The 288,358-nt window shown below is 40.2% G+C and overlaps 1 protein-coding gene across 1 annotated transcript; it reads left to right on the top strand.

The window, feature by feature from the left end:
• Nucleotides 1–59,425: 59,425 nt before the first annotated feature.
• LOC129707562 (docking protein 5-like) lies at nt 59,426–241,658 on the top strand. Its single transcript, XM_055652710.1, is given in 10 exon segments — nt 59,426–59,465; nt 60,422–60,522; nt 115,934–116,041; nt 138,617–138,731; nt 140,464–140,583; nt 144,047–144,072; nt 144,075–144,238; nt 177,801–177,936; nt 220,861–220,981; nt 236,824–241,658. Coding segments are annotated over 10 exon segments (996 nt in total). The 3' UTR covers nt 236,889–241,658.
• Nucleotides 241,659–288,358: the final 46,700 nt, after the last annotated feature.

The raw sequence follows: 288,358 nt of genomic DNA, 5'->3' as shown, positions 1-288,358 counted from the left end.
AACTCAAAGGCTAAACTGAAAAGCTTAAAATTAATTAAAGGTCTAAAGTGGTTGAAGTACATAACAAGTTAAATGGGAGTTATCCTTTTACAAACAAAATATCATTTTGGCAATTACTGATTTCCTGACAAGGAATTATACGGAATCATTTGCCTTAATCAATGCTACAATATACAGTTTTTGCTACGATTTATATGCTTGTGTAGGATATATTTAAAAAAAAAAATATATATATATATATATATATTATGCATATATAATTAGCACATGTGCTAAGGACTTTGTAAAGAACATAGGGTTATTTTACTGTATAATGTATGAAAGTGGGAGAGTTAGTTGATAGGAGGTACATAAGGAAGAAGTGTACAAAAGAATGTGAAATGGGTAAATACTAGAGGTAGGATACTAGAAAGAGGGGTGCGTATTGTACACAGGTAGCATTACATTTGTCCTTGAGATTGTGATAAATAAAACAAAAGAAATACGCAAACCCAGACTGTCCCATGGGTTTTGTGTGATGTGATGCTTATCTGGTTACCACCATGCGCTATTAAGTTAGATTTACATCCTTATGACTATAAAGTGTGGTGAGAGCACAGACTTGTGGTCAGGAATTAACATCATATATAGATCATTCTGGATTTTAGCTCCCTATGTTATTTTGCATTTTTGAACATAAACTGAACTCGTATATCACATAACTGAAGCATTATCAGTCTTGATGGCATCAATAAATCTACATTTATTTAAAAGTAAAATGATTGCAATCTAATCGTTGAAGCTTTGTCATTTTCTTGGAATTTCTTATTAAACTTCACCTGAATTAAAAGTTCAAATATGACCATTGTCTGTGACAAATTACATATTTTTATGCTTTTCTCTATCTGTTTAATAATTAAAAACTGCATGACAGGTGTCAGTAATTTGCACACGTGATGCTATTTTTGAATTTTCTCAAAAGTTTACATTTACTTTCCCTGGCTGGTGGGAAAACACAACACTGCCTAACAGGGGCGGCACAGTGGCACAGCAGTAGATTTGCTGCCTTACAGTGTCAGAGACCCAGGTTCGATCCTGACTACAGGTACTGTCTGTACGGAGTTTGTACTTTCTCCCTGTGACCGTGTGGGTTTTTTCCTGGTGCTCTGGCTTCCTCCCACACTATAAAGATGCAGGCTTGTAGGTTAATTGGCTTCAGTAAAATTGTAAATTGTCCCTAGTGTGTAGGATAGTGCTAGTGTACAGGGTGATCACTGGTCAGTGCGGACTCAGTAGACCGTAGGGCCAGTTTCCATGCTGTGTTTCTAAAGTATAAAGTGTTAAGCCTCTGCCTTACTGTTAGCAAATGGGTGTACTTGACATTTGACAAAGGAGAGTCATTCTTTCTACTATCATAGATGAAGTGTGCATTTAAATTACTGGGGATGAATATGAGGGACCCAACATTGTGGGTCAGTGATAATGATTCTTTCAAAATCCCAAGCAATTATGTAAAGATTGTGCTTTTTGTTATTCAGCAAGCATTTGTTGTTAAGTTGATTTCCTCGTCGATAAATGAGCATGTTTTTGTTATTCCTTTCTTGGGATCTGAGTGTTGCTGGCATGGCTACCGTTTATTGCTCATCCTTAAATTTTGCAGGTATTAGTGGCCTTCATTTAGTTTTCATTCAGAGATACAGCATGAAAACAGACCCTTTGTCCCACTGAGTCCACACTGACTATAGATTATCCGTTCATACCAGTTCAACGTTATCCCATTCCCTACAAGCTAGGGGACAATTTACAGTAGCCAATTGACCTATAAACCCACACATCTTTCTGATGTGGGGGGAGACTGGAGCACCCGGAGGAAACCTATGTAATCACACAGGGAGGACATGCCAACTCCCCACAGACAGAACACATACAGAGCAAATAATAATAATAATAATACATTTTATTTATGGGCGCCTTTCAAGAATCTCAAGGACAACTTACAAACATTTAGCAGGTAGAGGAAAAACATGTAAGCGGAATGAAATAAATAGTAGAGACATGACTAGTACACAAATTAAAGACAGAATTCAATTCAAAACACAATATGAGGCAATTCAAGCACAGATGAAAAGGGAGGGGGACGTGGGGCTAAGGATAGGCAGAGGTGAAGAGATGGGTCTTGAGGCGGGACTGGAAGATGGTGAGGGACACGGAATTGCGGATCAGTTGGGGGAGGGAGTTCCAGAGCCTGGGAGCTGCCCTGGAGAAGGATCTGTCCCCAAAACTGCGGAGGTTGGATTTGTGGATGGAGAGGAGACCGGCTGATGTGGATCTGAGGGACCGTGAGGGTTGGTAGGGGGAGAGGAGGTCAGTGAGATATGGGGGGGCCAGATGGTGGAGGGCTTTGTAGGTGAGGACCAGGATTTTGTAGGTGATCTGGTGGGAGATGGGAAGCCAGTGAAGTTGTTTGAGGACTGGAGTGATGTGATGCCAGGATTTGGTGTGGAACCAAACTTGTGTGCAGCGTTGCAGATGGAAGTTGATGCTGACGTAAGGTGGTGTATTTTGGGAAGTTAGATAAGGTAGGACATATGCAGTAAATGGTAAGGAACTAGGCTGCCAATGAACAGAGGAACAGGTACATGGATATGAAAGGTTTAGGGGGATATGGGCCAAACATCGGCAGCAGGGACGTGTAGATGGGTCAGCATGGGCAAGTTGGTCCGAAAAGCCTGTTTTCATGCTCTATGACTATGGGTTTGGGGTTCAAGTTATTAGTTCCTTTAAAAATGGCAATAGAAGTTGATGGGTGGTGAAGAAGGTAAATGCGCTTGACTTCATTGGTCAGGATTACAATGTAAAGTTGGAAAGTTATGTTGCACCTTTCCAAAACATTGATTAGAATGCAGTTCTAGTGAGGATGTGATTGCAGTGGAGAGAGTGCAGAGGAGATTCATCACTTGGTTGCCAGCACTGGTGGACGTTTGTTATGGGAAGAGGTTGGATAGGCTGAGCTTGTTTTCTCTGGAACCACAGAGACTGAGGGGTGACCTGATGGAGATACATAGAATTCTAAGAACATTGATAATGTATATAGTTACATTATTTCCCCCCCCCCCCCCCCCCCCCCCCCATATAGTGTTATTAAGAACAAGAAGACATTGGTTTAAGGCAAGAGGAAGGAGTTAAAGAGGATTTCAGGGAGTTTTTTGCAGTGGTTTATAACTGGAAACTGCTGCCAGCGGAGTTGGTGGAATCAGATAAAATCACTACATTTAAAAGACATTGAGACACATGGATCTAGGTGAGGATTGATGGAACCAAACCTAATGCATGCAAATGGGATTAGTGGGGTAATCCAGGCCTTTAGGTCACTAGTGCAATAAATTTGAAGTGTGCTATCACTGTTTTTATTCATAATTCAAAATTCTCTGCTAACGTTGATCTGAATCTTACGACAATCAACGAGGAATAGGTTTTATGTCAAGCTTTCTGGGTGGGCCAAACGCAGGGAGGTGAGACTAGTGTAGATGGGACATACTGTTCTGTGTGGGCGTGTTGGGCCGAAGGGCCTGTTTCCGCACTGTATGATTCAATGACTCCATGACTCTATGGCTTCTTAAAGAATTGGGATTCATGGTGATTCTTCCTAATGCCTCAATGACGAATATCTTTGAGCCCTTACGAATCTGACAGTGTCAGATAGGAACTTTTTGAAAATGTTTCATCGGCTATTAATCCTATGCAGCAAAATTAGTAGCATGTACAATGACTGTTTCCCATGGTCACCAAAAATGCTGAAATTGCTTAAAATGCAGGTTATGCATTCTATCTGGCTGCGGCTTCTGATTAATATCTAACTTACACATCTCTAGGGATACCCTATTGGTTCACAATCAATTATGCAATATATGCAAGTATTACAACCAATATATTGGTGTTTATCAGAAAACATACATTTGCACAAGGTTAGGAAAAAATCTTAATGCCTTGCTCCCCAAAACTGTTGAGGTGCATTAAATTTGCAAGTTTCAAAAAACTGGGACATAGATTTTAATTTGGCTAAGTTTTATTTTGAGTTACAACCCCAATGTATGTGGATGGAATTGATGGGAGAGCCAGGAGCTGTCCTCGTGTTAAAAGGGGAACTGTATAACCTATTGGTGTTGATAATGGTTTATTATTGTCACGTATCGAGAAACAGAAAAAAGTTAGTTTTGCAAGTTATCTTGGCAAACCATACCATACATGAGTAAAATAGATAGTGCAGAAGAAAAAAATAAACAAAGGGCAGTATATATGCGGAATAAAAGAAATGCAATGGCCACAACAAATTAGATTGGAAAGTCATAGATTCATCCTTGACACATGAAAGGTCGGTTGAAGAGCTTAATAACAGCAGCAAATAAGCTGTTCCTCAATCTGATGGTATGTGTTTTAAAGGTTATATATCTTCCGAGGTAGGGTAAAGATATAATGACCAGGGTGTAAGTCATTATGTTGTCTACTGTCCCAAGAAAACATGAAGGAGTAGATGGAGTCTATGAGGGTAGGATGGTTTACATGATGGGCTGGGCTGCATTCACAACTCTCTGCAATTTCCAAGTGTGTTGGGCAGAGCATATGCTATACCAAGCTGTGATGCATCCAGAAATATGCATCTGTAAAAACTGGTAAGTCTTTGGGGACTGGATGAACCTCCTCAGTCTTCTGAAGAAATAGACATTGGATTGCTTTCTTGGCTGTAATGTCAATGAGGACAAATTGTTGGTGATGTTTATACCTAGAAACTTGAAGCTCTCAGCAATTTCCACTGAAGCACCATTGACACAATCTGGAGCATGTACTCCACCCCCCTTCCTGAAATCGATGGCAAGTTCCTTTGTTTTGCTGACCTTGAGGGAGATGTTGTTATTTTTAAATCATGCCATTAAGCTCTCTATCTCCTTCTTGTTGTCATTTGGAATCCAGCCCACTACAGCGGTACCATCTGCAAACTTGGAGTTGGAGCAGAATTTGGCCACACACAGTTGTGAATATAATGGGAGCGTAGTAAGCAGCTGTCAATGCAACTTTGCGGGCTATTGATGATAAGAATTATTGTGCAAAATGTTTTGTTGCCTATCCTCACTAATTGCGGTCCATGGGTTAGCAAGTCAAGGATTCAGTTCCAACGATGTTCTGTACTGGAGTCTTATACTTCAGTTTCTGCTTGTAAGCAAGGAGTAGGAGCATATCCTGATGATCATATTTTCTAATATGCAGACAGAGAATGGAGTTTTTGATGATTGTGGAGCAATGCTCAGGGGTGTTGGGGCTTCTACTGGGTTAGGAGGCATATTGATACATTTTGGTAGCCTTAAGTTTGGCTTGATTGAATTCTCTGGCTATGATCCACAAGTCCTTGGAGTACATCATTTCAAGGTACATCATTTCAATGTCAAGGAGTGCTTAGCTTTAAAGTGATTAGGACAACATTTGAAGGAGTATTTTTTTAACACTGACAGTGGATCACGTGCAAGCAGAGAAGATAAGCTTGACTTGGCATCATATTCGGAGTGAAAATTGTGGACCAATGGGCCTGTTCCCATACGCTACTGTTCTATGTTCCATGTTCAAGTCTCAGAAGAAATTTCAACACAGAAACTGTTGACTCTGAGATAACAGTGCCAGCACTTGAGGCAAATTAGAAAGCACAATGATGTAACTGGAAGCAACAAGATACACAGTGACACAGTCAGATTTAATTAAATAGTCAAAGCAAAAGTAAATGGAGTTTAATGCAAGAAATATTGGGATTTGCAGAGAATTTAGTTATTTTCTAGTGTTTCAGGACATTAGCGTCTGCCACATATCAATGAGACCCGGTGATTCAGTCATATAGGACACTAAATGATAATTTGTAAGTGGAGAAAGTAACCAAAAAGACTGCTGTATTTTCTTTTAACACAAGGATTTTGATTTACAAAGGAAAATAAGTTGTGCTGTAGTTAGGCAATTTCGTAATTTAGAACCAATAGCCATGTTATGTTTTTGGTGCAGCACCCAAGGAAAACGATACTTGACTTAAAGCTTGCACAAAATTCACATGTTGATAGGTTACCAAGGCTTAGAGCCATACTGTCAGATCTGGCCTGCTCAAGGGTGAATTGTGGATGCATTCATTTACACTGAAATGCCTGGAGCACTCTCCTCTAAAAGGCTGTGGCTTCTGAATCAATGGATATCTTAAATACTTGCATTGATAGATTTTTGTATGGTTAAGCATCAAGGGACTTGGTTCAATGCAGGGTAAATGGAAGTAAGGTACAGATCAGCGTGATCTAATTGAATGTCAAAATAAGCTTTTTGTGTTAAATGGACCTACTTACTCCAGCTCCTGTGCTCAAACCTAAAACCCATTTTTGAACAGTAAAATGAAACAAGGGGTCAAGCCATCAGAAGTTCTAACAAACTATATCTTGTCAGTTTATGTTGTATAAAAACAGAAGTAAAATTATTTTGACTATTTTGAATTAGTGATTTGTATTTGGCTTTTCGGAAGTTCTCTGTGGTAATATATAGATAAGTAACCCACATCTCCATAACAGGTGCAAAATAAAACTTTTTTCCTTAGGTTGCTCCTTCAAATACTGACAAACTGTGATAACAAAAAACCCATCAGTCTCCAGAGAATGTAGTGCGCTCCAGAAAACTGCATAGTTGTAAGTGTTTATAAGTTTGTGTCAATCAAGTTATGCATATCTCTGTGTTTTTGTGAAAAGAACTTTGAGTTGCATTCAATTGTATGAAAAGTGCTCTACAAATAGTTATTATTATTTTTAATAAAAGTAATCAAGGAAAACAAAGCAACCTTTCGCAACATGCAAAGGACGTTCGATATGAAGGAAGCTATTCACAATTAAATTAGCATTAAAAAAAAATTAATCCATTTTAATGAGCCAAATAAAGCAGACACCTTAAAACACCATTTACTGGACATTGTGACTTCCCCCACAGTGGATGATTTTTTTGTGTGTAAGTTAATATGTTAGTCTGTGTCCAAGATGGCTGTCGGAAGGGAGAGTGGACGCTGGCGCGCTTTAGCTGCTGCTGCTCTCTCTTCACATTGTGTTTTTTGATTTTTTTGTCTTTGGAGCGATTTCTGTCTTTAATTTGTGTATTGGTGATGTCCTTAATATTTATTTTATTCCGACTATATGTTTTTTCTCTTCTGTTAATTTCTGTAAGGTGTCCTTGAGACTTTGAAAGGCGCCCGAAAATATATATTTTTATTATTATTAACAAATGTGAGTCCCAGCAATGTGGAACTCTCATAAAAGACCACAATATTTTATGAGCTGATTCTTTAAGCATCCATCACCTGGTGCAGGAAAGTTATATTTCACTTTGTTGCCTCCTTGCATCTCTCCCGCAAGTCCGATGAGTCGGCCCTTGCAAAAACGTGACTGCTGGGCACTGAGGATACCCACTGCTGGTCAACTGCTGCACCATCTTATGATGCCCAAGGGCACAGGCACGAGAGGTGCCAGGCTAAAGGCTCAATTCTAACAGAGCAAACACAAGGACTGTTTAAGAAGGGGGCAGTTGGTTTGGAATGGAAGTTACACAAAAATGCTGGAGAAACTCAGCGGGTACAGCAGCATCTATGGAGCGAAGGAAATAGGCAACGTTTCGGGCTGAAAGCCTTCTTCAGATTGATGGGGGGGTGGGAGGCGGGGAGAAGAAAGGAAAAAGGATGAGGAGGAGCCCGAGGGCTGAGGGAGAGATAGGAAGGGGAGGAAACAGCAAGGGCTAACAAAATTGGGAGAATTCAATGTTCATGCCACCAGGATGCAGACTCCCCAAGCAGAATATTGGAATGGAAGTTGTTCTAGGGAAGATGTAATGTCATTGGCAGCTATCCGAAAGTGGTGACTCGGGTAGATAGGATGGTAAATAAGACGTTTGGCACGCTTGCCTTGATGGGTCAGGATACTGAGTACAGAAATTGTGATGTCATGTTACAGCCATATAAGACATTGTTTAGGCCATGTTTAGAGTACCGTGTACATTTCTGGGCGCCTTGCTCTCGGAAGTGTGATAACGCCCACACGCTTGGATGCCACTCTGATCCCTATCTCTAGCAGACAGGCTGAGAGAGGTTTATCCTCAGCAGCTGACATCAGATTGACCGACCTGAAACTCGTCAGCCCATTCCTTGTAAAACCCAGGCATTGTTGCCAGAGGGAAGAAAGGAGAGAAGAAGCACGAGAAGACGAGGAAGGAAGGGAAGCAGAAGGAAGAAGAAGGAAGTAAGAGGAAGAGAAAAGAAGGGAGAGATAGTGGGATGCCCCCTTGCTGGCCGTGTTCCCCTGTTGCAGCTGTGAGGAAGAATGAGCCACTGCGATAAACCCTAGAACACCAGGGGCACCTTGAGGTAAAGACTGAGCTGCTGGGAAGAAGCCCTGTGCAGGCAGCACCCCTACAGAAACTAAGACTGAGTGGCCTGGACCAGCTGCCTGTTCCTCTTCCTGGTTATAGACAATGAGAGACTATGCCTGCACACAGAGGCAAAACCTAAGCCACCACGATAAGCCTGAGACCAACAGTGCCTCCTTTCGAGGCAAGGGTGAACTGCAGGGAGAAGCCTGAGATCGCCATGCCTCCCTCCTTGGTGACCAGGACTGAGCTGCTGGGACAAGCCCAAGATCACCAGCACCACCTCCCATTTCTACAGCAACACCACATACCAATGTAGAACGTGATACAGATTACTAATTAAAGGTATCAAAAAATTAATGCCGTATTTATTTCACTCTAGTGTGATCAATTTGCTCAAGCACAATGTCAGGTGTTCCATTCCTTCCAAGTATCAGCTCAAGCTTTGGAAGGCCTATGGGTTGGACAATGATCTAGACATGTCTGGGTTTAATGAAATAATCCACAACACAGGGCAGAAAGAAGTGAGGTAGCACAGTGAAGGGCAAGGCTCTGCCCAAGCTCTGTAGATGACAGTAGACATCAATAGTTTCCAGGACTCGGACTGGACATTTTGGAAGTTTTGGTTAGTTGTTCCTAGTGTGTAGGACGGAACCAATGTACAGGTGGTCATTGGTTGGCGCGGACTCTGTGGGTCAAAAGGGCCATTTTCGCTGCTGTTCTATCTCTAAACTAAACTAAAACTATATCTACATGCATATCTAAGACCTTCTATTGCTCCACACCATTTAATTTCCTTGTGATGTTGCATATTTCCAAATGCATTACTTCAAATTTCTCTGGATTAAATTCTATTTGTAAATTTCATTCTAAATGCCTGTAAGGCAGCGACTACCGCTGTGCCACACATCTAACCTTCAAAGGTTGCGTGACTGTTCAATAAACTACAAAATGTGTAAGGTGTAAAAATGGGACAAAGGGGATGGAGATCAAGGAAAATTGTATACAACACTTTGAATACCATGCAAAGTTCTGTTCAGGAAAGATATATATTAGAAATGGGGCAGAGATTGTCAATGATAGCCGGACTGGACCACTGTTCATGAGAAAATGTAAGGTTAGCGTTGTTTAATATGAAATCCAAAAGGCTGAGGGAAGAGTAATTGAGGTACATAAAATTCTGGAAGTCCTGGCCTTGATGAAATAAATATTAAGGGCTATTTTCCCTCAGCTGAGGGTTCAAAATCCAGGGGCATAGATTGAATTGTCTAAGGATCAGGGGAGAAATTAAAGAAGATATTTCATATAGGGATTGGCAGAGGTCAGGAAATCTTTGCTTAAAAGATTGGTCGACACATAATCTCTCTCCATCTTTAAAAAAAAAAAAATATTCCTGGCTGTGTAATTAGAGTTGTGACCTGCAGGGCACTAGACTAGTGCCAATAAGTGGGATTTTACAGGTTACGTTTGTTTTAACTGGAAAAAACATGATGGGCGAAATGGCCTTTGCCAATGTGTAAATCTTCTATGATTCTGTTAATATTCATAAGGCATAAGGTCCTTCAGATAACTATCAAGAGTCAAGGATCAAGAGTGTTTGTCATATGTACTGACAATAGAACAATGGCATTCTTACTTGCAGCAGCATAACAGATCTGTGTGTTTATAGAACGGTTATACTGCTGCAGATAAGAATACTGTGTCATCTGGGACGAGGTCGGGCTTGGGAGTGACTACAAATCAATAAATTAGTAACCACAATACTAGTGCAATAACCTGTAAACCTTAGTGTAACCAAATGGAAATTCATTGTTGAAGATGGTGTTGCATAGTGTTCAAGAGTATTGGTGAGCCTGATGGTGTTGGGAGGAAGCAATTCTTCTGGTCACGGTTTTATAACTCCTATAACTTCTTTCAGATGGTGGGAGTGACATGATCCTGTGGCCAGGGTCTTTACTAATCATAATGGCTGCCATTTGAGGCAAAGCTTTCAATAGATCCCTTTAATCATATCACCTATGATGCACCGGACAGTGTCTACCACTTTCTGTATTCTCCTTCGTTCCTGGACATCTGAGTTACTGAACCAGTCTACTGTAAATGTGTAGTGGCTCAAGAGAGTATTCATCAAGATACTGCATCTCCTCAATCTTCTAAGGACGTGGAGGTGTTTGCGGGCTTTCTTCATGATTGTATCAATGTGCTGAAGCCAGGATCGATCATCAGAGACGTGCACACCCAGATACTTGAAGTTGCTGATGCTCTCCAATACCAACCCATTGATGAAGACGTCTGCATATCCTCTGCTTTACCTTTCTAAAGTCATAAATCAGCTATTTGGTCTTGCTGACGTTGAGAGGACGATTGATCTTCTGACACCATTCAATCGGATATTCAATTTCCTTCCTAAACTCTGACAACCATTAGTCGCCCAACAATGGTAGTTTGGCGTGTTGGAACTGTGTCTGGCTATTCATGGGCATCGAGAGAGTAGAACAGAGAACTCAGCACACAGCCATGAGGTACTCCTGTGATGATGGTTATATAAGAGGAAGTGTTTCCAAGTCATACTGATTCTGGTCTGCCAAAGAGGAAGTCAAGGATTCACTTGCAGAGAAATGTGCAGAGACCCAGTTCCCTGAGCTTGATAACAATTATAGAAGGGTCGATGTTGTTGATCACCAAGCTGTAGTTGATGAACAACAGCCTGACAAACATGTTCGTATTGTCCAGTTCAAAGTTTGAGAGCCAGCCTGGGTTAATGGCCTGGTGTTCCATGTCTGGTTGTAACTTAATGTTGTTCTCCACAGGGCACAGTCCTCCAGCACTGCAAGACTCCACGTTGAAGCACTGCTGCTAATTTATACCTACTTCTGTCAAACCTGCCTCAATAGACAATAGACAGTAGGTGCAGGAGTAGGCCATTTGGCCCTTCGAGCCAGCACCGCCATTCAATGTGATCATGGCTGATCATCCCAAATCAGTACCCCGTTCCTGCCTTCTCCCCATATCCCCTCACTCCACTATTTTTTAGAGCCCTATCTAGCTCTCTCTTGAAAGCATCCAGAGAACCCGCCTCCACCACCCTCTGAGACAGAGAATTCCACAGACTCACAACTCTCTGTGAGAAACAGTGTTTCCTCGTCTCCGTTCTAAATGGCTTACTCCTTATTCTTAAACTGTGGCCTCTGGTTCTGGACTCCCCCAACATCGGGAACATGTTTCCTGCCTCTAGTGTGTCCAAGCCCTTAACAATCTTATATGTTTCAATGAGATCCCCTCTCATCTTTCTAAATTCCAGGTTGTACAAGCCCAGCTGCTCCATTCTTTCAGCATATTACAGTCCCGCCATCCCGGTAATGAACCTTGTCAACCTACGCTGTACTCCCTCAATAGCAAGAATGTGCTTCCTCAAATTAGGGAACCAAAATTGCACACATTACTCCAGGTGTGGTCTCACTAGGACTCTGTACAACTGCAGAAGGACCTCTTTGCTCCTATATTCGGTTCCTCTTGTTATAAAGGCCAACATGCCATTCGCTTTCTTCACTGCCCGCTGTACCTGCATGCTTACTTTCATAGACTGATGAACAAGGACTCCCAGATCACATTGTACTTCCCTTTTTCCCAACTCCCAATGCCTCCTTGGTAATCTTCCTGAGAAGGCATCATTTTGCCTCTGATATGAGATGCTTTTCTCTGCTCTAATTTCATACAACCCGTATGGATATGGTGTGTGTCCATTCACTGTTGCTTTCTCTGATATCAAGTGTCAGTCTGACCTCGTCACCATTTCTCCAGCTCTCTTTGGTGGCAAATCTTCAACATAGAAGTCAGACCTGCCCCCGGAACATATTTACCAGAAAAGAAACTAACATTAAAATAGTTAAGCAGCTTTACTTTAAAGGAAGGTTTGTGACCTTTTACACTTAAAGGTCGAATAAACTTCATATCCTAGCACGCCAGAATGATTTAAGGAGCTACTAAATAAACTATTAAAATGACCCATCTGAAAGAAATGTGGGAGAAATTATTCATGCAGAAACACGAACACGATGGACTTTACACTAACTCAGGGAAATAGATGTTAGACCACACAATGATGTGTGTTCATTTATGTGCCACTTTTTGGCTTCTTCTCTGAACTCTGCAGCAAGGCTGTCTACAACAGTTACAAATCCACAGAAATGTAGACATTATGGTTCTACCCATTGATGCTGCCAGACCTGCTGCGTTTTGTGTCTATCTTCAGTTCTACCCAAATCTGGATTTATCCCCAAAAGGCCTTTGGAAATGTTAATTCATAAATGATTCTTGGAGAGCAAAACTAATCACCAGCTTCTCAAAATGCTGATAAATCCATAACTTTACCTGACAAAACACCTTTGTGTTACAAAGGTTAAAGCATCAAACAGGATGAAATTCCTTTAAGATGACAACAGGTTAATTCACTGACACGGAAGTGACAAGGGACCATTTCATATATTAATATCAAATGGGTGCATCCACAATTGCTAGAGATGTGGGTCGTATCTTTCAAAGTAATACTGTGTGATTTTATTACTGCAAAACAGGGGTGTTCAGAATGAACTTCAGCAACATGCAAGAGCAATGAGAGACAGCACTGATCACCAGTATTCTTGAGAATAAATGATCATTGGTCACGTTCAAAATAATTTAGCTTTATGGAAAACACTACATGTGAATACTATTTAAAGTCAAATGTGAACCACGTATTAAAGACCAAACAAGTTAATGTTTGTATACTAATTGTAAATACAATGAACTATTAACAGAGTTGATTTGTGCTGCTTTGGAAGGTTTGTAATGACAATTCCATGTTGGTTTACATGTAGCTTTGTTTAATTTAGGGATACCAAATGCCCATGAAAACAGGTCCTTCAACCCACTGAGTCCACTCTGACCAATGACCTTTACACTAACGCTATCCTGCACACTAGGGACAATTTATAGAAGCCAATTAATCTTTAAACTTGCACGTCTTTGGAAAGTTGGGAAGAAACCAGATCACCCAGAAGAAACCCATGGAAGAAAATACAAAATCTGTATAGACAGCACCAATAGTCAGGATTAAACCGGGGTCTCTGGCTCTGTGAGACAGCAACTCTACTGCTGTGGCATAGTGTCGAATGATGGTACTGACACATCTGAGTCCAAGTTTGTCTGTCGATTTCTGGACGCATCATGCTTTCTTCCTACATGCTTTTGCACTGCAGATTCTAGCAGTCTTTCAATATTTGAGACAGTTCCATTTTTGCCTACATATGCGACTGCGGAGAATTGATGGAGAAAAAATTCAGTCATCAGATACACTTTTACCAACAAGATGAAATCGATCTGAGTGATTATCAGGGGCTTGATGGAAATGAAGTGATTTCTCTGTTTCATTATTTCCAGATATCAATGGATCTCTCATTTCTGTACATGGTTCGTCAACTCCCCATACATCCTTGGCTGTTAGATGTTAGAATGAACTGAATTATACCGCATGCATGTTGGGAACATCTATTCTCATGCCTGAATGCATTTCTATGAAGTTAACTTGGTCTCACATCATAGATATTTCATCAACTTGGACTCAGTGATTTCCTAAATAATCCATTCTCTGGTGAGTGAGTCCTTCAATTCTGCACAGCTGCAATTATCTGCTACTTTCTTAACAGAGGCTGCAAAAATTATCAAAGGATTCTGTCTGCTCTTTGTGTCTTGTGAGGCAGTAACAATCAACTGTACCATTTCTAGACCATTTGCCATGTGCATGTACCACATCTAATGCATTCTTCAGAGTCTCATTTGAGGGTTTTATGGCATGGAACAATTTTCTCCTTTTGTGTCTAATGTAACAATAGGATCTTTACATTCATCAGGACTGTTTTATTTGCTGTATGCAGTTCAATGCACAGTATAAAGTTATTCTCTCCTTTGTATCCAATTGTTTTAAACAAGTTACTTGCCTCAAAAAATCCAGCAACTTGACAATCTTTATTTACACCATGGCCTAGTCCTGATGTGTAGCAGAGTTCACTGTCTCTCTTGAGATATATAGAGTTGGATATTGCTCTTAGGGCTAGGTGCTGGCTCAAAGGGCTGAATGGCCTACTCCTGCACCTATTTTCTATGTTTCTATGTTTACATGTCCTCGTGTAACCCCATTTGGGAGAAGTTCCACACAGCATACATTGCTCTAATTCCAGTACAACATCCATAATGTTATAACTGTGTCAAACAATAATTCTGATACTATATCTCAGTTCTCTCTCTCTGTCTCTGTCTCGCAGTCTCTGTTTCAGTCTTTGTCTGTCTCTTTCCCTCTCTTTTGTGTGTGCGTGAGCGTGTCTGTGTGTCTATCTAATTTGCGGAAGAATTCCTTAATTTAAACTAAAATTTAGCTTAATTTAAGTTAAATTAACTAAAAGGCACTTTAAAAAATATCTTACGTTTGCAAAGCACCATTTTTCAGTGATTTTCTCTGCAGATATGGAGAATTAGAAGATGCTATAGTGGCAAATGGCAAATAGATTCTCTGGATGCCTCTGTACTGAAGCAACATACCAACAACATATGGAGGGTAGACAAAATTGCTGGAGAAACTCAGCGGGTGAGGCAGCATCTATGGAGCGAAGGAAATAGGTGATGTTTCGGGTCGAGACCCTTCTTCAGACACCATATAGAGTGGCTATTCTGAGTGATACCTGGCCACATTGTCTATCATCGCTACAGTGTTATTGTCAGTGGTGTAATAACTAAGATCCATGATTTTAAAAAAAGTACAATATGCGTCCAGCATATGTGCTTATATTTGGCCTTGTATAGTAGATAACAAGCATGATAAATGCCCCACTGCTAATGGATTGTGATATTTTCTTGAAGACGATACGACTCAAACGTCTGATGAAGAATTGTATTTTTTCCTGATTTCATTTGAATTAGGCAAGTCAATGGTTTACAGATAATGAGGGCACAAAACTTTGGTTCACGTATCAAAGTTACAAACTATAAATTAATAACTCCGTTTCTCAATTATTTAAAGAGAGACTAATGAAAAGGGAAGCGGGCCTGTGTAAGATGGAACTGCAGATGCCGGTTTAAAATGAAGATAGACACAAAAAGCTGGAGTAACTCAGGCAGCATCTCTGGAGAGAAGGAATGGATGACGTTTTGGGTCAAGACCCCTAAAAACATCTGGCCATAGATTATTCTATGACAGACTAGAGGGGTGTGAAGTGGCATATTCCTTCAGTTTGTTTCACAGTGCCTCTCATTACCCCCAAGCAAATCCAAAGTTACAAATTATTTTTGAAGTGTAGTCATTATTGCAGAGTAGGAAACTAGACAGTCAATTTGTGCACAGAAATATCTTGTGTGCGGCATTCTGTTGAGTAGGTATTGGGTGTTAAAGGATAAACATTGGTTGAGACACTGATGGGCCTGTACCACTTAGGCGACATATTTAGGCGAGTGCAGGAGACTCTGCGCACGCCACATGGTCGCCACGTGTTCGCTGGTGATCTCTGGTGAGTCTCCTTCATGGTTGCGAGGAGTTCCCGCATTCTGGGAACTAGTCGCGGCCTCTGTATGGTCGCTGCAAATTATTCAACGTGTTGAAAAATTTTCTGCGACCAAACATTGGTCACCATGGAGATAATGGATAATCCTGTTGTCGTAGGTGTAGTTGTAGTGGAGTAGCCATGTAGTTGTAGTGGAGTAGCCATGTAGTTGTAGTGGAGTAGCCATGTAGTTGTAGTGGAGTAGCCATGTAGTTGTAGGTAGTGGAGGCAATCATAGGTAGTTTTATTTGCCTTTGCAGACCGGTCATTTTCATTGGCTCATTGGGGGGAAAAAACGTAAGCAGGAGTTTTCAGAACCAAGGATATCCGACCGGTAATGTTAAATGCCCGCTGAACTTCACAGTTGTGTATCTCTGACTTATTAAAGTTGTCTGGCTTGTTAAAAGTTTTCTCCACTCCTTCTCCCCCCTGCCCACCCCCCCCCCCCCCCCCCCCCCCCCCCCCCCCCCCCCCCCCTGCCTATTTACCGTACACTGTGCTAGTCATCTTAATCACAGTGCCAACCTTCCTGTTCATTGTGGTGTGTGTCTGTATCACCTTGGCTTTGCACTGTCGCTTGTGGCCCCCACCTTCAGACAGTGCTCCCCCCCGTGTGTGCCCTGGCCCCCTGGCCCCCACCTTTGCTGTGTGTGTGTGTGTGTGTGTGTGTGTGTGTGTGTGTGTGTGTGTGTGTGTGTGTGCTCCACTATGACAGTCACCGTTCCAGTTCCCGGTTTTTTCAGGCGAATGCTGGCAACTTGACAGTCGCCAGCATTCCGCTGAAAAATCACCTAAGTTGGACAGGCCCATGAGAGTAACTCAACTGCTCTTCCAATTTTATGTATCAGAATCCTTCCTGTTGTGTCTGTTCAGTGAACTGTGGACTGTATGAGAAGACCATGCATTTCCACAGGTATATATTGTCATCCCATCATGTTTCGTCTTTAAAGAACGACTATTTGCAATTAAATTTGTAATAAGAGTCCTGCCAGTCCATTCTGGTGACTAATTATTCTGGTAAAGAACAGAATGACATCACATCCACAATTTTTCTCATGTCTCTGACTCAAAAAGAGTTTAATAGTGGCCCACAATATCTCAATATGTCCAAAAAACACCATGAAAGCCATTGCATTATTTTGGAAGTGCAATCTTTGTTGCAGTATAGGAAACTGGGTAATTTGTGCGTAGCAAGTTCCACAAGCAGTATTTGATTCCATCCTTGTAAATAGCATTTTGGTCATTGTGAGGGTTGGTGCAAATAAAAATGAAAAGTATTTTTCAGTAATCTTAGTAGTTAAATATTTGGTTTATCGCTAAAACACATGTTTTCCTATTGAAAAGGGTGATATATCAATTTTAATTCAGTTGATGATATTTTAGTGTGATTTAAATGCAGGGCTGTTAGATAATTGCCCTGTGAGGCTGATTAATTTATTACAATTTTTTATCACAATTATCTTCCATTGGAGAGATTGTTAAGGACAGAACTATTTCATGTTTAAAAAAAAAATCCCAAAGCTATTTTAATGCTTAATACTCATTAGAAGTTAACTTGTTGAACAAAATCCATCAGCTGCCGGTGATAAAGTTCACTTCTTTCACCAGATTATTCATGCTGCAGAGCAGATTTAGATACAAAATGCAGGAGTAACTCCGGAGGTCAGGCAGCATCTCTGGACAAAAGGAATAGGTGGCTGAAGAAACAGAGTCTGAAGAAGGGTCAGGCTGAAGAAAGGACTAGACCCGAAACCACCTATTCCTTTTCACCAGAGATGCTGCCTGACCAGCTGAGGTAATCCAACATTTTGTGTCTATGGTCAGTTTATACCAGCATCTGTAGTTCCTTTCTACACTGTTTGGCAGAATTGTTAGATGAGCAAGGAGATGCAGTACTTTGTGGTGGTAAATATTGGATTTAGTTTAGCTGGACTTTCAGAAATTTCATTTGGAATGACAGAGCAAGACAAGTTTAACACTGAAGATAAATATCTATAAGAAAGTAGGTAATATGAAAATAAATTGTAAAGCCCTTTATCAGTAGATAAAAATGTAAAATAATTGTTAAGTGAAGCTGAACTATTTGTGGTGAGAGGAAGGAGATATTATGGGGAATAAAGATATGATGGGGATTACAAATATTTTAAATTGGTATTTATGCTTTCGGTAACAGCAAAACTCTATATGTATTTTCAAGAGGATAGATATGATTGTTGAAACTTCCTGTAAAATGTAATTGAGTGTGAAAATATGATCAGATCTTGAAGTGGATCAGTTACTGAGCCTTAGGCTGCTGAAAGAACTCTACAGAGATTTCTGGTGTCAAATTTTCAATCTAGCATTTCCAATTTAAAAATCACATCCATATAAAAAGAGAGGAAAATTATAAGGTGGGGCATCAAAGTGAAATATTGGCAAAATACTACATTTTAGAAATCATGTTGTATAAGCTTAGCCGTCATTAAGAAGTCATGTCAGTAAATGGCAGCAAGCAGCCATTGGTTAAAAATAAATGCAATATTGTTTTTGAAAAAGCAGTCTGTTCTATGAGTAAAAAGTATGTGATTCACCGCAGCTGTTTAATAATGTGTCCTGCAAGGTAATTCTTGGAAGACTAATGTATATGGCAAAGACATGCAGTGCCTGGATAGGAAGTTGTCAGGAAAGTTGAAAGGAGGTTAATTAGCCTGGTGAAATTAGAATGGTAAAATATCTGAATAATGCATCCTAGGGATTACTGCTGGCACAAATAAAGTGGAACAAACACAGTTGCAAAATGTTAATCAAGTATAAATTGTTTAGGGATTGATTAAGAGAATCATAAAATAATTCCACAAATCTTAGGCTGTATAAATAGAGGTGCAGTATAATATTAAGTTGGGGGGGAAAACTTTAAATGGGAGTTAGACACAATGCCGGAGTAATTCAGCGGGACAGGCAGTATCACTGGAGAGAATGAATGGGTGACGTTTCAGGTCGAGACCCTTCTTCAGACTTCAGTCTCGAGCCAAAACGATACCCAGTCCTTCGCTCCAGAGATGCTGCCCGTCCCGCTGAGTTACTCCAGCACTTTGTGTCTACCTTCAATTTAAACCAGCAGCTGCAGTCCTTTCCTATACTAAATGGGAGTTTCTATTCAATGATAAACAATCATTATGGATGTCTCAGTATGGATTTCAGGAGAGGGCTGCAATTGAACAAATGATATTTTGGCATTCTATGCAATGGTTTCCACTACATTGAAAACAATTACAGTGTGCGTGGCAGTACTGTTGCTCAAATTATCTGCATGGATGCCCATGTTTGTCCTCCAAGATGAAATATGTGGTACACTTTAGATTCTTCCAACCCCAAATCTGAGGTTCAAGTGCAACAGGAGACAAGTTCCTACATTCAATATGCTTACAGCCAATGGATATCTAATTCCCCCAACACATTGAGCCTTGATTACCTTGTTAATTGATTACACTTCAATCAGCATTTGCTGTACTGATTGTATCATCTTTTCACGGAATGCCCTGTACAATCTGGGTTCCTATTCTCGCCTTGTTTCCTTCCTTATTCTCAGGTTAAGGTATCTAATTATAAAATCATTATCTTCATTTGGAAATCTTTCCTTTGAATGAAAAATTAATAACTAACCTGACATCAGAAATTGTAATTTGTAAACAAAAGTTCAATACTAAACTTTTGCCATTCTTGGAAGGTATCATTCTTAGAAATGTTTAATTTCACTCTGAAAAGCTTAGTCCTATTTTTTCTTCTGTCTGGATCCTAGTTCTAAACTTCCTAGATGATGTGAATATTTTCACTATCTTAAAAGCTTGAAGACTTCCGTGAAATCCCTTCTAAATTCCAGAGTATGATCCCACATTGTAATTTATTCTTGAGTTCATCAGTGCATTCTAGTAAAAGAATGTTGCAAACCTCCAAGGCTATTACATCCTTCCTGAATTGTGGTGCCTTGAGCTGTTCTTATTACCCCAGGTAGACGATCACTGTAGTTGTTAAACTTGCCCTCTCAGTCTAGAGTCGAACAACTGCCATGCCTGTAAACTAGTCCTCTGAATAAAAGCCAACACCCCAAGTTCAAGTTCAAGTTCAAGTGAGTTTATTGTCATGTGTCCCTGTATTGGACAATGAAATTCTTGCTTTGCTTAAGCAACACAGAAAATAGTAGGCATTTACTACAAAACAGATAAATATGTCCATATACCATGATATAAATATATACACACATGAATAAATAAACTGATAAAGTGCAAATAGCAGAAAGTGGTTATTAATAATCAGAGGTTTGTCCGAGCCAGGTTTAATAGCCTGATGGCTGTGGGGAAGTAGCTATTCCTGAACCTGGTTGTTGCAGTCTTCAGGCTGAAGGTAGCAGGGAGATGAGTGTGTGGCCAGGATGGTGTGGGTCTTTGATGATACTGCCAGCCTTTTTGAGGCAGCGACTGCGATAAATCCCCTCGATGGAAGGAGATGTTGATAATTTCCTCTAATTTTCAATAATATTTAAGAAATTACATGCCTAGTTTAAATCACTAGGACATCCAAGATTCAGAAAATATTCTGTTTTTCATAACTCAACATAGATAGCTCAATGGGGGGGCACAATAACGCAGTGCTAATGTTCTGGTTTACAACACCAGAGACACAGGCTTGATCCTGACTAAGGGTGGGTGGTGTCTGTATGTTCTCCTTTTGACCGTGTGGGTTTTCTCCAGGTGCTCCACTTTCCTCCCATATTCCAAAGACATGCAGGTTTGCAGGTTAATTGGCTTCTGTAAATCGTCCCTAGTGACTCAATGGATCGAAGGACCTGTTTCCCCGCTGTATCGCTAAAACTAAAACTTAATCTTAGGTACACAAAAATGCTGGAGAAACTCAGCGGGTGCAGCAGCATCTATGGAGCGAAGGAAATAGGCGACGTTTCGGGCCGAAACCCTTCTTCAGATCTGATCTTCAGATCTTCGGTCTGAAGAAGAGTTTCGGCCCGAAACGTCGCCTATTTCCTTCGCTCCATAGATGCTGCTGCACCCGCTGAGTTTCTCCAGCATTTTTGTGTACCTTCGATCTTCCAGCATCTGCAGTTCCTGCTTTAAAACTTAATCTTACCTGGATTGAAATCTAGTTGCCATGGTCCAGTCCAGCTCATTCATCTATTAATACTCTTCTGTAATTAGATGCTTCAATCCATTCTGATTACACTGCCACCTAGTTTTGTGTCATCACAAACCTTGATATGCAGCTTTCCACCCACATATTGTGAAATGTGTGATTAAAAACAGCTTGTATTTGCAGTTTTAACACTTAATCCTTGCTAAATTGAATATCTGTTTGTTATCTCAACTTTTCTCCTGCCATTCAGACAGTCGCGTAACTAGACCAATTGCGTTTGAATTCATGAATTTTACCATTAGCTGACATTCATGATTGAGAATCTTTAATAAATGCTTCCTGAAGGTCTATGTAAATAATATTCACAGACTTTCTCTGACTAATAATTCTAGTCAACTCTTCATAAAAAAAAATGCAACGATTTGTCAAGCAAACCATTTACAAACTGTTCGCTGTCCTGGATAACTGCACACTTCTAAGGTGTTCAGTATCCTATTCATAATTATAGGTTAACTAATGTAATAAATTCATGATTTTCCTCTGTAACCATTCTTAAGAAAAGGAAAGATGTGCATTTTTCTAATATAAAGGAACGGTTCCTGAAATGCAACGTGTGCAAGATGATAGCTGGGTATCTGTCTCTGCTGTAATTTTGGCTATAAATAGATTTTCTCATTTGCCAGACGTTTGTGGTTACAAGCCCCAATGCAGAGCATCAGTACATAACCTAAATTGGCAGTGAGGGGAATGTGCTGAGTTGTTAGTTGTGGTTTGTCTTGGATGAGACATTAAAACAATTAATTGAAGAGCTGTTCAGCTGGATATGGTAATCCTGTGGTATATTTTGAAGGAAAAGTGTTTTCAGTTTGAACACGCTGGCATTTCTTCCCAGGTCACCAATAAAATTGATCACACCACCAAGTGTCATCACCGGAACTTCTTGAGTCAGCGGATGGTTAATCTGTGGAACGCATTGGCACAGAGGGCTGTGGATGCCAGGTCAATGGATATTTTTTAAGGCAGAGATAGACAAATTCTTGATTAGAACGGGTGTCAAGGGTTATGGGGAGAACGTAGGAAAATGGGATTAGTAGGCAGCGATCAGTCATGATTGAAAGGTGGAATAGAATCGATGGGCCGAATGGCCTGATTCTACTCCTATAACGTGTGAACCACCATTTTGCTGCATAACAACTGTAACTGTACTGCAGATGAAATAGATATTCTCCTCCCACCCTCACTCTCCTTTGTTTTTGATGATCAGCGTGGGTGGACAAAAATAGGATAGAATACCCCTGGTCATCACTTTCCACACCACCAGCATCCATATTCAATAGGTTATCCTTTTGCAATTTTCATCATCTTAAATGAGATTCTATCATCAGGCACATCTTCCCCACCAGTTCGCTTTCAAAAATTTCGAACAGGCCATTCTCTTCATGACTCCACCATCTCCTCTTGCACCTCAAGCAACCACTCCATTTCCATGGCACAACTGCAGGCGATGCAACAATCTTCTCTCCCCAACATTCAGAGACCCAAACGTTCCTTCCAATGACGTAGTGATTCACTGGCACTTCTTCCATTCTAGCGAACAGGATTTAGTAATCACAATTTGATCACCTCTGCAATGGAGAAGCCAAATGTACATTAGGTGAGGGCTTTGCAGAGCATTTGCATTCAGCTCATGGGGACAATCCTGAAGTTCGTGTTGCCGGCCATTTTAATTCACCATTCTATTCCATATCTTTCATTAATTTGTTCTATTCATCTATATCTCTCATTTCCCATTCATAAGGTCATAAGGACATAAGATCATAAGGAATAGGAGTAGAATTAGGCCATTTGGCCCATCAAGTCTCTCCGCCATTCATCATGGCTGATCTATCTTTCCCTCCTGACCCCATTCTCCTGCCTTCTTCCCATAATTTCTGACACTAATACTAATCCTGAATCTATCTATCTCTGCATTAAAAATATCCATTGACTTGGCCTCTTCAGCCTTCTGTGGCAAAGAATTCCACAGATTCACCACCGTCCGACTAAATAAATTTCTCCTAATCTCCTTCCTAAAAGAACGTCTTTTAATTCTGAGGCTATGACTAGTTCTAGACTCTCCCTCTATTGGAAACATCCTCTCCACATCCACTCTATCCAAGCCTCTGACTCCCAGTCTGAAGAAGGGTCTCAACCCGAAATGACACCTATTCCTTTTCTCCGGAGATGCTGCCTGACCCGCTGAGTTACTTCAGCTTTTGGCACCCACTCTGTCATATTTGTCTGTGGCCTCCTGCACGGTTATAAACGGCTCAGCATGTTGCACTGTTTAACCACATACCCTGAAAACATGAATAAATTAAACATGCAAGTAACTGAATAATCAATGTAAAGTCCTTTTCTCATGCCCGGATGTCTGAATGTCGACTCAAATGGTCTGTTTGCTTGCAACCACTAGCATTGGAAAACGAAACCCAGAGATATTTCTGAAATCAGGAAACGTGACTGCATTAATGAAATTAATTTTTCGTATTACTTCAAAAATAAGACCTGAATTTATTCCAAAAGGTCATGATTATTATTATTTTTTAAATGTTGACTTCATGAACACAATCCCTTCTCATGCTCCTGAAATAGTCCAGGAGAGTTACATTATTTGAAGGTTATTTTGCAAAGTGATACCGTTTACACGTGACCTTTAATATTCCCATATGATTTGTCCTCTTGCTTCTGAATAAAGATTTTAAATTGTCTGTTCATGTCAATTACTATAATAACAAATTCAGATCAGTGAGCAGTGTGGATTAATGATATGGGATGATTTCATTTGAAACTCTGAGACCATCACAGGACTCTCATTTACTTGTCCTGGATGGCTTTAGCCTGAGATATTGGAGGTGAAAGAACAGTACTGTAATCTCATCTGTCACAAATCACCTTGTATTGCCTCTCCAGATCCATCATTCCCATCATCCCACACTGATCTTATGTATTCATGTCATAAGGGATAGGATAAAATTTGGCCATTCAGCCCGTCAAGTCTGCTCCGCCATTCAATCATGGGTGATCTATGTCTCCCTCCTAACCACATTCTCCTGCCTTCTCCCCGTAACCTTTGACATCCATCCTAATCAAGAATCTATCTATCTAGGCTTTAAAAATATCCATTGACTACCTCCACAGCCTTCTGTGGCAAAGAATTCCACAGATTCACCATCCTCTGACAAAAAATATTTCTCCTCATCTCATTCCAAAAAGCACGTCCTTTAATTCTGAGGTTACGACCTCTAGTCCTAGACTCTCCCACTCGTGGAAACATCCTCTCCACATCCAAGCCTATCTTTATTCTGATGATTTGGACCACATCCTTTGTTATATTGTGAATGCATGAGATGTAATTCTGTGACATTATGTCAATTACATTCAAATCTATTAAAAACTCTTTTCAGATCATAGCGCAATAAGCAAGGCTTAAATCAATGTGGTAATTACTGTGGTGTGTGATAGATGGAACTGACAGAATTGGGGCTTCTCATGGTCCCATGAGAGAAAACTATGTTCGCCATTCAAATTATTGAATCTTTAAAATATCACCCTGGATTTTAATTGACAGCTATTCTATTTCATGTCCTTTGCAATTAATTCTAATAGACTCTTTATGGATTTTGAAACAGATTTATCTTCATATGCTCTATTTGATCAAGGTTATGTCATGTTGTTTAACAGCTGCAGTTATTGTGGAGCCGATCCAAGGATCTGGCAATACAGTTTGAAGGCAACAAATTGTGTGTGGGTGTTTGTCCTGTCATCACTCCAATGCATATGTCGTGATTCTGCTGGCGATATTACTGCTGTAACTGTATATTGACCAATATTCATTCTTTTATATCAAATGGGCGGATTGGCAATCTATTGCACATGGTTTACTTCTCTGACTCTGGCTGGCGAGTCACAATATTGTGAGGAATCAGGGAGTCATCTTAGTCTCGATTAGTTTAGAGATACAGCATGGAAAGAGGTCCTTCAGCCTACCAAGTGGCTGAAGGACCTCTTACACGCACACACACACACACACACACACACACACACACACACACACACACACACACACACACACACACACACACACACACACACACACACACACACACACACACACACACACACACACACACACACACACACACACACACACACACACACACACACACACACACACACACACTATTACCAAAGTCAACTAACTTACAAACCTGTACGTCGTTGGAGTGTGTGAGGAAACCGGAGCACCCGGGGAAAACTCAAACAGGTCACAGGGAGAACATACATATAGTTTCTGTTGATCATCAAAAAAAGCAAATGCATGATACTTTTGATAAATTGGCCTAAGTTTTGCAGTCAGTTCGGAGAGTGTCAGCATTGCCTGCTAATACAGAATCAGAGAGTCATGCAACACGGAAACGGGTTCTTTGGCCCACCAAGGTGGCAGAGGGACACAGCCGGTAGATTTGCTGCCTCACAACACCAGAGACCCAGGTTTGATCTTGACCTCAGGTGCTGTTTGTGTGGTGTTTGCACATTCTCCCTATGACCATGTGGGTTTCCTCCAGGGGCTCCGGGTTCCTCCCACAGCCTATCGATGTGTGATTTTGTAGGTCAATTGGCTTTTGTAAATTGTCCCTGGTGTGTAGGAAGTGGATGCAAAGGTGGAATAACATAGAACTATTTTAAATGGATGTTCGATGGTCTGCATGGACTCAATGGGCTGTAGGGACTGTTTCCAGGTAGTATCTTTCAATCACTCAATGTGCCCATCAACTACATATCTTTATTTTTAACCAGAATCTGCAGTTCCTTCGTACTCATATTTATTAATTCTGTTTACCAGCATTTTGGTCCACAGTCTATTATGCCTTTATTGTGGATTTATATCAAAGTCTGTCAGATATTAGTTTTGTCCAGCAACAGCCATCGTTAAAAAAAGCTGAGTAGAAAATCACATTGAATATGATAACAAATAACTCAGATAACAAACTGGGAAGTAAACGTTGCAATCTTTAATGTTAAGTATTTCTACACAATACCGAAAAATACATTAACATGAGTGATAGAATTTGGAATATTGAAAATGATCTAAGAATTTATATAGCATTCAATGTGGCCAAACAGCTCTTCGGAGTGAGTTGCTGGGAGCAATGGAACAATGAGCCAAACTCACTTTAGATTAGAATGGGATCCAAATCAATAAATCTAACTAGTTAAATGATAATATGGCAAGAATAAGTACTAATGGCCACAATTCTAGTCCATTGATAAATATTTGATCGAGAGAAAGTGTGTCAAAAGAGAGGCAGATTAAATAAACCCTAAATTATGTGCTTGCCCCTCCCTCATTTAAATTGTATTCAAAGCTCTTCAAATTCATTAGCCTTTGAAGTGGCTTGGATTGTCCTTCCCACTTTGCTATCCAGATGGCCAAACTTGAGAGAAGTTTCTGAGAGGCCACAGCATCAGCAACTCCCATCAGCAAGTTAGAGCAGTGGTAACTCAGTCGTAGCATTCAGCAGTGAAGAACCTTGACCATAGCTGGTGAAGCCAACAACAACCATGGAAAGTGAAGGACTATGTTGAGGGTTCCCCCCAAGGAGTTACAATGGCACTGACAGAACCCGAGGCAGGAGACCAAACTTTGGATTCTGAAAGTCCATTGAAAACTCCTGTAACCTACACCTAGCATAATGGATAATGTTTGGGATGTTGACAGAGAGTTAGAAGCTAGATGTTGCGTGATTAGTCTTGTGCATGTGGGTGTGTGCAGAGCAAATCATACAAGATCCAATTTGAGTCTTTTTGTTTGCCTTTGAAGTGTAAAACACCTGGGTAGAACAAACTTAAAGGGACATTGATCGAAGTGCCCAGAAAATATAGGAGCAACATTAACAAAAAAATGGAATTATCAGAGGCCATTTCAATCTACATGTACATAAAGTTAGTTATTTAGTGTCGATGAGATTGTTAAATCAGTGGTTTGGAATTCAATGAAACATTCAGATACCTCATTAAAAGAACAGTTCCAGGACTTCTGTTTTGCGTTGAGAATAGTTCATAAATAAAAATTCCCATTTTCTCACTGATTTTGAAGATTGGAAAAGCCAGATGACACATGTCCTTTCGAAGAATGACTACACAATCTGATCAATAAGTCACAAATACATCTGTTGGTTGTATGAATGAATGCATATTAATATTTTTGCAATATTACCGTGCTCAGAATTAACCAAAACAAATACTTCCACTTCTCAATAATCAACAATAATTTTACATGTAAGTATGACCTGTTACAGCACCAGTTAGGATTCAAATAGAAATTTTTGTGTGAATGTAACACTTGATTTCCTGTCACTTCAATTCATGTTTTCCACACATAAATAATTCACGCTCCTTTTTATATTACAAAAAAAATAATTTTCCTCTAATGGAAACTTAGATTTAATTTATAAATATTTGAAACATTAAAGTAAAAAGATCATCAATTTTTTTTTTTCTTCTGTCCTTCTTTGTCTTCGTGAAAATCAAGTCAATGATGTTTCTTTGTCATACATCCCAAAACAGAACATTTACTGGAAGGCTTTAGTTCACATAAAAAAATTAAATTATTTTGACAATATAACAATTAACTGAGTTCTCTGCCTTGTCCATGTGCTTTGAATATATACAGATTGTTGACCTCACCCCGATACCAATTGGCATTAAGGAAAACCATTCTTTTTTATTCTGGATTTTAATTCATGTATTGTGTTTTTTTGTTAATATATAATTTATGATGCGTTTATGTGATATACTAAGATTTTATATGGACTTTATGAATTTTTTTAATATGCAATGCATTTTTGTGTAATGTTGTCCCTTGTCTGGACCTTGAGCAAGATTATCTTTGCTGATCTTGAGCACAGGAAACAAATGGTATTTTTCAGTTCATTTATTGAATGGATGCCTCTCTGACAAGGCCAACATTTATCGCCCATCCTTAGGTGGAAAGCTGTCTTTATGAACTACGGAGGACTATGTATTGAGGATAATCCATCATTGACATCAGTTTGTAAAATGGAGTAATTAAATTCGACAACTATAAAGAAAGAAGCAATTTATTTTTGAATTTGAGACTTGGAGGAGAATGTGGTTTTCCAAAACACTGTATTGGATTTGCCTTTCCAAATGGAAGGGATATTAGGGATTTTTTAGTGGTTAATTGCTGCAATGCTTTTTCATGAGGCACACCACAGCCATGGAATGAAATGGAATAAGTATTTAGCATGATGACTGATGTGCTCTGGATTTTGTTAGACTCTGACGTGCTCTCATTCAGGCAGTGTGGAAATCACTCCATCACTCCGACAGGCCACACAGTAGGTCTAACAGCGTTAGCGAATCAGAAAGTGAGTAGTACTGTAAAGCCGCCATTTTGACCTGCCATTGTAGTTGTAGTATTTATGTTGCTATTGCAGTTACATTTCTGCTGCCACTTCCAGGAAAATATATCAATGGTGAGAAACTTGTCAATGGTAATGCTTTTAAATATCACAGGTAGATGGTCAGACTGCCTGGTTGGACGTGATCTCTTCCTGACACAAAATTACATGATCTCTTTCGGCCTTTATCTGAATGTTGTCCTGATCTTGTGGCATGCAAGTGTGAACCTTTACATTATTTGCTGAGGTTGTTGAAGATGATTGTGCTCTGATGATCTTGTACTCTATTGTCTTGGATTCGAGTTGATTTACAGCCCCAGTTCCCAATATGAGGTATGATTCTTACATGAGGATTTTATTTTCCTATTGTCCATTATGTTTAATTACATTAGGATCCCTTGACGTTACATTTTGTCAATGTTTCCTATGACAGGCAGTTACTCTCACCTTACCTCACCTCAGGAAGTTTTCTAAGGCTTTAATGTTTGAACCAAGAGTTCCATCAAATGTGGATGAAAGTGGCTCAAATTAAATCTAAATTGCAAATGAGGCTATTATTTGTCAGGAAGTGCAATTATTTGTGCCATTTCCTTGTCACTGTCAGCCATGTCTTCCATCACCCTGTTGATGACTCACTGTTAATTAGCTAGTTTGCATGTGGCTGCTCAATGTACATTGGTTATTCATGGGCAGCTTTCCAAATTGTCGGGGTGGCTACATATGTTTTAACTGTATTACAACAGCTTGGCTGGAGCCATTGCTAATTCTGATGCCCAAATCTGCAGCGTTACAGCTGGATATTGTTGGGTCCCAGAGGTATTGCCATATCCAATGCTGTCAGCCATTTCTTGATATAATGTGGCACAAATTAAATTGGCTGAAAACAGACGTTTGAGATGGTGGGCCTCTCTGGATTGGTTCTTTCTATGACAGCAATATTTTTGAGAATTTGTAATGTTGAAGAAGAACTCATAGCACTTCATAGATGCTACAGAAAATAAATGACGAGCAAACAAAAGTGACAAATTAAAGGGTGACTAAAATCGAGATGAAAATAACTTTTTTCACACAGAGAGTGGTGAGTCTCTGGAACTCTCTGCCGCAGAGGGTAGCCGAGGCCAGTTCATTGGCTATATTTAAGAGGGAGTTAGATGTAGCCCTTGTGGCTAAGGGGATCAGAGGGTATGGAGAGAAGGCAGGTACGGGATACTGAGTTGGATGATCAGCCATGATTATATTGAATGGCGGTGCAGGCTCGAAGGGCCAAATGGCCTACTCCTGCACCTAATTTCTATGTTTCTATGCTTCTATGTTTCTAAAAGCTCTGTCAACGTGTTGAGTTTTAAACAGGGGGAGTTAGGTGGATAGGTTTAGGAAGTCAATTTATTGCAAAGGCTGGATGCAATGCTACCGATGATTTGGGGGAAAAGGAGGCATAACTTCTTGAAACACTAGCATTGGAGAATGTTTTCTCCAATACTTCAGCTGCGATCTAAGTGTAAGCAGTGCACATGAATCTCTGTGATGTTATTTATCTATGGATGCATCCAAGGTATCCCTGTTGGAGGTATTTGAAATGCCTCCAAAATCCATAGAAATTATTCCATGAAAAATAAATTCTGTCAAGAGTGCGACAATAATTAAGTTGTCATCATTCTTGCAATGATCAGAAAGAATATTTCATCTTTTCCATTGATATGTGTTGATGTTTGACTTTAGCGTTATGAATTATAAATCTTCTCTTTCTGCCAGTAATGGACAAAACTTTGGTCCTGGTATTGAAGTATTCAGCACAGTGAAAAGATTCCTTTTGTTCACAGGTTCCTTTGTGAACTCATTGAATGTTTCTTTAAGAATGAAGTAAATAGAGCAATATTTCTTTTGAGTATAATGTTCGAACGCATGTTTTCTAACATAATTTCTGATGCTATTTTAAATTTGTTCAATCTAGTTGGAAAATGGTGGCATCAATCAGTCCACTGTAAGGTGAGAGGGGAAATATTTAATAGGAACCTGAGGATCAACATTTTTACACAAAGGCTGGTTGGAATATGGAACAAGCTGCTAGTGGAGATAATTAAGGCAGGTAATATAACTACATTTAAAAGACATTTGCACCAGATTGAACGCAGCAACAGGTTCCACTAAAGGTTAAGACCTACAATGCATTAGTTAAAGGCCATCGTTACAAACATTTTTGTAGGAACTTCAGCCTCAGACCATTCTAGAAACAAAGAACTGCAGATGCTGGTTAACACACACAAGGACACAAAGGGTCTCGATCCCAAATGTCATCTAACTATGTAGGAAGGAACTGCAGATGCAGGTTTAAACTGAATATAGACACAGAAAGCTGGGGAAATTCAATGGGACAGGCAGCATCTCTGGAAGGAAAGAATGGGTGATGTTTGGGGTCAAGACCCTTCTTCAGACAAGTTAGGGATAAGTGAAACAAGAGATATAGACAATGATATAGCGAGATAAAGAACAATGAATGAAAGATATGCAAAAATGGAATGATGATAAAGGAACAGGCCATTGTTAGCTGTTTGTTCGGACTAGGTGTGACTAGAGTGGGGGAGGGATAGAGAGCGACAGAATGCCGAGGTTACTTGAAGTTAGACAAATTAATATTCATACCTAACAATGTTCTCCAGAGATGCTGCCTGACCTGCTAGGTTACTTCAGTACTTTATGCCCTTTCAAATTTGGTTCAATGTTCTTTCCTACTGTTTCTTCACACTCATCCTACACTCCCACCAGTTCAGTTTCACATACACCTCTGCTCTACCAATCTCCACTCCTTAACAACATATTCCTTCTGATCTGTCACCATTGGTCTTCTCCTCCTATATTTCTCTTAATTTCTGCTACACTTTTCACAATCTCCTTGTCCTTGATGCCTCAATAGGATAGGGATGGTTAGAAGGTTGGATGGACAGATGGAGCATCTCCGTCGGTGAGCGCGTTGGATGAAAGGGCCATGCTTTATGACTGACATAATTTCCATTGATTTTGCAATAAACGGTGATTTTGTTTAACTAAAAATCAAAATATGGCAATAAAAGAGACATTGAGAAATGACCTGGGACACCTTCATTAAGTGTATATATTTATTAAATGTCTCCATGTGGTGGACCTGCGCCAATTTGGTGTGAAACTATAAGGATCTGATATTCTACAATACATAATGCAGTGGGAATTGCCTTTGACATTACAAACACATTTACACTCAGCTGCCAAAGGAGGTTGTTGCTGCCAGAGGAGGTAGTTGAAGCGGCCAGTGGAGGTAGTTGAGGCAGAGACTATCTTAACATTTGGGAAACAGTTAGACATGTATATGGATAGGGCAGGTTTGGAAGGATATGGGCCAAATACAGGCAGTGGTACTAGTGTAGCTGGGACATGTTGAGATGTAGCTGTGGACAGGTTGGGATGAAGGGACTGTTTCCATGGTGTATGACTCTATGACTCTATAACTCTTTTATACTAGGCCTTGGCTCCATGAGTTTCCATAATAGTCGAGGTGAAGACCTGGGAAAAGAGCAATAGGAAGAAAATTATGGGGCGGGATGAATGGACAGTTTAATTGGAAACTGGATCGGTGGTGATGTGGGGTGGATTTAAGAAACAGTAGGAAAGATGATTGAATCAACTTTGAAGAGACTTGAAAGATCACAAAGTGCTGGAGTAACTAAGCAGGTCTTATTGTTTCAACCTCATGGTTTCACACCAAATTGACAGATACATTAATAGGTTAGGTTTAGCGGCATATGGGTTAAGCACAGGTAAATGGGAATAGTTTAGATGGAGCATCTCCGTCAACATGAATGAGTTGGGCCAAATGGACAGTTTCTGTGCTGTATGACTATAACTCTCTATGGCTATGGTGCATGGAATGATGACAATGTAGCCAGCCGACTTTAGTCTTCTGAGATTAGCAATGCCCTCCGTACAGGACACATTAATCTTGGAGAGAACATTGATATATTGATTTTCATGTTTTTCCAATGATTTTGAAATATTTTGTGAAGAGAGTGGAGGTGCTTTACGTTTCAGTGCATGATGATGCTTGCTGTAGTTAGGCCAAGTCACAGTTACACATACCAGGGAAGGTGTTTTCTGGTGCCATGCAAACCATGAATTCAATGATTCAATGATATGTTATTGTCACACATACCTAGTTACATTGAAATTCTTTGTTTTTGCGTGCAATACACAAAATACGCAAAGAGTCGCCACGTATCTGGCGCCGACAAAGTTGCACTCATTCGGGTCCCAATGTTCCCTCTTTGTGCTCAGCGATCCTCCTCCCTCCCACTGGGTCCCTCCTTATTCTCGGCGCCCCCCCCCCTGCCGGGTCCTTCTTTGTTCTCTTCCTTCTTATCCCCCACCTCCTGCTGGATCGCTCTTTATTCTCAGTATCCCGGCCACCTTTCTGCAGCCCATCCTCAGCCTGCTGTTTCACTGCTGCTCCTCCCTGGCCCTACCACCTCTCCCCCTCATTCAGTTAGCTAGTGAGCCATCCCTCTCCTCCCTGGTTCTCCAGCATTCGTGCCCTGGGGAGTGTCTCCTGCAGCCGACCTTGAAGGTGCGGGAGGTTAGACTGCCCAGTCCTCCTCCTACCGTCCATTTGTCCAGTGTCCGCCAGTTCTTTTGCTCCATGTCCTGAGCCAGTTATATTCAGCGGCCCCTTTCCTTCACTCAACCGTATGTTATACCCAATTGCACTTAAATCTCTTCTCTATGAGATATTCTCATCTGATTACGGTCTACGTTGCAAATATATTTTAGCAAAAACGCTACCCTATATCGCTATGATTTTTTCCGCCATCTTACTCACCGTTCTCCTCCGCTCCAAGTGCCCCAAGGTGAAATAATAGAAAAATTATGAAGGTTTAAAAAATCATGAGATCAGCAGATTGGTCTTCTCGCCTGTCAGTCACCATGAAGGTAACGCTCCTTCCAGGGGCCAGGAGAATAAAGTCCCAGAGGACATGAGTTAGTCAGCCCGGAAGACTGTGAGTGAGAGTTGAGTCCAGAACTGCAAGTCTACGCCATCCATGCTGACTGAACTGTGAGCCTACGCTGACCGTGCTGACTGAACTGTGAGTCTACACTGTCCGTGCTGAATGAACTGTGAGTCTACGCAGTGGCTGAGTCCAGAGATCGTGCTCAGTCCAGAGGTCGTGCTCATTCCGGAAGTCCCACTCACTCCAGATGTCCCGCTCAGTCCAGAGGCCGAAATCAGCCCGTAAGCAGATTCAAGAGTTTAGCTGTCATATATATGTCCTGTGTGTGTGTGTGTGAGTGATGGAGGGTGTGAGTGATGGAGAGTGTGAGTGATGGAGAGTGTGAGTGATGGAGAGTGTGAGTGATGGAGTGTGTGTGTGTGTGTGTGTGTGTGTGTGTGTGTGTGTGTGTGTGTGTGTGTGTGTGTGTGTGTGTGTGTGTGTGTGTGTGTGTGTGTGTGTGTGTGTGTGTGTGTGTGTGTGTGTGTGTGTGTGTGTGTGTGTGTGTGTGTGTGTGTGTGTGTGTGTGTGTGTGTGTGTGTGTTCTCCACTCTGACAGTCACCGTTCCAGTTCCCGGTTTTTCAGGCGAATGCTGGCAACTTGACAGTCGCCGGCATTCTGCTGAAAAATCACCTAAGTTGGACAGGCCCATGAGAGTAACTCAACTGCTCTTCCAATTTTATGTATCAGAATCCTTCCTGTTGTGTCTGTTCAGTGATGTATCAGAATCCTTCCTGTTGTGTCCTTGTACCAAACTTGCATGAATAGTGAAAAACCTGGATAGAGTGAATATGGAGAGGATGTTTCCACTAGCGGCAAAGATCTTATAGCGGAGCAAGATAGGCTACTCCTGTTAAATGCAATGGGCTGACGTGTAATACGCTATGGAGGGGATCTTGGGCATTTTTCCCCGCCCATTTTAGTAACCTGAGCCTACCTGATCCGACCCGACTCGCAGTGTCCCGACCGCCTCTGTGACTAATACTCAGCTCAACCACCTCTCCCCATCATACGGTTCATCAGCGAGCCATCCCTCTCCTCTTTCCAACAAACTTTCTAACTGAGTTATTTTGACATTATTATTTTATTCATTCTAAATACATCCTGGAGGCGTATCTCCCACAGTTCAAATAAGCGTCTAGTGAGAATACTAATGTACACACCATTTAGGGGTAACAGCTCAATCCAGCACACAATAGCACTCAGAACAATACCGTTTACCTAAGTATATTGTGCTTTTCCTGTTGTACAGCTTAACTGTTTTTATTTTGTTTTGCTTGCGGGTTACATTAACGTGAACTTGTTCAATCACAAGTGGACTGCAAGGTCCTCATTAATCACTGTCACTACCTCTATTCTAGATATGCCGACAGACGTGGCTGCCAGTTTTACTAAGAACAAGATTTTAATTTCCTTGAATTCATAACAATGTTTGCAATTTCTCTTGGACAGTATAAAGCTTCCTTTCCACATTTCCCAGAAATGTAAACATAGTTATTATTAGTTGATTTTATGTCAACTGTTATTTTATTATTCTTAGATATTTAAAAGAAAAACATTCATTGAGTTTAAAAAGAAGCTAATAGGAGCCTCTGTCTACATAAGGTGAATACTGAACAAATGCAGACCTTAACCTATAATGAATGATGATCTTGTTTACAAAATACATCTTCTCCTTTCCAAATGAATTTATTTCACAAAAATAGTAGCTAAAAAGAAATGTTGTAGGAAGGAACTGTAGATGCTGGTTTACACCGATGATGGACACAAAATGCTGGAGTAAATCACTGGGACAGGCAGCATCTTTGGAGAGAAGGCATGTGTGACGTTTTGGGTTTATACCCTTCTTGAGAAAAATAAATTGTTCAGGACCGCACAAGGCTACAAAACATCTTGATAGCAAGTATTTTATTGGCGTAACAGGAGGCAAAGTAGTTCCAGTAGGAAATCAGATATTGGCGTATTGATGAGAAGGCTAATTATGGCTAATGTCAACCACCAATATTCGGTGCAGTCTGTTTGTGATTTAATGTGCTGTGCAATGCTAATTTGAAGCCATATCATCTATTGCTCAATCACTGTTCACTCTTAGCATGGCCAAACACATGATCAGAGCAAGAATTATTCCATAGTCAGTATTTTATTAAAATGTTTATCTTGCAGAGCAATTGGTTAATAATTTTTGCTGGTGGTTACTGATATTCCACAAGAGTTTTGTGCTCTCTAAGTCTTATTTTAAGTTGCTAAACCCCATGGGGAATGACATGCTGAAGGATAGAGACACAAGAGGCAGTAGATGCAGGAATCTGGAGCAAAAAGCAAACTGCTGAAGGAACTCAGTATGTCGGGCAGCATGTTTACAGGGTTGGGTTTCAGGCTGAACCCCGATAACAGGAGAGAACATAGGGAGGGGATAGGTAGCATACAGGGGGAAGGAGAGAGGCTGGGTTTGAAAGATGTTCTTATTTCCATCTATTTCTTATTCCTCTTGAACTAAATAACTTGGGAGAATGAGTAAAAGCAGAACATGATAATGTTAGAAGAGAAAGAATGATGAAGGCTCAAAGCAGGCTTTGGGGAACTATCCTTCCACTTGAATCTGAACAAGGAACAGTGGACGATATACCTGTGCTTTGGTAAGGACATCTTTGCTGAAACCCATCAGTGCTCCCACATGGCTGCAACTACAGAACATGTCAAGCACCTGATTGCCAGTGACAGCCAAGCCAGACTCCATCTGCTAGACCAGAGCTGTAGATTTTATGCACAGCTTATTGTCACCATTGAAAATGTGTGTCAGCTGCAATTGAATGGAAGAAAAGAGAAAATGTGGGAGGAGGTGGGAAGCTGTGTCAAGGGGAAAGGCAAGAGGGTGAGAATTGTTGGAGGTTACATAAATTTGGAAGGAGCAACTGGTTGGCCGTATATTTAAAATAGGAAAGAAGGTAAGGGTGTGGTGTGAAACACAATGAGATTTGGATAAGTTAGTTAAGTAGCTCTTTCAAAGCTCCCATTCAATTAAAATAGTATGCTTCTATAATATCTGATATTACAACATTGGCCTTATAATGAGAAGCATTGTTTTTCTTGATCGGTGAGATAACGCATGTGAAAATATTGTGAAACTGCTTCTGAAAACAACTCGAGTCTTACCCTCAGTCTCCATTTGTTATATATAGCAATCATCTCCCACATACTGTGTAGGAAGCCAAAGGTTAACTGATGTGTTATAAATTACTTTGGACTAAATTCTTAGAACAATGTCTCACTTCCATCTGTTTAAAATGTATGATTATATTGGCTGCTCCAAGCAGGTTCCATCCAGCAGGGATTGTAAACTGCTTGATAAATTGATCAATAAAACAAAATCAAAAAACAATTTCAATTTATTAAGTCATGGAAGGAAATAGATGTTGGGCTGTCCAAATGCATTAGTAAATACTATCTGTGTGTGCTGTTTGAGCACTTGCAAACAGACAAATCAATTGGATGCACTCCACGTATACTCCTCATGGGTGGCACAGTGGATGCGTTCCTGCCTTACAGTGCCAGAGACCTGGGTTTGATCTTCACCACAGGTGTTTATCTGTACGGAATTTGTACGTTGTCCCCATGACCTACATGGGATTTCTCTGGGATCTCCGGTTTCCTCCCACACTCGAAAGACTTAAAGGTTTATAGATAAATTGGCCTGGTATCATTGTAAATTGTCCCTAGTGTGTAGGATAGTGTTAGTGTGCAGGGATCACTGGTTGGCACGGACTCAGTAGAACGAAGAGCCCGTTTCCGCGCTGTATCTCTAAACTACATTTACAAGTAATGGTATTTGGTATTCTTGTGTTCAATGTTAATCGAAAAAGAAAATACAGGAATATTTCATTTTATTCAGATCCTGGAAGTCCCTATTTAGTTAATGGTCTAGATTTAGATATACGGATGAAGAGAATTTATTTTATTTATGTCCTGCCTCTGAAGGGACTTCTGGTGCATGGGTAACCCAAAGTTCCAAGAAGCTCAGATTGCAGCTAAATTAAGCATCACTTCCAACCTCTTAGTGGGGCAGGAGGATTGGTGTTCATGCTGTGCACTAGCCAATGTCATCTGAATTTTTAGTCGGTAGTTGCATGTGTAATACATTGAATATTATATTTGGAAAAATCTGGTTGATTTGCAAAATGCATCAAATAATGAATATCTTGATGAGATAATTACAACGAATTGCATAAAATGACATAGAAATGTAAGATTAACAGCAAATTGGCTCAACCTGTCCATTCTAGTGTTTACCCTCTTCTTAAACTTCCTCGTGCCCTTCCTTGCCCAGAATCACCCCCATTTCCTTCCTCTCTTATCTATCTTCTTGACTGTATTTCTACTCTAAACTATGAGCTTGCTTGTGGCAGACTTCTACATTTTTACGATTGTGTATTGAAGTCTTCTCACTTAGGACAGTGCAGGAATAACAATGTCATGCTAAACATGATGCCAATTTAAACTAATCTCCTCTGTCTGCATGTGATCCCTAACCCACCATTCTAAAAATCTCTTGAATGTCAATATCATGTCTGCCCACACCACCACCCCTGGCAGTGTGTTACAGGAATCCAAACTCTCACTCGTAAAAGCAAATTACCACACCCATCCCCTTTAAACATTGCCCCTCTGACCTTAATGCTTCAGTCTCCAGTCTTTGGCATTTTACCCTGGGACAAGATTCTGACTGTTTACCCTGTTTATGCCTCTCATGATTTTACATATTTCTATCAGGTTTCCCATCAGCCTCCAAAACACCTGTTCTTTCCTGATTTATAAGGTTACTAGACTAAGTGGGACCCGTTGGTTCCCAGCATCACATGGGAGGGCTGGTCCCCTTACGCAATATTCCACCTCTCCACCAATTCCAATATTGGTGGCCAGTGGGGGGGGAGGGGGGGCTTTCTGGAAAGCTAGTATGGATGTTGTGGGCTGAAGGGACTGGTTTCCAGAGGACTAGTATGGACATTCTGGGCCACATGGATTCTTGGGCTCGCGGCTCAGTCACTCAAGCCTGTTGTGCTGGCAGCTTACTCATTCACGGCTGGTGGGCTGGCAGTTGACTCACGGCTTTTCCTTGAAATTCCATTTCAAGCAGGGTGCAAGGCCACCAAATTCAAGTGCAGTTTCATACCATTTCAAACAGGGTGGAAGGCCACAAAAGACAGCGAGTTGTGACCTCTCCCTCTTCCATCTTGCAGAGACTGAGCCAAGCTCACACTTCTCGGTTTATAGTTCCTCCCCCTCACACCAGAAGGGGCGTGGCCTTCATGGCCTGATTGACAGGAGAGAGAATCTCAACATTTTTTAAACACTAATAACTCTTTTATTTTTCATCGATGGGAAAAATCCTTGGCACCTGATGAGCGGAGGGGGACTCTGAGTAAGATGGCCAAAATTCACAGCTGTACTTGGTAGTGTTTTTTTCTAAAATCAATATAAACGCAAACAGAAAGTGGTGAAGATTAGACTTTTAATTATATAGAAGGGAAGGCAACTTTACTGAGGCAAGGCAACTTTAATTAGGCAAGCCAAATTTAATTAGGCAAGCCAACTTTAATTAGGCAAGGCAACTTTAATTAGGCAAGGCAACTTTAATTAGGCAAAGCAACTTTAATTAGGCAACACAGCTTTAGCATTTCCAAACCAAAGGCAACACAGCTTTAGCATTTCCAAACCGAAAACAACACACCTTTAGCATTTCCAAACCAAAGGCAACACAGCGTTAGCATTTCCAAACCAAAGGCAACACAGCTTTAGCATTTTTAAACCAAAGACAACACAGCTTTAGCATTTCCAAACTATATTTTCAAACCACATTAAGGGCACTGACATGTCAGTAAAACTAATCACAGTTTAGTAGACATGTGTTCAGTGTTATTCACACCTCATACTGAGAGATGTGACCCTCTTGCTCCCCCAACTTGCAGAGACTGACTGAGGCACTTAACACTTCTGGGTTTTATAGTCCCTCCAGAAGGGGCATGGCCTTCATGAGAGAGAATCTCAACATTTTTTAAACACTAATAACTCTTTTTTGTTTTTCATCGATGGGAAAAATCCTCTTGTCCTGCGTAGCGGAACGGGACTTTGAGTAAGATGGCCAAAAATCACAGCCATAAGTGGCAGCGTTTATTATAAAATCGATATACAGAACAACAGGAAGTGGTCAAGATCAGACTTACTAATGTAGATAAGGAATAGGAGTAGAATTAGGTCATTTGTCCCATCGTCTACTCCGCCATTCAATCGTGGCTGATCAATCTCTCCCTCCTAACTGCATTTTCATGCCTTCTCCCTATAACCTCTGGCACCTGTACTAAGCAAGAATCTATCTATATATGCCTTGAAAATATTCACTGACGTGACCTCCACAGCCTTCTTTGGCAAAGAATTCCACAGATTCACATGTCACAGGATCTTCAGCAGAGAAGACATGTGCAAGAGCCTATAAACTGATATATATAATAATAATAATAATAACTTTATTTGTTAAGCACCTTAAAAACAACCAAAGCTGACCAAAGTGCTGTACAGAAAAAAGAAAACAAGCAAGACATCATAAAACAGGCAGAACAACAGAACATACAACTAACACGAGGCGCATAAATTACATACAAAAATCCAAACAATAAATTAAAAAAACATAAAACACGAGTACGAACAACGCAGCAAAACCAAGCAAATAAAGTTAATAAACAATTCAACACCTCACTGGTCTACAAAGGCCATGGAGAATAGATATGTCTTCAGGAGTGACTTAAAAACAGCTAGAGAAGGGGCCTGTTTAACGTGCAGAGGCAATTCATTCCACAATCTCGGAGCCGACACAGCAAAGGCACGGTCCCCTCTGAGCTTCCGCTTAGTCTTTGGCTCAATCAGGAGCAGCTGATCATCTGACCTGAAAGAGCGGGAGGGCGAATAAGGGTGAAGAAGCTCAGATAGGTAGGACGGGGCAAGACCACTTAGGGATTTAAAAGTAAATAAAAGAATTTTAAAACAAATCCTATACTGAATAGGCAGCCAGTGGAGAGAGGCCAAAAGGTGAGAAACATGATCATGCTTTCGTGTGCCAGTCAAGAGACGAACAGCTGCATTCTGTACCATCTGGAGACGGGCGATGGAGGACCGACTAACCCCCAGATACAGTGCATTGCAGTAATCCAGCCGGGTGGTAACAAAGGCGTGGATTACCATCTCAAAGTGCTGCCTTGACAAAATCGGCTTTATTTTTGCCAGCTGCCTCAGATGGAAAAAACCAGATTTAACAACATATATATATATATACTGAGCAGTTACACCAATTTATAATCATTGCAGATTAGCGGGGGCAATGGAATGTTCAAATTAATCCCAGCAACGATGACGATTATTACATTGAATTTGTGATCCTCTCACACCATTATCAATGTTGCAGCTATGGCTAATCTCCGTCACTGAACTTTGTCATCAATTTTATTTATTAATTTGTTGGATTCTGGATGTTGCTGCTGACAAGTCTAGCATTTATTGTCCATCCCTAATCAACATTTTCCTTCCACCTTGGATGGTTTAGATCAAGGAAAATAATGCCTCCCGATTGAAACTGGGTGCTCCTTTTGGATATAATTGGTTTTGACTTTGGTTTAATATCATCACATGTATCATCACATGTCAGTGAAAATAATTGTTTTAAATAACCAAGCTAATCATGCCATTCATGAGTGTAATTAAACCATACACAAGTGCAACAGGTCACATAGATAAAGAAAGGAAACAGAGTTTAGAACATAGCGTTACTGCTACAGAGAGCGTGCAGATGAAAAAGTACAAAGGTCACAATGAGTTAGGTTGGAATATCTGGACTACATCATTAGCTCATTGAATCTCTGTTCAATAATCTGATAACAGTGGGGAAGAATTTGTTTCTGAATCTGATGGAATGTGCTTTCAAGAGTTTATATATTTTGCCTGTCAGGAGAGGGGGTGAAGAAGGAATGACTGAGGTGTAAGTGATCCTTGATTATGTTGGCTGCTTTGCTGAGGCAGATGGAGCCAATGAAGGTGAGGCTACTTTTGTGTGATGGACTGTGCTGGGTTCACTATTCTCTGCAATATCTTGTGGTTTGTAATACATCTTTATAATATGTTTTCTATGATGCATCTGTAGAAATTCCAATCCATTCAGTATCATTTTACCCGGTCAGAATTTTAGTTTTCCAGAAGGTCACCCCATTTTCTTGAAATAGAACACACTTGAATTGGGCTATCAAGCAATGGTATTCTCTATGAGCATACAGTATGTCTTGTCATTGAAGTGCTGAAAATGATATTATTTGTGGAATATTTTCTTACAAACGGCAGAATTGTCAACATTACAGGAATAACATTACAAAATCAGTGTGTGTGTTTAGCACATCATGAATTTAAATTTATATTTAAACATCGTAAATGATTTTAAATGATCATAAATTACCAGAATAAATTAAGGTTTTTGTATAGAGTTGCAGATTTGCATTGTTTCTCTACTGGAGACATTATATGGGTGGCACAGTGGCACAGCTGTCGAGTTGCTGCCTTACAGCGCCAGAGACCCGGGTTCGATCCTGACTACTGGCACTCTGGACAGAGTTTTACGTTCTCACCGTGACCGCTTGAATTTTCTCAGGGTACTCCGGTTTCCTTCCACACTCTAAAGACATGCAGGTTTGTAGGCTAATTGGCTTGGTGTCATTTTAAATGGTCCAAGTGTAGGATAGCGTTTGTGTACGGGGATTGCTGGTTGTCGCAGACTCTGTGGGCCGAACGGCTTGCTTCCACATTGTATCTCTAAACTAAACTCACTGCTAATAAAATCCTACCTTACGTCCTTTAGATAGGTTAAGAGTAAATAAGACTGCAGCATAATTGTATTTATATGATTCATTGCAACTTGGAAATTCTTAATGCAATCAAATGCAACTGATGTTTACCTTTATTAAGTCGGTGCGCTGACCTCATCCAGAAATTAAGACAGGTGCGACATAGCACTGTTGTAATTTTAACACCAATTTATGACTGAGTCTAGCATTTCACATTGGCTGTGGCATTTAGTTAATGGGATGCAATTAAAGAGCAATTACTCCTGTTATTTTTTTTATGCCTGCACAATTGTCAAAGGTAAACAGCTACATCTAGTGTAAACCAATTAATTGTTGGCTTTATATTACAAGTAAAATATCTTAAAATAAAATGCATACAACAAATGATAAGAAACAAAGTTAGTAACTGGAGGAAGTAGATATCGAGGAACAAGTTATCCATAGATCCGTACTTCCCCATCCTCTCGGGTTAAAAAGGAAGATTATGCTGGTTAAATCTCGGTTCAGTTTCATTTTCAGTTTGGTTTATTGTCACTTGTACCGAGGTACAGTGAAAAGCTTTTGTTGCGTGTTCACCCCTCAGTGGAAATACATGATTACAATCAAGCCATTTACAATGTATAGATACATAAGCGAATAACGTTCAGTGCAAGGTAAAGCCAATAAAGTCCGATCAAAGATAGTCCGAGGGTCATCAATTAGGTAGATAGTTCAGGACTGCTCTCTAGTTGTGGTAGGATGATTCAGCTGCCTGATAACAGCTGGAAAGAAACCATCTCTGAATCTGGAGGTTTGTGTTTTCACACTTTTTTCTGATGGGAGAGGGGAGAAGAGGGTGTGGCCAGGGTGCAACATCCTTTATTATGCTGCTGGCCTTGCTGAGGCAGCATGAGGTATAAATAGAGTCCATAGAAGGGATGAGTTGGTTTGTGTAATGGTCTGGACTGCGTCTACAATTTGCTACAATTATTGCAGTCTAGGATGGAGCTGTTTCCAGACCAAGCTGTGGTGCATCCCAATAAAATCCTTGGTACATGTGGAAATAATAAACAAAACAAAACCAAATCAACCCAAAGTATTTCACCACACATGCGTATAGCTAGGTTTTTATTTCTGTACAACAAACTCCCCATGCATTACTGCTGTGACACATCTTTGCTGCTGTGGAATAATTGATATGCCATTGAATTTTTGGTACATCTTAGCAATTATGCTGTCCATTTTCCCCCTTGCCTTATGTTCGTGTGCCATCATCTATCAAAGTCCATCAAATATGATGTTTACAAAGTCCTTTTAAGTAATTTGACCTGTTTGAAGTTTGAAGTTTTCTAGTAAGTGCTGAGCATTATGTTGCTAACAAAACAAAAATTAATTCTAAGAATAGATAATTACTTATTTAAAACTATTTATTCATGCAAATTTTAATCGAGATAGAATTTAGTTCTAGTAGTAGAAGCTTTGGTTTATTTTTTGCAGTTTTAGTCATTTGGGGACTGAGACTGATAAATAACCAAGAGTTAGACTTTAAAATTAGAGCCAACATTTTAATTTTTGATGTAGGGAATAAGCCTGTACTGGCATTGGAGGAGCTTGAGGAAGAAATTTGGGGAAAATAAAACATTTTACTAAGACAACCAAGGGTTGAGTAAAAGTGATTAATGTTTAGCTTACTTCCTGGAGCATTTCAAGAGTCAAGAGTGTTTAATTATCATAAGCACTAGCAAAGGAACAATGAAATTCTTACTTGCAGCAATCTATCAAGCTCATTAAAAGAACAAAACACAGGTGAATATATAATAAACAATAATACATAAAATTAATAACATAAATACATAAAATTAATTGATATACGGTGAGCATAACAGTGCAAAACCAAAGTCTGCAGGGTGATCAAGACATTGTCCATAGAGATCATTGTTGCTGAAGTTGTTCTCCCAGTGTTTTCTTCAAAACTACACTACCCAGCCTGATGGTTGCTGGGAAGAAGCTGTTCCCAATGGTGACAATATATAGAATATTAAATGAAGAAGCCTAATAAATGTTAATGCAAAATACATTAAATCGCGGTTGATATGGGAATAATGTAAATAATAAGATCCGCGCTCACATCAATACAACATAAATCATCAATGCTGTGGTATATTTGTAAATTGATTCTCCAGTACACGATATAAATAATTTCCAAACTTATTAACATAATTCAGTGTATTTTCCTGCCAATGGAAGCAGCACTTCTAAATATTATTTGGAGTCCACGTTGAAGTCAATTAATAATCAAAGATCAGACCTTAGCATTGATTGACCATTGTCTAAGTATGCCAATTGTTCTTCAAATGGAGTTTGATCGTTGACAACAAAGATGTTCAAGGTCAGAGTCAAGAGTGATTTATTGTCATGTGTCCCAGCTAGAACAATGAGATTCTTACTTGCAGCAACACAACAGAATATTGAAACATAGTACACTGAAAACAATATAATAAACGAGAAAAAAAAGTTTAGTGTGTGTATATATACACATACACACATATACATACAGACATGCATACACACACACACACACACACACATGCGCGCTCATAAAAAACAAACAATAATAGTGCAAAAAGACAAAACCAATGCCCCCAAGTTTATGTAGTTCATAGCTTATTGAACATTGCTGTGTTTAATAGCTTGATGGTTGTAGGGAAGAAACTGTTCCTGAACCTGGATGTTTATAGCCTTCCTAGAGTCCATTTCCTTGCAGCTTCTATTGGAAGTTACTCAGACATATTAATACCCATACCCGATCCGATCATAAAAGTAGGCAAGTTGCACCTGATGTAACTCATCAGGAATGTTGCCAACTTGAGGCATTTTCTCCAGCAATGTGACCATGTAGGGGATGTGTTTTCTGTTTTGTATTTCGTTTCTCCTTGGCTGGCACAGATCTCTGGATATACGGTAGTGTTATTCTAGCGATAATGTGCAAGCAGTTTATACTTGTTGGCTCAGGGCACACTGAACTGTTCTGTATTTATGCTTACCATATTCTGTTGTGCTGCAGCAAGCAAGAATTTAATTGTCCTATCTGGGACACATGACAATGAACTCTCTTGACTTGACTTGACTCTTTCATTACTCCAGGATATTTTGGTGAATTGACGTTGTGATTTTATAAAAATAGGATGTAAATGGAATGAATCAACTGATTACTTACGCTAAGTGAAGCATTTAATACGCACAGTGACAAATCCATAGTTTAAAAATAACAATTAGAGTTGGTGTGGGGGCTTATTGATTCTGGGACAATCGAAAAACTTGATGGGGATAGATTTTGACAAGGAACCTTGACTTAATAGATGGATTTATTTAATGGCAAATTGTATCACATATTGTGACCTTCTGTTTGCAAAAATAAGAATTTGAAATTGAAATTTGATTACTAAACATAGTAAACACTGCCTTGTGCAATGGGAAGTTTTGTTATAGTCTTCAGGTCAGATGTTACAGGGACTACTGGCTGTATGGAAATGAAACCAATTAACAAGGTGCATTTGATGCCAATGCTGAAAGATTTAAGTCCATTTTCTTTGCTGAAGAAACTGCTTAGCCCTCGTGCAAGATCAGGCAACAATAGAAGGAAGAATGTCGATACAAGTCCATCTTTATCTGATCAATTCATTTCAATCATAGAACATAGAAAAGCACAAGATACCAGGCCTTTTAGCCCACAATGTCTGTATTGAACATGATGCCATGAGAAACTAATGTCATCTCTAATGCAATTTCCGTTCAATCCAAGCTGTTTGAATGACAATAAAAGGCATTCTATTCTATTCATTCTAATCTATTCATTTGCCTGTGGTAGGCCCCTTCAGAGTGTTGAACAGGGGCCGAGGAGTACAAGCACATGGTTCGCTGAAAGTGGCGTCACATGTAAACGGGGGGGGAGGGGTGAAGAGGTTTTTTGGCATGCAACCTTCATCAGTGAGTTAATTTTAATTTTAGGAGTTGCGATGATAGTGAGGCCGCACTTGGACTATTGTCTTCAATTTTGATCACTTTGAAGTAGGAAAAACTACCATTAAGATGGAAAGAGCGCAATAGAGATATACAAGGATGTTACTAGGACAGCGTTATAATGAGAGATTAGGCAGGCTAGAAGTTCATTCTTTGGTGTGTGGGAGACTAAGTGGTGATACTCCAGAGATGTATGAAATCATGAAGGGTATAGATAGATTGTGCAGGCAGTCTTTTTTCAGGGATCTCTGGAGATAATAGATAGGTAATGTTTTGGGTAACGACCCTTCTTCAGACTTTTTCCAGGGTTGGGAATCAAGAAAAAGGGGGCACAGATGTAAGGTAAGAAGGAAAAGATTTAGCAGGAACCTGAGGGGCAACTTGTTCATACTGAGGGTGGTACATGTATGGAACAAGCTGCCAGAGGAAGTAGTTGAGGCAGCTACATTAACAACATTTAAAATACATTTGGGCAAGTACGTGGGTAGGGATGGTTTAGAGGAATTTTGGTTAAATGAAGGTATATCAACCTAACTTAGATGGGCATCTTAGATGGCATGAATGACTTCAGCCAAAGAGTCTGTTCCCCATGATGTGGTTGCACGAGGAAGGAAAACAAAATCATTTTTTAAAATGCGTTAAAATACCCATTAAATAAACTGTTGCTTAATTATTGCAACAAATTTGTACTTTAACAAGATTGATCTACAGGTGCAGATATGGCTGACAAAATATAATCTTGAGAGTGCTGAAGTAACTCAATGGGTCAGGCAGCATCCTGAAGAACATCGACAGATGACCTTTTAGGTTGGACTGAAGAAGGTCCCGACCAGAAACATCACGTATCCATGTTCTCCAGGGATGCTGCCTGATTCGCTGTCACTGCAGCATTTTGTGTCTTTTTTGTAAACAAGCATCTGCAGTTCCTTATTTCTAAATAAATGCTGGAAGTTAAACCAATTATGTTTACGTGAGAATTTTAAGTAATTTCCTTGATCTAGGATAATACTACCATGTTATGGGAGTTCCTGGGACACAACATAGAAAAACTAATTGCTCAGAAAAATACCAGGAAAATAATTCTGATCCCGTCAACAAATTAAATGGATTGATTTTGAAGGTAGAGCAAAGCCAAAGATAAGATGGTTTAGTATAAAGAAGGAAATGTTATACTTACGTGCAATATTAAAGGATTAGTGAGAATATTAAAGAGATAAAGCTTTTAAGAAGGAACTGCAGATGCTGGAAAATCGAAAGTCTGAAGAAGGGTTTCGGCCCGAAACATTGCCTATTTCCTTCGCTCCATAGATGCTGCTGCACCCGCTGAGTTTCTCCAGCACTTTTGTCAACCAAAGAGTTAAAGCTATTGGGCTGTTAGTAGATTAGAGAAACGTATAGGAAAGAGTCAAAATTAAAAAAATAATAATAATAAGTCAAGTGGAGCAAATCCCAGAAAAGCAAAAACAAAGTAAATTAAATTTCAAAAAAGGCAATGATTATTTAATGATTTGGATATTGAGATAGAATTTTCATTTGTAGGGCACATATAGCAAAAGATTCCTAATCTACAAATAGTAATATGTAAAGAACATGCATACTTTTATACATGAAAATATTCATTAACTATTTTGATGAACAAACACACGCACAGGCGTCTTCGTTCTGTGAGTAGAGAAACAACGGAACGTAGACCATCACCTTAATCTCGAGGGATAGCCACGACGACGACAATGAAGATCCAGTGGATTAATTCTGGAGGTCATGGCTTTGGGTTAGGACAATGCAGTCATCTCATTGAAATAGTTGGGATTTGCAGAGGGCTTGAAAATATACTACAGAAATATTTTGTCCCGCGAAAGAAGTCAATAGTTTCAGGCACAGTTTCAGGATTTCATTCCTCTATTCTTTAAGTTCCATTTCTGGAGTCTATTTCATTGTTTCAATGAAAATCTGGCGGGACAGGCAGCATCTCTGGATAGAAAGAGTGGGTGAAGTTTCGTGTCAAGACCCTTGATTATGTTGGTTTTTCACCCAAAGCAGCATGAAGTGTTGATGGAGTTGACAATGGGGAGTCAGGTCTATGTGACAAAGCAATTGCTTTATGTTGTTCCCCCACAAAATGCGCTGTTCACTAATCTTAGTGTAGCAATGCAGAGGAAAGTTTCGGAAACAACCACTGTTTAGTTTAGTTTTGTTTAGAGATACAGCGCGGAAACAGGCCTGCATACTTTAACTACCCTACAAAAAGCTAGGGACGATTTACAATTATATCAAAGCCAATTAATCTACAAACCTGTATGTTTGGAGTGTGGGAGAAAACTGGAGCACCCGCAGAACACCCATGCGTTCACAGCGAGTACTTACAAACACCATACTGACAGCACCTGTAGTCAGGGTCAAACACGGGTCTCAAGTGTTGTAAGGCAGTAGTTCTACCGCTACAGTATTGTGATGCCCTATTTCACCTTAATTGATTGCTGTTTCCTGCAACCCACTTTAATTCTTCTTTAAGCTATCAGCAATTATATTTAATCTTTTGTATTGAAATGGCGACATACGTGGTTAGCAATTAAATTTTCCCCTTATTTGGTGTGCCAAATGGATGCAGGGAGTGTTGCTAATGCCAAGTCAAGAGCTCTACAAAACATTGCAAAATGGTAAAAATTCAATTTATACATCGAGGATGTCCTTCTCTTCTGATGAAACAAAATCATTATCACTGCTGACACCAGCTGCCTGCAAAGATTTTACAGTTGTGGTGAGGATACCTAGGAAATGGCAGGTTTAAAGTAGCAATCTTCACAGTGTGTGAGTGTCGGTTTGGGGAATGTGTCAATGAGCAATATGAGACCAGCTAATTATTTCTTGCATTTAATATTCAGTCAGGCACTTGAAGACAACAAAACATCCATGCCCCAATTGGATACTTCAGTACATTCTCCGAACTAACATTAATTTGTTTTGCTTGGTTTACAGTATGTATAAAACATGAAGGTTGTAGAATGCAACATTTTAGTAGAATATTCGTCACTGAGATAGATAACATTATGCGTGATGATGATATCAAAATGTGCATGAAATATTCCAGAGAAATTAAATCTGTACTACCCTCAATTGCACCGGAAAATACCCTTAATTTCATAAAGGGCCAGATTTCAACATGTCTTTTGCTCTCAATTTCTTCCCTGTTCTAACATTTACATGATCCAACATTGACTCTTGGTTTCTATCTCTGATATCCATGACAGGTGATTAGTAAGCAACCAACATGCATTATAAGTCCACAGACACTATTGTGACTATTCTACTTTGCAACATCTGAAAGGAAATGTTATGCCTAATTTGAACATGCATGTTTTTCTAATATCTGGACCACTTAGTTACACAATAGATTAATAATATTGAGTGGGTTTTCGGGTCAACCCCTAGGTTAAGCTCAGTCTGGTAAATGGATACACGGCAGTAAAATTAAGCATAGAGACAGTAAAGTGTAAACACTGGCAATGGAGTGAAAAGTTTGATGAAATATTGGGTGGTAAATAGAGCTATGAGTGAAGGATATGTTGAGTAGTATTCCAGGTATTATCTTGGATGGTACACTAGATTCGTGGGGTGGTACACTGTGTTAATCATTGGTACATTGGTTAAAATAATAGGCTATATACTGAGTGAAATATTGATAATATGGCGCTCTAAGTAAAACACTAATGCATTTGACGATGTGCTAATTGAAATGGTCATACATTGGTTGGAGCATTGGTTGTAACATTGGTACATTGAATGAAATATTGGGGCTTATTAGGTTAAATTTAGTATCGTACAATATGTAAATCACAGGGTGAAATAGTGGGCTAGGTATTGACTTTTTAGTTGAATTTAAATTTACACCAAACCAATTAAAAGTCTTCAGGCTGTAAGTGCTATTTATGTAATTTTGGTTTAGAGAAACAGCACGGAAACAGATCCATCGCTCCACAGAACCCGCGCCTACCAGCGATCCACATGCACCAGCACTATCCTACACACTAGGGACAATTTACAGTTTTTACCAAAGCCAATTAACCTTCAAACTTGTGCATCTTTGGCATGTGGAAGGAAACCCATACAGTCACGGGGAGAAGGTACAAACTCCGCACAGTGTTTGAATTCGGATCTCTGAAACTGTAAGGCAGCAACTCTACTGCTGTGCCACCGCCCCGCCTGTAAACTTAAACTTAATGAACTTAAGCAACATTGTTTCAATACTTCTTAGCCCCCTCGTCCCTCAGTATCTCTCTTAGCACAGTGAAGAAGGTTCCAAGGATCTTAATTGTCCTTTCAAGTCGACTGTTTTTCCTGAGGACATTAAAAAAGACTGGTCTGCCCCAACAGCTGCTGACAACCTTCTACCGCTGCACCACAGCCAGCATATTAACGTATGGCATCTCTGTGTGGTATCTCAGCTACACGGAGGCGGAGAGGAGAGCTCTTCAGCGCGTCGTCCACAGAACGCAGAGAATTATTGGGACACAGCTACCAGCCTTGGAGGGCATCTACCACACACGGTGCCTCAGGAAGGCCATCAGCATCCATAAAGACTCCTCACACCCTTGTAATGGACTGTTCGAACTACTTCCCTCCGGCAGACGTTACAAGGCTTTCTACGCCCGAACCTCCAGACTCAGGTACAGCTTCATTCCCAGAGCTATAGCGGCTCTGAACCGGCCCTGCTGAGTGCCACCCAGTCTGTTCGAATTGGCAGAAATATTCCTTCCTCATTAACAATCAGTACGGGAGCACCTCAAGGCTGCTTGCTCAGTCACCTGCTCTATACTCATGACTGTGTTGCCGGACAAAGTGCGAACTCCATCTTCAAATTCACTGACGACACCACCGTTGTTGGATGAATTACCGAGATCAACTGATTGACCAAATGGTGCCAGCACAACAACCTAGCTGTCAATATCAGGAAAACTGATTGTGGACTTTGGAAGAGGAAGAATGAGGACACACAATCCTGTTTATATCAATGGAGGAGAGGGCTAAAAACTTCAAATTCCTGGGCGTGCATATTTCCAAAGATCTTTCCTGGACCCAGCACATTGATGCAATTATAAATAAAGCACATCAATGCCTCTACTTCCTGAGAAGATTAAGGAGATTTGGTATGTCAAAGAGGATTCTCTTGAACTTCTACAGGTGTACAGTAGAGAGCATATTGGCTGGTTGCATCATGGCCTGGTTCAGCAAATTGAACGTCCAAGAGCGGAAAAGACTGCAAAATGTTGTGAACACTACCCAGTCCATCACTGGCTCTGACCTCCCCACCATCGAAGAGATTCCTCGGAGTCGCTGCCTCAAATGGTAGCCAACATCATCAGAGACCCACACCATCCTGGCCACACACTCATTTCACCACTGCCATCGGGAAGAAGGTACAAGAGCCTGAAAACTGTAACATCCAGGTTCAGGGACAGCTTCTTCCCTACAGCCATCAGCCTATTAAACACTGTAACCTTAAAGAAGCTCTGAACATCAATAGACTACTATTATTATTATTATTATTATTATTATTATTATTATTATTATACTAATATTGCTTGTTTTTTGAGTACGTGTGTGTATTTATATACATATATACTGTATTTATACATATATGTACTTGTGTGTACTTGTATGTGTATATATACACACTGAACTTTTTTTTCTCTCGTTTATCATATTCACTTCAACCTGGACTTCCACTGTTACGCCGATGACACCCAGATCTACCTCGGCACCAAATCCCCCCCCCCTCCCATATCAACTCCTGTTTGTCAGCTATAAAAACCTGGATGCAACTTAACTTCCTCAAACTCAACAGCGATAAAACATAATTCCTCCTCATAGGCTCCAAAGCCACACTCAGCAAAATCAATAACCCCACTCTCACCATCAACGACACCACTGTCTCCCCATCTCCCCAGGCCCGCAACCGTGGCGTGATCTTTGATTCCACCCTCTCCCTTGAGCCTCACATCCGCCATGTCATTAAAACCTCCTTCTTTCACCTCCGCAACATCGCCAAAATCAGACCCTCTCTCACACCTCCCGCTGCTGAAAGACTCATCCATGCCTTCATCTCCTCCCGCCTGGACTACTGCAACTCACTTCTCCTTGGCATCAGCTCCACCTACATCAACCGACTCCAACTGGTCCAGAACGCAGCCACCCGACTCATCACCCACACCAAATCCTGGCATCACATCACTCCAGTCCTCAAACAACTTCACTGGCTTCCCATCTCCCACCGGATCACCTACAAAATCCTGATCCTCACCTACAAAGCCCTCCACCATCTGGCCCCCCCATATCTCACTGACCTCCTCTCCCCCTACCAACACTCACGGTCCCTCAGATCCACTTCAGCCGGTCTCCTCTCCTTCCACAAATCCAACCTCCGCAGTTTTGGGGACAGAGCCTTCTCCAGGGCAGCTCCCAGGCTCTGGAACTCCCTCTCCCAACTGATCCGCAATTCCGTGTCCCTCACCATCTTCCAGTCCCGCCTCAAGATCCATCTCTTCACCTCTGCCTATCCTTAGCCCCACGTCCCCCTCCCTTTTCATCTGTGCTTGAATTGCCTCATATTGTGTTTTGAATTGAATTCTGTCTTTAATTTGTGTACTAGTCATGTCTCTACTATTTATTTCATTCCGCTTACATGTTTTTCTACTTGCTAAATTTTTGTAAGGTGGCCTTGAGACTCTTGAAAGGCGCCCATAAATAAAATGTACAGGGTACAATGTTTACATATTCTGTTGTGCTGCAGCAAGCAATAATGTCATTGTTCTATCTGGGACATATGACAATAAAACTCTATTGCCCCTTGACTTTTTATTATACACAGATGCTGCCATTGACTGTTCCATCATTTCTTGCTTTTATTCGAGTCTCAGTGCAGTGTGTCGTGGACATGAATTAACACCATAAAATTGTTTAATTTCTGTGGTGGTTATCAATCTCTGCCAAGATAGGCAAGACAATAGTTGATGCTTTCCTGAAGCTGTGATGACACTGTATTGTTGGTGCAGAGCACACTGTACTGTTCAACTTAACGTGTGCTGCATAATTTAAGAAGACTATGTTTATGTAGAGACAAAGAACTGCAGATGCTGGTTTATACCAAAGATAGAAAAGTGCTGGAGTATCTCAGTGGATCAGGCAGCATCTCTGAAGAAAAAGAATAGGTGACATTTTGGGTCGGTCCCAGGATCTGAAGAAGGAACCCAACCCAAAACTTCACCCATCATTTTTCTCCAGAGATGCTGCCTGACCCGCTGAGTTATTCCCGCACTTTGTGTCCATCTTAGGTTTATGTTGGTTGCTTGAGAGTTCTATTCCCATGCAGAAATCCTTCACATTGAGGAGTAATATTTATTTTTGTTGATGTCATACTTTCCTTATTTTTCCCCCAATTCCCGTTCCCTAATAACAAAATATGTCTTGTTCATCGTTGCTTTCCTGCACTTCCTCTCACTGATGACCAGTGAGTAATGGTGAGGTGGTTGGCTTGCTAGCAGTACCTAACATCTCCCAAGAGGTGAGCTCTTGAATAACCCAGCAATCTTCCTGTTCTGATTAAAATCCAATTTATGCAAATTGCTCACTTCATTAGTGTTGGTACATTAGGTGATAAGTGGAACTCTGAGGTGAAGTAGAGATTTCCTAATTAATCCATTTCCAGTAATGTCATTTGCAGTTGCAAACAGGGTGGCTGTTTGGTGTGTTTATTGCAGCTCGTTTCCTCAGAAACAAAGTACTGGATAAGTTCAAGCTGTTCCCACTGCACGTCTACTTCTTGAATCCAAACCCCCGCTAATCTAATAACTGAAAATATTGAATTTAGAAAGGTTTCTTTGACAGAAATTTATATTATTATATTCCTAATTGTATTTCTAGTAGTTCCCAGCTTGTATTATTTTTAGCATCTACGGTATGTACAATAAATTAAATAAACATGCACGGCCTTTGAAGCGTATTTAAGGTGTGAATACAATAGGCATGTTAATTTATTGTTCTGCTGAGACTCTGCAAAGAGCAGCACAGGTTTCTCAGCAAGTTGGTCTTGAAGTGTGTTTGTATAATTGGCCTTTAGCCAATGGTGCCATTTGAAAATGTATCGCAGTAACGCACAGAGGCCTCTGAGTGTGAATCCATCAAAAATAATTTATAATACCAGTCGCAAATAGATAATTTGCTTATTATCTCATTGATTTATATGACTTTGCTGTGTGGAAATCGCTTGTCACCTTTACTGCATTGCAGTAACAACTGCATTTTATAAGTATGTTTCTGGTGGTAAAATATTTTATCTGTGCTGTGAAAGATGCCAAATAGATGCACGACCAGTCTTAATTTCACCAATCAATGTAAATAATATATTAATAGTCTTTAAATTAATTTACGCAATACAAATTAGTCTTCATGAAGGGAAACAAAAGCTGATCGCGCTGGCAATAAGTTTGTTATGGGTATCACAACTACTTTCCAGTTCTTCACACACTTTCTTTAAAATTAACAATGGCTCACCTATTCCCCATTGTTCCAGGCTGGACTCTCACATTCCAAATATAATCCATTCTCTGATGAGTGAATCTTTGAAATCTGCAAACCTGCAATTATTTACTAAACCTTTAATTTTGTTAATATGGTATTAAAAATTCTCCCAGCTCCTAGTTACAACTAAAGAAGCAGTAATGGCCAAGTATTGTATGCCTATTATGATTGTGCTGTGTTGGAAATGTACCATATGCTTTACCTAGGACCAAAATTAAGAACTTTAAAGAATTGGTATAACATTCTCAATTTTTGTCCAATTCAATAATGTTACCATTTTATGTTTTACTTTATTTTAAGAATGAAGTATAATAATAATAATAATAATTTCTGTGTAATTTCACCAGGCATGTTCATTGTGAGTTATGCTCTCATTCCTGATCCTATATTCCCATCTGCATTGTGGGGGATGGTGTAACAACACCAAGAGGTATGGAGACATAAGTGCAGCAAAGACACAGGAGCTAGTTAAACGCAAATATCTTGGTAAATAATAGTACAAGGCTCACCATGAGAAAATCCAAGACTGAGCCAAGACTGAGATAAATATCAGCCATTAAATAGGGAATTCAACAGGTAACACAAATGATAATGACACACAGGTGAAAATACTTATGTATAATAGATCAAAAAATAACCCAGTCTATGCCATCCTTGGTTTTCAGCAGAGGTGTTAGGCACTGTGACTGATGGTGCCTCTTCCATATGCTCCATTCTTTCATCTCACCCTGTATCACCCTTCCCACCCTAAAGCAACACTCCCTACAAATCTGCACCAAAGCCGGAGAGAGGTAGAACACCTGGTTAACTGGTGCTGCAATAATAACCACTCACTTGTACGCTAATTCATCACCATTGGTGATTTGGGCAAGCACAGTGCTGACATCAGCAACTTTATAGATGGCATTGGAGCTGTGCTTATGGGTGTAAAAGGAGTAGGGAGGGAGCTAACCATTCAGCCTTGGTGCATGTGCATTGATGGACAATGAGGAAGAGATTCTAATCGTAAATATCACCCAGGTATAAATGTCAATTGAATATTTACAGTATGTGCCAGTGTTTAGGGTACAATTATGATAATGTTTCACCATTAATTCACTTTAGTTTAGAGATACAGCATGGAGACAGACCCTTCAAACCATCGAGTCTGCTCCAACCAACGATCACCCCATACACTAGCACTATTCTACACATTAGGAAAAATTTTACAATTACCAAATTACCGACGCCAATCAACCTTCAAACCTGTATGTCTTTGCAGTGTGGGAGGAAACCGGAACAATCAGGGCAAACCCATGCAGGTTTCAGGGAGAATGTACAAACTCCGTACCGAACAGCACTCGTAGTCAGGATCAAACCCAGGTCTCTGGTGATGTAAGGCAGCATTTCTACCGCTGCGCCACCAAGCCGCACTTCAACTGAAAGTTATATTGTAGAGTGCTATACTTATCCCTACAACAATAAAATGGCTCAAATAGAATGTAACTGTATCTGTTAAATCATGGAACATTATTGCTAGCTGTGACACTCTTGGCTTAATTGTAACTACAATGCATTACCATCATTCAGCCCACAGTTAGATGGTGAAGCCAATGTGACTATTGCAATATTATTGTAATCAGCTTGTTCTCAGCAATGCATGAATGCTATAACTAAAATGTGTCGGTCAAAACAGATTTATTCCATGATTTGTACATGCTGACAACCTGAAAAGAGATTTGCACACATATCTGGAACAGATATCAGACAAAGGGCAATGTTATTGATGAGTGATGCTTCTCGTATTGCTTGGTATTTTGCAATTCAAGCATATAATCTTTTATTTAAACTTTAATCTTTCGTCTTCAGTTTAATTCATTCCAGCTGTCAAATTACTCTATCGACATCTTGCTTCCGACAAACTGTTCCCCGACTAAGTTTGTCGATCAGAAGTCTACGCAAAAACTTCTGCAATGCTAAATCTTTCGATTGTTGAGCAGTTATCTTGATGATCCATGAGAAGGAATGGAGTTATGTGAATCCCCAGCCATGTTACTGCTCTGACAAAGCACAACAGCTTTCTCCTCTGAAGCTGAGTTTAGGTTTATGTATAAACTTCAGTAATAACTTCAACATTTCTTATAAACGCAGTCGTAAAATTTGTTCAACTGCAGAAGCAAGTCCATTGCAGTTGCAAATTTCATTCACTCCCCAGCCATCAATTGAGGATATACTTTGTTCTTCTCTTTCATTCAGCTAATTACATTACCCAACCAGAAATCTTCAACAGTGAATTCTTTAATTGGAAGCAGTAGGAAACTGCAGATGCTGGTTTACCAAGGAAAGACACAAAATGCTGGTAACTCAGTGGGTCAGGCAGCACATCTAGAAAATGTGGATTGGTGATATATTGGGTCGGGGCAATTCTTCAGATTGATTGTGTGGAGAGGAGGGGGTTATCATAGGTGAATACAGGAGAGGAGGGTGTGTTTGCATTGGAAATTCTTGGTTATGTTAGTGTAGTTGTTATGGTACTGCAGTATCATCCAAGCAACTGTGATTATATATTCCATTGGGGCAATGAAGAGATTTGATAGTGTATGGACTATGGACTGACAACAATAAAGGGCGGCATGGTGGAGCAGCGGTTGAGTTGGTGCCTTACAGCACGAGAGACCCGGGTTCGATCCTGACTATGGGTGCTGTCTGAATGAAGTTTATAGGTTCTCCCCATAACCTCGCTGGTCGGCATGGACTTGGTGGGCCAAAGGACTTGTTTCTATTGGGTCAGGCAGCATCTCCGGAGAGAAAGAATGGGTGACATTTTGGGTCGAGACCCTTCTTCAGACTTCAGTCTGAACTTGTCCAAAGAATAGTTTTCCACTAGAAATGGAATTGTGCATTGGAAATTATGTGAACTGATTAGTGTGCGGTGATCTAGAAATGTTTTGTTGAGGGCCTGCTATTACAAGGGTCTGCAGTGTCTGATATTTGAGGCTCCAGAAAGTCTCTTATTCCCAATGGCTTTTTTTTTTTAGCCCATTTGTTCAATGTGTTTTCAGGTTAAGTGAAGTTATGAATGTGGGGGTGAAGTCACAGAATATAATGGTGGTGTGTGCAGCATCATGACCTTTTGGGGAAAGAGCCAGGCTGTGATTTGCTCTCATTGATTGGTAGGTGATTTGGGGCAGAAGTTTGTTCATTGAGGGATTGAAGATGGGGGTGGGTGGGGATGGGGAAATTAATGAAAAACTAAAGAAGGATGGGTATAGTCACAATAGAGTGTAATGGGTAATGGGAATTTACCTCTTTAATAATCCTCATAACAATATAATACATACTTTTAATGTAAAAAGTACTGGAGTAACTCAATGGGTCAGGAAGCATCAGAACTGATTCTGGCTACAGAGTCATTGCCACAGAATGAACAGAAGGGACTGAGGTGCTCCTGATGGTTATTGCCAATTCATACCAGTTCTCTAATGATGATGTTGAATGCTGAACTATGGTAGATGAACAACTGCATGATTCTATATGTCCAAGTAATCTAGTGCAATGTGAAGAGCAATGTGAAGAGCACATCCCAAGATAGACACAAAAAGCTGGAGTAACTCAGCGGGACTGGCAGCATCTCTGGAGAGAAGGAATGGATGACGTTTCGGGTCGAGACCCTTCTTTAGACGTCTCCCATTACTTCTCTCCAGAGATGCTGCCTGTCCTGCTGAGTTGCTCCAGCTTTTTGTGTCTATCTTTGGTTTAAACTGCAGTTCCTTCCTCCATAGTTCACATTCCACATTTAAACTTCAAAGGGTCCAGGTCCTTACCAAGGCTGGGGTTGTTATGCAGCGTAGATAACCTCTCAAAGCACCATTACCAGAGACTAACGCTCAATAGTTAATAAGGTGTGTTACCTTGCTCTTCCTTGACACTGGCAGTATTGATGTATTTTCAGAGCAAGTGGAAACCTTGGACCTTAGTAATGAAAAGTTGAAGATGTTCACGAAAACAGCCAGTTGACCAGAGCTGTTTTTAAGAATGAATCCAAGTTCTCCATTGTGGATGGATGCTTTCCAAGGGTTCAACCTCATGAAGGATCTTCTGTCATCAGTGCCAGTGACTGAGGAGTACAGTTATTAGTTTAGTTTAGATCAGTTTTGAGATACAGAGTGGAAATAGACCCTTTGGCCTACTGTCCACACAAACCAGTGATCCCTGCACATTAACACTATCTTACACACACTAGGGACAATTTACACTTATACAATGCCAATTAACCTACAAACCTGTACATTTCTGTGGGAGGAAACCAAAGATCCCATATAAACCCCACGTGGTCAAGGGGTGAACATACAAACTCTGTACAGACAGCACCCAAAGTCGGGATTGAACCTGGGTCTCTGGCGCTGTAAGGCAGCAACTCTATCGCTGCGCCACCATGCCGGCCTCATTGCTGGGGGTAATGGGGGCCCGTGAAGGTAATTCAATGTTGACCATTTGAAAGCAAGCCTACATAGTATTGAAGGTAGACAAAAATGCTGGAGAAACTCAGCGGGTGAGGCAGCATCTATGTAGCGAAGGAATTGGTGGCTTTTCAGGTCGAGACCCTTCTTCAGACTTGAGTATTGAGCTTGTTTGAGAGTGGTGCCTTGTTGTTGCATAAACCACTATTTGGTTTTGTCTTGTAGGAAGTGGTGGTATGCAAGCAATGCTACAACTGCCAAATGTCCATCTTATCCTCCAGTTTAGACTGATTGTCTCTTCGCTTTTTTAATTTGATCCTGTATCACCAGACATGAATGCCCGAGATCTGATCCTCAATAGTTTGCGGACCTCATGGTTCACTCTTGGTTAGGTGACAACCAAATGGTCTTCGTCGAAACACACCCCTCCTCACATTTCCTTATGTAGTCGGTAACAACAATGGCGTATTTGTTCTCATCCTCTGTTGAGTCCTTAAATTCCTAGTCCTAGTCTATCAACGCCCAGCATCATGAAGTTCTTCCCCCATTGACCAGGCCTGTTTATTCCTCACCACTGGAGCTGCGGTCTTCAGTCACTGTCTATGCGCAGGAAAAAGGGGCACAGCTAGGTGGTCTGATTTACCCAAGTGTGGGTGAGGGATGGAGTGACAGATATCTTTGATGGTGGAATAGCAATGGTCGCGACTATTTGATCCTTTTGATTTATCCCTTCATCCCCTTCAATTATGTCCATTTGAAGTTTTGTGACATTAATGATTTAAATGCAGGTTGTTCATAAAAATTTGTTAACTTGCCAAGTTAGATTGTTTTATCCAAGCTGGTTTCCAATGTTACTTACTCCCTGCTGAAGTAATGACTGGCAAGGCTGTTGATTTGCTTTTGAAATTACACAGAAAATATAGCTAAAAGGCGTTAACACTTTTGAACTAGATTTTGTTTTTATTCCACAGATATGCTACTCACTAATGTCTTTGAAAAAGGGAGTGGAATTTCAATGAGGCTTCTGTCTGTTCAAACTCCTACAATGGGCCCAATAACTGACCAGCTAGCTGTAGATTATGCTTAATATTTAAATCATTTTAGCTCTGAAAGAATTCTAAAGCACTAACCTACATGAAAAGATTTCTCAAAATGACCATTGTATAACATCTTGTGCTTTTTATTAACATATCAAGGAATATGAGGATTGGGTTTGGGGTGGTGAAGAGAAGTGGATTAGACATTAGAGGGAAGGCATAGAGATTGTAGGGGACTTCTTCAGAGGGTATCATTGGGATTGGAGCGGGATGGAGGAGAGAAACCAGATCAACTGACAAAGAGCTTGAGTTAAGAATGATACCAGGACAAGGGTTGAGAAAATGCTTTTAGCTCAATAAAAGAACATGGTTTTCTGTACTTTCAGAGAAGAGATTCTTAATGGGGGTCATTATGAAATATGTTTGAATCCTGGTCTACATCAGACAAAATCAACAGGACTCAATTTATACTCAATTCCTTAATGTAATTGGTGTAAATTTCTTTTTTCATATCTTCAACTCTGGCGAAGATAGATATTAGAATCATCTCTTGGCTTTCTATTTGCTTTTGGAAGATAGGTTTCGGAGAAATGCTCGATGAGAAGATTCATGGCTTGTTAATTGTAACGATTTGTCTATTTTCTCAGTTGCCATACTTTATAAAAGATTGTCAGGGCTTGTTGAAAAGGCAAATCATGATTTCTGCATCAAATGAAAAAAATAAATTGGAACAAACAAGGCTTCCTGTTGAAATTATGTTTACATTGGGCATACTACACGTGCCTTCCAGATCTATTCAGTATAAATCATCAATATATATTCTATTTAATTGAACAAAGCCACTAAAATATTGCAACATCATTGCTTTTACCAACATGAACCACCTGATGTTTATACGAGCCAAAGGCCTGTCCCACTGTACGAGCTAATTGAAGAGCTCTCCTGAGTTCCTCAGGCTTCCAAATGCAAACATGTTTCTTGCTTGTAAACAATGCTTCCTTGCACAGAAAAGCATACAATATAGAAGGCTTGTTTTGGTTTGGTGTAAACTAGGTGGATCTTAGGACTTCACTATAAACCTCTTTATTTTCACCCTGCTCTGCTGAACAGAATATTACTTTATTTGCCAACTATGTTTTGCAACATACAAGGAATTTCATTTGCCACGTCAGTCATACAAATAAAAGGCAACAGATCACCCAAAACACATTTTAACATGAACATCCACCACAGTGACTCCTACACATACCTCACTGCGATGGAAGGTCAAATAAAGTTAAAGTCTCTTCCCTTTGCTCTCCCACGGTCGAGGGCCTCGAGCCCTCCGTTGATGGGACGATCTTGACTCCCGTAGGCGGTGGTGTTTTGGCCCTCCACGTCAAAGTGATTAGCTCCTGCATCGGGGGGATGTCAGCTCCTCCGCGCTGGATGATCAAGCCTCGCGTCGGGGCTGGTTGAACCTTCTGCAACGTTGGAGCTCCCGGCACGGCCTCTCCCGAGACTGCAACCTCTTGATGGTAAATCGCAATCCCAGGCAAGAGATCAGCTCTGATGTTAAGTCCGCGCTCCTCGGTGGGGCTCACAACAGTCCGAGGAGGTCTCCAGCTCCATCGATGGAAGGTTGCAGAGCACCCAGAGAATATGATGTGAAAATCAATCACATCTCCAGCAAAGTAAGAACCTGAAAAAGGTGTTTTTCCCTCCCCTTCCCCTCCCCCCACATAAATGGAAAACTGGAAAACATTAAAACAAACTTTTGACAAACACTAAAAATAAAAAAATTAAAAAAGATTAAAAAACAAACAGACTGCTGGCGGAGCTGCCATCGTACGGCGCCCCTGGTGGTAACCTTTGGTAAGCAAAGGTGCCCAAAATCAGTGGACCATTCCTTTACCTTTACAAGATTGCTCCCTGCCATGATTTCTCCAGGTGCTCCGGTTTCCTCCCACATTCCAAAGACATGCAGGCTTGTAGGATAATGGACTTTCGTAAATTGTCCCTAGTGTTTAGGATAGAACTAGTATATGGTTGATTATTGATCGGCGTGGACTTGATGGGCTGAAGGGCCTATTTCCATGCTGTATCTCTAAACTAAACTAAATTAAACTAAACACTGAAAAGAAGGGTTCATTGGGATGCTTTAGGTCGTAGTGTCTAGATTGTAATTCACAACATATTTCATGTGAACTTACCAATCAACATTCATGCCCTTTAAATCTTGGTGTATATGGCTTGTAATAAGGCCAAACAAATAAATAAATATTAGTAGGCAATCCCCTATCTTTGATTTCTCGACCCAAAACGTCACCCATTCTTTCTCTCTAGAGATGCACCCTGCCCTTCTGTGTTACTCCAGCTTTTTGTGTTTATCTCCTATCTCTGATGTTTCCTACTTTGAATTTTACTGGCATCATTTCTGTTTTGAATTTAATAGCTAATCTAATTCAATGGACTATATGATTAGCTATTCTATTGCTAAACATGAATTTAATGGCTGAGAACCGGTTTGCAAATTTAGAATTCTAAGAACAAAGTTGAGAGAATAGGTTCAGTTCACCTCTGATTCTTAAGGTTTTGACAACTAACTCAATAATTGCAATCCCATAATACTGTTGAACAAATAGCTACAAAAATATCAATAACTCACTTAGGCATTTCATACTATTTTTTTAATAACTTTAATAGCAGAAAGTTTTGATCAAATATTCATTGCATTCTATTGACACTATTTTTACCTCATGTTGCCTCAGCAAGGCCAGCAGCATAATCAAGGAAGAGTTGCACTCTGGCCACTCCCTCTTCTCTCCTCTCCCATCAGGCAAAAGTTGTAGAAGTGTGAAAACGCACACCTCCAGATTCAGGGGCAGTATCTTCCCAGCAGTTATCAGGATACTGAATTATCGTGCCACAATCAGAGAGTAGTGTTGAACTACTACCTATCACTTCACAATAACAATCACAATAATAATTTATTAGCCAAGTATGTTTTGCAACATACGAGGAATTTCATTTGCCAAGTCAGTCATACAAATTAAAAGCAACAGAACACACCAAACACATTTTAACATAAACATCCACCACAGAGATTCCACATTCCTCACCATGGTGGAAGGCGAAACAAAGTTTAATCTCTTCCATTAGCTCTCCCACAGTCGGGGGCCTCGAGCCCTCCATTGACGGGATGATCTTCACTCCCTCAACCGGCAGCATTTTGGGCCCTCCGCATCAGTGCGAGCCAGCTCCTGCATCGGGAGGGATGCCAGCTCCCCCATGCCGGGGGACCCAACACACGACCCGGAAACACCGTGTCTCTGGCAAGGTAAGAAACTGGAAAAAAAAAAGTTTCCCCAACCACCCCACCCAAACAAAAAACAACCAGGGAACATTTACACAAACTTATAAAACGCACCAAAATTTAAAAAAAGAAAGAAAAAACAAGCAAACTGTTGGCGAGGCTGCCAATTGTTTCACATCCCTGGTGGTTTGGAGTCCCTCAGACTATCCTTGATCGGACTTTGCTGGCTTTACCTTGCACTAAACGTTATTCCTTTATCATGTATCGATACACTGTAAACTGCTCGGTTGTAATCATGAATTGTCTTACTGCTGACTGGATAGCACGGAACAAAAGCTTTTCGCTGTACCTCGGTACACATGACAATAAACTAAACTGAACTTACCAATTTGAGGATTGTTGAGCATTTGACATTGTCGGCTACCATTAGTAAAGGTGATTCAATTGAGCATAACTGGTTCTGTTTATAAATATTTCACACATTAGATGTGCACTTTACCAGAAGTTAGGAAAGAAGTAAACCGTAAAAAGAAAATTGCAGACAATTTCATATTGACATTTTTTGTTCTCATTTCCTTGCACAAAAGCTAAACATTATAGCCAATATAGGCTAATCTCTTTCATTAACATGAAGGAGATCAACACAAATAATAATCAATTAGAGCTTATTATATTAATGCACTTGTGGCATACAGTAATTTATCATCATTTCCAACGTAGAACTTATGGTAATTTATCTGACAGCTGTCATGATACCCAGTCTCCACTAATCAAATATTTATTATCAAAATTCAAAATAAATGAAGTTTAACATAATGCTTTAGGTGCATGAATAATTAAGAGTAAAAGAGAGTAAATTATGTTATAAAGTAACATCCTTTGCCTCCTAAATTGTTGGCATACATGAACTATTGAATTCGATATGGTCTCAGATCTTGTGATAGGAAAAATGGGAACCTTGAATATAGAAATTGAACATGAAAAATTGAACGGTTCATTGCAAGTACAAGCCCTTTGGCCCACAATGTTTTTATTGAACATGATGCCAAATGGAGAATTGCAGACTGTCTAAGACTGACATGCCATTGAGCTTAGATTTTCTGTACAGAATGCCATAGAGTTAAATTCAGATTCAGATTCAATTTTAATTGTCATTGTCAGTGTACAGTACAGAGACAATGAAATGCATTTATAGAGTCATAGAGTGATACAGTGTGGAAACAGGCCCACACCGGCCAACATGTCCCAGCTACACTAGTCCCACCTGCCGGCACTTGATCCATATCCCTCCAAACCTGTCCTATCCATGTACCTGTCTAACAGTCTCCTAAACGTTGGGATAGTCCCAGCAGCAACTACCTCCTCTGGCAGTTTGTTGCATGCTCCCACCACCCTATTGTGGAAAAGGTTACTCCTCAGATTCCTTTTAAATCTTTTCCCCTTCACCTTGAACCTGTCCTCTGGTCCTCGATTCCTCCACTCTGGGCAAGAGACTCTGTGCATCTACCCGATCTTTTCCTCTCATGATTTTATACACCTATCTAAGATAACATCTCATCCTCTTGCACACCAAGGAATAGAGTCTCCGCCTACTCAACCTCTCCCCATAGCTCAGACCCTCAAGCCCTGGCAACATTCTCGTAAATTTTCTCTGATCCCTTTCAAGCTTGACAATATATTTCCTATAACATGGTGCACAGAACTGAACACAATACTCTACATGCGACTTCACCATTATCTTGTACAACTGCAACATGACCTCCCAACCTCTATACTCAAAGTTGGTCCTACCACCTATCCCCTCCCCACCAGAGTCCACCTTGTGCAGAGACGCAAGTTGGTCCCACCACCAATCATATTGTACTATCTCCTCTTTCCATCCACTCCAACATAGTCTCACCACCAGTCACATCATCCTATCTCCACCCCTTTCTGCTTTCCGCAGTAGAGTAGACTTGATGGGCCGAATTACCTAATTCTATGCCTATTCCTTACGACCTTATGAGACTGAACGTGATCACTCCACCAGTCGCATTGTTTCATCTCCATCCCCCACCAAGACCTCCTGCATGGTCCCACCGCCAAACCAATTGTCCAATGTCCATCCCCTTCCACGTTCCTCAGAGATTTGAGTGGAACCCACCACTGTTCACAATGTCCCATCTCCAATCCCTTCCACCTTCCATCACCTCCAACGTACTCTCACCACCAACCCAATCCTGTTGGAAGGAACTACAGATGCTGGTTTAATACGAAGATAGACACAAAATGCTGGAGTATCTCTGTGGGACAGGCAGCATCTCTGGAGAGAAGGCCCTCAGTTCTAGATGCTCTTATAACATCCTCTCATATCAAAATGGTGAAGACCTGACAGAATTTTTGATGTCTCAATGAAAGCCTATTAATTATTCCACAAGACATCAAGGAATAGCTCTATATAAGAAAGAAGAATGTATAACAATACTGTATTGGTTGCCCATGTGTAGAATACTGTGATAATTAAAGAGTTGAAATGGTCATTTTCACAGTAGTTGAGCTCTGGACTCATCCGTTGATCTATGTCAGCTTATTTCATGGAATGTCCTTGTAAAGAACACTAAATGGATTAATGCTTAAAGGAGGGGACCTGTATATCAAATCCTGATTAGTAGTACTAAAAATATTGACTGGGAAAGATGCAGATATAGTTTCTCACAGGCTTGTAACATTGAGTGCAAAGCCTTCATTTATCAACCTCTCAATAATCACCCTTGGCTTAACACGTATGCCCTTGTTAATATTGGCTAAAATAGAGGCATATAAAATGGAGTATCAGGGCATCTGCAAACCTGTTTGGTCAATTTCTGTGCAAAGCTGAGAGCTGCAAATTGGTGCGAGGAAGTCTAGGTCCTAGATTGAACTATCAGATAAGGTGAGGTCCAGATGTCCTCACAATTGTTAAAATATATGAGTACTTTGCAGAGAAACCCAAAGGTGTTGGACTGCATTAGCATTATAGGCTGGCTGCAGAAGGATTGTAAATACCATTAATAATGTTATAAGATGTTTATGTTACTGTTTGAGGATTGGCTGAAGTATGAAGCCTTGCTTGAATTGTTTATACTCCCTGGGAGAATGTTGCATTACTTGGGTCAACTGACTTCTTTCCAGAAGCTTCTGTAGAAACATTGTAATGGGATGCTTTGTAATTGGGATGGGGGAGTATCAATAAAACTTTAATGTAATCAATATCTGTGATTGGTTTGTAGGGATACCACCCCCATGTAGATCTGCCCCACAGGGTAACCCCCACGAGGTTCGTTATCGATCTTCTGGAGGAGCGCTTGTGACTGGGTAACCTTTTGGAAGTATCTGCTTGCACGAGGCTGAAGGGCTTGGACATGCAGAGACAAGGATCGATCCTGCGGTGTGGCTGGGTATCGTATAGGGAATTTGTCATTGTTTCATAAAATAAAAGATTTAGTGCTTGACTTGGTGTTTTACTGAACTAGACTAAGTGGGTTAGCTCTAGGAGAATAATTACACCCTCACCTAGGTATAATAGTTCAGTGCAAGGTTGAAGTAGAGAAAGACTCTACAGTTTGAGGTGATGTCTTTCAGTTGGAAAGTTAAGCAGTAGCCTCTTATATTGTAAAATAGATTATAAATTTAATTTATCGCAGTAGAAAGAATGGCACGGTGGCACCACGGTAGAATTGCTGCCTTACAGCGCCAGAGACCTGGGTTCAATCCTGGCGATGGGTGCTGTCTGTATGGAGTTTGTACATTCTCCCTGTGACCTACGTGGGTTTTCACTGGGTACTCTGGTTACCTCCAACACTCTAAAAACATACAGGTTTGTAGGTTAATTGGCTGGGTAAAATTGCACATTTTCTCCAGTGTGCATAGGATAATGTTAGTGTGCAGGGATTGCTGGTCAGCGGAAAGTCAATGGGCCGAAGGGCCTGTTTCCACGCTGTATCTGTAAACTAAACTGAACTAAACTAACTAACCTAAAGAGCAGGTGAAGTCATCTGATGGATTGCTAAATTTTAATCTCAAACATTACCACAATAGATCATCTATTCATTAAACTTTCTGTTGCATGTATGAATTTCATTACTGCATTTCATTGCATGACAATGTTTGAGAATGAATTTCCATGAATACAAAATGAATGGAGATGCCCAGAGGATGTGCCAGCTGACAAATGAATATCTTTGTTTTATGGACAGTTGCTAGTTGCCCTGGTCACTGGGCATTTGGTACTCAATAAAATAATAGGGGTCATAAGGTTTCCATTTTATTTGAAATGCAGGATCATAATAATAACCCCTTCCAGATTAAAAAAATATAAGAACTTTTATTTCTGTATAACCTTTCATCAACTTGGAATATCCACAAAACATATGAGAGCAAATTGTAATATTATTGACGTAACCACTGTTGTAATTTCAGGGGAAGGCTACAATTCACATTAACTTTCATGTTGACAGTACATAGCAACGTAAGCATACAACTAATCAAAACTGGATGAAGAGCAGAATACCCGTAAAGATTTCTAAAGGATAAAAATAACAAAATCATTAAACCTGGTCAATGCAGGTCAAAGGTACAAATTGGGTAATTAAGCTTGACTTACTGGTGTCAGACCATAGGCTAGTGCAGTTGAATTAAATTCAGAGCACGTGATTCTTCCCCCACACCAAATAACGCTAACGGAATCATGTAAGTTACTCCTGACCATCTCCTAATATGAAGAGTTTTTTGCTATTTATCTGGAGAGGGAGATATTTCATGGTTTTGTGTTTTGATAGCAAAATTCAATCAATTTCTGAATTCAAATAATGAACTTGGCAATAGGGATGAACTGTTGAGGTTTATCCAGAAAATGGTCTGATGCACGGACAGCATTTCAAGTTATTTCAAGCTCACTTGTGGAAATGAACAAAATCAGAGACCGATTAAACGTGGCATAAGAAGTAGTTTCAAATTGGATAGATGGCTCAGAAAATGAGTTAACCTCAGCCTCACCATTCAATTGGGTGCTGCAAATCACAGTTTATTGTAAAAGGCACTGATGCAAAACATGAAACAGAGCACTTCAACCAATCCTCATCGCACAGTACAGAATATAGCACAAATTGTAGGCAGTTGATAGAACATTCAGAAGTGCTTTAAAATCTGAAAAGAAGACATAAATCGACTAATAAGTTGCTTGGCAAAGGGTTCGTTTTTAATTCTAACTTCAATCTAATCATTATTAGTTCAATAATATTCACATTACTTCCTTTTATTGAAGTAATTATGTTTTCAAATCCTTCACTATCCCCATATCCCTTGATGACCAGAAATCTATTGATCTCTATTTTGAATAAATTCAATGTCTGAGTCTTTCAAAGATACACCAATTATATGTGAAGAACCTACCACACTTCTCAGTCCTAAATGGTCTTGCATTTAATCTTAATTTGTGACTCCCGGTTCTAGACTGCTTAGCCAGAGGAAATATTCTCCGTGGATCTAGACTGCAGAGCCTTTTGACTTTAGAGATACAGCACGGAAATGGGCTCTTCAGCCCACCTAGTCTGCACCAACTAGCTATCACCTTGTACATCAGCACCTCTCATGTCCTGCGAGAGTTTTATATGTTTCAATGAATTCTCCTCTCACACTACTCAACTTTGTCATCTCTGCATAATATACCAGGTCAATGGTCCCTTCAAAGCCCTTTATGATTGCAGTAAGATGACTTTACATAAATTCTCTTGTAATAAAGACCACAATACAAATCGTCTTTGCAAATGATTGCCATCACATTATATCTTCCTCTTTAGTAACAATCCCATTTAGTTTTGTATCATGAGCAACCTTGGAAATAGGAATTTGGCCAATTGTTCGACATAGATTTGTTTTAGTTATTAATTTTGGTTTTAAAGTTACAGCGTCGAAACAAGCCCTTTGGCCCACCGAGTCCATGTCGATCAACAATCACCCGTAAACTAGTTCTATCCTACACATTAAGAACAATTTACAGAGGTCAATTAACCTGCAAGCCTGCATGTGTTTGGAATGTAGGAGGAAACGGGAGCACTAGGGAGAGAACATGTGTGGTCACAGGGAGAACTTACAAACATCGCACTGACAGCACCCATAGTCAGGATCCAACCTGGGTTTTTGGCCCTGTGAGGCAGCAACGCACCATTGTATCACCAGATTGGGAATATCTGGGACCCAACCACCAATTCCTGTTGTTCCCAACTTGGTCCAGCTTGTCAGGCTGTGATAGATCCATTTATTCTCACACTCTGTTAACTATGTCATTATATTACTTGCAGTCCCACATGTTCAAACCTGGTCGACTAACATCATGTGCAGGATCCTTTCAAAAGCCTTCTGAAAATACAGCTATTCTGTACCCACTGGTTTCCTCTTGTTTATTCAACCAGTCACATCCTCAAAGAACTGTAGCAAATTAAATCAAACATGATTTTTCCTTTCATAAATCCATGCTAACTCTGTTGAATCAGACTGGCAAGGAGCTCAGTGTGTAAAGAGATAAAATTAAATTTTGAGAGATAAATATTTAAATTTGTACTTAAATCTCTTTACTTTTGTTATAGTCCATCTGGGATTCATTTAGTAACAGTGCATTAGAAAATTATCATTATTGTCTGGCAAGCCTTAAATCAATTAAAATGATAAATTAACTGAAATATACTATTTATTGGCATTAATGTACATTGATCTTCACATAAATGCTTAATATCTGATATTCTATCCTGCTCATGCAACATATATTTTGCTAATATCAGCAATAACATGTGGAAAATACATGTTATACATACAGGTAAAAGGTATTCAGTGATGTGGGGAGTTAGATATGAATGATTTCAAGAGAGTTAGATTTAGCTCTTAGGGCTTAAGGAATCAAGGGATATGGGGAAAAAGCAGGAACGGGGTACTGCTTTTAGATGAGCAGCCATGATTATATTGAGTGGTGGTGCTGGCTCGAAGGGCCGAATGGCCTACTCCTGCACCTATTTTTCTATGTTTCTATGATACAGTTGAATGGAGATATATTCTGAAATTTAATATATCATCCTAATGGAATTTAGTCAATAATTTTATGGGTGTTTTGATTAATGATATACTTTATAACTTAAATGTCAGCTAAGAATGATTTCACATAAAAATTGTAAGCATGAATAGCCTTTGGCAGTTTTATATGGATGGTGAATCTTATTGCAGTTACAACAAAACAGAAACTGGTGGATATACTTTGCTAGAGGCAGCAGTTGTAGAGAGTTAGCGTTTCAGATCAATTAACCTTTCTCAAACTTTATGTGAAAAGTCATGACTTGAAATGTTAACCCAGTTTTATTCTTCATGGGTGTTATTTGACCTCTTGCATATTTCCAAAGTTTTTAACATTGAATAATTGCATTATTGAACTACAGATAATTCTAATGGGTTGTGGACTTTAGACTTTAGAGATACAGCATGGAAACAGGCCCTTCAGCCCAATGAGTCCGCGCCAACCAGCAATCACCCCATGTACTACCACTATCCTACATACTTGGGACAATTTACAATTATATCGGCCAATTAAATTACGAACCTATATATCTTAGAGTGGGAGGAAACCGGAGCACGCGGGGAAACCCACGTAGTCACAGGGAGAATATACACATTCCATATAGGCTGCACCCATAGTCAGGATCAAACCCGGGTGTCTGGTACTGTAAGGCAGCAACTCTACCACTGCACCACATATTAGGATTCAGAGATGTGGAATGCACCAGTATTTCTCAATGAACCTCTGGACCAGTGGCTGCCAGTAGTAATATTCTTGCTGATGGAAGTGAGATTAGTTAAACAAAAAATTTGTATTTTAAATAAAAGGAAATTACACTGTTTGCTTTTCCACCGAGCTTTGTTTCATCAGAAAATGTGTAACCATCACCTCTTCAAATGTATAATTAATATAAATAGCAAATCTCTGAGGTCCCACAATGGATTCCTCTCACCCCTCTCCATTAGTGATCAGCTATTTGGAAAGAGCCCATTTATTTCTAACCTCTTCTTTCCAGAAACCAATGTCTTTGTTTAGAAACAATGATGTTTTAGGTCAGGACCCAAAACATTTCACTGATTCACTGAGTTACTTCAGCACTTTGTGTTCATCTTTGTTCATTTGATTTCTTCACATTTTATCCTTCAGAGAAGTTTTCTTTGGCACATCTTGTCGAATGACTTTGGAAATTTTCAAATATCTTCATCTAATGGGGTTCCTTTAACAGTTCTATTATTTACACCCACAGGCTCCTTAACCTCTTAAACGTAACTTTCCTTTCAAACAAACATCTTGACTGCACAATATAATGGTTTCAGTTGAAATTGTGGGTGATACATTAATTGACCACTAAATCATGGACTTCAATTGCACTTGGCGTAGCTCAGTGTGAAGGTACAGGTACCACATGGTAAACATACTCTAATAGAATCTGGAATAATATCAGTTTTTAAATAGCTTCTTACTGTCTTCATATTTGTTGAATTCCCACTAACTTATTTGTAGTTCCTGTTTTCCTTCTCTCTCCATTCTCAACACAGTGTTACATGTTCTACATCCCAATGTGCTATGATCCTTCCTGATTAATGTTCTACCAACATACTATCAGCAGGTCCAAACGCCGTTGATCACTGCTACACACCCACCAAAAATGCCCCTCTATCCCTTGACCGCAATTTGGAACATCTGACCACCTGTCTGCGCGTCTACTCTCTGCTTACAAGCAGAAACTGAAGTGGGAGGATCCAGTACAGAAAGTTGTACATTGCTGGTCTGAGGAAACAGATGAGATCCTTTGCGACTACTTTGAGTTGCAGAACTGGTCTATATTCAAAGACCTTGCAGCAAATCTAAATGAGTGTATGCCACTGCCATCACAGACTTCATCAGTGAGTGTGTGGAGGAAGACAATACGAGTGCTCACCAACCGGAAACCATGGATGAACTCTGAGGTCAACTGATGATGAAGTCCAAGTCTACAGTGTTAAATTCAGATGATCCACAGTAGTGCAAGAAATCTGTTTACAACCTTTGCAATCCCATCAAGAGCACTCAGAGAGAATTCCAGACCAACTTAAAATCCTGAGGTAACCACACGGACACCCATCGATTGTGACAAGGCTTGTGTAGTAAAATGTTTGCATTCGGTAGTATTGCTGGCTACAATACATCCCTTCCCAACGAACTCAATGCATTGTGTGCCCGCTTTGATCAGGCGGTCGGTAGGAAGACATCATCTGCCCCGTCAGCCTCTGGTGTGCCTGTACCCACGGTCACTGTAGCAGATGTCAGATTGGCTTCCCTGAGTGTGAATCCGTGGAAAACAACAGGCCCACATGGATTTGTCAGCCTTGTCCTCAGCCCCTTGGCAGGCCCGCTGGCAGGAGTATTCATTCCTATCTTTAATCTTTCACTACTTTATTATAAGGTTCCACCCTGCTTGAAGAAATCCACTATTGCAGTGCCAAAGAATAGCAAAATACCATGCCTTAATGACTCCATTACTCCCCAATGAACCTCCATTAGTTCTGGCATACACCACACATTGAAGTACTTGATGAGACTTGTGATGGTGCACATTAACTTCAGCCTCCCATAGAGCCACCACAGTTTACTACCATCACCATCTCTCTAGTCCTACATTCATCTCTGGAACATGTAAAGGGAAAAGGATAACCATGCCAGACTAATCATTTATTGACTAGCTTGACCTTCAACACCATAATCCCACTTAACCTCATCTCCAAACTCCTGGACCTACAAGTCAGCACCCCACTCTGCCAGATTCACGAGAAAGATCCCATCACCTCAATAGGTGAGAATAGACGATAAAACATCTTCCATAATAATCCATAAAATAGGCCTTTCAGCCCACCGAATCTTCGACGACAGCGATCACCCGGACACTTCTTCATCTTGCGTATGGCGTGCACAACCTAAAGTTGTAGGACAACTTGTTCTATTTGATCTTATTAGATTGTGCACACCAGGTTGCTTGCATTCATCGAAACAGGGCGGACCATGTGAAGGTTGCAATCTCCCACCCCACCCAAACACTAATTCTAGCCTACTAGGGGCAATTTACAGAGGCCAATTTACCTACAAATCTGCACATCTTTGGTGTGTGGGAGGAATCCAGAAAACCCGAAGAAAACTCAGGTGATCACAGGGAGAACATGCTAACTCCATGCAGGTAGCACCCATGGTCAGGAGTGAACCCGGGTCTCTGGCACTGTACTCTCAGCAACTCTACCACTGCGTCATTGTGCCACCCAATACTTTTGTTTTTAAATACACAATAATCAATAAGCAGTAGTGACCACGATCGTATCTTTTTCAGTATAAGTAAGATTGCACATTATAGTTTCTCAGTTCCTCATAGAGTGGTCTGTTTATCACCAGTTGTGCCTTGTCTGGTATCAACAGTCCCAACTAGATCACTGATGACTCTTACTTTGCAAGTCTGTACATTTCTCTCTTCCGTTTTCATTTTCTCTTTAAAGTATGTTGGTTGGATGGTACCGATCAAAAGGCCTGAGTTCTTTCACTCATGCCAAACAAATGCAAGAGCATCTGTCACTGGTTTTATTCACTCCACTGCACATTACAGTCAATGGTCCAAGGCATTTGTCTCCCAGGTTGAGATCAGTAAATAATGTAGCATTATGTCTTGTAAATATTATCCTGCTAAAAATCTGCTGCAGTTTGTTAAAGTTGGTATGCCTAAAATCAACTAGTTTTCAGACATGTGTTGATAGTAAATGAAGATTTAGAGCAATAACAAATAATTAATTAGGTTATTAAAACAAATTATTCAGTTAATTGCAGTTTTAACAGTGCTCTTAAAGAATAACAAAATATCAATACTTTTAAATGCTCTGCATTTTCAAATATTGATTTCCCTTTCAACATTGTGTACTCTGCTCATTTTATTTATTTTTTACAATTGCAAACATTTACAATCTTAGAAAAGCTAGTGTATATATTAATGGGAATCAATTAACTGTTCTTAATATCTACAATCAATATACATGATTTTTTTGTCCCAATTTTCTTTCTAAACACATTAATCACACACCATGGCTTTTATAGGAAAAATTGTGTCTCCCAATATTTAAAACAAATGCCATGGATTCCGTCTACGGGCCACGTCAAGCCAGTCACAATATTTCCACGTCCCTCTGGTGATAATTGTGGATTAGAGACACTTTCTCTGGAGTTATTAGTTGAGGAGGTGACTGTGCATGGCAACATGACTCACTGCTTAGTAATGGACAGGGTTCCATATAGTTCTTAAATTCACATCCAAAGAATAGGTGCAGTTTGAAGTTTTTGCTTTGTGCTAATCCCTTACCTGTAGTAGTTTGCCGGTTAATATAATCCTGAATAATCCAGGAATTCTATTAGTCACAAATACTTGCATAACCAGAAGATACTGAAAACAAACCAGACAGCATTGTGGAGAGAAAGAACGTTCATGTTGTAAGCAACGATCTTTCGTCAGTTTCTGGGGAACAATTTAGTTGGATTAAATTTGTTCAAGTTCAGTTTTTCAACTGAATATAAAACAAGTAATGTACAACAAAGAGTAATATTAGAGTGTTTTTGAGAATAATCATGTATTGAATTATTACGATTGGTTCTGATTTAAGGTATGTAATGTTCTAAAATCTACTGAGGACCATCTGGAAGATTTAATTCTTGAAAAATAAAATGTTATTTTCAAAATTTCCACTAGAACTCTTTGTATCGTTGCTGATGTTGCTGCCAAGCATTGATGCAACCTGAACAAAAACAGAAAATATAGAAGATAGCTCAGGTAGTTTCTGCTGCACGTCTTCTGTTTGTTCTCTTTCTGTTTCAGTTTTTAGATCTGCAGGGGTTTCCTTTTTATTAATGTTAACTTCTTGCAAAATGGTAACTCCTGTAAAATCCATCTTTTGAATATGAGAGAAAAGCATCCAGAAATATTTCACTTTTATAAAGCAAAATATCATTTTTTCTGTTTCACTAACCATTTATGATTCAACTGAAGCAAAAAGATCCCTTTTTCCCTTCTAACCAAAGAACCATTTATTTTATTTCAACTGCAAATTCCTTGATGCAGTGCTCAACATTTTTAGTTTGACATCAACAAAAGCATTGAATTGCGATTGACTAGTGGAACCTGCTGGTAATAGATTTCTGGTAAAAAAACACAAACATTTCAGTAAATTGAAGTATCATATTTGATATACATTTCAACTTTTATCAATTTTAAAGGACCAGATGCATAAATTTTTTTTATAAATTATGACATTAGTCCCAATTTACTTTGTGAACATTTGTTGACCTGAATTTCTAATATAATAATAGCAAGTCTTATTATACTGTTCTCTAATATTTTTGGCATTCAAATTATTAAATTGTACAGATGATAACTTCCTGTCAGTCCATCTAACAAGTGCACATCTTGCTACCTGGAACTGACCACTGTGGTCCCTCCATGATCTTAGTTACCTAGGCTAGATCAGAAGACCAGTCTCTCTAGTCCTCTGCACATCCAAGTTAATCACTTGGGTCCAGAAGACAATTAAGTTATGGACTGCAGAGTGTGAGGACTCTACATCTGGAATGTCTTGATCAACATTGGCAAAAGGTAAAGCTGGGGCAGAAATTAATTTCCTGTCAAAACTACGTGATTTTAACAGTATTTAATATATCTAACACAAAAAAAACATGAATTGTAGTAAATAATTAGTTTAAATGTGCATATCAATGAAAATCAAAATATCATTTTTAAAATCAAAATAATAGAAGGAAAAACATAGTTGAAATAGACGAGATTCCGATGCTACGTCATGCATAGCAGGCACAGGATTTCACCACTGTAGGGCTGGGGAATACCAGCAAAACCGGGCTCTGCTGTTGAACTAGGTGCTGAGTTCATTGAAAGAGTGCAGTGACAGATGTGGCAGCATCTGCAGCTCAGTGAGTGCCTCAATGGTTCAATGGTGTTTTTTATTGTCACGTGTATGAAATGCAAACACACAGTGAAATTATTTTCTCACACACAGTCCAGTAAAGTATTCCCAGCACATTCCCAATTAGCAAGCGTACAGAAATAGTCTACTGATTGCACATGTAACAGGCTTTGGAACAACTTTGGCACAATGAGTCCAGCCCACGCTCTAGTTGGTATGAGCACTGCCCATTCCAAGCAAGCTCTAGGATGCTGTGGGCCTCCAGCCATCAACATCCTTGGACATGTCGATCAACCAGTGAACTCACGTCCCTCTCCTCGCCCGTCCATCATTGTTACCTGGGGACGTCTCCAGTAGCTGACCTCAAGGGAGAGGTGGGAAAGAACCTGGTTCCCACTCCCACTGGACTTGCTCCTCGCTGGTCGTGTCCATCATCGTCGCTGGCTCCATCCTCCTGGTCTCCGGTCTTCAAGGGACAAGCAGGGGCTCTGGGAGCTTCAGCCCAGGACTTCAATTAGAATGGCTGATTGCTGGCAATTCCCAATGGGATCATCAGACACAGTTAGTTAGATTCAGTCCAACAATGTGATGATTCTACCTCACTGTCCCTGTAATAGTGTAAGGTAAAATTGGTTTATTATTCAGTAAAAGACTTCAAAGTGTATTGCATTGAAGCCTTTCCAGGCCAACACTAATTCCGTGATGAGAAAGCCTTCAAAGTAAAATAAATTCTCAACCTTGAATGGATTAGTCTATTTTACAATGCCTGGACAATAACCTCAATTATCGCTCTTATCGGGGAACTACATTCGGAAGGAACTTATCATTGTTTATAAATGATAGGAGCGAAATTAAACCATTCAACCAACAAGCCTACTCTGCCATTCATTCATGGCTGATCTATCTCTCACTCCTAACCCCATTTTCCTGCTTCTCCCCATAACCCCTGACACCCATATTAATCAAGAATTTATCGATCTCGGCCTTAAAAATATCCATTGATTTTGCCTCCACAGCCTTTTGTGGCAAATAAATTCCTCCTCATCTCTTTCCTAAACGGCCTTTAATTCTGTGGTTATGACGTCTGTCCTAGACACTCCTGATAGTGGAAACATCCTTTCCACATCCACTCTATCTACGTCTTTCCAGGCCTTTCACTATTCGAGTATAACAGTAAGATTCTTCTGCAAAGGGATCTTCAACCTCATTGTGTACAGCGACAGTTTTTATTTACTCAAAGGCCAATTACATTTTATTGACTCAATTTCCCCAGAGCCATCATTCAAATGTTGTCCTAATGAAGATCGATATTCTCAAACGTAACCTCATGTGAAAGCCTTCATTGTTTTGCCCACATAGGTCAAGGTCACTTAGCTTCCTTGGCTCACGATCATTTTTTGTTGATGATCACTGCCACATCTTGCCGTCTGCAGGCTTGTGATATTTACTTTATTCATTTAAGAGCCATTGTTTCCCATAGTTTCTTACAACATCAACGGAAGCTATTCAAGTCCACTCTGACACTCAGACTATTTCCATCAGACCCACCTTGATGCATATCTTCCCATATGCCCGTCAACACCCCCAATGTTCCTGTTACCACCTGCTAATTTACACTGGCTAACTAACCAATGTAAAAGTATAAATAGTAAAATTATATTTGGTAGCCTCTCAAGAATGTATTCTTAAACATTTACCAAGCATATACTAAACATCTTTCCGAACATCCTTCTTTATGATATTTAACATATCAATATTAATAGAGTGTAATGACACCTTCTGAGAATATCTTTCTAGCAGATGGCATCTAGGCCTTTACTGCCACCACCATATGCCAAAGCATCTAAGCACAAAGGGAAGGAAAAATTGAATTCAAACATTACTTCAGAACCATTCTTGGATAATTTTCGGATACTCAGAATTAACCTTATGGAGACTGTGGTAGCATTTTTGCATCACCATTTAACTAGTAATTAAAGATGCAGGTTGCAACTGGTATAGAATATTGATCTCTGGCACCATCTGCATGTCTGCATGTTTATCAGTGCCTCATCGTTGTTCCTTCCTTCTTTCCTTCCTTCCTTCCTTCCTTCCTTCCTTCCTTCCTTCCTTCCTTCCTTCCTTCCTTCCTTCCTTCCTTCCTTCCTTCCTTCCTTCCTTCCTTCCTTCCTTCCTTCCTTCCTTCCTTCCTTCCTTCCTTCCTTCCTTCCTTCCTTCCTCCTCCCTCCTTCCTCCCTCCCTCCCTCCCTCCCTCCTCCCTCCCTCCATCCCCTCCCTCCCCTTCCCTCCCCCAATTCCCTCCCCTCCCCTCCCCTCCCTCCCCTCCCTCTCCTTCCTTCCTCCCTCTTCCTTCTTTCCTTCTCCCCCCCCCCCTTTATGACCTACATTTTTAAAAGTTTGATCAAAGTCAATGCTAAGAACCATTACTACATTTAAAATACCTTTTAGTCGAGTTTAGTTTTGTTTAGTTTAATTTGTTTAGAGATGCAGCGTAGAAACAGGCTCATCGGCCCACCGAGACTGCGCCGACCAGCAATCCACGTATGCTAATGTTATACTACTCACTATATACCATATACAATCTTTTCCAAAGCTAATTAACCTACAAACCTGCACATCCTTGGAGTGTGGGAGTGTGGGAGGAACTAGAGCCCCCCTGGGAAAACCCATGCAGTCACAAGGAAAACGTACAAACTCTGTACAGACAGCACCCATAGTCAGGATTGAATCCGAGTCTCTGGCACCCGAGTAAGGCAGCAATTCTACCACTGAGCCACCATGCCACCCCAAATTGAGAATACTGTGGATCTTTATCATCGTTCATGAAATGATGTCGAATAAATAAGTCAGCACAAAACATCAATATTAGAACAAGCATAGGAGGGACAATATAGAAAAAAAACAATATGTGTACAATTACACTAGATACAGGTCACTTGAGAAAGTTTATTTTGTGAAGATTGTGTAACAAAAGCAGTTTAAAGAATTGTCATAAGTAGGGGACAAAATAAGCATGTGATATATGTTGTGCTGGCTTTATCCAATTGTTTGATTAAACTGTAAAGTTGTCTCTGATAGCTGTGCATTTCAGTATGAAAGTGGCTATTACCAGATGCAAAACACTATATAACCTCAGAGAAATCTTGGCAGGTATTAATTGTTCCCCTGTTCATTTTGTTTCTCGTCTTCCTCCCTTACTGGTGCAGAATAACAACGAATCACATGTGTTGTCGCACATGTGTAAAAGGGATTCATGCGGGTACAAAAAGCAATTGATGCAGAAAAGGTTAAAAAAACAAGGAAGACTTAATTTGATCACATCACAGATATGAGGTTAGAGTTTAACTTCAAACATTGGTATTATAAACTGACTTGTGCTGTTATTATTGGTAGAATCTCGCTGAATCTCGCTCAATCTTCTCACTGAAAGTTAACTCAATTATCAAATGGTCTCAAATCACTTGGATTGGAATGCAAAAAAAGATGTTTACTAGTTTCTGCATCTGACATTTCTGATGTATTTTCGTATTAACGGTTGTGTTCTAAGGCCCAGTTATTCAGAACTTATAAATATTATGAGCTGACAGCATTCCCTTGGTTTGAAGGAGCCATTTAAAAAAAGGGGGATTTTGGCACACTGTTCAAAGTAGCTCTGTGAACTTGTAAGATATTTGACAGCTGTGTCCACATTTATTATTAGAATAAGTCTTTTAATGTACAATTTAAAGGATCTTGATAAATTAGTGCATCACATGAATGTTTTAGACAGGATAATCCTCTGCTCTTTGATAAACAATGTATATTCCTCAGCTCAATTCTGATAAACAGGCCTATCCCAACTTTCCACCTGAGAACTTTGTGTCGGTTACTAAGGGCTAGAAGTACATAGTTCTGACAATGTTTTAGCTCTATGATCATTATATGTTCCCTTTAGATTCACTCCCCAACTTAACGCATATGATTACATAATCAATCTAATCAAAAACAAAACGTGTATAAGAATAAGACGGTACATGAGCAGTGGTGTACGTTTAAGGGTATACTGTATAACCTTCAAGAAAAATTTATTCCTATGAAGAAAAAAAGGGGTAAGGGTAAGAACAGTCAGCCATGGCTCAGTAAAACTATAAAGGATAGTATTCGGCTGAAGGCAAGGGCATATAAGGTAGCCAGAGATAGTGGGAGGGTAGAGGATTGGGAAGCATTTAAAGGTCAGCAAAAAATAACTAAGAGATTAATTAAGACGGGGAAAATAGACTATGAAAGGAATTTAGCGAACAACATAAAAACTAATAGTAAGAGTTTTTATAGCTATATAAAAAGAAAAAGGGTGGTTAAGGTGAATGTTGGTCCATTGGAGGGTGAGACTGGAGAGTTGTTGGTGGGGAACATGGAAATGGCAAAGGCATTAAACGAGTATTTTGTATCAGTCTTCACCATAGAAGACACAAAAATATTCCAACGCTGGATAAACAGGGGGCGGTAGGAATGGAGGAGCTAATTACTATTAAGATCACCAAGGAGGCGGTAATAGGGAAATTAATGAGACTGAAGGAGGATAAATCCCCTGGGCCTGATGGATTACATCCAAGGGTCTTGAGGGAGATAGCGGTGGGGATTGTGGATGCATTGGTGATCATTTTCCAAAACTCCCTGGAGGCAGGAACGGTCCCAGTGGATTGGAAAATGGCCAATGTAACACCTATATTAAAAAAAGGAAGGAAACAGAAGGCGGGTAACTATAGACCTGTTAGTCTAACATCGGTGGTGGGTAAAATGTTAGAGACAATTATTAAAGAAACACTAACGGGGCACTTGGATAAACATGACTTCATCGGACAGAACCAGCATGGTTTTGTGAAGGGGAAGTCCTGTTTAACGAATCTGCTCGAATTCTTTGAGGAAGTAACAACCCGGGTGGATAAAGGGGAACCGGTGGATGTGGTATACTTGGACTTCCAAAAGGCTTTTGACAAGGTGCCACATAAGTGACTATTGCTAAAAATAAAAAGTTATGGGATTGGGGGTAATATATTAGCATGGGTAGAGGATTGGCTAACAAATAGGAAGCAGAGAGTGGGGATAAATGGTTCATACTCGGGATGGCAACCGGTAACTAGCGGGGTTCCGCAAGGGTCGGTGCTGGGACCCCAGTTGTTCACAATTTATATAAATGATTTGGAGGAGGGAACCAAGTGTAATATATCAAAATTTGCGGACGATACAAAAATGGGAGGAAAAGTAGGGGATGAGGAGGATAGGAAGAGTCTGCAAAAGGATATAGATAAGCTAGGTGAGTGGGCAACAACTTGGCAGATGAAATTTAATACTAATAAATGTGAAGTCATTCACTTTGGGGAAAAAAATGATAGGGCAAGTTATTTTCTAAATGAGGAGGAGCTGCGTTGTAATGCAACGCAAAGGGATCTAGGGGTATTAGTACATGAATCACTGAAAGTTAGTATGCAGGTGCAGCAAGCAATCAGGAAGGCCAATGGAGTTTTGGCCTTTATTGCTAGGGGGATTGAGTATAAAAACACGGAGGTCTTGCTGCAGCTGTACACAGTATTAGTGAGACCACATTTGGAATACTGTGTACAGTTCTGGGGTCCATACTTAAGAAAGGATGTACTAGCCCTGGAGGCAGTGCAACGAAGGTTTACAAGATTAATTCCTGCAATGAGGGGATTGACATATGAGGAAAGGTTAAGTAGGCTGGAACTCTACTCTTTGGAGTTTAGAAGAATGAGAGGCGATCTCATTGAAACATATAAGATCGTGAGGGGCCTTGATCGGGTGGATGCACCTTGAGGATGTTCCCAATGATCGGGGAAACTAGAACTAGGGGACATAGTGGCAGAATAAGGGGGGGTTCTTTTAAAACTGAGATGAGGAAGAACTTCTTCACCCAGAGGGTGGTTAATTTATGGAATTCACTGCCCCAGGGAGCAGTGGAAGCAGAAACTTTAAATATATTTAAGACTAAAATAGATGGTTTTTTAGCTGCCAAGGGGATAAGGGGCTATGGGGAGAGGGCAGGGATATGGACCTAGGTATGGTTAGTATAGTAAGACCCGAGTGATCTCCTGGACAAGTGTCGATCGCCTAGATTGGGGTCGGAGAGGAATTTCCCGGATTTTTTTCCCGAATTGGACCTGGGTTTTTATCCGTTTTTTTGCCTCCCCCAGGAGATCACGAGGTTCTTGGGGTGGAGAGGGGTGATAGCGGTATAAAGGGGAGGGTAGTGTCTTGTGTTCTGTGTCTTGTGTCTACTGTTTGTGGGTAAGTGTGTCTGTTTAGTGTTCAGCCATGAGCGAATGGCGGTGCGGGCTCGATGGACCTAGTGGTCTGCTCTCGCACCTACTTTCTATGTCTATGTCTATGTCTATGTGTATGGAATGTTTATAGCAAGCCCATTTTTTGTCATAGAATGTGAAAATCAAACAAAAAAACTGCAGATGTAGAAAATCTGAAATAAAAACAAAAAATGTCAGAAATAATCTGCAGATCAGGCAGACCTCCACATTTATGAAGAGAAAAACAGATTTAACATTTCAGGCCAATAGCCCTTCATCAGAACTGGAAATGCAGTCTGCTGAGTGTTTTCCATATTTATTTGCCAAAGTTTTACTTTTCTGAAACGCAATTAGTTAATGCAAAAGATGGTCCGTATTAATGTGTTGACCATGGAGTCAGGATCAGAGAGACTATTTAACGTCTTTATCTGAATTTCATCCACCCACCAAACTCCTAACATTGTATTCATTATCTGCCACAGTTTCTTCACTTAAAGGTATCGTTGTCTATTTGCAACTTTCTTCATATGTCAACATTGGCCAATGTTATTGTTAAAATGTTTAGCAAACAATTCTCTAATCCCTCCTCCTAGTCATATGTGGTGAATAGCTAAGGCTCAGGTCACAGGTTATGGAAATTGTATGAATTATATCCTTCTGTTTGACTCACTTAGGAGATAATTATCATAGCTCTTCATAAGGTCATAAGTGGTAGAATTATTCGGCCCATCAAGTCTACTCTGCCATTCAATCATAGTTGATCTATCTCTCCCTCCTAACACCATTCTACTGTCTTCTCCCCATAACCTCTGACACCTGTACTAATCAAGAATCTATCTACCTCTGCCTTAAAAATAGCCACAGCCTTCTGTGGCAAATAATTCCACAGATTCACCACCCTCTGACTCAATAAATTCCTCCTCATCTCCTTCTAAAAGAACATCCTTTAATTCCGAGGCTATGACCTCTAATCTTAGACTCACCCACTAGTGGAAACATCTTCTCCACAGCCTTTCACTATTCCGTACGTTTCAATGAGGTCCCCCGTCATTTTTCTAAACTCCATCAAGTACAGGCCCAGTGCCAACAAACGCTCATCATATATTAACCTACTCATTTTTAGGATAATTCTTGTAAACCGTCTTTGCTCCCTCTCCAGAGCCAACACATCCTTCCTCAGATATGGTGCCCCAAAATTGCTCACAATATTCCAAATGCAGCCTTGCCAGCGCCTTTTAGAGCCTCGGCATAACATCCCTGTTTTTGTATATATTTCAAGCAACATTTCTCACCAATTCTATTTCCATGCCAATAGCTTGCCTTGAACTCAACATGGATTCATGACATTTATCTAAGACCTTTCTGTGCCTTCTGAAAGTTTTTGTGCAGAACATCCAACATGTTTGCTACCTCCTCAAATACAAGTTAATTAGGTGATCCTGGACTGTCAACCTGAAGTAGTTGGGTTGTTCCTAGTAACTCACGACTGCCAAATTTTCAGGGAGATTAATAAAACACCAATTTACTAGCTTTTCATTCCTCCATTTGTTAAATAATTGAGTGACATTGAAAACTTCCAATCTAATTTTTTTAATTGATCAAATATCCTGGGGTGAAAGTCAAATATAAGAAACAGAAACAAAAAAAAACGGGAGCTATTGAAAATATTGAGCCATTAATAGTGTGTCCAATTTTCTGGCGTTATTTTGTGCTGCCAACATATATTAACATTCAATCCTTTTTCTTCGCTTGTGTACCACTTCCAGACTTGAGAATGCTGGATACTTTATTTCCAGTCGTGTGTTATCATTTCTTTTGAATGAGATGACAAAAGGTATATAAAACTGAAGCAGGTGAGCTAATTCTCCAAGTGATTTCTACTTACAATGAGTTCAGTTCCCAGTTCAGTTCAGAGCTTATAATGGAAAGAAAGGTAAAAAAGGATTGCAACAACCTCTAGCCATCCTTTTTGGCTGAAGCATTCATTTGTCATCAGAATCAGTAAAACAGGGGTGATAAGTTTTTCCCTTTTCTTAACCCAATCTGATAAAAGTTAACACAGCACAAAAGAAGATTCAAATTGAAGATATCCATCTTGTGCATCAGTGGAATGCCACAACAAACATTTAACTCCTTTAACATCAATAAACTTGCAATAAGTGTCAGGGTTTTTTTTTTAAACTACACATTTTGCAAGTCTAATAATTGTGCTGTAATCTTACTTTATATTTAAAGGTTACTAACTAAATCTTGCAGATGTCATTGAGCAGAGATTGCAAAACATTTAACTTCTTCAAAATAGACTAAAGGGCATTTTGCAGCGATTGAAGATTAAATCTGTGTAAGATCATTCCCTAAACTATGATGATTGATGGACCAGAGATAAATCTTGTTTGGTCGGCAATGACCGAATGTAGATGGAGATTATCCCTCTCCTCATACATAACATGAATGCTGAGAGTGTGAACAGACTTTAAAGGACCTGCCGCGACACCTGCGTGTCTTTCCGCAACACCTGTGTGTGTAATCGTGTTGTGCACCCTGTTGCACGCTGACGTGGGCTGTCCTGCGGGTGATGCCCAGTGATGCATGGTGACGCAAGGTCATGACATCGGCTAATTTATTTTGCAACAGCCTGCGTCATCATACGTCATCATGCGTCAACCTGTTGTCCTCAGATGTCTTAGACAGTGATGCAGCCTGTCGTATCTTGCCGTATAGTGTGGACGTATGTCGGCTTTGGCTGTCGCTGTTTGACGTCTGTGGATATCGTAGGCGCTGTCGTAGGCTGTTGTATGTTGGCGCTGTTGAGATCCTGGAAAAAATTGCAAAGTGGGACAGGCCCTTAACACTGATAATTGTGGGGAAATCAATGACTTGGACAAGCTCAGTCTGTGATTGAAAGACTGTATGGTGGAAACTATATTAAGGCAAATTTACTGCATATGTATGAGTCTTATGGGAATGTGGTTGAATTCAACACTGGTTATACTATTATAACTGTCAAAGATGGGCAGAACCTGTTTGAATACATGATCCATGAGGAATGTTGAAAGATTAGCCATTTGGCTTTATGGCTGCAACAATGTTGATGGAAAATTGTAAAGACAGTCTAGGAAGAGTCCTTGAATAAACCACACAGCGGGTTTGAGCACCTCATGTCCTGAATATGTCCAATAACTCTGGATTATGTTAAAGGACAAAAAGCTATTAAACAGCTATTCTGTCCATTGGTGATGAGGATGGGATAATGAAGAATCATGATAATATTATCAGCAACATCAAGTGACGATTTAAATACATTGGAAGAGTATGCCGGTTAGGGACTGATCATAACACATTTCAAGCCAAGCACAAGAGAAAAGTAGGTAAGCCTCAGTAATTTTGTTGTGAATGAAAAGTCCAAAAAAAACTGTTCACCTGGTAGACTATCCTAAATGGGAGCCAAATCCCAAATCACTTACAATGACATTTTTTAACATTCATCTATAGCCATAGGTCCCATCCCTTTGAATAAATTGGCATGTTTTTTTTAAAAGAATAAATAAAAGTAAAGTGAGGTTGTAAAAACACAAAAACAAGAACACGATTCAAATTATACAAATTAAGTCCGATGGTTTGGTAATATTGGCAAACTTACTTATGGTCGATAATCCTTCCAACAAGGGAGGGATTGATTGTCCACCATTGACATTTAATGGCATTACCATGATAGGTTTTAATTTCCCAATTAACAACATCCTGAGGGGCATCTTTGACCAGGACTTAACTAGATGAGCAACATATATATTGCACATCCTAAAGCAGGTCAGAAGCTGGATATCATATGGTGAGCGATGTTGACTCAATGCCTGACTGTCTGAACCTTTCCATCAAGCAAGGAATACCGGTTGTGTGATAGAATACTCTCCATTATCTGAAAGTTTTGTGTTTAATTGATGCCACATGTTTCAAGTTCAAGTGTGTTGCTCAATACAAGCTTGTTACAAAAATACTGTTTGTTATGCTTTGCATTAGCTCCTACAACTATGTTTCCTGCAGATGTTACGTGGTCAAGCTAGGCGTCTTTAGTGCTGGACTTCCAACTTCCTTCAAAGGCAACACCCTGTTCTAAAAAAATCCTGCTCCTTCCCTCTAAGGTTCAAAGCCATCACCATTGATGTCACCTTGCCACCTTGCCACGGGATGAATGAAATGGGATTACTGCAGACCAAAGCTCTAATGTGGTTATCTTGATATATTACACAGGAACACAGGACATCCTGACTCCTGTAAGACAAATGATATGTTTATTTAACTGAGCTAACTATAAGATCAACTGTTCCCCATTTATAGTTAGCACACTGTGATACTCATAACTTTTCAGTTTATTGCAAAGTTGTAAATTTAAATCGGAAACTTGACACAACTCAGAAAATGCTTTAATTGGTGTATGTAAGAAATTATAGCAGCCTTCTAATTTTTGAGGCGAGAATCATGGGTATGCCAATCCTCCCTTACTGGTACCATAATTATCAAATCATTGTTTTCTCCCCTGTCCCATCCTGGAGATCAACTTCAAGTCACTGAACTGCTTACAAAGGGCGGCATGGTAGCGCAGCGGTAGAGCTGCTGCCTTATAGCACCAGAGACCGGGTTTGATCCTGACTACGGGTGCCATCTATATTGAGTTTGTACTTTCTCCCTGTGATCGCATGGATTTTCTCCGGGTGCTTCGGTTTCCTCCCACAGTCCAAAGACATACAGGTTTGAAGGTTAATTGGGGTTGGTAAAATTGTAAAATTGTCCCTAGTGGGTAGGATAGTGCTAGCGTGATGAGTGATCGCTCGTCGGTACGGATTCAGTGGACCAAAGTTAACTTAAGTTGTCACAGTTAGTCAACATGGATAAGTTTGGCCAAAGGGATTGTTTCCTCGATGTATGAATCTTTGACAGCTGTTCCATTAAGAAATCCAGCATATGGAGAAATAGTTTGTGTTTGTTCATGGTTCATAAAAAACATCACTCATAACTAATTGCACAAATAGTCACATTTGTGGGCATGAAAGCTTGCACAATGCTTGTGCACAAAACCTATGCCCTATCATCAATAGAACAAAACATGGCACACCACCCACTTGGAAACATTTTAACATAGGTCTTCGTTGATTTTCTAGGTCAAAAACTATAACTATATTTTTATATGTAGCAACGCATTTGGTTTCAAAGATGATTTTAAATAAATGGCTGAATAATAATATCGAGTCATAGTCATACTGTACAGGGTGGAAACAGGCCCTTCGGTCCAAATACCCACGCCGACTGGTAGCCTATTGGAAACAATCCTATGTTATAGTCAAACATGTTATAATTCTGCAGCAGTTTTTCAACAGAGGGTCCAGCTAGAAAATCATCCCCCCTTGTTCCAGACAGAGAACAAAACCCAGAAAGCATAGAGTAAATACAAAAAATCAGTTGAAGAAGGACGTGTGGTCATGTGGTCATAAGGTCATGTGTTAGGAGTAGAATTAGGCCATTTGGCCCATCACGTCTACGCCATTCAATCATGATCTATCTCTCCCTCCAAATCCCATTCTCCTGACTTCTCCCAAAACCTCTGACACCAATATCCACAGCCTTCTGTGGCAAAGAATTCCATAGATTCACCACCCTCTGACTAAAGCAATTTCTCATCATCTCCGTCCTAAAAGAACATCCTATAATTCTGAGACTACGACCTCTAGTCCAAGACTCTCCCACTCGTGAAAACATCTTCTCCCCATGCACTCTATCCAAGCCTTTTATAATTCTGTATGTTTCAGTGAGGTCCCCCCTCGTTGTTCTAAACTGTAACTGAAGTACCAACAAACAAGGCTGATGAATTGAAACAGTTCAATTATTAATGCAGTAGAGACTGGCTCTTCTTAAATGCAGAAAAGAGGATTAAGGTAAAAGGAGTATTTCTTCATGAGTCTTCTGTAGAATTCTTCCCACTGAAGATCAAACGCCTTGCAGAATGTGTCAATTGTAAGAAAATTAGATGGCTTTCTTAAAATAAATTGCCACTTTCTATGATTTGCAGTCTGTAGCATGATTTTTTTCCATGCATTGTCTGATAGATGAGAATGAATCAAAATATACATTAAACCCCTGAAAACCTTTTCTAATACTATTTGTGATAATCGCCCAGTCGTCTGTAATGTTAAAAGCAAAACGCCAACTTTAAGGACCATTTGCTACCCAGTTTTGTTGTATTAGATATGTTATTAATTTGTTTTTTCTCTTTGGGGCAAGTTCTTTTCCAAAGGCTAACAGAATATTAAAGATATAATATAACTAGAAAGCATCCTGGAACAGACTGCAATCCCTTATTAGTCTGGCTGATGGAAACCTGAAATCATATCTCATGACTAAGACACGTCTCTAATTTGTACCTATACATATTGAGACTGATTATCATTTCTTCCTGCTCCTTCTTATCTTTCTTCAGAGAATTTTTTTTATGAGGATTTCTAGGAACCTCTCTGAGCAGCAGCCTTTGCCCTGTAACTACTACTGATGCGTGACTCATCTGATGTATGTTCTGCTTGTTAGTTTTCTGAAGGAGATTGTTTGGTCTCTGTTCAGCGCACCTCTCCGTAAACCCGCTGTGATTAATAGTTTGATTCAAGAGGAATGTTGGGCACAAACAACACATCCTATGACCTGTGTAGGAAAGGAATTGCAGATGCTGGTTTACACTGAAGATAGACACAAAATGCTCAAGTAAATCAGCAGGCCAGGCAGCATCTCTGGAGAAAAGGAATGATGAAGAGTCTCAAACTGAAACGTCACCTATTCCTCGAATCTGATGAAGGGTCTTGACCCGAAATGCCACCTGTGTCTAACATCCTTTGACCTATCAGTATGGCACTTCACCATAGGTACACAAAAATGCTGGAGAAACTCAGCGGGTGCAGCAGCATCTATGGAGCGAAGGAAATAGGCGATGTTTCGGGCCGAAACCCTTCTTCAGACTGATCCACACTTTACCATGCCTGCTGATGCCCAGACCTTTATTTCTGAAGCATCATTCAGCAATATGTAAAGTATTTTATAAACACAAAAGATTCATTTGAAACCAACAACACTTAGTGAGTAAGATTATTTCCTTGGATTGTTCCCAAACTCCAAAGATGTGCAGGTTTGTCGGTTAATTGACTTCTGTAAATTGTCCCCTCCGTGCAGGATTGAACCAGTGTATGGGTGACTGCTGGTTGGTGCAGACTCGATGGGCCAAAGGGCCTGTTTCCATGCTGTATCTCTAAAGTAAAGTAAACTAAACTAAATGTGATGGAAGGAACTGCAGATGCTGGTTTCAACCGAAGATAGACACAAAATGCTGGAGTAACTCAGCGGAACAGGCAGCATCTCTGGGGAAAGAAATGGGCGATGTTTCCGGCCGAGATCCTTCTTCAGACTAAACGTGGTCTAGTTATGATGAGGGAGTCAGCATTTGTGATGGGGAAATCAGGTTTATGTTGTCACAAGTGATTGCATATGCTGCATCTGGGGAGAGAATGGACTGATGATGTTTTGGGTCAGAATTGTTCTTCAGTGATGAAGGCTCCTGACCAGAAACATTACCATTCTCTTCCCAGATGCTGCCTGATCCGCTGAGTTCCCCCAACACTTTTTATTTGGCTCAAGCAGATTTATTTGTTGTTTACTCTTTGTGAAATGGGCCTCCCTGCTTAGTTACTGATGTGCCTGAGATTCGTAATGCAACTGAGGTGAATTCAGTCAAGTATTGAGGGAAAAATGGAAGGAAAGCAGTTGGCACAAATAAAATTAGGCCTCAGTATGGTGGGACATGTTTCAAATACATGATGGAATTTAAATACCCAACAAAATCTGGCATAATGGTTAAAGTCAATACTAAAGACTGATACCTCGTGAAAAAAATTAGGAGTGTGCCTACAAATCTTTTCTCACCAACAAGGGATAAATAAAAAAATATTCTGTGATGATAAGTGCTTTCCAGAGGTTAATCCCATGGAGAGTGTGAAAGGAGATAACACAAGTTTTGACTGACCTGACAAAAAGGGACACCCTCTACTTTTTTTATCAAGAATCAAGAATTGTTCCCTTGAGAAGATCAAAGAAACTCAGAAAATCTGTACCTCGTTTTTTAAAGCGAAAGCTGTGTCTTTTGTGTAAATGTGCGACATTTATCTGTGACATTTGTGTAGGGTTAGATAACATGTTAAATGAATAAGGGGCAAATGTTTTAGCAGCTCTCTCTGTGATACTTTACATTCGTATCAGCAGCACCACAGTTAAAGCAAGGCGTGTACGTTTGGGCTTATACATCACAAAAACCTGGTTGATTCTGGCAGTTGGTGTGCTGGCTGGATCAATGTCTGACCAGTGAAGAGTAATCATGTGTTGCAGTCCTTGGACTGCTTTGATGACCATCCACAATGATGGCCATCCAAAATTGGAGCTCAATTCTGTTCTGACGATGTAAAACAATATGGATATATTCATAATTCACAAATGTGCTCATTTTTTTCAACCCTGTCGTGCTCCAGTTAAATATCTGCATTACAAAATCATTTGTAATTACAAAGATAACAAAGAGGGACACAGCCGCCGAGAACAAGTAGGGACCTGGTGCGGTCCTCAAAGGCACTCTGTTCATGAAAGGAATGCTATATACACAATTGCTTCTTTTTATAAGAAGCCTCTTGGTTGCAAAATACTTTAAAATATCATGAGGATTTAATTGAGAACTGATATTTATAAACTGTTGGCTTCTCAGACAGCAATGTTGATAGTCGTGTAATCAGTGCCCCACCCTTTGGAGGGTGGCTTCACCAGTGCTCAGTAACCCTGGAGAAAGATATAGCGGAGATCAGAGATCTCACGTTTCAGACATTACTGAACCACGGTGTAAACAAGGTCAAGAACGGCAGCTTCGCATTCCTAACTGCAGTGGATTCAGACAAGATGGGGATGGATAGAATATTAGTGTAGAAAACAAGAATGGGGGCTGTCTGGTTTACGAAAGACCTGACTTCTGGAAAATTGACTTTACACAAATCCTTTCATCATTCTTGAATTCAGAAACTTTAGAACTTCAAGACAGTTGTAATAATAACGATAAAATGTTTTGAAGTTTGTGGAACGTGGAACATATACCATTAAATGGTATATGTTCCGTTAGTTTAAAAATAGGTAGTGTTAGGGTAAATATAGATATTTGGTAAAATGAAAGTATTATAGAAAGTATATGTAGAACAACATGATATGGGTAGCTATAGAAAACTGACATTTCGGACGTGTTTACAGTCAGTTTTCAGGAACAGAGCCCGTACATAACCCAAGGACTGCCTATGCAACCGGTCTTTCCTTTCTTTCACATAATTCCTGTCATGTTTCTCTCCATTGGTTAACACGTTGTTCAACACTTTGAAGATGCCTTGGTATCATGTTGGGGCCTTCCTGGGGCAGTGGGTTGATCAAGGGGTTCTGAAAGTTTTGATGTCACAGATCTGGTAGAATAGAACTATCTTTTTACAGTGGCTCTCGACCCGATGATTTGGCCAATTAGGCAGGTTTTGCCTGTCCGAGTTGTCCATCCCTGATTTTCCCACAGAGGCTGCACACTTGCCCTGACTGATTCCAACATTGGCCTGACTTCCATCTTTAGGTAGGGTCTGCCACATCTCTTGGTGTGCTGTCATCATGTGGCAACGTTTTCTTGTCTAAACCGACAATGCTTTTACAATGTGTCCATTCTGCACTCTTAGCCTGTTGTCTTGTATTCCTAAGCCCTTATTAATTGGTAAGTGATTGGTAATTGGTAAGCATCACCTAAGTGATACGTGTAGAAGAATAGAGTGCAGGACTGCACATTCTGTACAGTCACAGTTGTCAAGAAAACAAGTGATTAAAAAAAAATGTTCTCTGCGGGTTCTTGCAGAACTCTGTAAAAGCTCTATACAGGACTCAACGAGAGAACTGGGCATAACTTGGTCAAAATACCACAATAAATGATAGTTACATGCATGACACAGGAAATCTTCAAGGTTTTAGCTCAAATCAAAGAATTCAGAAACTTTAGAACTTGACAGTCGCCGGCAGTGGCCTGAAAAATCAACTAAGTGCGACTGGCCCATTACAGCGCCAGAATCCCGGGTTCGATCCTAACTATGGGTGCTGCCTGCATGGAGTTTGTATGTTCTCCCTGTGACCGCATGGGTTTTCTCCCACGCTCCAAACACGGATACGTTTGGAGTTTAATTGGCTTTGGTAAAGTTGTAAATTGTCTGTAGTGTGTAGAATAGTGCTAGTGAATGGTGATCACTGGTTGGCGTGCTCTCAGTGGGCCAAAGGGTCTGTCCACGCTGCATCTTTAAGCTAAACTAAACTGCAAACTTTGTAAAAGATATCAGCTCAATTCCTTATTTTATATTAACACACTTATTATTATTTTGATTTTAAAGGTACAAACCAAACAATAATACACATTATGAGTTACTTTTAGCAACGGACTCTCTCTTGCAGATGTATAAAATGTGCAATCCTCTTGCTCATTCTAGGTATTCAGGATGCTGTCAGGTTCATTGGTAAGCAACGTGTCTGCTACTCTCTGGTTTGTTACATTTTGGAATTGAAGTAGAGGTCAATAGTCAGGATACCCTATGTATCATTTCACTGTATTTTTACACCATCTCTCTCCCAGCTTTTAAGATGACATACGATCTTAAAAATAAAGTAGATTTTGTTACAAGTTTGAAAATAGAACAAGCTTGTAAGTAAATATATACCAGCTGGTAATCTTTTTTCTTAGACGATTACTAAAATATTTATTTCTAATTATATTGATGCGACAGTGAGGTATTTCACTCTTTAAAACTTGGTTACAAATTTAGTCAGGATTAGGTGTGACATTATATGCATTCCTCTAAAGTTAACTGTGCAAGCCCATTACCACTTAATTCTCATCATCATGGTTAGATGACAGTAGAAAATAGGTAAAGAAAAGCAATCAAATGGTCAGTATTACCACTATTTTGGAGTGATTGAGCAGTATTAGGAACAATCAGTTGCTGCTCTTTCTAACAAAGGTTGGCCAGTTATCACAGTGTGGAATTTATTCTGTGTTCATTGGCAGATTCTCCAAAGCAAAGCCTTGTTTTGTAACAGAAATTCGTGAGTCTTTCATTGCAATCATATTGCACATATGATCTTTGACGGTGTCACTACCTTGAACATTTATTTGGTTGCCAAGCTGACTCATTCAACATTTGCAATGATTCAAGCTGACAACATTCAACAACCAAGGTCTTGGAATAGGGATCACAAATGGAAATCAGTATTTTCTTTACAATGACTTATTTCACCTAAAAATGCTATGCCTTACTGTTACATCTCTAATGCTTGGTGAACCAAGAATGAGTAACAAACACAGGTCCAAAAACTAAATGTGAAATATTCCAGGCCAACTAGCCCATTTAAAATGTGTTTTTATCAAATATCTTATGCGTGTAAGGGTATATGATCCAGATATGTGCATAACGACTGATATGGATCATCCTCTTCTGCTTATAAGTAGATCATGTCTGATCTGTATCTTAAAATAATCCACCTGCTTTGGTTACATAATCCATACCTTGAAAATATCTACCACTTCAATTTTTGAATTGGAAAACAAGTTTTCCTCATCTCTTTTTATTTGGCGTCAAGATTTCCAGATATCCTATCAGCTTCATTGTGAAGATTTACACTTCCGAACAAATGCCAAGATTATCTATTCTTATTCTGGAGTATACTTCCCCTCCTCCCTGTCGCCTTATACTCCTTCTAACCCCCCCCCCCCCCCCCCCCCCCCCGAGAGTAAATATTATTTTTCTCTTTTAGTGTGTTTGATCAACTAAACCTCTGCATTTAGATCGCTCTTTGATCTTTCATGTTCAAGGGAATATAAACCTAGTCCATGGAATAATCTAACTGTTTTAACCCTAGATAAAACCAATAATATGGTAATGTCATATTCATGCTAAATAGATTCATGGACATGCTGTACTAATTCAGAATATATATTTCCATGGCAACATATCCCTTCAAGTTTAATTAAAATGTTCATTCAATTTATTAAGGTTATTAATAATGCACTTGTAAAATTTCCTTACATATTGATTTTAAATTAAATTTGGTTTCTTTTCCAAGTTAAATGTCTATCATTTATTTATTGAATAACTTCTCATTTTACATCTATATTGTTTAAATTCTCAACATACACGTATCTAAAATGTAAAATCTAGCATTTTGGATTTTCTCTACAGATAATTCTCAGGATGTATGTGCAAATGAACTGTGTCGATGATAACAATTATGTACACAATTAGGTACATTGGGCTTGACTTGACTGGAAAATTGATATAATTCCATAATAAATTATGAGAACACTGTTTTTAGGATAGTACGCATGTGGAACCAAAAGCTCAATCCTTAGATAATGCTTTCTTAACGGTAATTATTCCTTAAGGCTGTTAAAATGCATCAATATACTCTAAAGATAAATAATTAGGATATGCTCAATTGGTTCTGTTCCAATGGAACTACAACTTTTCAATAGCAACTGAAATGGGAAAGAAATTCACAGGGGTGTTTGAACATGTTTTACAGGAATAAGAGAATCCCATCAAAATATTTAGTAACTGTACAATCGTATTGGTTATTTTGCACCTACATTTTAGCAGCCACCTGTTAAATAATTCATATTTTATGACAGAATTGATGTGGCCTGCCATGCCTGTACAGATTAAGCTCATTAAAATGAGCAAAGCATGCCCGGAAGCAATTATTCATATGTTTTCATATAGATAAAAATTAAATATTTCCTTTGATTTCATATATGAAGAAAAAAATAAACATTGCAGTAAAATATACAGTCTTAGTACAGAAGACACTGCCATATAGACCTGATTGAAAATTAACATTGCATGGTGGAGAAAATAGCTTTTGCCATTGGTCATTTATTGGGGGAAAAAAATGGTTTTAAGGATGAAAACCATAAAAATGCTATAAATTATCCAGGAGGGCATTAATAATCTTCCTCTCCGAAGCAGAAGCAAGCACGTTAAATGCACTGAGTGTACAAAGACCAACTAATTGGTCCTTTGTTTGTAATCTACATGAATCTCTTTTTTCTGCTTTAAACAGCACACTCAACACCAGTTTTCTGGAAGTGCAATTAAAGGACTTAAAGATACCCAAGACAAGGTTATAATTGAGGTGTAAAGCTGATATTTGATGCTTCTCATTAAATATAAAACAATATCAATTTGCTGCACTTAGTTGACAATTTAATTCTGGCTCGTTTTGGTGCCTAATTTATGATAGCCTGATAAGCTGCCCATTTGTGTTAATGTATCACCATGAATGTAAGAGAGTCTCTGATACATCCAGTAAGGATTCCAGTAGAAAGTACTTTACCCAGTGACTGCTAGGAATGTAAAACACTATCAAAGAAAGAGCAATATTCCATAATTGTTATGTCAAATTGATGTTCAAGATCAGATTTTCTAATGTAATGAAACCATAAATCTGATATGTAGTTTTGTGATACAGCACAGAAACAGGCCTTTCGGCCCACCGAGCCCATGCCGAACAGTGATCATCTTGTACACTAGCACTATACTACACACTAATTTACAATTTACCAAAGCCAATTAAACTACAAACCAGTACAGGAGGAACCCAGAGCACCCAGTAAAAGCCGACAAATCATAAAAATGGTTCAGATATTGATATTTACTACCAATGTTTACTACTCCTCTCAGAAGCATGCTAATATGGTAACATTCAGACTTGTCCCTATTCAAAACCATCTTAAAACTAATGGAGTTGTGATTACTATCTCCAATTTCTTAATCCACAGCAACACCACTCATCCGGCCAGGTTTGTTTCCCAATACAAAGTCCAATATGGTCCATCCTTGAGTCGGACTATCCATATACTGTTTAAGGAAACCTTCTGGGATACATCTAACAAATTCTGCACCATCTAATCCTCTAGACCTGACCTAGTCCCAGTCAATATTTGGGAAGTTAAAGTCACCCACTACAACATCCCTGTGGTTCTTGCATTCTTCTGTAATCTGCCAACATATTGGATGCTCTATCTCCTGTTGGCTATTGGGTGGTTTATAATATAATATAATCCCATAAAATTATATTATATTCCCATCGGTATAATTGCTCCTTTCTTAATTTTAAAATCAACACCTCAGTAGATGTACCCTCCAGTATGTCCTCTCTTAGTTACATTCTCCCTAGTTAACAAAGCAATTTCTCCACCTCTTTCACCATCGAATCATCAAAGAGTTGCGTTGAGCTGACAGTGATGTCCCTCTCACAACCACATTTCCATAATGGCCACAACATCGTCATTCCAAGCACTGATCCAAGCTCTAAATTCATTAGCTTTACCCACAATACTCCTTAATTAATTACAACATTGCAGGTATCTCAGTTTGGAGCTTGAAAAAATAACAGGGGAAAAGAAATTCTGTGGAAAAATAAATTCCCTTTAGGCGTATGGAGCTGTTTGTTTGAACTCATAATTGAAGAAGCTCCATAATGGCATTTTCTGTTACAAAATAAATTAAGTTAACATTGTGACACTTAGGATGCCCTTTGTACAATTTTTAAAATATCCCTTTATAGAGTTTCTAAACTGAATTCTGATTGTAAAGCCATGCACATATGTGACAGCCTGCATTAGATTTATATTCCTTTATTAGATTTAATATCCTGTTTGATATTCCAAATTAGCCACTGGATTTGTAAGTATAATATCTATAAAGGTGTCAGAGGTTATGGGGAGAAGGCAGGAGGATGGGGTTGAAAAGGAATGATAGATCGGTCATGACTGAATGGCAGAGTAGACTCAACTGGCCGAATGGCCTAATTCTGCTCCCATGACATATGAACGTATCTATATCACATCTATTTTTTGAAGGTAGACAAAATTGCTGGAGAAACTCAGCGGGTACGGCAGCATCTATGGAGCGAAGGAAATAGGCAACGTTTCGGGCCGAAACCCTTCTTCAGACTGGAGTCTGAAGAAGGGTTTTGGGCGGTGACATCATCATGCAATGCCACGCCGGGCGATAACGTAATTATGCAACGCCACGCGCTAAACGTACGCCGTCAAGACGCTGCTTATGACGTCAAGGCACTGTGTACGACTGCAATGCGCCTGCGTGCGTACGCGGGCCGATAGGCCATTGGTGCGCGAAGATGTCGGTCACTGCAGGAATTTCGGAGCCCTGCGTAATGTCGGGACCAGCCCCGCCCAACTCCGCGCTTCTAAGTGGGACCGGCCCCGCACGGCCATACGGTGCCCGTACGCCTCAAGCGACCACGAGGTCGCGTAATATACGAGCCAAGGTCGCGTAAGTGGGATAGGCCCTTAAGTCTGAAGCTTGTGCAACCATATTCATTCAACTTGATTTACTCCAGCTGAAAGTAAGAAATATCGGAGAGCAATGAATACAGCATAAACAATAGGACAAGTCGACATCCAAGCTTTGGTACGAAAGTATGCTTCAGAACAAACTGTACCTCTGGTCAAGCTGTTCTTGTGCAGTTACAACACTGGCATCTAGCCAACAAAGTGGAAACTTGCTCAGATGTGTCCTGTTCATAAAAAGTAGGACAAATCCAATTTAGCTAATTACTGCCCAACCAGTCTACTCTCAATCATTAGCAAAGTGATGAATGGTGGTGTCAACTGTGCTATGAAGCAATACTTACTCATCAATAACTTAACACATTTGACTGAACATAGAACATAAAACAGTACCAGTCAGCTCATAATTTCCATGCTAAACCTAATGCCAAAATAAGCTAGTCTCATCTGCCTGCCTACGTCTGCAACAGCTTGCGGTACTGCCGCTGAGCCTTCAGGTGAGTACCGCCATCCACCGACTTTCAGGCGGGCACCGTGGCCATGGCACCTCAGGAAGCTCTCTGCTGCATGACACCTCAACTACACTCATGCAACAGTTATGTATCTTATGTAACTTGCTTGGTCTGAGAACACCTTGCAAAACAACATACATTGCAGCCACGAAGGACAGGAGTGGCACGTGCATGGGAACAGTCACTTTAAGGTTCCTCTCAAGCACCATACCCTTGAAAATATTTCAACATCATGCAAATATTTCAACACACAGCACCTAAATCCTGAAACTTGCCACCCACCAGCACTAGAGCACCAGAATGACTAGTTTGTCCCAAAGTCACAATTTTATCAAGGTTTAAGTAGGGTGGTCATTTAATACTGGCCTATCAGGAATGCCCAGAGTCTGAAACATGAATTAATTTAAAAAACTGGCAGTAGAAGAGAAAGTGGAAGGTTTAACCAGCTGCCTTGGCGATGGCATTTTCGCATTTACATTGGATTAAACTTTGGCTGATAAAGGATGTATGTTAGCTATTGCCAATGTGCTGGCAGATGTGCACAGTTGGAATAGACTAATTTTCTTTTCCTCACATGCACTTTTATGACTCGGTTTATGCAGCATATGGTTAATAGCTTTATAAACATTATGGGCTGTAGCAAATAAAACAAGTCATAATGCTCCAGTGTTTGAGCTCATGAATTTCAACATACACAGAATCAGCTGATCTGTTACTGAGAAACTTAGACTACGCCATCTGGATTAAGAGTGTTAGAACGACTACTAATGAAGTTCTGACAGCTTGTGCTCTTTCTTAACATGAGTGCTAAGACTATATAGATACATTTAACACGTGTTTCAGTAGACAGACATAAAATGCCAGCTCCTTGTGCTGCTAACATAGGGAAATTTATGTCTACAGCTATTAAAGGCCACCAATAAAAGTAATTGACAGAAGAAATAGAGGCACAAGAAACTGCAGATGGTGGAATCTTGAGCCAGAACCTATGTTCTGGAGGAACTCAGCAGGTCACGCAGAATCTGTGGAGGAAATGGACAGATGACATTTTGGATCAGGACCCTTCTTCAGACCGAGGGAGTAGAAGGGGAGAGAGCTGGAAGAGAGAGGTGAGATTAGGGCAGATGGATGGAGAAAGTGACAAAAGCTAGTGATGAAAATAATACAAAAGAGTTTCAGATAAGGAGAGAAGAGGAAGGGTGAAATGTAAAGCCCGAGGGGGAGATTTGCCACCCTAAAGTCCCTTTTATCCATCTCTTCCCCTTCCACCTATATTTCTTCCTCAAACTTTACATTTCACTCCATCTCTTCTTTCCTTTTCTGACAACCTTGTATCTTCTTTTCATCTCCACCCTTTGTCACTTGCTCCACCTATCTGCCAATCATGCCCACTCCCACCCCAACCTGTATCCACCTATCACTTCCGGGCTTTGCCTCACACGCATCTCTCTTTTCCAGTTTTCTACACCCCCCCCCCCCCCCCCACTCCATCAGTTTGAAGAAGGGTTCCAACTTGAAGCATCATTTGTCCACCTGTCCATTCCCTCCATGGATGCTGCTTGACCCGCTGAGTTCCTTCAGCACTTTGATTTTTGACAGAAAAAGTAAATGGGCAGATTCACATTTATTCAAAATATCCTACATAAAGTCAGTATGTTTTTTGTTTCTGCTTCCATATCAGGTGCATTATTATTTTGAAAAGTTTTATCCATAAACACAAGACTGTTATCTATCATGTTAATACCTCCAAACCTACATCCATTGTTAGCAGTGATTGCAGCATGTAATAGAGAAAAAATAAACTTATCCTTGGTTATGAATCTATGCCAAAGTACCGGCCCTTGGTTCTACTCAGTTTTGCCCACTCATATCTTTTGACTTCACTGACAACTGAAGATAAATATCTCCTTTTGGCGCTAAGTAACCCTTGCATCCCTCTCTCTCCATCCCTCCCCCACCTTATTCATCATACTAGTTTCACTGTTGTCCTGTTGAATTCCATTGTCTGTGTAACCGTATATCACCATGCCCACAGCCAACAATGAACCATTGTGGGTTTTACCTTTCCTTGATCATCATCCTTATAACTATAAAACTCTGATATTGGATGTGTGTGTGTGTGTCTGTGTGTGTGTGTCTGTGTGTGTCTGTGTGCGTCTGTGTGTGTGTGTCTGTGTGTGTGTCTGTGTGTGTGTGTGTGTGTATTTATTTGTATGTGTGTGATTACATCTACTCGACAAAACGACACGCAAACGGGAACATTTTTACATATTTCTGTAGAGTTTTATCCCGCAGTCCAAAATTGTCTTATCTGAAAAATTCATGCTTTATTTCTCGTTATTTATGAAAATGTTCACAAATCTGAAATGTCTTTGAAAATGGAAACCGAGCGGCTTTGGCTGATGACGTCACAATGGCTCTGCGTGCTGCGGGCTCTGCGTGCTGTGTCTGCACTGCGAGTGACGTCCACCCACGAGCTGCTGCCGTCTCCCACCCGCGAGCTGCCCCCGGGCCACGAGCTGCCGCCCTGCTCCCCTCCTCCTGTAACCCCTCCTCTCTTCTCCTCTTTTCTCCCCCCCTTTCTCTCCCCATCCTTTCTCCCTCCCCTCTCTCTCCCCCCCCGCTCCTCTCTCCCCCCCTTCTCTCTCTCTCCCCCTCCCTCCCCCTCCCCCTCTCTCCCCCTCTCTTTCTCTGTCCCCCCTCTCTCCCCCCCTCTCCCCCCCACTCCTCCTCTCCCCCTCTCTCCACCCTCCCCTCTCCTCTCTCTCCCCCTCCTCTCTCTTCCCTTCTCTGCTTTGCTGTGTTTTTTTGCAGAGATTCTCTGTATCACTCCTAGTGATTGCACCTCCTCTCCTGCAATCTTCAAGTCACTTACTAGTTTATGTTTTGCACACTATTTCCCAATTGTTTTTTTTCTACTTTCTATTCTCAGTCTATTACCCTGTTTGGGTCATGCCTGTGCCATTCCTTGTAGGATGGTTATTACACAGATTAATTACACAGATCAATAATCCTAAATACATTCCAGAAGTTTGATCACAAACTTTTGTTTCCTTGTAGTCTAACCCTTCTGTTGCAATTATGTTATGTTTTGTATGAATATGGCAGGGGAGGGAGATTAGAAAATTGAAGTTAAATGATGTGCAGAGGCAGTGCCCCTCATACTTGCAATCTTATCACTTTTAATGCTTTAATGCTATGTAAGTTAGATGTTTTTAAAGGGGATAGCTTAATGGATTTGACCAACACACACATATTCATTTTTGAAGCTGATTCTGTTGAGACTATGTCTATTTCTGCTTTATGAATATGTAAGTTTAATCGCTTTTTGTACTCAAGCCTTGTTGAAAACAACATTATTTTAAATGGAAACCAAAGTATCCAGAAACAAGAGAGCATTAAAAAAGTATCTTATTAGATGTGTAAGTTAAACTTAAGCATTCATGGTTTAATCATGGTTTTCATATTTTCCCCCAACATTTTATTCAAGGGAAATGTATACAAAATAAACAGGATGCCACATGAGAGTAACTTTGGTCAAAAAGTAGTTAAGGGAACTAAAGGCAGGAGAAGCTGACAAAAAGTACATTGATAGATGAGGTGAGGAAGCAAGCAATAGCAACAACATATGCCAGGAAGTCCATATGAGCAAATACATGATGCACAACCGATTATAAGGAAAAAAAAGGAATTCTTGTTAATAGATCGTGGATGTCATAGCACGCCAAAAAAAAGGGGAAGATAAAATGATCTGGAGGAATATTAGGTGTAATACTTAACAGGGAAAAAAAGTGCGCTGAAAAGCTAAATGAGAAATTTGAAACATGTAACTAAGTAGAAAATTATGACAACTCTGCTCAAACTTGAAGGGGTTGAGGTCAGACCACCTTAACAACTGTGTTCAGTAAAATATAGTGGAAGCAATTAAGCAGCGAAGGGAATGGAGGGCAGAGACACATGGCCAATATCAAATGACAAATAATTGGGCTAAAAGAAAATGCAATTGCCTTCATTTGATATATTTAGTTATAATATCCATTTCTACCTTTCCTTGCTACGCTATCAAACTGTCGAGGAAATTCCAATTAACTCAGATTTGAGAGCATTATATGTGATTGAATTTGTAATTTATTTTCCTTCCAATGTAGACTGGCTCAAATTTAAAGATTGTGCCTATTTTGTTCTGCTTTTCATTAGTGGTAATAGATTTGTGTTTGAGGAGATTTTAAAATAACTGTAAGATTGCATTGGAGACAACATTTCATTTTTGATTTATACATCGTACATTGAACAAATACCATCGGAGCTGAACTTCTTGTTGTGATCTGTAATGGATCTAAAGGGACACAAGCCTGCACCAGGCTATTCCTGGGTGGCGTCAATAGTACTAAGCAGAGCCCAACTCTCAGGCTGGGAAATCTGCCCGCTGAATCTGTGCCAGTGTAGATTGGTTCTGGGAACTTGGGAGAAATCAACTGCTGATCTAATTAAGTGACATTAAACTATTTATTATTACCTGGTTATCCGTGTCACCAGTTTGGTGCTTATATTTGTAAAATAAATTAACATTTCAAAATGTTCTAGTTTTTATTTTAAACAGGTCCAAAGTGATTTCCATAAACATTCAACGTCAGATTTGACAACCCGTGAACCTGATGCCAGAGCCCACCAGATGTCAATTGTGTTGTTTTAGCCAGCTCTCCACTTTTACTGGGCCTTGTGGTGCCAAGGCCCAGGGAGATGCTCATGGTATATGGCGCCTGGGACCATTATGAAAGATACAGCCTGGTCCTGCGACCAACAACCGATGACCTTAGGGCCTTGAAACATCTGCTACAAGGGGTACAGGATTGTGTCCTATGCCAAGATTCAGATTTATTTAATTAATTCCTCCCCAAATTTTATGGGAACCTGACATCAAAACAAAAGTAGACACCAAATGCTGGAGTAACTGAGGGTCTGAAGAAGGGTCTTGACCTGAAACGTCACCCATTCCTTCTCTCCAGAGATGCAGCCTGGACCGCTGATTTACTCCAGCATTTTGTGTCTATCTTCGGTGTAAACCAGTATCTGCAGTTCCATCCTACACATCATAGAGAATGTTACTGTTCCAAGTAAAACAAGTTCCAAGAGACAGCCTTCACTGACAGTGGAGTGGAGAGTAAAGAGTAGCATCAAGGAAGGCCATTGATTGGGTCAAGAACACTGCTCTAGAATTCCAGAACCATTAGCTGAGGTCTGAGGAGATTGCTCAAGTTGCAACAAGTAGAGAGGTTCAACATCTTTGACCATCTTCCTTTGTTCGGCTCTTACTGAGACTTCAGGTTGTAAGAGATTTAACCATAAGTTAAAGGGCCAAATGGCCAACTCCTGCACCTATTATCTATTGTCAATTGTCTATTGTCTAAGTCATATTGTCGTCCACTTAATATAGACACTTACACTGTGATGATATGTAAGACAAAGCACTGCTCTACCCATGTGTGTGTTGATTAACTGTGCACCAGATGTGGAGGATCTCAACTCACTAGTGTCAGTGAAGGCTACCTATATCGTGCTAAAAAAACAACTTGTAAAAACCTCTTGCCATTTATTTTGCGTAATTGTTTTCCTTAGAAAAACATCTTTCTTTTTGAAGTCAATTTCCCATAAAATGTAATTAAATGAATCTGAATTTGGGGAAGGACACAATCCTAAGCCCTTTTGGCAGATGTTTCAAGAACTGATCTGGTTGCTTTTGCTGAATTTTGAGGATTTGGGGGATCTTGCATGAGATATGTTTCAATTAGCACAGTCACTTAATTTCTATTTGTTTATATGACTATCATCATGGCAAGTCAATACCTGAACATGTTGAAGGAAGAAAGGGATCTCCTTGACCCCATTGGATACCTTATCACATGCCATATTTAACAGATTCTACTCTATAGATGTAGAAAGCATAGTTAGGGAACAGCTCCATCCAAGACTGCAAGAAATTGCAGATAATTGTGGATACAGCAATGTGTTTCCTGTACATTGCAGGATGACTCCACATGAGAGGATATGCCTTCATGCAGACACCCAAGTTGAATGTTGTAATGATATATTCTTGCCCAACCTCATGACTTGCTTCTTCAGAAGCTCGTAAACACTGTTGAACTGTACTAAATTCCATGATGGGATGATTGATCACAGGATAGCAGTCAATTGTGGTCACATTTGAAGGCACCTCGTCTGTTGCTGCGACAAATACAACCCAAGATGGAGGCTCTTGACCTTTCTCAATACTCACTTTCCATGCCAGATCTTTTTTTTTACACTGTTTAAATTCTTCATCCCCATCGTCACGCTTCCAGTGCTGCACACGGAAATATGGATTTGCTTTCCGGTTGACATAGGAAGATGGAAGAGGGCCACAAGAAAGAGGGCAAGGTGTGAAAAAAAAAAAAATTTTTGACATAGATTGAAATAGAGGGTTAAAAAAAACATAGTTCAAATCAAATGAGTTTTTGGCTTGGGAACATCATTTTTCCGACAGAGGAGATACCAATGAACAAAATGACACCCAAGAACCAAGAAGTAGGGGGGGGGGGGGGGGGGGGGGGGGGGGGGGGGGGGGGGGGGGGGGGGCTCTCGTAGGCCCCTCTTGCCCACGGACTGACGGACTGTTACTATTTTATTTATTATGAAATAATTAAGTTGTCTCTTTATCATGTCTATGTTTAGCAATCCCTGATGCGATGTTTAAAACTTGCAAATGTTTGCTTGTAAACTACATATAATTATTGGTTATCATTTGAGGATATTATTAATGTTTCTGCACCAAAAGCAAATGACACCTCATGCGGGTCAAAAGCATTTCACTAAGAATGATGCAGATTAATATCAGAGTAAGGTCTGTATTTCTATTTCTATTTTCAGATAAAACAGCCTGGTGCATGCTCAGTAATTGCTGGCAAAAAGCTACTTTTCCAAATCTAGATGAGAAAATTACAGCCACAAAACGATTCCTTTCAATCAAATTTGTATTAAATTTTCAGCTGTTCTGTGGCTGAAACTGCTGTCAGTGTAATCTTTGACATCAATATGTGCAAGTAATTCACACAATATGATTTTTTTGGTGATATTCATTTATTGCCATATGGGCATTAATGTCAAAGGCATTATTCACTGCCAGTGTGCAGGTGCCTTTGAAAAGATGGTGGTGGGATAGGTTCGTGAATGATAGGTTATTGACATACCTCAAAAAAAGATACTCCAACAGTCCTGGTGGATAGAGAGTTGGACAACAAAGAGACAATTCTAAGTCAGGATGGTGTGTAACTTGCATGAAAACCTGCAAGTGCTAGTGCTTCCATATACATGCCGATGGTAGTGATTATGTGTTTGGGAGGTGCTGTCCGAGAAGCTACAGCAAGTAACAGGAGTGCATTTTGTCAATGGTATGCAGTGCAGCAACAATGTGCCAGTAATGGAGAGATTGAAAATAGTGTGGAGGATGGAATGCCAATCTAAGGGTGCCCTGTCCTGAACAGTGCTAAACGTTTTGAGTGTTGTAAGAATGGCACTCATCCAGGCAAGGGCAGACTATTTTATCGCACTCCAAAGTTGTGCCTTTTAGACGGTGGAAAGGCTTTGGTCTCTGCCCCCTCTCTCTCTGCCCTCTCTCTCTACCCCCCTCCCTCTCTAGACACGCCCGTGAGTTGGGGGCTATGCGTCAGCAGATAGGGCGGGGATGGAGTAAAAGGGGCCAATTAATAATATTAATATAATAGACTAAGTGGGACCCGTTGGGTCCCATGTTCACATGGGAGGGCTGGTTCCCCAATGCAATATTCCAATATTGGTGGCCAGTGAGGGGAGGGAGGGGGGTGGGGGGGCATCTGGAGTGCTAGTATTGGTGTTGTGGGCCGAAGGGACTGGTTTCTAGAAGGCTAGTATGGACAATGTGGGTCAAATTGATTGTTGGCCTGGTGGGCTGGCAGCTCACAAACTGCCAAAAGTTCTGCCCAAAACAGGTGAGAGACTGTGAGAGAGAAGGGGAAGAGGGTGGAGAATCAATTTTAGACATTTTTCATCTTTTTCTGCAGATCACATCAATGAAGGTGGGAATTCTATCCTGGCCTGGATCTCACAGGGAGCCAATGAAGGGAGGGATAAAAATACTGGGGTGAGGTTTAATACTTGCAGGGGGAATACTTACTGATGGGTCGAAGGGACTCTTCCTGGGTTAGTACAGGCCTGAAGGGCCAAAGTGGCTCTTTTAAAAAAATATCTGAGTGAAATCTCAGTGAAATGCACTTTTTCTGGACTTTCTCTGGCCTGGCATGGGCCTTTTGGGCCAAAGTGCTCCTCCTGGGCTAATACAGGCATTTTGAGCAAACGTGACTGGTTTCTAGCTAATGGGGGCCTTGTGAACCAAAATGAGTGGATTCAGGCAGTCCAAACAACTAATTTCATTTCATTTCCATTTCAATTTCAAGCACAGGGCAGGCCAAACAGCTGATTGCATTTTCATTTCGCTTCCATTGCCATTGAAGTTTCACGCACAGGGCAGGCTAAACAGCTGATTGCATTTTTATTTTGCTTCCATTGCCATTGCCGTTTCAAGCACAGGGCAGGCCAAACAGCTGATCAATTTTCATTTTGCCTCCATTGCCATTGCAGTTTCAAGCACAGGGCAGACCAAACAGCTGATTGCATTATCATTTCACTTCCATTGCCATTGCAGGGCATTCCTTTTATTTTTTATTTATTATTTCTTCACCTCAATTCTGATTTTAATCTAATTTCTATTTCCTAAACTCAATACTGAAATAAAAGTTTAGGCAGTAGTCCATTTTGATAAATGCTATCTGAAACTCCATGCACACTCCATTTTTCTACATCTACAATGTCATTGTCTTCTTACAGTTTCCATTCCAATTTAAATAATGCACAGGCAAAGTATGTCATGGTGTCCAAAACCACCAGGATAGATTAGGACTTGAAATTGAAGATCTGCTGTGATCCTGATGAATGGTGAAGAGGTATGAGTGAATATGTGCCTTGTATCTGCTTACATTATAGTACGTTCTTATATCCTCTTTGCTTATCAGTTTAGGTCAGTGATATTAGGTAATTTTGCTTATTTTGTTATCAAAAACATGTGCATGGAAATGATCTCATTGAAATAAGTTTGCTCTCTAGACATCATCCGCAACATGTTAGAAGGGAGATCAAAACATAAAAGCTTCTGCCAAAACATGCATCAGTCTAGTGACCAAACATTTTCCATAAACATGAAGACACAAAGTGCTGGATTAGCCCCGCAGGTCGGGCAACAAGATGCTGCCTGGCCCGCTGAGTTACTCCAGCAGTTTGTGTCTTCTTTTGTAAGCCAGCATCTGCAGTTCCTTGTTTCTCCATAAACAAGAAGTTGATGTGAATTAAGATGGAATCACTAACCATTGTGTTAGCATTAAAAAAAATACGTGGTGCCCAGTGTAAATATAGACATTGATGTCAAATTGCTTATGTTAGTTATAATGCAGGCTTAAACTTTTGAAGTTTTGTGCAAATTTCACATTAATTAAAGCGTTGGAAGGGTGTCTGGTTTAGTAGCAAACTCATACCAAGTTCCTGCTTCAAGTTTTAATCAATGTTCAATTTATCAAAAAGTTGCATAGTATATAACACTATCTGCAAATATCGAATGCAGACAATTTGCACCAGAATGGAATTTCTGTCATACACAAACTCTGAATTATTTAGCGAGAGGTCAGTTCAGCCTGTAAAGAATTTGATTAGATCATGTGTCTGTGGGTATAATAAGTGTGAATGACTGCTAGTTTACGACAGAATTATTAAAAGTCTTGCTCTCGTCATTGCAAATGATAATTGGGTGATTTGCTCAACAATAGTGACTCAGAAATCGAACAGCAAGAGAGCCAGAGAACAGACTGGTTTGAAGAAGGGTCTCGACCAGTAACGTCACCTAATCCTTTTCTCCAAAGAAGCTGCCAGGCCCGCTAAGTTACTCCAGCATTTTGTGTCTAGGTTTGATATAAACCAGCATCTGCAGTTCTTTCTTAAACAGACAGGATGAGTTTGGTTAATGCTCCTTGTGCTGCATTTCACAAAACAAAGGCCTCGTGAAAACGTCAGGTATACTGCAAACTTCCATTCACTAAAGTTGAAAACTTATTGCATGGTTCACCAACACTGGTAATTACCAGTGTCTTCGAAACATCCATTAAAGTGTCTTTGAAAGTTCCATTAATACATAGAAGAACATAGACTGCTTAATTATAATCAGGGAACAATGAGAAAAATAATTGATTTTTGAATCATGTGGCTGCTAAAAGACTGTAGAGGTTAGATTAAACATCGAATAAAATGCCTGGAGTAAGGTGATCTATGAAATGAAATTACAAGAAAGATTTACAGAATGGCATTAAAAAGACTCAAGCATCATGATTCAACAATGTATAAATAGTGGATTCAGTACATAGAACAGAAACAGTCCCTTCAGTCCACAATATCTGTGCTGAACATGTTACCAAGTAAACAAATCTCTTTTGCCTACTACATGATCCACATCGCTCCCTTCCATTCATATTATTGTACTTATCTAAAATTCTCTTAAATGCCCCTTATCCTGACTCTACCACCCCCCTTGGCAGCTCTTGTTTATCGTCGACATATTAAAAACATGGGGATTTTCATTCATTCTTATCGCCAGTGACATTTTATGGCCCCTTTTGGCCCTACTAATTTTCCACTGAGTTATTTCCTGCTTGCTTTATATTCCTCCAAGACCCTGTCTGATTTCATCTTTCTAAACCTCATATGTGCTTCCATTTTCTTTTTGATCAAATTTGTAACCTCTTTGGCGATCCAAGGTTTCTTTTCATTGGCATGGTAATCCTTCCTCTTTCCTCGTTTCTTTGCATCATAATCCTTCCTCTTTACTGGGACATGCGGGTCCTGAACTCTGATCAGCTGGCCTTTAAATGACTCCTACATGCACTATCTGGACTTACCCATTAGCAACTGCTCCCAATTTACTCTCCCTAGATCCTGCCTAATAATTCAGTTATCTATCTCATCCCAGTTTAGTATCTTCCCCCAAGGTCCAATTTTGTCTTTAATCTTAACTAACTTAAAACTTGTGGATATGTGTAGGAAGGAACTGCAGATGCTGGTTTATACTGAAGATAGACACAAAATGCTGGAGTAATTCAGTGGCACAGGCAGCAACTCTGGAGAGAAGGAATGGGTGATGTTTTGTGTTGAGACCCTTCTTCAGACTGAGACACAGGGGAAAGGGAAACTAGAGATAGCTGGAGAGCAGGAGGAATCAGAAAGGCAAAGCAACGAGACAGGGTGTTGTAGAACTCGTCGGAGAGGGGAGGAGAACGTCGAAGTAGGCATACCTTGAGGAGATTTCGCAGTGGAGCAAGCAAAAGGTGCAAGAAAACTTATGGAGTTGTGATTTCTGTTCCTAAAATGTATACAAAGATACTTTGTATTGTAATACATTCAGATCATGGTATATAAATACTAATAATGTAAGGTTACCCCTGAAAATCAGCAGCACTTTAAAAATAATTGCAATAATAATTTAAAAAGGATATATATCAATTTCTTTAAATGTTAAACATACTAGACAGAAGAGATTATAATATCAGGTTTGGATCTTCAAATGTACGTATGAATATTAATAAATGTGGGCAGCTAAACAAAATACTGCATATTTCAAAGCTCACAATGTAACATCACTTTTTTTTAAGAGATGTTTACACATGGTACCAATCTGGGGCTGTGGATAAGTCTTAAAGTTGCCATTCTGCAGATAGGGTGATTAAAATGTCTAAGTTTAAGAGTTAATGTTGAACGTGAAAGGCTGTTAGATCCCTCTGCAATTGGATCCTCGACTTCCTCATCCACAGACCACAGTCTGTTTGAATTGGCGGAAACATTTCATCCTCAGTAACAATTAGTACGGGAGCACCTCAAGGCTGCGTGCTCAGCCCCTGCTTTACTCACTCTATACCCATGACTGCGTAGCCGCACATAATGCAAACTCCATCATCAAGTTCGCCGATTACACCACTGTTTTTGGACGAATCACAGATGGGGACGAGTCAGAGTATAGAAGTGAGATCGACCAACTGACCAAGTGGTGCCAGCACAACAACCTGGCTCTCAACATCGGTAAGACCAAGGAACTGATTGTGGACTTTGGTAGGGGAAGGATGAGGACTCACAATCCTGTTCACATCAATGGGACGATGGTGGAGAGGGTCAATAACTTCAAATTCCTGGGTGTGCTTATTTCTGAAGATCTTGCCTGGACCCGGCACACCGATGCAATTATAAAGAAGGCACATCAGCGAGACTACTTCCTGAGAAGATTACCTCTACAGGTGCATGGTAGAGAGCATTCTGACCTGTTGCATCGTGGCCTGGTTCGGCAACTTGAACTTCCAGGAGCGAATAAGACTACAAAAATTTGTGACCACTGCCCAGTCAATCACCGGCTTTGAACTCCCTACGATTGAAGGGATCTATCGTAGCCTCTGCCTCAAAAAGGCAGCCAAAATCATCAAGGACCCACACCATCCTGGCCACACACTTATTTCCCCATTGCCATCAGGAAGAAGGTACAGGAGCCTGAAAAACTGTAACCATTTAATATAACCATATAACAATTACAGCACGGAAACAGGCCATCTCGACCCTTCTAGTCCGTGCCGAACACGTATTCTTCCCTAGTCCCATACACCTGCGTTCAGACCATAACCCTCCATTCCTTTCCCATCCATATAACTATCCAATTTATTTTAAATGATAAAAACGAACCTGCCTCCACCACCTTCACTGGAAGCTCATTCCACACAGCTACCACTCTCTGAGTAAAGAACTTCCCCCTCATGTTACCTCTAAACTTCTGTCCCTTAATTCTCAAGTCATGTTCCCTTGTTAACGTCCATGTTCAGGAGCAGCTTCTTCCCTAAAGCCATCAGGCTATTAAACACAGCAACGAATAAGCTCTGAGCTCTGAACTGCAAAAGAATATATTATTATTGCACTTTATTTGTTATTGATTGAACTTTTCTTTTTTTTTCTCTTCCCCATTATGTAAATTGTTTACATATTCACATATTCTGTTGTGCTGCAGCAAGTAAGAATGTCATTGTCCCATCCAGGACATATGACAATAAAACACTCTTGACTTGACTTGACTCTTGACTCCTCCAGTTCATCCACACAGTAAAATGTGTCCATTGCCATTATAGTGAAAATCTTAAATATTATCGCAGATATTTTGTCTGGACCATTGTCTCTGGTAATGAAAGTCATAAAAGCATAGTTCAAGCAGGGAGGATGGCTGAGCATTATGCAGGAGACAAAAGCAATGAACATGATTTGCTGCAAATTGACTTTTATTGAGTGGAGACTTTTATTGGAGAAGTGGAACATGGTGGCGATTACCAGCCATAGGTAACAGTGTGCTTATGTTTTTTATTCTTTACTCCTTTATTATGAACGTTGAAAATGTTGAGCGTTAGAATCTTTATTATTCCCCAACATGAAGGGAAAATAAACCTCACCCTTCCCCTCCCCTTCCCAGCTTCAGCATCGGGGAATTAGAAAAGTATTTTCTATTCTCTCCAATTCATCCAAATAAATTTGCTCTTTCACACGCATGGTAGCATCCCTGACACATGCAAGTTACACGTGTGCACTTCATTCATAAAGGAGAGAAAATAAAACTGAATTTTCTAAATGAACAATTGCATTATTGTACAGGCACTCCCTGACCTATGTAAGGGCTATGTTCTGTGAACTGTACGTAGGTGAGACATTACGCAAATCAGAATCACCATCCCCGTTTCCCTGCCCGAAAGAACTCACTGAGGGAATTAACTGTCTCAGTGGTGTCTGGTTGCATTCAGGGCATTTTCTGCGGCCTGTGGCTTTCTGGGAAGCACCACCACCATTACCAGCTTGAGTCCTGTCTTGCCATTGGGGCACTTTCTACAGGCCCCATGTTTCCGATGTAAATTTGAATGATCGGGCCGTGTTGTGAAAATTACAAATTGCCTTGATTGCACTAGGGATTGAATACATAATTATTTAACTAAGTGCGAGTTTACATAAATTGCCTATTGTGTAAGTCGAGGAATGTCTGATTTCATGGGAATCATATGAAAGTATTAAATGGTGAGAGGTTGAAAATCGCTGGATATCTAAACATGCCTTTTATGATATTCTTGGGATATTCTAAACTTCTTTACAATCTGTGAATTACCATTGGGAATACAATGAACTGCAGATGGTGATTTACAAAGAAAGACACAAAATGCTGGAATAACATTGGTTGGATCAGGCAGCATCTCTGAAGAACTTGATTGTGAAGAAGAGTCCTGACCCGAAACATCACCCATCCATATTCTCCAGGGATGCTGCCTGACCCACTGACTTACTCCAACACTGTATTTTTTTTTAAATACAGTGAATGTTACTAGTTGGTGAATGTGACAGTGAATTTTCATTCAGCAGGTTTTCAACAAACATCAAATGAATAAATAATTCAGAGAGGAATCTGAACCAGATAATTGAAAGGACCAGTTCATTAGAAATTGAAGTAGAAATAAGCCTTTTGGCTCCTTGAGACTGATTCATTATTCAATAAAATCATTACTGGTCTGATACCTCAGTGCTTCCTTCCTTGTGTCCCTATATCCCAATTTCCTAATAGCTAAAAGCCTATCGATCTTTCAGTGCATTCAGACACTGAGCCTCCACCGCCCTCTTTAGTGGAAAATTATGAAGACTCACTGTGCCGTGTTTGAAAAACACAAATTATTTCATCTATGTCCTTAATGGCCACTGAGTAGCTCTGAACACTGCTCTGGAATTCCCATCCTACTTGCATGTTAATTTTTGGTGATTCCTGTGCACGTATCCCCTCAGAATACAAACACATTTCAATCTCTCAGTAAACGGTTGGGCCCAGGAGAGTGTTGTGCAGCAGAGGGATCTAGGAATAAAAATAAATCGTTCCCTGAAAGAGGTGTCACTATAAAATAGGGTGTTAAAGAAGGCGCATTGGCCTTCATTCAGTCAGGGAATTGATTATAGAAGTTAGGACGTTATGTACAACTTCAGTTGCTCAAGATGTTATGAAGCTGCACTTGAAGTATTATGTTCAGTTTTAGTCACCCTGCTATAGAAATTATGCTTTCAGTAATGCGCCTTCTTTAACACCCTATTTTATAGTGACACCTCTTTCAGGGAACGATTTATTTTTAAGGGATGTAAATTCATGAGAATGTTGCCAGGACTCCCCAGAGAGGTTGGGAAGGCTAGGACTTTATTCCTTGGGGCACAGGAGCTGAGGAGTGATCTAATAAAGGTATGTAAAGTCATGAGGAGAATATATATAGGGTGAACACACACAGTCTTTTTCCAAGGATCAAGAGCTAGAGGGCATAGATTTAAGGTGAGAGGGGAAGGGTTTAATAGGAATATGAGGGTCAACTTTTTCATACAGACAGTGGTGGGTATATGGAACAAGCTGCCAGAAGAAATAGCCGAGGCAGGAACAATAATAACCATGAAATCATTTGGAGAGATGCATGGATAGTAAAGAGTTAGGGAATAGTTAGATAGAGCTCTCAAAGATAGCGGAGTCAGGGGATATGGCGAGAAGGCAGGAATGGGATACTGATTGTGGATGATCAGCTATGATTATATTGAATGGCAGTGCTGGCTTGATGGGCTGAATGGCCTACTCCTGCACTATTGTCTATTGTCTATATGGACCAAACATGGGCAAATGTGACTGGCTTAGATGAGACATGGTTAGGTTGGGCTGGATGAACTGGTGCCGTGCGGTGTGACTCTATGACTCTCACTATTTAAAAAATACTTTCTATTTTCAATGGCCATGTGCTACATCTTCTCCATTTGATTTGCTTGTCTATGTCCTGATGAAATTACCGGCATCCTCCACACATTGCATATTGCTATCCTGTATTGCAGCATATGCAGACTTTAATGTAGCTTGTGAATGACTGAGGCCCCATCACCAGTATCTGCAGTAACACACTGGTCACAGTCTTCCAATTTGAAAATAATCTGCTTAATTCTATTTTTGACCTGATCATCATTCCTCAGTCTGCACCAGTGTATTACTCAAAGCCTTAATTTTGTTATTTATCTTTTGCATAGACCTTATCAAGGACTCCAGCAACTCCAAGTATATCAAGTACACCAAAATTATTAGTTTACCCTTGTCTGTTCTGCTTTGTCTAACAGGATTTCCCATTTATAAATCCACATTGTCTCTACCAATTCTATTATTATTTTATAAGTTCATGGGTTTATAAGTTATCGGAACAGAATTAGGCCATTCGGCCCATCAAGTATACTCCGCCACTCAACCATGACTGATCTTTTTTTCCCTCTCAACTCTATTCTCCTGCCTGTTCCTCATAACCCCCGACACCCTTACTAATCAAGAATCTGTCCATCTGCACTTTAAAACCCATCTGTGGCTATGGATTCCACAGATTCACCGCCCTCTGATGAAATAAATTCCTCCTCAATCCCTTTCTAGAGGTACGTCCTTTCACTCTGAGGCTATTTCTCAGTGCCCAGTTAATTCATGTTCAATGGTATATGTCAGTACTTTTTCTACTACTAATATCAGGCTACCTGGTTTACAGATCCTCTATATTTCCATTTGTAGCACATCCAATAATAGACATAAGTTTACTGCAACCCTGTACCACATTTAATTTGATGCGGCTATGTGTGCATTTTTGTTTTCTCTTGGGGACAGCATTATCACAAACCAAAATAGAAACATTTGATGTGTTTTGTTTTTACTTTTATACATTGTAGATATACCAGAGATGCTGGCTTGTGCTAAAGAAGGCATCTAGCAAAGGTCCTAAACGACTGGAGAAGTTTTCAGATGAGCGAGCTGCATATTTCCGATGCTATCATAAGGTAAACTATCTGTTGACAAAAGAAGAACCAAAAGAATAGAAGGTTTCTTTTTATAACTATTTTGTTTTCATTATGTCTCCCTTGAATACAGATGTTGCAACAAAACATTCCTTGTAGGAAAAAGAGAATGATGAGACACAATGCAAACATATATATATTATTTTCCAAATAGCTCTTCACATTTATTGGAGTAGAGGTTTATTATTGAGATTAGAGCTATCAGTTGCTGGACATTTTATCATCCAAGTAGTCATCCTTAACATGTAAATGTATTTGCCACATATTGGAAGTTCAATTCTTCTGTGATCCAAAAACAAAATCGAGTCAGTCCAACCATCATCTTGATGAGGGTCTGAAGAAGGGTTTCGGCCCGAAACGTTGCCTATTTCCTTCGCTCCATAGATGCTGCTGCACCCGCTGAGTTTCTTCAGCTTTTTTGTGTAACCTTCGATTCTCCAGCATCTGCAGTTCCCTCTTAAACATCATCTTGATGAGTATCGACATGCGGATATTTCCACAAGACCATATAATAAAAAGTAGTGGATATTTGTGGAGTTCCATGTGGCCATCGCAATACTTGTTGGTGTATTTATTTACTGAGCATCCATGAAGAAAAAGTGGATGCATGAATTCAGGTTTCACTGTTTTTATATTACTGATTTGAAGTATATTGCATGGAGGGAGCTGATAATAAGAATTCAACAAAAAAAAAACATTTGCAATTATATTGTAACTACAAAGCAATTCCCAAGCAATAAATACATTTTGAAGTAAGGTCACTGGCAGTTAGTGAGAGCACATTACCACAGAGGGTGAGTATATGGAACAGGTTGCCAGATGAGATCATTGAGGCAAGTACAATAACAACGTTTAAGGGACACTTGGACAGGTTTAGAGGGGTATGGGCCAAACGCAGGCAAATAGGACTAGTTTGATGGGCCATCTTGGTCAACACAGGAGAGTTGGGCTGAAGGGCCTATTTCCATGTCATGTGGCTCTATGGCTCCATGGCTCAATGAGCGTGCAGAAACAGCAATGTGATTATGACCAGGTCACCTGTCTTAGTAAAATCAAGTGAGAAATAAATATTGGCCCGGTTGCAGGGATAACTGGAATTAATCAGCAAATCAGACATTATCTGTGGAGATTCTGCCTCTACCCTATACCTCCTCCCTTGACTCCGTACATGGGCCCTGACAGTCTTTTCGGGTGAGGCAGAGGTTCACATCTCTGTTAAGCTTCTCCCCTCTCACCTTACTGCAATGACCTCTCATCTTGAACATTTCCACCCTGTGCGAAAGTTTCTCAAATCTATCCCTTTAAACCCCCTTCCTCTCACATTAAACCTATACCCTCTGCTTTTCCTTCCATTATTGCCTGCTTTATGTAATTGGCAACACTTCCTATCAGTCCTCTGGTGTGGAGAGTGGAGTTGCCATCCCATATGCTTTCCTTTGGCTGATATCTACATAACAACAGGAATACAATCTGCATCCAGCGATGACCATTACTGTGCCAGAACATTCACAAAATTGAACCTGGTATTTGATCAGGGGAAAGAATGAACAAAAACATGCGTGAATAGTAAAATAAAAATCTCCAGGGTTTATTGCATGCTCCAGCGGTCCTGTTTGAACAAGCATCAGCCAACTCTCCACTCAAGCTTCTGCATCCAAAAGGCAGTCCTATTATGCTAGGTGATGTCTGGTGGAGGAGGAAAGACAGGAGCTGCATGTTAGGTTTTACTGCTGGCAATGCATGTTGATGTATTGAATTAACAGCATGCCAAGGTGCAGCTTCCGTAGCTCTAATGTGGTATTGCTGAAGGAACTGTGGAGGTATGGTGTAGGCAGCAACTTCTTTATTACTGTTTTGAATATGAACTTGAATAGAACCAGAAGCCAACCTGGACTCAGCTTCTAAAACAGACACACTCTGGCCTGTGGTGCTGGAGTAACTCATCAGGTCAGGCAGCATCTCTGGTGAAGAATAGAAGCATAGACATATAGAAACATAGAAATTAGGTGCAGTAGTAGGCCATTCGGCCCTTTGAGTCAGCACTGCCATTCAATATGATCATGGCTGATCATCTAAAATCAGTATATCGTTCTTGCTTTCTCCCCATATCCCTTGATTCAGTTAGCTCTAAGAGCTATATCGAACTCTCTCTTGAAAACATCCAGTGAATAGGTGACGTTTCGGGTTAAGACCCTTCTACACACCCACCCTGGCCTGTGGTATCCTCACTCACTCCATTGGTACTGATGTTTTTGGGTTTACATTGAATCCAGAGTAAGATATGACTTTATACAACCTGCTTATTTTGCACCTGCACGTATAGATTTTATAGAGCAATGAGGCTGCGTAACCAAGCTTACTTTAGAATAAATACTTTACGAATACTATTTTCTCAGCGAGGAGAAACAGAGCCTTTACAGTTATAGAAAATAAACCTGTTATGAGAAAATGCTTCCAACTGCTAACAAAAGAGTCAATTATTGGATTTTCTTTGAAAAATGTAGGTCATCCAACATGCTCACACCTATTACATTGTAAGCTGCCCGATGGGGTGGCGGGATGTGATGAAAATTGTATTTTTTTATTATTGCAGCTCATTCTAGTAGTGGTTGCAATAAAATGAAACTGTCTCCACGAGTGGTTTCTGATGACTAATTGGGGTGAGAACATGAATTTTATGACTACTTTATTTGCACTTGAGAAAAGAATGGTGCGCTGTCTCCTTAAACTGATGCAATTGGTGTGTTAAGGCACTCCCACTCAGGATAGATATGGTATTTGAAATTTCTAACCCACTACAATGAACTGCAAAATACTTCCAAGACATGCTTAAATGTAACTCAAAGAAGGGCTTGCAGCTGATGATGTTCTTACATAAGGTCATAAGTACACAATTTCTAGGAGCAGAGTTAGGTCCTTTGGCCCACCAAGTCTACTCTGCCATTCAATCATGGCTGATCTATCTTTCCCTCTCAACCCTATTCTCCTGCCTTCTCCCCATAACCCCTGACACCCTTACTAATCAAGAATCTGTCAACCTCCACCACAAACAAAATCCTTGCATAGGTTTTCTGGCAGTCTTGGTGCTGGAGGATGAAGTGCAGGCCTAGGTTGATTGTGTCATCCACTACTCTGGCAAGGAAGGAGACCCAGGAATAAAGGTGAGTATGGGAATGGGTAGGTGAGTTAAAATGGTTAGCAACCAGATGATCATTCAAGCTATAGGCCTTGGCGGGTCAAGCATAATTTTTCAGTGAAACGGTTGTTGTATGAATGTAGTAGATTAGTAGTTAGTTAGAGGAGGTGCACGTGAACATCTGTCTCACCAGGAAATACTGGGGCTCCTGGAAGGATGTGAGGGAGGAGGTATAGCGCCAGGAGTTACATCTCCTGCAATTGCAGGGAGAAGAACCGGGGAGGGGGTGGTCTGGGTGAGCAAGGGCTCAGCAGGTTAGGCAGCAGAAGGAGGGGAAAATTGAGTTAACATTTCAGATCAATGTGCTTTTATCAGAACCTCACTGGCAGAGATCCCCATAACATGTTTATTAATCAGCTGCAGTACCTAATTCCACCACCCGTTGCCTTCCTCCCACTCTCTGTTCTCCGCATCGCTTGCATAAACTGTGATGTTCACACTTATTCAAGCTCGTCCAAGTTTCAACATCTCTAAATGGAAGAATTGACACATAGCTGAGAGTCTCTCAATTTAGAGGTGTAACAAAAACAGACTCTAACATACCCCTCCAGGCAAGTAGGGGATATTTTATCACACCTGTTGTGCTCTGTAGATAGTAAAAATTGTGCGTCAACTTGGCATCATTTAGAACTCATTGGAATCATTGGAAGTAAGTGCTATAAACATAAGTGCTGGAAATAACACACTGTGCAGTGTTGCATTTCGAGCATAATGTCATGATGTATTTTACATGGTTATATTGTTTGTACTGCATGTGGCTTGAAACATAGAAACATAATAAATAGGTGTAGGAGTAGTCCATTCGGCCCTTTGAGCCAGCACAGCCATTCAATATGATCGTGCCTGATCATCTAAAATGAGTTACCCCGTTCCTGCATTTTTCCCATATCCCTTGATTCCTTTAGCCCTAGGAGCTAAATATAACTCTCTCCTGAAAATATCTAGTGAATTGGTTTCTATGGCAGAGAATTCCACAGATTCACAACCCTCTGGGTGAAAAGGTTTCTCCTCATCTCAGTCCTAAATGGCCTACCCCTTATTCTCAAACTGTGACCACTGGTTCTGGACTCCCCCAACATTGGGAACATTTTTCTTGCAGGCTTGTAGCATAATGCTACCAAATACCTGAAAATAATTCTGCAAAACACAGATCACCCTGTGGGTTCTGCAAATGCTACACAGATATATTTATAAAGACATACTGTAATTGATTTTTTTAAGTTCAAGAAATTAGAAATGAAAAAGTGAACAAAATCTGCTTTCTAATTTTGCACCTGGACAGGTCAGGAGCAATTTAGGTTTGAAGAAGGGAAGAAGGGTCTCCACCCAAAGCATTCCTTTTCTCCGGAGATGCTGCCTGACTCATTGAGTTACTCTAGCATTTTGTGTCCATCTTCAGCATTCTTAATCCTGGTGACCAACCAAGTTCAGGCTAATGAGTTATCCTTCTCATTCAAATTTTGTTTCCGAGAATTGTCTTTATTAATTTGAGGAATTAAATTGAAAAAATGGCCAATTGTAAAATTAGTTCAGTAATTACATATTCATAGGTTATCATGATAAAAATAAATTAGAAAGACAGAATCATGCAGCTCAGAAATTAATGATTTACTCCAATGGATCTTTGGCATTATTTGTGCAACATTACATTTTACCAAAGCGAGACACAAAATGCTGGAGTATTTCTTCTTCTTGTGGGTCTTCTTCTTCTTCTTCTTCTTCTTGCATATGGCGTGCACAGCACAAAGTCTTCTTCTTCTTCTTCTTCTTCTTCTTCTTCTTCTTCTTCTTCTTCTTCTTCTTCTTCTTCTTCTTCTTCTTCTTCTTCTTCTTCTTCTTCTTCTTCTTCTTCTTCTTCTTCTTCTTCTTCTTCTTCTTCTTCTTCTTCTTCTTCTTCTTCTTCAATGGTGTGCACAGCACAATGTTGTAAGACAATTTGTTCTGTTTGATCTTTTGTTTGCCGCCAGGTTGATTGCATTCGTTGAAACAGGGTGGACCACATGAAGGTTGCAATCTCCCACTGAACTCAGCGGGTTAGGGAGCATCTCTAGAGAATGTGGATAGGTGATGTTTCGGGTCAGGACCCTTCTTCAGACATTACATTTTACCATCTCAGCCTATACTCGTCACTTTATACTTTCGCAAACTTCACTTTAAATGCATCTTATATTAATTAATTTAACTTCTCCACATATGAAAGTTCTCACCGCCCTTTGAGGTAGAATTCATTATTGAATCTATTGGTGACAATCAAATGTTAATTGTTCCAAATGTTTGTGTTTGAGTTGAAAACACAACTATATTTACTCCCCCCCTCCCTCATGAGTTTAAAGAGCTTCCAAATCAGATGAATAATTTTGTTTTAACATTTCCCTATTTCTATTGCATAATATAATATTGTTTATAAAAACATAGTAAAAACATATATCTAAAATTTATTAACCTCTCTTTTAAGATTGTGATGCATAAGGAAGATTTATTTTCAAGAAAATCACAGTTCTCAGGGAAAGGAGGGTATTAGGTTTTGCAAGATATATCGTATCACCCCATGTAAACAAAGCTAAGTGCAATTTAATAAATCATTACTTTAATTTTTGGTTGAATTCACATTAAGAAGCATGAACAGTGACTTTTCCTTTGCTACTGATTTATTTAATATGAAGTCTCTTGAAATCCTTTGGTTATTCATTAAGGTGGAGGCAGGCAAGTTTGTCTGACTCGAACTAGAATATATATATATTTTTGGTGTCATTTGTAACATTTTGGAATTTATTTGACAATTTTGGTTACTGAGGTAGCGCATCCGAAGGGTCAGAAAATGCAGCTTGCAATGATGAATGATCATTTTCCCTTGTTGCAATTCGCCTGGGTTGCATTTGGTCTGTCACTATGTTTCATTCTGAAATGTCACTAGGGGTTGTAAAATTGATGTAATGTCCAAAGATGAATAAATATATCAAGTTCACATTCTATTGGAGTGACATTGTTGATATTGATGCACTTGATATTGCTAACCTTGCTTCTTTTTTATTGATGTTGAACTTTTATGCCAAAATATGTCGATATGCAGCTATTTTAATTCATTTTAAATATTAGCAGTTTTTATATGTGGGAAGCAAATCTGTGGATGCACTTTGGACCATGAAGTCTGCACTATCAAGCATTCATTATTGCCAATCTTATTTTATTGTCCCCATATTCTTCAAAGCTCCCTCCATATTCTATCAGTAACATACACTGTAGCATCTGAAGAAGACAAATAAGCTACCTTTTCGATTTGATAAATAGCCACCAGTTTGGTAAGCTCTATCTCTGGAAGCTGCCTAACCTGCTGAGTATCGAATGTGTAGGCAGGAACTGCAGAACACACACGTCCATTGTAGAACTAACTTCTGTTCAGTTTCAGTTCAGTTTAGTTTATTGTCACATGTACCGAGGTACAGCGAAAAGCTTTTGTTCCGTGCTAACCTGTCATCGGAAAAAACAATACATGATTACAATCGAGCCATTTACAGTATACAGTTGAATGATAAGTGAATAACATTCAGTGCAAGGTAAAGTCAGTAAAGTCCGATCAAAAATAGTCCGAGGGTCACCAATGAGGTAGATAGTAGTTCAACTTGCATCTCTTTGACTTGTGGGAGGAAATCCAGAGTACAATACAACACAAATTTATTTGTCACATGCACCAACTAAGGTACAGTGAAATGCGATACAATTGAAAAAAGAACATACAATACACTATAGAATTTAACATAAACATCCACCACAGCATTCTTCACTGTGGTGGAAGGCAACAAAGTTCAGTCAGTCCTCCTCCTTTGTTCATCCGTGGTCGGGGCCATGAACTCTCCATAGTCGCTGCTACCAGATGAACAGGCCCTCTCATCGGGACGATCGAAACTCTGACGTCGGGACAGTCGAATACACTCCGTGGCTTGGAGTGCCCGAATCGGCCACTTTCTTAGCGGAGTCCGCTGCTATAACATTCAGGATGTTATAGGCTGCAGGCCGGCGGTCGGAGCTATAGTCACATGGAGAATGTATGAATTTCACACAGACAGCACTGGTGAACCAGGTAACTGTTCATTCATAGGGCAGCCTAGTCATTCACATTTTGTATTTTCTTGCAACATGGAATGAAGCCATACAACCCAGTGATTCCAAGCCTGACACTGATAATATTCCCATTCATCACATTCCCCTATTCATTCTCTTTACAAGCCCATTACCTCTCCTGCCATTCTAACACCCAAATTATCCAAGGATGATTTACAGTGGCGAATGAACCTGCCAACCAGCACATCTTAGGGATATGGGAGGAAACAGGAGTGTTTGGTGGAAAACATGCAGTCACAGGAAGAACTCTAAGTACCCAAGATCAGGGTTGAACCTGCATTGCTGGTGGAGCAGCAGGAGTATGGCTGTGCCACTGTGGCAGCCCTATTAATGTGCTACTCATGAGAACAACCAATGAGCCTTTGGAATTGGGCATGAAGTTGCAGCTTATAATAATTATCAGATAGAAAAAAACACTACTGCCAGCTCAGTTTCAGAGAAGGAATGGGTGATGCTTCGAGTCGAGACCCTTCTTCAGACAATGTCTCCCTCTCCCCTGACTCTGAAGAAGGATCTCAACCCAAAACATTACCCATTCTTTCTCTCCAGAGATGCTGCCTGTCCCGCTGAGTTACTCCAGCTTTTTGTGTCTATCTTAATTATATTTTTCTTTTCCATTATTTTTAATCCTTTAAAGTTATGTAATTTCAAAGTTGTGAAACCACGTTGTGTAGGGACCATTGATATTTGTGAGCCTGCCTCCTCTTGTATCGCTGGTCATTATTAATGTGATCGCCATGTGTTAATGAGATCTATTCAGTAATGTTATAAAAATAGCTCTGCCTGAGATCTGGAGCAGAACAAAAGTCATTAAAAGCCAGAGGAAAGTGGTGTCATTTGCATGTGCCAGATAAATTGCTCTCTCAATTTCTGTACATCTCAGGAGGATAGGAAAATAATGAGGGCAGCGTAAAGGATACTGTGGGGGGAAATTGACTGCTTGTAACATTCTGAAGCAAAATGTAAATAAGTAAACACTTACAAACAATATAAAAATCTGTGCTACTCTGAATGTACGTGGCTGTTTCCACTGAGTAAAACCCATGAATATGACTGACAAAGCCCTGACTAATTACATTAGTGCAAAGTAATTATTTGGAAAGAGTAGATTTGAAAGCATTCTTGAAGGAAATGAGCTTTTAATCAGATTTGGTTACTTGGCTTCTGACAATAGGAGTCAGAAAGTTGTCTGTCCTAATCCACAGGACTCTGTTTAAATCAATAATTTAATTTGGAACAGTTTTTGAAAAAGAGAATTTACAAAATGTTGAATGAAATTATCTTTGCGGGGGGCAAGTATTTAAAAAATGAATCAAGATGTTAACAACCTGATGTGATCAACCTTTACAATAATAATGGAGATGATTCTCCAGAAGTGTTGAAGTGGTTGATGAGGGATTGATGAGGAAGTCAGGTAGTCTGCTTGATGATTCTGGACATTCCTCTAAGCTTCTGTTTCAAGGACACTGCAGAAGAGAGGTGTTTCATCAACATAGCTGTCCAGTCAATTAACATCCCACTTTCAAATTTCCTCTCAGCAATCTCTCCACAAACCCATCCCTTCATCCTTCTGATAGACATAAAATGCTGGAGTAACTCAGTGGAACACGCAGAATCTCCGGAGAGAAGGAATGGGTGACATTTCGGGTTGAGACCCTTCTTCAGACTGAAACGTCACCCATTGCTTCTCTCCGGAGATGCTGCCCATCCCGCTGAGTTAGTCCAGCATTTTTTGTCCATCTTCGGTTTAAACCAGCATCTGCAATTCCTTCCCACACCCTTCATCCTTCTGTCCTTGCAAAGTCACCGATGACATCCTATGTTATTGAGTCAGAGTCAATCCCTCTTTGTCCATCTGGAAGCGACACAAATCCTTCGACATGGATGACCACAACCTCCTTCTCTCACATATCTCCATCCTCACACAGTGGAGTGTGGCCCAATTGTCAGATTACATTCTTATCTATCATCACAACTGGAGAAACACCTACAATTGCCTTTCTTTCACTCCAACCCCCGTTGTCTTTGCCTCCTCCATTTCACATCCACGTGCAGCCCGTATACAAAGACGTTCGAAAATGTGGTGCCACTTTCCACTTCTAACTCATTATCACTTCCCTTGACCCTTCCATCCCCCAAATTGTCAAATTACTTGGCCAACACACACCACTAGATGAGCAGAAATGTTCCACAACTAAATACAAGGGTTAATCTTGCACTCAACCAAAAATACACTGCGCGACACGGTGCTGCAGCGGTAGAGTTGATGTCTTACACCGATTGCAGCGCTGGAGACCCGGGTTCGATCCTGACTATGGGTGCTATCTGTATGGAGTTTGTACAAGTTCTCCCCGTGACCTGCGTGGGTTTTCTCCGAGATCTTCGGTTTCCTCCCACACTCCAAATATGTACAGGTATGTAGAATGGCTTGGTAAATGTAAGAATTATCCCTGGTGGGTATAGGATAGTGTTAATGTGTGGGGATTGCTGGTTGGCGCGGACCCGGTGGGCAGAAAGGGCCTGTTACTGCGTTGCATCTCTAAACTAAAACTTCCCCTCCAACATCAAAGGTTCAAATGGGACTCTGGATAAAGTGGACTTCATCCCATGTCTTGTGAGTCACGGCTTAGTAATGGCAGACATCAAATTCACCATCATTTTCAGTATGTCAACAGCTCTTGGTCCATTAAAGGAAAGGGGATTTGACAATCAAGACCATAAATCCAACATAGAACGCTGTGCTTTTGAAATTGTAACTACATACAACAGAAATTTCAAGATAATGAAAAAGCACCACAACTATCGCCACAAAATCCTCCACATTTACTCGAAAAACAAGCAAAGTAACATTAGTATCCTCTCCCAAGTCAAAATTCCTAGTGCTAAGGTCTTGATTACACTCGAGTAGCCTTTGTAAGGGCATGCCACATTTTTTGTATTTAATATATCAGATTCAAGAAAAATACACTTTCTTCTAAGTGGTGTCATTGGAAGAGAATACCAGGTAGCCAGAGAAAAAGGTTCTAAATGACTGCTTGGTAAATGCTATATCTCCACAGATTCTTGGGAATTCCCCGAATAATAGCGTTATAGCATTACAGCAAATATAGCATTAGTGTTACAGCTACAGAATAAGCGTAGATAATTAAAAAACGTGCAAGGGCCACAATGAGGTAGTCTGGGAGATTGGGACCATACCCCTAGCTTATGAGAGGTCCATTCAGTGGGGATAATAGTGGGGAAGAAGTTGTTCCTGAATCAGATGTATTATACTTTGATGCTTTTGTGTCTTCTGTCTGATGAGAGAAGGGAGAAGCAGGAAAGACCAGGATGTGAGTGGTCCTTGATTATATTGTTTGCATTCCTGAGGCAGCGTGAAATCTAGATGGAGTTAATTATCGGAGGGAGGCTGTTTTATGTGATGTCCAGCAGGAACATATAGACAACACAATTTGTCATTCTTGGACGTAGTGGTCCAGTAAATCCAGGAATGACTTCCACTGAATGCTGGAACTCTCTTTCGAAGTAGCATCTACACCAAATGATTCATTGTCATTGATGAATCTCCTGTGAAATGCCTTGGAAGTTTTGCTAAGGTAAAGTACACACATAAAGCAATGTTTTAATAATTGTTGGAGAATACCTTTAGCTATTCAGTCTCTTTGCCAGAGAGCTCACACACTGGAACTCATTCCCATTTGAAGTGGGTTCACTAAGAAGAAGGAATTAGCTCTGCATTCAGCGTGATGGCCAATTGTGCACCTGAGCATAACTGACGTGCTGTAGAGATTGGAGAATACAATTACCCTGCTGACAGCGGTTCATTGCGAATAGAATTGAGAATTTTGTTTAATTGGAATGCCACAATTATCGTCTCAAAAGGCTTATTGAGGTGCACAGCAGTCAGAACTAAGCGCTCAAGTGACCAATGTCATACATTATCAGAATAGTAAGGATCGCATTTTATTTGAATTGGGTACTCCATAAACTGAGATGCAGAATGACAAAATGCAGATAATGTTAGTTCCTTGCTGATATAGTTGTTTGGATGGACTGTCTTTAATCAACATTTTTATAGTTGGATTTTAAGTGCTTTCACAGGAACGATCCTTATAAGTAAGGCAAGTATTTAATTTGCATTATGCAAAACATATATTCAACTGCTGCTGCACATGTACAGTATATTTTGCATGTAAGGATAGGTTATAATCTTGTTTTATTTCAATATATATTGGTTCTACTATGATCTGCTCATTGAAATTAGTGTTAAATGCATAAATGCATTCAGGCATGCTGTTTTTAACTTTGCAATTATTCCACAATCTATGACAACCAGATTGTCTACTAAATTATCAAAAAAGGTATTTAGATTTATCCTTTGCAAAAGGCTGTCAAATTACGAATGTTAAATGCAGTAAAGTGCACATGTATAAAGTCAGCAGTAATTTCCAATGGCCATGTATCCATTAGCATTATTGATTGTGAAACTGTCTTGGAAAAATGTTATCAAGAAATTATTGAAGGCAAGGAAAATATTAATCACCCTCAAGGTTTTAACAAAACAACACATACAAATGTCCAGATCTTGTTATATTTTATATATCTTATGACAAAGAAGAGGCCCATTTAGTTTAAGATAGACACAAAATGCTGAAAGCATTCCTGGAGGGAAGGAATGGGCAACATTCCGGGTTGAGACCCTTCTTCGTTTAGATTAAGACAAGACTAAGTGGGACCCGTTGGGTCCCATGTTCACATGGGAGGGTTGGTCCCGCAAGGCAATATTCCATCTCTCCATCAATTCCAATATTGGTGGCCAGTGGGGAGAGGGAGTTTTCTGGAGTGCTAGTATAGGTGTTGTGGGCTCAGTCACTCAGGCCTGGTGGGCTGGCAGCTGGCGGAGGGGTATGTAGTTGTGCCCGGGTTCCGAAAATTTTGTAGTGAACAAAACCTTCGCGCGCCAATGGCCTGTCGCGGAACTGATGGCCAAAGTGGGACAGGCCCAAGACCCTGGCACGACGCAATGTCTCACCTTCAACAGCAGCAGAAGCAGGCAAACGATCGACAAACCAAGCCCTGGGCTCACGGCCGTTGCGGTCCGGTTCCGCCCCCACTCCTACTCCCAGAGTGGGGCCAAGAAAATTGAAGATAGCCACAAAAAGCAGGAGCAACTCAGCAGGACCGGCAGCATCTCTGGAGAGAAGCAATGGGTGATGTTTTGGGTCAAGAACCTTCTTTTCAGACAAGAAGAGTCTCGACACAAAACATCACCCATTGCATCTCTCCAGAGATTCTGCTGGTCCCACTGAGTTACTCCAGCTTTGTGTCCATCTTCAAATGACGTCACGCACTCCAGACGGCTGTGCGTACGCATGTAATCGTGCCTGACCTTCGCGGGACCATCGCCACTCAACATGACCACGAGGTCGCGTAATTTGCGTGCCAAGGACACGTAAGTGGGACAGGTCCCTTAGGAACCATTAGCTTGATTTGGCCTATTATTGATCAAGGATGGTGTCAGGGGTTATGAGGCGAAGGCAGGAGAATGAGATGGAGAAGGAAAGATAAATCAACCATGATTGAATGGAGGAGTAAACATGTTGGACCGAATGGTCTAATTCTGCTCCTAGAACTTATGAACCCATGAACTAATGAACTTATGAAGGATTATTTCATGGTTTTAAGTACTTACTGTATTATTCTTTATGTGTGATTAATAATTTTTTTTTCTTTTTTTTACTTTAAGAAGCCGTATTGTATTTCAGGGAGTCTGAAGAAAAACAGTACAGAGCTTGCCAACAATCAAAACATTTCACACACAATGACTCATATTAAACTCAGCTAAGTACATTTTATGCCGACATAAATCTCACACTATTGGTGAGATGATTACCAGGTAAACTCCTTTGATTGCTACACATTTACCAGTGCCAAAAGGCTGTAGTTATAGCACAGCGAATCATCTGAAAAGTATAAGTGCAGTTAAAAAAAGGCATAGCAAGGAAGAAACAAGATCCATTAAACTAATCATTACTCTTATGGCTGCCAATAGATGATTTCTCTGTTTGAGTCAAGAGTCAAGAGTCAATTTAATTGTGGTGAAGATTGGATTGGGCTAAACAGTGAGGTCTCACTCAAAGCCCAGTGAAGTTACAGTGCAGATAAAAAGAAAATGCATTTGGACATTGCAACAGGAAAATTAAACTAAAGGAATTATACCCTAGCATGAGCCTGTATCGTAATGACTTGTTAAAGGTGGGAGGAGGAGGTGTGTGTGTGTGCAGAAAATCCTGTGATATAATTAAAATTAAAATATAACGTCCTTAACAAATTGAATTTTTACTTTGCACCCTTCCATTTATTTGATAAATAGTAAGAAATTATTGCAAAACATTAAAAAATAAATATAGACCAAATGAATAATGAAAAGTAGATATTTTCCCCTTTTTTTCAGTAACAATGTCATCCATATGCTTATGTTCACTTGCGTCTGTCATAATTAATAATATGAATTAAAGGAAAAAGCTGACTGTTATTTAGCTCTCAGACATTAGTCATGCTTTACACAGTTACATTAATCTGTAACAAATGTCTTCCTATTGGGATGTATCTTCTGAAGATAACAGAAGCAACATTGGTCTCAAGTGGATAATTATAGCCTATGTGAAAGTGACAGGGCATGAAAATTTGACAAAGGAAAAACAAATTGTAGCAGTCTAAGTCATTCTGAAGATTTTTTTTAAATTCCTACATGGTAAAGCATCGCCTCTGAAGCATTACCCTGATATGATGTTATTTTCTTGAGAGTGTATTTTACTATGTGAGACTTTAAAAATACTGAAAGGGTAGCTAATATTATCTGTAAAGGTAATTGTGATCCTACTCCTAACCTTAATACTTCCATGTGTAAAAAGGAACTGCAGATGCTGGAAAATGTTTCTTTATGTAATTAAAAAGGAAAAGATTGGTAAAGACAAATAGTTCCTTACAGTCAAAGACAGGTGAATTTATAATGGGAAACAAGGAAACTGCATAACAGTTAAACGAGTACTTTGGTTCTGTCAGACTCAAACAATGTCTGTTAAATGTCAACCTGCTCCGTGATATTAAGTCCGCAAGCACCCATGAGAATATATCGCTTGAAAACTCTTGCTTAAGCAATTGAGCAGAAGACTGCAACTTGAGGCCTTTGGAAATGGTCCCCAGAAATTAATGGGGCAAACCAAGAGGAATCTAGTCTGGTCCAAGAAAGGTCCATGGACTCTTTGCGATCCCAATGGGCATCATTTTGCACTTCCTAGCTCTTGAAACATTTAAGTTTGCAGAAAATTACAGCTGGACATTACTGAAATTACAGAAAATTATTGAACTGTTTAAGATGTCAACAAATCTGTTCTCTTGGTATTCTGATGGAAAAACAGATAAATGTCAGTCTTGATATGCTTTGAAATCCTCCTCTTTCTCTTGCAAGCCCAAGATGGTAGTGTGTAGGAAGGAAGATGCTGGTTTAAACCGAAGATAGTCACAAAATGCTGGAGTAACTCAGTGGGCCAGGCAGCATCTCTGGAGAGAAGGAATGGGGTGATGTTTAGGGTCGAGTCCCTTCTTCAGACTGACTCGAAACGTCACCCGCTTATAAATGTACTGCTGTAAATTGGTCTCTGACATATGGGAATAAAGGTATATGTAAGTGCAAGCAAGTGCCACTGAGCTAAAAGATCATCTGTGATCTTATTGAAAGAGAAAGAAGACACAAGGGACTATGGCTACTGATTCCTATGTTATATAAGGTAGCCTTATATAACACTTATATGTCACTTTCTTTCATGCAAGACCAGGAAGACAAATTGTAGTAATGCTTATGCTGTCACTATAGAGACTAACTTACTGTACGTGACATTTCTTGACCCAAAACGTCACCTATTCCTTCTCTCAAGAGATGCTGCCAGTCTTGCTGTGTTACTCCAGCATTTTGTGTCTACCTTCATTGTAGGCGATGGAGTCTGTTCTGTGCCACAAGATTGAACATCTTCCAACCATTCTCCAAGGTGGAGTCTGGTGCTTCATTCACATAGAATGGTGTAGATGTGTTGAAAACCGTCTTAAACCATAGAACAATGTTGTCCATATTTCTGGTTGCATTGACATTTTGCTTTGCTGGGATAGCTTGCACAATAAAGTTTCTCACTGTATCTCGGAACACATGACAATAATAAACCAACAATTCACTGAAATGTCAAGAAATTAATCTAATTATGTCTATGCCATATTTGACCCTTATTCTTTTTGTCTGGTGCTAATCGCTTTGAAATGATGCGACGTAGTGCCACGTGCAAAGTTTAACTGTAGTGAGTGAGACATTCAATCTCAGTCCTCTGAAAAATGATCGTACTTATTAACCGATAAAACTTTTTGCACTTTTTATATGTCAATTTCTCTGGAGAGAAAGAAAAAGATAAGAATACAGTATCTTCCTTAAAATACTGCTTTTTAAAAGGCCAGTATTCAAACGGATTGTTTTGTTAGTGAGATCTGAAATCTGTAGTGAATGAAACTTTTCTTTCAAAGTCAAAGTCAATTTTATTTGTCACATGCACCCTAAGGTGCAGTGAAATGAATTTCCCAGCAGCGATACACTTAAAAAGAGCACACAATACACAATAAAATTTAACATCAGCCCCCAAGGACCAGGCATCCGAATTTTCCCACATCACAGGCTTCCCCAAAGTGTAGGCACTCACATACTGCAGTCACATCCTTACATATAGATCTGGAGATTGTCAACACTCTACTTGATTAAAGAACTTGCCCCTCTTTTGGAAACTGATCTTCACAAGCCAATGTCTTATAAGCAGTCTCCCACCCCTCTCCTGTCGCAGCAACATCTATTAATACAGGAGCAACTATTCCTCTTTAGCTGGAAGAGTGTTTATAGCATATTCTCTGCAGGAGGTGCTTGCAAAGATTGCACCTGCTAGACTACATGCCAAGATCTTCAAGAACGTGCAACACAACAAAGGTGCATTTCTTCCAAAGTCCGTTTCAGTGCAGTTGTACACAGTGAAACCCAACTATGCCATTCTTCGAAGCTTGCAATGCTTTCGGAGTGACTACCACAAAGAGTGCTGGGGTGATCAGCAACGCCGCTTGACAAAATGAAACAATTTCACGACAGGAATCATAACTTTTCATTACGAGTTTATTTTGGTACTCAGTTATCCTTCCTTCCTTCGCGTTTTTCCACGGAAGCAGAACATTAGATGGATGTATATTTTGATAGAAATAAAGAACCATTCCAAAATAAAACAGCGGCAATTCAGTCTGTTGATATTAAATAGCCAGAGACCCAAGATGGTGGATCATGTGGTGCTGAGTTTCAACCTGCTGTGCCATACATTTATAGTAAAAATTACAAAGTGATTCTGTCAAGTGAATTTTCTCCCTGCTTCTCTGGCCCCCCCCCCCCACCTGCTTCAGCTGCTACATCTCAGGGTATTCTTGAAGAATACAGTGCAGTCCTGTGGCATAATGACATATCTGCATTGGTAGTCCTATGAAATAAGTCCATCCTTGAGTGGTTTGCTAGTGATATCTGCTTCTTCTTTACTTAATAAAGGATCTTAGCAGATCATAAGCAATGTTACTTCTGAGTCAGGATGAGAATTGAAATCCCACTCCTGAAAGTTGAGATTTGGGGAGGATCCAGTCCTGAGGTGGTACTGTCTTTCAGATAAGATGAGGTGTGGTCACCTTAAGAGGTTCATAGAACTTAAGAGGTTCATAGAAACCTTTTATGACATGTTAAGAAATTTCCTGATGTTATTTTGAAAAGGAGAACAGAGTTTTGTTTGACATTTACTCCAATATTCCTCCATCAATTAACATTACTAACAATGTAGATAAACCGTTCATTCTTTTATTTTTTTGTTTATGGGATCATGCTGAGAGGAAATTGAGGTTGTTTTTCTCACAATACTTTGGGGCAATGACCAGACATCAAATGGACACTCTTGTCCCCATCAATATAGAGAGGTCGACCCCAGTACGTCAACTGATCATATTATTCTTGGCCAGATTATCCAACAAAGGAAGTAAAATGGAGATTATAAAATAATGTATCAATGCTAAAACCATTTTAGTGTAAAATTGCATAATGAATCAGTTTAATGGTTCCTTCCACAGCATGATTCAGAAATTATATATTAAATAACACTAATCATTCTATTTACTTAGAGGAATAATTGAGGATACCTTTATTAATGATCGATCACATAATAATACTGTATAACATAGAACTGGTGTGAACAGGATGGTCGGCATGGATCCAATGGGTCAAGGGGCCTGTTTCAATGCTGTGCCTCTAAACTTAAACTAAATAAAACCAATACCACCTCACACGTTTTAACCAGAAATTGAACCATGCACCAGAATCTCCAACATATTCAGAATATTTAGTTTATCTGATAATTGATCTAATTTTCAGCTATTATTATTTTTCCTTGTCTGTAGATTAAATCATATTTCATTGATAGTGTGACCTATTTTGGAGGGACTTGTCTGTGGTGCGTAACATATTACCTGGCCAAATGGAAGTGGAGCTAATGAGTAGCTGTCAAACCCTGCAAACCACGATCGAAAGTGAAATAAATAAAGAAGTTGCAATTATATCCTCTGCTGAAGTCAAAGGTTTCTATTCTTACTGAAAACTCACGAGAGCATCACCTAAATAAGGACTATAAATTCAAGTTTATTCCAGGATACCACTTTATTTTCATGGAAGTTAAATAGCTCAATGAATTTAAGTATTCATGCATACAGTGAAAATAAAGCAACTGATGTACTCTGAATGAATCGTATACCTTCTCCGGAAAAGTAATTTATGTGGTGAAGAATTTATTAACACATGATTTACGCATTCCTGTCCTTTCCAATATGAACTTTTAAGTGCAAATAAACTCAGCTACGATGGATATGATAATTATACATGACCTTTTCATTTTGTCTTCAGTGGTACCTTTCTGCAATGTTCTGTCTCACTATAGAAATAGTATCTGAAAAGAAGTATTACTCCAATAGATTTAAATGCATCCTCCCTTTATGAAATGCGATATAAATAGAGCATACGAAGGTGATTTATAACAGCTCTGCGGCTTGTGATGCGGATCTCAGAACCCTGATGAACAATGAGATCTGTAGCCTCTCAATATCATCACTTATATTAACCATGCCTTCTCTTTTGCACATTCTCATAGATCAGTAGCCTTGAGACCGTTTTTTCCAAACTTTTCCTATTTTAAATACGATTTTGTATAAGTAATGGTCATGCATTGTTTGCTGGTAACCTCAACAAAATTTGTGTCATTTTGTGACCTCGGCTTTCCGAATTAGACTACCTTGGACATGTTAGGTTTTTTTTTGGAGCTGAATTAACATTTATTTTTATTTAATTTAATTTAAAAAAAATGTTGTTAGAAGCAATTGTACAAAAAAAAAATGATCGACATAACAGTTAAACAATTTTCGTACATTCAGTTTTACCATTTTATAATCTAATAATTAGATAGAAAAAAAAGAAAAAGGAAAAAAGGAGAAAGAAAGGTATGCGTTGGGGAGCACTTCGGGTCCAGTGATCACAATACCATTAGTTTCAATATAATTATGGAGAAGGTCAGAACTGGACCTAGGGTTGAGATTTTTGATTGGAGAAAGGCTAACTTTGATGAGATGCGAGATGATTTAAAAGGAGTGAACTGGGACATTTTGTTTTATGGGAAAGATGTAGAAGAGAAATGGAGGACATTTAAAGGGGAAATTTTAAGAGTACAGAATCTTTATGTTCCTGTTCGGTTGAAAGGAAACAGTAAAAATTGGAAAGAGCCCTGGTTTTCAAGGGAAATTGGACATCTTGTTCGGAAAAAGAGGGAGATCTACAATAATTATAGGCAGCATAAAGTAAATGAGGTGCTTGTGCAGTATAAGGAATGTAAAAAGAATCTTAAGAAATAAATTAGAAAAGCTAAAAGAAGATATGAGGTTGCTTTGGCAAGTAAGGTGAAAGTAAATCCAAAGGGTTTCTACAGCTATATTAATAGCAAAAGGATAACGAGGGATAAAATTGGTCCATTGGAGAGACAGGGTGGGCAGCTATCTGCAGAGCCAAAAGAGATGGGGGAGATATTGAACAATTTCTTTTCTTCGGTATTCACCAAGGAGAAGGATATTGAATTATGTGAGGTAAGGGAAACGAGTAGAGTAGCTATGGATACTATGAGTTTCAAAGTAAAAGAAGTACTGACACTTTTGAAAAATATAAAAGTGGATAAGTCTCCAGGTCCTGACAGGATATTCCCTAGGACATTGAGGGAAGTTCGTGTAGAAATAGCCGGGGCTATGACAGAAATATTTCAAATGTCATTAGAAACGGGAATAGTCCCCGAGGATTGGCGTACTGCGCATGTTGTTCCGTTGTTTAAAAAGGGTTCGAAGAGTAAACCTAGCAATTATAGACCTGTTAGTTTGACTTCAGTGGTGGGCAAATTAATGGAAAAGATACTTAGAGATAATATATATAAGCATCTGGATAAACAGGGTCTAATTAGGAACAGTCAACATGGATTTGTGCCTGGAAGGTCATGTTTGACTAATCTTCTTGAATTTTTGAAGAGGTTACTAGGGAGATTGATGAGGGTAAAGCAGTGGATGTTGTCTATATGGACTTTAGTAAGGCCTTTGGACAAGGTTCCTCGTGGAAGGTTGTTAAGTTTGTCATGGAACAGCAAGATCAAGTGGCTGATCTAGATGAGGCAGGGACCAGTGGGGTGCTTCAGGGATCTGTGTTGGGTCCTTTGTTGTTTGTCATGTACATCAATGATCTAGATGAAGGGGTGGTAAATTGGATTAGTAAGTATGCAGATGATACCAAGATAGGGGGTGTTGTGGATAATGAAGAGGATTTCCAAAGTCTAAAAATGGAATTTTAGAAAAATAAATTTGGAAAAATGGGTTGAAAGATGGCAGATGGAGTTTAATGCTGATAAATGTGAGGTGCTACACCTTGGCAGGACAAACCAAAATAGGACGTACATGGTAAATGGTAGGGAATTGAAGAATACAGTTGAACAGAGGGATCTGGGTATAACCGTGCATAGTTCCTTGAAGGTGGAATCTCATATAGATAGGGTGGTAAAGAAAGCTTTTGGTATGCTAGCCTTTATAAATCAGAGCATTGAGTATAGAAGCTGGGATGAAATGTTAAAATTGTACAAGGCATTGGTGAGACCAAATCTGGAGTATGGTGTACAATTTTGGTCGCCCAATTATAGGAAGGATGTCAACAAAATAGAGAGAGTACAGAGGAGATTTACTAGAATGTTGCCTGGGTTTCAACAACTAAGTTACAGAGATAGGTTGAATAAGTTAGGTCTTTATTCTCTGGAGCACAGAAGGTTAAGGGGGGACTTGATAGATGTCTTTAAAATGATGAGAGGGATAGACAGAGTTGATGTGGACAAGCTTTTCCCTTTGAGAATAGGGAAGATTCAAACAAGAGGACATGACTTCAGAATTAAGGGACAGAAGTTTAGGGGTAACATGAGGGGGAACTTCTTTACTCAGAGAGTGATAGCGGTGTGGAATGAGCTTCCAGTGGAAGTGGTGGCGGCAGGTTTGTTGGTATCATTTAAAAATAAATTGGATAGGCATATGGATGAGAAGAGAATGGAGGGTTATGGTATGAGTGCAGGCAGGTGGGACTAAGGGTAAAAAGTTGTTTGGCACGGACTTGTAGGGCCGAGATGGCCTGTTTCTGTGCTGTAATTGTTATATGGTTATATGGTTAAAGAAGAAAGGAAAAAGAAAAAAAAGTAAAGAAAAAAAAAAAAACCCCGGAACTAACGAAGGTATAAAAGAAGCGGGGATATATCCAACTACCCTTCCGTACCCCTGCTCACCCAGGCCTACCATCAGTTTTGAGTTTGTGTTCAACCATTATGTTGTTGAAGAAATTCAATAAAAGGAGACCATATTTTTGAAAATCGGATCTGGTTTGTCAGTCAAGACAAGATCACTCATGTAAATAATATGTGCAAAATATTTATGTCATCACACTTCCAATACGCTGGAAAATAAGGAAAACATTTCAGTACGTTTTGTATAATCAAATCTACTATCCTGCTAGCATAATAACCTCACTGCAGGTTATTATGGGCCTGTCCCACTTAAGCATTTTTTCAGGCGACATCCTGCAACTGTCAGAGTGGAACACACACACACATCACTTCCTTCGCCAGCCCATTGTGCAGGCGCAGGACAGGGAAAGCGGGGGGAGCGCTGTCTGAGAGGAATTCACATGGTGCAAAGCGAATGTGATACAGACACACACCGCGATGAATAGGAAGGCTGGCGCTGTAATTAAGATGGTGAAAGAGCAGTGTATGGGAAGGGTCACATAAGTCCTTTAAAAGACAGGGGGGGGAGAGGGTGGAGAAGGAGTGGAGACAACTTTTAAGAAGCCAGGGATACGCGGCTGTGAAGCTCGGCGGACATTAACATTACCGGTCGGTTATCCTTGGTTCTGAAAACTACTGCTTACGTTTTTTTTTCCCGCCATGAGCCAATGAAATGTACCAGTCAGCAACGGCTACAACCTACGACAACCTTCAACCTCCTGGCAACCCACTACCACTGCATCTACGGCACGAGAAATCTCGCTACTCTCCATGGCGACTTCATTCTGGTCGTCGTTAATGAGGCCGCGACTAGTTCCCAGAATGCGGGAACTCCTCACGACCATGAAGGTGACTCCCCGGCAACCACAGCGAACATGTGGCGACCATGTGGCGACTGCATAGTCTCCTGCAGTCGCCTAAGTGGGACAGGCCCATTACTTGAGCCATTCAGTCTTACCCACAAAATAATGATGAAAAAAAATCATGAAATAGATATTTTTAATTTATTGTCTGATACAGCATAGAATAGATGTAGTCTGAATTGCTAATATATTCAGCATATGATTGCTATGTTCTCTATCATCTATTATAATATTTTACGCATAGCAGACTTCCCTAAGGCAAACATTTGATGGTTTGCAAATGTATCAGATTTGTTCCTCTACAGAAATTGTTGCAAAAGCTTTTAGAGTGCTTTTAATATCTCTTGCACTACAGTTCTGAAAAATAGAGAATAAAGAAAATTGCTTCTCAGTAACAATTGATAATCAGAACCGACAAATGTTGATCTTTCAGGTTACAGACCTCAGCAATATAAAGAATGTCACAAGGATACCAAAAGGCACTAAGAGGCATGCTGTACTAATAATTTTCAGCGATGAAACATCAAAAACCTTTGCTTGTGAATCAGGTAGGTGCAGCATACGTCACTCAACTAATAGTGAGCTATCTAAATTGTATACTAGCCACGTAATTCCTTCCATTACATTTGTTCAGAGTTGTAAACTTGATTTCATATGTGTCTTGAATGTAACTTCAAATGTAACCAAAATTAATTTATGGACTACTTCCACATAAAATATATATTTTTATACATATTTATAATAATTTTTTATACATATTAGTAATAATTTTTGAGTCAGTTAGCAATCTTTGGGAAATTGGCCTAGAACCATCGTGTCGATTAACTAGTCACAAAAAAAGCTATCCAAGTTATATATAAAATTCACATTTTGGTTCAAGTAATGAAGCAGGAACTGCTTTGTTGCATTGTAGAAACAAAGAACTTCAGATGGTGCTTTACTCAACGGGTTGGAGAGATATCACTGCATTCCCCTCTTCTCTCATGATTTTCCCTATCTCTTTGTCAGCTTTGTGTAGGAAGGAATTGCAGATGTTGGTTTATACTGAAGATAGACTCAAAATGCTGGCGTAATTCAGCGGGTCAGGCAGCATCTCTGGAGAAAAAGAATAGGTGACATTTTCGGTTGGAATCCTTCTTCAGATTAAAAGTAGAGGGGTGGGGGGAGGGATGGGGATATGAAATCACGGCCGGCAACAGATGACTACTGGAAGGGCGGAGCCCATAATAGTCCATGGTTCATATCCCTGTTCCCCTTTCATTATCACACCTTCTCCAGCCAACAATGGGCCATTATGGGCTCCGCTCTACCTGAGGTCATCTTTAGCTGGCCCTGACTTGTTCTAGCCTTTTCTTGCCTCCAGTTTCCACTTGCCCACCCCCGCCCCCCCTCCCCCCCCCCAACATCTACTTTCAGTCTGAAGAAGGGTTCCGACCGAAACGTAACCTATCCTTTTTCTCCAGATCTGTTGCCTGACCCACTAAGCTACTGTACAGCAGCATTTTGGGTCCATCTTTGTCAGTTATGGTCAGGTACTGACCCCCCTCCCAGCAGCCAACACAGCATCGATATACATCAAATAATGACCCATGTCTCACTTAACCTTGCGAATTACTGTGCATTGCATTACTATTCACATTTTGGGGGTGTATCCTGAACTACTATCTATATCATTGATGACCCTCAGACTATCCTTGATCGGACTTTCCTGGCTTTACCTTGCACTAAACGTTATTCCTTATCATGTATCTATACACTGTAAATGGTTTGATTGTACTCATGTATTGTCTTTCCACTGACTGGTTTCAACTGAAGATAGACACAAAAAGCTGGAGTAACTCAACAGGTCAGGCAACAATTCTGGAGAAAAGGAATAGATGTCATTTTGGGTCGAGAAGAAGGGTCTCGACCTGAAACGTCATCTGTTCCTTTTCTCTAGAGTTGCTGTCTGGCCCACTGAGTTACTCCAGCTTATTGTGTCTATCTTTGTAACTTGCTCAGCGCCTTTTATGTGGCGATTATCTGCATACCTTGGGTTTGCAAGCAAAGAATTTCACTGTAACTTGTCACATGTGACACTAAAGTAGTCATTCATTCATTCTGCCCTGTTCTATGCTCTACAATATAATTACTAAAATTGAGCTCCAATTTGAAGTCAATTGTTCAATGCTTCCAGATGGCTCTCGCATGCATGTTGGAACCCGGTTTCTATCATGACCTAGCTGTAGAGGATACTGTATCCTCTAAATCACACCACATTAATTCTGTGTGCCTTCACAGAGCTTGAGGCAGAGGAATGGTGTAAACTCTTACGTATGGAGTGCCTAGGAAGTCGAATCAATGACATTACCCTGGGGGAGCCAGATTTGCTGACTGCTGGAGTTCAAAGAGAGCAAACAGGTAGGCATCATTTGCTTTATTTAGTCAAATTATCCAGTGGAATTAAAAAAATATATATACAGTTTATGATCCTGGCTTTGTGATACATGGATATGTGTTATTTGTGATATTTGTGATACTGCACCAGAATAAGGCAACTAATCACAGGTAATATCGAAAGGTCTTATTGTCTGGTTTTATTGTGGGGAAAAAAGCTTGCATATAGTAAATTGAGAAGAAATCTTTTGCTTGATGGCACAAAGATGGGAATCTGTGGATGGTGGAGGAGGTGCTGAGGATGATATCTAGTTTAGTGATAGTTTCGGTGTCAGAAAAAAGTGGAAGAATGCCCCTTCCAAGAGGTAATTCGAGGTAAGGGAAAAGGAAATCTGGAAGTTGGACGCCTACATTTATTATATTTGCAAGAGAGCTCAGCTACATTAAATTTAGCTTCTACCTCAGCCTATCTCAGCCTACCTGCCTTGTCTCTCTTTCTCTCAAAAATGTGTCAGCAAAATCCTTGCAATATTTTTGAGGAAATGTGAAAAAAATTTACTTTCAATTTCAATAGAATAATTTATAATGTTAATTAGTTTATAAGACATAGGAGCAGAATTAGGTAATGTGGCCCCTCGAGTCAACTCCACCATTCAATCATGTTCTGTTGTGCTGAAGCAAAGCAAGAATTTCATTGTCCTATCAGGGACACATGACAATAAACTCTCTTGAATCTTGAATCTTGAATCTTATCTATCTTGCCCTCTCAACCCCATTCTCCTGCCTGCTCCCTGTAAACGTTGGCACCCTTATGAATCACCTATCAAAGAACCCATCAATCTCCACTTTAAAAATACCCAATGACTTGGCTTCCACAGCCGTATGTGGCAATAACTCCAGATTCACCACCCTTTGGCTAAAGAAATTCCTCCTCATCTCCTTTCTAAAGTATGTCCTTTTATTCTAAAAATTCAAAATATATTTCAATTAGAGGAGGCTGATTTACATTTTGAGCCTCTCTCATCTTCAAATGGCTTCATGCATTCAAACATAATTTATATTTGAAATCAGTATTTTATAATTATTAATGTGCGTAGACTTAATTCTCCCCATACTTTTACTCACACCGATACACATGTAAAATGGTTGCATAAGTATTATTGCCATATTTATTTGAATATAATTCTCTGGATTCTCATTTTTTGTTAAAGACAAGCGAATAATTGTGAATCGTGATACAGCATAGAGTTGAAGGTAAAAGAGAAGCTTATGATATCACAAGAGATGATAATGTGGGGAATATTTTTTAATTCACGGTAAATAAGTTAAATTGTTCTGATCTCTTCCATTTCAGACTTCTGATGGAATTGCTTCAAACATTACGAAAACATTAGAATAGCTTCGGCTTTGAATGGACTGATACCAAATTCTATAAATGTAGTTTCCATCTTTGTAACTAATGAAGAACAAAATTTATAAATAGCAAGACTTCCATACTTTGAAATAGCCATTCTGATTTGGAAATATGCGATCAATTTATGGGATTTATGCTTGGAAATGTCAAACATATAATAGGATATTATATAAGGCCAAAGAACAGAGAGAGGCTTACTAAAATAGACCGAGAGAAGGCATGTCATATCAATGAGTGATGATCTTGGGCAGGTTATCGGCTGCATGCCAAATTTCAGTAGCTACCATAAGAATTGGTGATGATTTAGGAAAAAATAGTGTCCATATTTAAAAAAGATATGTAATCAATGTCAATGTATAAAAATCCAACAGATATGTTACAAGTTCTATGGGGCGACGTTCAAGCAGAGAATGCAATATTTTACAGGGGTATTATAAGCTAACAAGAATTGACAACGGGAAGACTGATGTAGGTTATGTACTTTGTGAGAATATTTTTGAAGTAATGGAGGGAGGAAGAGAAATAAATCATCAACATTTTGAAGTCATTAAAATACTGAAATGAAGGCTGAGATACAAAATTGAGGATACAGCAGATAAATCTGAAGACAGCATTTAAAAAAAAAAAAAGAACGTTCCTCTTGAGATCACTTCTGGAATATTGGATGCAACTTTGGCCTTTGAAACTTCAAAATATAATATATGGTTATTGAATAGTGTACATAAATGAAATTGTACCACAATACAATATGGGAGAAGGTTGACTACCATGTGTTTTCCCCATAAAAATAATTGGAGGATATTTTATAGAGCCATAAAAAGTTTTACCTAACATAAGTAAAGAATTAAAAGTCATATTGGCAAATTGAATAAATATTTGAAGTCCAGGGCAGAAAATGTTATTAAGAGGATAATAATTATGTAGAAGATGTCATTGACATGTATGGTTGGTCAGACAATCTTAGGTTTTAACAACATATTTGAGGTGTCCTGACCAGCAAGTGTGTTTGGTCCTATTAAGATGTAAGGAAATCCCCTAGTTAGTTAAACTCCAGTCTACTGGTCTACTCCCTAAAATTGCTATCTGATCTTTGTTAGATATGGAGAGAGAAAGAAATTGTATTATTTGACCAATTCTACACCACAATTCTAGAAGTTATGTTAACTTCGTATGTTAACATAGAATGCAACTCACCTAATCACAAAAATCAATCAACATATAAATAAGATCATGTATTTTTTTGACTCCCATTCTAAATAATAATATTGATGTTCCAATTTTAAATACTCGTAAGAAATTCACAGTGATCTTCCAGAGATGATAGATTTCATCGGCATTTAATTTAAAGTTTGGTCTCATTACTTGCCTTTCAAGCCAGTAATTAATATAGTTATCTCAAGAAATTATATTTTGTATGCAACTTAGCATTGCCCAGTATGTCCTTAAAGAATACAAGACATCTTTGAATTGAAATCATATCTACAACTGAGTCAAAACCATGTGTTTAGTTAAGATATAAGCTTTCAGTTTCTAGGGACCTTGTAACCAGCTCTGAGGTGGTCTGCATGTGCTACTTTAATATAAATAAATATAAATGTAAAGCTGTTAAGTGGCAGCAGAGTGGCACAGCAGTAGAGTTGCTGCCTTGCAGCACCAGGGTCCTTGTTTGACTTCAAGTCACTGAACTGCTTCCAAAGGGCGGCACAGTGGCACAGCTGTATAGCACTACCTTGCAGTGCCAGGCTCGATCCTGACTACAGCTACTCTCTGTTCTGAGTTTGTACCTTCAACTTGTGACTGCACGGGTTCTCTCTGAGTGCTCCGGTTTTATCCCACATTCCAAAGTTGTAGAGGTTTGTAGGTTAATTGGCTTTGGTAAAATTGCTAAAATGTCCCTATTGTGTAGGATAGTGTTTGTGTACTGAGTGATCGCTGGTTGGTGCGGACTCGGCACTGTATCTCTAAAGTCTAAAGTCTAAAGAGTCTAAAGCATGGATTATATTTAAATGTAATAGAGTTCTCACAGAAGGCAGATATCATGGTGTCTCTAAATTATTTGGTTTACGTTTTCAGAAAGGTTCAATGTATATTTGATGCCATCTCTCCTAATCTGGATGTACATGGAGAGTGCACTTTACAAATAACATATGAGAACATCTGTCTTTGGGACATCCACAATCCTAGACTAAAGCTGGTCTCTTGGCCTCTTAGTGCCCTCAGGCGGTATGGACGGGACCCCACGTGGTTTACATTTGAAGCAGGCAGGTAAGTGGACATTGTTATTATTTTTATTCCTTGTTCCTATTGATGGGGAATGCTTTACCTACTACATTTTACCTACTTTCTCCAGTGGTTATTTTATATAACGTGGTTATCACTGTTCATAGGCAAGTTATTGAAATACTGTGAAAATACATCAGCAATGAATTTTGGGTCATTAAAGGCATAGGAACGTTTATTAGTTTGAATAGCTGGAATTACATAGCAGAATCCAACCTTACCGTTGTATCTTATTTCCTCATACTTAGTGCTAATTTTGAAAAGTTTGAACCAAATTCATGATTTTGGTAAATGCAGACTTGAATTTTCAAAATTCCCTTCCAACAAGCTCCAGGGATAGGTGTTGAGGATGAAGATTTGAAGCCAAGATCACCTGATACCTTCTGCCTGAGCTGTCAGGCTAGATTTCAAATGAGCATGTACAAGTGGTTGTGGATAATCTGTGCGGGAAGGATCTGCAGATGCTGGTTTACCCCGAAGATAGACACAAAGTGCTGGAGTAACTCAGTGGGATGGGCAGCATCTCTGGATAGAAGGAATGAGTGACGTTTTGGGACGAGACCCTTCTGATTGCTATGTATTTAAATGTTGCAACTCATTTTAAAGATGTTTAAATTATGTAACATTTATAATGTAATATGCATTGTCAGTGAGTGCATATGAGAGTACATGTGAAAGAAAGTTACATGAATTATTGATGACTTGGGAACCCTTGCATCCACTTTAGTAGTCTACAGATTATCTGCCACCTTTATGGGACCTGGAGATTTCAGGGTAGAGAAGCACAATTCAAATTTCCAGAAGGTAAATATAAAATAAAAATAAAGTTTTCAAAAAAAGGTTCGACAGCGTACAAATGTTCTTCCTGAAAGGACAGTTGAAGAAGATTCAGTGATAACTTCCAGAAGGGAATGGGATGTATACATGAAAAAGGAGAGAATTGCAGGATTGTGATGAAAGAGCAAGGAAGTACAACTAATTGAATCGCTCTTTCAAAGCCCCAGCTCAGACTTCATGGACTGAGTGATGTTTTCCTATGCTCAGAAGGCAGCAATTTTGCCTTTGAATTAAAGGTTGTGTGTTCAATTCACTCTCCAGAGGCTTATGTGTACAAACTTAGGTTGATGGTAAAATACAATAGTGAAGAAGAGTTATACTTTTGTAGGTTCTATTTCTTGTATTAGATGTCAATCTGTAGAAGATCCCATGGTACACTTTTAACAAAGTCAGGGAGTTCTAGGTCATGCCTTAGCCAATACTTATCACTCAAATGACACCTAAAAATATATCTCATTGTTCTGAATGTTCTTTGAGGAAGTTGGCTGTTTCATTTCATACGTAACTTTATTGCCAAAGTACAGTTTGGCTTGCATTGTGAGTATGAAAGAGGTTATATGAATCTTTTCTTTTCTTGCTAAAGACATGGAGGTGAAGAAGGATCTCTTCACAAAACATCACCTATTCCTTTTCTCCAGAGATGCTAGCTGACCCACTGAGTTACTCCAACGTTTTCTGTCTATATAGCAAGGAAACTGGCCTTTCAGCTCAACTCGTCCATGCCCACTGAGTTGCCTAACCCGGTTAGTCCAACTAGTCTGTGCCTGGCCCATAAACCTTCATATTTTTGCTATCCATGTATTTGTTCAAGTGTCTTTATATATCATGACTGTACACGCCTCAGCCACTTCCTCCAGCAAAAAAAGAAACAACATGCTGGAGTACCTCAGCAAATCAAGCAGTATCTGGAGAATGAACAGGTTTTGGGCCAGGACCCTTCTTCAGACTGATCGTGGTGGCAGGAGAGAATGCTGAAAGAGAGGTGGGTGCAGGACAACCCTTGGCAAGCGATAAGTGCATAGAGGTGAGGAGAGGGGGGGGAGGGAGGTGATTAGCAGATGTTTGGACAAAGACCAAGGATGAAAAGACAAAAAGTGTGACATCAGGATAGAAGAAGTGCAAATTTGTATTTTCTCTGAATTTAACCTACCACTACTAGTTGTGGATGCCCTGACATAAATCTTTAATGTTCCCTGTCTAATATTCTTCACCCTTTTATTCTCCCTATGGCCAAACATATCTGAATTAATATTGCCTCAGCATAATCTTTTTATTGATAACGTTCTTATGCAGTGTCATGGGAAATTCTTGACATGTTTAAGGTTCCTAATCAAATTACATCTGTTGTTTTTTATGCTTTGGTTACGTGTAAATTTTAACAATGAAGTAAAATAAATCTATATTTTATTTGTATACCATAATTGGTCTTAATATTAATTGGGATACAGCATATTGCTATGGTTCACAGTTTAAACTGCAGTCCAAACCTTTTTTCCCAGGATGGAAAAATCAAATATTAGAGGGCATCATTTTAAGGTGAGAGGGGCAAAGTTTAAAGTAGATGTGCGGAGCAAGTTTTTTTACACAGAGGGTGGTGAGTACCTGGAACACGCTGCCAGGGTTGTGGTTGAAGCAGATATGTTAGTAACATTTAAAAGACATTTGGATAGGCAAATGTATATTCAGGGAATGGAGAGATATAGGTTATGTGTAGGTAGACAAAATGCTGGAGAAACTCAGCGGGTGAATGTGTAGATGGTTAAGTGATGGTTTAGCATCATGTTCGGCACAGACACTGTTCTTGTATGTTGACATGATGAAGCTGCAAAGTATTATTTCCAAGAAATGTGAACATTAATTTCTGCTCATCTGGGATTAATTTTAATTTAGTATTTAACAGACAAAAATATAATATGAACGTTCGATTCTTGATCTTCTATTCAAAATCTACTTTGGCCATTGGAAGACAAAAATAACTCACTATTATTTTCTTTCCCATATCTGCTTTGTGCTTGGAGACTGAGACAATTGAGATTGTAGTTACAGCAAATAGAATAATTTGTCAAGCATGAAAGTCTGCTCGATTGCATCCTTGTCACTAGAATGATCAAAAGTATTTTTATTTTACGCAATACACTCGAGTACCTCGGAAATTGGGAATATCAGAAATGAACCAAACATTATCACATCAGGGGGGGGGAGATTCTTGTTCCAATCAGCATACGATGTGCAGTTTCATTTCAAAGATATTCTAATTTACTTACCTGTCATTTGTAATTTTTATTTTCTGAATTTCATCTTTTGGTATTCTAAGGGGGATTTGGCTATAAATTCTGAGCTGCTCCATAAGTAGGATATTATAGCAGTGTAGACAGGTTGTATTTTCAGTTGCTGTGTTTTACGAGCATGTGACACAAGTACAGCACATTTTAAAGCTCACTATGCAGAATGTCGTCATTCGCACCATAAGCTCCTGCCAGTCTAAGTGATTAATTGCTCATTGCTTTGCAAATGTGTGATAAAATATCAGTCTGTCATTTTGAAGTTGCTCTCCTGCAGCTCTAGAAATGATGCATTCAAATTGAGTCAGGGTAAAGTGAGTCATTTCAACATTACACTGACTCCAGTATATAATGACTCCATCATTATGTACCAAACGCATGTTGCTGCTTCTGGTAAAATGCCCAGCCAACTTAATTCAGTTGTCATTTTGTTCCATTATTTTAAACTGTGGAACAAATAAAAAATATCCCAGTTAATGAAAATTACACCAGACTTAAAAAAAATCGAACCCGAACACCTACACAAGAAAATTAGGGTGGCACATTAAAACAGCGGTAGAGTTTCTGCCTTACCGCATCAGAGACTAAATTCAATCCTGACTATCCTGTGCTGTCTGTACAGAGTCTGCACGTTCTCCCTGCCACTGTGTGCATCCCCTCCTACAAACCAAAAGACTTGTAGGTTTGTAGGTGCTTTGGCTTCCGCAAAAATTGTACATTGTCTCTTGTGTGCAGGACAGTGCCAGCCTGTGGGGGTGATAACTGGTTGGTGCAGACTCAGTGGGCCAAAGGGGCTGTTTCCATGCTGTATTTCTAAAGTAAAGTCTAAAATAATGAATAAGAGTGAGGCCAATTTATCCCAGTGAATGAAAAGGTAGACTATGGTAAGTAACATTTGATTTATATCTGCAGGTACATTTTTTTATTGATGACAACCAAAACATTTTCACCAAGAGAAATGTAGTTTTAAGCTTTAAGAGTAAATAGTAAATGTGGAATATTCCATACCATTTTTGGCAAGAAACTAACAGCATATTAGATCTAAAATCAACATACTTGCTTCAGATGCCACAGGGAAATTCAGTTCTATTGGTAAGGAGCCTAAGGGAATGTTGAAATTTCAGCTTTCTTGGGGAAATTATTGCATATTTGCTTGTGAGATAAATGAAATTTAATTGGAAATGCAACCTTTTATTATGAGCAGGCATTCATGTTTTTTTTTTTTTAATGTGTCTTAAGTAGTCCAGGAGCAGGAAGAGACTAGGCTCTTGGAATATGCTCTGCCATTTATCAAGCTTATGACTGATCATCCAGCTCATGATTATGTTCCCTCTCCATCTTCTATAACCCTTGGTTCCCTTCATATTTTGACATCTTTTGACTTTGAATGAAATGAATTCAACAACTGATCCTTCACAACCCTCTGGGATAAAAAAAAATCCCAAGTTATACCAAATTCTGGATGTACAATTTTCTTACCATATTAATACCGAACACCCTACCGTTATTCTGAGATTATGAGCCCTGGTGATAAACTCCTCAATCGGACATAACATCCTCCCAACATCCAGTCTGTCAAACTCTGTAAGAATTTTATAAGTTTCAATGTGATCTTCTAAATTCTAAAGGATAAGCACCGAGCTTCGGTAATCCTTCTTTATATTCAAGCCTGCCATCACTGGAACTGTTCCGGTGAATCTTTTCTAAGGTAAGAAGACCAACTTGTACACCATTGCTCCTAATCCAGTCTTACCAAGACCAATGATTTCAATTATACTTTGTTGTCACTTGTACCCAGGCACAGTGAAATTCTTTGTTTTTGCATGCAAGTCATACAGTTGTGTGGAGATTCTTCCATACTACTGTAGAGACCATGTTATTGTACAGCTGTGAGGCATGGACTCTCACTCGAGCACTGTCCAAGTCTCTCGATGGTACCTGCACCCGAATGTTCAGAAAAGTTCAAAATGTCAGTTGGAGGGACCACATCACCAACGCCCAGCTCTATGGGGAGATTCCACCTCTGACTGAGAAGATCGAGTCGAGAAGGATGAGGCTCGCTGGCCACTGCCACCGCCACCTAGAAATACCAACAAACAAGGTTGTGGTGTGGGAACCCACCCATGGAAGACGTGACCCGGGACGGCCAATCAAGATGATGCTGAAGGCGTTGATGGAAGACGTATGTGTAGAGACAAAAGAGGAGCTTTCCAGCAGCATGGACGTCAGAGATGTGTGGTCCGTCCGTCATCGTGCCCGTCGGAAAGCAATACCACTGCGTCGCTAATGTTTTCAACGATGATGATAATAAACAGCATACTTTACCTTGGCAGTGCACAAAAGTTGCCATGTTTCTGTTGCCGACAATGTTTCAAAGGTTCTTAGTACAGTCTTATCTTCAGTGGTGAACCAGGCCGGTCTCCGCATGTGGCTGCAGATGGCCCGAGCAGTCCCTTTATTTTCTCACCGACATGGCCCACCGGGTCCCTCTTTGTTCCGGGCAGCCCCCTACTGGATCCTTATGCTCAGCGGCCCCTTGTTGGGTCCTTCTTTATTCTTGGCAGCCCCCCACCAGGTCCCTCGTTCTCGGCAGCCCGGCCCGCCGGATTACTCTCAGCAGAACAAATACAATTGAATGCAAGTCTGAAGAAAGGTCTCGACCTGAAATGCCACGTATTCCATTTCTATAATGCTGCCTGACCTGCTGAGTTACTCCAGCATTTTGTCTAAATACAATTGCTGCAGGACTTTCTTTGTTCTGCCTCCAATCCCTTCGTCATAGATGAAAAAAAATCAACTATTGTGAGCAAAGCTTGAGATATTAGTAATTTAGTTTAGTTTAGTTTTATTTAGAGATACAGCGTGGAAATGGGTCCTTCGACCCACCGAGTCCACACCAACCAGCGATCCCTGCACATTGACACTATCCTACATGCTAGTGAAATTTGCAATTATACCAAGTCAATTAACCTATTGCTTCGATGTGGCTGATCCAGGACAAATTGTTGGTGATATTTAATTCTAAGAACATGAATCTTTCAATCCTCTCTAATTCTATGTACTGTTTCTCTTCCTGAAGTCAATCACAAACTCCTTTGTATTGCTGGTATTGAGGGAAAGGTCGTTGTCTTGGCAACATGTTATGAGGCTCTCAGTCTCCATCCTGCACACAGTCTCAACATTAGTTGATATCTGGTTCAAGTCAAGTCAAGTCAAGTCAAGTCAAGTCAAGTTTATTTGTCACATACACATACGAGATGTGCAGTGAAATGAAAGTGGCAATGCTTGCGGAACAACAAAACAACCAAACAAATTATAAACACAATCATAACACACATATTATTTTACACAATAAATAATAGAAGGAAAAACGTTCTGTACAGTTAGTCCCTGGTGAGGAAGGCGTTTACAGTCCGAATTGCCTCTGGGAAGAAACTCCTTCTCAACCTCTCCGTTCTCACTGCATGGCAACGGAGGCGTTTGCCTGACCGTAGCGGCTGGAACAGTCTGTTGCAGGGGTGGAAGAGGTCTCTCATGATTTTGTTTGCTCTGGAGTTGCACCTCCTGCTGTATAGTTCCTGCAGGGGGGTGAGTGAAGTTCCCATAGTGCGTTCGGCCAAACGCACTACTCTCTGCAGAGCCTTCTTGTCCTTGGCAGAGCAATTCCCGAACCAGATGGTAATGTTCCCGGACAAGATGCTTTCCACCGCCGCTGTGTAGAAGCACTGGAGGATCCTCGGAGACACTCTGAATTTCCTCAATTGCCTGAGGTGGTAAAGGCGCTGCCTTGCCTTACTCACCAGTGCTGAGGCGTGTGATGACCATGTCATATCCTCAGAGATGTGGACTCCCAGATATTTAAAACAAAGATGTCTGTTCCAAAATCTAAAAAAAAACCTCCCACTTCCAACCTGTCACCTTCCCATCGAACCAATTTTGTATCCAATTGGCTACCCCATCCTGGATCCCATGTGACCCAATCCTCCGAGCCAGCCTGCCACGTGGGACATTGTCCAAACCCTTCTAAGATTTTCTCTCATCCACTCCACCTCTTCAAATAATATGTTGAGCATAAAAGTGTCTGCTCCCATGCTTAGCTTGCCAATGTCTGATTAAATATTCCCAAGCTTTACTTTAGACTTTAGAATTACAGGATGGAAACAGGCCCAATCCACGCCAACCAGCGATCACCCTGCAGTTTAGCACTATCCTACACACTAGGGATGATTTACAATTTTACCAAAGCCAATTAACCTACAAACCTGTACGTTTTTGGAGTGTGGGAGGAAACAGGAGCACCCGGAGAAAACCAACGCGGTCACAAGGAGAACATACAAACTTCATATGGGCAGCACCCATAGTTGGGATAGAAACCAGAACTCTAGTGCTGCAAGGCAGCAACTCTACTGCTGCGCCACTTTGTCACCCTGCTGTGCAAAGAAGTTGGATTGATTCCAGCAATGAGAACAGGCAGTCAGCACATCATGTCTATATTAAATGCAGTAGGAAGGAACTGCAGGTGCTGGTTTAAACCGAAGATAGACACAAAAAGCATCTCTGGAGAGAAGGAATGCGTGACATTTTGAGTCGAGTCCCATCTTCAGACTGAAAGTCACGAGAAAAATAGAAGATGATGTAGAGAGATAAAGAACAATGAATAAAAGATATGCAAAATATAATGATGATAATAAAGAAACAGGCCATTGTTAGCTGTTTGTTAGGTGAAAATGAAACCTGGTGCGACTTTGATGGGGGTGGTATAGAGAGAGAAGGAATGCTGGGGTTACTTGAAGTTAATTAATATTCATACCACTGGGCTGTAAGCTGCCAAAGCGAAATATGAGATGCTGTGACTCCAATTTGCATTTAACCTCACTCTTGACACTGGAGGAGACCTAGGACAGAAAGGTCAGTGTGGGAATGGAAAGGATAATTAAAGTGTTTAGCAACCGGGGGCAGGCGGACTGAGCGAAACGTTCGCCCAGTCTATGTTTGGTCTCGCTGATGTATATGACCAATCTTGAACAATGGATATAGTAGATGAGGTTGGAGGAGGTGCATGTGTACCTCTGCCTCGACAGTCCTCTGAAATATATGTCCTCCAACCAACCAACCAAAAACTGTTGGGGTCCCTGGACAGAATCGAGGGAGGAGATATAGGGATCGGTGTTGCATCTTCTGCAGTTGCAGGGGAAGCTACCTGGAGATGGGTGGTTTGGGTGGGAAGGGATGAGTTAACAAGGGAGTTGCAGAGGGAACAGTCTCTGTGGAAGGCAGAAACGGGTGGAGATGGAAAGATGTGACTAGTGGTGGAATCCCGTTGGTGAAAATTTTGGAGGGTTAAGTGTTGTACACGATGGCTGGGGGTGAAAGGTAAGGACTAGGGAGAATCTGTCTCTGTTGCGGCTAGGGGGACGGTGAGCAAGGGAGGAACTGCGGGGTACCTAGGAGACATGAGTGAGGGCCTCACGTATGATAAGAGAGGGGAACCCCCATTCCCTGAAGAATGTGGTCATCTTGGATGTTTTGGAATGGAACACCTCATCTTGGGAGCAGATGTGGCATAGACGAAGGAATTGGGAGTAGGGGATAGAGTTTGTTTAGTAAATGCAGTGTGACTTTAATAGATACTGGTAACATTCAGTTGGTCCTAGAGACCGCTGAAAATGTGCAGGCTAAACTGCAGAGATTATGAGAGTTTTCCATGAATTTGAGTTGCTTGTGGCAGAGGATCAAACTAGCTTGGGCCACATGGACAAAACTCTTTTGATGCACATTTTCCACTTGCATCCAATGTCACTATTATTTGTTATTTGCTTCAAGGATATTACAGGCACATCCAGAAACTTATTGCCTGCTGCTGGTAGGCTGGCTTGCATTCACAAAACATTACCTGAGGGGGTAGGATCGCGTGAGACTGCCCAATGTCCCTGGTCGGGGAATGAGACACATGCAGTGTCACACTATCTGATCAAAGAAAGGTCATCATCGCTCTTGCTCAAACCATCTGCTGCCAACATAACTGGCTTTTTAGACAGCTCTCTCTTTCACTTGACTCTTCGTCATTTATGTTTCAGCAGTTGGCTGGCAGACCTGGGTGTTAAAATAACCCAGTATTTGATTGAAGATTGTAAGAGGATTTGATGTTTAGAATCTTTCCCTTCGAATCTGTGCTTGATCTGTTGTTTCCATAGTAACCCGCTCGCCCAGCAGTAGTAGGGCAACTAATGTGATAAGGATATTTGAATGATCTCAAATGTTATTCTTGGTTATCTGATATAAGCCAGAGGCATTGAACGCTGACTTTTATACACACAGGCAGAAAATAGCACGAGGTTTAAGATTTTTCTTGAGCTGGGGCCAGCATCTCTATTCTGTCTGTTCACTTAATTTGCATCTTTTGCTGATTAAAGGGCCTGTCCCACTTACGTGTCCTTGGCACGCAAATTACGTGACCTCGTGGTCGCGTTGAGGCGCACGGGCATCGTATGTCCACGCGGGGCCGGTCCCATTTAGAAGCGTGGAGGGGTATGTAGTTGCGCGCGACATCGCGCGGGGCTCCGAAATGTTAGTAGTGAATGAAATTTTCGCACGCCAACGGCCTGTCGCAGAACTGACGGCCAAAGTGGGACAGGCCCAAGACCCTGGCGCGACCTCAAATTCAACAGCAGCCAGAAGCAGATCGCTAAACTGGGCGCGCATCAAAGTCACCACCTTCAACAGCAGAAGAAGGCCAATGGTCAGCAGAAAACGAACTCAAATCTAATCATTTAATTACCACTCTTATTGTGACAAACCTCCTTCCCTCTGATCTTCATTTATGCATGGCAAATCCTGAAAAATGCACCATTACAAACGTATAACTACAAAGTCTACACAAATGAGTAATGTAAGCATGCACATAAAATTGTAATTGGTTACAAAGCTAGTTTAAAAACAACAAAAGCATCGAACACCAACATGTCTGACTTCAGTGGGCCAGGCGCAACTCGGAAAAACAATCACGTTTCGATCGCAGGTGCCCTCTCAGGGTGTGACCCGAAACGTCACTTATCCTTTCCTCCAGAGATGCTGCCTGACCCGCTGAGTTCTCCAGCTCGTCTCAAATCAAAAGCAAAAATCGCTAACACTCGGCCGCGCATCATATCAGTGTCATCAAAACTTTTTGAACATTTCAATATCCAGTGGCGACAAAAAATAATGTTGCAACACTTGAAAAAACACCGCGCATCATACGTCATCATGCCGCGTCATGCCGCATCACACTGCAAAATTTTCAGTGACTTGATACGTCAGTCAATGATGCTGGCAGTCGACGAAAAAATCGCCAAGTGGGACAGGCCCTTTAACCTCTAGCACTCTCTCCTAGTGAACTCCAGTCAACATCTTTTGTGTTCCTTCCCAACCTAGTGTGGACATTCTCTTTATTCTCTCTAACCTTCCCCTTTCTTTGCAAGTTTAAAGATGCATATTTTCTCACTTTTCCAAATTCTAAAGGAAGATTGTCAATCTGAAACATTAACTCTCGTTTCCCCTCCTCAGATGCTACCTGACCTGTCGTGTATTTCTAAAATTTTCTGATATTATTCATATTAAATCCTGTGTATTTTTGAATGCATTTATTGTCCAACCTTTTCTTGAGCTTTGATTCTTATCTCTTAGCAACCATTCACTTTGTACTTTGCTCTGCTCTACTCTTCCATCTATCTAGTGCGATCTGCTCATTTTTTGCTGTTACATTTTGTGTACTGATTTTTTTCTCCAATTTACTTTCAAAATTAATATATGAGCTAAGCTAGATCTGATGATGAATCATTGAATTTAAGACCAATTCATATATTTCGTCTAAATCAAACACTCTCAGTTTCCCAGTACACGATTCCTAATACATATTTTAGGATCTGACCAGTTATGTTAAAATATATTCTCACCCACCTGGAGTATTGTATGTCCATAAAATATACATTAAAAATATCATTCTTTAGATCCACATTTTTTTTTTTCTTATTCTATATCAAGGAATGATTTCTAGCAATTGAGCGTGAAGTGCCAATATTTTGAGTCAAAAACTACCAGCTTGGCACATTTAGGTGCTGGCTTAAAATATTCTTTTTTTTCTCACGATCTTTCTCATTAACATCATTAATTATCAGAAATTATCATGTCTTGTGTTAAAGCTATTATTGCAAGGTTTTTTTTTCCTGCCTGTTGCTTAGTTTTTAATCCTCTGGATCCAAAACTGCTTCTTAATAATATAATCTAAATATAATGCATTTAATACCACTTTGAACCTCCATTCAAGTTGTCTTCATTTATGCAATGGCAAGTCCTGAAAAATGCACCATTACAAACGTAAAATACAAAGTCTAACACAAATGAGTAAATGTAAGCATGAACATAAAATTGTATTGTGTACAAAGATAGTTAAAACCCAACAGATGGCAATGTAGAACTTAATTGAGATAGACACAAAATGCTGAATTCAGTGGGCCAGGCAGCATCTCTGGAAAAAAAGATCACGTTTCGAGTCGAGGCCCCTCTTCAGGGTGTTGACCCGAAACGTCACTTATTCCTTTCCTCCAGAGATGCTGCCTGACCCGCTGAGTTACTCCAGCTTTTTGTGTCTATCTTCGGTTTAAACCAGCAACTGCAGTTCCTTCCTACACTACTAGAATTTACTTAAAGTAGCTTTGGGACAGCCCATCTGAAAACCATTAGATTAAAATATTACTTGTGGAAAATTCTATTAATCTATGAGGAAGTATGCAACGTCTTTTCCATTAAATTTCTCATAAGGAGTTAGAGTTTATACATTTCAACCACTTGAAGTTAATTGGGCATTTAAAATTATTAACCTGTACATCTTGTACTAATTGTCAGTGGCACAAAATCTGATATCAAGTTCAAGTTTAATTCAACTCAAGGGAATTAATGACACTAAAAGGTAAAGGGCACGTTTCAAGTGCTTCAGTGATTTTGTTCAGGCTTTGTTGCTGCCAATTCAGTCTTTCATCCTTTTTTTCCTATTACATGGCATAGAGTCAGAGCTTTTGTACTGGCAGAGACATATCCACAGTTTAATTATAGTAGAAATACTCCTTATTTTGTATTGGATAGAAATATTAGATGTGAATGTCTAGCCCGACATACCTCTTTGAAGTTGTGGCCAATGTGGCTTCAAACAGAGGGCGAGTATTTATCTTAAAGCAAACTGATTTAGAAATATATTACATGCAATAAATTATTTACAGAATAGGAATTGCATGGTATCAGTTCAGTTCATGAGATAAGCCTTGTGAGTCTTCAATACTTGAGCTGCAGGAGCTATACACAATGAAAGATCGAACTACATTCTTCTTCCCCTTGAGAATTAAAGATGAATCCAAATAGATACTCAGTAGTAGTCAGCTGCAGCAAGTTCACATGCGCTCATGGATTAACAGGCACACACGGATTCATGGGTGGATATACATATGCGCATATACAGTACATGTGCATGAGTACACACACATGCACAAACATATACACACACGCACACAGACACAGTCAGACAAACAGTCAGACAGACGGACTCACACACAGACACACATGCACAAATCCTTCAAGCCATTTACACAACATCACTTATTATTGATCCAATTTCTTACTGGTTATTTGTCTTTCATTAGGTAAATTTAACATTGTAAAGATACCAAAGATAGACAAAAAAGCTGGAGAAACTCAGCGGGTGAGGCAGCATCTATGGAGCGAAGGAATAGGCAACGTTTCGGGCCGAGACCCTTTTTCAGTCTGATGGGGGGGGACTGATGGGGGGGGGGGGGGGGGGGGGGGGTAAAGATACCAATATTTTACTCTGGTGCATAACTATAGTCATGTTTTTGTATTCTCTCAATTTTCTCAAGATTCTGATATTTTTGAGCAATTTATGTCAGCTGTCAACAACACTTGTGGGTAATTGTAGCGCTTATGAACAGTTTAGTAAAGCCGAGAAGTGCTTTATACAATGCAATTTTCTATGATTTCAAGTATTAAATGCTGCTTTCTCATTCCTATTTGGCAAAGTATATTTATCCAACTATAAGCTGAAAAGAAGCAATGTATTTAAGAAAACTATGCAAATTAAGGCTTCCCCTATGCTCCATGTCTAACAAAATTATGAAGCTCTTTTAATTATAAATCAAAATTATATGAATATGCATGAGATTTAGTAACACATAGTTGACAGTTCTTTCTCCTGTATTGCCAGAAAGCTCACCACACAACATAACAAACCCTGTGGAATATATTAATATATAAGAACGTTGTTGGCCTAGGTTGCCTGCATCCGATCTCTGTAAAACGTCTCTTTCTTTCTGAGGCGCCATTTTGTCTCCTTACTCACTAAAATCAGTCTTCCAGTTGAAATTGCCAACTTGCAACTGAGTATAAAATTTGAGTATAAAGTGGAAATGCAAAGTGAGCAGCATCTAACAGTTTCTCTGAAAGAGAGTTTATAACATTTTTCACGTAGAGTGGTGAATCTCTGGAACTCTCTGCCACAGAAGGTAGTTGAGGCCAGTTCATTGGGTATATTTAAGAGGGAGGTAGATGTGGCCCTTGTGGCTAGAGGGATCAGGGGGTATGGAGAGAAGGCAGGTACGGGATACTGAGTTGGATGATCAGCCATGATCATATTGAATGGCGGTGCAGGCTCGATGGGTCGAATGGCCTACTCCTGCACCTATTTTCTATGTTTCTATGTTTCTATAATTCTTAACAGGTGATCATCAATAAGCAGGTCACAGCTGTTCATCTCTGAAGCTCCCTAAATATTGCTTTCACTTTCTCCTCTTTCCTATTTTACGATGTGATCCTTAAGCTTGTGTGAATCAACATTGTTTAGCCAAGCAGGGCCAATGGACTTACTGGGAGAGCCTGGAAAATAGGAAACTCAGCTGGCGTGACATCTGGCAAATGGAAAGATCTCGTCTAAGTTTTGTCATCAGAGCCACTTATGATGTTCCACCATCACCCCAGAACCTGAAGCAGTGGTTCGGAGAAGACCACGCCTGCTCCCTTTGCCAAGCACCTGCATCACTAAGGCACATTTTAACAGGATGCACTATGAGCCTCGGCTAAGGGCGTTACACTTGGTGGCATAACAAAGTTCTTAGACAGCTGGCATCAATTCTCGAACAGAGGCGTAAGATCACAAATGCTTCCCCACAAACATCGGCAGTAAATGTCCACTTCACAACATTTATACCATCAGGCCAACCTCTGGAGCACCTGATAACATCAAAGGATGCAAGCATTCAGCAGCCTGCTCGGGATTGGAAAATTGAAGTGGACTTGGAAAATAAGCTTGTGTTTCCACCAGACATTGTGGCTACAACACTCCGGCCAGACATGGTCCTGTGGTCCACAACTGCCAAGTTGGCATACGTTGTGGAATTGACAGTTCCATGGGAAGATGGTGTTGAAGAAGCTTATGAGAGGAAAAAGACCAAGTACTCTGAACTGGCAACTGAAGCTGCCCAGAATGGCTGGAAGACCAAGATTTTCCCTGTCGAATTGGGATGCAGCGGATTTGTTGCTACATCTATGACCAGGCTATTAAAGTAAATGGGGTTGAGGGGTTGTTCCCTCCAACAAGCAATCAAATCATTATTAAATTCTGCAGGAAAAAGCAGCAATTGGATTTGGATCAAAAGGAGAGATAGCAATTGGGCTGCAAGATGAAGACAGGAGGGAATGGAATTGAGGGAGGTGTAACTGGAACGCCAGGAATCACCGTTGAGCCCTCTGGAGATGTTGTGGGCTTATCAATGAAACATCAAAGAAGGAGGGTGCCCACCTGATGACCCCAATGATAGAACTACCCTACCTTTCACCACTCCAATCCCACTGCAAATAGCAAGAGTGCCGACTTATTACAGGGATTGAAACATTAAATCCTATTAGCTCTACTATCCCTTAATTCCCAGACAAAGGACACTCAATTGAAGTATCTATCTATAAAAAAAGTCTAGTTAGCCATTATCTCAAAAAGCCACAAAATGCCACGGCCAATAAACATGACCCCAGGTGACATTTAAGCTCTACCCAGATAACCACTGGATTGGTAGTTCAGCCATTCTTTACCATGATCTTCCTCTCATAGCCTTTAGCGATCTGAATCAGTTTGATAAAGGGACCCGACCTGAAACTTCACTTATCCATGCCCTTCAGAGATGCAGCCTGATCCGCTGAGTTACTCCAACACTTTCAGTTCCGTGTACCTGTTACCCTGATTACTCATACCCATTCCTGTCGGCACACTTTATGTGGCAACAATTGCATACCTTGGAAGTGAAGAATTTCACTGTCACTTGTCACATGTGACAAAAAAGTATTAATTCATTCATTTGCCTCACATGTTTCCCAATCTCCAATCTTGTGAATGATTTCTCATACTACTTTGCCTCCACCATGTAATTGTACATACTGTTTTGATTTGACTCATTATTGCTTACAATCTTTCAACATATCTAACAGGCAACCACCATTAACTGTTACTGAACAGAAATGCTTCCTTATCAAATCAGTATTTACATATTGCCTCAGTTCTGCAGCTTCCCTTCAGGAAGTTATAACCCCATAGAAGCTTATTGCAGTTAATAGAAATATCAGCAATATATAATTTACCAATTAGTTGCACAATTTTTATTCAGGCAAGCTTCCCATTATGCCTTATGATTAAAATTTTAGAACTATTCACAAATATTAGATCAGGAGAGTTTAATTCAATGCTGCAAGTCCATGCAGAGAGGCAACCAGAATTCTATTACAAGCAATCATTTTACAAAAAAATGGGGAAAATAAATTTATTCTACATTTTCCCAAACTAAAATATTGAACATTGCCAGTTTTATTATTTTTCTGTTGTGAATGTTGTGTTATGCATTACAGCTAGATAAATGTATTTGCCTTTTAAAATCTGTGTAAAATAGCATTCAAGACCACAAATATCTTCACTCCAGTTTAAGAATTGCCCGTGGCAATGAAAGGCACATAAAACCAAATAAGAATGGCTGCTGCACAATTTCAACATTCGAAATGTCTCCACTTCAATTATCACATCAATAAAATTTAAAGAATTTGTTCATGTTCACGACGTTTTAAATCATTCAATGTGAAAGTTCTTGCCAGCTCCTCCTGATATTTCTAACATTCCAACATTCCATTACTGAAACCACATACATTTCTAAAATATATATTTCTTATTCTGTTTTTGGTTATTAAAAAATAAGGCCTGCACTGTTTCACATGGTCAGTCAGAATGGCTTGGAGCCAGCATTTCACTTGAGCATGTACATTCAAAATCAAGATTCTGTGTATGGGACCCTTCTCAGTTTGTTCCAGTTGCATTAGTACACAGGTTGCATATCAAAGAATCAAAGTGGCATACAGTACTGAAACAGGCCCTTCGGCCCAACTCATCCATGCCGACCAAGATACCCCATCTAAACTTAGTCTCATTTTACCTGTATTTGGCACATATCCCTTCATATCTTTCCTATCCATGAGAAATTTGTGAAACACGATCTCCCACGTGCAAAACCACGTTAACTATCCCTCATTAACATCTGTCGATCCAATTGTGACCCATTTAAAGTCAGAGCAATGGCAGGGTGCAGCCCCTGATGTAGGCGATTTGGTAGACGTCAGCTGGAGAGGGGATAAAATCAAATCATTTGCACCTAGCCCTGTGCAGTAACTGGGCTAGGTTGGGTTATCCTTTGTAGCCAATTTGCACACCAACATATGGCATCACAAAATGCAGAATATGGGCTTAACTTTGGAGTTAAATCTATCCGCAAATTGTCAACTTAAAGACCATGTGAGCACTTACAAAATGGAAGATATATTTCCAAGTGAGAATGCAGATTTGTTATTCCATGCAAGACCTCCCTTCATCCTTAAGGCTATTGTGAAGGATGCATGGGCTTTTATGTGGTGCTGGTAATGCAAGGATTTTGCTGATATACTAGGAGTGCAGTTAATCCTCAAGCTGGTTAATGGGGGTAGCAGTAGCATCTTGAAAATGAATAAGTGGCATCAATTACCCACATGGGACAGCGCATTGGCTTCTGTAGAGTTGCTGCCTTACTGCTCTAGAGACCTGACTTTGATATGGAATCTGTCTGTACGGAGTTTGTATGTTCCGCCTGTGACCATGTGGGTTTTCTCCATCTCCTCCCGTTTCCTTCCTCACACCAGAAATGTACAGGTTTGTATGTTAATTGCCTTCAGTAAGTTGGAACATTGTCCCTTATGTGTAGGTTAATGTATGGGCTGATTGCCATTCAGGGAAGACTCGTTGGGCCGAAGGGCCTGTTTCCACGCTGTATCTTTAAAGTCTAAAGTTTAAAAAGTGGCTTTTGAATATTTGGTATGGCTTCCTCAATAATGCAAAATCAAATATTAGCAAATGTTTGAAGCAAATTGAAGCAAATATTAACATTCCTCTAAGTAATTGGATCGGCATTCAGAGGAATAAGAATAAATATTTCTCATTGTCTATGGAGCACAACATTCAGAAGGAAAGTAGAGGGGATATTGGAGCAAGTTTTTTACATTGATGGTGGGAAGTAATTGGATATGCTGGCAGGGGTGGTGGTAGAAGCAGATATGATAGTGGCATTTAAGAGGTTTTTAAATAAGCAGGGAATTAAGAGATATGGATCATGTACAGGTAAATGAAATTAGTTTATCGGCATCATGTTCAGTACAGATATTGTGGGCTGAAGGGTCTGTTCCAATGCTGTGCTGTTCTATCTTCTCAAAAATGTAGAGCATTTCCCATGATATTCGATCTATAAGCCTTCAAGCCTGATATATCTTGCAGATGGTGGTATGCTATGATCTCAATGAGGAAAAATGCTTCGACAGCCACAGTGATTAAGTGCCTGGTCGCTTTCTGATCAGTGATGGGCCTCAGAATGTTGTTGGATGAATGGGCAATGATGCCCATTCAAAGTTGCGATTAAATTATGAGTTATTGCCAGGTATTAATCTTTTCACATGGTGGGTTGTTTATGCTGTGGTTGGACAAGGACTGCTTCACTGGTAATGCTGGTGGAATGGAGATCTCATGTGAAGCTAAAGACTATAAACAATCACGCTACACTATCTGTTACTGCCTGTCACAGCCTATTTCCTCCTCCTTCTCTTTCGGGATTGTGTTGTAGAGTTAACAGGGTAACCCAGAGTAAGCCAACCTCCAGGTGTACATAAACACAAAATGCTGGAGTAACTCAGCGGGTGAGGCAGCCTCTCTGGAGAAAAGGAATAGTTGAAGTTTTGGGTTGAGACCCTTCTTCAGACTGAGAGCTAGGGGCGAGACTCTAAATCTGAAGAAGGGTCTCAACCCAAAAGGTCACCTATTCCTTCTCTCCCGAGATGCTGCCTCACCCACTGAGTTACTTTAGCATTTTGTGTCTATCTTCGGTGTAAACTTGCATCTGCAGTTCATTCCTACATCAGTTATACATGCCCCAATTACATTGCTCACACAGTTCTGTGCTCCTCTGTGCCTAAGCTTATAATTTTGCACTCTACCACTAACAGAAGCCAAATTTTGTGTTTGCCAAGGGCTATTTGTGTGCCAGTCGTGACGGATGAATTATCACAGGCACAATCAACTGCCTCATAATAATCAAATCACATTAGCCTCCTCGATGGACATGTTGATCACAAGCACAATATGAATGTTCAAGATGCATGTGAAGCACGGAGCAGCTAACATGTGCACTATCATGTCCAAATCTTTGTGAGTCTCTCTAACCTGCAGAAATCAAAGTTCTCCGAGAGCCTGTTGTTCCCCACTCATGAAATTCCCTTTCAATGAGTGAGAGCATCTGTGAAGTCCCATGTTAAGTGGTGTATACATCTAGATATCGATGGACAATATTCATGATAGGCTCCTGGAGCATTCTAGAGAATGAGTAATTCAGGGTTACAGTGTCCTCTTTTCAATGAAGTGTTCCTTATATAGGTACCTCAATGTACAAGCTTTGTGCCTGGATGACACTTGCAATAGCCTAGAGCCTGTCTTGTTTTCTCCTTTGACCTTCCCATACCATTGGTTTCCATCTTCCTCAATACTCTCCAGGACAAGCAGTCATTATTTTTGGTTTTGTTGACCATGGCATTGTTCAGACAGCCATATTTTTCATCCTCCAGTCTCTGAAGGTCTATCTCAAACAAGTTCAATTCCAACTAACTGCCAGACAAACCTGCCAGTGATTGATGGGTTATTTAAATGGTACAGGTACAAAGCTTGCTTCTGTACTTCAGATATGTTTTCCTGTTGAATGCATGTTAATCGCCTATAGAGGAATCATTTCCATCACATGTGCATTAGCCAAGGATTAATATCACCTCCGCGTGTTCCACGAGCTTTCCACTTATGTGCGCACAGTCATTCATATTAAACTTACTTATGATATGTTTTTGATTACTTTTAATAATCAATTGTATGTCACTATTCAATTGTATTAGGACACATATGATCCCATTGTTTTTAAGTCCTTGTAATCATAGAACTTAGTTTTACTAAGTTTTACAAAGCAATTCACAACCTCGGTACATGTGACAATAAAGTATAATTGAATCATCATTGAATCATTGAATACTTTCCACAGTTTTTACAGCAAGGTGTGCAAAAAAATCCCCATCAAGCTAGCAATTGTACAGGTAATTTTATTAACAGATTGTTTGCAGCAAATTAACAAAAACTGTGCTAGATTTGCATTGATAAAATTATCAATGTACGAGAAATATGTGTGGTAGGGCCGGATCCACAGATGGTGAGGCTGCATTGTGATCTAGAAGATGCAGTCTAATATTATACATGACACAAAATAAATTATTGGCTCTTTAACTTGCAAGATACAATTACAAATACAAACTCAAACTCAAATAAGCTTCGCTAGCATCCATTAAGACTCTCGAACAAAGATGCTATTGAAGCACATTTACTGTTTCAACTTATTGGACGATTCCAGTAATTAAAAAATATCACTGGTCATCAAGCAGCTGCTGAATGTACAAAAAACTGGATAATAAAAAAATGAAGTATTGCAGGCCACTAATTGGAACATAAATGTACTGGAAGCCATAACCTTTCAACAAACATTTTCTAAATAATGAGTTATTCTAGGTTGCTATGATTTGTGTAACATAATTTGAAAATGTTGTATGCATTGGTAAAGTGTATTTAATGAGAAATATGAAAGTTGCATATTTTAGCCACCAGCTGAATTCATTTGTCTACAGTATGTATACACTGGTGGTGATCAAGATGAAATCATGCTCATACTGTATGTTCAGATTCATTGTGGACCAATTAAGTTAATGGAAGAGCTTCAGACTGGACAGAGTTCTCAACCCCTTTGACATTTTATCTGGATATTGAGAGAAACTACCTTTGACATTTTTAAACACACATTTTTCTCGCAGTGATTTGTGTTGTGTTTAACCAAATTGGTTTTTCTCTCAGTATAACTGAATTTCTTCTAAGATGGAGAGTCTTCAGGATGGAAATTGGAACCGGCTCTGAGATTCAGGAATATAACTTTCTGTGTGCAGAATTAAAGGGAATCCTGCACCCAACTTCCACTTGTGAGCCTGATTTAAGAAAATGACCTTTGTCACTTGCTTTGAGGTTTGCCTGAAGTGACATTTTTTAAGCACAGGATTTTACGTTCTGATGTATCATCAGCAAACATTGACATGCATTACTCTTGGAAATATTGATATCAAAATTATAAATCCCAGCCTAATTTCCAAATGAGTGACCTAGCATCATGTTAGAAGAGACACATTTGAGATATGGATAACTTGAAGGCTGCAGAGCAGTCCACCTTTCTTGCACCTTAAGTAGGTTTTGTGGAGTGGTTAGTAGGGTTTATTTGTCAATGAGCCATAGAGAGTCTTCAATAGAAATAAACTGGGCACGAGGTACACCACACCTGTTACAAAACAGGTAAGCACCATTATTGGAGATGTTTGCTTCAATAAAACATTTTGTTGAGTGTATAGAGGTTTTCTAAAAACTAATCACAACTATTTTTTCTACAGATTATTTATATAGTTGCTACGTAATTAAAAATAATGAAAATAAGAGAACTCAGTAAATAAAGTATATTTTAGTCAATAATTGTGCACAGATTAATGATATTTAGCCTATCTTTATCAGGATTTCATTACAAATGAATTATATTTGATTATATTTAGCACATGATTGGTGGAAAAAAATATTTTCCTAAGTCAAAATAATTTTCAATTTTACACGTCCCACAGAAATACATGCTACCTTTTTCAATTGCCTTGCTTTACTGATTAGAAGGGAATTAACTTTAAACAAGCCAATGTAATCTGGTTTTATTGCACTTGTAACCCCACAAAACCTGCATATAAAAATTCAACAGATTGCATGAAAATAAATGTATTACTTTGTGGTTTTTATTTATACACAGTGAATTATATATCTAAGAACCTTAGATAAAAATGACCAAGAAACTGGAACAATTTCAACCAGATAAAAATTTTGAAATGGCTTGACAGATTGTCAATCAGTGCCTTGAAGGTTCAAGACTTAGCTCATGCTGTAAGGGTGGAAATATATTGTTTGGCCACGTGATGTTGTCACTCAAGCACATTCCAATTTTGTACATTTACTATTCATCGTAAAATATGGCATTTAACCTCATGTTCACATCTAACAGGATGCAATCACTTTCATATGTCTATGAAGATCTGAAGTAAACAATTTGGAATATTATGAATCCTCAGCCTAAACAACCTACAAAGAAAGCTTGCCCATAAATAGGATGTTAAATTTGCAGATATATCATAGATGGCTGCCTTAACAGTGATCACAATGCTAGAGTGGTGTTTAGTGAAGTCTGATTCTTTGTGGTTTAGTTTAGAGATACAGTGTAGAAACAGGCCCTTCAGCCCTCCAAGTCCGTGCTGACCAATGATCACCAGTACGCTAGTTCTATGTTGTCCCAGTCTTGCATCTTACATACTATGGGCAATTTAAGAAGCCAATTAACCTGTATGTCTTTGGAATGTGAGAGAAAACCAGAACACCTGGAGAAAACCCATGTGGTCACAGGGAATATGGACAAGGTCCACACAGCCAACACCTGTAGTCAAGATTGAACCCAGGTCTCGGGCGCTGTAAGACAACTCTAACGCTATGTTACAGCACTATGCTACACACTACGGCAATGTGATCCATCAGTGTGTGAAAGCAGTATTGTGAATGCTACAGTTTAATGGCAATATCATAGTCAACTTAATTTTAGTATTAGGGATATCGTGCGGAAACAGACCCTTCAGCCCACTGAGCCCGCATCGACCAGCGATCCCCGCACATTAACACTATCCTACACACACAGTAACAATTTACACATACACTAAGCCAATTAGCCTACATACCTGAACGTCTTTGGAGTGTGGGAGGAAATCGAAGATCTCAGAGAAATCCGACGTGGTCACGGGGAGAACGTACAAACTCCATACAGACAGTACCCGTAGTTGGGATCAAACCCGTGTCTCCGGCAGCAACTCTACCGCTACATCACCATGGCCACCCTAATAGGGATGTTAAATATAAAATTAAACCACAAATTTATAAACATTTATTTTGCCAAAGCAAGAAGTGTTCACAATGTTAGAGTGGTGTTGAGTGAAGTCTGATTCTTTGTGGTACAGTGGAAACACTGGGGTTGTAGGGTTGTTCTGATAAGGATTAGAGCATTAAATCCAATAAATAAACTGCTAAGATCAGTTGAGAGCATCCCCATGTTTGAATCATTGACCCTTCTTCAGATCCTTTCTCCAGAGATGCTGCCTGACCCGTCGAGTTACTCCAGCCTTTTGTGTATGTCTTTGGTTTACACCAGCATCTGCAGTTCCTCCAATCACAACACAAGAAAAGTGTAATCAACTGTCATAAGCAATGGGGTCAGAACAATGAAATTCTCATTTCTCCAGCTTGACAAGCACAGTAAATAAAACAATATATAATAAACTATAATAAAATAAATTATGGTTATACCAGGTAATCATGTAAATACGCTCTTCTCAAGCTTACCCCCCTAGTCCAGTTCAGTGAAAAAACACTGACACTAAGTGGAACAAATAAACTTTATTTTTAGAATGAACAACAAATTCCCATATTCGATATCTAAATCACCATGGGTTTGAAGGTACACAAAAATGCTGGAGAAAATCAGCGGGTTTGATCCTTGTCTCTGCCTGGCCAAGCCCTTCAGCCTTGTGCAAGCAGACACACTCCAAAAGGTCACACAGTCCCATGCGCCCCTCTAGAAGATCAACATCGATCTAAAATGGGGTTCCTTCCTACAAGTATTGTTAAACAAGGTCTTTATCTTCAATGGTTTTGATCACAATTATCATCGTTCATTAGCATTTGTACTTAATACTTTCAATAAATATGTTGGCACTTTCTCAAAGCTACTGAAACAATGAGAAAATAAAGTGAAGTAGAACAGTCATAAATCACAGAATGACAGAGGTGAATGAATGACCCTTGGGTGAATTTATTTTGATTTAGTCTGAAAAATGAAGTCTGTCAAAGAGTGAGAGCTTATGGTTTTTGCACAAGGCTAATTAATCATCTTTCATTCAAACACTGAAATATGATTGTCTGCAGAATTAGCTGCCAATCAATTGAAACCAGAACTCAATTGGGAATACTTTCATGAGGTAATAACATAGGAGTGATGTCACTTTGTTTGATTCTTTGTAGGGAAACATTTATTGAAACAGGAATATAAAAATCACCTGGTGACTTTTAATAAACCTTGTGTATAATTATTTTTGCACACCGCTGAGATAATTTGGTTGATTGATGAAGCAAACGTGTCCTTTCCTATCTGTATACCCTGTACTGGAGTTACCAAGATATATTTCCAATTACTTCACATTCAAAATCATGCCGTTTGTACAGTACAACAGTACTGAAAAATTGAATCCCGACGAGATAGCGAGATTAAAAACTAGAGCGAAGGCGAGACATGCCTGCTTGGAAAATGTTCTACTATATTTCACCTACATTAAAATTATATTGTTTCTCTCTCTAAACACTTGTCCTTAAAAGCCCCGTAAGCATTGTGATTTTGATTTACACGAACAGCCCCATAATTGGTTTTCCCCTTGCAATGCCATGCTAATTTGTTGACTTATTTCAAGATCTCACAATTATGGCACCCGTGTTTGCAACTCCAACTCTTAACAGGGGCTGTGAATGGGATGTACGAACATTATACGTGGCTCTCTTCCAGCCATGGTAGACTGCTGCTGCTTCAATAATGGATGCTGCAATGATGGGAGTAGGGAAAGGAGTTCAGACGGGCCTGGGCAGGCTGGGGAAGAGTCGCACCCACCATATACATGCCCTGGCGGCAAAGGGACTACAGACATGCTCCAGTGAAGTATCTGCTTGTGTATGAAGCTGGAGTGACTTTCCTAATAAAGCAATATGCAGAAAACTACAAGATATGGCAGCGATCACCAGCATCACTCTGAAGCCAGGATGCTGGGAATGAGGGTGACCATAGTCTTCACGGATAAATGGAATACTTTATAGTCACTTGTGCCACCTTGCTTTCCTGCACAAGGTTTGCAAATAGCAGCCAATGTTACAAAGTTACAAAGTACCTTGGGTGCTGACAAAGTTACAACGTACGCTGGCTTCTCCTTTGTTTCCCCCTCTCCCCACCCCCACCCGCAGTGGTTCCCCCCACGCCGGGCCTCCATTGTCCATTGTTCTTTCCCCTCCCTCACGGCGGTTCCCCCATGCCAGACCCTCCATTGTTCCAGATAAAGCACTCTGTGGCCACTGTATGCCAGTATTTGAGGTCTCAGTGGGGTCAATATTCTTAGTCAGAAACAAGAATATAGTTTAAATAACATGGCTTGAGATGATATTGGGTTTGGTAAAGCTGTTTATTTAGTGAGCTAATAAGATCTGTCATTCTTCAGATCTCTGAAGTTAGCCAGGTATAATTTTCCTGAGATGCAAATTTTTTGATATTGGTTAGAGGCATTTTGTGTTTGCAACTCACTTTTCAATTGCCTCCCTGCGCTCTCTCATTGAAAGATAACTGTTGCCCTGTAATCCCAACAACTACTTCAAGAAAGCCTTGTTTTGTGACCCGTCTCTCCTGCCTGCCAAAGGAAGGAAGTGCTTCCACTTACTCTGTCAGGTCCCCTATCATTTTACAGATTGTAATAACATCTTCAATCAGGCTCCCCAATTAATATCTAAATGACCCTAGTCCTGATTGCTACAATTTTAGAATCCTGACAACTCCCTCATAAGACCCCTCTACTTCCTCTGCAGTACAAGCTGCTTTACAACATTGTGGTGACCAGAGCTGTAGAAAGAACTCGAGGTATGATCTAATTAATGTTGTATACAATTTTGACATAACGTCACTACTCTTATATTTGTTGCCTCAGCTAATAAAAGAGAGTGGTTTGTGTGTTTTAACCACATTAATCATAGCCCTGTTCCCTTTGGAGACCATTAAGAATACTCCCATTTACTTTTTCTTCCTTTATTTTGTTGCATCTTTCTGAGAGTATTACCTTAATATGTTGTCTGAAAGCTAAATGAGTGTTGTTAATGCCAACATTGGAAAATATTTCAAGATCTCAACATTGGTAGATTTCAAGAAGCCTTGTAGCTCATTTCTAGGGGTAAAGGGTTTTCCACATCAAAGCACAAAGGCATTAGAAACACAAACCTTGTCAAACCAAAATCACTACTACAACTTAACTTCTCTCAAACTTGCCTTCAGCAACAGGGAGGAACTTCAATTGTTTTTCAATAGTAAATCGAAAGAAGTACAACAAATACTGTGACATTGGCATTATTTTAGGGGTTACTGTTGTTTAAGCATCAAGTAATTTAATTTCTTGGTTCAGTTTCATATATACTGTATATTGCAAAGAAATAAAGAAAGGTCTAAGAAAGCATGAAGCATTGAAGAATACAGCAGTGAAACAGTGGTACACTGAGTATGCACCAACCATCTAGTTATACTGATCCTATACTAATCCCTGTTTTAAAATTCTCCCCACATTCTCATCAACTCCACCCAGATTCTGCCATTGACTTACACTCTCGAGTCAAATGATCTTGGCAAATTATCCTGCAATCTATCTGGGATATGGTTAGAAACCAGAGCATCTGGCGGAAAACCCACACTGAAGTTGGACCCAAGTCTCTGGCACTGCGAGGCAGTGGAACTACTTTCTGCACCACTCTGCCACTTCCTGCCAAAGCAGCAGAATTTCAGAAATCTTGAGATGAATTTAAATTGAAAATTTATCTGCTTTACTGTCATCTTCAGATTAATAAATCATTTCAACTTGCCACTGTCAGTTCTGATTATTTTTTTTAACCCATATACTTTATCAGCTTCACAATCAATTGTTATTTTTATGAAGTAAGATGTGTGAATTTCCAATGTGGCAAATAACAAAACATAAAATAACACTGAGTTAGATGTTCTCTAGATATAATGACTTTCATAAGTGTCTTCCTGACTTTTATTTCATGGATAAACTGATAAATGATCTTTTGAGGTTGAATAGCAGGTTCTGCTTTATGAGTTAAACAGCTCAATGTGAAAAATATTGCACTAATAATTGAGAGCACATAAATTTCAGTAGCAGTAATTCAGTGAGTGATATTGTCTTTGGAAAGTAATGTGTGCTACTGAGGGGATTTACAAGGATCTTCATGAAGAAATTCAGAGAAAGTTATAAAAATTCCAGTGACCTTTTTTTGGATCAGCAACTACTTTATTATTTCAGCAGAAACCAAATGGGATTAGAATTTGTTTAAGAAGGAACTGCAGATGCTGGTAAATCGAAGGTAGACAAAAGTGCTGGAGAAACTCAGCGGGTGCAGCAGCATCTATGGATCGAAGGAAATAGGCAACATTTCGGGCCAAAACCCTTCAGACGTCATTGATGTCAAGAAAAAGGGTGGTAGAGTTAGCACTCTCTGGTGCGGAAGTATAGATCGAAGCAGTGCTTCAAGTTCCAAGGTATAAATATCACCAACAATTTGTCCTGGTACAACCATATTGACATGCAGCGCATGACGCAGCAGTGTAGTTAGTTGTTGCCTTACAGCGCTTACAGCGACAGAGACCCGGGTTTGATTCCAACTACCGGTGCTGTCTATGGAGTTTGTACGTTCTCCCCGTGACCACATGGGTTCTCTCTAAGAACTTAGGTTTTCTCCCACACTCCAAAGATGTACAGGTTTATAGTTTAATTGACTCGGTATAAATATGAAATTGTCCCTAGTGTGTGTAGGATAATGTTAATGTGCGGAGATCACTGGTCAGTGAGGTCTTGGTGGGCTGAAGGGCCTGTTTTGGTGCTGTATCTCTGTAACTAAACTAAAACTAGACACCACAGCCACAAAAGCACACTAATGCATCTACTTACTTAGAAGATTAAGAACAATTCGGATGTCTGTACAGTCTCTTACTAAGTTATACTGTTGCACTGTAGGCAATCTATTGGAACATATTGCCACATTGGTTTGGTAACTGGTCTGCTCAAGATAACAAGAAATTGCAGAGTTGAAGATGTAGCCCAGTCCATCATGCAATCCACCCCCTCTGTTAATGAATCAATCTAAACTTCATACGATCTTGGGAAAGCAGTCAACATAATCAACAATCAAGACCTTATACCTTCTCCCTTTTCCCATCAGGCAGAAAATACAAATTTTGAAAGAACGTACCACCAGATTTAGGAAAAGCTTCTTCACCACTATTATCAGACTATTGAATGGATCACACATAAGCTAGGGTGTAGTACTGATCTCCCAACCTTTCTCTTTGTGGCCCTGCACATTTTTAATCTGCACTTGTATAAGGTAAAAAATTGACTAGACAGTGCACAAAACAAACTTTAAAAAATGTATCTTGGTACACATTGCTAGAATAAACCAATACCAATGACTACCGGATATAAACACAAGGATCGGTTTTGTCAATTTGTAATTTGAGTTTGCAACTTTACATTCAGGAACGCTAACATGGATTTTAGTTCTGAAAATCATCAACATTACTAGACTGTAACTTTTACTGGACTCAAGGGCAAGTGTGCCGAGGCTGCCTGTAATGCACTTGTTTTAAACAGAATATAAATTTATGAAATTTAACACACTCAGTCGCAAAACAAGATGTGCATGGACTGATTTGAATGAGATTAGCTTTGATATACTCTGTAACTGGAGTCACGAGTGAATCCTCCAAAAGGAGTAAACGGCCATAGTAAGTGGAAGGTAAGGAGAGATAGAAGCTGCCACGTTGTGAACTTGTGAATGCAGGAAAATGAGATTAGGAGGCAGAGATCAGCTATGATTGAATGTCGGAGTAGACTCGATAGGCCAAATGGCCTAATTCTACTCCTATAATTTGTGAAATTGTGACAGTTTACAAGATTACCTTGCCTGTCACCCCCCCATCCCAAACACCTCTTCACACTCAACTCTGCCTTCATTTTCACATGCTTTGATGTCAAATCTATGGTTATAGTCTCTGCTCAATTCCCATCTGAAAACTTGACAAAAGTGTACTTGTTGGACAACCTAATTATTTCTCCCACGGGCTGATTGTCCTATTCACCATCTTTGTTGTAACGTTTTGAGGACTGGGCCTGGTTCAGTAGTTACAAATGTTGTACAATCCATGGTCTTCCTAACCTACCTAGTGTATATGCTCTGTACACAGTGAAGGCAGTCTTGATCGTTCATTATGTTGAAAGTGTACCTGAGCTCTAACATCCTCATACGTGACCCAACTTTTTAATCGAATTGAAAATGGTTTTTACTTTCAATAAATTAATTAGCTTCTCCTGATGAGTGGGAAAAGCACAACATTGTTGATATCAAGCCATAGAGGAGCCATACCTTAGCTTTATCCCCACTCATTCCAACTAATTTATTTGGAGTAATATTGGGAATCTTACACATGACCTTACCTGCTGAGACTAGGAAAAGTAAATACAAATTTCAAGGCAGACACTAATCTTATGACTGGTAACTGAAGAATTTTGTTGATAGATGTGTTTTATGGCCAGACATTGGTTTGGATAATGCTGTCCCATACCTGCCACAGTTTTACACCAGTAAATACAAAATGTGAGGATGGTGACTTTAACAATACTCAGACCATGTGCTCCAGAGATACTGCCTTCTTTAAGGAGAGAAACAGAAAAATAACACAGAATTGTGATATACAGCTTCCCTATGTATATAAACATCAAATGTATGATATTGAAACATATTCAAACATGTTATTATTATTATATTTGTAGGAAAATTATATTAATCTCATTCACATTGCTACATGTTGTTAGGATGTGTATGGTATTTGCTTATTATTAACTGAAAATTAATGGCCCCAGAAATAAGCACATTGTGGTATTTATACATCATCAATTCCTTTGTTATTCTGTAGCAAAACAATGTATTAATGTCTGAGAAATTAATGTATTTAGTACAAAATGTAATTATTGCCTAAGTTTTGCTGGACAAAATAGACAATAGATAATAGACAATGGGCAATAGGTGCAGGAGCAGGCCCTTCGAGCCAGCACCTCCATTTAAGGTGATCATGGCTGATCATCCACAATCAGTACCCCGTTCCTGCCTTCTCCCTATATCCCCTGACTCCGCTATTTTTAAGAGCCCTATCTAGCTCTCTCTTGAAAGCATCCAGAGAACCTGCCTCCACCGCCCTCTGATGGATGATAATAGTTGTCAAAATTATTACAGTATGATGAGTTGTCTAAGCAAAGTTGAATATTCTGCACAAGCCCCATAAAGCCTAAATCCTACGTTTAATAACTGCCTATTACCAATAGCTCTAAGGCGAGTAAAATAAGTAGATTCTGCTGCCAGGTTAATCCCAATGGACAGGAATTCAAAGGATGAAATAACCCGTCGAACAAAGATTATGGCATTTATATGGATGGGATTTACAACCACATAATGTTTTGACATAAGATCTTCCAGGAGCAAACCTGCATAATTATAATATTGTCATGTGTCTTTAGACCAGCTTCTTGGAGAGAAAATGTGAAACTGCATTAATCATTGAACTCTTTATGTTTAATATATAACGACTCATCAAAGGGGAATAGAATAATGGAAATGTTACCAGGGAGTATTTTGATGTTCCATCTAATTTATGTTAACAGGTTGATATCTCTTGATGTTCTATGCAACAGGTCAAAGGCAAGTGTCATCTTCAAGCGTAGTGTTAACAGCAGGGGATAATTGCACTGGGGTGTGCAGGCAGAACCTTTATAGACAGTAATGAAATATTCAATTATTTGCAACTATGAATTTTGTCCTTGAGGTTTATATTAACCTTGAGCACCATCACTATGACATCAGCAGGAGCAATGCACCCGATGTTGAAAGTTAAAGAATTTGACCATCAAACACAGAAAGTCATAATCTTCCTGAAATTGCTTGTTATTTAGAAGAAGCCACTAACCCCTTGTATTGTCAACTAGAAATCAGAGGAAAGTGGGAGTATAGCATTTTTGTTTTGTAATGATAATAATATTACTGCACAGGTGAGCAGATTTGCAAGGAAAACATCCTAGTTCAGCATTGCTATCTTTGGATATATAACTAATAACATACAATAATGTCTATGATTTGAAAATACAAACATCTAAATGACAATTTAACCCGCCATTTATAAAGGCATAGTTTAAGCACTATTTCCATATATTTGTCAAGGGAAGCTTGTACCAGACTAGATTGATACTTTTTAAGGAGGTAATAAGGAAAGCTGATGTGGTTAACATTTAATTTAGTCTACAGTAATGTTACTGAAGGTCTTGCTGAAGGTATTGAAGGTTAAAAGGTATCATGCATCAGACTGAACAGTAGTGTAAAAAGCCCTAGGGATCCAAGGGCAAGTGACAGGTTGGATCCACATCAAAGTCAGTTACAGGAAACAAATGGCTATGGTCAACAGGAGTTTTAGTCACTGGAAGCCTTGATACTTGTTTGTTGCTCTCACTCTGAGGTTCCAATATTCTACCATGCAATGTGTACTTCCTTACTCTATCCTTTTCAAGTACGTGCCCAGCATTTCAACACCAATAACTCCATTCACAACATTTTTTTTGCCTTACGCTGTCAGAAGTCTTCTTACACTTTTTTTTGGAATTGAGTTGAATAAAATTAGTTATTCAATAGATTTTTTTTAAGTGCAATTTCATTTCAAAATGCACTGAATTGATGCTAATGAATTAAAACATGAAAGGCACATCAAACTAGACATAAAAGTCTTATGTAGACATCTTTCAAATGAGGGTGGACACCTCCTAGATAAATGAATGGAATCAGGCTGCATATGCCACCATTACCTGGTGTAAACTCGAGGGATAAGCTGTGAAATGTACTTAGTATCCAGCCCATTAGCATATGAAATACCCCTAGATATTTCTACAGTTAGTCCAGGGGCAAAGGCTTGGTGGGGAGGGGGGAGAAAGAGAGGATCAGATATCTAACCTGCTTCTCTGACTCTGAATAACCATTGAGTCTGAGCACATTTCCTAACATACTGGTCCTGTAAGTTCATAGAGGACAGCAGCCTTGGAAAGTGTAAGAGGTCTCATCCATTTTCTCTGTATACAGAACAAGTGGAGAACAAACGCTGCCTCACAAACCGGCCCCAGACTGTGAGACTTGGCCCCCACCTCTCCTCCACTCGCAGGTTGAGTACCGGTTCCCCACAGGGCTGTGTGCTAAGCCCCCTCTTATACTGTCTCTACACCTACGACTGTAGTCCGGCCCACAACAACAACCGCATCGTCAAATTTGCTGACGACACTACTGTGGTCGGACTTATTTCAAAGGGAGACGAGGCAGCCTACAGAGAGGAAGTCCTGAAGTTGACAACCTGGTGTTCAGAAAACAATCTGGTTCTGAACACCAGGAAAACAAAAGAGCTCATTGTCGACTTCAGGAGGCACAGCACCGACTTAGTCCCCCTACACATTAACGGCGAGTGTGTGGAGAGGGTCAACACCTTCCGGTTTCTCGGCGTCCATATCGCTGCTGACATCTCCTGGACGGACAACACGACGGCGGTCATCAAGAAGGCTCAGCAGCGGCTGCACTTCCTGAGGGTCCTCAGGAAGCACAACCTGGACTCTAACCTGCTGCTGACCTTCTACCGCTCGTCCATCGAGAGCCTGCTGACATACTGCATTACAGCATGGTATGGCAGCTGCACCATGGCAGACAGGGAGAGGCTTCAGAGGGTAACCAGGACAGCGCAGAGGATCATTGGTTGCCCTCTCCCCTCCCTGATGGACATCTACACCTCCCGCTGCCTTAGCAGGGCAAAGAAGATCACCAAAGACAGCTCCCATCCTGCGTTTGGACTGTTCGACCTGCTGCCCTCTGGAAGGCGCTATAGGTGCATCAAATCCAGGACAAACAGACTCAGGAATAGCTGCTTCCCGAGAATTATATCTACCATAAATTCAAATCCACACATGCACTGACTACACCGCCCAACACGGACTTCCATCTGTATATATGTATATATGTATGCAGCGCCGTAGAATTTGTGCACCTATTCCCCCCCCCCCCCCCCCCATCTCCCTTCTGTTTTGTTTTTTCTGTTTCTTGTTTTTTGTGTAAAATTGTATGTATGCACTGAGTACGAGCAGCTTTCAGTTTCACTGTACATGTATAGTGACAATAAATGGCATATCATATATCATCAGATTGCTGGGCCACAATGTAGAATGAACAAATGCTGGAAGAGAAAGTCATTGTTCCTGTGTTAAGGCTGGAGATTTAGTTTTTAGTTTAGCTGAAAGATATTGCTTGGACACAGGCCCTTCATTCCCTCGGCTCCATACCAACCGTCTGCTCACACAAGTTCTATGTTATCCCATTTTCCCATACACTCGCTGCACACTGGGGACAATTGTATAATGCCAATTAACCTAGAAAACTGCACATCTTTGAGATGTGGGAGGAAACCAGATTACCCTGGAGAAAACCCACGCGGTCACAGGAAGATCTCCTCACAGGCAGCACCCGAGGTGAGGATTGAACCCGGGTATCTGGCACTGTGAGGCAGCAGCTCTACCAATTGTGCTGCCGTGCAACCTCAGTGTTTTCCTAGCACCAGGAGATACATAAGAGCCACAATGTCCCACAGGGATATTTTAATCCAATACTTTTGGAAGTTTTGAAAATGCAGTGTTATGATGTTTCTGATGTCCAACAGTATAGATGGTTTTTGAAAACTAACCTGTACTGAATGGACATTTATTTTAATTTTTGGCAGAATGTGTGACACGGGAGAAGGACTATTTACGTTTCAAACGAGAGAAGGGGAGGCAATTTATCTGAAGGTTCACTCCGCTGCGCTGGCCATAGCTGAGCAACATGAACAGATGCTACAGAAGGAGAAAAACTCACAGGTATGTGCAACTATTGATGTCTATTCACTGGTTAATGAGGGCGGACAAGGGACCCTGAGGATTATTCTTGTCTTCTTTCATTTACATCGTATCTCTTTCTGCTATCGCACAGTTTACAAGCTGGTGTTTAGATAGAGCTAGATAGAGTTAAAGATAGCGGATTCAGGGGATATGGCGAGAAGGCAGGAATGAGGTGCTGATTGAGAATGATCAGCCATGATCATATTGAATGGTGGTGCTGGCACTAAGGGCCAAATGGCCTACTCCTGCACCTATTGTCTATTGTCTATTGCACTAATGTGCACATCCCAATATTTCTGTCCATTGAAATTACTCTCTTATTAAACCACACACATTTTAATGCAGATTTACGTCTGAAAACCATCCTGCCTAAAACACTATCAATCCTCTGAAAGACCATTCAGTAGAGTTTTTATATATGCTTAGAAATTATAGTCAGTTGTGAGTCAGGAACAACTAATCTAAAATTCAAGTATTTCCTTTGTTTCTATGATAACCATGTATTTTATTTAAACTGATGTAATGATCTGACTAATGTTCTTCACTTTTTGGAATCAGAATTATGTTAGCTGGATCCCTCAAACAGCATGCTCTGCATTTATATATCCCCTTGCAATTATTATCCAAATCTCAGGATATCTCTTGACTGATGTCCCAGAGAATTTTAGAGAGAATCTTCTAGTCTAGGTTCGTTTTGAAATATTTTCACCCTTTTTCTTAGTGACATGTATTATACAATCCAAAATTTGAACCACTAAAGCGGGGGTCCTTTTGTCCCAACATTCATTAAAAAAATGAAAATATGCTATTTTTAAAAAGTCTTTGCCTTACCTTGTGCAACTTGCATAATAAAGCTTCATTTTTTAACATTTTATTTGTATCATGATAATTGAAGTCTTTCCCATGCTTTTTTTACCACTATGTTTGTGATTTTGCAAATTTTCTTAACATAGAAACATAGAAACATAGAAAATAGGTGCATGAGTAGGCCATTCGGCCCTTTGAGCCTGCACCGCCATTCAATATGATCATGGCTGATCATCCAATTCAGTATCCTGTACCTGCCTTCTCTTCATACCCCCTGATCCCTTTAGCCACAAGGGCCACATCTAACTCCCTCTTAAATATAGCCATTGAACTGGCCTCAACTACCTTCTGCGGGAGAGAATTCCACAGATTCACCACTCTCTGTGTGAAAAATTGTTGAATTAATCACAATAATTAGTTTTTTTCTCCATACTCAGGGGGCGCTGTTCTGGCAGCAGCCATGTCAGCAGTGCGTCAGTTTTTTCAACTTTTAAAAAAAAAATTGTATGTTTTTAAAGTGTGTATTTAATGTTTTTTGTGTGTCTTGTGTGGGGGGTGGGGTGGGGGGGGTAAGGGGGAAACCACTTCGGTCCCTAACAACGAGGATCGGCGCAGCCTTTCCCGGGGACGTGCCCGGGGCTTCAACGGCGGGCGCAGCGTGGACTCTCAGCGTGGAGCGGGTGAGCCTTCACTGGGGCTCGCTGGAGGGGAACGCTCCGTTTCGCTGGCCCTGGACAGCCGGCAGCCTGAAGTCGCAGCCTGAAGCCGCGGTCTGCAGAGCTCCAGCTGGTGCGGCGTCTACAGCCCGGGATCCCTCGTGGGGACCCGGGGGAGGAAGAAGCCATCACTGCCGGCCCGCGGCCAACTTCTACCGCGGGGCCGGCATGGACTTACCATCACCCCTGGAGGGGAGCTTCAACTGCCGGCCCTGCAGTCTACGGCTGCGGCGGGGGGACTTTAAATCTTGACCGCCGGCCTGCGGCCTACAACAATCTAAAGCCGCGGTCTCCGGTGAGGAAGAGCCGATCCTGGACTGACTCTGGACTCTGGTCCTGTCCACGGGGGGGGAAATGGAGGAGGACTGGCCACATTTTTGTGCCTTCCACCACAGTGATGAATGCTGTGGTGGATGTTTGTGTTACATTTTGTGTGTTCTTTATTATTGTATCGCTGCTGACAACCCAATCCTTGCCGGGTCACTGCTCGTGCGGTTGACCAGTAGGTGCAGAGAGTAGCTTTGAATGTTTGTCTCTTCGTTGATTGTGTCTCTTTCTTTTTTTTTTAAAAAGCTACTGTAATGCGCCCTTTTAAATTGCCCCTCGGGGATGAATAAAGTGCTTGATTGATTGATTGACTGATTGATTGATGTTGTAAGGAAAGTGCAAATCTGTCACTATTGCTCCCTTAATTTTTGTTTTAATATGTGGTTGCATATTTATAGCAACTATGTGTATGAAAATTCAGCAAGAATTGTGTTTAATATAAAGGTAGCACATGGTTAGCTGTGGTGTTTAGGTTTATTATAGATTGTCACATGTAATGAGACAAAGTGAAAAGCTTTGTTTTGTGTGATTTTTAATCAAATAATTTAATATGTACATGAATACAATCAAGCCAAACATAAACACATTAGGTGGAGGGAAGAGAAAGATACGGTATTTACAATATACATGTAGCTCTCTGCATTGTCAGGAATTAAACTACTATGTAGACAATAGGAGAATATGAGAATATAGACTACAGTAAAACAGACCAGATGGGGGGAAAGATGGTGTTCGTTATTACCGATTGTCCACTGGAACCGATTAAGGGGGTAATAATATGTACAGTACTAGAGGAAAAACAGCTAATAATCATACACTACACAATAAAGAGTAAAGGACACCATATAAACAATACTTTGGGGTGGTACAGCATAGAAACAGGCCCTTCGGCCCACAGGGCCCACACTGACCAGTGATCCCCACACATTAACACTATTCTAACACTAGGGGCAATTTTTACATTTATCAAGCCAATTAACCTACATACCTGTACGTCTTTGGAGTGTGGGAGGAAACTGAAGATCTCAGAGAAAACCAACGCAGGTCACGGGGAGAATGTATGAACTCCGTGCAGACAGCACCTGTAGTCAGGATCGAACCCGGGTCTTCGGCGCTGCATTCGCTGTAAGGCAGCAAATCTACCGCTGCGTCACCGTTGCATTTCGTTAGGATGCAGCACATCCCAGAATTATAGCCTCTGTCTGCCCGCTAATCACTTCCTTTAGTAGAGCTTGCAATGAAATGTTTGCTTTAGTCATCAGGAGCTAAGCATATGAACAGTGTGGCCTGCCCATTGCAGTTGGCTGAGAATGACTAGGGGCACAACACTGGGGAGAGGACATTGAAGGTCGGACACTTATCGATTTGGTGAATTTTGAGGAGACAGTGTGGTGGTATCTTTCCAGTACTTTAAGATCCAGCTTTAGGTAGTCTGGGAATCAGTGACATAGAGGAAGGCAGGGATTAGTGCTGCATGTAGACCATGAGTTTGTTCTCCTGGCATGAGTTCTTGGGTCAATAAATATCCTTTTACTTAATTGAGGAAAGGCTGTGCCGGTGCATTGAACACTGTGGTCAGTGCCTGCCTTTAGATTTCTCATACTACCCGAGATATGGGAAATGGTCCACAATTTCCATGGTCATGCAGTGATCCTTTATTGGTGAAGTGCAATGTGGTGCAGCCTGGGCAAGTTGGTGGAGGATCTTTGTCCTCTGGTCATTCAGTGCAAAGCCCTTCCCCTCATTTGCTTCAGTGGAAGCATCAACAATGGCTTGGAGCTCGGACTGAACCAGTACAAAATCTCGACTACTGATCCTTGTAGTCAGCATTGGTTAAATATCTTTGCTTCAAGTTCAAGCTCAAGTTCAAGTTTGTATTTATTGTCACTTAACCAATGAAGGTAGTGAAATTTGAGTTCTTTTTAGCTCTGCCATAGGAGGTTTGTGGGAGATATAAAATTGTAGCACGTAAGATTGAGAAAAGTGTTTGAGCAAAGACGATACAATCTTGTTTGCCACTGATCTTCGCTGAGATTGGTTCTATTGTAGATTTATTGGTTATTATTTGCTCGCATGCCTCATAGAGCAGGCACAGGATGGACGAACATTCCTGTCATTAGCCACATTTGATGAGGGTGTTCAAACGTCCTTACTTGCTACAATTTTATATCTCCTTTCCATTTAATGAAGTCAAACAGTTTGTTAAGGTTAAACATATTTTTTTTTTCACCTGGATTTTTCTTCGAATTGGTACATGGTACAGATCTTGTTCCACATGGATGAATTGAGCCAAAGGCCCTGTTTCCATGTTCCATGAAATGTCAATTGTGCTTCTTGAGGGGAAGAATTCACACTGTAATTTGGCGAAGAGCTCTTCAGCCACTGTGATGAGGCAGTTGAGGAAGAATTTGGGAAGGATTTTTCTACAAGTCAAAAGCGGGGAGATCGCTTTATAGTTACTAGAGTCGGACACATTTTCCTTCTTGCAGATGGTCATGGTTACAACATGAGTAAGGTCCGTTGGTATATCTTTCCTTTCCTAGATATGGACAAAGAGACAATGGATTTCTGATTGCAACTCTCACTGCCGAGTTGTCAACGACAGAGATGCAGTTGAATAGGTTTTTGAAGCAGTTTTCATGTATGGTTTTCATGTTGCAAAGCCTTATGCAATTTATTCTGTTGTTTTTACATTGGCACGCAGCAGAAACCATTGTTAGATTATTACTGCTCTCCCAGTCTCAATCAAAAGCTCATTCTGGACTTTAATAGGAAATGAAACAAGTAGTCTTATAAACTTGATAATCCCAAAACAACAAAATAATCGTATTCTCTGCAAAATTCCATCTTGGGAAATGCAGTCACGCATGTACGTAAACAAAACATGTATTTCAAACTCAAACGTAATTAAGAGCATACTGAGATTTTCAATACATGTTACTTTGATAATTTAAGTTAATAGGATAGGGAAGATGCCAACAGGGATTGCCACTGAATCATTAGCATTAATTTGGGTATGGTTTCACAATTTTCCCCTTCTCCCTCTCTTCGCTGTGCCCCATTGGGAATCAGACCCATATCTCCCCTTCTTGCCTCCACTTACATCCCTTCCTCTGGCTTCACAATTCACACTTCCATCCTTAGCTTAAACTTGGCCTTTGTCCAATCATCTGCCAATGAAAAAAAAAGCCATTATCCACCCATCCCTAACCAGACTTTGTCCTGCCCCCACCACTTCCCGCTTTCTCCACCACCACCACAAACCGTCTGAAGGAGGGTTCTGACCTTCAGCTTTCACCTTTCCATGTTCTCCAGAGATGCTGCCTGACCTGCTAAGTTACTCCAGAATTTATGTTTTTTCCATGTAAACCAGCATCTGGAGTTCCTTGTATCTCCATGTTCACCGACTGATGAATACCACAATGTTGCTATATAACATGGAGACAAACCTATTGCAACAAAAGTAATAAATGAATAAAGCATGTCCTCAGATCAGATTTCATTCTGCAGGATATGCTAATTAGAAAATAAAATTCCTCGTATATCAAAAATGTGTGAGCTTGCTGTGTACATTCTGTAAGATGTGCCATAATTTCAGGAGAACTGCATATTAATACAATATGCTGATTAGTTTATCTTGCACAAATTAAGTTAATAATTCAAATGCACTATCTATTTATCATATGGTTTAATTTATCCTGTCTGAACTGCTTAATGTTTGCAGTATTTTTTATTATTATGTCTGATTTCAAGCATTTACTGCTTTTTGATTTGTAGTATAATCGACATCTGGCTTTTAAGTAGTGTCGGCACCAAAATAAGAAATACACTCTTTTCTGTAAATCCATTTCATAATATTACAAACGTATTCACACAAGTGTTCCACCTTCTGGATGAGTGATCCATTACAATGAAGTATACACAGTTGATGCTATTAAATCCAATACATTAATACAAACAGAATGGCTGTGGAATGGGGTCCATGGACAGAACTGCAGTTGCTGGTTTATACTGAAGATAGACACAAAATGCTGGAGTAACCCAGTGGATCAGACAGCATCTCTGGAGGAAAGGAATAGGTGACGTTTCTGAAGAAGGGTCACGATCCAAAATATCACCTATTCCTTTTCTCCAGAGATACTGACTGACACGCTAAGTTCCTCCTCCATTTTTTGTCTATCATTGGAAATATTGCTTTTTGTTCTAGAAATATTACTAGTATGGCACAGTAATACATCTAGTAGCTCCAGTGGCTCGAAATGAATCCTGACCTCCCATTCTGTTGGTGTATGGCTTTCACGTTCTTCTTGTGAATACGTAGTTTCTCCTCCCAGACATTCCAGTTTCTTCTCACATTCCAAAGGCATATGGTTTTATAACTTAATTGGCTATTACAAATTACCCTGAGTGTATAGTAGTGTGTAATTGATTGGTAGAATCTGGGAGGATTGATGGGGGTGTAAGGGGAATAGATTAAAGGAACAATTAGTGGGGAATGGGATTACTTTCAGCTGGCCTAGACTCAGAGGGCTGAACCGCTCTCCTTCTGTGTGATAAGGAAAGCAGTAAATGCGTAAATTCATAAGTTCTAGGAGCAGAATTTGGCCATTCATCTCATTGTCTATTCCGCCATTCATTCATGGCTGATCTACCTTTCCCTCTCAACCCCATTCTCCTGCTTTCTCCCCATAACCCCTGTCACCTTACTAATCAAGAAATCAAGAATGCATTTAGATGTAAAGGCAATCTGAACACTGATTATTAAGCAATACGCAACATTTCTCACCAAATGCTGCACTGGATTGCTAAGCAATAATTACATCCTCCTGGCAGAGTCGTTGCAATTTTTTTTTTTAACATGTATATTTTATATAGTCTTAGCATATTAATCGCAAGAGGAGTTGGTTTATGCATTCAGTTTCTTGGCATGGTTATACCTACTTGTAAGGCAAAGGCTGAGGCACGTTATTTTTTTCTTTCTGAAGGTTAATGAGGCATGGAATTGGGAGACTGTAAATAGGCTTGTTCACTGGTGTACAGAGAGAACATCAAGTCAAGTCAAGAAGTTTATTCGTCACATACACATACGAGATGTGCAGTGAAATGAAAAATGTTTGTCCTATGAACCTTCAAGTGCAAATCACAGCCTGATTGGTATTTCTCCACCTTTACATCAATAAGTTTCAATGATATGTCTTTGATTAAAGTTTCTAGTTTAGTTTCCAGATACAGCAAGGAAACAGGCTCTTCGGCCCACCAAGTCCGCGCCGACCAGCGATCCCCGTACACTACAACTATCCCAAGAACGGAACTCACTATCAAAACATGGAGGGGACGGGAGACACAATTTTTTAGCGGCCGCGCGCGCATGCGCACACTCACACATGCACGCGAGGCTTTGGAGGCTCAATCCAGCGCTAAATGCAGCTCAACTGCCTGTCTCACAGGGTTAACCAACAGCCCTGTCTGGACTGACAGGATACCAGCGCTGCTTCTCCGCGCTGGCCATATTTCCCGCAAGCCCAGGCAGGTTAATGTCGCCCACCTCTCAAAACATGGGGGGGGGACGTGTCCCCTATGGCCCCCCCGGGTTTTCCGCCCCTGCACTATCCTACACCCTAAGGACAGTTTACAATCCTTACTGAAACCAAATAACCGATAAACCTGTACGTCTTTGTAGTGTGTGAGGAAACCAGTGCACCTGGGAAAAACCCACGCGGTCACGGGGAGAACATACAAACTCCATACCGGCAGCGCCCATTGTCAGGATCATACCCCGGTCTCTGGAGCTGTAAGGCAGCAACTCTACCACTGCACCACCATGGCGTCCTCCTAAAGGGATAGCATATAAATGCAGATGGCTGAGGAAAGATGTTGGAAGCAATGAGTGGGTAAGGGATTGTTTCCTTTAAATTAGTAACAGTAATCTCCTTTGATATGAAACAAAAGCATTAAATTGGCTGCAAATTCAGTCTAAAGAAGGGTCCTGATCCAAAACATTACCTGTCCATTTCCCTCTACAGATGTTGCCTGACCTGCTTTTCTCCACAATTTGTTTTTTCATGTTCAAATGAAAATATTCATATTACTATGATTTTCATTCTATTGCAACTTTATTGAATTTCCTCATGGAGTTCTCGAAGATGGGTTAGTTTGTGATCAACTGATGAAAGGACCTGCTGACTAGTAGCACAGTGCCCCTGGTTACTTTTGAAAAGGTCTATCAGATAGCAACACTAATGAAGACTACAACATGAAGTACAAAAGAGCTATAAATGGCTCATGTTGCATGAAGTCTCTGCACAACAGAACAGATGGCCAAGTCAGAGAGAAGAGTCTGCATTTGAGAGATGCAATTATAATCATCCATAGGAAAGATTAATATTCCAAACAGTCATCTGTTATAGATACCACTTTAGACTTTAGAGATACAGCGTGGAAACAGGCCCTTCGGCCCACCAAGCCTGCACCGACCAGCGATCACCCTGTACACTAGCACCATCCTATACACTCATGACATGTTACATTTCTTAGAGAAGCCACGTATCCTACATCCCTGTACGTTGCAGGAATGTGGGAGGAAACCAGAGCACCCCAAAAAGCACCACACGGTCACAGGGAGAACATCCAAACCACATACAGACAGAGACCATATCAGGATCCAACCTGGGTCTCTAGCGCTGTAAGGCAGCAAATCTACTACTGTGCCGCCCTGAACCTACCAATTATATTGCAACAACATATGAGTCATAGCCCAGGTTCAAGGCAAGGTGCAACATTTTACGATGCAGGTCAAGATTTCAAGACTCAAGTTTTAATCCAGGTTCGATGCTGACCATATTGAGATGAAAACTGAAAGTCTCTTTTAGCAGCCAGGGAACATTTGCAGCATTTCAACTGTATGCCTCTAAGGAAAAGCACAATCTAATTGAAAATGCATTTGGGAGAAATTCTATTAAGTTGAGGCAAACAGAATGTTTTGTGAGCATAAAAGAATTCAGTAACACAAAATAATATAATAGATCAACCTTAATGGTAACAGAGTGGCTGCTGGAACTGAGGTTGAATCGCAGAAGCCAATACAGAGATGGCAAATTTATTTGACAAATTGGCGCAAAAATGTCAAAATCATCCACAGAGGGCTAGATGGTACATATAGATTTTCTCAGGAGAAGTTAACGGTGGGCAAGATTTAGTTTAGTACAACTGTCAGAGTACAAAAGGGACAAGATTGGCATTTTATGATGACAAGTGTTGGATCAATGACCATGTCTGAGTTTTGAATCCTCATACCAATGTGCATAAAGATGAAGGAGAAAATTGGAACATTGTTTTTTTTCAAACTATTATTTTTTTTGAAGCCTCCAAAGCCTCGCGTGCACAGTGTGTATGTGGATTACACATTACCAGCAGGTATGCCACAGAATTATCAAGTGTATAGCATTTAAACAACTGTTCAGCCCTTATTTTTGCACCCATTGTCCCCTTCAACAGATATCCCTCCCTCAGGCTTTACAATTCAATCCTCTTCGTCCTTCCTTATCTGATACCATTTAGCCTCCTTTTCATCTTGTGCCTTTGGTGCTTACTCCACCCATTTGCCAATCACCCCATACATGACTCCACCTATCACTTGCCAGACTTTGCCTCAAACACCTCTTATTTCCAGCTTTTACCCTTGCTCCATTAGCCTGAGGAAGGGTCCTGACCTGAACTGTCATCTGTCCATTCCCTCCACAGATGCCTATGTTTTAAGCTCAACATTCCAGCATCTACAGTTTAGTTTTAGTTTAGTTTAGCTTAGTTTAGAGATACAGCACAGAAACAGGCCCTTCGGCCCACCGAATCCGCACCAATCAGCGATCCCTGCACATTAACACTACCCTACACACACTAGGGACTATTGACACTTATACCAAGCCAATTTACCTACAAACCTGTACGTCTTTGAAGTGTGGGAGGAAACCGAAGATCTCAAAGAAAACCCATGCGGTCACAGGGAGAATATACAAACTCAGTACAGACAGCATCCGTAGTCATGATCGAATCTGCATCTCCAGCACTTCAAACGCTGTATCAACTCAACCGCTGCATTACCGTGTCACCGTATTGTGGTTTCATTCACCCAACTCAACCACATCAACCAGTGGCACCCCTCTGTGATCATCCTGTCTTCCATTTAGAAACATAGAAACATAGAAATTAGGTGCAGGAGTAGGCCATTCGGCCCTTCGAGCCTGCACCGCCATTCAATATGATCATGGCTGATCATCCAACTCAGTATCCCGTACCTGCCTTCTCTCCATACCCCCTGATCCCCTTAGCCACAAGGGCCACATCTAACTCCCTCTTAAATATAGCCAATGAACTGGCCTCAACTACCCTCTGTGGCAGAGAGTTCCAGAGATTCACCACTCTCTGCGTGAAAAAAGTTCTTCTCATCTCGGTTTTAAAGGATTTCCCCTTTATCCTTAAGCTGTGACCCCTAGTCCTGGACTTCCCTAACATCGGGAACAATCTTCCTGCATCTAGCCTGTCCAACCCCTTAAGAATTTTGTAAGTTTCTATAAGATCCCCTCTCAATCTTCTAAATTCTAGAGAGTATAAACCAAGTCTATCCAGTCTTTCTTCATAAGACAGTCCTGACATCCCAGGAATCAGTCTGGTGAACCGTCTCTGCACTCCCTCTATGGCAATAATGTCCTTCCTCAGATTTGGAGACCAAAACTGTACGCAATACTCCAGGTGTGGTCTCACCAAGACCCTGTACAACTGCAGTAGAACCTCTCTGCTCCTATACTCAAATCCTTTTGCAATGAAAGCTAACATACCATTCGCTTTCTTTACTGCCTGCTGCACCTGCATGCCTACCTTCAATGACTGGTGTACCATGACACCCAGGTCTCGCTGCATCTCCCCCTTTCCCAATCGGCCACCATTTAGATAATAGTCTGCTTTCCTGTTTTTGCCACCAAAATGGATAACCTCACATTTATAATGGATAACCTCACATTTATAATGGATAACCTCACATTTATTTCTTAACCTTCTATGCCTAAGTGATTGAAGTGATTAAGTCACTCCTTAACTGATGCGAGCAACCCAACTTTAACCCAACTTCTCTCAGACAGTGCCCCTCTGGAAAGCATGGCCTGAAGGTCCCCTTCATATCCCTACTGAATCTTTTACCACCTTGGAGGATGGAGGAGGTTGTGTGCAATAACCATAACTGGAAAATGCAAATAAGTAGAGGGAACATGCATAACTTAAGCATTCAGCCTTGTTAATAATTATTCTTTATTAAAAGTTGTGTCCTTTTGTATGTGTAAGTACCACATACAGAATGCATTGGGGGCATGAGCTGTTTTATTATGTTAAATCAGAAGTGAAACACTGATGGGGACTGTTCAGAAAGGTTACCATTGTGGCTGGTATTTTGTTATAGCCAGGCAGGTCTTTGCAGATTAAAGTTATGATCTGTACGTAGCAAACCTCTAAAAAAGTATATTTTGTGGTGTCAGGAACAGACGCTTGGCCAACATCGACTACACTGACACATTTGTGGTAGGGTGAATTCACGTGATAAGTTTTCTATATAGTGAAGGTCAATAGTGATGAGAAGGCCTTATAGTGACAGCATTGCTTGTCATCTGTGGGCAAATGAGGAGGTGCTGGCAGTCTTGGGTTTGGCCCAGAAGCTCAGCCTTTGCCTTAAAGAGGAGGTTCTAGCCATCTCAGGTTTGTCCAAACTGCTCAGTCTCAGCCTCAAAGACGAGGAACTGGGCATCTTGGCTTGTCCTGGCAGCTCAGTCTCTGCTTTGAAGAGGTGACCCTCGTGGTTTTGGGCTTGTCCTGGCTGCTCAGTTTCAAAGGAGCCACAGTCCCTCATCGTCTGTGGGCAGGTGAGGAGGCGCTGTTGGTCTTGAGCTTGCCCCAGTGGCTCAGTCTTGGTCCCAAAGGGAGGCACTGGCTGGTTTTTGGCAGCTGTCTTCCTTCAATCAGGCAAAAGGGAAATCCAACTGGGAGGGAGGCAGCCTACATTCTCCCTTCCTCTCTTCTGCTTTAACTTCTGCTTCTTCTGCTTCCTCTCACACCCTGCAAATTCAGACTGAAGAAGGGTTCCAACCCACAAACCCACATGGTTATCAACAGTTCTGAGTCCCTGCCGGGGAACAGTCCCTCGTCATCTGTTGGGAGGTGAGGAGGTGCTGGCAGTTTTAGTCTTGTCCCAGCATCTCAGTCTTGCATCAAACTTGCAAAGAGAGACACAGTCAATGGGGAGTCCCCTGCATTTTTCCTCTCCGTCATCTGGCTGGAATTGCCTTGGTTTTTAGGAAGTAGAGTTGATGAGGTGCCATAGTAGTTGCTCCTTTGACTGTGGCTCCAGCTCAGTCCAGGGCGCTGTCCAATGTGCTGGTGTTTCACTGTGCATAGGTCAGCAGCAAAAAATAAAAAATTATACACTTGCCAACTAGTTTTGCCGAATCTTACACTGAACATATTTTTTCTCGTACTGCTTTCTGACTTCAAATTCACCTCAGAGTACAATCAACGATCATATATGGAGCTGGTTCCATTGTGGAAAGATTGAGTTATTCAAAATTATAAACATTATTGTCATGTTTATTTGCTTGGTTGTCATCTCCTGACAAAGAGCAGACTGCATATTAATGTCAATTAACTTCATCGTCACCTGTAAATATTTCAGTGTAGCCAATATCATGCATTGCAAATGTATGCATGCATCATGATTACTTGTTAATCTATTGAGAATGCTCTTGTTTATCTATCCCTTGGCACTCCTCCACAGCTGTAAAATCCAAAGCTACTTTAATTAAAAGAAGATATACAATAAAGTGGAGGCACACTGTTTTCTTGTTTAATTTATTTTCCATTGGGACAGTCAGTAATTAATGCTTCTAGTGATTAATAATCAGCTAAATTAGTGATCTAATTTGATTACTCTATTTGCCAGCTTCTGTTATTGACATTTACCTGAGGTGAGTCAGCCAATAAATGTAAAAGTAATTTGCGACTGATTCTGATTATAACATTTCTACTAAATTATCCATGAATATGCATTATGCTTTGCTTTGTTTAAGTGAAAGCTTCTGAGAAAGCTTTGGTTATCAAAATGTAGGTGGAAAGTATATTGTTTGTTGTCTGAAAAATAATTATTACCACTAGAATAAATAGCTCACTTTCAGACTTAGACAATAGACAATAGGTGCAGGAGTAGGCCATTCAGTCCTTTAAGTCAGCACCACCATTCACTGTGATCATGGCTCTCTCCATTTAGTAAAAATACTTAATTTATCAAATATATTTTAGTACAGATAGCATTAATTTAAAACCAAATATAAGTATGTATGGTAGATACAAAGTGCTGAAGTAACTCAGTGGGACAGCATCATCTCTGGAGAGAAGGAACGGATGATGTTTTGGCCCATTCATTCTTTCCAGAGATGCTGCCTGTCTTGCTGAGTTACTCCAGCACTTTGTGTCTATCTTCGGTTTAACCAGCATCTGCAGTTCCTGTCTACATGTAAGTATTTATTATATTAACTGTATTCTTTTCTCTCCAATTGTCTGAAAAAAATATTTATATTTGTTTTCAAAATAAATGATTGTGAGAGGATGTAAATCTATTTGTTTTGGTTTTATATTCTTCTTGCTAATTTGCTCCAGTTTATTCATCTTCATTCCGATAAGCTTCTAAGCCAAAATATTATGAAATGTTTATTGTATGCTTTCTGTCAATATAATTGAGTAAATATTTCCACTATAAGGTCAGGTATCTCCAACGTCCAAGTCCAGATAATCAAGATATTCGTTGGCAAGAGTAAAGGTTTATTGGCCAGCAACCTCAGAGTTAATGACAATTTCACAAAATCAAACTGCACATCATACTGGTATAGTAAAGAGACAAAACTCCAACTGTTTTAGCAGAAATCCAACAGTCTAAATATTAGATTGCTGAGTTAGTGGAATTCTTGTGAGAGAAATCCAACTTTAAATATCCTTCCCCCCCCAAAAAAAAATTTTGAATTTGATTATGGTGGCCATTTGTCTCGCTATTCCATTCTCCTTTCTTTATAATGAATGGGATTTTTTTAATTCCCAATGATTTCAAACAGGAACTCCAAGAAAGGGCCAAACACAGAATCTTCAGAATAAAGAAGGGTCTCGACCCGAAACTAGAGGTGTTGCCTGTCCCGCGGAGTTACTCCAGCATTTTGTGTCTTTCATCTTAACTATGTTTAGTCCAGTAGAGTGACTCCTATCAATTTGGATTTGAACTTTCTGCAGGATTGCCATTTATTTGCAGGCTTTCCAGAAAACCGTACGAATCTCAATAGTTAATATTTTAGAGTATGCTTTCAATACTCCTGCATCAGGTAGAGTTTGATGCATAAATAATGGACGGAAAGAAGCACTGAACAAAGCCGAAAATAAGCCCTTGAAACCATAAGAAATACTAACAAGGCAAGAAACAGTTAGAAGATGAAAAGCATGGGAAGAAGCATTGATATTTTGTAGATCACTGTTATTCAACTCTGTGTGCTCCGTGAATACTTGTAGTGAACCTTTCCCTTCAGCAAGGTGGTGCATTAGTTTTCAAATACACCAGTTAGTTCACATCAAGGTGAATTCCAGAGGCATGCAAATTAATCATGTAGTTGTGAAAAGCCACAGTCTTTTTTTTGCTATCCAGTTGTCCTGTTTATTGTTTGGAACTTTTGAATGTATGAAGCTGATCTGCTTTGTTGCAAAATACTTAACTATTGTGAGCTGGATATTGGCCATTTGATAAAAAACCACAATCAAATTAGACCATTTGTACATGTCCATGTTACAAACTATTTTGACAAGGTGTTTAACCACAGGAGGGATGGTACTGCAGGAAGATCATGCCAGCTGCCTTTACTTTGTCTCTTTCTGTTTCTTTCATTTGGTTTAGCGATAAAAAGAATGAAAAATAACTTCTGCTTAAAATACTAGAGTGTTGACTCCTTCGAGTAGTCTGCTGGTAATAAAAGTCAGTGTCAAATGGAACCAAATGCAACTGTGGAAAAGTGTCATCCGTTTCTGCTTTAGAGCAATTCCCTTGAAGTATGCCTGACATTGTTTGATTGCCTGAACCATTCTATGGATAAAAATCCACGAGCAAGGTTGCATTCAGAATAATTTCAATTTGACTGAGATGAGAAGCATTCAAATACAATATAATTGACAAAATCTCCGTTTGTTGATAACCGTGGACACCTGGAGTGAACCTTTCCCCTTTTAACCAAGTATGAAATGTCAAACCTTACACTAAGGTTACAGTTGATTCAGTTTAATAATATATTTTGCACTATGCATTTGAGTGATTAAAAAGTTAGTGTGTCGCAGATAATCAGATCCAGTATAATGGACTCCATTCAGATTATGTGCTTCTGGCTGCCAAGCCTATTATTTCGACATGATTGCAAAGCCATGCATTAAATGTGATGTGTAGCTACTTGGATATTATTTTCTTCTTGCTTGAACTACCAGAAAATGAAAAACAATTCTCGCTCTCACATTGAACTTAGAAATTTTCCGCATGAAATATATATGTGCATCTATTGAGCATTCAGCAGGACGCGATCAATAGAACATTTCTTAAAATAATACAATATGTTGATCGAGTGTCTGTTAATGGGCAAGATTTTGGTGTTAATAGCAATGATCCAAATAGTGCTCAACATTAATTATGATTAAATGGAACAGTAACTTCAGCCAAGGAGCAGATATGTTGCGAAGTTGGAATATCCAAGTGTTGCTATCCAATTTGTAGGCTTCCGATTTAGCATCATGTCAACAGTAGCTGCCCACACTGACCAACATGCCCCATCTACGCTCGGCTCACCTGCCTGCTTTGGCCCATATACCTCTAAACCTTTCCTATCCACGTAATCTTCACCAATGATGAGTGTAGCATGCCATTACATTACTATAAATGCAAACTAAATACCCCCTAGAAAATTACCATGTTGGTGCAATCAAGAATATCCTTTCAATAACTTATTAATTACAATCTTTGACACCAAAGATTTACTACTGGTGCAACGTCTCAATCCTTTGGGTATTGTTTATTTGACATTTAAAAAAAAAAAAAAAAAAGCTTGTTTGTAATTTATGCTTCTTTTTATTTTCTGTCTGTGGGCTTCTTTCTCTTACCTTTTGTTATTTTAGGCCAGATTTGGCATTAATTTCAGCTACTCTACTGTTTCTTTTCATTCTTCTTTGCCAATTTCACAATCCTTCAGGTGATTGCTCAACTGTTTGCTCAGATCTCAAATGATTTGAATACAAGAATTATTCAATAGGTGCCATTGTGCCATCACAGTCCTCGTTTTAAAAACGTGACAGAAAATTGATTAAAAAAACATATATTACACAAACATGCCTAAATCACAGAAAATGTAATTAGGTTCTATTCAACGGGATATTTTGGGCCAATTTATTCCAAAATAAACCAATGCTATTCACAAAAATTGGTAAACACTGCCCAGTCCATCGCGGATACTGACCACCCCACCATCAAAAGAATCTACAAGAGTCACTGCCTCAAAAAAGAGGTCAGCATCATCAGACCCCCATCACCCTGGCCACACTGTCATTTCACTCCTCCCATTGGGAAGAAGGTATGGGAGCTTGAAAACTATAATGTCCAGGTTCAGGAACAGCTGCTTCCCTACAGCCATCAGGATATTAAACACTACAACCTCCAAATAGGCACCAACCTATATGGGTAGACAAAAATGCTGGAGAAACTCAGCGGGTGAGGCAGCATCTACGGAGTGAAGGAAATAGGCAACGTTTCGGGTCGAAACCCTTCTTCAGACTTCTTCCGCTCCATAGATGCTGCCACTCCTCCTTATATATATATATAAAATAATAATAGTGCATATATATATCTTTTTTTTTAATATGTGTTTTCCAAAGTCTTATGTTTACATATCTGGTGTACTGCTGCAAGTAAGAATCTCATTGTTCTGTTTTGGGACATAGGTCTATAAAACACTCTTCACACTTGACTTGACTTAAATGATCGTATCTATGACCTGATGATAGTTCATTTTCAATCATAGTCTGCAGTTCAAAATGTGTCATAGTTTCATTGTAAATAGATGAAAGGTGTTTTCAAACAGGCTGCAGATGGGTCTTTGTTGCAGTAATAAATAATCGTAAGAAGAAAAAAATAATTGCAGTTGTTTGAAATTCAGAGTAAACCACTCAAGTAGCTGGTCAAGCAATAGCTGTGGAAAAAACAGTCCAATTCAATTTTAAGCAGGGATTATTTGTCAAAACTGAAGTCAAACTGTGGTAGACTTAAAGCTTATAACTCACAGTGACATTGATTGGTGAGGAACAGTGAAAGCTACATTCCCTCATGTGATTTCGCTCAATCAACTATTTCATCCAAGAGTGAACTACAATTTAAAAATGTTTGAATATCTGTCAGAATAAGAATGGTGTTTTGGATGTGGTCCAGATGTTTTCCAAAATATAGCAGACCAACAGTGTTTAAAAAGAAATGTAACAGAATTGTTGGGCGACTCTGTGACACAGCGGTAGAGTTGCTGCCTTACAGCGCCAGAGACCCGTGTTCGAACCTGACTATGGGCGCTTGTCTGTACGGAGTTTGTACGTTCTCCCAGTGACTTGTGTGGGTTTTCTCCGGAATCTCAGGTTTCCTCACACACTCCAAAGACGTACAGGTTTGTAGGTTAATTGGCCTGGTATAATTGTAAATTGTCCTTTGTGTGTGTAGGATAGTGTAAGTGTGCAAGGATCATTGGTCGGTGTGAAACTGAACTAAACTAAAAGAAAGATGAAGGGAAACAAAAGGGCTTTGCATTTTCTCTGAGTAGTTCACTGTTAGTAATTGACATTTTGCTGAACCTGTATTTGAGTTAACCCCTGGTGTGACCTCAATGTAAATAAAGCAGACTCCAAGGTGATGAGTAGTGTCCAGGACACTGCAACTATCACGGAAATGCTTTATCCACAGCTCAGTTGCATCAGATGTTAGTTACCTTGAGTGTTTGGAATCATCAAGACCTTAAAAATGTATGTGAACTAAATTAAGTTTTTTTTTGACATTAATATAATCTAAAATTAAATGAAAGTACATAACTACACTGGAAGCACCTCAAACAATTGACTTATGTAACTGCAAGCGCTTTGCTTGTGCTTCTTCCAGTTGAGTGTGGACAATGTCATCTCATACACAATGAGGTGATTGGGCTGCAGTCTAAGTCCGATCCCCCCTCAAACTGCAGAGGTTAACCAGAGTGTGTAGTTGCATGCCACTTTACTCTGACCTCTCTACCTAGGCTTCCCTGCACCATGTCAATGAAGCTCAATAAAGAACGTAACACCACCTCATCTTCAAACCAGTCATTTTACAGCCTTCTCAATTCAATGTTCAGTAATCAATTTCAGATTATTAGCCATTCCTGGCATCTTACATTTTCATTTAAACTTCAACCAGTCACAATCGTTACTACCCATTAGACTTTACTACCTCTGTCAGCCAGTTCCACCGCCACTTGAATTATTCTACACATCTTTCCCTAACCTACACAGACTTTCCTTTTTATTCTCTCTCTCTAAAACAACTAAGTTCCTTTATTTCAAACTTTTCTGAGCTCTGGGGAAAAATTACTCACCTGAAAACATACAAAGTAGACAAAAGTGCTGGAGAAACTCAACGGGTGAGGCAACATCTATGGAGAGAAGGAATAGGCAATGTTTCGGGTCGAGACCCACCTTCCCCTCCCCTTCCCTGCTACACAAGCCTACTGTCTCTGCCTCTTCCTTTCTTTTCCCGCCCCCCTCAGACATCAGTCTGAAGAAGGGTCTCGACCCAAAACTTTGCCTATTCCTTCTCTTCATAGATGCTGCCTCACATGCTGTTTCTCCAGCACTTTTGTCTACCTTCGATTTTTCCAGCATCTGCAGTTCTTTCTTAAACAACATTGACTCTGTTTCTTCCTGCCCAGGGTCTCATCCACGGAGACGCACAACTTTTTCCAAAAAAATGTCCTTTCTCAACATTTTTGTTGTTATTACTTAAAATAATCAAAAACCTTTGAATTATCCGACTAAATCATCTTAGTCATTTCCCTTGATTTTTTTTCTGCTCCATTCATATAAACCATCAGATTCTAGAACAACCCTAACAACAATCCTACCTCAGCACTGAACCACTGAGGTCTACAATATTATGGTGGCTCTAAGTCCTTTGACATTTGGACTATCATTGACCACTTTACTTTGAATAATTAACAATTTATTGATATATATCGACATATATATATGTATATGCTGTTGTTGCTTCCGATGTAACTGCAAAGCTGGAGCAAGTAAGTATGTCATTGTTGCAGTTTATATTCACTGCACTTGACAACTGAACTCTCTTGATCTTGATCTTCTAAATCACTGAAGCCGCACCAGATGCAACCTTGCTCAGATTCAAGGGGAGTTTTGCCAATGTACTTGATACGGAAACTGTTCAAGTACATGTTCCACATTGCTCAACGTTCAATTGAATGACAGAGGTGATATGAACGTTCTGGATTTCTACTCTAGATAGACACAGAATGCTGAAGTATCTCAGCGGGTCAGGCAGCATCTCCGGAGAAAAAGGAATATGTGACATTTTGGGTCGAGACCCTTCTTCAGACTTCGACTCAGAGAAACTAGAGGTATGAAATGGTTCAGAACAAATCAGAGCCAGCACTGTTGACCAAGGAAAGGTGGTGCTCACAATGGTCCATTGTTTGTGGATGAAGCCACAGCAGCTGCATTGTGTAGGAAGGAACTACAGATGCTGGTTTACACCGAAGAAAGACTCTAAATGCTGAGTAACTCAGTGGGTCAGGCAGCCTCTCTGGAGAAAAGTAATAGTTGATGATTCGGGTCGAGACCTTTCTTTCTTCAGACTGAGACTCTTTTGCCAAGGAAACCTAGACTTCCAAGCAAACTGCTGACTCTTTTGCATAAATTTTAATTAATACGTAAATGTATAGAGGAAAATAAGTTGTGGCCTATGTCTTTTAGCAATTATGGAAAGTCCTGCCTTGAAGTTGGTGGATTGCTGTTATCTTAAGCAACTTGTGTGCTGATGTCTTGCAACCTCATTGAAGTATGCTTGCAACCTCATTGAAGTATGCTTGCAACCTCATTGAAGTATGCTTGCAACTCAATTGAAGACTGAGTGCCGACAAACAGTTGTATTTGCGTGATCTCTAAGTGAGTGAATGAGTGACACTTATGATTCTATTCTAAAATCGAATCCACGAGAAGTCTCAAGACAGTCCAAAATTAAATAACTTGTAAAATGCTTGTGTAGAAAACAAGATACGATTAGATGGTATTCACAGGAGACAACTTGCACTTCATATTATATTTTATCCCCATCTGTGGGAAGCCCAAAGAGCTGTCACAGCAAATTGTAATCATGGTTGTAATGTGAAAAAGACACAGTGTCCATCACTGAAACCCATAAGCCATGGGCGGCACAGTAGTGCAGCGGTAGAGTTGCTGCCTTACAACACGAGAGACCCAGGTTCAATGGGTGCTGTCTGTACGGAGTTTGTATGTTCTTCCCGTGACCACATGGGTTTTATCTGGAAGCTCTGGTCTCTTCCCACTCTCCAAAGGTTAGCAGGTTAATTAGCTTGGTTAAATTGTAAATTATCTCTAGTGTATGTAGGATAGTGTCAGTGTGCAGGGGTTGCTGGTTGATGCGGACAGGGTGAACCTAAGGGCCTGTTTCAAAGCTGTATCTCTCAAGGGCCTGTCCCACAGGCGACTATTTAGGCGAATGCAGGAGACTTTGCACTCGCCTCATGATCGCCACATGGTCGCCATATGTTCACTGGTGGTCGAGAGGAGTTTCCGCATTCTGGGAACTAGTAGCAGCCTCACTATGGTCGCAGCAAATTTTTCAACATGTTGAAATTTTTTCTGTGGCCAAAATTAGTTCGCCATGGCGAAAATCGACACTTTTGTTGTCGTAGGTGCAGTGGTGTTGCGGTCGCCATGTCGTTGTAGGTAGTCGAGGTAGGTAGCCGTAGCTAATTTTAGTTAATCTCCTTTGCTGACTGGGCATTTTCATTGCCTCATTGGGGGAAAAAAAACGTAAGCACGAGTTTTCAGAACGAAGGAAAACCGACCGGTAATGTTAAATGCCCGCTAAACTTCACATCTGTGTATCTCTGGCTTATTAAAAGTTGTCAGGCTTCTTAAAAGTGTCTCCACTCCTTCTCCCCCCCTTTCCCCCCCTTTTTTTTTCCCCCTTTCCCCCCCCCCCCCCCCCCCCCCCCTTTTCCCCCCCCTTTTCCCCCCCTTTCCCCCCCTTTTCCCCCCCCCCCCCCTTTCCCCCCCCATTCCCCCCCCCCCTCCCCACTGCTTCCCCCCCCCCCCTTCCCCCTCACCCCCTCCCGCTCTTTTAAAGGACTTACCGTACACTGTGCTAGCCTTCTTTAACATTTCTGTTCATTGCGGTGTGTATCTGTATCATCTTGGCTTTGCACCGTGTGAATTTCAGACAGTGCTCTCCCGCTTTCCCTGACCCCCGCCTTTGCGATATGTTTGTGTGTGTGATCCACTCTGACGATCGCCGTTCCAGTTTGCCATTTTTCAGGTGATTGCCACAAGCTTGAAGGTCGCAGGCAGTCCACTGAAAAGTTGCCAAAGTGGGACAGGCCCTTAAACTAAACTAAACTAAATTAAATTTGGTTCCCAGATTTTTTTTCATTGGTGTTTACACTTTCTCCCAGACATTTGTAGTTAATTCCTTCCCAAGTTTAGACATTATTTTTGTGACCAATATCTCTGGTTCTATTTTCCTTTCATTGGAAACCTTCCAGTGAATTTGATCAATTGCGGTAGTAAATGGCCTGTCCCACTTAAACAACCTTTTCGGCGACTGCCAGCACCCGTCAACATGTTGAAAATTCAGCGGCAACCAGACAGACGCTACACATGTTTGGGTGACTAGACCTCTCACGACCATACATGCGACCCCCTGGGGATACGCCGTGACACCCTCGGCATGTCGCCAGTGGTCGCCTGTACGGTCGTGAGAGGTCTAGTCACCCAAAGAGTCATAGCGCCTTTCTGGTCACCGCTCAATTTCCAACATGTGACCAATGTGACAATTTGGTGACCAATGACTGGTGCCGGCAGTTGCCGAAAAGGTCGCGTATGTGGGACAGGCCCTTAACACTCAAGATCCCCAAATTAAAATAAGATTGCTGACCATTTCTGCCAAGCCAATGAGATTTAAGAATATTCATCGCGGCTCATCAAAACATTATGCAATGCTTCTCATAATAAAATCATTAGAAGTATTTAAGGTAGAGGTAGGTATATTTTTGATATAGAGAGTTATGAAGAACTGGCATGGAAGAAGAGTTGAGACCTAGTTAGATCAGCCAGAATTATATTGATTGGTAGGGCAGGCATGACAGGCCCAGGTAGTCTACTCGTGCTCTTGTAAATACTCTCCTTTTTTCCAATTTGTAGTAGTATTTGTTTGCCACATATTTTTCTGAGAAGGAATACCAGATCGGCTTGTACCTGGCTGTGCAGTGATCTTAACCACAAAATGCAGGAGTAACTCAGCAGGTCATGCAGCGTCTCTGGAGAAAAGGAATAGGTGACGGTTCTGGTTGAAACCCTTCTTTAATCTGAAGACCCAAAAATGTCACCTATTCCATTTGTTCAGAGTTGCTTCCTGACCTGCTGAGTTACTCCAGCATTTTTTGTCTATCTTTGATGGAAACCAGCATCTGCAGTTCCTTCCTACACATCTTAATTGCAAAGTCTTCAATGATTTTATGAATAGACCCTGAATATCATATTTAGCAGGGGAGAATCGCCTAGATGATTCTCACGCTATCTTCAACTATTCAATTCCAATATGAATCACTTAACAGCAATCAGCAACAGAAAATTGGCTGTTTTTTTGCTTCACTGAGACTGCAGAAGTGAGGTTGCTGAAAGGAATTTTGCTTCCAACAGAGCTAAAGTCATTTAAGTCAACAGCCATCGCAGCTTGAATGTTAAATCATCGTCATAGGTCATCTCCACATGCCACCGTGTCTAATTTTGAACCTAAAATTGACTTTTTTTCTGTTCTACCTTAATAAGAACATTTGAATTAGGAGCATGTTGGCCATTGCCCTTTGAACCTGCTCTGCCATTCATCAAGATCATGATTGATCTTTGACCTTGATTCAATTTTTCTACACTATTCGATATCCCTTGATTCTCTTCATATCCAGCTACCTCTCAATCTCTGGTTTAAATGAAATCAATGACAGCCTCCACAGCCCCTCAGGATTGTGAGTTTCAAAGACACATTACTCCCTGAGTGAAGAATATTCTCATCACCTTTGTCCTTTATTCTGAGATTGTGACCCCTGGTTATATAGACATTAGCCAGTAAAACATCCTCCCTGCTCCCTGCCTGCCAAGTCCTATAAGAATTTTCTAAGTTTTAAACAGACTTCCTCTCATTTGTCTCGTACCCTGAGAACATAACCCACGGCCAACTCACTCTCCTCATATGGCAAACTCATCTTGGTCATATAAACACAGCATGGAACAATGGGATCATCATGAATGATTTATAGAGTGCCCAGAGAACAACACAATCATAATCTAGGTGTTTTTCTTTTGATGTTGGTTTGAACAAAAATGGCAAGCTGTTATAAAATCAGGGATAGTGTTATTTCCTCTTGTTTTAATTACACAGAACAAAAAAAAAGTACGTAACAAGAATAGGCCCTTCGGCAAGCAATGTCTGTACCAAACATATTGGCTAGAACATCACTTATCTATCTGCACAAACCCCACATCCCTGTCCATCCTTATGCCTATCCAAAAGTATTCTAAATATCAGTAACTTATCAGCTTCACCCACCACTCCCAGCACCACCTCCAGGCATTCACCACCTCTGTAAAAAACTTGCCCCGCATGCCTCCTTTAAACTTTGCCCCACTAATGTTAAAGCTATGCCCTCTAGCATTTGATTTTTCCACCCTGGGGAAAAAGATTCTGATTGTCTATCCTGTCTGTGGGTCTCATAATGTTATGCACTTCTACCAGATCTCCCCGCAACCTCTGGCATTCCATGGGAAATGATCCGAAGTCTGTCCAACCTCTCCCTGTAGCTAATGCCCCGCTAATCCAGGCATTGTTCTGGTAATTGTAACCTGGCACCATGAATGGCCCAGAAATCTATTATTTTACAAACTTGATTAACTCGTGCAATGGTAGAGCCTCGTTTTTTGGGTAGGAACTAACCTAAATAAATTACCTTTCTCCAGAAATGATTTGCAGTGCCTTTTTGTACATGTAGATGGGATTTCGATTTTGTGATTTCACAAAACAAAACATGAATGGAATTTGTCCCACATAATGTTTTGACTTCTGGGAAGCTACTCATTCATGCATGGAGATTTGATTAGTTTAGTTTAGTTCAGTTTGTTATTGTCACATGTACTGAGGTACAGTGAAAAGCATTTTTTTTGCATGCTATCCAGTCAGTGAAAAGACTATACATGATTACAATCATGCCACCCACAATATAAAGGTACAAGATAAAGGGAATAATGTTTAGCACAAGATAAAGTCCAGCAAAGTCCAATTAGAGAATGTTCAATGGTCCCCAATGAGGTATAGGTTAGTTCAGGACCGTTATCTAGTTGGTGGTAGGGTGGTTCAGTTGCCTGATAACAGCTGGGAAGAAACTGCCTCTAAATCTAGGTAAACATTTACAATCTGAGGCTGGTGACTGATTTTCCTGGATCTCATTTAAATTGAATCATTGAACTACAGTATGTGCCGACATGGATAATCAGGTGTTGTAGCAAGATTGATACCAGTGCTTGAGTGACCTGCAAGGACTGGCTTTCAGCACATTAAGTATTTGGAGTAAGAAGTTCATATCTATAAAATAGCTTTTGCGGGAAATGAGGTGGCAGCAGTTCAATTCTTCCAAAGGTTCAAAAGGATCAAAATGCCCCACTAGTCCTCACAAATACATTTGTTAGATCCTGCTTGGATTGTATTATCAAAAGAGATGGTTAACATGTCCACAACAGATTTCCCACCAGTTATCTCCCAAAGTTGTGGAAATTCTTCTGTGAATTACATATAATGAAGGGCCAGGATTTGCTAACTGAATGGGCCTTAAACTAAAAAAAGGCTAGTGGTCTGGTCAAGTCAACAGACAACTATACAAATGTATTACAAATTCTGATGAACAGAATGGTGGATTTAACTAAGTTGCTATTCGTGGACTCTATTTAGAGTTTTTTTCCCCTGTGTCAGTAATACCAACCTTATGTTAAAATTGTTCAGATTCGCCTACATTTTTTAAATTATTAATTGAATGATCAATTTTGCAAACAAACCATGTAATGACTTGGAGGCACAAGAGATTGGAGATGACGGAATCTGGAACAAAAGACAAACTGGTGGCAGAACTCAATGGGTCTATCGGCCTCTGAGGAGGCAAAGATAAAGGGCAAAGGTAAAGGATAAAGGGGAAATCTTTTAGAACTGAGATGAGAAAAACATTTTTTACACAGAGAGTGGTGAATCTCTGGAATTCTCTGCCACAGAATGTAGTTGAGGCAAGTTCATTGGCTATATTTAAGAGGGAGTTAGATGTGGCCCTTGTGGATAAAGGGATCAGGGGGTATGGAGAGAAAGCAGGTACAGGATACTGAGTTGGATGATCAGCCATGATCATATTGAATGACGGTGCAGGCTCGAAGGGCCGAATGGCCTACTCCTGCACCTATTTTCTATGTTTCTATGTTTCTATGTTTCTATGTTGTCAAGATCCTGGTGCAGGATCCTGAACTGAAACTTCAATCAAATAATGCCTTCTTGAGATAACTTAGTCTACCTTTTTGATATAGAGTACTATTAATTGCTATTAATTGCTTTAAGAAATGTAGCTTTATAATATTGTTGCGGCACCCGGTGGTTGGGCCACTAGATACACAAACCCTCAGCAGGCCCTCAGTAGGGTCACGTGACTGCGTAATGGCAGGGAGGAGTTGTCACGGGGTATAGGGGTGTATCCTAGTATATATAACAAACCCCGGGTCAACCCTCTCTTCTCTCTCTTACTTCGAGTTGACCGGCTCTCTTCTCTCTATGGGTGAGTGTGCTTCCACCTCAGCAAGGACTCAGCTCGAGCCTACGAGGCAACAGCTTGGCAGCAGCAACAACAACTTTATGTTAGAAGACCCACGTGCATATATAACGAAACTTTTATGCCTGAATAAAGTAACCCATTTGTTCACCACATTTGGTGCCCCTACAAATTAGGAAAATGCCATCCAACTTGTACATCACAAGCTCCCACAATAGTAACGTGATAATGACTTTTTAATGGTGTTACTGAGGGAAACACGTTGACTTGGACACCAGCGATAATCACCTGGTTTTATTCCAAATGGTTCCAGGAGCTACTTTACACCCACTTCAAAGCAGGTCTAGCTTTAACTTCTCATCTGAGAGATGACAGTTCGTTTGAGTAAAACAGAACCTTCGCGAACCAGATGGCTTAAAGGAGTGACCGCCTGCACAGAACTTGAGTAGATTCCTGTGACAGATTCAAATTCATAGCAGCAGCTTTCAAGCAAAAGGATTTATGTGGATAAATACTGGTGATTTCTGCGTTCAGATGAGTGAAGCTTTTGCAGACATGTAATTCAAAGATCAGTGGAACCAAAGCCCTCACTAATTAAGTGAAAAATTTCAGAGGTTATTTTATTCTTTATTGAACTAGAATATTTATCTTGTAGGGTAATACATTGATAAATTGATTCATTCAGTTGCACACTGGAGTAAAGTCTAATGCAGATTTATGAATATCCCTCTACTATTCAGCTGGGACTAGCAGTGATTAATTGCAATCCATATTTATTTTAGCACTGTAAACAACTTCTTATAAATGGTTACTAAATATATGCAACGTCCAGATGTTATCTCTTTTTAGACCATCTTTGCATCTGCAATTTGTAGAAGTGAATGAACAACGACAGAGAAATCAATGTGCACTTTTTACTTGATGGATTGTAGTTTAGTCGGTTGGTGTTTGAGCTCATTGAGGCGAGGAATTATAGTCCTGACAATTGAAGTGCTGCCTGTGCTCAGTGACGTTATAAAGCAGTCTCAGGCTGGGAATTTCAGCAGCTTACTGTTTCGTTGAGCTTGAATAATGTACACGGATTTTAGAATGAGACCTGACATTTCCATTCCTCATTTATTGCCCTCATAATTAAATTACTGCTTGTGACAAATTTACACCAAGCTTGCAACAAATCCACAATGCAGGAGCAGTTTTACCCTAATTTCATATTACTTTTTTTCATCATTCAATTGGAAGTCAACCTACCAAACCCGGACAAAAGTGTGTGGCTCTCAGAGTTGCGCCATTAACATTGTGCTCTTGCCATTATCTTACTTTGCCATTTTTTTGGTTATTTTCCACAGAAGGGATTTGAGAAATCTAGCATTAGGAAACAGCATTCTGGAAAATGGATGTATTGCACCAATTCTTTGTCACTGGTCGAGAAGTTTGATTTATTGCATGCAGAGGCATGCAATAACGACCATTCCTAGGATGAATTGCTTGTCTGAAAATGTGGACATTTATAATTCATCCCTATTGTTTCAAAAATCTGTTGCCCTGCAAATCTGACTGAAATCAATGGGGCTTCAGGTACAGTTCTAGGGTTGAGCAAGTATAGGGTCTGAATGGAGATTCCCCAGCATGTTACAAGGGATTTCAATTCAATTCAACTTTATTGTCATTGCACAGATACAAGTATAGGTACAACAAAATGCAGTTTAGCGTCTGGTCATAGTCATAGTGCAATATAGGAATTTAAAAAAATAAAAAATAAATACAGAACAAGCATACATTAGAGTATGAAGAGTATTGGTTAACAATGTGGATGGAGAGACCAAAGATATCTAGCGACGGGACTCCGAGTTCAGCAATGTAAGTGTGTTGTTGAAAAAGCTGTTCCTCATCCTGCTAGTTCGAGACCTGAGGCTCCTGTACCGCCTCCCTGATGGGAGGAGGGCAAACAGTCCATGGTTAGGGTGAGAGGGGTCCTTGATGGTCTTCCTGGCCCGTCTCAGACATCGTTTTCGGTGGAGGGCATCCATGGCAGGGAGCGGGGCACCGATGATGTGCTGAGCGGTTTTCACCACCCGTTGCAGTGCCTTCCTATCCGCTGTGGTGCAACTGCTGTACCATACCGTGAAGCAGGTGGTCAGGATGCTTTCGATGGTACAGCGGTAAACGATTTCCAGCAAGAATTGGTGTATTGTTGGATTCCATAAGGAGACAGGAGGTGGTGTGACCTGCAGCTCCTTGCACCTCTCCCACCTCTCCCCCACCCACTCATACCTGCTGTCTGAAGGGTCTCGACCCGAAACATCACCCATTCCTTCTCTCCAGAGATGCTGCCTGTCCCGCTGAGTTAAGGGGCTGTCCCACTGCGGCAACCTAATCCGCGAGTTCTGGCGAGTATGCCCTCGACTTATACTCGCAGCATGGTCGACATGAGGCCTAGGAGGTCTTTGTAACTCTCCTTCATGCTCGAGAGTAGTCCCCACGTACTCAAGGCCTTAGCTAGGTCGTGGCGTATATTTCAACGTTGAAAAATGCCTGCGAGTAAAATAAGGTTGCCGTGGAAAAAAACGATACTTTTTTTACACGTAGGTTTGGTCGAAGTAGGTCGTAGTAGGTCGGCATGTTATTCGTAGGTAATCGAGAATAGTCAAAGGTAATCGAAGGTAGTCGTAGATAGTCTTCAACATAGTCGAAGGGAGGTCGAAGGAGATCGAAGGAGGTCGTTTTCACTCTCCACTATTCGGTGTCCAATTTTCCCGAAGCTAGTCTTCAACATAGTCGAAGGAGGTTGAAAGAGGTCTTCTACATAGTCGAAGGAGGTCTTCTACATAGTCGAAAGAGGTCTTCAACATGACATTTTTTCAAACTCTCCTAAACTCTTCTAAACTCGCCAATTAGGTTGCCGCAGTGGGACAGCCCCTTTACTCCAGCATTGTGTGCCATTCATGGTATCTGTCGGTAGGTTCCACATTTCAAGACCTTTGTTTATGCGGTCTGGCTTGGAAGTACAGCACCAAATCACCAGGAATCACCAAAAATTATGCCCAGGGTTGGCTTTTCTGAGAATTTTGCATTCCATCATGAGTTTGGGTGCACAGTGGCACAACGGTAGAGTTGCAGCCTTACAGCGCAAGAGGCCCGGCTACGGGTGCTGTCTGTTTGGAGTTTCTAGGCTCTCCCTGGGACTGCATAGGTTCTCTCCAGGTGTTCCAGTTTCCTCCCACACTCCAAAGCCGTGCAGATTTGTAGGATAATTAGCTTCAACAAATTGTAAATTGTCCTTATTGTGTAGGAGAGTGCTAGTGTACAGGGTGATCGCTGGTTGGTGGGGAATCAGTTGGCTCGAAGGGCCTGTTTCCATGCTGTAAAGTCTAAAAAGTTCCTTAACAGTATAAACAAACTGAGCACTGATTTCTTTGTTGTGCAGACCTAATGATCTTTTATCACTCGGATGTTTTGTCTAGCTAGTTGTGAACAGTTTCATTCCAATGCAGATGAATCAGGAAAATTAATAGCTATTTCATTTATCTCCCTTTCAAGTTGTACAGTAATCTTCATCATATAATGATCGCTATTAGATAGCGGTTCACAGATCATTAGGCTGTTAACTGACTTCAACTGATGATACATTACTAATTACAAATCTCTCCTGGCCTGCTCCATATTAATTATGGAATATCTTGCTGCGTAAGTTATTCTGGATTCACAAGATATTCAACATCGCATGGATATGGTTGCTTTTCCCACTCAATATGAACGTTAAGACCCCTTAGTAAAATCACTCTTTTTCCCACCATTGTCTAATCTTTTACTAATGCATTCTTCCACTTCACAGCTGTAACCAAGGGGACAATCCACAACTCCCACTGCAGGTTAAAATTTGTTTGTGTGGCTTGCATCCATTCACAAACTCTGCTAGCCTGCTTAGGCTTAGGTTTATTGTTGTTATGTGTACCAAACTACAATAAAAAACTTTTTTTTTTGCTTGCTAAATCAAATCAGATAACACTATACATGAATACAATCAAGCCAAACTACAACCAAACTTGAAGACGGGTCTCGACCCGAAATGACACCATTCCTTCTCTGCCTGTCCCGCTGAGTTGCACAGGCATTTTATGTCTATTAACACTCCAAAAACCCTTCTTGATCACTCGATTGAATTTTACCCTCAATATTTGAAGCTACTCCTTCCTTCCACCATTTTCCCTGACTCTCCTCCCAAATTTATAAAATGGACATTTTATTTTCATGCCATGTTTTGCCACATTGAATTTATAGAATTCATCCAGATTATTTCAAGTATTAGTATAAAGAACAATTATTTTGGGCACAGGATCTAAACTGTCCTCATTTCTAATGTTTTAATGACAGCTGAGTGGCTCCTGAGTTGCTCCATCATTTAGTGCCTTTGGTAAGCCGGCATTTGCAGTTCCTTGTTTCCACAGCCCAACAACACTGCTCTGTGAACCTCGCAAGCAAAGGTTTTGAGCTTACTTTGCCCTTCACAATGAGCATTGGGGTAATACATTCGCCACCTTGTATAACCAAAACAACCACAAATAATGCAGAGTATTTAATAGTTGACCATAGTGAAATTGCATGATAGTTAATCTGTTTTGGTGAATGCAAATTCAGATTCAGATTCAGATTCAGATTCAATTTTAATTGTCATTGTCAGTGTACAGTACAGAGACAACGAAATGCATTTATATGCAAATAACGGCGAGTTTGTAACTTTAGAGTCACTACATCAGTTAAAAAAATTACATAATGATTCTCAACTTTTTAATTTTCCAAAGAGAACAGAGAACAATGCAAAAGGAGCTCATGTTCTCATTGAAGATTCAGTTCAAGGTATTCTGCCCTTGTCTCATCTCTTTAGACTTTTGACTTTAGAGATAAAGTGCAGAAACAGGCCCTTCGGCCCACCAAGTCCACGATGACTAGCGATCACCCGTACACACACTAGGGGCAATTTACTATTTTACCAAAGCCAATTAACCTACAAACTTGTAAATCTTTGTAGTGTGGGAGGAAGCCGGAGCACCTGGAAAAAACCCATGCGGGCACAGGGAAAACATGCGAACAGCACCCGTTAGTAGTCTGGCACTGTAAGGCAACAAGTCTTCCACTGCGCCACTGTGCAATGTACATTCTCCTCAATGCATATTTTGTTATTTTCCCAAACAACTGACTGCCTTTCTCCCAGCCTCAAGGTGAGCTGGATCTAGATTAATTGGGCATGGCTGAGAGTTTTTTTTTTAAAATCACGACTTTCTTTCCTATCCTTCATGTTGATTGATGGAGTAATTGAACTATTTAAATGAAACATTTGCACACTTACCCTTTCTGTTTTGTGATGGTCTCGGCATTCATTCCTATGTCTCTCCATTATCTGTTTACGTCATACCTCCATTAATTGGGTGCTGTCTGCCTCATCACATGCATTGAAGTGAGCCATCAATGCTCTTCCTCTGGTGTCTCTCTGCAGCATCCACTGCTGATACAACATGACTCCTTTTGATGAAACAATGTACTCTTGCCACCATCTGCATGGTAGCGCAGTGGTAGAATTGCTGCCTTACAGCGCTTGCAGTGCCGGAGACCCAGGTGCAGTCTATATGGAGTTTGTACATTATCCCCGTGACGATGTGGGTTTTCTCTGAGATCTTCGGTTTCCTCCCACACTCCAAAGACGTGTAGATTTGTAGGTTAATTGGTTTGGTGTATGTGTAAATTGTTCCTAGTTTGTGTAGGATAGTGTTAATGTGCGGGGATCACTGGTCGGCGCGCACTTGGTGGGCCGAAGGGCCTGTTTCCACACTATATCTCTAAACTAAACTAAACTAAACTAAATTCTTTGGCTATTAATGATCTTATGAGAGGCAATAGATTTCAACCCTATCATTCTCCAAACCACCCCACAATATTTCAGCATTTCTGTTTTTACTTTTTTAACATTGGCCAAAGAATTGCTTATTTTATCTTATTTTATATTTTTAATTGAAATTCTTAATATTTGTACAATCTGTATTTATACATGCAAGCATTACCCTAAGTGAATTGCGCAATTGTAGAACTCCACATGCACAATGAATATCTGTGCGCATATAGTATATTTGAAATAAAAAGCATATTCAATCATTCTGATAGAAAAGAAGTTTGTGACTTCATTATATTATCAAGAACCCCAAAGCCTCTATGGTACAATTGATTCATGATATCCGTTCATGACATTGTAATGGCAGTTACAATTTTTACGTAACTTTGGCTAAATACTGATATTTCTTAAATTGTGTTGTTGGTTTCGGAGACCTTATAGAGGTGTATAAAATCATGAGTGATATAGATCAGGTAGATGCAAAGAGTCCCTTGTTCTAAGTAGGGGAAATTGAGAACCAAAGGGGATAGGTTTAAGGTGAAGGGGGAAAAAAATTGGAATCCCAGGGGTAACTTTTTCACACAAAGGGTGATGGGTGTATGGAACGAGCTGCTGGAGGAGATAGTTGAGGCAGGGACTATCGCAATGTTTAAGAAACAATTAGATAGGTACATGAATAGGACAGGTTTAGAGGGATATGGGCCAAATGTAGGCAAGTGGGATTAGTGTAGATGGGACATGTTGGTCGGTGTGGGCAAGTTGGGCTGAAGCACCAGTTTCTACACTGTATGACTATGACTATTAAATCAAACCTTTTCAATCATGAATGTCAACGTTGCAAACAATACTTTATTCAGTGGATTGAAAGAGGCACACGTCGCGCATTCTCTGTGCAGAAATACTTACTCTTTGTGCAGTAATACTTACAGACAGGTCCTATCTAAAACTGTTAAAATAAATTCAACTCAAATTCACATTCAATTGTGCTCAAGAATCCAGCATCTGCATTTCCTCTTGTCTCCAAAATAAATTTAATCCTGCACTGTCATCCATGTGAGATGAGTTCTATTAACTAATGTAAGTAATAATAAATTTATATAATTTGCATGGTTCAAATAGCTAGTCACATCATAACATTCTGTTGATATTGCTTCTAGTGACAGGAATACAGTTTTATATTACATATCGCCTCCATGCCTTGACCTAGCAATTCAATTTATTCAAGGATGAAAGCGTTTTCAAATGACGGGGATGCTGGTGAAAACTTTTCAGCTGCTTTCCAGATCAGAGAACACATTTCTCATCTTTTAAGAGTTTAGGGACAAAACAGCCTCAATGATTGGCAACCTATCCAGAACGCTGAATATACGCTCCCTCAGCCATTGGCACACGATTGTGCAGCACGGTGGTGCAGCGGCCTTACAGCACCAGAGTCCCGGTTTCAATCCTGATTACAGATGCTCTCTGTACGGAATTTGTGCATTCTACCCGTGACCTGCTTGGGTTTTCTCGGGGTGCTCCGGTTTCCTCCTGTACTCCAAAGACGTACAGGTTTGTACGTTAATTGGATTGGTAAATTGTTCCCAGTGTGTAGGAGAGTGTAAGTGTGTGGGGATTGCTGGTTGGTGTGCCAAAGGGCCTGTTTCCACACAATATCTCTAAACTAAACTAAACCATTGTTGCAATATGTACTGCCTAGGCCACTGCCTTGGACAGACTCCTTGAAAACAATCTCCAGCATCTACAAGGACAAGAGCAACAGTACCCCTTGTAAAATCTCTTGTCCAAGCTTTAACACCATCCTGACCTGGAAAAATATTACCATATCTTCTTCATTTCTGAGTCAAAATCCTGGAACACCCTCCCTCTTAGTGTTGTGTGAGGAACCAATTTCCAGCACTGCATCCGTTCAAGGCAGCTCACCACTATCTAGTCAAGGATAATTACGGACAGATATTAAATGACAGCATTGCCAGAAATGCCAGGAAAAGTCACTACACATGTTTTTTGTGTTATTGTCCTCAGGAATAATATACTCATAATATGACTCACATGATCTGCCACTTTCTTCTTTGATTGAACCTCTTTGTGGGTTTTCCCCGGGAGCTCAGGTTTCCTTCCACACTCCAAAGACATACAGGTCTGTAAGCAAATTGGCTTGGTACAAATGTAAAGTGTGTGAAGAATAGTGTTAATGTGCAGAGATCGTTGGTCAGCGCTGACTTGCTGGGCCAAAGGGCCTGTTTCCGTGCTGTATCTCTAAACTAAACTAAACTAAACTAAACTAAACTAAACTAAACTAAACTAAACTAAACTAAACTAAACTAAACTAAACATTGTAGATAATTTTGAGAATGTTCTCAAATTTTACTAATCCAGTCTGCATTGGCATTACAGACAACACTGCTGGATTTACAAAGTACAATTTATTAGCTACTTGCAAGATTTTAAAGAATCATCGCTAATTTGTAATGTACTCTGTTCTGTACTCCCTGCCACTGGAAAGTATGCTCTCAGGAACTCTGCATATCAAAACTGTACTTCCCTATATTATTGCCCATAATCTCTTTGCACAGCATGGAGAAAGCTTTGCTCTTCATTCAGATAGAAATGAATTTAATTAGGTTGTGCTGCTCGAATGTCTTAAGGCTTTGACTGTCACTTTCTTGCTGCTTGAGTGAAGAACAATATCAGATTTCACAACTCTAAAACTGGAAGCTGCATTAAAGAAAGTGAAGCTCAATATCTGCAAAATAGGATCCAGGACCCTAATCCAGATTTGGGCATTGATTTATCCAAATACATTCATCTCTATTAACTAGGACTTTATCTAATTCTATAGGAGTTTTGGGGAAAAATACTATTTAACCCCTTCAATAGCAAATTGCACATCAAGGTAATGAAAATGTTATTTAAAATGTTTAGATTTTCACCTGAAAATTAGATTTTATTTTTACATGCTTTCCATAGAATTCTCTAACATCATGGAATGAGTGCTATCATGCAATATTTGTACAATTAAGCTGATTTGAAATGCATGTATCCATGCAGTGAATCTATCTGTGGAAGAGAAAGTAAATCTATAATTGTCAACATTGGAGTGATTTTGCCTCAGATGGATATTTTTAGATTCTTCCTTATTAATAACATTGTATTCATTATTATATTTGATGGCCACATAAAATATACATTATGTTCTAGAACACCATAAAAAGCTTAAGATGTTAAACACCAGAGGAAAAAAACTTAAGTTTCAATGACAAATAGTAAATTATTATCTTTTTTTTTAATTGTCCATGTGTTTCAGGTATGACCATCATTTTATATTTATCCCTAATGGCTCTTGAAAAGATGGTGATAGTTATAGTACTGAGTGAAGTTACTTCCACAGCACTAAATAGGTTAAGTTGCAAGATATTTACTAAAAGCTGATGGAGGAGAGTGTTGTTTTTTCCAAGTCAGGATGATGTTTGATTTAGAGCAGAGCATGGAAGTGATGGTGTTCCCAAGGTGATGACCTTTCAGCTAGGTCTGAACTGTTTGAATGAGAAGTGTCTGGGCACTCGCTGCAAAAACAAAACTGTTTAAACATTTGACCAATTGTTTAAACATTTGGTCAATTATACCTACCTTCACAATGTAAAGACTTAAAATATGCCTGCGGTGTCTGAGCAAAAGAAAAAGCTCGATTTGAAGACCTTCCACAAATGACCTAAAAAAGGATCATCATTGGACGTTTGGCATGCTCATTCTTTTGAATGGCTTCCTTTCTTTACTGTAGGATTAGACGTCATAGGAACTAATTTAACTACCAATATAATTTCATTTAAATTTTTTTTACAGATACTAGATCATTTTCATGCGAGTTGCCTAGGTGAAACTGATGCACAGATAACTGAAACAGAGATTCTGGATTAAAGATTTCAATAACGTAATGTCAGAATTGCTTTGTGATATGTGCAGTCATGTCTTCATGTACTATTCAAGAGTAACCTGAAAAACTCTTTAGAGGAGAACAATTCCATCAGGACATTTGTAACTTAAACTACATTAAATCTCAAATGTCATGGAATCAGGTTTGGTTCCTCCATTTTATATTTTAGGGTTGCACTCCTTCAATAAAAATCCCCCCACTCTTCACTGCCACAGAGGTTAACCTGAAGTGTTTTTTGTAAATTATGCTTTTCACTAAGGTAATTTATGCTCAGGTTACGCACTCTGTGGCCACATTAAAATGTGTTCCAGCATTTGGTTTGTAAAAAATTGGTTAAAAAAATTATGCCAAAAACAAATTATGCCATTTGGCCCATCAAGTCTACACTGCCATTCAACCATGGCTGATCTATCTCTACCTCCTAAACCCATTCTCCTGCCTTCTCCCCATAACTTAACATGCTAATTTGTCAACAATGTTGTTGACAAATTAGCATTTTCAATCATCTTGAATTTAGCTGCAATTTTGCAAATGGTCCATTAATTATGGAAATAGGTAATTCTGTTTTCATTATAAAGTTAACCCCCGTAGCTCTGCAAACTTCCTGGTATCTAGGTATTGTCACATTAGAAAAATTCAAAGTATTACCCAAAAATAAATGCCATTTATCAAACATTATAAAAAGTGAAGACTAGAAAGAATTTTTAAAGAAATAAATCTGTTAAGGTGGACACTGAAAATAATCATGGCTTCAAACTATTTTGTTTATACACAATAAAGACAAAGTACATTTGCAGTGAAGTCAGCAAAGGGAGACGGTTTCCTTTCACGAAGAATTCGCAAAATGTTGTGTCACAACTTGTTACATTATAAGTCCTTCTCAGTTTTGCTCTATTCCTCCATATTAGATCTTTAAGTATGTATTAAGCAGAAATTTCTAACACACAGACTGCTCTTAGATAATTCAAGTCTGTTGTTGCTGTGAACTGAACAAAGATGACAGCAATAGCATTTCAAAGTGCAGAAGCTAGTTCTTTGTTTAAACAATCCCACTCTATGTCCATAAATTTGCATCGGTAAAATTCTCTTTAAAATTTAAATGGCTTCAGCCTGGACCATTTGTTGATGTGCAAAATTCTGTGTGAGTTTAGGATTTATATCAGAAAGTCCACATCTCAAAAGGAAATCATGGTGTGAATTGCTGAATGGAGGCCTAGGGGTGAATTTACTGGACAAGCAGCCAGAGTTCTGGATTATTGTGTAAAAGGATTCAGTTTGAAACTCACCATGGGAACATGTGTACTTTAATCAGAATAAATAAATAAAACTGCAATTAAAACCAAAAACAAGTCTCAGTAACTATACCATGAAAATGCCAAATGGCTATACAGTCCCATCTGATTCATTAATCTTTCTGGAAGGGAAATTTGCTATCCCTCCCCTTCCTCTAATGCAGCTCTCAACATTCTGGGGCTAAAACAATGTTTCATGCTCATTGCATCTTTTGTAATTTTATCGGTCTGGCCTTACACTCTCCACCTATCCACTCTTAAGATTCCTTTTCTCATTCGTACATATTTTTTATTTAATGCATTACCTTACTTTTCTACAAATGAAAGTGTAAAAAAAAATGAAATGAAATGATTCAATTAATTGTCATTGTCAGTGTACAGTACAGAGACAACGAAATGCATTTTTAGCATCTCCCTTGAAAGGGAGACACAGGGCGTCGCGGTGTGCCCGCGCCTGCCGCCGTAATTAATAATAAATAATAATAAATAAATTGTCACCATCTACCAACCTCTGCATGCTCTTCTGAGATCTTCACTGGTGAATTACTTTGCTCAAACCCTTGCTATTGCGCCATCCACAAATTCTATAATGTAGAATTATACTTGTCACGGTCACGATGGCGCAGCGGTAGAGTTGCTGCCTTAGAGTGAATGCAGCGCCGGAGACCTGGGTTCAATCCCGACTACGGGTGCTGTCTGTACTGAGTTTGTACATTCTCCCCGGGTGACCTGCGTGGGTTTTCTCCAAGATCTTCGGTTTCTTCCCACACTCCAAAGACGTCCAGGTTTGTAGGTTATTTGGCTTGATAAATGTAACAACTGTTCCTAGTGGGTGTAGCATAGTGTTATTGTGAGGAGATCGCTGGTCGGCGCGGACCCGGTGGGCCGAAGGGCCTGTTTCCACGCTGTATCTCTAAACTAAACAACTTGCTTGTCTAGAAATTGGAGTTCATCTTTGGTGTGCTAAACAGGTATTGTGTGTAGTATGTGTGCATTCTGCAAGTTTCTACCCTGAAGGAATAATCACTGATGGTACTTAAAGAGGAGGTTAATACTTTTTTGAAAGTTCAGGGAATTGATGGCTACTGGGAACTTGTATCGAAGAGAAGATAGACACAAAAAGCTGGAGTATCTCAGCGGATCATGCGGCATCTCTGGAGAAAAGGAATAGGTGACGTTTTGGGCCAAGACCCTTCTTGAGCAATGGGGCAAATGTGCCTTGATTATAATAAAAGGTGGGGCAAGCGTGAGGGATCAGGTGCCCTCTATTTCTTTTTATGACACAATCTCCCACATACAAACCATGCTGACTATCCTTAATCAGTCTCTGTCCATCCAAGTGAATTTACATCTTATTCCTCAGAATCCTCTCCAGTAACACCTAGCACAGATGTCAGACTCACTGGTTGATACTTTGCAGCCCTTCTTAAATAGAGGCACAGCCTTATCCAACCTCCATTCATCTGATGCTGTACCTCTTCCATGCTGAACATGGGCTGTGGGGAAAACCTATTTCTTCCACGAGTGATCCCTTTAAATCCCTTTTTTTTTGCTGTCTTGCGGCAGGGTTCTCTCTTAGTCTCACTGTGTGAAAATTGCAGGTTGTAGGTGTTTTCTTTAGGTAAACTTCCATTAGTAAACATGATAAAGGCTACTGTCTGATGCAGGACAAAGAAATCTCCAAGTGAAGTAGCCCAGATGAAACTAGTCAGTTTTCCAATTCTGTTAACAAACGCAGAAATTGTTGCATAGTCAATTAAATGTGCAGAAAATGCCCGTTATATGCAACAACACATTGAATACATTCTCATATAGTTACAATTTTCATGCACCTACATCTAGATTAAATGATATCCATATATCATAGAAACAGTCACAGGAGTAGAAACGGACCCAGCATTGAAAATGGGTTGCCTTGTAAGTCTCCTCCAATCTGAATAATACCCAGTAACCCCATCTTGCTATTTACAACTCAGTTAACAAAAAAACGGATTCCATGATAGTTTTGTATCATGCTTTCTGATAAGGCATACAGACAGCAGCTTCAACATGTCTTATATTTAACCAGTCAATTATTTGCTCATTTATCCAGTCGTCTGAATTTCACTTGTTACTTCAGAATCAATTCCCTTTTCAGACTTACTGTTAACTGATGCACTAGATTTCTGCCTTCTGCATTTTACTTGTACCTTCATTTGATGAAATTCCAATAGGCACTAGTCTTTAACTGAATGCCTCTTCTCTTTTGTCAACCATCTCCAACGATGCATGAAATCTATTTACCTCCGCTTACACATTCCATTCATGAGGACTTTGGATGACAGAATCACTATCTGCATCACTGTTCTCGCTCCCTCTATCCAAGCTGTGAAAGGATTGATATTGATTTCTGCCAGTAATGTCTTTCAGACAAATCTTCCTTGGCAAGCACCATTCCTTACAGAACAAAATAACTACACCAGAGCACCATTAAACACAAACAGATTTCCCCTTTTTCTTGAATAGTTCCTTTCTCTTTTAATCCACCTTTTGTGTTTAATATGCCAGTGAAGGGCCTTATTACAGTTTGAGAAAGAACTGCAGATGCTGGAAAAATCGAAGGTAAACAAAAATGTTATAGATACTCAGCGGGTGAGGCAGCATATATGGAGCGAAGGAATAGGTGACGTTTTGGGTGAGACCCTTCTTCAGACTGGTGTGGAGGTGGAGGTGGAGGTGGGGCGGCGGGAAGAAGAAACGAAGAGGCGGAGACAGTAGGCTGTGGGAGAGCTGGGAATGGGAGGGGAAAGAGGGAGAAAGCAGGGACCACCTAAAATTAGAGAAGTCAATGTTCATACCGCTGGGGTGTAAACTGCCCGAGCAAAATATGAGGTGCTGCTCCTCCAATTTGCAGTGGGACTCACTCTGGAGGAGGCCCAGGACAGAAAGGGCGGATTTGGAATGGGAGGGTGAGTTGAAGTGTTGGGCCACTGGGAGATGGGATGATGTGGCCAGTGGTGGGATCCTGTTGGAGGTGGCGAAAATGTCGGAGGATTATCTGTTTTTTATCAACGTTTTTGCCACCTCCAACGAGATCCCATTACTGGCCACATCTTCCCATCTCCTCCCCTTTTGGCTTTCCGTAGCGACTGCTCCTTCCGTAAATCCCTGGTCAATTTGTCCCTTCCCACCCAAACCACCCCCTCCCCTGGTACTTTCCCTTGCAACTGCAGGAAATGCTACACTTGTCGCTTTACCTCCACACTTGACTCCATCCAAGGACCCAAGCAGTCTTTCCAGGTGAGGCAGAGGTTCACCTGCAACTCCTCCAACCTCATCTATTGTATCCGCTGCTCTAGGTATCAGCTGCTCTACATCGGTGAGACCAAGCGTAGGCTTGGCGATCGCTTTGCCCAACACCTCCGCTCGGTTTGCACTAACCAACCCGATCTCCCGGTAGCCCTGCACTTCAACTCCCCTTCCAATCCAACCTTTCTGTCTTGCCCCCCCCCCCCCCCCCCCCCCACACCTCCACATCAGTCTGAAGAAGGGTGTTAACCCAAAACGTCCCCTATTCCTGCACTCCATAGATGCTGCCTCACCTGCTGAGTTTCCCCAGCATTTTTGTCTACCTTTGAGGGACTTATTATATATAATTTTAGTTGTTAGTTTAGTTTAGTCAATTAGCCTACAAACCTGTACATTTTTGGAGTGTGTGAAGAAATCGCAGTACCCGGAGAAAACCCATGAGGTCACCGGGAGAATGTACAAGCTCATTACAGACAGCACCTTTAGTCAGGATCGAACTCGGGACTCTGGCACTGCAAGGCAGCAACTCTACCACCACACCACAGTGCCACCTACAAAATGTTATATTATCTGAATTATTTATGATATTTGCATTTTCTTCATTATTATATTTTTAACACACTTCTGACACTCTCACCTGGATTATTCTAATATTGAACTATGAGGCTTTCAATTTTTTAAGGCTGTCATTACTGCAACAAGACAGATTTCAGTAATTTTCCAGAAAAGTTAATGTGTTTGTTAATTAATTGTAATTACCTGCGTCTGAAGAACAGTTCTTTCAGCAATCAAACTTAATGAAAATCAAAATCAATGGACTTGTTCTAGTTTTGTTTTGAAAGGATTTCTACATCTAACCCTGTCCATTGTCTTTGATGTATTAAACAGAATATTTTGTTTATCATGGAGAATTCCATTTAATGGAACAAGTGGAATCTAATAAAATGGAGCCAACTAACGGAGGAGTATTTAACTAACATGGTAAAATCTATGACCTGAACTCATTACATGATAATTGAGAGCCATGGGCACCAACCATCTGAATGACTGATTTAAATATTAATTAAAATGCTGTTTAAGATTCCACAGCATATTCTGTTCAATAATATGAGCCAGGTTTAAGTTAGGACTCTTGTCATTACAAGGTAATGAAATATATTCAATGGCAGAGCAATTTCCACAGTGTTTCAGTAGCAGTATTTTTCAGCCACTGAGAGTTGGCAGGCACCAGAATAATGCAGAATTTCAAAATTAATTTTAAATTTCCTTTCACAAGAGAAATATGCCCCTATTACACTCTTCACAATGTTTGATGGACCCTTCCGCATTTCCAAATGATTATAAGAAAGGTCGTTCGAAAAGAAATAGAGAGTGTTGTTGACTTTTTTTTACCTATAAGGAATACCTGTATGGGATATTGGATTGAGATTGCGCAAATTAATGTTACATCTTTAAAATGTAGTCACCGGGTGAATAAATTTGTCTATATTTGAGTAACGTTAAACTACATTAGCTAGATAACTTTAAATCATCTTTATGAAACAAAATAAAATCAGAAGTTGCCAGAAAACGGTGGTGTAGCAGTAGAGTTGCTGCCTTACAGTGATTGCAGCGCCGGGGACCCATGTTCGAATCCGACTACGGGTGCTGTTCGAATCCGACTACGGGCGCGGACCCTGTGGGCCGAAGGGCCTGTTTCCGCGCTCTATCTCTAACTTTAAAATAATCTTCTAAATAAATAAATAAATAAATAAATAAACAGACAGACAGACAGACAGACAGACAGACAGACAGATAGATAGATAGATAGATAGATAGATAGATAGATAGATAGATAGATAGATAGATAGATAGATAGATAGATAGATAGATAGATAGATATATAGATAGATAGATAGATAGATAGATAGATAGATAGATAGATAGATAGATAAATGAGCAGGTCAAGCAGCATCTGTGGAAAGAGTAATAACGTTAATGTTAGAGCTGGCTGACATTACAAACTTAAGCTGACACCACTAACATCAGTGTTATCCAGTCTTTTTTAGTCTTCATCTTCTCACAAATATTCCCTTCTTTTCTCTGTGCTCCTGCCTCTTCTCAGCAATTTACAACATGTTTGATTTCTAACTTATCCTAGGTCTGGTGAATGATTATCAAATGATTTAACTTTTCTCTCTGTACAGATACTGCCTGACCTGCTGAGGTTTTCCACCATTTTCTTATCAGTTTCCTACTTTTCCTACTTCCCTGTCTTCTGTTTTATTGCAGTTTTTGTTTTTTTATCTTCAAGACCCGTTTGTTTGTTATTCATTTGACAGCAGGTTAATTTATTTTAAAGCCAGAAGGCAAGCTGACAAGCCACCAATTAAATTTAAAACTTTTTTTTTGTACATTACCTTTGGAAAAATTTAAGTCTTTCAATGTATTTCTCTTCCAGCATCAGATCAAAGGGAATGAAAGGACGGCTTCACTGGGCTCAATAATGCCTCTTCCTCGTAGTGCCTACTGGCAACATATTGCAAGACAACACAGTGTAAACCAGCTTCACATCTTTGAAGGTAGGTGCCAAAAAATTGGAAGCAGGGTGGAAAGTGAATAACTCTCTCAGCATGTCATCTGTGCTGTGTACAAAGCATTTGATGCTCAGTAATGAGGGAAAATTTGATACTAATTATTATAGCAAAATTTACGGATTTTTATTCAAATGGAGACAGTTGATTTTTTTTTGTTGCATTTGGTGTTTTGAGGTGATGCTGTTCCCTGGAGTGATTTATGAAACTGACAATGTTTGAGAGGAATTGCTTAAGGCTTAATGAAACCCTTGGTTCATCAGCAGAGTGTTTGATTCTCAGCCTGGCAGGTGCAATGCGCAGTTGGAAAACTTCATCCTCAACTCCATGTTCCATGAAAATTGCAGCATTCTAGTCTCTAAATTCCCACTGCACTTAGGTGGGGAGGGGAGTCAGAAGGGAGAGGAGTTGATAGCCACAGGGAAAAACAATCTCCTGTGGCGTTCTGTGCTGCATTTTGGTGGAACCAGTTTGTTGCTGAAGATACTCCTCATGTTGACCAGTGCTTCATGGAGGAGGTGAGCTATATTATACAAGATGCCCCGCAGTTTGAGGAACATCCTCCTCTCCGAGACTACCTCCCATGAATCCAACTCCGTCCCAGGACAGTGCTAGCCTTCCTGATGAGCTTGTTAATCGTGTTTGCAACTGCAACCTTCGCCCTACTGCCCCACCACACGACAGCGAATAAGATGGCACTGGCCACCACCGATTGGTAGAACAACTGCAGCATCTCACTGCAGATGTTGAAGGAGCAGAGCCTTCTCAAAAAGTACAACCGGCTCTGTGCCTTCATGTACAGGGCCTCAGCATTCCTGGACCAGTACAGTTTACTGTCCAGGTAAATGCCAAGGTATTTGTATTCCTTGGTAAACTGCACATCCACACCATTCATGGAGACAGGGGTGTCCTGGATCACCAACTCTCCTCCTAAAGTCCACCACTATCTCCTCAGTCTTGTTGGTGTTGAGCTGCAGGTAATACAGCCCACACCACTCAACAAAGTCGTCAACTACATCTCTGTATTCAGCTTCCCTCCCATCACTGATGCAGCACATATTCACAGAGTCATCTGAAAACAACTGCAGGTGTAGGAGTCTGCGTTGTATCTGAAGTCCGAGGTGTAGATAGTGAACAGGAAGGGAGAAAGGGCAGGAAGGGAGAGAGTTGGTGATCCAGGACTAGGGCTGACACCATTGAGACCCATCACCTTGCCAGGGCGGAGTCTGCTCATCTCTTTTCTCACTTGCTCAGCCTTGATGGTTAGGTGCAACAAACAAAGGCAGAGGAAGTGGAATGGGGGGATTAAGCGGGAGAGCCAGAACATCTGTGTTTGATCCTGACTGCAGGTGCTGTCTTTACGGAGTTTGAACGTTCTCCCTATGTTGCATGGGTTTCCTCTGGGTGCTCCGGTTTCCTCCCACACTCCAAAGCCATACGGCTTTGTAGGTTGAAGGTACACAAAATTGCTGGAGAAACTCAGCGGATGCAGCAGCATCTATGGAGCGAAGAAAATAGGCGACGTTTCGGGCCGAAACCCTTCTTCAGACTTAAGAAGGTCTGCAGTTCCTTCTGGAACGGCTTTGTAGGTTAATTGGCTTCTGTACATTGTAAATTGTCCCTAGTGTGTAGGATAGTGTTAGTGTTAGTGCATGGGTGATCACTTGTCGGTGCAGACTTGATGAGCTGAAGGACCTGTTTCCTTTCTGTATCTCTAAAGTCTAAAATCAGTCTTTTTGGAGCTTACTGGCCTTCTGATGGAGTTCAACAAGAAAGTGGTGATTTCTTCAGATTTCCGATCTATCCAACTGGGAACTTTATAGGGTTCTTGCCAGTTAAATCCATGGGCAGATGAGCTTGTCCACAGCTTGGTATATAGACGTTACTTATTTGTTCCATTCCAGGTGAATTAATTGAATTGAGTTACTTTTAACAGGGGTTCCGTTTTTTTTGTGGATTACATAAAATTAAAAATGATGTAATGTTATTTTCATTCCTAGTGCCCAAGAATCACTATACGTTCCATGGAATGCCTGGAAGTCTCTTTCACAGACAAAAACTCTTTTAAGGGTAAAGTTGACCTCTCACATTTGGAGGCGATCTGTATTATACTGGGTCTCGGTTATCAGCTGTGAACCTGCCTTCCAATGGAATGCTGTAGACAAGAAGCTCTGACAGTTTGCTCATCAGTGGAAGATACCATGTATCTGTTTTCATGTTCCACACATAAAAAGGCTGATGATACATAATATGGTCTAAGCTCTGCACTAAATCTATTTGCCGTAGCACAAAATGTAAACAGTCATCCCCATCATTCCATTGCTATTCACTATGGACTGACGATACCATCAGACATTTGATCTGACCTCTCAGCAGCTCATGTACAGTATTTGAAGTTGGCAAAGGATGGTGGAGCTCATATCAAAGACCTGGCAAGTCTCCTGACTTAGACAAGATTTATATTTAGCTTTGCTGGCCAGCTGGAAGCTTGTAGGATAGACTCAAAGGAGAAGTGACAATCACTTACACTGCTTGCTGTTGAGATAGCACGGGGTAGAATTTCAACCTTGGGGACATTTTAAAAATGTGTAAAGTAACACATGAGTGTAAGATTCTCCTTACATGCATGAAATCCTAGTTCATTGAAGTCAGGGCAATGAATTTTGAAGGTGGAGTTCAATGCGCAAAGTTATTTTATAAATATAAAATATAATGTATGTGACAAAGAATAATCCCTGTGGTTTTCCTAATTGTGGGGATAAATAAATCTGATGCACTTAACATAAAGCATAAAAAAAACTTGACTGGAACATCAATTGTGACCAAAGGTTGGTGTGGAAGATAATGGATATGTTGTTCTTATTTTGAGTAACAATATCCGATATTCATAACATCAGTTTGCAATTGTATTTATCTAAATACAAAATTCAGTCAACCAGCCTAAAGATGGGTCCAAAGAGTCTGAAGAAGGGTCACAATGTGAAACATCGCCTATCTTTGTTCTCTATAGATGCTACCTGACCCATTGGGTTTCTCCAGCACTTGGTATCTTTTTTTGTAAACCAGCATCTGCAGAAGGGTTTTGACCCAAAACATTGCCTATTTCCTTCGCTCCATAGATGCTGCCTCACCCGCAGAGTTTCTCCAGCATTTTTGTCTACCTTCTGCAGATCTTTGTGTCTACAATCATCCTTGACCTTTACTGCAGCAAGTTCCCATTTTGTTTTTGCGCTGGAACCGTTAAAAGAGCCGAGAACCCATTAATGATTAGGAAGTTGAAATGAATAAAAAATATAATCCAGAACTTTAAACTCTTCAACACTACTGATAGCCTAGTGTTCTACTTATATGTATGTTGAAAAACACTATTTACATTTTTGCATGACTCATTAGGTGAGAAATTATATTACTTACAATGAAAGACAGTTTTCATTGAAGCGTTTGGACGGCTATAGATGCTGGGTCAATGGTGTTTAGATAACCAAAAACATTTGGCTGTGTCTAAAGAATAATGAGTTTCCGCTAGACAAGATTAAACTGAAACGTGTCATTAGTTTGGGGAGCTATTAGCTTCAGCTAAAAAGGCCCAGATAAATTTAGCTGTGTCAAAGCTAAATGTGTCTTGTTAAAATTAGTTTTACACGACAAAACACTAACAAAGATACTTCTAAATTATTTTGCACCACCGCATATGAGCTTTACTGCAGCAGATGGGTCAAGGAAAATATGTATGGAATGGTTATGCTTCAGTGGGGCAAGTTCTCAAAATTGTGGTTCAGGAATAACATAATTCCTCTGCTAAAGAAATCCAGCCTTTAAAACTGTTTTTAGTGTAGTCCAGCCTTTAAAACCTATGTTCAATGGCCCGCAAGTGCAAGTGCCAGCATGGCAATGGCAGATTAACCCATGTTTGTTCTTTCTAATGTCAGCACCATGCATCTAATTAACTTTCTTATAACGGGTAGGCAGTGGCAGCCACTGAGGGCTTGCACTCCATGGCAAGAAAGAGAGCCAAGCATCACAAAGAGCCAGATTTGATTATCAAAGCAGCGTGTGCCATGTGCATGTTTATGCGGACATGGATTTTAATTTTAGATGTGGTTTTGGGCACCGCTGTCTACAGATATACATCGCCTGAGGACAGGGTTCAAGTGTCCTGTGAAAATTCCAGATAGTAGTATCAAAAAAGAACACATTTTTATGAGATAATTTTAGAATTTGTATTTCCCATGGGCTAAATGACTGTGCCAAATTGTATTCTGTAAAATACCGACATTTATTTTGAATGAAAATCTTGTTGTGATGGTGTGTAATGTGAAGGCTGCATTGTTAAATTAGGTTGCACCTCCTTTCACATGAAGGAAAGGAAGAGATGGAGGAGAATAACACCACCTCCCTCATCGAGTAACCTTCTGTCCAATACTAGTTAATGCTACCTTGTGACATTTAGATGTTGCTGACATCTGCCAACTCTTATGTATTCTTTTGAGTAATAAGAGTTGAATTGTGGTAGTTTTATCTCTTGGGATGTGTTGGTGACTTGGAAACCTTGCAGATATCCTGCTAATCACATCTGTTTGGCCTTGATTCAAAGGCAGCTGACAGTTAATGTATGCTGTGTATGTGTGTCAAATCCCATTCACTGTTTCTGCTATTTTGTATACACACTGAAATACAGATTTTCCACCCTATCTCCACTGTTCCTTGCGGCTACATATTAATTAACTATCTGTAAACCATGGTTAATAAATTCAACGGCCTGGTGAAATGTTTATGCACACTGCATGATTGAAATTTACCCATAACCATCATGTGTTGGTTGCACTCATCCTTAAGGGCCTGTTCCACTTAGGCGACATTTTAGGTGAGTGCAGGAGACTCTGCACTCACCTCATGATCGCCACATGGTTGCCACATGTTCGCTGGTGGTCTCTGGTGAGTCTCCTTCATGGTCGCGAGAGGAGTTCCCGCATTCTGGGAACTAGTCACGGCCTCAATATGGTCGCTGCAAATTTTTCAACATGTTGAAAATTTTCCTGCGACCAATAATTGGTCGCCATGGAGAAAATCGATAATGCTGTAGTCGTAGGTGCAGTTGTAGTGGGGTCGCCATGTAGTTATGGCAGTCGAGGTAGTCGTATGTAGTTTTAGTTAATCGCCTTTGCTGACCGGGCATTTTCATTGGCTCATTGGGGAAAAAAAAACTTAAGCACGAGTTTTCAGAACCAAAGAAAACCGACTGGTAATGTTAAATGCCTGCCGAACTTCACAGTTGTGTATCTCTGGCTTATTAAAAGTTGTCTGGCTTCTTAAAAGTGTCTCCACTCCTTTTCCCCCCTTCTCCATTCCCCTTCTCCACCCCCCCCCCCCACCTCTTTTAAAGGACTTACTGTAAACTGTGCTAGCCATCTTAACCTTCCTGTTCATTGCGGTGTGTGTCTGTGTCACCTTGGCTTTGCACCGTGTGGATTTCAGACAGCGCTCCCACGCTTTCCCTGGCCCCTGCCTTTGCGTTGTGTTTGTGTGTGTGTGTGTGATCCACTCTGACAGTCGCCGTTCCAGTTTCCGGTTTCTCAGACGAATGCCGCAAACTTTACAGTCGCCTACAGTCTGCTGAAAAGTCGCCTAATGGGACAGGCCCTTTAAATTAGATGCAGGTCCTCAATATGACTCACACTTGGCCAGATAGACTTGGTGATATCAAGGAACATGCAACACTTTCACATCACTTTCAGTTTGAAGTCACTTGGAAGGTTCTTCAGTCTGCAAGCAACCTTGGACAGTAATCCATGTTTTCGTTAGACTAGAAGGTCAGGGCTATGCTGGTATTACTTAAATGGAGACTAATCTTACTTGGATTGTTGCTAATGTATCATACAGCCCAACTTGTCCATGCCGACCAAGATGTCCCATCTAAGATGGTCCCATTTGCCTTTGTTTGTTCCATACCCTTTCCTATCCAGTTACCTGTTCAAATGTGTTTTAAATAGTTTTATTGTACCTGCCTCAAATACTTCCTCCGGCAGCTCGCTCTATATACCTTCTACCGTCTGTATAGAAAGTTTGCTCCTCAAGTTCCAATTAAATCTTTCCCCTCTCATCTAGAAGCATTGGGGCACACATTCGGCAATCTAGTAAAGTTCTAGTAAAGTTCCACATACAGTAATTACTGATTACTAATAAGCCTGCAGCAATCTTCAGTTCCTAATTAACATTCATAACATTTAATTACACAACCAGTAGCCCATGGCTACATGTAAGATGTAACTATATATTAAGTAAATCCTTAGAAAACATTAAATTAAAAACAAAATGGTGTAATTCTGGGTACAATTTATAAATGTGTTTTTTCATGTTAACTAATAGTGCAATGTTCTCACAATTAGACACAACTCTGAGGTACAAAGTAGCGATGTTACAAACCCTACCTTCAGCAGTGCTGCAGTTCTGCCACTGGCCGTGCGTGCAACTCTGGCGCCTTTGAGAGGGGGGGCGGCGGGCGGGATTAAAATGTAGATTAGTCTCGCCTGTCAGAGGCGGATTTCCTCTGGCTGCTAGCTGATGAAGAAAATTCGATCGGACTGCTGTTGCCAGTTTATTTTTTTTAAATTTGCTGGACAATTTAACCCACTACGGGAAATTTATAGAGACCAATCAATCTACAAAATCCATATGTCTTTGGAATGTGGGAGGAAACTGAAGTACCCAGAGGAAACCCACGTGGTCACTGGGAAAATGTACAAACTCCACACAGACAATACCCGAGGTCAGGATAGAACCTGGATCTCTGGCGCTATGAGGTAGCAGCTCTACCAACTGTGCCACTGTACTTCCCAATGCAAAAAATATTCGCAATGGCATTTTATCAAGTGTCCTGAACCCATTCTATGGTCCATGAGCACAGATAAATGTCTCGGTGGAAATTATTGACAACATCTTCTGGATTTTCTCTTCTGTATACATATGCATGGAAACACAAATGTCATTGCCTTGTGTAACCTTCATAAACATTTAAAATAATTCCCTAGAAAATTCAAGCCATTGTATCAAAGTGTTGCCAGACTTACTCAGCATTAAGTAACCTAATATTTTCCCACATCAAGAGACTTCAGTTCATCTTCCCAAACACAACCTCCCTCAACAACATTATTTGCTGCTAGACCTGACAAATCTAATGCCTGGATTAGTGGATATTAGCTACAAGGAGAGGTTGGACATACTTGGATTGATTTCACTGGAACGCTGGAGTTCAGTGAACAATGATAGATGTATTTAAAAATATGAGAAGCATAGATAGGGTAGACAGAGAGAATCTTTTTTCCAGGGTGGGAATGTCAAAGACCGAGAGAGCTTAACTCTATGAGAAAGACATAGTTTAAAGGAGAAGATTTTGCACAGATAGTGGTGGATGCCTGAAATGCACTGCCAAGAGTGGTGGTGGAGGAAAAACCAATGAAGATGTTTAAGTGGCTTTTAGATGACCACACGGACATGCAGGGAATGGAGGGATATAGATCATGAGCAACCAGATGAGATTAGTTTATCTTGGCATCATGTCCAGCACAGACATTATGGGACAAATGGCATGTTTCTGTGTTGTACTATTCCATCTTCCAGGGGTGCAAAACCCGGGGGGGCCAGAGGGGACACGTCCCCCCCCCCCCCATGTTTTAAGAGGTGGGGGACATCCCCCCCAAATTTTTGTGATCCCGATTTTCAAATCGCCATTTTTAGCGCTGGATTGAGCCTCCGAAGCCTCGCGCGTGTGTGTGAGTGTGCGCATGCGCGCCTGGCCGCCAAAAAATTGTGTCCCCGTCCCCTCCATGTTTTGATAGTGAGTTCCGTTCTTGCCATCTTCTATGTTCATATTCTATGTATCTGGCATGTCACTGCCATCCTATCTTTCATAAACTCCATAGGAAGGCGTAGTTGAGCGTCCAGTTAAACAATTATTTGATCTTAAAATTCCCAATCTTGTTTTCCGAGAACCTTTTACACCCTTGTCTCATCCAACATAACTGCCGTCTGCTTCCTGCATTCTTACTTGCTCAGCTTCTTGATTATTCTCCAATGTACTCATTCTACCAAATGTATTTTCCTGTGTTTTCTATCGCCTAGCTATTCCCATTACCACTTTTTTTCTGCTTTTAAAATACTCCTTAAAAATATTCCTCATTGACCAAGCTAATATCTCCTTGTGTATCAGTGCCATTTTGTCCGCTGTTGGTCTTTTGAAGCATCTCTGAATATTTTGCTCTGTATAAATAGCACATTAAAGTGTTTTGACCTGTAACGTCACCTATTCCTTTTCTCCAGAGATGCTGTCTGACCCGTTGAGTTACTCCAGTTTTTTGTGTCTATCTTTGGTTTAAACCGGCATCTGCAATTCTTTCCTTCACATTAATTAAAGTGCTTGTTATTGTTGTTATTCCCTCATTCTTTCATCACAGTCTAAATGTTCTGCTTACGTCGCATGAGAAGTTGGTCAGATCCAATATGGCAGTCGAAAATTGACTAGCCTCCTATCTGGTCCTGCCAATGAAAGACATTTCTTTGGTAGTTTACATTTGTGGATGCTCAGAGAGCAGAAGATCATTAAATATTCCCGAGCAAGATTGTGAGGACATAAGAAATGTATTCAATGAAACTTGGCAATAATATGGAAGTCATTTGTCCAATCTAGCTCCAGACCAGTCTGGAGAATGTCTGTCAGACCAAGTTGCCTCATCTCTTGAGCTTAGATAATGCACAATTTCACTGTGTTTTGACCCATTCTCGAAAGATCAAAATACTCACGTACATGACACTGTGATTTTTGATCAGAAAGAATCAGTGCTTTTTGCTGAGAAACTGGATGGAGACTGAGAGTGGGGCACCAACAAAGGAATAAAGTGGAAGAGTTTTGATTAAATTGTTCTCTATCTACATCCCTTGGACTAGACATGAATTCTTTACGAATGCTTAAAAAATCAGTTAATTTATGGCACATAGTCCTTCTTGGAAGTTAATTTATTTCTAAATAACATTATTAATTAAATTATTTGGCTGTCAATTCACAGTGCAATCTAAAGCTGCATTAAAATGAATACTATTCTCTTTCAGGAATCATGCACGCAACTATCGTTTAAATAGCATTAAAATGGAAATTAAATATTGGAAGGGAAATTACAATAAATTTCAGATAATATAACCTCTCCTGTTGTTCAATAAAGATGGACTATTTTACATTATCCGTTAATGAAAGCATAAAATTGACTATTTATTTGTAAAGCAATTTGTGCATTGGACCGTGCTGAGTTTAATTTGGTTGACACTTGGTCTTTTGCAATGGTTTGTTTTTTATTATATAAATAAATCCATGCAACATATTTCTTAGTTGGTAAACTGCAGATGCTGGTTTCAACCAAAGATAGACACACTGAAGATAGGGCAGCACGGTGGCATAGTGGTAGAGCTACTGTCTTAAAGTGCCAGGCACCTGGATTCGATCCTGACTACAAGTGCTGTCTGTATGGAGTTTGCATGTTCTCCCTGTGACCTGCATGGATTTTCTCCAGTTTCCTCCCACACTCCAAGATGTACAGGTTTGTAAGTTAATTAGCCTTGCTAAAATTGTAAATTGTCCTTAATGTGTGTAGGGTAGTGTTAGTGTGCGGGGATCACTGGCTGATGCGGCTCAGTGGGCCAAAGGGCCTGATCCGGCGCTGTACCTCTAAACTAAATTAAACTAAATTACTGGAGTAACTCAGAACTCCAGAAGTCTGAAGAAGGGTCTCAACCCAAAAGGTCACCTATTCCTTTTCTGTAGAGATGCTGCCTGACCCGCTGAGTTACTCCAGCATTTTGTGTCACATTTTGAAAGAGGTTCCGCTTGCATCTGATCTCTTTTGGTCCTTTAAAGTGAGGCTGCATTATCTGGAATTCACTCTGGGCAGGTTTCCCAGTCTGAGAAGTTTGTGCTGCACAGGTTGTCTCCTAGTGTAATCCACCACGGAGTCCAGGAGTAGCTGAAGTCACTACTGCTGGCTTAGGCCCAGGCTTTCAATGAAATGAATCACCCCACAACAATGTAACACCACTGGTTCACGTGTATACTGCTACAAACTGGGATAGGTTTCTGAGAAAGCCTTCTATTTTACCTCCATAGCTGCACTAAAGCCTTAGATAGCTATATTATGAGATTCAGATTCAGTCATATACACCAAGCTGCAATTAAGTTATTTGTTCATGTGTAACTTATACAGTACACAGTATACATGATAATAATAAATACACGACAAATGTAAAAAGTAGAACAATGCAAAGATTGTAGTGCAACAGCAAAATGGTGCCAAGATTATTGTCATAGTTTGAAAATAATAGAGACATAAATCAAAGTTCAAGACATGCACACTCATAATCATAATCATACTTTATTAGCCAAGTATATTTTGCAACATATGAAGAATTTGATTTGCCATACAGTCATACCATAAAAAGCACCAAAACACATTTTAACACGAACATCCACCGCAGTGACTCCTCTGCATTCCTCACTGTGATGGAAGGTGAAAAAATGTTCAATCTCTCCCTTCTTTGTCCTCCAGCAGTCGGGGGCCTCTAACCTTCCGTTGACGCGACAATCTTACTCCCGTAGCCGGCGATGGGCCTCCTCATCGGGGCGATCAAGCTCCTGCATCGGGGGGGATCTCAGCTCCAAGCGCCGGGCGATCTGACCCCGGGTCGGGGCTAGTAGAACGTCGTGCAGCTTTTGGAGCTTCCCGACGTCGGTCTCAACCTGAGACTGCAAGCTCCTTGATGTTAAAGTCTGCAGGCTGCGGTTGGAGCGTCGATCCCAGGCAAGGAATCAGCTCCGATGGTAAGTCCACTATGGTGGGGCTCAAAGTCAGTCCCGAGCAAGGCCTCCAGCTCCATGATGTTAGGCCACAGAGTGACCAGAGATATGACCCGGAAAACAATCGCATCTCCGGCAAGGTAAGAGATTTTTTTAAAGGTTTCCCCGGACCCCCCTGCTCACCACCCCACATAAAACAAACCAGAGAACATTACCACATACTTTGTAAACACACTACAAATAACAAAAAAAAAGACAAAAAGGACAGACAGACTGTAGGCGAGGCTGCCATAGAAGCACCACCCGGTGGAATCTATGAAATAGATTCTCAATGCTGAGATCACATTGTAAGATGCGAGTCTGCATTTTTGTGTGATAGCAAATATTCACAATGTGTATTATGCTCATAACATGTCTAAAATGTGTCAGTTTTAGGAACCAAGTTCCACATGCTTTCTCATGCAGAAATTCTGTTTTGATTCTCAGCCGTATTTCTGATCAGTTGTTACCCTAGGCTAAGTGGAACAAAAAAAATGCTAAAAATCATAAATCTGCCCAACAAAGCAGGTATTTCCAGTTTGCTTTACTTCTGATGGAAATGTGGAATTGGAAATGTCCCAGTGCATGTAGATCTGTTACATCTGAGCTCCAGCAACCCAGGTTCAATCCCAGCCTCCATTGATATCTATGTGGAGTCTGTACTTTCCCACTATACTCCATGGATTTCCCGAACGTGTTCTAGTTTCATCTCATGTCCGAAATACATGCAAGTTGGTCGGGTGTACAGGAGAAGCTTGGGGAATTTGTTTGGAAAGGGAAGAGAAAACATACAGTATGATTGGTGTAAGATCATTGTAAAAGGAAATTTGACGGTTGTCTTAGACGAGTTGGATCGCTGGACCTGTGTCTGCTGTATGACACATTGACTGAATAAGTAAAACCGAAGCATCATTCCATGTGCATTCTGAATGATGGGGCCACCTTGTGGCTGTGCAGTGAAAGATAGTGAAAAATGGAGACTGGAGAAAAGACTAAGTATACATTGACTATTCCTACGGGAAAGCTTGTGTGGTTTAAAACCTCAAATTTGTTTATAAATAGTATTATATTTCATCATAATAAAGGAGAAATCCGGTAGGAAAGTGATGGGGATTATCATTTGGGGGCATAGATGATGGTGAGAGTTTGCTTTGCAGAAACAATAAATAGTTTGCAGTTGCTGCATTGACATTTTAGCACGGTAAGTGTCCATGTGTATGCAGATCCAATATTATTAAAGAATATGTTTTATCAGAGACTTTGTATGCATTTACAGCAAAAATATTTTCCATTGTTGAAAACTGAATTGATCTTTTGTATATCCGATTCAAACGTAAGAGAGACTGTTAACTGAACAGCTTGAAGCTTCTATTTAATTTATTTTATAAGAAAAAATTAGTTCAATACTTTAAAATTTAGTATGGAAGAAATAAATATTTTCTTATGCTAATATCGTTGATATCCAGAAAAATGAATTTTGCTGATAAACATTATGCAGAATAAACACAATTCACAAATTTGCCTCTGACAAGATTTTTGGAGATCGAAACACTGTTTTAAGAATATCATAAATCCTAAGCTTTCATGGTTTTTAGCAATTACAATTAAACTTATCAATGGCCTTGCTTTCATCGAAGATTGATGAAATTCATGATTTCACCGAACACCCTATTGAACTTCTACAGGTGTACAAGAGAGAGTGACACAAAATGCTGGAATAACTCAGCAGGACAAGCAGCATCTCTGGAGAGGAATGGGTGACGTTTCGTGTTGAGACCCTTCCTCAGACCTGAAGATCTGAAGAAGGGTCTCGACCCGAAACGTCACCCATTCCTTCTCTCCAGTGATGCTGCTTGTCCCGCTGAGTTACTCCAGCATTTTGGGTCTATCTTCGATTTAAACCAGCATCTGCATTTCTTTCTTATACAATAGATAGCGTACTGACTGGATGTATCACAGCCTAGTTTGCTAATAAGAAAACCCAAGAATGATGGAGGCTGCAGAGATTGGTAGATATTACCCAGTCCATCATGGGCACTGATATCCCCACCATCAAAGGGATCTATAGGAGGATTTGGCTCAAAAAGGCAGCTATAATCAAAGACCCATGCTAGCCATGCTTTAATTTCACCACTACCTTCGAAAACAAGGTACAGGAGTTCAAAAACTATGACCTCCAGGTTCAAGAACAGCTTCTTCCTAGCAGCCATCAGAATTTTGAACACTGCAGAATACTAACCATCGCCTCAACAATTATTATCCACCACGGATTTTGTTTTAGTTGCACTACAGACTTCCATTTTGCATTATTGTGGTCTGGTTATCTCGTATCACTAATTATGAATTAATTGTGTTATTGGTTATTGTATATTTATTTGTGTGCTATTGCATTAACAGGCCTGTTAAGCTGCAGCAAATAGGAATTTCATAGTTCATGCAGTACATATGGAAAACAAACACTGTTGACACTTGACTATGAAGTTAGAGAACAAGAAAGTTAAACCTGTCATCTGTTCAGTTTGCCCAATTAAGCTGACCCACAAAACTACCACAATATTCCTTGAGAGTATGATCATTATTTTGTAATTGGTAAAAATAATTATATTTTACAAAACAAAATAAAGTACAAACTGCAATATTCCACATTTTCTTCAGAATTGTGACAGAATTACAAGCAAACCTCCATAAATGTTGTCGTATTGGTGAAAATTTAACGAAGTGAATGCATTTTTGTTGCCTGAAGCTTATTCGTGTGTGATTATTGATTTGGCCTCTCTGGATTATCTCACAGTGTTATTTATAGCAATGGCACAACTGCCTCCAAATATATTACTTTTCTGCTATTTTGATCTGCAGTGTGATATTGGCCAGCTCCCATTGTACTTATTTCTTCCAGTAATGTGCTCAATCCACAATATCAGTGTCAGTGCAAGTACTTTAAGTGTTATCTCATGATCAGATACTGTATTTGCTTTGTTTCCCCATCCACTCTACCATTTAAAACTATCTTGATTTCCATCTTATATAAAAACATAAAATGGTAAAAACACTCAGCAGGTGCAGAAAGAGAAACAGCAATATTGTTTCCAGTCAAAGACTGGGCAAGAGAGAAGGCAAACTCTTCCCAATGGCGTTCAGAAGTAGATGTAGCAGTCACACCTTAGAAAAGGTGAAGCATACATTGTGGAAAGAGAAGGTACACATAAAAGCTGGAGAAACTCAGCGGGTGCAGCAACATCTATGGAGCGAAGGAAATAGGCAACGTTTCGGGCCAAAACCCTTCTTCAGACATTGTGGAAAGAGTTTTGCTCTATTTCATTGACATGAAATGCTAACTGTTTCTCTTTCCACAGATGCTGTTTACTCTGCTGCATGTTTCTGGCATTCTCTGTTTTTATTTAAGTACAAATGTTATCATAAGTTCCAATGTTTGTACTTTATATGATGAAACTAAGATCTTGCTGGTTGGGGGGAAAATAACACAAACAATACTCCAGGTCACAATCAAGATTTGCTTCTAGAAATCAATTGTAACTTTCCTTCTTGTTCCGTTATAAGCCGCATGTCAAGTGTGGTCAAAATGAATAGGCTTCACAACATGTGTAAATCTAGCCAATTAATTTTATCTTCCAATTTTTCTCCTCTTGGTAATCAAGGTACATGTTTGCTCATTGCATACTGTTTGCTCATTGCATAGTTAACAAACTATGCTTATTATTTAACAAAGTGATAGAAGACTGATTGTTGCAAGAGTCACATCTCTGATGGCAAAACATAATGATGCCTTAATGCACTTGTCTCCATTATTATCAGCTGTTAATTTTATTGGTGCCACTTTACCATGTACAGTTACACATGGTAATCACTTCTGATTGCAATAGTTGAGACAGAATTTCAAACTGACCATTGTGATCTTCCACTCTGGCAGGAGTTTCTAGAGAGGTGGATCTCAACAGCAGCAGCGCTTCATGTCGTGGGCTTCAATGGGGATGTACAAGGCATCAGATTTGGATGGGGATAGCAATGGACAATCTATGTTACCAGTTTCATAGTGACGGAGGTGAACATCTGAAAGAAGTATTGATCAGTTTCACCCTTTCATTCACAATATGTTCATTATGGATTTGAAAGTTTAAATAAAAATGCAGATGTTAGAAAAATGAAATGAAAAGAGAAAATACTCAAATAGCACCTGAGGAGAAAGAAACAGGGTTAATGTTTCAGAAACATGGTAATTAACCTGAAACTTTAAATATTTTTTTCTCTCTTCTTCATCTTCTTCTTCTTTTGTATCCTTCTTCCATGTTTCAAATGTTGACATCGCTCGCAACACATCCTGCTGAGTATTTCTGTTTTGATTGTCTTCTTATAGTCGTGTTATTTCCAAGATACATTTGGGATGATTTAAAATAAAATTCCATTGAAAATACCTTATGATGAGATTGTGGTCTGGTCACCATGTTATTTTCCAACAATAATGTTTTATTCATCTTTTAGAAAGTTCTTTCAAGTGTTTGAAATGGAGATACGATGAACACCTATAGTTGAAGTATCCCATTAAAACGTACCTTGAAAATTGATTGGACCATTAATGTGCACCTTACTGCTTTGGCCCAACACAAACAAATGTGAATATTCAATATTTTTGCAAAGTTATTTTGTTAATAGGAGCCGATAAACAAATTATGATTGATGCAAAACAAGCATACTAAACATTCAAATTTTAAACTGTGGGTAGCTTCATTGTAATCATGTATAGTCTTTCCACTGACTGGATAGCACGCAACAAAACTTCAGTACATGTGACAATAATAAACTAAACTAAACAGTCAAGGAAACAAAGAGATTTATTTGATTATAATGTTTATCTGAAATTAAATTTTAATACTTCTTTCGGTTCGTGATATTTAAAGTTTAAAACTTTTTTTTAACCTATTTTCCTTGTTTCTTTATTCAGATGATTCTTACCCACTGAGGATTCCACGTGCAGAAACCATCCCCAGTTACCACTCTCAACATTGACATAAACTTCCAAAGGGTGAAACATTTTCTGATGGCTTCGCTTCAAACTGTAGCACTGAATACGCCCAATGAATCAATGAGGAGGATTTCAGGGCAAAATGGATTGGCGTTTTGAATGATATTTGCAATATCTTTTGTTTTGTAAATCCACACTTCCTCTTCAAGTGTTGGGGTGAATGAACACAAGGCTGAACGATTGACTTAAATGTGGACTGAAAAGAGAGGCTGCTTTTACAAAAGCAGATTTTTAGCTCATGTTCCAGGATGTACAATGTAATTTCTTACCAACAAAAGCAAATTTTTTTTTGTATAGCACTGTTTTGAGAAAAAGCTGTAAATCTGCGTCAAATTCAGTATACAAATTAGCTGCATTTTCTGAATTAACAAACAGTTAAAGCCAAGACATTGTACGGACCTGTGTTTGGTTATCGAGGTGCTAATTACGGATTACCCTTTTTCAGTAACTCATAAGTTCACTTTTAGACTTCAGTAAAGTAGATTGTATAATTTTTTGTGCATTTGACCATAACCTGAAGTGATTACACCAAAATGTATTCGCAATTGGATCACGTCTACTTACATTTTCTTGCTTTCACTCATTGTCTGGGCAATCGACATAAGTGTGATTGGTGAAACAAGACACAAAGCACTGAATGTGGCCTCAGAAACTCAAAGTACTAACAGCAGATTAAGAGTATATATGTTCGAAAGATGGCAGCCACATTGAAAGGATGACTGACTAAACTAATTTACAAAACAGACAGGAATAGTTATTCATTATGATGGCACATTTATTTCCAGAAGAACAAGGGGCGAAAATCAGAGGTGAAACAATTGTAATTGCTTGTTGTGCTAACAAAAGCTACAAAGAGTGGAAATGTGAAATTTAAATGTGCTAGACATGCACAGCACACCAGATAGCAAAAAAAGGTCATCAATGTTTGGATGACAATCATTTTTTTTAAAAGGTGGTTAAGTACTTTATGTGTATAATTTCTTTTCCTATGGTTTTTTTTTCCCTGTGACATGTCAGAAAGTCCTAAAGCTGGATAGAATTAAAAGAAATAATTATCAGCAGCTGCAAATGGAATGTTATATTATTGATGACTAAAGGACTGAATGAATATTATGATATGAATGATTATGATAAATAACTATCACTAGTTCCCATTAACAACATTTCTGCCACTCAACCTGGTAATTTTTAGTTAATAGCTTCATCTTTGATGACAATACATGACAAGTACAAATAAATCGTACTGTGGAAAAGTGAACATAAAAGTAACCACCGTGAATTTTAATTGTGTTATCGTGGGACTATTTTATGAATCTCATGAAAAATGAATTATTGTAGTTCCCAATTGTTTCAAATTTTTAGGGCGATAACAATTTATCCTTATTAATATAAACTAAAGTCAAAAACATTTGTCATCCCAGAAACCAATATATTCCGGTTTTAAAGATTTTCATTATTCATTATCAGGTGGTCTAGCTGTATCATATCTATTAATCTCATTCAATCTAATTCTTTTTGCAGAGGTCATTGCTTAAATTTCAATCCCAGCATTGCGATCTCAGAGTGGATAATCCCTCATTATCCTCACAGGATGGGACTATACAGGATTTGGCGTTCATTTACAACCTGCCCAATCTGTTAGGTGGCTAATACATACTTGTCTGTTTATCATTTGATATGTAGAAACAAAGAGCTATGGATGCTGGTTTATACACACAAGGTCACAAAGTACTGGAGTAACTCAGCAGGTTGGGCAGGTATTCTTCAGAGGTGCTGTCTGACCTACTGGGTAACTCCAGCACTCTGTATCATTTGATTTGCTAGGCTCAAAAGTACAACCAAGAAATTAATCTATGTTTGGTGGTGCTGAATGGTTATATCAGTACATTATTTCCTGCCTCCAAACTTTATTCCATCGTTGGTATAAGATTCAGAAATAAACTCCAATGCAGTGATATTATTAGATAGTATGTGGGCCATCAATGACCAGGGGTGAGTTTCTCAATTTACTGCAATTTATCAGTTTTAAAGCACAGTTGGCATTTAATGCATTCTTTAACTGATAATGTAAGTTCTAGAATGAGATCTAATTGACCAGCAATCAGAGAAGAACTGATAATAGACAGCTATATAGGCACAAAGTAATTGGTAATGAATGATCGTTGTATCCAAAAACATCATGGCATTTGTGATTGGGGTAAAAAGTCTGGCAAAGTCTGTAAAAAGTTACCTCCGCCTTTCCTGTTCTTGAAACAGAACAGTCCACGAGGGTTTCTCCATTGATTCAAAGACACAAGGAACTACAGTTACTGGAAGGTTGTGTTGAACACAAAGTTCTGGGCTAACGTAGCGAGTCAAGCTGCATCTGAGACAACATCTCTGCCGGTCATGGATATTCACTGAATAGTCTTCAATGAGGAGATTAATTTGGATAGGGAGCAAACTGAAACATCCCAATGTTTGTTGAATGGGTTCTGACATAATCCGGGCAAATGAGATAAAGTCTTTTACTTGCTCATTTTCTCTACTATTTTTGCTTATGGTTTGTGAATAACATTGCTATATTATTAGTGTGGTCATTGTTTTGTGCATTTTTATTCCTTCAATCCCTCCCCTGTATTTTCTTCTGTCATCGTTGCTCAAACCTTGATTCTATTCTGTGTGTAGGAAGGAACTGCAGATGCCGATTTACACCAAAGATAGACACAAAATGCTGGAGTAACTCAGCGGGTCAGGCAGCATCTCTGGAAAGGGTGATGCTTTGGGTTGGAACACTTCTTCAGACTGAAAGTAGAGTTGGGGTCGGTCAGGTGGAAAAAACTGGAGGCAAGAAAAGGCCAGAGCAGATCAGGGCCGGCAACAGATGACCTCAAGAAGGGTGAAGTCCATAATGGTCCATTGTAGGCTGGGGAGTGTGATACCAAGGATGCAACCAGTGGATCCGGAAGGACGACTAGGGTGGGGGAAAGGGGAAAGAGGGGAGGGGAGAGAATGCCTGAGTTACTTGAAACTTCTACTTCTGCTTCTGCAGAAGCTTCTACTTGGAGTTACTTCTGCTTGAACAGAACATCCATATTCTTTATTTGTCCATGTAGCAGCAGATCTCATTGCTTTGTGGTCTCAACTGCAAAATAAATGGCGATTACAGTCAATGACAGATTACTCTGCAGTCGCAGAATGAAGCCCTGGAGAATTCCAAGTGCTTTGGTTACAGTTCCTTGAGGCACAGTACAAAGATGGTAAGATAAGCGAGACAAATGTTTATCAGACAGAGAAATGAAAATGGCCAATGAGTTAACGCCCAGAGGAAATTTGCAAAGAAAAATCTAATAATATTTGGTTAGAAAAATCAGCATTTCTGTTGTACTGGTTTTAGGATTGGCATGCCAAAAAACATGAATTTAATAATTGATTGTTCAGATCAGCACGGTTTAGAGCAAAGCATAATTAATTATTAACACTTTAAAAGTGTTCTATGATGTGACGATAATTCAGTTTTTGAACTGGATTTTTTTTTAAATCCATTAAGCATCTTCCATGCAAGAGCACTTTTAAAAAGGTAATACATTAATTGTCCAAAAAAATTTACTTCAGATTCACAATGTATTAAGCACTGATAGTTAAGATGGAATGCTGATCCTGGAACAATCGAAGGTAGACAAAAATGCTGGAGAGACTCAGTGGGTGAGACAGCATCGGGTCGAGACCCTTCTTCAGACTGAAGAAGGGTCTCGACCCAAAACGTCATCCATTCCTTTGCACCATAGATGCTGCCTCACCCGCTGAGTTTCTCCAGCATTTTTGTCTACCTAAGCACTAATAGTTGGTGGGATTTAGCTTGGGGTAAGTGGGTGTTTTGCTCTTTCATTTTTGGGCTGTCAAATTTCCATGACTTTCTGAGCTCTACAATAGTGGAGGTTTTGGGTAGGAGGTTACCCCATCTGGAGAAAGTGAAAAATCTACCCAACATGTCACAGTGTTGCATCATAACATACCCAATCAAGGACATGTCACACTCTAAATCCTATAGATCTGAAAATAAATACAAGTCTGTGGCAGATGCTATACTTTGAAATCATCCTCGTCGTTGAAGTGAAGCTCTGTTTTATCCTTATTGAAACAATAATTTTGAAAATATTTTTAGTTCCCCTTCTTCAATGCAGATCAATGAATATTTTCAAATTATCATTAACTTATCTAGCCACTTTCAAAAGTTTTTGTCTAATCTGAATCCACCTCCAGCATGAATGATAATGTGATGTCAATAATACCTTGAGATTTATTCACGGAGTTGTTTAATGTTGTAATCGGATAGTGGAGTACAAAAGATAAAGGAATCATTTGGATGTCCGTGACTGATGTTGCTCTGATTTAAATTAATGTTTAGCTGTGTAAGTTCCCAGATGAACACTGAAAATACGCAAGCAAACTAGCTACAACACCACAATGCACATATCTGTGCATACATTTTTTATAATGTATTGTTACTGATTGGTAAAATTTACTAATCACGGGACTTCCTGAATGTTTTTAGTCCATTTTGTTTCAATTAAAAACTATGAAGGAAAATCCCACAGCCTCTGCCTACGGAAAATATTTTTTGGGTTGTAAAATAGAATTGATTATTTTGTACAAAGTATTAAAATGAAAGAAAACTAAATGAGTTTCATCTTTTCCCAGAGGTAAATTTCCTCCAAAAAATACTATCTAGTTTGATATATTCATGGGGCTTGCTGCAAACCAGTTAAGTGCGTAATATATGAAATGTTTAACAATAAAACATTTCAAAATTGAGTCTTTATATTGTGTAATCAATTCTAAATGGTAATAGACTTTCTTATGTTGTACATACTGAGAACTCAAAACTCATCTTCAAAGATAAAAAGCAGCAATATCTAAAATTACTGTGTCATTATTCAAATTTGGAGATGCTCTGAATGAACATTCTGAATTTAATCCGCTTTGTCAACACTGATCTATGTTAGTGCAGTTTTAGGCATTTAATAGTGAGAGGAAAGTTTGCATTTATATGACATATTTCAAGACTTTGGGATCAAGCAAAGCACTTTCTGACAATTTAATAGTCATTATTGCAATACGGGGCAGAGAGGGAAAATGATAATTACGCTATAGTTTGGATATTTCCCATTAAAATGCCATGGCCTAAAATGGCCAGTATAATTTGGTTGCCTTGTATCGAGCAAGAAATGTGCTTATATACTGAGGGTATTTAGCAGGCTACTGGAAGGTAAAGAAGAAATCATGGAATCATGTCTCTGGAACAATTGTTGGCAGGCTGCTTTTTTTAAATTAGTTTATTGGTGATAACTACATCCGTGCATTGTAACAACATAATCATGGATTTACCATTAGCAGTGCTATTTTGAGATTTGCCTACATTTATAATAAACAAATAAATATCAGTGCACCACATCCTGTTTTTCACACTGTGGGCAATACACTTCCTGTGTTACGGGCAATTTGTGCAGTATTCACCAGGGTGTCTGCATTGGCTGGTTTAAATTCTACTTTCATGTTATAATAGAACAGGTTTGACACCACATCAATTGAATTTTGAGGTAGCTGAAATGACAGTAAAAACTGAGGGTTTACAATGATAATCAATGCCCAACAAAGGAATGAAGAAGGTGGAAAAATAAAATTGATAAAAATAATTCATGGAATGGTGTCATCTCTGATTAGTAAATTTTCAACTCTAAATGTATCTTATAGATAGTTTTAAGTTGATCTGGCAATGGGAATCTCTTTATTTGTGGTAATTTCTTAGAGTTCTGCACCAACTTTTATTCATTTGCATTTAAAAAGTAATTTAAAGTAATCTGGATGAAGTATTTCCATGTTCTTGAAATAAATGCATTGTTATGAATGCAATTAGAGAGATTTATATTTAACTCAAGGTGGGAAGACGGTATAACTGAGAATACATAGAGGTAAAGGGTACAATTAACACCTGTGTTCTGTTTATGTACACAAATTAAAAATTATGGTTATTTAAAGATATTGAGAATATGAAAAAATAATATGGCAGAAATGACAATACTTCCTCAGTGTTATATTATTCCTCCTATTATAACTAGATTCCTTACTTTTGTTTTCATACATATTAATAATGACAAGACAAATTTAGGTTGACAAGTAAATGTTGGTGGTAATAGTAATTATAGAAATGTTGGTGGTGATTTTCAATTCACTTAAGCATTCTGGCAGTGCTTTATTAAAAAAAAGTTATTTTCATTAAACTAGTGTTTCAAACTTTAGATTTTAAAAAATGGATAATTGAAGATATATTACATTTGGATTTACAGGTAAAGTTCAGGGAAAGATTAATGTGTTCCAGACAGAAAGAGAGGAAGGAAAAATTGTCTGGTGCTTTCATTTTTATGGCACTTAGAATTCCAAAGCATTGCTTAATTAAAAAATATTTGCCAATGGATCCATCTGGGTCCATGAGATGAAAATGTTTCTTTTTAAGCAGTTTGTTTCACATCACTTGCTGAAACTGCGCCTACGATTCCCAAAGCCCACGGCACATACTGCCCTGATCACCGCATGATTTCTCACCTGCTGCTGCTTGACACTTGCCTGGTTCCAAAACAAACTAGTTCTAATAAAATGGACCCCCTGTGCAGAATCTGAATGTTGCGTAACCTCTAATCCTCAGGTCGTCTCTTTACAGCATGGCTAAAGCACACTTAGGAGGAATGAATTAACATTTAAATAATGCCTTTCAGTTCCTTTGGATAATATACGGTGATTTATAGCCAGTAAAGTACTTTTGGTTATATTAAAAAGCCACACTGACTTGTACACATCTTCATCCCAGATCATTTAGAGTTGAGGTGTGGAGATAAAGTGTTAATGTTCACTCGTTTCAAATTCCAATTGCACTATGATGACAGTGAGGTGGTCAGGTACTGTGGGGTTGGATGGAGCCTAGGATATTGGAGTCAAGGTTAGCATCTCAGCTGATTACTAGTGCGCTTGTTTGTGGACACATCCTACCTCCCTATCTTGTTAACCTCTCCTCCTTTCTTGGTTTGCAGCAGGATAAATGTTTAAGCTGTTGATAGTTTTAACTGCAGTGAAGAATATAGGCATGTTAAGACAATTGACAAATTGGTGGGACCTCCAGTCACCCTTAATCTACCATAAACCATCTACAATCTAGGTCACAGCTTTTCAGTTGTGTTTTGCCCATTGTGTGCCTGTGGCTCAGTTCTTTCCACTTAAGTTATGGTGAGAGTTTCAAGTCATTGTGCTTGTGATATTGTAGCTCTAGAATATCCTGGTTGTTCTCATTCACCCAGTCCTGGTAGGCCTATATTGGAGAATCCATGAGTTTACTCTTATCCCTGATAACAATGAACTTCAGGACAGTCCAGATGCTGAGGACATTCTGCAACTCCTGTTGGTTTGGAGTTCCCAGACAGTCTGTGAGGTGCTCTCTGAAGATGCTCAATGTCAAGGGTCCTTCGGAACATTGACATTGATTGTCTTTAGTTGCTGGTGATTTGGAGTAAGGCTGTGCTGATAACAGAGCAAATTAAACAAGCATTGATCATTGGTACTTGTCATGTCATTGCTGACATGAACATCCTTGAAGTCTCCAGGTCAATTATTGGTATAATTTAACAGATGTCAATGCCTGGAACATAAGTGTTGTGACAAGGTATTGCTGATAAAGTGAGGTGATGGTTATGACAGGGTCATATTTAAAGGATTTTCTCTGAAGGAACATTCCATTAATGTTGCAATTCTCTATTTCCTCCCGACTTTGTATCTTCTTTGAGCATGTATAAAGGAAGTGCAGATGCTGGTATACACCGAAGATAAACACAAAATGCTGGACTAACTCAGCGGTCAGGTAGCATCTCTGGAGAAAAGGAATTGGTGACGTTTCAGGTCACCATCTTGAAATGATTCTTCAATCAGACACAAAATGCTGGAGTAACTCAGAACTGTAGAAGAACGAAGAATGGTTGTGACCCGAAACGTCACCTATTCCTTTTTTCCAGAGATGCTGCCTGACCCACGGACCTTCATATGCTGAGAGAATGGAGCAGCTGGGCTTGTATACTCTGGAGTTTAGAAGGATGAGAGGATATAATTGAAACATATATGATTATTAAGGGTTTGGACACATTAGAGGCAGGAAACATGTTCCCGATGTTGGGGGAGTCCAGAACCAGGGGCCACACTGTAAGAATAAGGGCTAAGCCATTTATAATGGGGATGAAGAAACACCTTTTTACACAGTTGTGAATCTGTGGAATTCTCTGCCTCAGAGGGCGGTGGAGGCCGGTTCTCTGGATACTTTCAAGAGAGAGCTAGATAGGGCTCTTAAAGATAGTGAAGTCAGGGGGATATGGGGAGAAGGCAGGGACAGGGTACTGATTGGCGATGATCAGCCATGGTCACATTGAATGGCGGGGGTGGCTCGAAGGTCCGATTGGCCTACACCTTCCCCTATTGTGTATTGTACTCGGAGAAGTTGAGGAGCAGGTTCTCATATAATTACTCTTCTTCAGTGTGAAAGGGCTTGCAAGAAATCACCAGCTACAAGAGGAACCCCCCCCCCCCCCCCCCCCCCCCCCCCCCCCCCCCGCTCCTTGGACAATCGTCAGCTGACGAACGACCTGAATGAGTTCTACTGCAGGTTCAATAGACAGAAACATAACCCCTCCCCCCCCCCTCCCCCCCCCCCCCCCCCCCCCCCCCCCCACCCACCCACCCTCCCCCCAATCACCACTTCACACATCAGTCTGAAGAAGGCCCTCGACCCGAAACTTCACCAATTCCTTCTATCCATAGATGCCGCCTCACCCGCTGAGTTTCTCCCACATTTTTTGTCTCCCTACTTACAGCCTGACTCCGGTCTGCAAAGACTGAGCTCTTCCCTACCTACTCCTCTCCAATCACCACTTCACACCTACTTACAGCTTGGCATTGTCATTACTGTTAGAAATTCTGGAACCTGCAACAGCATCTATGTCACAAGAGATTATTGTTGATTGATTGACTCCATTGGGTGGACACTTTGCACATATGATGACTGATTTATGTTGACTGACTCACTTATGCTGACTTACTAATACATTTTAAAAAATGCCTATCCAAAAGCACCCAAAATAGAAGCTGAATTTATTTTTTGTTAAATCTATGACATCATTTAAAATCCAGTCAGTTGATGCAGATTTCAACTTTTATCAACATGCTGTTTGAAGTGTCATGACTTTAGTTGCTTATGCAATGGATAAACAGAAAGGATTAGATTATCCAAACCAACAGTTCAGCCAAAGACTTTATAATGACGGTGACATGTAGAGAGATTTATTGAAGCACATTTGAGACTTTGATGTAGACCCTTGTGATTTTAGTTTATGTGTTAATGCTCTCAGCGTGCCTCTTATGAATCCGTAATATCCTCAGCAGATCGAGGCACAGGGAGAAAAATGCCAAAGCTGTCTCCTCCAAATCCTCCAAATTCATTGTAAAGATATGTAAATGACTAGGGGGTTGTCTTACAGATTAACATCCCCAGCATATGAAGTCTAGTTATGCTCAGTCAGAAGTACTGGGCAGTCTACACCACTCACATGTTCAAATCCAGATTCCAGAAATACTCTCTGATGTGCTCTCTGTCATTAGGGATCGAGAATCAGTGGACATTGAAGCTGGGGGGAGGATTTAATAGGAACCTGAGGGGCAAACTTTTATACAAAAAAGGGTGGTGGGTATATGGATCGAGCTTTTGTAGTTGAGGCAGGTACTATCGCAATGGTTAAGAAACATTTTCGTCAGGTACAAGGATATGATACATTTAGAAGGATATGGGCCAAATGCAGGTAGGTGGGACTAGTGTAAATGGGACATGCTGGTCGGTGTAGGCATGTTGACCTGAAGGGCCTGTTTCCACACTGTATGTATGAATCAATGTCTACCCGGCAGACTAGGATTCAAAGAGGAGACACATGGAACTTCAGATGCTGGTATCTCACATCTCCGGAGGGCATAGATAGGTGACGGGTGGGGACCCTACTTCAGACTATGCTTCAGAAGATTCAAAGATGTGCTCAAATTGAAGAATGCAACATTTTCATTGATTCCCAGTGATCTCTGGCTCTGATCTCTGGATCAGGAGCACTCTAGTCTAGATGGCATTGTGAGGCTCAGTGCCATGCATCTGAAACACTACACAAGGATTGTTCCATCTCAGAAACCACCCATCCTTCAACCTCATCAGCTACCTGCCCCATCTATGCATTTTCCACATTGACTATCAACCACCTCGGAACCCAAAAGCCCAGATAGGAATCAAGTCAGGCTCAATCCCATTTAATGTCTGTGTATGATGTCATTATTCACCAGCTAATACATTGGTCGGATGAATATTCTGGTATTCTTTATTAATTCATTCATTATTTTGGTACTATTTGGAGTATTGCATGCGGTTCTGGTAATAACCCCATTACAGAAAGGATGTGGAGGCTTTGGAGAAGGTGTAGAAGACGTTTACCAGAATGATGCCTGGATTAGGGGGTATTAACTAAGGGACAAACTTGGATTGTTTTCTCTGGAATGTGGAGGTTGAGGGAAGATCTGACAGAAGTACACTAAATTATGGAAGGCAAAGATAGGATAGACAGCCCAAACCATTTTACCCAGGATGGAAATATCAAGTACTAGAGGGTGTAACTTTAAGGTGAGAGAGACAATGTTTAAAGGAGATGTGCATGGTGATATTTCAGATTCTTTTGGATAGGCACATGGATATGCAAGGAGAGGAGGCATGTGGATAATGTGCAGGCAGATATCAGTTGATCTTGGCATCATGTTCAGCACTTATATTGTGGGCCAAAGGGCCTGTTGCTGTGTTACATATACATAGATAGATACATAGACAATAGATGCAGTAAGCCAGTCGGCCCTTCGAGCCAGCACCGCCATTCAATGTGATCACAGCTGATCATCCACAATCAGTAAGTACCCCGTTCCTGCCGTCTCTCCATACCCCTTGATTCCATGAGCCCTAAGAGTTAATAGCCCTGTCCCACGGTGCGAGTTCATTCCAAGAGCTCTCCCGAGTTTAAAAAAAAATCAAACTCGTGGTAAGCACGGAGAATGAATGTAGAAGGTACGTCGGAGATCGGGGACGTCTCTTAGCACTAACGGCAGGTACTCGGGAAAACTCGCTAACGGCAGGTATGCACGGGAAGACTCGTGAAGATTTTTCAACATGATTAAAAATGTCCACGAGAGCCCCGAGTACCGGCGAGTGGCCATTACTGTAAATCTCCGAGTTCGAATCAGGGAAAACTCGGGAGAACTCTTGGAATGAACTCGTACAGTGGGACAGGGATTTAACTCTCTTTTGAATGCATCCAGTGAATTGGCCTCCATTGCCTTCTGAGGCAGAGGATTCCACAAATTCACAACTCTCTGTGTGCAAAAGTTTTTCCTCATCTCAGTTCTAAATGGCCTACTCCTTATTCTTAAACTGTGGGCCCTGGTTCTGATGCTGTATTGTTCTAAGTCCCTTGTTCATTTAAATAATCTGCCTAGCTATCTATGTAATACAAGCTATTGGATCTGTCAAATGTTTAATATGTAGTCATTTATTTTGATATCTACTACTGGTGATTTAAAGTTTGTTTTTCACTTCAGACATCAGACTTCAGAGATACAGAGCGGAAGCAGGCCCTTTGGCCCACCAACCAGCAATCACCCCATATACTAACACTATCCCACACACTAGGGACAATTTATAATATTACCAAAGTGAATAAGCGTACAGACATGTACGTCTTTGGAGAGTGGGAGGAAACCAGAGCACCAGGAGAAAACCAACAAAGTCACAGGGAGAACATACAAACTCTGTACAGGCAACACCCATAGTCAGGATCGAACCTGGGTCTCTGGCGCTGTAAGGCAGCAGCTCTATCGTGCCACTGTGCCACCATTCATATATGAGATGTGGGCATCGCTGGTAAGACTAATATTTATTCCACCATAATTATCCTTGAGAAGATAGTCGTGAGCATGTTCCTGAACAGCTACAATTCATGTATTCAAGGTAGTTGCAGAAGTTAGACCCAGCCGTGATAGAGGAACAATAATAGGTGGAATCAAAACACAGCCTTCCATTACCAATTCATAATGCAACAATTAGATGAAGGGACGGAACAATATACACCAATTGCTGGAGGAGCTCAGCGGGCCAGACAGCATCATTGTAGAAGATGTATAGGTGACGTTTCGAGTCAAGTCCCTTCTTCAGGCTGATTGAAGGAAGAGGGAAAGAAAGCTGGAAGAGTGGAGGGGCAGGACAAAGTGTGGCAGGTAATAGGTGAACACGAGAGGGGGGGTGGGAGTTGTTAGGCAAATGGTTGGACAAAGGCCAGAGTAAAAAAAAAATAAGGTGTGACAAAAAGATAGAAGAGTGGCAAATTGTGAAGTCAGTGGAAGGAATGTAGGTGGAAGGGAGGGGGAGGGGGAGGGGGGAATTAAAGGACTGATATATGCAGGCAAAACAGGCCGACCTTAGATTTTGACTTTAACCACAACCATGATGGAAAAGGTAAAGTACTTCAACAAACTAAATTTATGGTTTAGTCTTTTAATGGTATATTTGAATAACCATATAACCATATGACCATTACAGCACGGAAACAGGCCATCTCGACCCTTCTAGTCCGTGCCGAACACATAATCTGCCCTAGTCCCATATACCTGCGCTCAGACCATAACCCTCCATTCCCTTCCCATCCATATAACTATCCAATTTATTTTTAAATTATAAAAACGAACCTGCCTCCACCACCTTCACTGGAAACTCATTCCACACAGCTACCACTCTCTGAGTAAAGAAGTTCCCCCTAATGTTACCCCTAAACTTCAGTCCCTTAATTCTCATGTCATGTCCCCTTGTTTGAATCTTCCCTACTCTCAGTGGGAAAAGCTTTTCCACATCAACTCTGTCTATCCCTCTCATCATTTTAAAAACCTCTATAAAGTCCCCCCTTAACCTTCTGCGCTCCAAAGAATAAAGCCCTAACTTGTTCAACCTTTCTCTGTAACTTAGTTGCTGAAACCCAGGCAACATTCTAGTAAATCTCCTCTGTACTCTCTCATCCATCTCGAGTATTGTGTACAGTTTTGGTCTCCTAATTTGAGGAAGGACATCCTTGTGATTAAGGCAGGGCAGCGCAGGTTCACGAGATTGATCCCTGGAATGGCGGGACTGTCATTGGAGAAAAGATTGAAAAGACTAGGCTTGGATACACTGGAGTTTAGAAGGATGAAGGGGTATCTTATAGAAACATAACATTATAAAAAGACTGGACAGGCTAGATGCAGGAAAAATGTTCCCAATGTTGGGTGAGTCCAGAACCAGGGGCCACTGTCTCAGAATAAAGGGGAGGCCATTCAAGACTAAGGTGAGAAAAAAACGTTTTCACCCAGAGAGTTGTGAATTTGTGGAATTCCCTGCCACAGAGGGCAGTGGAGGCCAAATCACTGGATGGATTTAAGAGAGAGTTAGATAGACCTCTGGGGGCTAGCGGAGTCAAGGGATATGAGGAGAAGGCAGGCACGGGTTATTGATTGGGGATGATCAGCCATGATCACAATGAACGGCGGAGCTGGCTCGAAGGGCCAAATGGCCTCCTCCTGCACCTATTTTCTATGTTTCTATGTTTCCATGCATACATTTGCTTCAAGCGAGCTAGGATTTTGTGCTTTCTGCTGTACCACTTTTCCAACAGCAGATGTCATGTGCGTTCTATACTTTCATGAGCAAGTGAGCAAATGCACGATCATTTGTGAATTTTCTTTGAAATCATCAATGAAAATGAGAAACCCATTGTGAATACTAATTGCCTTTGCAACACGTAATCTCTGATGTAATTGCCATATCTGAATTAACTACAGAGAGAATCAGAATCTCACTAATTGCAATATGAACCAAATGTGTTTGTAAATATGCTTTTGTTCACTTACTGGAGTGGAATTGTAATCATTTCTTTAGAAAGGGATATCACTAGGTATATCGAACATCTTTACATTTATGTTAATAATGTGACAAAATATAGCAATCACCAGGACTGTTGTTCCATCCTACACAACTAATGCCCCTGTCCCACTGAGGCTATTTTTTTAGGCGACTACAGGCGACTAGGCTGATGCCACGTAGTCGCCGGTGTGTCGTTTGTATGGTCTCCTCAGTCGCACAAAGGGTTGTACCTTTTTTTTGGTCGCCGCTGGATATTGAAATCTTCAAAACTTTTCGGCGACAGTCGGCACCCGTGGGCTTGAAGCCAATGATCGTAGCCTGACGTAGGTGCTGTCGCCAGGATGATGTAGGTGCTGTCGCCAGGATGATGTAGGTTGTCGCCGGTGCTGACTTCGGTGAATTCCATTGGCGACTACCTACTTCAACCTATGTCAACCGGCGACAGGTACCAGTGACTGAATTATCTTACCTTGTCGTAGCTTGTCGCGGGTGGGGCCACGTCGTAGCTTGTCCCTCTAGGGGGCGCTGCACTGGCAGCAGCCTCTACCTACAGCCTGTCTGTTATTTCTACCTTTTTAATTATTTTTAGTTAGTCTAAAGTCTTGTGTTGGGGGAAACTTGTACTTTTCTATGTGGGGGAGGGGGGCAGGGTAAAGGGGAAACCAGCTCCTAGTCTCTTCCTGGCAGGGACGCGACTATTTCTCCGAGTCACGTCCTCGCCCCCCAACTCGCAGCCTACCAGCTGGATCGGAGCGGCCTTTCCTGACAGGGACCGGGAACAGGACCAGGGCTGCTACAGCGGCGGCGCAGCGCTGGAGTCACCGCGGAGCGGGCGATGCCTACCTGGGTCGCCGGTTGGAGTTCCGGAACGTTGGGTTGCTGCTCCAACATCGTGGAGCTCTGGTGCGGAGAGCTTCCATCGCGGGCGGCGCTGAACAACATAGTGGAGTCCTGGGGCAGCAGTCTCCACCCGGCGCAACCTGCGGACTTTAGGAGCCGCCGACTCCAGTAGGAGGGGGCCGACTCTGGTGTCCACGCCGCTGAGGACGTCCCGCAGCCCCGACGTCGGACTACAACACCCCGGCGAGCGGTCCTGAACATCGGGCCGCCCATAGCGGCAACTGCGGAGGCCACGGGGAGGCCCTGACCACGGGGAACAATGGAGGAAGAGACTGACTTTGGTGCCTTCCCACACAGTGGGAAACTCTGATTCTGCTGTGTGGGGATGTTTTATGTCAAACTCTATAGTGTGTTGTGTCCCTTATTTTTATTGTATGGCTGTATGGGAATTTCATTTCACTGTGCCATTTGGCACATGTGACGAATAAATGTATCTTGTATCTTGTATCTTGTGGACGTAGGTTGTCATAGGTGTGGTCGTAGGTGGATGTCCTAATGGTCACCAATTGTCAGTAGCTTGCCGTAGCTTGCCATCGACTAGGAGATAGGTTGTTGTAGACATTGTCATAGACATTGTCGTGGACATTATCATAGGGGGATCCAGTCACCCATTTATCGGCGACCAGCTATGACTATGACAAGTCAAATCAAGTCAAGTTTATTCGTCTCATACACATACGAGATGTGCAGTGAAATGAAAAGTGGCAATGCTTGCGGATTGTGCAAAAAAACTACAAAACAGAATGGAACAGAATCACATATTCACATATTACATATTTGTGGGAGGGAAAAAAAGAAAAAACAGCAAATTTAAAAAGACACCACACACCAGTAAATTGGTACAGTAAGTTGTGAAACTCCTTCTCATTCTCTCCATTTTCACAATATGGCAACGGAGGCATTTGCCTGACCGTAGCAGCTGGAACAGTCTGTTGCTGGGGTGGAAGGGGTTCCCATGATTTTGTTGGCTCTGGAGTAGCACCTTCTGATGTATAGTTCCTGCAGGGGGGCGAGTGCAGTTCCTATAGTGCATTCAGACGAACGCACTACTCTCTGCAGAGCCTTCTTGTCCTGGTCAGAGCAGTTCCCAAACCAAATTGTGATGTTTTCGGACAAGATGCTTTCCACAGCCACTGAGTAGAAGCACTGGAGGATCCTTAGAGACACTGTGAATTTCCTCAATTGCCTGAGGTGGTAAAGCCGCTCTCTTGCCTTACTCACCAGTGCGGCAGCGTGTGATGTCCATGTCAGATCATCTGAGACGTGGATTCCCAGATATTTAAAGCAGCTCACCCTGTCCACAGTATCCCCATTTATCTTTAATGGTGTGTATGTCCTCAGATGATGTGCCTTCCCAATGTCCACAATCAGCTCCTTCATTTTTTTGACATTCAAGAGGAGGCTGTTGTCCAGACACCAGAGTACCAGGTAGGCCTTCTCATCGCTATCGGAGATCAGGCCCACCACCACAGTATCATCAGCAAACTTGATTATAAAGTTGGAGCTGAACCTAGCCGCACAGTCATGTGTGTACAGGGAGTACAGTAGGGGGTTGAGGACGCAACCTTGGGGGGATCCTGTGCTCAGGGTGAGGGACTTTGATGTATTCCCTCCCATCTTGACTACCTGGGGCCTTGCGGTGAGAAAGTCCAGGACCCAGGCACAGAGGGGGGTGTTGAGCCCCAATTCCAACAGCTTCTCAGCAAGTCTGGTGGGGACTAAAGTGTTGAAGGCTGACCTGAGGTCTATGAACAGTATCCTCACATAGCCCCCCTTCTGCTGTCAAGGTGAGAGAGAGTGGTGTGCAGTGCTTTAACTCCCCTCCGCATTCCCATACTGACCTTTCTGCCCTGGATCTCCTCCATTGATAGTGAGGCCAAACACACATTGGAGGAATTGCACCTCATATCTCGCTGGGCAGCTTACAGCCCAGCAGTATGGATTTTGATTTCTCTAAATTCAAGTAACCCTTGCATCCCATCTCTATTCGTCCCTACCCACACCATAGTCGTCATACTAGTTTCACTGTCTGTATAACCAGTTATCGCCTACCCCACAGCCAACAATGGACCACTGTGTGCTCCACATTTCCTTGATCATTGTTACTTTCTGCATATATTTAATTCATTCGTTCTCCGTGCAGTCTATATCTCTCATTTCCCTTTCCCCTGACTTTCAGTCTAAAGAAGGGTTTTGACCCAAAATGTCATCTATTCCTGTGCAAATGTCATTGTGTAGACTGTGAGGAAGGCTGTAAAACAGGTTTATATGTTACAGATTTGTGCAGAGAAATGGCAGATGAAGTTTAATTTGAGCAAGCTTGAGGTGTTGCACTTTGGGACATTGAATGGAAAGGGAAAGTATGCAGTTAATGGCAAGAACCTTTAACAACATTGTTGTGCAGAGGAATCTTGAGATCCAAGTCCATAGTTCCCTGACAATCGCAACAATAGTAGACAGAATGGTAAGGAAGGCATATGTCATGCTTGCCTTCATCAATCAAGCATTAAGTATAAGAGTCAGGAAGTCATGTAGCAACTTCTTAAAACTGGTCAGGTCGCGTTTGGAGTATTGCGGTGCAGTTCTGGTTGTCTCATTGCAGTAAAGATGTGGAGCCTCTGGAGAGGATGCAGAAGAGGTTTACCAGCATGCTCCTGGTTTAGAGAATATTAATCATAAGGAAATGATGGATGAGGTTAGATTTTTTTTTTCTGAAGTTGAGGGGAGTCCTAACAAATGTATATACATGTATGAGAGGCATTTATGGGGTAGATAGTCTGAACCTAAATATCAGATTGCTCAAGGATGTAGATTTAAAGCCAGAGAGGGAAAGTTTAAAGGAGATGTAAATAACAAGTTTTATTACACAGACTGTTGTGTGTGCCTGAAATGGTCTACCAGGGGTGGTGGTGTGTAATAGGATTTTGGATAGGCATGCAGATATGAAGGGAATTAAGGTATATGAATCAATTTCAGGCAGAAGAGATTAGTTTAATTTGGTACCATGTTCAACACAGACATTGTGAGCTGAAAAAACAATTCCTGTGCTATGCTGTTCAGTGTCCCTTGTTCTATGTTCTAATTGTTGGATTGGCAATCAATATATATTGGTATGTGACAGGGATCAGTGCTCATGTATCACTATTTATACTCGGACTTGGATCAAGGGACCAAGAGTATGTTAGCCAAATTTGCTGATGATACCAAAATAGTGGGTTAGCAAGTTGCAAGGAGGTGACAAAGAATGAGATATAGACACGTTACAGGGGTGGGAAAAAGGTGAGAATTTCAGTATAATGTGAGAAAACTTAACATGATCTGCATTGCTAGGAATTTGAAAAAAAAATCTACTTTAATCAAGACTACAGTATAGTGCAAAAAGATCTGAGAGTAATTACATGAAACATTAAAAGTTATCATGTAGTGACGATTAGGAAGTCTAATGGAATGTGCTCCTTTATTGCAAGAGATTTATAAAAAATGTTGATTCAACTTTACAGGATACTGCTGTGACTGCACCTGGAGTTAATGATACTAAATGGACTAATTTCAGTCTTCATATTTAAAGATGGATGTGTTTACATTGGAAGCAATGCAGGGAAGGTACACTAGATTGATTCCTGGGGCGAAAGATTTATGCATGAAGATTAGTTGTTTAGAATAGGCCTATATTCATTGTATCAAAAAATGACAAGTGATGTTATTGAAATATGTAAGCTTCTGAAGCAGATTGACAGTGTGGATGTTAAGAGATGATTGCTCTCATGTGGTTATTAAGAACCATAGGCTCCAGTTCAGAATGAATGGTTGCCTATTTAAGACAAATATGAGGAAGAACCTCTTCTTTCAGGGAGTCATAAATCTTTAAAATTCTTTCCCTGAAGGAAATGTGGAGGTTGAGTTGTTGGATAAATTGAAGACTGACGGAAAGTTAAGCTACAAAGTAGTCAAGAGGACAAAAAGACTGCAAATGACGGAATCTGTCACAAAAAAATACAAACTGCTGGAGAAAGTCAGCAGGTCAAGAAGCTTCTGAAGAGACAAATAAATGGTTGACATCGTGGGTTGTGTCCCTGCATTAGGAATAGAAAGGTTGTCAAGGGGTATGGGGAGAGAGGTAGTTGGAGAATACTAAATTGAATGTGATGTGCTTGTACTGTTTATTTTCATCAACTATACTTTCATTCTAACTGTTTTATAATTGAATGTGGATTTAAGTGATTGATTGAGGTCCTTTCTCACTGAACTACCTATGGTTTTGTATTGTATTGTATTGTATATCTTTATTGTCATTTCCTGAGTATTCACATACCCAGAGGAAACAAAAAAACGTTGCTCAACCAGTGTCCATTCAGTGTGCATTAAAAATAAATAGAAATAAAAATACATATATCATGAACAAATTTAACACTCTACTAAACATTCAACAGGCGTTCCGATCGGCAGCGGCACAACAGTGGCTCTGCTGCAGTGTGTCCAGGTTGGTTGGTTGGTGCGCGATACTTTGGCAGGGGGCAAAGTCCGTTTAGCAGTCTTATAGCCTGTGGGAAGAAGCTGAGGAGCATCCTGCTGGTTTTGCAGCTAATGCTCCTGTACCTCTTCCCAGATGGCAGGATGGAGAATATGTGATGCGATGGGTGGTAGGGGTCTTTGATGATGGAGATGGCTCTGCTGATACATCTCTTCCTGTATATGTCCAGCAGGAAAGGGAGTGGAGCACCAATAATCCTGCTGGCGGTCTTCACAATACTGTCTAGTTGGTGCCGTTCGTATGCCTTGCAGCTCCCGAACCAGGAAGTGATGCCATAGGTCAATGTGCTCTCGATTGTCCCCCTATAAAAAGTCCGTAGGTGTGTAGTGGGGAGACCTGCTTTACGTAGTCTTCGGAGAGGATGTAGTCGCTGCTGGGCTCTCTTGACCAGTGCTGTGGTGTTGGCCATGGACGTCAGGTCATCTGACAGGTGTAGTCCTAGGAACTTCACGCTGCTGACCCTTTCCACATCAGCTCCATCGATGTACAGAGGTGTATGGTGTTGTTTCCCCGCCCTCCTGAAGTCAACCACCATCTCCTTAGTTTTTCCCACGTTGAGAATGAGGTTGTGGGATTTGCACCAACCTGTGAGCAGCTCCACCTCCATCCTGTACGCCGATTCATCATTGTCACTGATGAGACCCACCACTGTTGTGCCATCAGCGAACTTGTTGATGAAGTTGTTGTTGAATCTAGCAGTACAGTCGTGTGTCAGCAGACTAAACAGCAGGGGGCTTAGGACACAGCCTTGGGGTGAGCCAGTGCTCACGGCTATGGTTTTTGATGTCCTACTGCCCACCCTGACTGTCTGCTGCCGTTGCGACAGAAAGTTCAGGACCCAGTTGCATGTGCCAGCATCAACCCCCAATAGCTCCAACTTCTCCACCAGCTGCTGCGGAATGATTGTATTAAAAGCAGAGCTGAAGTCTATGAAGAGGATCCTGGCATAAGTATTTTTCCGATCAAGGTGTGACAGTACGAGATTCAGTGTTGTTGAGACTGCGTCCTCTGTGGATCGGTTGGCTCTGTAGGCGAACTGCAGTGGGTCTAGGTCAGCAGGTAGACTATTTTTGATATGCTGCATAACCAGTCGCTCAAAGCACTTCATTACTATGGGTGTTAGAGCCACTGGTCGAAAGTCATTATGGCAGGCTGGGTTTGGTTTCTTCGGGACAGGGACGATGGTGGCACTCTTAAGACAGTTGGGCACTACTGCCTGGCTGAGTGAGATGTTAAAAAGTATTTATAAAGGAGTGAAACCAGATCAAATGACGAAGGAAAACAAAGTGAGCATAGAGTACCAATCTTACAATGGGAAACTTAAAACATACAGAATTCATAATAGGACATTTTATTTTTCACTTGGCACTGTTATATTACATATTTATATTTCCTTACATATGCAACATTCGGTCAATACAAAATGGATGTTCTAGTCATTATATGTTTATGTATTGAGCCATATGATTGGAAAAAAAACAAAAAATAAGGTCAATCATTTATGAGTTTTGCTCCATCTTAGATAAAGTTCTGTTTATCCTGATGATGTTACAAAGAATCCAAGGGCAGTTGCAGAATCACAGGTGCAGAGTAATGAGCATGCTGACTGGTTGCATCGTGGCTTGGTTCGGCAACTTGAGCACCCAGGAGTGGAAAATACTACAAAAAGTAGTAAACACTGCCCAGTCCATCGTCGGCTCTGACCTCCCTACCATTGAGGGGATCTATCGCAGTCGCTGCCTCAAAAAGGCTGGCAGCATCATCAAGGACCCACACCATCCTGGCCACACACTGATCTCCCCGCTACCTTCAGGTAGAAGGTACAGGAGCCTGAAGACTGCAACGTCCAGGTTCAGAAATAGCTTTTTCCCCACAGCCATCAGGCTATTGAACTCAACTCAAACAAAACTCTGAACATTAATAGCCCATTATCTGTTTATTTGCATTTTATCTGTTTTATTTATTCATGTGTGTATATATTTATATAATGGTATATACACACACTGATCTGTTCTGTATTTATGCCTTCTATATTATGTTGTGCTGAAACAAAGCAAGAATTTCATTGTCCTATCTGGGACACATGACAATAAACTCTCTTGAATCTTGAATCTTGAATCATATTTTTCCTGAACTTTGTTTCATTCCCAACTTCAGAGAATTCCTTCCTGTGTGGCAGAGATTTGTTATGGCCATTTTATGCTTCTCGGCTTGCCTACAGGAACTAAGTTAAGAGTCTGTAATTTCATATTGTCAACAGCATTGGCCGATAGTTCACAATTTCTTTCTTTCTAAAAAAATGTATTGAAGCAAACAGTAAATGCACTACTTTTCCAAGTACAATCCTTGCCAGAATATATTCTGATAATCACTATCAAATATCCAGAAGGTTTGCACCTCCTTTTCCAGGCAATTGCACTTCTAACAGTGAAAATAAAGGACCCAACTGTACTGAAGATAATCTTCCAACAAAAAGTATGGTTCATTCCTCGAATACCACCACATAATATATTATTCTAGAGGTATAATCCAGTGACGAGCCGTGATACTTACCTCTTCATTACTGGCCGGAACCCCCTTACCTCCACCTTTCAAGAGGTTTGACAGCCCACTACGTCATAGTTCTTCTTTACCAGCTGTCAAAAGTGTCAAAGATCTTGAACATCTCTTATGTTTGAAAATAATTCAATTAATTAAATCGAAAAAAATGAGAAATTTAAGAACAATTAAATATATTTTACATTATAGGCACCAATAAAAACGCAAGATTTATGTATTGCTGAATCCTTTCAGAACAGCTTATTTACGTGAATAATTATAATTGCTTAATTTGAATGGTATGATTATTGTCCCCTTTATCATTCATCTGTGTGTTGTGGACTGCCTGATTGTATTCATTTGTAGTCTTTTCCTCAGCTGGATAGCAAGCAAATAAAAGCTTTTCACTGTACCTTGATACACACCACAATACTTAACTAAACTCAAATAAACTATTTTTATAATGAACCTTCCTGAATTTGTATTCTTAAAACTTTTGAAGAGTAGACTTTATTAACTGTCATATTTCCACAGTTAAGAGATCCTTAAACCTTAGTTAATAAAGTTGTGCCATAATTACTCTTTGTTGAAGTAATTACTGACAGGTATTTCTTTGAATTGTCACATCTTTAGTAGAAACTCGCAGCAGTATAAGTAGAAATGCTTGCTTTCCACGTCAAAGCCATTATAAAGTCTTTATCCTCTAAGAAGAATGGAAATTTTATCATTAACAATTATTTCCCTGAATTACTCGGCATACACACCACTTTTTTTACCCTTTAATACAGATGTTATGAAGTTGATGATGTTGTATGAATCTTTAAACTATTTTAAGTTCTGAGTGGCTGTGAATTTTCTTTGTCACCATCAATATATTTTCTACAAATTAACAGATGAATCATTTTAGTTACCTTTAATAATGGCGCCCCACATCTCCCACCACTCTTTCCCTCACCCTTGATATGGGTTTGATACCGTGGGGATGGCAGGACTGGTGATGATGCTTTAAATTCTCGCACCAAAAGCAAATCATTGTGTAAAGGCCACTCAGAATTATTATCAATCAAGTTACCTTTTACTTTTAGCATTCTTATCCAGGAATCTCTTAAGTTCCACATACATGTGCCAGCCTCTAATCGCAGTGGAATAGGGAGCTTCGCCGAACACCTCCGCTCGGTTCTCAATAACCAACCTGATCTCCCGGTGGCTCAGCACTTCGACTCCCCCTCCCATTCCAAATCCGACCTTTCTGTCCTGGACCTCCTCCACGGCCAGAGTGAGGACCACCGGAAATTGGAGGAGCAGCACCTCATATTTCGCTTGGGCAGTTTGTACCCCAGCGGTATGTACATTGAGTTCTCTAATTTCAGGTAGTCCTTACTGTCTCCTCTCCTTCTCAGCTCTCCCTCAGCCATCTGGCTCCTCCTCTTCCTTTCTTCTTCCCCCTCCACCCTCACATCAGTCTGAAGAAGGGTTTTGGCCCGAAACGTTGCCTATTTCCTTCGCTCCATAGATGCTGCTGCACCCGCTGAGTTTCTCCAGCATTTTTGTCCACTGGCGAAGTAGGAGCAAGGATGCCAATTTGAAGAACCTTGCATCCTAATGGCTTTAAAGGACCTTTTTGAAATTACAGATAGAGCTAGTGAGAGATTTACCGACCGCTACCAGTCCCTGATGTCCAGACCAAAACTGTTTCTTGGCACCCAGGGCCAATAACAGGTGGAACATGGCCCCAGTGTAATATTAGCAAGACTCCCACTAATTTGTGCACAGCAAAACTTTACAAGCATCAAGGCAATCATAGCTAGAGAGGTGGTTCACGGGTAAATATTGCCCATGATATCAGAAGGTTGTTCTTCGCTGCTCCCTAATTGAAATATCAGACTGGATTGTTTTGTTGAAGAGAGGAGCTCCTGGCCAAACCTGGAATTGCTATTTGCCTTCTAAAAGGGTATTTGGAGGTCCCACCAAAATCAGGAGGCAAGAAAAGTGAGGAGACTGTGGGGTGGAAAATTATTTGTGGTCACATTGATTTCAGATTGCAAAATTTGATGACACAAATTGCTGGAGTAACTCAGCGGGTCAGGCACCGCCTCTGGAGAATATGGATAGGTAATGTTTAGGGTCAAGACCATTCTTCAGGAGAAGGCTCACGACCCAAAACATCACCTAACCATGTTCCCTAGACATGCTGCATGTCCAGCTGAGTTACTCCAGTGCCTTGTGTCCTTCCGTGTAGACCAGCATCTGAGGTTCCTTGTTTCTGCATTGTGAAATTCTAGTTCTCCTGACTTCATTACATCCAGATGGCAAAAGTATTTGCAATACTGGTGCATGCATTCAAAGCAAATGGGTCTCAGCAGCTGTGTGGGCAGATTTTGTGGGTTAATTTTGTATTTACTTTGATGGGAGGATATGAGAATCTCTAATATTCTAGGAGCCTAGAACCAAAGTGTTAGAAAGGTATGCAAATTTCTTATGTTCATGGTTCATAAGAAATTCTTTCCAAAGGGAATTTCGGAACGCCATGATCTAATTAAATGTAGTAGGTTTCAGGTGTTCAGCAGTCTCTTAGTGTTCTGATGATCCTGTGAGTGAAATGTAACCATTGATGTAAGAACTGTTTCTCAATTAAAATATAATTAATTAGAGTTACCTAGTTCCGTTACTATAGTTTAACACAGAATGAAAATTACACCTTTGGGGTAAAGGAATTACTCACAGTAATTGTTATTTAATGTTTCAGTTGTTTGTTGCTTCCACCAGACCATTTAAATATCCTATAGGCACATTTACAATAAAACTCCGTGGCCCATACTTGTATTATTTTTTCCTTCTTTCCCAATAACAATTTATATATAGTGATATAATTGAAAACGAACCAAATCTTTTTCTGCAAGCCAAAAATCATATAAAGGAACTTATCTTGGAATAGAGTTACACTTTCCTTCTACAGTTATTGATGTTTGGGTAAATTAATGTTTGACAAAATCAATTTTTGTGCATTGATCTTTTCTTTCATCTGTCACCATTGTTTTCATCATTGGTTGAGAGCTTCAAGTTCCTAGATGTAAACATCACTAACAATCTGTCCTGGACCAAGCACCATAGCTATGGTCAGTAAAGCACACCTCTGACTCTACTTCCCCAGGAGACTAAGGAACTTTTCCCTATCTCCAATGGCTCTTACCAATTTCTATAGATGCATCACACAAAGCATGCTCTCAGGTAACATCGCAGCTAGGTGTGGGAACAGCTCTGCCCAAGACTGCAAGAAATCGCAAAGAGTTATGGATGTAACCCAGGCCATCAAAAAGGCTCCTCCCCACCATTGACTTTGTCTGCATTCCATCAGCCAACATAATCAATGACCTTTTTTTACCCGGAACATTTCCTCTTCTCCCTTCTGCCTGGTTGGTGAAAATGTGGAATGTAATGCCATGGATTTGCTGTGGAGGTCAAGTCTTTGTGTATGTTTTAAAATGGAGATTAATAGGTCTTTGATTAGTAAGAGTGTCAAAGGTTATGAGGAAACGGCAGAACAATGGGGTTGAGAGGAAAATATAGATCAGCCATGATTGAATGACAGAGTAGACCCAATGAGCAGAATGGCCTAATTATGGTCCTATGTCTTAAATATTTATGAATCACATTTTTCCGCTAATTTTCCCTGTAATTTATTTTACCCCAAATTCCCATCAATTTTCCCAACCACCTACAGTGATCAATTAATCTACCCGTATATTACTGAGATTTGAGATGTGGAGTGCCTGGATGAAACGCACACGATGAGAGGGAGATGTAGAGAGCATTGTGATATCCACTGCACCACTGTTAGAGCTGTTACTCAACTGATAGCATATTTCTCTGTTGGTGGCACATCAACATCATAGATTGATACAGACATCTCGGGGCTAAAGTTCACTGGAATTTAGAAGGATGAGAGGATGTCTTATAGAAGCATACAACATTCTTCAGGATTGGACAAGCAAGATGCAGGAAAAATGTTCCTGATGTTTGGGGAGTCCAGAACCAGGGTTCATAGTTTAAGAATAAGGGGTAGGCCATTTGGGACTCAGATGAGGAAAAATGTTTTCACCCAGAGAGTTGCAAATCTGCGGAATTCTCTGCCACAGATGGCAATGGAGGCCAATTCACTGGATGTATTCAAGATAGAGATAGATTTAGCTCTTGGGGCTAATGGAATCAAGGGATATGGGGAAAAAGCAGGAACAGGGTACTGATTCTGGATGATCAGCCATGATCATATTGAATGGCGATGCTGGCTCGAAGGGCCGAATGGCCTATTCCTGCACCTACTTTCTATGTTTCTGTCTTTGTATAATGTCATTAGGTTTAAAACCTAATGAAGCACAGCCAAGCAGACACAAACTCTTCAATGATTAAAAGGTTTGAGCTGAACTTTGTGTACTTTTTGTACTTCTCCCTATCAAATTCTCTCAGATAAGCAGCATAGCATGAAGATTTATTTAGCTGAATATGGGAAAAATGTGGCCATGTGAGCATTTCACTTTAAAAATGTTCCCAAAAACTCGTATATCAAAGTTAAGAACATTTCAGCATTGAAGATAATTGAAAGCAAATCTAAACTCCCATATTGCTTAAAAGGAAATAATTATTTCCCTCCAAAAGCCCCTATTGATCAAAACGACTCTGCTCCATTTAGACTTTCCCCTCGTTCAATCTTTTGGCTAACACTGCCCTTAAAGAGGCAGCTTAATTGCTGTATTCCTGCAGGTGTTGTCATTAGGATTAGGTTTATTGCACAGTTTTTGAAAGAAGGAGGATGAGGAGTAGGAGCATAAGTTTCACGGTTCTTTTTATCATTATGTTGAACATTTTGAAATACATTTTGCATTGATCTTGAGCCGACTGCCTGAGAGGGCAATGGAAGCTGATTCAATTTTGAGCATCAAAAGGAAATTGAATGCATTGTTACTGGCACTTACTTTATCAATAATGCAAACCCTAACACTTGTTCTATGCCTATGCTACCTGTTGGCAATTTTTATACTTAGTAATTACTATTTATTAATTCATATCAGCACAGGTCTCTTTCAAGGAAGTTCACAAAATGGTAAAATTAATACTTATTTTGGACACTTTATAAAATATTCCATACCTTCCTTGCTAATGACAATAATTTGAACTTCTTGAAAGTGCGCAGACATTTCACTGGTAAAATTAATTAAGCAATGCAGTGGAAACTCTATATACTTGCTATCTACCTCATTGGAGATCCCCGGACTATCCTTGATCGGATTTTACGGCCTTTATCCTGCACTGAACATTATTCCCTTATTGCGAACCTGTACAATCTGAATGGCTTGATTTTAATCATGTATTGTCTCTCCGTTGAATGGTTAAGCATTCAACAAAAGCTTTTCACTTTACCTCAGTATACGTGACAATACACCAAACTAAATTAAACTAAACTAGAGTAAAATAACTTAAAAGCTAACAAACAATGGTGTATTCAATTTCAAAGATCACAGATCATCAGTACTGCATTTGTATGTACTTTTCAAAACCCCTTGAAGTAGTGGTTCTCCTCAATTTATTCCCTCAACAGTTCATCTCTCACAGCAAGTGAATCGGAATGATATCAGTGCCAACACTGTGAGCGGTGCTGGAAGAGACAGTGCTTACAAATACAGATTTAACTAAAATTTGATGTACCAGCAGTTTTGGGGAATTTTAAATACTCAAAGCAAGCAATTTGCACAGTAGGAAAAAAAAAGCTGAAAGCATCCACGTGAAGTAAATTTGAAGTTGATTAATGGGAAGAGCTTGTTCATTGTTTATTACAAGGGTGATTAAGACATTGTATTGGAGAGTAAAGTTTTTCCTGGGTCCTAACAAACTACCACTATGGGGGGCCGCATTGATGACAGCCTCTGCCTACATTCTGTCTGTTTTTCTATATTTTTTAAATTTTTAGTCTGTTTTAAAAGTATGTTTTGGAGGTTTCTTTAGTTTTCTATGTGGGGAGGTGGGTAGGGTAGGGGGGAAACCGTTTCCCAGTTACTTCCTGGCGAGGATGTGACTATTCTCCGACTGCGGCCTCTCCCCTCGCGGCCTACCAACTGGATTGGTGCGGCCTTTCCTGCCGGGGACCAGACCAAAGCTTCAGCAGCGGCGGCGCAGCACTGGATTCACCGCGGAGCGGGCGGATGCCTACCTGGATCGCCGTTTGAAGCTCCAGAGTGCTGGGCCTGTTGCTCAACATCGCGGAGCTGGGGTTTGGAGAGCTCCCAGCGTGTGCGGCACTGACCAATATCGAGGAGTCCTGAGTCCCTTTGCCTGGGGCCGCCAGCGTGAATCTCCGACCAGCGTGGCCTGTGGGACTTCAGGAGCCGCGGACTCCGATAAGAAGTGGCCAATTTGGATGCCCAAGCCGTTGAGGTGGTTCTCCCGTTCCGACGTCGGATTTCCATCATCCCGGCATGAGGGCCTGAACATCGGGCCGCCCATGGCGGTGATTGTGAGGGGTTCGGGAGCCCCCCGACCATGGGTGAAGAACGGAGGACAACGGAGGAGAATTACTGAACCTTCTCTCACTGTGGGAAATTTTGATTCCGCTGTGTGGGGATGTCGGTGTTAAAGTCCATCATGTTCTGTGCTCTTTATTATTCGTGTGGCTGTATGGTGACAACACATTTCACTGTATCAATTGGTACATTAGACAAATAAATGTATCTTGTAACTTTGTATCTTATCTTTACGATGTCATTGAGGATATTTAAAAATAAAGAATGAACACCTTATTACAAAGTCATTACCAGAGTCCTCCTTGGCTTTGGATGGTGGATATTGTATGGGCGATTGCTGGTCAGTGGCAATGGTATCTCCAACCAAGCAACTCCTTAGATATCAGGATGAATTCTGTCTGTCTGGACAGACAATGGGTAAGATCAACACTGTGCACCAACTCTGAAAGAAACATAGGGAGTGGCAACTATCATGACATATTCTCTCTTTTTACTTCATAAATGTCTTTAATTCACATCATAAGTGAACCTGGACCGTTCTTCTCAAATTTGGTTGCTTGCAGAACATCAGCTCCACTACAAATGCTTCATTGGTACAAGTGCTTCTTAGTTTTGTTTGACATAATGCTGCACCTCACATCTGACAGGCTTTCCATTCACCCACAGGGCAAATGGGAAACTGTATGATCCTCTTCAGAACTGAGATCACCCCAACCTTAACCATGTAATGGTGGTACCCAGATGTTTCAAGTGCATGAGCGCATTTGGAGGCCATTGTTTAAGTCATAGTCAATCATTCAGTGAAGCTTTAAGGTCTTGCATCAAACAAAGGTCAGCAAAACAATAATGTGCTATTAACCTGTCCCTGTTATATAACACTGCCAATGGACGGTAAATAGTCCATGATCATAACTGGAAAAAATAAACCACTTCCCATATCATAGATAGTAATTTCTCAAGGAGGTTAGACATCAATGGTAAAATTCACTATTGCCTTCAATATGGCAGCACAGACATTGGCTGCCATATTGATAGTCATAGTGTAGGGGTGGTTATTGGTCAGCGAGAACTCGGATCTGTTTCCATGCTGTACCTCTAAACTAAACTAAACTAAACATCCACAACTTTGAGGCCCAAATCGCACACACTTACTTCCAGTGAGCAGGACTTGTCATTTGCGCAGTCAATGCCAAATTCCTAAAGCTAGCAGCTTATTCCAAGTTCCATCATGGCAAGATATTACCAAGTGGACAAAGGAAACAGTTCAAGAATGTTCTCAATGGCTCATTGAAAAAAATGTATCAGCTCCCACATCTTTTTGGGATTTCTAGCCTCTGGCTGCTCAAAATCGAAAAGACAGATTTAGAACTGCACAGAGACCCTCGTGTCCCTTTGCTGGGAGTACTCCGAAACGCAGTGGAAAGGGCAGAAGATCTACACCACATCCCAAGCCAACCAACCACTCAATCGACTTTTTCACCCTCAACTGTGGCAGAGTCTGCAGGTCCCTCACTGGCATCCTCAACCACAGTAGATCCCACAGGCAAGTCATTCTCAAACTTGATGAACTACCTAAGAAGAATACTGTGATATTGATATTTTGTGTACAAAAAATATATATTTTTGTATAAACGTGGAAACAGGCCCTTGAGCCCAACTTGCCCACACTAACCAACATGTCCCATCTACACTAATCCCACCTGCCTGCATTTGGCTCATATCCCTCTAAACCTATCCAATGTTTATCTGCAATGAGATATCAACAAATCACACTTATGTAGTCAAGGTGTTTGTCTCCAGTGCACTCATTTTCACAATTGGTTCCCAAGGCTGTTGTTGCCTATGTGAGGTGCAGGCAGGTTTCAATTTGCGCAGACTAGCTTTAAGTGGCACTAAACTAATATTTTTACATGATAAACAAATATTGTGCACTCCACTGAGGCATGCAGAGAGTGAAGTTAGAATGAGGCTACTATGTAAAATCATTTTAATTTTCAGACACTTTGAAATTTTAATGCTGGTCCATTTGCAATGAATAAGCAAATGTTAACTCCAGGCTAATAATGCTGTGTTTGTATTTTAGGGGGCAATCCAACTGTGTCCTGTTGGATATTAAGTGGTGAGATTAAAACTAGACTGCTATCTTCATAACTATTATCCAGCAGATATAGCATCCAATTTGGTGTTTCATTAATCAAACTTACTGCCACCCTGCGATTTGGGGATTTTATTGTTTTTCAGACAATTTTCAGACAAAAGAGTTCTCCTTGCAGCCAGTGGTACTATACTTTATTAAGATAAGTTATTAACATTACTGGATTCAATGATGATCTTGGATATTTATTGAAAGAGGCTGGGGTTTACTTACTGTAAAATAAAACTGGATTTGTTATTAATATTTGATCATATTGCATGATACGTGAAGGCTTTTAATAAGCATAAATGAATGGATAGGGGGCAGCATTCTCTTGGATTTTGCTCTTTACACATCATATTGAATGTATGTGACTGTAAACTGAATTTATTGAGATTTCTAAGACAAGATACTTCATTGTCTTTTCATAATCTGCATAGACTTGTCTGTAATGTAAGTGACAAATGTACATTTTCAATATCTCGGAAAGTCATGAATGCACCCTAGTTATATTTCTATTACTTCATGTTGAAGTATTTTTTAATCATACTGGTGAAAATAATATTTGCCACAAATGCTTTCTAATGTGTGATTTCTCATCACATAATTTGTCTTGGTACAGAGAACTGTTGGCAGATTATTTCAGCAGATCTATTGAAGCCACATCATTAATCAAGTTTTATGTAATGTGACACTAAAAGAGGTTCATGCGTTTGTGTGGGTTTCATTTGATTTTCCTTTGAGTCGTTTGTCTTCTGGATTCAGTGTCAGATCGTATTCTCTTGTTCACCAATGCTTAGATTCCACTCAACAGTAAAATGTTATCATTGGCATTCCTTCAAAACAGGTTTGAAAAATAGAACAAACTGGAAAAAAAACCCAGCAGGTCTGGCCTCCTATGCGGGAAGAGAAACAGAGTTGATCATTTGGGTTGAAGAGGAATGACTGGCGACCTGAAACATTAACTCTGTTTCTCCTGAAAATATCAAATACAAGAAAGCATAGCATTAAGATGGAGGGAAAAAGTTTAAAGGAGATGTGCGAGGCACATTGTTTAAACAGAGTTGATTATGGAGGCAGTTTAAGAGGCTGTTAGGTAGGCACATGGATATACATGGAATGCATTATGTGCAGACAGAGGAGATTAGTTTAACTTGGCATCATGTTCAGCATGGACAATGTGGACCGAAGGGTCTATTCCTATACTTTACTGTTTTATGTTTGATATCCTACCCACCAATATGGTCTGACCTTCTGAGTATTTCCAGCGTTTTCCATTTTCATTTTAGATTTTCAGCATCTGCAGATCGTTTGATTTTCCAAACTGATATTTTAATTAGGGACGATTCTTTTCCAAACAATTAGATAACAAATTGTACTGAGAAAAGCAAATTTGAATTATGTTTTCCACTGATTGTCATTCCATTTGGCTTCACTGCTCTCTAACATTTGGTGCTAATGTGCCAATATGCACCGCAAGATGGAGTCCAGTGAAATGTGCATGGAATATGGATGTCATTTTGAAACTAAAACTACTTCCATAGTTCCAAGGCAATAAATGTTGCTAGTCTGACTTTTGCAACCATCACACTGATAATGCAAAGGGACTGCACATTGCAAACTACACTTCAAGGACTGAAGCTGGAGCTATAATAATTCTGAATCCAGTTTGACTTATTCTAGTGCAAATGGAGGTCAATGATTTCATTCTGTCTGTGTCAGCCCCATGAAAGAAGTTTCTAATTGTCCCATTCCTAAACCTTTTCCCCATTGTCAGAAGAGAGGAGGCTGAGAGAAAATTTAATTAAGGTGCATAAAATGTAGTCAGTGAATAGGAAAAAAACATGTTTCCTTGAGTAGAGAGGTCAATAACTTCGGAAAATAGAAGGTTCAGTTCACGATAGGTTGGGTTTATTATCATATGCACATGTACAGTGTGGTATAGGTACAATAAAAATCTTGCCTGCAGATATGCCTGCCACAGGCATATCTTCCCTGCACCACCGTGCCTCCCCAATTCAATGCCATTATTTCAAAGAGTAAGCGAGTTATCCGTGGTGTGCTGCTGAATTTCTACCCATCGATCAATATTTAAAATATATAAGTAGCTATCACTTTGTTCTTTCTGAGAAGCTGAGAGGAAATTGGTTGCCAGCTTGCTGCACCATCACAGTGACTGCGCAGCAAGATGAATGGAGCACATTGCAATGCTGAGCGGATAAGCATGTTTTATAATTCCATGCCTGTTTTCCCTTAAATGTTAGCAATGTATAAATTTCCTTATAATTACAATTAAGAATCACTGTGCAGACGGCTTTTTCAATTACATATTTTCATACTTTGCTAAAGATGGCAATTATATTGCTATTCTGCTTGTAATTAAACAAGCTCTATTTAAAATAAACAATAGAAACTAATATCTAACGTCTTGAGTCAACAGGGATTTGCAGAACATTTTAGGTTTGGTCAAACATTTTTTACTTCCTTAGATGCAGTAAAAGTGCAGGGTACTGAAATTTACAGTGGTCAACATCAAAGAATGTGAAAACATTTTTAAAAAGCAGAGGAGAAAAGGTGTGGAAATGCTCTGGTGGACAACCATGGATGGATCGAATGGCCTCCTTCTGTATTGTAACCATTTTATAATTCTATGAACACACAAAAGGAGAAAGAAGCCACTGTAAACTTTTCATGCCCTGATATATTGTCTATCCATAAGCTGAGATCCATGCTGAGGAATAGTGGGCATAAGCTTGTAACTGTTTGCTACAGAGGTTAGATAACTTGATCGCACAAAGAAAGAGTGAAATCAATTTACGAAGCTGAGTATCGGCTTCTGTGAGGTTAAAAATGTTCAATGTGATTTTTAACCAGAACAACCATCAGCTATTGATGAAAGCATACAACCAGTTTCTAGTATATTTCATGCTCAGCATGAAAGACTGTCTATAAATTTCACGCTGTCTCATATTTCTTTCATTATGATTTGTGGCATATGAGGACAGATTTATGCTGGCATTTCCTGGATCAATTCTTTTAGATTAGTGATGATTGGCATAAATATTAATAACCCTTCTCGCTCTGTCCTTCCACTTCATTTCTGCTGATGGTGAGTGCCAGATTAATTGTTGCCCCCCTGTTACTTTAGAACGTGCTATTTTTAGATAGATACAAAATGCTGGAGTAATTCAGCGGGTTAGGCAGCGTCTCTGGAGAAAAGGAATAGGTGATATTTCGGGTCAAGACCCTTCTTCAGACATCTCAACCTGAAATATCTCCTATTCCTTTTCTCCAGGGATGCTGCATGACCCGTTGAGTTAAGGGCCTGTCCCACGAGCATGCGACCTGCATGCGGCAAGCGCGACCAAACCGGAAGCGGGGGCAGCGCGGAGGTTGAGTGATCCCCGTACAGGGCCGTTCCCACCAGCATGCGCCTGCATGCGGAGAGCGCAACCAAACCGGAAGCGGAAGCGGGAGCCGCGCGGGGGTCAAGTGAGTGACGTGAAGTTCGAGCAAAGTCCGCGGGAAGTTTGCGCGTGAAATACGGAGTCAAGACGCTGCGAACGCCCGACGAGGCGGTGCGTACGGCGTCGAGGTGGCTGCGGATCGGCAGGCCGTTGCCGCGCGGAATTTTTGAACACGGTCAGTTTTTAGGAGCCCCGCGCGATGTCGGGACCAGCTCCATACGGCTCCAGCGATTGAAGTGGGACCGGCCCCGCAAGGCCGTACGGCTCAAGCGACCACGTTAGTTCGCGCTTGCCACATGCTGGTGGGACCTGCCCTTATCTCCAGCATTTTGTGTCTATCGTTGGTGTAACAGACACACCCCCGTACGAAATCTGAGGAAGGACATTATTGCCATAGGGAGTGCAGAGACGGTTCACCAGACTGATTCCTCAGGACTGTACTTGGTTTATACTCTCTAGAATTTAGAAGATTGAGAGGGGATCTTATAGAAACTTACAAAATTCTTAAGGGGTTGGACCGATGCCCCCGCGGGAGGCCGTCACAGCTTAAGGATAAGCGGGGAAATCCTTTAAAACCGAGATGAGAAGAACTTTTTCACGCAGAGAGTGGTGAATCTCTGGAACTCTCTGCCACAGAGGGTAGTTGAGGCCACTTCATTGGCTATATTTAAGAGGGAGTTAGATGTGGCCCTTGTGGCTAAGGGGATCAGGGGGTATGGAGAGAAGGCAGGTACGGGAGACTGAGTTGGATGATCAGCCATGATCATATTGAATGGCGGTGCAGGCTCGAAGGGCCGAATGGCCTACTCCTGCACCTAATTTCTATGTTTCTATGTTTCTATGTAAGTGAGCACCTGCAAGTCCTCCCTATGTGCTATTATTAGTTTCTTTATGTTGAAATTTACAAAATTTCTTTGAGTTTACAAAATTAGTAAATAGCTGTGGCTTTAGTTTAACATCTCATTCAAAGCCTGACACTTCAGTGGTGCAGCATTCCCTTCTTGATCTACTGGGGGTTCAGCCTGGATTTTGTGCTAAAATCTCTGGAATGGGACAATTATTTCTCGAAGATAAGAGTTGGAGACAAGAGTCACTGATGACACCCGCAGGCATCAAGACAATGGAGCATTAACGTGCTATACAAGGGTCATGAGTTGAGAGTGCTAATTACCAAAAGTACCAACAACCAGCAAGGCCACCAGTAAAATGAAAGACCAATCTTACCCCGGTCATTCCCTCTTCTCTCCTTCCCCATTAGGCAAGAGATACAGGTTTGAAAACGCATATCTCCAGATTCAGGGTCAGTTTTTTCCCAGCTGTTATTAGGCAAGTGAACCGCCTTTCCCCAGCTAAGGTGCAGTCCTGACCTCCCACCTACCTCACTGGAGATCTTTAAACTATCTTTAATGGACTTGATTGGACTTTATCTTGCACTAAATGTTGTACCCTTTATCCTTTATCTTTACCCTGTGCATTGCAGGTGTGGGGAAACAAGAGAGAGGGAAAATCTTTCCCTTCTCACCTTAGATTTAAGTCCCACAGTGATAACTGAGGACAATAATAATTTATATTTCATAACAAAATAGTTATTTGTAATTGCATGTGATATCATAATTATCACTGTTGCAACTCGGTCCTGATGTTAGCGCAAATTTTAATTTAAAAAAAATTCTATTGTACTTCCAAGTTACTACATCTAATTTGGATTCAACAAAATCAAAGAGAACATTGTATCTCCACTTTCTTCTTTCATTGCTTTATCGATAGCTGGTTCATAGCAATAAATCCACAAAAAAGCAAAGAAACGATTGAGGAAAATACACTCGATGAAATTAAACAAACTATCCACAATTTCAAATTTAGCAAATCCTTTTCAGAAGCTCTGACAACCATGACACGATGCATACAAATGTAACTATCTCAGACGGAGATTAAAATATAACTGCCTGGGTTTATTTATGCTTTACTTTTTCTGTTATGTGATTGTGTCAAAATAGATGTACACCGTTACAATGTGATGCACTAAAAAAGCAGGAATAAATTAGGTGTAAGAATTTATTACACTATCTCTGATGCTCAGAGGACATTTTCTTCTGAGAAACTAATGATACATGCGTCATGCACCATTTACACTTAATATAGCAGAATTAAGACAAGATTATGTAAAGTACTGTCTGCTTAAGGAACACTATTAGTGTTTGTGTTATAAGAAGCTTCAACCTAATGTTTTTTTTTTTGATATTTCACTGTTGGCGAACTGTTATATTTATAACCAATGCAATGATCCATTATTTTAATTCCATTTTACCTTCACTTCTCTCCTGTGGTGTAGGGTTCAGTGCCTACCATCCATCACAGTCTGACTGCAGGTCACTTTGCGCCTTCCTACTCTCTAACTAGACACAGAAGTACCTTTGGTGCAAGAACAACAAATCATCAGATTGCTAAAATTACTACCAAATAAATTGTATTTTTGGATTTTTTATCTGGACATAAAAAACAAACCAAATGAGTGCTTGGTTCATCTGTATATTCCTGCATTCTCAATTTTAGTTTTAGTCATTATTTTCACTTTCAGGTCACTAAGAATCTCATAATAGATAAATCAGACCAATTCATAACGAGTTGGTCTCCATTTGTCATCTTTTTGGAATCATATGGTGCAACACAATTGCAAAAGCTAACTGTTTCAGGACTGGACGAGGGATGGTCAAGATTATAAATAATGATCTCCTTACTTCTTACTCTCTTTTTCCTATTTTCTTTTCTTTAACTTTCTTCTTTCATTCTTTTTTTTTCTTTTTCACACACTATATATCTCACGTTTTTCTATCCTTTATTATCTAATTTATTTTCCTTATTCTTCTTTATTATAATAAAAAAAAATAAGAAGCTGTACATAAAATGTATTATGAAAATATATATTAGGCACTTTGGTGCCATACGATTGTACTTCTAATAAAATAAAAATATTTTTAAAAAATTAAAAAATTAAAAAAAAAAGTCACTAATTATTTATCCACACACAATGAAAATTGTAATTTTCTTACTACTGTTTGAAAGTCAATGAAACAATTCGGTTTATATTCCAACTTTTATATACCTTAGCTCACAATGTATTTGTGGTGAGTTTGAGCTGTTTTATGTCTCCATTGTGAAGGTATTCAACAAGACTACAATTAAATGAAATAGGATAATTGGTTTAATTGATTGAAAGGTACAACATGGAAATAGGCCGTTTGGCCCACTTTGTCCACACTAACCATTGATCACCCATTTGCCTAAGTTCTATGTTATCCCACATCCATATCCACTCCCTGGACACAAGGGGCAATTTACAGAGGGCCAATTAACCTGCAAGCCTGTATACCTTTGTGATGTGGGATGAAACTGGAGCACCTTTCTCTGGCCCACGCAGTTAGAGGAAGAATGTGCAAACTCCCCACAGACAGCACCCAAGGTCAGGATTGAACCTGAATCTTTGGTGCTGTGAGACAACAGCTCTACCAACTGTACCATTGTGCTGAGCTGTAAGCGAGAAACAAGACAGAGCAAAACATTTTGTAAAATTTGCCAGGAAATAGCAATTGAATGATAATATCATTTTACAAAGCTAAGCATCAAAATACCCAGATAGCCATCATTTGACACGCTTGCAACAATTTGCAGGACATTTTGTCCTATTTAGACAATTTGGCTATTGGTACTTCCATTTATTAGTTACCCTTGTGTCCTCTATATAGATTAAACGTTTAAAAGTATAGCACTGTGTTGATTACTCAGTTTGGCCAGTAAATCGTTTACCTATATCCTTTCTAAGAGACTTATTTGGTCTTATATGCACTTTCCCATTAGTGACTCCATTTGCTGACATGCTGGTCTGGTTCCCAACACCCCAACCCCTCTCCTCATTGTACCACACTCTCTTAACCCCTCCTGCGTAGCACTAGCAACCCTCATGGCAAGGATAATGGTGCCCTTTCAATGTCAGTGCACCCAATTCTTCTTGTACAAGTCCCACCAGTCATGGAAGAGAGACCAATGATCCATATACCTGGACTCCTCCTTGTGGCACGAGATCCTTACCCACACATTTTATTTTCCCATGTCTTGCCTTGTTAGTACATTGGACAGGGAGTAATCCTGAGAATGCAACCCTGCTTTTTGACTTACTGCCTAGCTCCCTAAATTATCTTCACAGGACCTAATCTCTCTTCCTACCTATGTCATCAGTAGGAATGTAGATCATAATCTACAGAGAGAGCGACTCGCTCTCCCATGCCACAATATCCTATGTCTGCTGTGAGATATCCTTAACCCTGGCACCTGGAGGCTTGCTTGCTTGCTTTCACAGAAACACATGTCTGGGCCCCTAGTCCTCATCACTATTGCTCATCTGGACTTTCTCCTACCCTGCTAAACAGCAATAAAGGCCAACATTCCATTTGCCTTCCTAATTGTCTATTCCCTTGAATGTTAGTTTTCAATGATCTGTTTACAAGAATCCCAGATCCATTTGAAAGCTAACATTTCGCACTCTCACTCTTCATAAAATACTCAGCATTTCTGTTTTGTCTGGTGTGGATCGTCAAACTTTGTTTCCACTGTTGCTCTCTTTGCCATGTTGCTTCCCACTCACATAGCACATCTATATTGAAGTCTCTTTGCCTCCTCATCATGACTCATTATTCTACTTAGTTTAATGTGATTTGATTACCAAACCTGGATTTTACTCATCCAAAGCATTAGTACAGATTGTGAATTATAGAGGCTCAAGCACTGATCCCTGAGGTGTACCATTAGTCACAGCCTGAAAGGGCTCCTTTTATCGTATGAAAAGGAACTGCAGATGCTGGTATATCCCGAAGAGAGACACAGAGTTTTGGAGTAACTCAGCGGATTAGGCAGCATCTCTGGTGAAAAAGGATGGGTGACATTTGAATCGGGACCCTTCTTCAGACTGTTTTTATTCTACTCTTTGATTTTTATGTGTTAACCAACTTCCAATCCATGATTCAATGGTTCAATAGTTCTTTAGTATCTCATGTACCGAGGTACAGTAAAATTCTTGTTTTGCATACAATTCAGTAAATTATTACCGTACATAAGCACAATCCCAAATTATGCATAATATGTATAGAAATAGCCCACTGAGATGATATACACGAGCCTCCAGGTTTCAACTTCCAAGCTGCAGATGGCCATGAAGACCCATTGCAGCCGTCGCCTCCAACCGAATCATCCAGTGAACCGTCGTCCACCTCCTCGCCCGACTACTATTCAGCCTTTTGGTGCCCCAGGCGTACCTCCCATAGCTGACTTTGAGGGTATGGAAGGTAATGCCTCTGTCCCACTTAGGAAACCTGAATGGAAATCTCTGGAGACTTTGTGCCCCACCCAAGGTTCCGGTGCAGTTCCCAGAGGTTTTTGTCAGTCTCCCTAATGATCGAAAGTGGTTTCCGCTTCCTCTATGTTCCGGCGATTATTTCAAAAAATTCAAAACCGGCCGCGAGTAAAAATAGGTTGCCGTTTTAAAAGTCGGTAATTTTTTAGTCGAAGCTGGTTGAAGGTGGTTGCTGGAGGTTGCAGAAGACCTTCCACTACCTGTCATGTATTTGTCTAATTGTCGTGTATCATACTCACCTTTTTTTCCCTTTATTTCGTTTCCTATCTCCTTTTTCATGCCCGGAGTTCTCTTTGATAAATCTCTCTCAAGCATGTTATGGAAATATACCCACCTGTGTATTGAAGTATCTCTAAAGGTAGACACAAAATGCTGGAGTAACTCAGCGGGACGGGCAGCATTTCTGGAGAGAAGGAATGGGTGATGTTTCGGGTTGAGACCGTTCTTCAAACTAGTTAGGGGAAAAGGGTAACAAGTGATATAGATGATGATGTAGAGAGATAAAGAACAATGAATGAAAGATATGCAGAAATGTAACGATGTTAAAGGAAATAGGCAATTGTTTGTTAGGTGAAAACGAGAAGCTGCTGCGACTTGGGTAGGGGAAGGATAGTGATAGAGAGGGAATGCCGGGGTTACTTGAAGTTAGAGAAATCAATATTCATACCATTATTGAAGTATCTCCTCCTTACTCTCACACAAGTAAAATCTGCTCGATGCAATAAAAAAAGTTATGTTGGATATTGATTCTTATTCATTTATACTACAGACATAAACTTTAGAGATAACTACACTGTAAATGTCCTCCCACTGACACCTTGTTCACCTGGACTATCTTATTCCACTGAACCTCACCTGAATCTTAATTGGTCATATTAACATATTTGAAAGCTTTTAGAATATACATTTAAATGCATTTGTTTTTTGTTGGAATTAGATTAAATTTCTGTTCCTCTGCAGGGCACTCCTGAAATATAACAGTCTCCATACCAAACGGTGCACCCTTACTTCACTGATGAAGGTCTAGAACCTTTCAATTCTATGGCCAACTGTATGTCTCACTAGTATATAATAATAATAATAATAATAACTTTATTTATAAAGCACTTTTAGGCAACATCAGTTACCACAAAGTGCTGTACAAGGGAAATCAACAAAAAGTTATCACAAAACTAAAACCATTAAGACGACAGGACTATAAAAACAGTAAAAAAATTAAAAGACATTAAAAGCACTAAAACAGGAACAATGTCTCAGCCAGTGTCGAAAGCCAGTGAATAAAAGTGCGTTTTTAGGGAGGATTTAAAGATGGACAGTGAAGGGGCCTGTCTGATCTGCAGCGGCAAGGTGTTCCAAAGTGCCGGTGCAGCAACAGAAAAGGCTCTATCCCCTCTGAGCTTCCGCTTAGACCTTGGTACCTCAAGGAGCAGCTGATCCGCTGACCTGAGGCACCGGGTAGGAGCATATAGGTGGAGCAGCTCAGAGAGGTAAGGCGGGGCGAGGCCATTCAAAGATTTAAAAACAAATAAAATAATTTTAAAATGAACTCGAAAGTGCACTGGAAGCCAGTGAAGGGTGGGCCAAATTTGGGTAATGTGCTCCCTCTTTCGAGTTCCGGTTAAAAGGCGAGCGGCAGCATTTTGGACCAACTGGAGACGCCCCAACGAAGCTCGCGAGACTCCAGTGTAGAGCGCATTACAGTAATCCAGCCGAGATGTAATAAAGGCATGGATTACATTTCAAAATGCTGCCGCTCGAGAATAGGCTTCACCTTTGCCAGCTTCCTTAGGTGAAAGAAGCTGGACTTAACCACTGCGCCTATTTGCTTATCTAATTTAAAATCACTGTCCATTATAAAACCCAGGTTTAAAACTGTTGGCTTTACAAACACTGCAAGTGGACCCAAGTCAACAGAGGGAGGTTCACGGCAGCCATTAGGGCCGAACAAAATCACTTCTGTCTTTTTTTCGTTAAGTCCCAGAAAGTTTAAGGCCATCCAGGACTTAATGTCCTCAAGACAAGACAGAAGTGATTTTAGGGAATAATTATCTTCTTTCCTGAGTGGCATATACAACTGGCTATCATCCGCATAAAAGTGAAAGGAGATGCCATGCCTTCTTAAAATTGAGCCCAGTGGAAGTAGATAAAGGGAGAAAAGCAGGGGGCCTAAAATATAATCCTTTTGCCAACAAGTGTTCCCTTGTCATCAGCACAATTTAGCTGATAAAAAAGAAGGACTGCGAATTTGTATTAAAGTATGAACACAATTTATATTACAGAAGTTGACCATGCAAATCATTACCCTGATGTGACTGTAATATCGTTACATTGCAACTTTTCATCGAACATACATTACACCAAAGTCAATCCTTCCTACATCTCTCTGGGCTTCAAGGATACATCAAACACATTAATATTTGCCAAGGTTTTGGCTTTTGGCCACAATTTACAAGGCCATCATCAACAAGCATACAATTTGTCAGACTGCGGATCGACACACCATCACGGGAGAATGCTGCAGTAAACTCAGTAACAAGGTAGGGTGGTGTTGAATTGCATTATGGAGGCCTACAGTAATAAAAGAACAACCATGAGCACTCACTTGACACATCTTTTAATTACCCGAATTGCTATGCAAAAGCAACAAAATTAAAATCATACAACAAACAAAGATATAGGAATGGAAGTGTGAATGTGAGAGAGACTGAGTGAGAGCCAAAACGAACAGCAGTGCTTTCAATTAATGAAGAATAAAATCATGTATTTGGGTAATTCATTCAAAATCAGTTGGCAACACTGCTGACTATTTGCTATAGAGCAGAAAAGAACACATTTGAGGAATAGACCATTCAGCATTTATTACTATTCTGTTATTAAATAGGTTCACGACTGATAATTAATAGGTTCACAACTGCTAATTAATCTCAGCACCACTTTCCTGCACCTCAGCAAGGTGAAACATCATCCCTGCACCTACTCTGCCAACACTTGTAAGAATTTTGTGTATCTCAATATCTCATTGTCAGGTTGAGTGAATAAGCCAAGTGTACTTACCCACTAGACAAGCCAACCATCACAGGAATCTATCCGATGAATCTGCATTGCACTGGGGAACCTTCTTCATACATTTGCAGCATTCACACAGTAATGCACACCTAAATTACACATGCAGTTCAACAAATACCATAAGCTATCCAATATTTTACTTCAGCTAAAATGCTGTCTCATATAATAAAATTTAAATTAACAAGGGAAGTTTACATTTGACATACTGTGCACATGCAGCATGTACTCAGGCTGCTTTGTATCTTTCACAATAATTTTGAAATGTAACAAGTAGTAGCATTTCTGCAGTGAATGGAAGAATGCATCAAATTTAAATAATCTAATTTTCCTTCTTTTAATGCTAGCGTCTTTCAAGAGAACAAAAAATAATTGTTGCATAAAAGAAAGACCCCCAGTTTTTCCACTTTCAGAATACTAGTGTTGCTCAGTTTTAATAGTTGGAAAGAACCAGTTATCGGTCATGAATGAGAGAAAGATATTGAAGGGTCAGACAATATTCTACTTGGACAAACGTTGTGGGCTGACTGGCTATGGCTTTCTACAGTGGGAAGGGAGTAAGGGTCTCACGGGAGAGCAGGGTGTCTCAGTCATTGAAGCCAGCACGGGACCGGTTCAGGGAGGTCTTGTTTGCATCGTGTAGAAGCAGACCTCAACTGATAGCCAGTTTCTGTAGGAATGCCCTTTAGACTACAAGGGTCATAGTCATAGAATTATACACCATAGAAACAGGCATTTCAGTCCAACTTGCCCATGCCAACCAAGATGCCCCATCTACATTAGTCCCACCTGGGACCCGACATCTTGTACAACTATATAACATTATAGTACAACATTCCAACTTCGATACTCAATGCCCTGAGTGAAGAAGGCTAATATGCCAAAGCCTTCTTGATCTACTTGTGATGCCACTTTCGAGGAATTCTGTACCTGCGCTCTTAGATCCATCTGCTCTATAACACACCCTGGAGCCCAACCATTCACTGTGAAGATCTTGGCTTGGTTTGACTTCCCAATATACAACGCCTCACACTTAACTGCAGTAAATTCCATAATTATTCCTCAGCCCACTTGTCCAAATGATCGCAATATTCCTTTAATTTTTGATGACTATCTTTGTTATCTACAATATTACCCACTTTAGTGACATCTGCAAATCATGCCTTGAACATTCTCATCCATATCATTGATATAAACCACATACAGCAATTGGCCAGGCACCATCCCTGAAGCACAACACTAGGTGGGCGGTACACTGTGTGTAGGGTAGTGTTAATGTGTGGGAATCGCTGGTCGGTGTGGACTCAGTGGGCCAGGGGGCCTGATTCCGCACTGTATCTCTAAACTAAACTAAATACAGGCCACCAGTCCGAGAAACAACCTTACACCATCACCTCTGCTTCCTTCCATGAAGCCAATTCTCTATCCAGTTAGCTATCTCTCCCTGGATCCCTGGGTCATGTGAATATGATGGAAAACTATGGAAGAGACTCCTGAACAATTGTTTGTCAAATGTCCTGTGTGCATTGTCCATTAGAAGTACAAAGAAATCTTAAATTAAATTGCAAACTTTCCTAACTATAGACAGTGTGGCTAGTTTGTAGGTCATTGATGCACACATAGATTTTCCTTGACTCCTGCAGTAATTTATAATGTTACATCCAATCCTGAAAATTAAAATCATCTTTAGGAATGAAACTGCATCAACTAGTTGAACAAATATATTCTGAGATGTTCCCGAAAACTGCAGAGGGAGCTGTTGAGTCTAATTTCAACCAGATTATCAAAAGTCTGCTTTATACAAAGTTACATTATTGAATGAGATGTATAACAATTTGACCAAAATACCGAGTGTATTTCACACAAGCATAGAAAACAGGTGCATGAGGAGGCCATTCGGCCCTTCGAGCCAATTCAAAGTAAGGAGGTGGGTTATTGGTTGCACCCAGCATGATTATCCAATATATCGTGAAGATCTCTGGTCAATATTTAAATGGTCTCATAAGAAATATTGATTTAATCAATTAATTCTTGATTACTAACCACTCTCGTCAGAGTTCATTTGTACTTAACCAGCCTATTATTACTAGCCACCTCTGGCGGCTATGTGTGTTAACAAATTTGCTATTTTAATGCATTAGTGGAGAGAAAGTATATATGAGAAAACACATGACCTCTTTTTGCATCCTTTTAAGAATTTTCTATCCTGGAAAGATACCATTTAATCAAAGCCTTGTGTATTCTGAAAGACCATGGCATAAACTATTAATTCCATTTATTTCAATCATGACTTTATCCATTTTGCCGTAATGGCAGCTTCAGAACTGAGAGTTTATCTTTAAGAAAACATTGCAATGGACTGCCTTCTGGGTATTTGTACCTATAGCTCAGCCATATAAATCTGCCTACCTTTAGTGAATCAGAAATACATTTTGTTTCACAATGTTCTGGATAGAGTGAATGTGGAGTGGATGTTTCCACCACTGGGAGAGTCTAGGACTGGAGGCCATTGCCCCAGAATAAAAGGATTAAATACATTCCTCCTCATCCCCTTTCTAAAGGATAGTCAGAGGGGATGAGCTGTCAAATTCATTACCACAGAAGGTTGTGAAGGCCGTCAATGGATATTTTTAAGGCAGAGATTGATAGATTCTTGATTATAAGTGTGTCCATGGTTATGGGAAGGCAGGAGAATGGGGTTGAGTGCGAAAGATAGCTCAGCCATGATTGAATGGCGTAGTAGACTTAATGATACAAATGGCCTAATTCTGCTCCTGGAACTTATGAACTTATAAATGTTTTTTTTTACAAGATGATAAACAAGATAATTTTACACACTGATACATCATTCAGTTGCAGCACATACCAGTGGAAATATAGCTTGGAGCATTGAGGTTCCTCTGCCAGAAACAGCTGTTCTAATCCATTGTGTGAGTTAATTGACTGTGGTTTCAAATGCTGTTGAAAATTGTGGCTCCAATATAGGATAAAATAACTTAATTTAAGTCCACATCTGTACAGATGGTTAACAAAAAGACCAACTGTTTCCAAAAGAAACCTCTCATGTTTAAATGTTAACAAAATAAATTGGTGAATTAATTCTCAAATAAGTAGTTGGAGAATGTTTGTTCCTTTTTTCAGAGCAAGATCAATTAGAATGGATTCTACATAATCCCAAAATGTTCCACATCATAATGTTTCAATGCATTTTCAAAATTAAGTAACATCCGTTCATTAGTCCTTCGAACATTAAGAAAAAATCAAGCAAAATCTAACTAGTAAAAGTAAAAATCCAAAATCTAATTCCTGAATATTTCAGGTTGTGCATCCTTTTTAAGGTGAGAGGATGTTTTCAGTAAAAAAAACATGAAGACGTGATTTGTGATTTCACTGATTTATAGTCATTCCTTTCAGATTAGTGTTTAAGCCTTCAATGTGCAGTTTTCCTTTTATGACAACATGTAACAACATGAATAATTCAATTTGCAACATGGTTTCTGCTGAATTTGTTGTAAATTACTTTCACAGCAATGAAAGCTCTACTAAATGTTTTTTGTTTCATTAAATTTTAAATTGCCGTATTTTAATTCTGGCTACCTGGTGAATAAAATATTGTTGTTGCCTTTAATATGTTCATTCATGTTCACATGTGGAATGATGTTGACTCGGTGGTCTGAGCAGCAATCCAGGTTCAATCCTAATCTCCAGTTGTTTTTGTGAATGCCTTCATGTAGCTTTCCCCTAGATCATCCATTTTTTTCTCTGCATCACAAATAATTGAGAATTGGCAGGATAATTGAGCACTGTAAATTGTCTTTTTACTAGCCTTACCATGCACTAAACATTATTCATGTTATTCCCTTTATCATGTATCTGTACACTGTAAATGGCTTGATTGTAATCATGTATTATCTTTCTGCTGACTGGTTAGCATGCAACAAAAGCTTTTCACTGTACCTCATTACACGTGCCAATAAACTCAACTCAAACTCAAAAAAACTAATTTCTCGGTGAGAAGTCAAATCCTGGTGGAGTTGATGGGAGAGTGGAGGAAATTGGTTGCAGGGAATATTAGTGGGTGAATGGGTTTACTCCTTGAAGTTAATAGAGTTAATGGAGCCAAAATGAAAATACATTCAAATATCCTTGCATGATGATGTTCCTTTGATGGTAATCTTATCAGTCCAATGTTGTTGATGATTCTAACAGGTATGATGGCACCTTCTCCCTCGGGTGCTGATCTGATCCCCAGTAAGGACAGACAGGCCAGGAGGTGTGGAAGACCAGCACATTGGACAGCACCAGCCTGCTGGAAGACACTCTGGACAGCACTCTGGACTGAGCTGAGGCCACGGCCAAAGGAGCAACGGCTGTGTCCAATTAGCTGTTATTGGAGCTGCCTGGCCAAGTTTGAGACATCCAGCACCTCTCGAGGCAAGAGTAAGCTGCAGGGACAATCTTGAGATTGTCGCGCCTCATCATTCGAGGCCAAGACTGAGCAGCCAGGACAAGCCCAGGTCAGCCAGCTCTTCCTGTTCCAAGTCAAGACTGAGCCACTGGGACAAGCCCTAGACAGCCAGCATAACCTATTCGAGGCCAAGACAGAGCCACTGGGTCAAGCCCAAAGCTGCCATTGTTCCCTCTCGAGTAAGCCCAAGATCATCAGCACCCGCTCCCTCACCCACAGACGACGAGGGACTGCTTCCCCACATGGACCAGTACCTTCTCATCACTATCATCCTTCCCTATAAGTAAATCATATCACATGAGTTCACCCGACTGAGTGTGTTGGTGTAGTCATTGTCAACCTGATGTCATCCCTGGTGCCACAGAGAGAAAATCATCAGGTTATTTCACGATCGGAAGCAATTTGTTTTGGAATGTTAGAATGTTACTTCTACCATAGGTTTAATGAAATTTACAAGAGCTACTTCACCTTATAATAAATGTCAGTTACACAAGTTTACTTGGAGAATGAATCAATTGTAATCCTTCAATTTCTGTTTCTGTTGTCCGAACAAAAGCTTTTCACCTTGGGATCACAATTTTTAACTAACATATTTCAGGAACTAGAGCATGATTTAAAAGGCAAGAATAGAAAAAAAACACAACCGTTTAAATGATATTTGGAAATTATACCAAATCACTTTCACAAATGAAAGTATTTAGTGTAATTTCCTACCAGTTCGAGACTTTGGTTCCTAGATTATTAACATTTAATATTACCTACTTTGTGATACTACACAATGTGAGATCCTAACCTACAGGGTGATTCGAAATTAGAAATTCATATCTGATTGAATTGTGGTGGCAAGAAAATTTAAAGACCAGCCAGAGGTACCAATGAGGCAGGTAAATGTGGGATTGGTAACGTAATAGATGTCTTTCTGTATGTCCGCAAAATCATCCACAGCCATAAATATCTTAAGTGTCTTCTCGATCTCTGTTGAGAGTAATAGTCCTGAGTGATATAATGCTATAATTACTAACATTGCGAATGCTAGTCTCCAGATTGTGCTTTCACTGTCAATGGTTTTGAACATGTATGTGCTGAGCAGACTGAATCAGTCCAGTCAATCTACGGTTTATTTTACATTGGAGGGTCGCTGAATGTGTCACTTGGTGGTGATCTCATCGGTCTTGTAATGCCAGTTCTTCTCACAGTAGTTCTTCCACTACTGGAAGTGTTGGAGGCAGGTGGTTGGGTACACTCAGATGTCTACTAACTCCATCAGTTTTTGTTTAATGTTTATAGAAGCTACTTCACCTGATAGTAAATACCAGTTCAACATATTCACAGAATATAAATTAATAGTGGTCATTATGCATTCTGTTTCTGTTCACTTAACAAATATTTTTCATACTGACAGCATATTTCTCCCCATCGAAGAGCAAGGGTACTAACATTTACATCAGCCACTTCAGAATATAAATCAATTGTTTTCAAGTAAACAACAGAATGCTGTAGCTCAAAAGCAATCAATGGATTTCTGCATTTAGAACATAGAAGCAGTTACGGCCTCTTGAGTCTTCCTGCCTGTTCTCTACATTTTCGTTGTGCTTTAATATCTCTTATTCCATCAATTTTTATTTTGAGTTTGCTAAGCAAATGAACATTTGCAGCCCTTTAACTGAAAACTGGACTTACGACAGGATTTACAGCATGAAGAACATGCTCATGAGCAGGAATTTCTTTAATCGGTGGGTGGTGAATCTGTGGATTGCATTGCCACAGGCGGCTGTGGAGGCCAAGACATTGGGTATTTTTAAAGTAGAGGTTGATAGGTTCTTGATTTGCAAGGGTGCTAAAGTTACGGGGAGAAGGAAGGAGAATGGGGTTGAAAGGGAAAATGGATTAGCCATGATCGAATGGCGAAGTAGACTTGATGGGCTTAGTTCTTTTCCTATGTCGTATGGTCTTATGGCTTTTCTCCATAGTGCCAAATGCCTTATCACATCCTGTTTCTATGTCTGAGGTCTGAAGGCATAGAAACAGGAGTCGGAAGACCCAAATGGTCACCTATTTCCTAGAGATGCTCCCTGACCTGCTGAGTTACTCCAGTGTGTTTTTTGTGTAAACCAGCATCTGCAGTTCTGTGTGTCTACACCTCTCTGTTTCAATGCCTGCAAAAGGAAACACCCAGTGGATCTCTCTCTGAATCTTGCATGTCCCAAAGAAGCGATCTCTCATTCTTCTAAGCTTCATCTTATCTTATAGAAACTTACAAAATTCTTAAGGGGTTGGACAGGCTAGATGCAGGAAGATTGTTCCCGATGTTGGGGAAGTCCAGGACAAGGGGTCACAGCTTAAGGATAAGGGGGAAATCCTTTAGAACCGAGATGAGGAGAACTTTTTTCACACAGAGAGTGGTGGATCTCTGGAACTCTCTGCCACAGAGGGTAGTTGAGGCCAGTTCATTGGCATTATTTAAGAGTTAGATGTGCCCCTTGTGGCCAAGGGGATCAGAGGGTATGGAGAGAAGGCAGGTACGGGATACTGAGTTGGATGATCAGCCATGATCATATTGAATGGCGGTGCAGGCTCGAAGGGCGAATGGCCTACTCCTGCACCTCCATTTTTCTATGTTTCAGCGAGTATAGGCTCCATTTCTTAACTTTCCCCAATCTGATGAAGCTACAGTAAACTGATTCCAAGGCAGTAAAATATCCTTCTGCTGACCTGGAGACCAACCCACACGTATTTCATATAAGGAGCTCCTTACCTCCTCAGTAATGCTTATACTCCAACTCACTTGCAACTCATTTGGTTCCCAGAGCAAAACACAAAGTGTTGGAGAAACCTAGCAGGTTAGGCAGCGTCTGGAGAGGGAACGGATAGGCAATGTTTTAGGTTGGATTCAATTATCAGACATTGAGTTTGCATTTTACTCAAGATCTGCAGTCTCTTGTGTCTTCATTTGCCTTCTTAATTGATTGTTGTATGAATAACCTCACTTATTGCTTCTCAGGTATGCTGAAATTCCTCTTTCTGCCAATGTTTACTAGTTACTCAGTTCTAAAACAAAACATTCACTTTTTCTATTCATCCTTCCAGGGCGGCACATATGTGCAGTGACAAAGTTACTGCCTTACCTAGAGACCTGGGTTCCATCCGGTGTTTGCAAATTTTCTCTGTGATCACATGTGTTTTCTCCGGGTGCTCTGATTTCCTCCCACATTCCAAAGACATGGAGATTTGTAGGTTAATTGGCATCTATAAATTGTCCCCACTATGTGGAATAGAATTAATGTACAGATGGTTGCTGGTCAGCACAGATTTGGTGGGCCGAAGGGGCTGTTTCCACCCAATATACTGTCTGCCACTCTATTGTCCATTCACTGAGAATGTCTATGTCTCTTCCTAAATTTCAAGTCCTCTTCAAACCTTAGTTTCCTTTCCTGCTTTGCACAAGCAAACATCTCAATTTATTGAACTGCCTTTCAAGTAAGTTGTGTAAACTGTAGACCCAACACCAAGAACAAAAGAAAAAGAAGTAGGTGTAGATTATTTAGCTCCTCTTGTCTGCTCCTCCAATCATAATTGCTGGAATCTTGAGCAAAATACATACTCAACATCTGAAGAATGGTTCTGACTCAAAACATCACTTGTTCATTCCTTGCCCAAATGATGCCTGATCCTCCATCACACAACAACGTCCCTGAACTAACCCCAAATCCTCACTCCATCAATATGTAAACATCAATCTATATCTATCATGAAAATATTCACTGTCTGAGCCAAATTTCTCTTTTGGGGAGCAATTCCAAAGACTGGGCAAATACATTTATTTTCAACTTATTCCAGAATTGCCAACCCTTTATTCTAATACTCAGACAACAGATTTTAAATATCATAGCAAGGGGAAACATCGCCATGTTGACCTTGTCAAATCCAAATGAATTTCACACATTTTCATGAGATTATCTCTGTCTATAAAATTCAAAAATACAGACACAATCTACTTAAACTCTATTCATACGAGAGATAGGATTAACCTCTCATGTTAGGAATCAATCCAGTGAGCCTTTATTGTGCTTCCTCAATTGCAAGCATATTATTTTTTAAATAAGATCTGTACATAGTATACCAGGTGTATCTCAACAGGACCGGTATAATGGCAGTAAGATGAATCAAGAGGCAAGAGTTTCTAATTATCATTTAACTGAACCAAAACAATGAGGTTCTTACTTGTTGTAGATTTACAGGCATATCACATGCAACTTGTAGCAACTATACAATAAATTATCAGTTACCAGACCATAATCATAAAAATACATAAAAGGCTGGAGTAACTCAGCAGGTCAGGTATCATCTCTGGAGAATGTGGATAGGCGATGTTTTGGGTTGTGACCTTTCTTCAAACTGATTGAAC

This window comes from Leucoraja erinacea, chromosome 21 (assembly GCF_028641065.1).
Source record: "Leucoraja erinacea ecotype New England chromosome 21, Leri_hhj_1, whole genome shotgun sequence".
Classification (NCBI taxonomy): domain Eukaryota; kingdom Metazoa; phylum Chordata; class Chondrichthyes; order Rajiformes; family Rajidae; genus Leucoraja; species Leucoraja erinaceus.
This window is presented reverse-complemented; position numbering and strand designations above follow the sequence as displayed.